General features: G+C 38.2%; 1 protein-coding gene and 1 pseudogene across 5 annotated transcripts; both read left to right on the forward strand.

Moving 5' to 3' along the window:
* Nucleotides 1-76,546: 76,546 nt before the first annotated feature.
* Arhgap12 (Rho GTPase activating protein 12) lies at nucleotides 76,547-194,984 on the forward strand. Of its 5 annotated transcripts, none has more exons than XM_027928659.2 (19): nucleotides 76,547-76,681; nucleotides 90,426-90,464; nucleotides 92,596-93,357; nucleotides 138,029-138,289; nucleotides 144,448-144,588; nucleotides 145,747-145,827; nucleotides 153,373-153,498; nucleotides 157,313-157,387; nucleotides 164,376-164,437; nucleotides 168,902-168,983; nucleotides 174,531-174,632; nucleotides 174,962-175,060; nucleotides 177,645-177,747; nucleotides 179,515-179,631; nucleotides 181,245-181,343; nucleotides 191,794-191,871; nucleotides 191,974-192,108; nucleotides 192,361-192,463; nucleotides 193,460-194,984. In XM_027928659.2, exons 3-19 carry the CDS (start codon nucleotides 92,680-92,682, stop codon nucleotides 193,632-193,634), a joined length of 2,517 nt encoding a protein of 838 aa, XP_027784460.2. In that variant the 5' UTR covers nucleotides 76,547-76,681; nucleotides 90,426-90,464; nucleotides 92,596-92,679; the 3' UTR covers nucleotides 193,635-194,984. The 5 variants fall into 5 exon arrangements, with proteins under 5 accessions (XP_027784460.2, XP_071456005.1, XP_071456006.1 ...); XM_071599903.1 differs by lacking the exon at nucleotides 76,547-76,681 and adding an exon at nucleotides 84,611-84,639; XM_071599904.1 differs by lacking the exon at nucleotides 157,313-157,387.
* A 19,166-nt stretch (nucleotides 194,985-214,150) lies between these two features.
* On the forward strand, nucleotides 214,151-214,767 carry LOC114087148 (ragulator complex protein LAMTOR1 pseudogene; annotated as a pseudogene).
* Nucleotides 214,768-288,358: the final 73,591 nt, after the last annotated feature.

The raw sequence follows: 288,358 nt of genomic DNA on the forward strand, positions 1-288,358 counted from the left end.
TCCTCATTCAGAAACATTTTTTTTTAAAATTTTCATACCGGATCATATTTTTATACCTGGAACCTTTTTATATCTCTTTCCTAGCCACAGACCTCTTTTTAAATTTACATTTTGAAACAACCCTTATGAAATTTTTGAATTTCATACTTTAATTACTTTAATAAGATTTTTATGGTGCTTCAATTGAAACCTAACTAAAACATTTTGTACTCTTTGTATACAAAACTACACCTGATAGAATCTTAACTCTTAGTAACCTTGTTTTTAGTGAAGACACAGAAACAAAGCAATCTCAAACTTTTTTCATTTACCAATTTAAGAAAACACATTTAATGTTTAAATATATTACCTTATGGAACTTAAGAAGTCAAGAGTGCTTGACTTTATATTTAGAAATTGATGTTTCAACATTTTAACTTTGTAAATTAATCAGATGTCTTCTTTAACAAACACATTTATGAGAATTAATCCTATTTATGTTAAATTTAATTCACTCATTCACCGAATGTGAATACCAAGATATCAGGCAAATGTAGTTAACAGTATTAACCATGTCTTCCCTGTTGAAGAAAAGTGCAATGTTTATTACATTTTAGACATTTTATAGAAACCAACACTTTATTGTTTGACCACATAGAGAAACTTGTGAGTTAGTAATTTTAAGGACATCATCTGTTTACTTAATTTAAATTGAACCTTTTTTTTAAGTCACAAGTAAAATGTATTTGAACCAATTTCTTATTTAAATTTTAGTTTATGAGCATTCATTTATTTATATGCCAATTTTGATAACATATACCTGATATATGCACACAAACATATATGTAGACTGTCAGGAGAGGTGACTGAACTCTGGTTCTTGAACTATCCTGCAACAGAGCCTATGCCTTTCCTGGGAACTTTCAGTGGGAAGGTTCTAAGTAAGATTGACCAGTTGCTATGGTGACTCCCTGTTCAAAAAGGAAGTTCTGTGCCAGCTACAGAGCTATCAGTTTTTGACCTTGAAGTTCAGACACCAGTTGCCTGGGGGTAGAAAATTATGGATGCAAGCTGATGATAATTGGGCTGCTCATAACTATGAACTTGATTTTGCTTGCTTTGAAGAAAATTTCTCACAATAACCCTTTTGATTTAAAACTTGTGTAATAATCATGCTGAGTTGGTTCTGGGTCACTATTTTTTTTTTTGGTGGTGGTGCTGGGGATGGAACTCAGGGCCTTATGCATGCGAGGCAAGCACTCTACCAACTAAGCTATATACCCATCCCTGGGTCACTATTTCTCTACCAGGGATTAGTGATCCACAGAGCCCCAGCTTTTACTCTATTTATGTGTCTGTTTGTCATTTCTTCATCCCCTCATCACCCTTCATCTGATTTCCTCAATTAACAACCATCCAGATCATGGCAGTAGACATAACAATACAATACACAGGTGTGCACACATACATAAAACACACAGGAAACAAAGATTTTGTAATGTTTTGAAAATGAAGCTCCACAGGTAGGAGGCAATGTTATAGATGTTTATTAAAGCCTCTATTAGATTTAACCTGTTAGAAATTAAATAGAGCCTATGAGATTTTTACATTATGTCTTAAATATAGGACAGGCCTGTGCAGTTGAAAATGACAGGTGTAAAATCCAACAGCCATAATGGATGCTGAAATAAAAGGTTTCAGATTGTCACTTGTCCTATGACTATCAGATTTATCCCCAATACCACCATGTTGATGTCCTTTTTAGGATTTAATAAAAGGTATTTTTCCAATATATTTGAGAGCTAACCCTGAAAATTGGTCTCTGAACAAAGAGTGTAAAATCTTTTATAGTTAGATAAAATAGAATTGATCAGAAAAATATATTAATTTAGGCACACAAGATCAAATGTAAATTCACCATGAAACCATGAGCTTAAAAATATAGATTAAAAAAAAAGAAGTTCTAGAAAAAAATTAAATGACTCTAATACTTTAGTAAAAGATCATACAGAAAACCTTTATCAGATTAGAGTTTACTTTTTGGCTCAGATTAGAGTGAAAAATGGGAGAGACCTGAAATCCTTAGGTAAAGATTCTCAGAGGAAAGAAGACTTGTATATATGATATCATTCCATTTTTCTCCCTGTGCTGTAGTGTTCGCGGAGGGGCGCGCGGGGGGGGGGGGGGACTAGTTAAGAAAGTCGGATGTGGATGTAAGAGCAAATAAGAGATCCAGACACAGTGACTTGAACTAAAAAGTGACACATCTTTTCCCCTTGGATCTCACTGGTTTTGAATAATTGTCTTTGCAATTTACATTTTAAATGTAAACCTAGGAGAGATAGAGATCTAGCAGGAGCTAAAAAGTAAGGAAAGATGCTGTTTTAAGCTTGAAAGGCAAAACTTAATGTATAGAGCATTTTAACTATTTTTTTCTTTTGCAAAATAAGTCTTTTAAGGTGCCGTGCTATAGTTTATGTTTTCTTTGGAGACCCTGTTGCAGCAATAACAACATTGCTGTCCCAGCTATTCGTGTTTTTAATTTTGTCCTGATCAGCCCCTTCCTCCAATTCCTGTTTAGTCTCAGGAGGCAAGGGTTCCAGTGGGGGAGGAAGAGGTGCTGTGAACAGAGGACTGTTTGTTAACTGTTTGCAACATTTAACAGTGTTTTTAAGACCAGAAATCATGTCAGAAGCCAATTGTTTCACACTTTCAGAATATGGGTCAAGACAATCTCTCACCAAAGACCATAAAGTAAAAGAAGCTATGGGTACCTTATCTGGGCCCTCAGATGCATACCTACCATGCAGCTGTTCACCAAGTTTCTCCCAAGTCCCTACATTAACCATTTCCTCCTCAGGAAACCAGGGGCAAGTTTCAGTAATAAATTCTAAAAACTGCAACACCTTTGCCTTCTTTACAAGGCTGACCCTTGATTTAAGCATAGTCTTATGCTTAGCAACATAGAGATCCCTTTCTTTGGGTCCTGTATGTCCTATATTTTACCCAGTTATACTGCACTCCTTATCTTTTTTGTCTGATGAATCCCCAGGAGCATCCCTAGCATTGAAGCTCCCCTGTGTCCAATCTCTGTTCCGGCCACTGCGACCTGTTCAGCTGTTAATTCAGAAACCAGTGAGGGGCAATGGGGAATTAGAAGAGACAAAAAGACACACATAGAAAGAAAAAGCTGTCCTCTGGTGGAGGATCAATGACTCAGAGCTAGCTCAGCACATTTATTATAAATAGGTTTTATCATCAAAAGTTTTCTGTGAGAAAGTTTCTATAAAGCAGGCAGGCTGAAGGATGAAGCCAATTATAATTATCTACTTGCACCCATACTTCTCTATCCCTGGCAACTGGTGTCTGAACTCAGGGGTCAAGACTGAAGTTCCTATGCCTTGTACAGAACCTCTTTCAGCAGGGCATCACTATAGCGACTAGGCAATCTTGACCTGCATCTTTGCACAGGAAGTTTCCAGTGTAGTTGCAGACTCCTGATGTGAGACAGTCAGAGATATTGAGCCAAGTCACAGCTCTCCACATCCCAGAAAAAAATCAAACTTTTGAATTTTCTTGTCAAATAGGAAAAGAATAACAGAGTGATTTTCTTTCAGTCATGTGTGATAGATTCTTTTTATTTACTTATTTATTTATTTTGGTACCAGGGATTGAACACAGAGACACTTAACCACTGAGGTCCTCAGACCTTTTTATTTTTTATTTTTAGACTGGGTCTGGCCATGTTACTTAGGTCTTTGCTAAGTTGCAGAGGCTGATTTCGAACTTGCCATCCTCCTGTATCAGCCTCCCAGGCCACTGGAATTACAGGTGTGCACTACCATGCCCAGCTTGTGATAAATTCTTATTTGTCCTTGCAAGACAAAATAACGTTTGGTGGCATGTGCTTATTCTGTGATCATTTACCTCTGAGTAAGCAGCCAGGAGGTAAAATTTGTCAGGGCAAAATACTCTCCAAAGAGAACCCATAATTCACTAATTTAGAAAAATATTTTACTAATGGAAATTTATTCTTGCCAGGTTAGATACTTTTTATTTGAAAAATCTGAAAGCATCATCATCTTGTCATAGCAAAGGAACATGGAAGTGGCCAGCAATGGCTGGAATTGCCATAGTGACAACCAAACCATATTAGACAATGCATGATTGGACCTTTTGCTCCCTGCTTTCTTGGCTCAAATGCCAGCTATGCCCTATGCAAAATGTGAGAACATACTGAGGGGCCCATCAATCATTTCCTTGAAAGATCCTTTGTCTCTTCTTCCCTTCACTAAGACCAGGGATCTGCTAAGGCAGACGTTCTGTGCTGCATCTTCGTAGACAGGTGTTATCTTGAGGATTTTGTCCATCAGCTGCCTGTTCCCCTTACTGTTTTCCAAGAATGGATGAAAATATGTCTGTTGTTGAAGACTTTCACTATATCTTGCATTCACTGGTCTACTCATTTTTGTAGAACTGTGCAATTATTGAAATATCATTTCAGGAAGCCAATCCCCCCAAACCAAAGGCCGAATATTCTCTCTGACATGTGGATGCTAACACACTGGTGAGGGGAGGAAAGAATACAAGTTCATTGCATTAGACAAAAGGGAATGAAGGGAAGAGAGAGAGGCTGGGAATAGGAAAGAGAGTAGAATGAATCAGACATAATTTTCCTATGTTCACATAAGAATACACGACCATTGTAACTCCACATCATGTACAATCACAAGAATGGAAACATTCCAAGTATGTATAATATGTCAAAATATATTCTACTGTCAAGTATAACTGTAAAGAATAAACAAAAAAATGATAAAAAGGAAAAAGAAATACGGTTTCTGGAAGAACATATAATCTGTGTCTATTATCTTGAAATCAAAAAGTTCCTATTGATTAAAAAATTGGGTGTTTTCATAGGAGAAAAACAACCTCAGCATTCACAGATGTCACCATTCAGTTTTTCTTGAGCAACCACTCAAGATTTAGGATGGGTAACATGCAATGAAAAAAAAAATCGTCTTTACCAGTGGAATGGATTTGAAGATGAAAGATCACACAACAGGCTTTTAAAGTATTAAACATTACCATAAATAAATAAATTAAAAATCTCTGCATTGTTTATTCATTTCTTGCCATGTCAGAGTTCACTGAGAGTTATTCTTGAGATAGTTTATAGGAGAAAGTGCCTTTTGGCGGATCATATGGAAAATGAGATTGTATTTTTTCAGTAGCTCAATGGAAAGAGCATTACTTGGGAAGGTCTGGATGAAGCCATTCATACACATTTCCTGACACCTGTCACTTCACCACATTCTCATCTGTCAAATTGACTCATGGATTCCTCCTTCCAGGGTCATTGAGGGCCTACTACCAACACCCTGATGTTTTACTCTAGGTACTAGGAAGACATTTGCAATGTTTCCAGTTCTTTAGTCTTCTCCCTTCTTTTGCCAATTTATGCTGTGTATCTGCAGGCAGCAGGTGTCACATATTTAGTTAAACCATGTCTTTGAACCAATTACTGGACTTCCCAATCATATTCTTGTCCTCCCACAGTCCCTCTTCAATACTGAGAGAAGCCTGTTGAACATGAGGTAGAGGACTATTTTTCAACTATCTCTTTTGTCAGAAAGTGTAGGGACTAGAACTGCTGTGAGTGGTTAGGGGTACCATCCCTTCAGCAGGCTGGAAGTGAGCCCATCGAAAAGGGACAACTCTACTAAGCATATGACACAATCTTTCTCTTCCTTTGTGTTCATTCAAGTCTTTCACAAAAACATTCACACCAGCTTTATCCTTAAGAACTAAAGACTTTAATACAGACGTCCACCAAGAGTTGGGTTAACAAACTCATCATGCTAGTCCCAAACCATGGAACCTTACTCAGCCAAAGAAGGGACCCGGATTGTGACACACACACACATTTGTGTCTTCCTCTCCAAATCATTTTGTTTGGTGAAAGGAGCCAAAGAGGCCACATTGACATACATTTCTAAAGAATAGGGACACACCTCTAGTTTTGGACAGCAGATGCGCCTGCCTGGGGAGGTGGAAAGGAAGCATGGAGAAAGGTAGAAGACAGGGCATGTGGTACCTTTTGCAAGTAAGAGAGGGTCCACCTTCTTAACTGGATGGAGGGTTTCATGGGAATCCACACATAAAACAACCTATAAAACTCTACTCTTGAAGTATATGAAGCTCATGGTTTGTCCCTTCTATTTTGAAACAACCATTTTTCAAAAGTCAGTCTCAGTAGTGTGTTCTGACAAACATCTAAAAAAGAGTCTGCTGTGAGATAGTTGACCTTCCATCTGGTGCAGCTACTTTACAGAGGGTCTGGCACCACAATTCACCTCTCATACATGCCTCTTCTTTCTCCATGTCTCGGCAAAGAGCAAGAAAAACAGATGAATCAGAAACAATAGAATTTTATGTTCATCATCAGAGAAAGAGGAAGGCCATTGAGGCAATTTTGATACAGGGGAAAAGGAACTGAGCCAGATCCAAGCCCAGGGGAAATGGCCCAGGTCTCAGTCAGCCAGGCTAACCATCAAGTCAGGTGTCTAGGTGAGTATCCATGAAGCTCTCTTCTATATTCCACTGTGGGGTGTCTCAGATCCAGTGTGGTCAAGACTGGGCTTGCACAGCATGCCAAATGGAATCCTGGGTGATGTAATACCCCTAAGTCTTGGCTGCTTTGTGCTGTCCAACTCAGCAGCTGAGCTGAGGCAGAATTTAAGCCTATAGCTAATCCTGCTAGGATTCCTGGACTGCCCAAAGAGGAAAAGTTGTGCTGTTGCTGCTCATGAGGAGTCCTAGCTGTGAAATGAAGGTTACATAAAGTACTGTTTGGATGGTGGAGAGCTGTGTTCAGTCCCAGCACCCACAGTGCATGCCAACTGGTGGAGAGGGGTGTCAAGCCAATGCTGGGTGGGGACTTCCCAGCACCAGGAAGTACTCAGAATATGGGCTGAAATGGTGTGGGAGTCAGGAGGAGACTGGAAGATGACAGCCATGGCAGGCTTAGAAGATAGTGGTGCAGAGACTCTGCCTGCTAGCAAGGAGGTCAGTGCATGATCAATGACGGGGAACAGGAGAAGGGGCAGTGTGTTACAGAGAGAGGTACTTCCATGTTGCCCATAAGGGCTGCAATAGGCAGGCTGAGGAGTGATGTCTGGAACAGAGGGATGTGAAAATTGAAATGTTTGGTACAGGAGATCCTAGGTGTAAGTGGGCTGGTGAGACTGGTCCCTTTGCTGGCTCTCAGTGCTTCCTAGGCCAGTGCACCTAGGGGAATGGGTAGCAGCTCCCTTTGGAGTTGAGGGCAGATCTGAAGATCACCACCTTTGAAGGCAGAATAGTGTCCATGTTAGTGACCTTGAGCTGAACAGCTGACTGCCAGATTTGAAGCCCAGATGCATTGGCTCTGGTGGTGGGAGAGACCCTTGTCAGAGTTAGAGGCTGGCAAATGCGAATGAAGTTGCTGGTGGAAGGAACTAAAGATGGGCTGTGGAAGGAGAGAGGAGGAGGAAGGAAGGAGGAGGAAGAAAATGTATGCACATGGGGGTTGGGTTTCCATTCTGCAGGGCACAGGCTTGAGGGAGAAGGGCTCTGGGATAGGAGATATGGGGAGGTGTGAAATGGGAGGTGCTGCAGCTCTTGCCAAGTGAGTAGGGTGTTGACTTTCACTGCCAGAATCCTCAGATTGGGACTGGACCTAATGTGAGAATGAGGGCCAGCAGAAAGAGGCAAAGAAAGACAAATACGGCTTCCCCCGTCATCACTAATGAGTTTGGGGTTAGGGAGAGAGACAGACAGGGTCAGGAGCCCAGCGGTAGTGGAATAGCTGCCACCAGGAATAGCTGGCATCTTGCAAGTGTCCATGGGTGGGGTCAGTGTGTCTGCAGTTCCTGCTGGAACCACAGGTGGTTAGAAAGAAGGGACAGGCTGAGTGGCAGTTCAGGCTGCCATGGCCTCAGCTGTATCCTCTGAGTCCTCTGTCATCCTCCAAGCTCTGGCTCTTCTTCAAATCCACAACCTTCTTCTGCAGGGTTCCAAAGTCTTCCTCCAGAGAAACCAGAGACATTTAGGAGGTGAGGGCAGCCAATTCCTCTGAATTGGCAGAAGCATGGTCATTGGCATGGGCCTCGCTCTCTTGTGGGACCTCCATCTAGTGACTATGAATGGAGGACAGATCCTGACCCTTGGGAACCTGGAGAGCTGGGCAGATGGTGTCCATTCAGCTTTTCCATGGTCCCCTTCTCTGGCAGCATGGCGCTGCCTGGAGCTGGCTTGCAGGCTGCCCCAGAGTCAGCACACCTACAGTGGGGCTGTTCCAGTTTGGGACCACAGGGTGGCCAGGGCACATGTTCCCAGGAGACCCCTGGGCCCTCTCATGGGAGATATTTCCTCCTGAGGCTCAGAACTTGGCTAAACCACAGTGAGGTCTCTCTAGATGTCCAGGGGCTTGGCTGGTGCTACTTCCCCATTGCTAGTGGTACCCTTTCCCCATCATCCTGCTGGATGTCTGTCTCTTCTTGGTTCTCCTCCTCCTTTTCCTACTAGTACTCCTGCTTTTTCTCTTCCTCTTCCTCCTTGGCCTTCTTGTTGATCATGCTTTCTTTGGGTTTCACTAGGGTTCTCACCTCTGTTTCCTTGGTACAGGAAAAGGGAGGTAAGCTGGTGTCATGGGCTTTGCCACTCACAGTGGCCAAAGCAGGAGAATAGCTTTGTTCAGGGAAGAAGGGATCCTAAAGTTCTGTGGGTAGGAATATGAGTGAGTTGCTAGTTCACAACATGGGCTTTGTCTGTTAGGCCTCTCAGGACACCTAGTGGGAGGATCCCCAGGGAGGCCTGCATGGCCTGCAGGAGAGGGGCTCTGTAGCAGCCAGTTGATCAAGGTACAAGAGGGTGGTGATTTTTATTGAAGAGCCTGCAGGCAGGGCGCCTGGTAGATCCTGGAGCACAGGAACCTCAGGCCAGTCCAAAGGGATGGTGACTGCAGGACAGGGGCAGGCCGCTGCCTGGGTGACTGTATGGACTCATCTGATTGCCCATTCAGATCATGTAGTGTGGGCTTGACCTGAGACCAGAAAAGAGACCAAGGGACTCTTGTTCAGCTAGACACAACATCTTCTGGAGGCCAAATGCATTCTGTTCAGCTCAGCCCTGGTGACATCTGGCTGGAATGTATGTTTGGGTTAGGACAGTCAGTGAGGTGGTGGTGAATCCCTGTTTTGCCAATTTGTCTAGTTCCTGGGACATCCAGCTGCTCCTTGCAGTTGTGTGGAACCCCTTGGGCCACTACTAGGGATTGTTGGAACTGTGGGCCAAAGGGACCTAGATTTTTTAAAATATATATATTTTTAGTTGTAGTTGGACACAATATCTTCATTTTATTTATTTATTTTTATGTGGGGCTGAGGATTGAACCCAGGGCCGCATATGTGCGAGGCGAGCGCTCTCCCACTGAGCCACAACCCCAGCCCAAAGGGACCTATAATTTTGAAAGAAATTGTCTAGAATTTGACTTTGCAGGCTCAGATGGACTTAGTCATCTAGTGGCTCATTTGAGTAGAGTGTTGAACGCCAATCCTAGCTTCTTGACCCAGCCTGGAATTCAGCTTGCTCCCTGTGGAAAGAACAGTGAATTGTCATTTGTAAAACTGAAGGTGACTCTTTGGTTTCTTCTCTTTAATCTGTGGTGTTAAGTAATGTTTTCTATAGCTATAAATATCAGATATGAAAGGTTGGGTTTGTTTTAATTAAGCCTCCTTTATCAATGATTTTATATGAAAACAAACCTACCAGGTCTTTCAAACAACCACTTTTTTTCTCCATCAAGTAAATATTTCCAAATTTTGAAATTTTGAAGAGAAATGGGTTATGAAAGTATGCTAAAATATACATAAAATAAAAGTTATTACTGGCCACTTTTAAATGTACAGGTTCAATAGTGTTGGGGGAGAGGCAATTTTTAAAGGAAAACATACACAGAATTTAGTTCAGCACTGGAAGGGGCTTAGGTATTTTGTCATGAGTGTATTTGATGATATACACCAAAAATATTTGTTTAATGTACTTCAATTCATATTAGCTTGCCAGAATAATATTAACATTATACTAGACTTTCAAATGTTTCCTTTGTAGCTAAAATTAGAATCTGTGGTAACTATTTAAAATATTTTAAAAATTAACTTATTTTTCTCCCACTTACTTAAGAGCCATTTGGAATTTAAAATAAAGTATTGTAATAACATCTAAGCAATCCCAACTAAATGCCCATTGTTTCTTGAGAGAGAGACAAGATTCCAACAGTATGAGCGACAGAAAACACCCACATTAACATCTCAGATATATTATTTGTTCTCTGAATAAAAACTTAGGCACGCAGCTTTTCTATACAATAACTGGAATTGTGTACAGACCCCCTCCACACTGCTCTGAAAATGAACTTTTGTTTTTCACAGATGTAGGCAAATTAGAATGAACAAAGGCCCACAGTTTAAGGCTAGAACAATTAACTCACAATAAGGGGTTTTTCTTCTCTTAGGAGACCAAATGTATATGTTTATAACCAACAGGTTAAGGCAGTCTTGGCATCTTTCAGTTGTGTCCCTTTTGACAGTGGCAAGTACTTTTTTTTTTTAGAGAGAGAGAGGGAATTTTTTAAATATTTAGTTTTTGGTGGACACAACATCTTTATTTTATTTTTATGTGGTGCTTAAGATCGAACCCAGCGCCCTGAGCATGCCAGGCAAGCGCGTTACCGCTTGAGCCACATCCCCAGCCCAAAAGTGGCAAGTACTTTTTGAATACTACTGTCAAGGGATCTGGAACAAATAGGAAGAAGTCCAAACCTCTTCCTGGTCTCCTGTGCCCCAGTATCATCTGTGAAGGGGACCAAGTTCTTCCCACACTCACTATTGTAGTAGCTAGTTCATTTCAAGGTCCATTTGCTAGAGGATTGGGCCCACCAAGACTTATTCCATAGAGCTGGGAAACTGCCCCAGATCCTTAAGCAGAATTCTTACACAGGAGGAGGCCCTTCTTAGGAAGGCTGATGAAAAGATGCAGGTTACTAAAGAATGTTGAGTGTCAGGTCGGTGACTTAGAACAAAGAAGCCCACAGGGGAAAGAAACCTCAATCAGGCACCCACAGAAACGCCTGTCAATCAGCGGGATCTCCTGCTAACACCTGTCAATCAGCAAGACCTCCTGACCAATCCTGGATCTCAGCCAGTTCCCCGACCAACTCCAGCTAGACAAGGGACTCTAAAAACACCTTTTCTTGTCCCAAGCCCGTCCCTTCCTGCCATGAGCTCCAGGTCAAGCTCCCACACGGTTTCTCCTCAGACTCTTCTCCTGTCCACTCTGTCTGATCAAGTTCCGCCTTGGAGTGATATCTCAAATAAAGCCCCATTAGGTGGCCTTTTTAAATCTGCCTCCTTTGGTCGCCGCCCGCCTTGCCTGATCTCACATTGAGGTCTAGATCCCTGAGCCTGGGCATGGAGGAAACATCAAAGACCCTTCCTCCCCACTCCCTGCACATATATGGCATGATATTAATTCTTTAATCCAATAATAGCTCCACTGAAATCTTCGCAGCAGCATAACTCTCCTGTATCTTCCATGGCTGTAGTGATTGGTCACAGCTCCAAATGACCACACTTCTGCTTGATTTGAGTTTTCTCCTCCATACTTACCTTAGCTCTCAATGTTCTTATCCACCCCTTAAATATTGATTTAATGAATTTTACAGTTTCCAACCAGATGTATGGTACCACATCTAGGTCATTTAGCGTTTCCTCCTAACCTCTTAGCCTCACTTGGATTTAGATTACTCCTGCAAAGAATGGCTCTTCAGCTGCTGCTATGTTAAGTGCAGCTTGCTTTATTCATTGCCCAGCCAATAAAAATAACCTATTAGTAAGGGTTTTTGGTTACGAACAACCAAAATAGATTCTGGCTAACTTAAGCATACAAGGAGTTATTGGAACTAAGGGGGGGCCCATGAACACAGTGGGATGAGAAAGACCCAGCTGGAACGGGCCAGGACCAAAGAATTCCAAAACAGCCCAGGAGCCATAAGAAGAGTCACATTGCTAGCCCACCCACAGTGCCACCATGACACTAAGATTGCCCCCTGAAAGCTCTCCACTGCCTTGGGAATCAAAGCTTCTTGGTTTCTGTGAGAGGTGGATGTGAGCTAAAAACTGTCCTGCCCACAGAGGGAGAAAGATTATTGCCATGAGAAAACCAAGGTTTTATAAGAATGTAGGATAATGCTGGACTCCCTAAACCCTATATATGTCTGATATAGATAAAATGTACACTGGGTATACTGGTGCAGGTGTGTAATCCCAGCTATTTATGAGTCATGAAGATCACAAATTCAAGAGCAGTCCGGGCAACTTAGCAGGACGCTATCTCAAAATAATAATAATAATAATAACAACAACAACAACAAAAGGCTGGTGATATAGTTCAGTGATAGAGTATCCCTAGGTTCAGTCCCTAGTAATGCAAAAAAATTATAATAATATGTTTGTGTATGTATATATACACACACACATATATATATATATAATAATTAGAGTTTATTTAAATCATAATACATGCTCATTGTGCAAAATATTTTAGCATAGTTTTTAAAATATTTTTTCTAAAATTGTGATTATATTGTATTGGTATTTTTATCATAGCCAACTTTTTTCATTTAATGTCTTGTGATCATTTTTGCATCATTAATTATTTGCACTGTGATTTTATCTCGTAATACTATGGTATATCTTCTCTGTATTTATTTTAAATCACTTAAAGAATTTCTATTTACTTTTAACCATTATAAATAATGCTGGGTTGAATGTATTCTTCTTTCTTTTCTTTTTTGTTCAAGTACAATGAAACCTTCCCATATTTGAAGCACTAAGCTAGAAGTGCTTTATGTGTACTTTTTCATTAATTCCCATGAGGTAACTACTATTATTATCTCCATTTTACAGATGAGGAACATTCTGTATGGTGGCTGTGAATAACTTGCCTAAGTTCACACAGCTGTTAACAGTCCCGTGTTAATCCAAGGTCACACAGCTAGCAGGTGGCAGAACTGGCTCTAGTGTAAACTCAGGCTTGCCTGACCCCACTGCTCAGGCTCCGAGCCTCTTATCCTCCTTCTCAAGCAGAAATCATTGGGTGATCCAAGAACATTTTCTTAGGGTAAGCCTGAAGAAGTGAAATTGAGGGAGTAAAGGCTTTTGATACACACTGTGGATCTGTCCTCTAGAAGGTCTGCACCAATTTACACCGACCCCCAGAGATCTATTCGAAATGCCTGTTTTCTATGCTCTTGGCCTACACCTTCAGAAACCCTTTGCTCAGTATCAAAAAAAAGGTGTGTATCTTGATTTAAAATTTTTTCATGTTTTATATTATAATACAATCTGCCTTCTATGATTGCTTACTGTGTATCAAGGAGAACATCAGCCCTGAAAGCGCAGATTATTATTTGTTTTGTTCACTGCTGATTCCCCAGCACCTATCCAGCAAATTGTGAGGCATACAGTAGTCATAAATAAAAATCTACTGAATAAATAGATGAATAAGTGAATGTGCTGAGCACTGAGGTCAGCACTTAACACAGATGATCTCATTTAGTCCTCACAACACCTGGATGCCTTAGCTAGTATGAATACAATGAATTCAGGCCTGTCTGACCATCAGGTTTGGATTCTCAAGTAGGACTGCCCATCTCTCTCTCTCAGTTTTCCCTAGAATCCCCCACCAAAACAAATTCTCTGTACAACAAATAGCCTGTATTTTCAATGTCAGATCACCCCAAATACATCTCCAAATTTGGTAAAAATATTTCCATTCATTTTCCCATAATATCATAACAGACAAGCTGTCTTAGTTCATATTATGCTGCTATAACAAAATACCACAGACTGGGTAATTTATAAACAGTTCACAGTTGGTTCACAGTTCTGGAGACTAAGAAGTTCAGATTGAGGGGCTGCATCTGGTGAGGGCCTTCTTGCTATATCATAACATGTTAGAAGTTATCTCATGGCCAGAGAGCAAATGAGAAAGAGCAAGTGGGCACCATACTCACTTTTACAAGAAACCCACTCATTCATAACAACATTAACTCATTTGTGAACACTTCATTAGGCCCCACCTCCCAACACTGAAACATTGTAAGTTAAGTTTCCAACACATGAACTTTGTGGGGTATATTCAAACCAGAGCACAAGCCCTTTGATATTGTGGTTTTTGTTGTTGGTGGTGGGTTTTTTGTTTGTTTTGCTTTGTTTTATAATAATTGGGAATAAAATCCAAGTGTGCTCTACCACTGAGCTACACCCCAGCCCCTTTAATTTTTTTATTTTGAGACAGGATTTTGCTAAGTTACTCAAGATGACCTCAAATTTGCAATTGATCCTCCTGACTCAGCCTCCCAAGTCACTGGAATTACATGTCCCATGGTGCTGGCAAGCCCTTTGAATTTTTAAAAATTATTCAAAATGAGCTTTATTTATAAATTTAGCTTTGTGACTGTGCTTGTGCCTTTGATACTTAAACAACAGTTTTTGCTCCTCTATGAGAAAAGCATGCTTGATCTTGTCACAGACACATTCAGGGCATTTAGGTACTGCTGGCCCTGCTGACATAGGGTTTTGTTTTAAACAACCCCACGAGAACTTCAAGGCTCATGACGTTGTTACCAAAAACTCAATCTTTGTCCCCAGTGCCAATCCAATAAAGAGAACATGGTTTTGAGAAAAAGGAAAAAGAAATTGTATTGCTTTGTGAAAAAAGGAGAAGCACAGGAGACTCCTGTCCCAGAGGCTGTGATTCGGCCCATCAAAGGGAATGGGGTGGGGGTGGGGATTTTAAAGAGATGGTTCAAAAGCTACATTCCATATGTTTTCTGTCAGAAGTTCATTCATTTGTTAATTTGGGAGATACTCATTTCTGAGATCTTCTGGTACTGTCCCCAAGTCTGAATGACTTCTTTCCTGTGGTGGGTAGGTGCTCAAGGACTGATAACTCTGCCTAGCATGAGGAATAAAGATAATCCTGTTTCTCCTGAGATTAGGGAGAGGGAGAGATTAGGGAGAGGGAGAGATTAGGGAGAGGGAGAGATTAAGGAGAGGGAGAGATTAGGGAGAGGGAGAGATCAGGGGGCAGAGGGGAAGAGGAAGAGAAACATGTCCTTTCAAAAATAAGTCACACTGGCAGAGCAGCAAGGGCTATATTAAAAGCATAAAATGGACCACTGTTTACAACACGAACCCCTCATGCTCAGCCCGGGTATGCACCACATCTGGATATTAGTGCTGCCCCACTCTCTTTGAATAAAGGTACAATTCTATTACCAGATATTCAGGCCGACCTAGTTTTGTTACAGCTGTATAGTAAGATAACCATGATGGTATGTCAATCACTGGACTATTGGGAATGCCTCCAGACATCATCTTCAGAAGAGGAAAAAGAAATAAAAATTTTACTTATAAAATTGGAAAGAACTCTATGTCTCAATGTTGGCTTTGACCTTTTGTTATATATTTTGCAGATATCTTCCATTATTTTCACTTTACTTGTTTATTCACGGCATTTTAAAATTTGCAGATGTTTTATCTATTTTGGTAGCACAATCAGTCTTACCCTGGATGGTTTCTTTCTTTGATATTTTCTTTCTTACTCTAAGTTGGCTAATAAGTATGTAACTGTGGTCTGTTTCAACTTTTGAATACATACCCTACTGCTCTCAGGCTTATTTTAAAAGGGAGATGTTTTTCTTATCCTCTTCTCCCCATTCCCTTCCCTACCCTGGGGGTGAGAAACAAGAAACCTTTTCCCATACTAGGCAAGTTATCTGTCCTTGAGCACACACTCACTATGGGAAGGAGATATCACTGGAAGATCTAGGAAGGGAGTATCTCCCAAATTAACAAGTAAATTTCTACACACCATCAGGGAATACCTGGGACCCTCTGTTGGGGCACCTGAAATATAGCCTTTGAAGAGCCTCTTTTAAAACCCTCTATTTTCCCTTATGGGGAGAACCATAGTCTCTGGAACTGGAGTCCCCTGTGCTTCTCCTTTGGTAGCAAAGTAATAAAATTTCCTTTTCCTTTTTCTCAAAACCATGTCCTTGTTACTAAGTTGGCATCAGGGACAGGGACTGAGTTTTGGTAACAAAATCTGGCGACCATGAAGGGAATTAATAGCAGCCCTTTCTCCAGCTTTATTGGGCATGCCTGGCACTCCAAGTAAACCCACTTCCATGCTGGAGATGTACGGACTTGTTGAGAGCTGACTGTTGGAGAGTTAGAAAAGGGTGAGTTTGCCTCGGGTTGTACCAGAACGACCATTCCTGTGAGTAAAGGGAGGGACTGAGGGACCATCCCAGTGGCTGCCAAAGCCCATTTTGTTTCAGGGAACTCTTGCCTTCCTTCCCTGAACTGTATGGATTGCTCCATCTTGGTCTACTTTGAGAAAAAGGAAATTGAATGCAATAATGTTAGGATACCTTGGCTATTTGGTAAGTTCCCCAGGTGTGTACACAGAAACCCTTGATTCTACTCCTCTAGTTTCCCTTTGTGGGGACATTTGTAGCACCACTGGTGTATAAGTCACAGTTAAGTGGGAGTTGGGAATTGAGGGAGATTTCCCTACTATCTGGTCTGTTTTAAAAGTTCCCATCTGTGGGCCATGGTTTGGGGGATCCTCTTTGTTTGTCTATCTCTATGTTTTTTGTTTGTATCTGTTTCTGGCCCTTTAAGACATGGGCAATACTTCATTGATCCTATAGGTAGTTTCCTGGGAAAGATCATGGCTGAATGGGATGGATATATATATATATATATATATATATACACACACATATACATATACATACACACCCCTGATTGAGAAAAGACTAATGCTTTACTGTAACAATCTGGCCTTTGAATGGTTTTCTGAATTTTTGAACAAAAGTAGTTGGAATTGATCTGTCAGAGATAAAATAAGTGAAAGAAATTCTGTATATACTGGCATTTATGCAATTACATAATAAGGAGTCTGAATAGCGAAAAACTAAGTTGAGGATGCAAAAAAAAAAAAAACACTGCCTCTAATGTGTGAGGATGGCACCAGAAGAAAGGGTTTAAAAAACTGTAGATCCTTTTAACCCAGTGCCGACAATCCCAGCATTGCTTCTCTGTTTGGCCTCAGGTGTTATGCTCGAATTCGAAACCCCCAAAAGACCACCAGAGACCAAGATTCATGTAAGCAGCAAAGAGGTGTTTATTGCGAGCTAGCTCCGTCCTCCGTGTGCACACAGCAACTGGTGACACTGAGAGGCCCTGAGCCCAGGGTTTGCAGCAGTTTTATACACTGTTTGGGGAAGGCAGGGACTTCACATACATCATAGCATCTCTTAGCAAATCATCACACACCACGGGAAAATCATAAAACAACTCTAAAACATGATTAGCACATTCACTGGAGGGAACAAGTTGGGTAAGGGTGATTGGCTAGTACAAGAGGGGGATTCATTTGAACTGACTGGTTTAAGCCACGAGGGGTGTATGTGCTGAACTACATGTTTCCCAACATGTTATCAACCACCATAAACTACTGGGAGGGTCATCTGGCATCCCAGGTATTTTCCCTGTCTCATGCTGATCGGTGGTTGCTAGGGGGTTGCTATGGGTCCTCACCTAGCCTGACTGAGCCAGGGACACCGGGTGCAGCAGATCTCTCTGGTTATTTGTAGATAAACAACTTATCAGGGTGGGAATGTGCTAGGAGTGCTCTGTGGGTCTTTCCAAGGACAAGGGTCATGCTCCCTTCCTTGGACAGGCTTTGCTCTGAGGTAGAGGCTGGTTCCTCACAGGCAATTGCAAATCATCCTGCTGTGGGTCAGAGATGCCATCCTGGACTAAAGGAAAAGAAGAAAATCCCAGGAAAGCTGCCTGATCTATAGAGAAATGGGCAAAGAGGACCTGGCCTCTACCCTGCCTTCCAGCCACTATTTGCCCAGGGGATTAAAATCAAAGTTTGAGAACAGGGCTCAGTTCACACTTTTGCAGACAAATCAAGTCTATGTGGGCTGTAGGCCTCACTAATTTTCTTTCTGGGTTCTTGTCTCATGGGTTCAAAGAATGAAAATCATAGATGGTGACAGAGGACAAAAATGAGAGAAAAAAATTTTGTTTTGAATGAGAGGAGAAAAGATGGAACTCCCTGTGATATAAGGGGGAAACTGGTGGAGAGCTTTTCCACTTGAGTGTACCAGTCTTGGGGCTTAAGATTCTGGATAAAGAATCTGGCATTGATAAGAGTCCATGCTGAACAGACATTAAAAAGCATTGTGGTTAATTGTTGGAATCTATGCTATTCAGATGTGTTGTTGGTCCTTAAGTCTAAATGCTTCTGTAACCTCCATTTAGGTCCACCCCTCATTTCATTTTCCTGAGCTCTGGGTAAAGGAGTGGACTAGAATGATTAACCTCCAAGGTTAATCCTTGATCTACTCCTCTGGTTTCCCTTTGTGGGGACATCTGTAGCACCACTGGTATATAAGTCACACTTAAGTGGGAGTTGGGGAATTGAGGGGGATTTCCCCACTATCTGGTCTGTTTTAATTGGGGCCCATTACCCTCCCTCATTGTTTGATGATTAATTAGTCTATCTTATGGGGATGGGTACATGAAAGCTGTCAGTCAGAAAGACAATGGTAATGGGTTCTAGGACTACAAAATGATAACCTGGGGACAAAATAATCTCCCATTTTTAAGATCTGAGAGGATGCCCCATTTGGCCAGAGGATACTTCTTGGTGTAGCCCTACCTGTTGCCTACAGAGCTAAAATACAAGGGTCTTCTGGAGTCCCCATGTATGCAGATACCAATGTCTTGCCCCTGCTGATTTCCACAGAGAGGTCCCTAATAGTTTCTGTATAGAAACCCTTTGATAGAGTGCCCTGGAGATTATATATATATATATATATATATATATATATATATATATATATATATATATATATATATATGAGAGAGACTCAGTCTCGGGGTACAATTGACAGTGGGGAATTCACTTAGATCTTAAATTTGATGGCACTGTGATTGTTAAACCCCAACACAAAGAAAAGACTACCAGCTCCAAGTTTAAATCAAATTAAAGCAATCTTATATTTGTGTACACAAAGAGAGCTGATCAGCAACTGTCTCCCCTAACACAGACTAGAGACCAGCCCCCCAGCTTTCCAAGAACAAGGTTTTATAGCACCAAAAGTTGCAAAAGGGGGGGGGGGTGTCTTGAGAACTTACAGATAATAGGATTTTGACAAGCATAATACAAAGGCAGATAGCAGGTTAATGAGCTACATGGCATGACATTTCAAGGTAGGGAGTAAATTCAGATCCCCAAATCAGAATTTATGAGGTGCCGCTGATGTTTCAGAGAGGGTTGTTATCTGGTCAGGGAAAGCCAGGTATGGGTGAGTTCAAGGCACCGGCAGGAATTCCAAACAAGTTTAGAAATCACAGTAATTTATAGTAAAACAGAAATTAACTTTTCATGACTTTGTGATGAGATGGCTCCCAATCTTGAGATGGAATTAGGCTGGGTTTATCAGTATTGATAAGGGAGATTGGTCAAACAATAATATCCTGTGCTCCAACCCCTTGAATGCAAATTGAGAAGAAAAAAGAAAGAAAGAAAGGAAGAAAGGAAGGAAGGAAGGAAAGAAAGAAAGAAAGAAAGAAAAGAAAAGAAAAGAAAGAAAGAGGAGAGAGACAGAGAAAGAGAGAAAGAAAGAAAGATTGATTCAGGCATAGGGTTTTGTTTTTGTTTGTTTATGACTTTTTGTTTGTTTTGATTTTTGTATATGTAAGTGTGATCCCTCTTCTGGGATAAAATTTGTTATGTAAATTAAATGTACTGATAACATTCTCATCCCAAAAGCAACAACTTCATTTGCAAGTGCCTCCTAGGAAAAGAAAACAGAGACTGCTCTGCCAGAGGTCCACTGAAAGTGAGTAAGGCCTTTTAGGCCAAAGGGACTCTGAGAAAGGTGATCAGTATTATCTTAACCAAAATTTTGTTTTAGGAGAAAATAATTTGCCCCAGGGGGAAAATAACTTCTTAAGTGAGAAGCATTAATGAGGATTCATTCTCTTTTGTACAAATTTTTAAAATGTGAATTGAGGCAGCTTTGCCAGACACCCTACAATATGCCTATTCTGCCTGCTAAATAACCTCACACTAATGAATACCAATTTGACTTGAGAGCTATAAAATATTTATTAAAATGTAATATCCATTGCTTTTAAAATTTTTCTTTATCAGTGAAAAAGATGACTTAAAATTTTGATCAGGCTTGATTTTCATGAAAAACCTAAACATATGTGACTAGAAATATATATAACTCTGAAACTAAAAATGTTTGAGCCTTATCTAGATGTTCTGTGAAAGTTTATAAAATGAAAGTTCATGTAGGTTTAACCAATAAGTGCTCTCTTTAATACATTGCATCTGTATTGCATAAAAGGGCGACACTGCCATTTGAAAACTGGCTTATATCTGTCTGCTTTGGCTAAATCTATTTCTGCTCATTAATACTGCTTCCTAAATGTATAAAAGATTGAAGGCTATCCTTAATTTTTGCTTGAACTGCTAAATTCTGCAAACCTGTACTTTTCTGTGGATTCTGAATTTTACTGTGAAAGTTAAACCTAGTTAATATAAGGACATCTGTGTTATATTAGTGGCTTCTTTGATTATTGAATGTATTCATGTTCTTCTAGTATACAAGTTTTAGAGTATACAGCTTAGAAGAGTACTTTACCAGGCTGGTGGTCTCCAAACTAAAGTTGTCTGTAATGGTAATCTCTTTTAGACTTATCTAGAAATAGCAATTTTAATTTTAATTGCAGATTTATTTATGCCATTTAATATTCTGAATTTGGATGGGGGTAACCTGTATATATATATTACACACACACACACATACACACACACAATTTTGTGTTACTTTTTATACTGGCGTGGACATTTAAATGTATTTTTGAAAGATAATGAGAGCCTGATCTGTTTCAAGGTTAACATTGTGAAACATGAAAACATTTTGACACTTTCCCACAAAAAGGGGTTAGGATCTCTCTTAGCTTGTTTGATTCATATTACAGACATAATGTTATATTGTGTTAACTAATATGCATATAGACTTAGGAAACAATAATGAGAACTTTATAAAATGATATTTAAGAAAGAAGCAAAAGATCAGTTTCAGAAATAAAACACTTTACCTAAGAATTGTCAAGAGCCCCACCTCATCTGAGGTAGGACTCTGCCTCTCACCTTACTCCATGTCAGGATGACTCCAAAGTAGGCTGGACCTAAGCTCATTCAAAGTTATATCTAAGGGCTGTGGTTGTGCCTCAGTGATAGAGCGCTTGCCCAGCCCACGTGAGGCACTGGGTTCGTTCTCCTGCACAGCATAAAAAACTAAATAAACAAAATAAAGGTATTGTGTCCATCTACAACTAAAATATATATATATAAAAAGTTATCCAGAGCATCAGAGTAGGTCTCCCAACTACTCGCCCACTAAGCACTATCAGGTACCCAAGTGGGACCATCAACACCCACGCACAACTTTTGGCCACCCACCAGAGCAGAAATCACCCACGCCGCTCCCATGCAGGGCACCAGGCAGCTTCCCACACACAGGAATTCCAGCTGCCACTCCTGTGTGGACCCCCATCTACCAATATGGGGACTCCCCTTGTCACCACCATCTTGGGACTCTGCAGCAGTGGACATAGTTGGCTACACACAGTAGCCTGCCTGCACCCAGGAACTTCACACAGGCTCTGAAGTCAGCCAGCACTGCGAACCACAGAGCTCATCTCTGAACTCATCGTCCAACACCATTGCTTGGCACCCACCACCCGACCCAACACCCCACCACAAAGCAGGAGCCTCCATCTTGGGTCACCTTCATCACCATCTTCCAGGTACCCAGTTTCTAACCCCACCTCTCCCCAGCAGCCACTAACCCGGCAGAGTGACACCTGGGTTACCTTCACCATCCTGAGGGCAGAGATACCAGCTAACAACAGACAACCTCACCTATTGGATGAGAAGGGAAGCAGGAAAGATACTGATCTCCAACCAAAACAATCCCTGTGTCTTCCTTCAAGATTTTTTTCCCCTCTCCCTCTCCTTTCTCCCACCCTCACATGCCCAACATATGTGAAACCAAGTACTTTTCATGAATTAGGATTTTGAAGACTGGGACATCTGAATAGTATATTATAGTTGTGTTGGATATTCTATTTATTCTTTTTTATTTTTTCCCACCAATTTCTGCTATTTTAACATTGTTTATTTTTCTTGATATATGTGTGTGTTTGTTTTATGTACTCTACTGTCTTCCCACTTACTTGTCTACCCAAAATTACTTCCTCTCCCTTCTTCTGTTACTAATCTTCCTCTTTAGATTTCTCTTTCACACTTCCTAAGATATAACAACTCTATATCCTCAACTCCTTTCTCCTTAGCATATCATCCTAATCCTCACCCCTGGTTCTTTGTTCATGATCAGAAATTGTAAACCCTTTTACAAACCTATTGAGCATATTGTAGATAATAATTAAATTCACAACTTCTGTATACTGTGACCAAACTATAAATGTCTTATTAGCAAACATTTGTTTTTAGGGTGTATATTGTTCATATTGGGATCTGATAACATTGCCTTTTCCCTCAAAGGAGAGGTATTGGATCACTACATGGGCCCTATAAGCCTATAGGGTAAAAACAGTAACACCTAGGATCCACAGTGTTAGAAGCAATGTGAAAAGACAAGGGAAGAAAGGCCCCAAACAAATCAAGACACAACATTATTACAATCCATGGCCAGCATAGCAGATGGAATCTCAGAGAAGGCGTTCAGGATGTACATCATTAAAATGTTCTGCAAATTAAAGGAAGCTATAAGAGAGCAAATACAGGCAGCAAAAGATCATTTTGACAAAGAGCTACATAAACAAATACAGGAAGCAAAAGATTATTTCAATAGGGAGACAGAGGTTTAAAAAACAAACAAACAGAAATCCTTGAAATGAAATAAACAATAAATCAAATTAAAAGTTCAATTGAAAGCATCACCAACTGATTAGACCACTTGCAAGACAGGACTTCAGACAATGAAGACAAAATATATAATCTTGAAAAGAATGTAGACCACACAGTAAAAATGATAAGAAACCATGAGCAGAACATCCAAGAAATATGGGATAGCATAAAAAGACCAAATTTAAGAGTTATTGGGAAATAGGAAGCATAGAGTTCCAAACCAAAGTAATTAACAATCTATTCAGTGAAATAATATCAGAAAAAGTTCCAAATATGAATTGGAAAACCAAATTTAAGAGGTTTACAGGATGCCAAGTGTACAAAATCACAACAGATCCACACCAAGGCACATTATAATAAAAATGCCTAACATGCAGAATAAGGAGAGAATATTAAAAGCCAAGAGAGAAAGTAATCAGATTACATTTAGGGGGAAACCAATTAGAATATGCGCAGATTTTTCTACCCAGACCCTGAAAGCTAGAAGATCCTAGAACAACATATATCAAGCTCTGAAAGAAAATGGATGCCAACCATGAATCTTATATCCATCAAAATTAAGCTTCAGATTTGATGATGAAATAAAAACCTTCCTTGATAAACAAAAGTTAAAAGATTTTACAACTCGAAAGCCTGCACTACAGAACATCCTCCACAAAATATTCCATGAAGAGGAATTGAAAAACAACAATGAAAATCAGCAAAGGGAGGTAATATACTAAAGGAAAAACTAATCAAAGGAGAAACCAAGTCAAGTTAAATACCAAAAATAAACAAAAGTGGTTGGGAATACAAATCATGTCTTATATAATATTCACCAACCAAAAGACATAGACTGGCAGATTGGATTTAAAAAAAAAAAAAAAAAAAGACCCAACAATATGCTGCCTCCAAGAGTCTCATCTCTTAGGAAAAGACATCCACAGACTGAAGGTGAAAGTTTTTGAAAAATCATGCCACACACATGGAAGCAAGCAAGGGTTTCCATCTTCATATCAAATAAAGTAGACTTCAAGTCAAATTTAATCAAAAGGGATAAAGAAGGATATTTCCTACTTCTTAAGGGAACAATTCATCAACAAGACATAACAAGAATAAATTTATATGCCCCAAACAATGGAGCACCTACGTTCATCAAAGAAACTCTTCTCAGATTCAAGAGTCAAATAGACCACAACACAATAATTCTTGGTGACTTTAACACACCTCTTTCACCTCTGGATAGATCTTCCAAACAAAAGTTGAACAAAAAAAAAACTATAGAACTCAATAACACAATCAATAACTTAGATTTAACTGACATATATAGAATATTTCATCCTTCAAAGAACAAATACAGTTTCTTCTCAGCAGCACATGGGTCCTTCTCTAAAATAGACCATATATTATGCCACAGAGCAATTCTTAGCAAATGTAAAAAAGTGGAGTTACTACCCTGCATTCTATCAGATCACAATGGAATAAAATTAGAAATAAATGATAAAATAAAAAAATAAAGCCTACTCCAACACATGGAGAATAATATGCTCCTGAACGAACAATGGGTTGCAAAAGATATCAAGAAGGAGATTAAAAGATTCTTAGAGGTGAATGAGAATACAGATACAACGTATTGAAATCTCTGGGGCACTATAAAGGCAGTACTAAGAGGAAAGTTCATTGCTTGGAGTTCATTCCTTAAAAGAAGAAAAAGTCAACAAATAAATGACTTAGTATTACATCTCAAAGCCCTAAAAAAAGAAGAACAAATCAACACCAAAAGCAGTAGAAGACAGAAAATAATTAAAATCAGAGCTGAAATCAATGAAATTGAAACAAAAGAAATGACTGAAAAAATTGAAAGAACAAAAAAGTTGTTTCTTTGAAAAAACAAATAAAATTGACAAATCTTTAGCCATGCCAATGAAGAGAAGGAGAAAAAAAACTCAGATTACTAACATACATGATGATAAAGGAAATATCACAACAGGCAGTACAGAAATACAGAAGATAATTAGAAATAATTTTGAAAACTTGTACTCCAATAAAACAGAAAATACCAAAGGCATTGGCAAGTTTCTAGAGACGTATGATTTGCCCAAATTGAATCAGGATGATATACACAATTTAAATAGATCAATTTCAAGTGATGAAATAGAAGATGCCATCAGAACCCTACTAACCAAGAAAAGCCCAGGACCAGATGGATACACAGCCAAGTTCTCCAAGACCTTTAAAGAAGAACTAATACCAATACTCTTCAATTTATTTCAGGAAATAGAAAAAGAGGGAGCACTTCCAAACTCATTCTAAGAGGCCAATGTTACCCTGATTCTAAAACCAGGAAAAGACACATCAAAGAATGGAAACTTCAGATCAATATCTCTAATGAACATAGATGCAAAAATTCTCAATAAAATTCTGGCAAATCAAATACAAAAAGATATCAGAACGACAGTGTGCTATGATCAGGTGGGGTTCATCCCAGGGATGCAAGGTTGGTTCAACATACAGAAATCAATAAATGTACTTCATCACAGCAATAGACTTAAAGGAAAGAATTACATGATCATCTTAATAGATGCACAAAAAGCATTTGACAAAATACAGTACCCCTTCATGTTCAAAACACTAGGAAAACCAGGGATAACAGGACCATATCTCCATGTGTACAGATTGTAGGATCACATTGGTTATACATCCATGCGTATACATATAGCAATCTGTACACATGGAAAAATGAGAATTCATACCCTATTTGAATCAAATGTATAATATGTCAAGATCATTGTATTGTCTTGAGCAACTAATAAAAAAATAATAACTAAAAAAAAATAAAAAATAAAAATACAGCAGTGACTCAAGAAAAAAAAAAATAGGAGCATATCTCAACATTGTAAAAGCTATCTATGCTAAGCCCCAGGCCAGCATCATTCTAAGTGGAGAAAAATTGAAAGTGTTCCCTCTAAAAACTGGAACAAAACAGAGACGCCGTCTTTCACCACTTCTGTTAACATAGTTAACAGAAACACTGGCCACAGCAATTAGACAGACAAAAGAAATTAAAGAGATACAGATAGAAAAGAAGAACTAAAATTAGCACTATTTGCCAACAATATAATTCTATACTTAGAAGACCCAAAAAATTCCACGAGAAAACTTCTAGAATTAGCCAATGAATTCAGCAAAGTAGCAGGATACAAAATCAATACCCATAAATCAAAGGCATTTGTGTACATCAGTAACAAATCCTTTGAAAGGGAAATGAGGAAAACTACCCCATTTACAATAGCCTCAAAAAATAAAATAAAATACTTGGGAATCAACCTAACAAAAGAGGTGAAAGACCTCTACAATGAAAACTACAGCATGCTAAAAAAAGAAACTAAAGAAAACCTTAGAAGATGGGAAGATCTACATTGTTCTTTTTAAATTTTTTTAGTTTTTGGTGGACACAACATCTTTGTTTTGTATGTGGTGCTGAGGATCGAACCCGGGCCGCACGCACGCCAGGCGAGCGCGCTACTGCTTGAGCCACATCCCCAGCCCTCTACGTTGTTCTTGGATAAGCAGAATTAATATTGTCAAAATGACCATACTACCAAAAGCATTATACAGATTTAATGCAATTCCAATCAAAATCCCAATGACATTCTTTATAGAAATACAAAAAGCAGTCATGGAATTCATCTAGAGAAATAAGAGACCCAGAGTAGCTAAAGCAATCCTTAGCAAGAAGAGTGAAGCAGGTGGCATTACTATTCCAGACCTTAAACTATACTACAGAGCAGTGGTAACAAAAACAGCATGGTATTGGCACCAAAACAGACCTGTAAACCAATGGTACAGAATAGAGGACACAGAGACTAACCCACATAATTACAGTTATTTTATATTAGACAAAGGCGCCAAAAACATACATTGGAGAAAAGATAGCCTCTTCAACAAATGGTGCTGGGAAAACTGGAAATCCACATATAACAAAATGAAATTAAACCCCTATCTCTCACCATGCACAAAACTCAACTCAAAGTGGATCAAGAACCTAGGGATTAAACCAGAGACCCTGCATCTCATAGAAGAAAAAGTAGGCCCAAACCTCCATCATATCGGATTAGGCCCCTACTTCCATAATAACACTCCTGTAGTGCAAGAATTAAAACCAAGAATCAATAAATGGGAAGGATTAAAACTAAAAAGCTTCTTTTCAGCAAAAGAAACAATCAGAGAGGTGAATAGAGAGCCTATAATTTGGGAGCAAATTTTTACCACTTGCACATCAGATAGAGCACTAATCTCTAGGATATATAAAGAACTCAAAAAGCTAAACACCAAAACAACAACAACAACATCAAATAACCCAATTAATAAATGGGCCAAGGACCTGAACAAACACTTCTCATAAGGTGATATACAATCAATCAACAAATATATGAAAAAATGTTCAACATCTCTAGCAATTAGAGAAATGCAAATCAAAACTACTCTAAGATTTCATCTCACTGCAGTCAGAATGGCAGCTATTGAGAATACAAATAACAATAAGTGTTGGCGAGGATGTGGGCAAAAAGGCACACTCATATTGCTGGTGGGACTGCAAATTGGTGCAGCCAATATGGAAAGAAGTATGGAGATTCCTTGGAAAACTTGAAATGGAACCACCATTTTCCCTAGCTATCTCAGTCCTTAGTCTATACCCAAAGGACTTAAAAACAGGATACTATAGGGATATAGCTACATCAATGTTTATAGCAGCACAATTCACAATAGCTAAACTGTGGAACCAACCTAGATGCCCTTCAACAGATGAATGGATAAAGAAAATAGGTTATATATACACAATAGAATATAACTCAGCAATATAAAAGAATAAAATCATGGCATTTGCAAGTAAATGGATGGAGATGGAGAATATAATGCTAAATGAAGTTAGCCAATCCCAAAAAATCAAATGCCCAATGTTCTCTGATATAAAGAGGCTGATTCATAGTGGGCTTGGTAGGGGGATTATGGGAAGATTAGACAAACTTTAGATAGGGTAAAGGGGAAGGAGAAAAATGGAGGGGGCAAGGGGTATAAAAAAAGATGAATGGAATAAGATGGACATCATTACCCTAAGTACATGCATGAAGGTACAAATGTTGTGAATATACTTTGTGTACAACCAGAGATATGAAAAATTGTGCTCTATATGTGTAATATGAATTGTAATGCATTCTGCCGTAACATATAACAAATTAGAATAAAAATTTTTTAAAAATAAAGTTATATCCAAAGGATACATTTTTGTTATAAAGATTACAGTGATCTTGGGGCTGGGGTTGTGGCTCAGTGGTAGAGTGCTCGCCTAGCACGTGCAAGCCTTGGGTTCAATCCTCAGCACCACATAAAAATCAATAAATAAATTAAATAAAGGTATTGTGTCCAACTACAACTAAAAAATTAATGTTAAAAAAATTTTTAAAAAGATTACAATGATCTCAAAATAAACAGGGGATATAACATATCTAAATAAGGTTTGGGATTATGAACATTATGTTTCTTGGCTCATAGCTATTATACAAACTGAAGGTATTTTGCTATTGTTAATTTCATTTTGTATATTCCTCGTAATCTTTATAATTGTTCCCCTTTATTGTTTTGCAATACTCCTTCTAATAAAACAACCTGAGTTAATTTGAATAATATGCCATCACCTGTAGAACAGACAGGATATAAGGCTGCCTTCCAGTACTAATACTGACCCCAATTAAATGGAAGAACCACAGCTTCTGGAACTGGAGTTGCCTGTGCTTCTCATTTGTTAGCAAAGCAATAAACCTTTCTCCTTTTTCTCAAAACCATGTCTTTATTATTAAGTTGGCATGAATTGGCATCAGGGACAAGGACTGAGCTGTCAGTAAAAAGTACACAAAAGTAAACATTTACTTGGGGAATTACTTGGATCTAGGATACAAACCTTTGTTTTGTGCATATATGAATATATAACAGCAAATTCCATCAATATGTACAACTATAATGCACCAATAAAAATAAAAAATATAAAAAAAAACAGAATACAAACCTTGACTTTCCCGTGTAAACTTGACGTGGTATATGGAAGCACTCCATTTCTAAACTTCACCAGATAAACTTTGAAAAGTTCCAGAGTGATCAAAACCACTCAGGCCTGGGGCATCAAACTGATTGGCTCCGGTAGGCTGCGCTGACGCTCTCTACAGAGCATCTTCTATCACAGATACTTCCTTAGTCGCTTGCAGCCAATAACTATGGGTTTTACCAAACGCTGTAGGTAATAAGGACATATTTGTGTGCATATTCATGCAGTTTTTCACTTATAGCTTCAAGGAACTGACAACAAAAACTAAATAGCTTCAAAACAGTCCTCCTGTTTAGCGTGGTGGTGAGCTTCTGTAATCCCAGCCATTCAGGAGTATCACAAGTTCCAGAGCAGCCTGGGAAACTGTGTGAGATTCTGTTCCAAAATAAAATCTGTAAAGGGGCTGTGGATATAGTTCAGTGATAGTGATGGCAGGCCCTGGGCTCAATTCCTGGCAAAAAGAAAAAAAAAGAAAGATTCCTCTACAGTAGTAGAAAACAAACAAAGAAGGAAAATTAAAGACTCAAACAAATGTGATATATGCGAAAGCCAGAATTTTCTATGTACAGGAGAGAGAATTGATTAAAATGAAGGAATCTTAACACACAAATGAATTAACTGGCAATGAGTGGTAATGCATTCTAAGTATTTACTGAATTCCAATAAATTTGGAGTAAAAAACGCTGCTTCCTGTCCCTTGCAAGAAAACCTGGCGCCTCCAAGAAGGAGGGAGGCATATTTAAAGGCCTATCTTGGGTTTTACAATGAGTTCACAAACTGTCTGCATACAGTTATATCCTAGAGAAATGGTAGCAAATATAATATTGCTTCTGTACTATGTAATTATCAAAAGCACCCTCAGGACTTGTTGAAGGCTGCCACTGTCATCTCAGAAGACGTAAAGTGACAGCAGCAGTGTAAGGGATGTATGACGATGAGGTGGGAGAGTAATTAGTTCCTAATTACACTTTTCTGAAATATGAGGGCAATTATCATAGAAAAATTCCACTCACATTACATGTAAGTTAAAAATGCTCCAGGGTATCTTTTAATTTCTGAAAATAGCAGCAAGGTGTGAGCACTTTGGTTGAGGTTAACCAGCATTTCTACCACCTACTCGGTTTTCAGAATTTACAACTTGAGTTTTTTATGAAGCTACATCATTCTGCTATTTATACTCAGATGATATGATTTATAAATATAAAAATACCTTATTTTATTGTGAGCTTCTGCCAAAAAAAAGAGATAGATTTTAAAGGAAATTGGTTTTAATACGTGTTTTTCTTACGTTGGATGCAGTCCGCTTTCTTTTTCACTCGCAGGTATTTTTAAACCTTTCATTAGGGAGCTGTAGTCATATAATCTACAACCATAGAGAAACAGTTTGCAAAGACAAAATCACATTTTCCTAAATGTACCTTTACTTCATGGTAATATGTTTCGGATTTTTAAACAATTAGTCAAAGCAAACTTGGTGACATGAGTCTTAATTTCAAATTACACTTGAAAATCTCATTTCACCAGTAAAAATTAGAGAAACAATTCTAAACACAGCCATCATGTAGTCTATATTTACCTTGCTACAAACTGCCATAATTTCTATATTTTTATTTAAAATTTATATTTAGTAAGATGCAAAGCAACTAGTTAGTAATGAGTTTACTCAGGGATTAAAATAACACCCAATAATTTCATCCAGGGAGGAAAACTGATATCACATTCAATAGAGAAAAAATTCAAATATATCACACAAGTAATTTCTGATATTTTAATAGATTTGTTTGTCTGGTCTTGTATGGATTTCTCTATTTTGGGTCATTTCTACATAAAAACATAAATATTTATCAAAAAGAAATCGGAAAAGTTTGAGAAAATTGGTTTGACCTGACTTAGACATTATACAGTGTATCTATGTATCAAATTATCACATCATACCTCATAAATACAATTTTACATATCAGTTAAAAATATATTTGATTTGAATATTTAAAACCATAAATATTGCCTTATTTATGTTTTCCAGAGCAAACATTCAATAGTGAACATTTGCTGAGAGTAGTGATGCATGCTTGGAATCCCAGCAACTCAGGAGGCCGAAGCAGGAAGATTGCAAGTTTGAAGCCAGCCTCAGCAATTTAGCAAGGCCCTAAGCAACTTAGTGACACCAGTTTCAAAATAAAAAATAAGAAGGTCTGGGGATATAGCTCAGTGGTAAAGCACCCTGGGTTCAGTCCCCAATACCCCACTCCCCAAAAGAATGAATTGTCCAAAATAAGCCAGAAAAGTTAAAAGCATCCAAGACACAACCCACAGTCTTCATGACCTAATATCAGAAGTGACCTATCATTGTTTTTGCCATATTCTTCTCTTTAGAAGTTAGTCCAGCGCTCATAATGAAAAGGAGGGGGTTATACAAAGGCATGAATACCAGGGGACAGTTACCATAAGGAGTCATCTTATAGACTGCCTACCACAACAGGAAGTCAGTCAGTCTGAGACAGTTTTACATAGAGGAAGAAGCTAGTCATTTCTTTTCTTTTCTTCCTTTTTTTTTTTTTTTTTTTTTGTCTGAGCACCATCTATTTGGGAAATGACTCTTTGATTCTTGGTTTATGTAGTTCTGGGAGGCTGACTTCCCCACAACATACCCAATTCTGGCTCCTGGAGTAAGCAACTGGGGTGTCCCTAGCCTGCCCATGAATAATACTTCAACTTTCTGACCAAAGTAAGTAAGGGATGAGCCATTCAGAGTATTTTTTTTCAGGAATTAATATGGGTGCTGAGGGGAAAAACAGATCTCCCAATATCACAGCTGCTATGGAACATAGAAAACTGGAATTTCTTCCATTTTTCATGCTTGTACATAGGCCATCTTTGTTCCATGTGGGAAAAAAAATGGTCTTAGACTGAAATCAACATGAAATAAAACAGCTGAAAGATGGAGATTTAGTGAGTTATACTAATTCCTTATAATATCTACTGCCTACCTGTGCCCAGTTGTACCTGAAGCTAATCTTGCCATTTTTATCTTTAAATTAGTTTTGATTTTTATCACTTATAACAAAAGTGGCCCTTTAATATATCCAGATGTTAGGAATATAATACTAATATATCCACATGTTAGGAATATATCCCCTTAATAAAACTATCAGAGCAAAGCCTTTTATAAAATCATCTAAATATGTTGAAGTATATTTACAGTTTTTCTGCCTTATTAGTTTAACACTTAGAAAACTAAATGGAATAGATTTCCTATTGTGTAAATAATTTCCTTAAATTTACTTTTCTCAAGATTCAGAAATTATTTTTTGTTCCAATTTATGTTACCCAAAAGCTGGGAGAAGTGCTGTCGTAATTATGTCCTCCCAAAATGAAACACAACATGGAATTACATGGTAGATCTATCAATAACTGTGTGATGAATGAATGAGTAAATGAATCTTCTAAATAATTTAGATTACTTTTCCCTAAGCTTATTTTGCTTATGTGAACACCACTTTAAATTTTTCTGTTCACATAGCTTCATACTCACTCTGGGTTATTCCCATATACTTGGGCTTTTTCATAATCAGAAGAACTTGGTGTCATTGTGCTTTCTCTCCTCCAAATAATTCATAAAAATCCTAAACAAGGATAGTCACAGGGGAATGTCAGAGTTTACACGCCTCCCTCCAAGAAGCCTTTTCATCCTAAACCATTGTTTCTTGTCTCTGAGCAACTTCCCCAGGCATGACACCAGTCCCCATCCTACCATGATGATTCAATTTTGAAAACAGCCTTTTGTGTGGAACTTTGTGAAAGGCTTTTTGAAACTCTAAATAGACACCATTCATAAGCCTTTGTCCATATGCCTATGTGCCTTCTAAAAGGGCTTTAGTAGATTGATGAGGCTCAATTTCCTCTTCTTAAGCCATACATTCTCTTCTAGTTCCTTCCTTGATTTATATGTAGTATTGGCACAAAATTTATCTTTTTCAGGAAAATGGCTCAGCCCTTCCCTGCTGATCTGCTTTGACGGGTCTTTAATTGGTAGAATAATGTAGTAGAATCAGTAGAATAGTGTAGGATTAAGATTACCAAAATCAATTCTTCAAAAGAATAATAACTATGGTTAAGTTAGCATTCTGAGGTTAGAAACAGAGAAATATGGACTCAGAAAAGGTCAATATGGAAAAAAAATGAAAGTAAGGTTAGAAGTATATGAAGTTGGTAGTTGCTAATCAAGGGTCAGGAATGTTTTAAGTTCTTTAGGAATTTGATACTGTTATTGATTTTCTTTTTCTTTAAACTCTCCCTTCTTTTGATTTCCTCATCATTATATTCTCTCATCCTGCTTTTGAAGACATTCCTTCTTGGATTGTGTCCCTAGATCCTCATCTCTTTGTCTCTCTAATGTGGCTCTTGTCCAGGCGCCAGCCTCGGCTTTGTTTTTGTCTACATTGTCATTTGCCCTCACCGTCCATTTCACATACTCCCTGGGTGGTACCTAGAGATGAAGAGAATACAAATGTACATTTGGGGTACATGTAGGTTCTCTGAACTTCAGATGCCTAGTGAACCTTTCTACATTGATAGGCCATAGACATCCCCAAGGTATAACAATGTTCAAAATTAAATGTTATCTCTATACAAACTAAGCCTTTTTATTTTATGTGAAACAACAACAACAACAACCTTATTTCATGGAATTTGAGGAACAGCTTAACAGCACTGGGCTCTAGAAAAGCTGGAACTAGGATCCAGAAAACTCAATGATTTATCTTTCCAGACTATATGTCTACTTTCCTCTGTATGTCTGATCTATTTCCCCTGTTACAAACTGACTTCTGCTTCTCGTCTATTTGGTGGGAAACCCAAAGATTTTTATGTTCCTATTTCAGTCTCCCAGAGCAAAGCTAGCTTGATTCCCTCTGGGTTCTAAATTCAAAATCCCAAGGAAGAAATTCACTGGCCCATCCATGATCAAGATATCTATCCATAGACCAATGTGCTATGGTTTTGATGAGTGTCTCCCAAAGGTCCGTATTTGTACAGGTTTGGCCTCCCAATCTTGGACTTGAACCTCCAAAATTGTGAACTAAGGAAATTTTTTTTCTTACAAGTACCCTGTCTTAGGTATTTCACTGTTATGACACAAAGCTGACAAACCCACAACGCGACTTGAAATTGTTCCCAATCTCACTGATGCTCTCTTCATTTTGTGTTTGACATTTTTTTTCCTCCATTCATTTTGGATTATTTTCATTGCCACATATTCAATTTTACTACTTGTTCCTTCTGGTATGTCTAATCTGTTGCTAATCCCATCTAGCATCTCTTTCACTATAGGAACTAAATTTTTTTAATTGAAATTGTTTTTTTTTAATATCATCAATTTCTCTATTTAACATTCTCAAACTTTCTTTTAGATTGTGAAACATTAGAAATACAGTTATAATTATAGTTATGGGGCTGGGGTTGTGGCCCAGTGGTAGTGTGCTTGTCTGGCGTGTGTGAGGCACTGGGTTTGATTCTCAGCACCACATAAAAATAAATGAATAAATAAAATAAAGGTTTATCGACAACTAAATACAAAAAAAACCCAAAAACTATAGTCATGTCTTTGTCTACTAATTTGATCTTTGTCTAATTTGTTTGTCATTTCTGGGTTGTTTCTATTGGTCTGTTTTTCCTAATTTTCATTGAATTTTTCTGCATGTGAGCATGCCCTGTATTTTTTTTTTTTTTTAATTGGATGCCAGCTGCTGTGAATTTCACCTTCTTAGGTGTTGGATATTTTTTTATTCCTACAGCAATTTTCTTGAGCTTTATTTTGGGAAGCAGTTATATTACTTGGAAATGATTTAATCTTTTCAAAGCTTTTACAAAGTTTCATTAAGCAGGATGAGTGCAGCCTTTATTCTAGAGCTAATTTTTCCACACTCTAGCAGCAATGTTCTTTCGATGCCCTGTGAGTGACATTGTTCTTTATTCAAGGATTATTCCCTTATTCCCTCCACTCTGAACATGTGATTATGCTTTCTCTTTCTCTAGGAAGTTCTCCTCTTCTCCTTACTCTGCCATGTGAACTTGAGGTGCCATGGCCTGCCCAGATACCCAAGCTCTACCTGAGTTCCCCTTTTCTAAATCACACCATGGAAGCTCTCTCCAGGCAGTGGGCTAAGAGAATCACACAGATGACCTCATTTGTTTTCCCTCTTTCAGGAATCACTGAACCCTGCTTCTGGTACAAAACCCATTGTTTTGTATATATTTGTCTTTCTCTTCATTTTTCATATTTTCATTGGTACATTATAAGTGCACATACTAGCAGGACTTGCTGTCACATATTCATATGTACTAATACATGCACAGGATATAGTAATATAATCTGATCCATATTGTACCCCAGTCTTTCTCTTTTCTGGCCCCTCTTTCCTTCCCTCACTCCCCTTTCCTGTCTTCTACTGATGGAGACCAGACTTTGATTTTCATAAGATCCTTTCCCCCAACCCTTTCTTTTCCTTTATCCCCTCCAGCTTCCACATATGAGAGAAAACATATGATCCTTGATTTTTCGAGTTTAGTTTATTTCACTTTAATGCTCTCAAATTCCACCCATTTTATTTGTCTCTTTTCATTTGTTTCTGATGGAAGAATAAATCCAATCCCTGTCACTCCATCTTGGCCAGAGTGAAGTTCAGGTCAGTCTTTCAGAACAATCTGCATTCTGTTGAGCTCTGTTGCATGTCTCGGTGCTTTTGTGTCAGCTTGAAATGCCTTCCCTCCCACTCGGTCTGACAAGACTTGAGTCTAGCACTATCTATTCCCAAACCTTCCCATCCCTATCCCCACTTCGCCATCCCTCCCATGGGTTACCTGGCTTCCCAATATGATGTAAAGCTCTGTTCCATTCATAAAAACCTAAGCCCTTGTATGCACAGATCACAGTGCATTCATCCTGGCATCTCCTGACCTAGCACAGCAGCTGAAACACGGGTTTTCTACATACGTTTGATGAAAATAAATCGCTTCTTAGATTTCAATGGACTCCTTAAATGTAAAATTGAGCTGGGCATGGTGGTGCGCAGCTACAGTCCCAGCTACTTGGAAGTCCAGGCAGGAGGATCAGTGAGGATTATTCAAGAACAGCCTGGGCAACATAGTGAGAATTCATCTTAAAAACAAATAAGCTGGGCGTGGTGGCACACATCTGTAATCCCAGAGGCTTGTGAGGCTTAGGCAGGAGGATTGAAAGTTCAAAGCCTGCCTCAGCAATTTAGACCTTTTCTCAAAAAATAAAAGGACGGAGAATGTGGCTCACTGGTAAGTACCCCTGGGTTCAATCCTCCAGTTTAAAAAATAAAAGAGAGAATGAAAAAGAAATTTGTAAGGTGAAATATTACATATAATAACACTAAAATGGAGGATAATCTTTACTGTTTCAGAATATTTCATAAATGGTTATCCACAGAAGTTACTTATCATTCTGCATTGCAACTACTGATATCACATTTCTTTGAATTGAGTATGTCATTAGCAAAATCATTAGGCATGAAAGAGTGATGATTCTGATCCAAGTGCTTATGTGTAGCTTTCCTTTTAGGAGGGTTCCAGATTGATTGGGCATATGTTTGTACAGTTTGCTTTGGTTACTTATGCTGAGGATGAAATCTTTTCAAATCTTTTCAGTGTGTCACAGATTTTGAAAAAGGACTTGTGTACTGACAGTCATGCTGAGCAGAATTCAACTCTAAACTGCCAAGCAAACATCCTCATCATTTGGTTTCCATGTAGTGAAACGTTTCCCTCACTCAAAACAAAGTCACAGCACAATGTCTAACAGTGCATTATATCATGTGTAAGATCAATAGCCTGCTCAGGGGAAATTAACGTCAAACTTTTACTTTCCATTTGTCAGGAGTTAGATATCTGCGACTCCATTATGCATCCTTTGGGGACTGCATATGTTCTTTTATGCGAAAATGTCTCCCCACACCCCATCTCTAGAACACTTTGTTTATGCAGCTTGTGCTCCAACCTACTTGAGAACTCAAGCTTAATTTTTTTGACTTATGTAAAAGTTGAAGCTGGGCCCAGGAGCAGTTGCCTGTATTCTCAGCTATTCAAGAGGTTGAGGCAGGAGGATCACTTGAGCCCAGGAATTTGAGTCCAGCTGGGACAACATATCAAAATATAATCTCAAAGTGGGAGGTGCTAAGTAGTAGAGTACATGCTTAGCATGCACAGAGCTCTGGGTTTAACCCCCAGTGTGTACATGTGCACATGCATACACACAAACACACACACTCATATAATAGGTATATAATAGCACTATATAATAACACAAAAAATAGGACACATTAGCAGTAGAAAACCCTTAAAACACATGAGTGCATGCATTGTGTCTCTGTATTTTCATGAACAAATGAATGTATTTATATCACCTATAATCATACCACTCAGAGCATTAGTAGAGTCTTTTGGTGTATGTCTTTTCAATATTGCACATCCTATTTTTTAAATTGAAATCTGCTCCACCCCATATGTTTCCAAGTCAACTAACAAACGTCTTTTCTAATTCCCCAAAGAAAGCTGTAAAATGTAAGATAGAATCTTTCACAAATGTTACTTTTTGTCATGTTCCCTCTCTCTCTGTTCTATCTACATTTTAATAAAGATTTTTTGAAGACATAATGCCTAACCCAAAGGAATTACTGTCAATTGCTACAATTTCAGGTATAATGGAGATAAATATTTTGAGTGTTTCTAAATTGCCACACGCTGCTTCACTCATGCATAAGGTTAGCCCTGTCATTTGATGAACAACATAGATAGTGTCACAAAATAGGAAGAGTAGGACTAGAAGAGATCATTTTTAAAAGTTCCAAATGTGATGTTTCAGTGGTGTTCTACCACTGAGCTATATCCCCAGCCTATTTTACTTTTATATTTTGACACAGGGTCTTGTTAAGTTGCCAAGGACAACCTCAAACTTGGGATTTTCCTGCCTCAGCCTCCTGTGTAGCTGGATTAGGCATGTGCCACCGTGCCTGCCTTCATTTAATTTCATTTTGTATTTGTATCTTGAGTTAAGTCAATTTCTTTCCCCATTTTTATTGAAAACAATCATACTCAGAAGTAGTCTAATTTAGGCTATGTGTTAGTCAGCTTTTCATTGCTGTGACAAAAATACCTGAGACAAGCCGCCAGGCATGTTGATATACACCTGTAATCCCAGTGATTTGGGAGGCTGAGGCAAGAGGATTACAAATTCATGGCTAGCCTCAGCAATTTAGTAACACTCTGTCTCAAAACAAAAAAACGCTGGGGCTGTAGCCCAGAAGTAGAACACTTGCCTAACATGCATTACACTCTCAGGTCAATTCCTAGTACTGAAAAAAATTAATATTCCTTGATAATGACATGCTTGCTTTCTTAACCATGAGGTATGCATGTTTAAGGAGTCACATCTGGATTATCCTGGATCTACCAATGACTAGTCATATGATCTTGTTTATACACTCAGGGCAAGTTCTTTCTTTTCTTTTTTGTCCTGGAGATAGAATGCAAAGATGCTTTACCACGGAGTCACATCCCCAGCTTAATTTATTCATTTATTTAGAGACAGGGTCTAAATTGCTGAGGCTATGCTCCAACTTGTGATTCTCCTGCCTTGGCCTTCTGGGTTGCTGGGGATTACCGGCATGCACCACAGTGTCTGGCTCTTGATTTCTTCATCTGCCAAATGAAGATGATACTAGAATTTGCTTCTAGATGTGTTCTTGACACCAAAGGATCCATACTTTATTTCATTTTTCACACATCATTTTTGGTGACTCCATTCCACCACATTATACTAAGCAAAGCAAGATAATTTCAGGATTAATTTACATAAAATATAATTGGGCATCCACAGCTGTCTCACTATTCTATTTTTAAATTCTTCTTGTTACTATAAGTGAAATTTGACCTGTATTGCTATTCATCTCTATTAATATTAAGTGAAAAATCAAGGATTCTTGAGAAGAGAACAAGAATGATTTTAATAAATTCTTAATTTATTCCCACATAAAAAAATCTATTTTTGATTCATGTTTCAGGTAATGATTTTTTTTCTATGTGAATCACATCAACAACAATAAAAAGTACTTACATAGTATTTATCTCTGCCAGGCACTATTTTAAGGAAATCACTTAATCCTCAAATTTATAAGGTAGATAATTTTATTATCTCTATATTTAAGGTCAGACTACATTTCGCTAATAAGCAGTAGAGGTTAGATAAGAGCAAGATAGTCTGGACCTAGGGTTGTCCTTAGAAGACTGTAGGAATGTAAAACTACAGCAGCAACAAAAATACATACATAGGACTAGGAGCTCTGTTCTCTTGGCTTTTCTTTCTTTCTTCCTTTTTTATGGGGTAGGTGGGGAGGGGAATTGAACTCAGAAGTACTTTACCTCTGAGCTACATCCCCAGTCCTTTCTATTTTTTATTTTGTATTGCTCTGTTGTGTAGGCTGGTTTCAAAGTTATAATTTACCTGCCTCAGGCTCCAAAGCAGCTGGGATTACGGGTATGCACTACTGCACCCAGTTTCCCTTGAATTTTCTTTATTTTTTGGTACCTGGGGTTTAACCCAGGTGCTTAACCACTGAGCCACATCTCGAGTCCTTTTTTTTTTTTTTTAACATTTTATTTAGAGACAGGGTCTCACTATGGTTGCTTAGGACCTGGCTACATTGCTGAGACTGGCTTTGAACTCTCAATCCTCCTTCCTCAGCCTCCCAAGCTACTAGGAATACAGGGGTATGCCACTGTACCTGGCTTGAATTTTCTTAATGTTTGTTTTGTATTAAAATCATGATTTCCCATTATCACTATGGAGTCGAATGATAATATACCAATTCAATTATTTTCTGGCATTTGAAATAGTTAAATAGGTTTTGAGATGCAGCAAAGTTAGCAAAATATACTCAACCTAGAAAAGTATGTTGCATTACATTTTAAAATAAAGGTTTGCTGGGTGTGGTGGTATATACCTTTAATCCCAGTATCTCAGGAAGCTGAGGCAGGAGGATCATGAGTTCAAAGCCAGCCTCAACAGTTTAGGGAGACCCCAAGCAACTTAGTGAGACCCCATCTCAAAAAAAATTTAAAAGTTCTGGGAGTGTTGCTCAATGGTTACTGCCCCTAGGTTCAATTTCCAGTACCAAAATAAATAAATAAATATTCAGAGGGTGGGATATTAGCAAGATGATAGAATAGGAGGCCCTAGCTCCTGGTTCTCTTACAGAGACACTGACTTCATATCAACAATACAGATCAAATTGCTTTTGTGGAAACTCCACAAATCAGTTAAGAGTTTGCAGCACAGAGGCAAGTGCCAATACAAAAAAGAGCTTCAGGAAAATTTGTTGCATTTTGGCTGCTCTAACTTCTTAATGCAATGCTATATAATTGGGAGAAAACTCACAACTCCTGACTATTTCATCAGAGGTAAATAAAAACTTCAAATATGCATCTAATATTATTGGGGCCTTCCCAAGGGAATGGTGTTCATCTTTCTTGGCTCAAAAAACTGAGATACAACAGAATAGTTGGGCTGAGGGTTTCTGAAAACAAAGGTGAGCTCAATAGCACTTTACAGCACCAGGGAGACCAAAAAAGTGCAGAAAGACACTCAAAGGATGAAGAGATTTTATGATCAAGAAAAGAAATGGGCAATCCTCTCTAACTGGGAAATTACAAGAGCAAATTCAGAAAACATGCATACCAAGAAAACATTTAAGAGGTCCTAGAATCTCTAGGGCTAATTAGTAAAGATCTATTTCTGAATGAAGCCAGTCTATAAAGACAAAGAGATAGCTATTTTGCAAAAGATCATAGGCATACAAAGAAATAGGAAAACATGGCTAAATTAACAAACAAAATAAATCTCCAGAAATTCGACCTAAGGAAATGGAGATCTATGAATTATCCAAATAAGAATTTGATATAACTATCTTAAAGGTACCCAATGACTGCCAGGCATGGTGGCATATGCCTTTAATATCAGCTATCTTAAGCTGAGGCAGAAGAATTGTATGTTGGAGGTAATTCTGGGCAACTTAGGCAGACCCTGACTCAAAATAAAAATTGCAAAAGGGCTGAGGATGAATGAACTAGTGGTAGAGTGCCCTTGGGTTCAATTCCCAGTACCATAAAAAAAGATAGCCAGTGAACTAAAGAAGAACATAAAAAATTAAATGAAGCCAGGAAAATAATTAAAATTATGATTACTAAAATCATTAGAAGATTGGGGCTGGAGTTGTGGCTCAGTGGTAGAGCACTTGCCTGGCATGTGTGAGGACCTGGGTTCAATCCTTAGTAACACATATAAACAAATAAAATAAAAAGGTCCATTGCCAACTAAAAAAAATTATTAGAAGATTACAATATCAACAGAGAGAAACTTAACAAAGAACCAAACAGAAATTCTGGAATTGAAGAATATAATAACTAAATTGAAAAATTTACAATAAGGACTCAAAATCAGACTGATCAAGCAGAAAAATCAGCAAATTTGAAGACAGTTCATTTGAAATTATTAAATTGGAAGAACAAAGAGAAAAAAAATTAATGAACAAAAGTGAAGGGACCCTAAGGGCTTTTCAGACATAATGAGGCAGAACAATATATGCATTATTGGTCACAAAAGGAGAAAGAAAAGATAAAGGGATAGAGAGCTTATATAAAGAAATAACCAACCCAACTATTCTGAAATTTAAGAGCAGAAATGAACATATAAATTCAATAAGCTCAATAAATTCCAAATAGGATGAACCCAAAAAGATTCACACTGAGACACATTATGGTCAAATTACAAAATGTTATAGATAAAGAGAATTTGGAAGCAGCACAAGAAAATAATTCATGCAAGGGAGTGTCTATCAGATTATCAGTAGAATTCTCTGAAGAAACCTCGTAAACTGGAAGGGAGTAAGATTATATATCCAAAGGGCTGAAAGGAAAAAAAAAAAAAAGAATACTCTATCTGGCAAAATTATCCTATGAAAATGAAGAAGAAATTGACTTACCAAGATAAGAATCTGAGGGAACTGATTATCATTAAACTTATCTTGTAATAAATTTTTAAATAAAGTCCTTCAAACTGAAATGAAGGACTTACAGCAACATGAAACCATAGAAAAACAAAAGTTTCCTGGTAATGTAGAATCCTATAGTATTACAATGTTGTACATAAATCGTATATAAATAATTTTTAATTCTCATTTAGAGTTTATAGGACAAAAGCACATAAAATAACTATAAAGCTGTTTATATATATATATATATATATATATATATATATATATATATATATATATATATATATATATAATCAAGACATGAACTTGTGACAACCTCTGAAAGTGAATGAGGTAGCGATGTAAAGGAGTCAAGTTTTTGTAAGTGATTGAAGTTGTTAACAGTTTTCTTATAGTGCATGGGGTTACAAAAATAAAATGATATTGGCTTTTGTGACATTAAAATGATTTATGTAATCTGTTTAGGTTTGGACATGAGTCCAAAGCAGATGAAATGATTAGATCATGAAAGCTGTGACCTAATCATTGAATCAATTCCATTTGATGGGTTAGTAATTTGAATGGATTACTGGGTGGTAACTGAGTGGGGTGTGGCTGGCAGAAGTGGGTCACAGGGATTATATATTTTGTTCCTATATCCTCTTGCTCTTTCTTTCTGCTTCCCATCTGCCATAAACTGAGAGCTCTCCTCTCCACATCCTTCCACCATGATGTTTTGCCTCATTTAAACCCATCTCTTAAACTATGAGCCAAAATAAACTTGTGGTTCTTTTTGGATGTTTTGGTCATAGTGATGAAAAGAAGACCAACACATAATCCCAATGATAACGACTAAAAATATCTATAGGAACAAAAGGAAATAAGGGTCTTTTGATTTCTAAAGAAGCATCTAAGGACATTAAAGATCATCACTCTAGCCTAAAAATGAATAAAAAGCTAAGACAACTTGTTTTTTTCCCCTCAAGTACTGGGGCTAAACCCAGGGGCACTCTACTACTGAGCTATATGGCCAGCCCTTTTAATTTCTATTTTGATACAGGGCTTCACTAAGTTGCCCTGGCTGCCCTCAACCTTTGCCCCTCCTGCCACAGCCTCATAAATAGCTGGTATTTTAGGTGTGTGTCACTGTGCTTAGCCTGAGCAAACTGAACCAACAATTCTTAGATCTGTCAGAAAAATGAGGAGGTAAGGCAAAATGGTGTGCATTTGACATGCACATAGAGAGACTGTTAATAGAGCAAAATCATACATATGCAAACGTTAGCAGAAACCAGTGCTGAGGTAAGAAACCAAAAGTATAATTATAATAGATCATTCGAGGTCAAGAGGTGCAATGTTGACAAGTCTGAGAGTTATAAACTCCAGAGGAAGCCAACCACAGGCGGGTCTCAGGCTTTTGTGAGTTCTATCTTCAGGAGCTCTACCAGGTTTTCACAGTGAATATAAGACCAAATAAGTAACAACAACAACAATAAAAATATAAACGTCATACTTCTTGCAAGGGGAAAGGGAAAGTAACCATTTAGAATACATCAGAGGATTCTGGTTCTTCACAAACCTGTCCTGGGCTTCTGGGGTCTTATCGATCCTAATTAACCAGGGAAAGGGAAATTCCAGTCAGCTCTAACCTTCCATGTGGTGTAAAATAAATATCCAACTTGAGCTACCTCTAATCATCCTGTCCCACCTTGGTGGACAGAGAACTCATAGAGGATAACAAACATGGGGAAGAAACATAGATGATCTTGTGTATGACAATGTTTTTTTAGATACAACACTAACGATATCATCTCTGAAATAAGAAATTAATAAACTGGATTTCATTAAAAAAAAAAAAAGTCTGCTCTGTAAAAGACAATGTCCAGAGAACGAGAGTTTTCAGTCACAGGTTGAAAGAAAATACTTGCAAAAACATACATTTGATAAAGGTCTACTATGGAAAATATACAAAAAATACTGAAAATGTAACAATAACAAAATGAAACCAGGTGGTGGCATGGGCCTGTAACCCCGTGGCTCAGGAGGCTGAGACAGGAAGACTGCAAGTTCAAAGCCAGCCTCAGCAACTTAGCAAGTCCCTAAGCAACTTAGCAAGACATTGCCTCAAAATAAGAATAAAACAGGGCTGGGGATGTGGCTCAGTGGTTAAGGGCCCCTGGGTTTAATCCTTGGTAGAGGAAGAGGGAAAGGGGAAAGTAAAGAAAGAAACAAGGAGGGAAGGAAGGAAGAAAATAAATGAACAACCTGGTTTTAAAAATGGGCTAAAAACACATATCTTACCAAAAGAGTTAGAAAGATAGCAAACAGCTTACGACAAGATGTTGAACATCATGTGTCTTTAGGGAATTATGTATAAACATCAATGAGTTCTCACAACATCCCTTTAATTTTGACAATATCCAAAACATTAACAACACCAAAAACTAGTGATTATGTAGAGGATCATGGACTTTTGAATTTTGCTGGTGGGTATGTAAGATGCTAAAACCACTTTGGAAGACAATTTGGTAGTTTCTTACAAGAATAAATATGGTCATTAAAATGTACCTAGCACAACAAAAGACCATATACCAGGCAGCATGTAAATAACAAAGATGCATTCCTCACGGTTCCAGAGGCTGTAGGTCCAAGATCAAGATGCTAGCAGACCCAGGGTCTGGTGAGGGCCTGTCTCAATGCAGCAATATTCAGAGGTCTGGCCTTTGGGAAGTGATCAAGTCTTGAGCACTCTGTTCTCATAGATAAGATTAGTAAGTACCCTTAGAAAAGGGTTTGAGGGCAAAGGAAGTGCTCTCTTATGCTTCTGCCACTTTGACCAGTGGGGACACAGTGTTCCTCCTTTCCTGAGGATGTAGCAACAGGCACAATCTTGGAAACAGGGAGCAGCCCTCACCAGATACTCATCCTGCCAGCACCTTGATTTTGGATTTCCCAAACCCCAGAACTGAATACACTTTTATTGTTTGTAAATTACCCAGTCTGTGGTATTTTGTTATAGCAGAACAAATGGACTAAGATAGGCACTCATCTGATCCATGACTGTTATGGATCGGATGTGAGATGTCTCCTAAAAGCTCACATGTGAGACAATGAAAGAAGATTCAGAGGAGAAATGATTGAGTTGTGAGAGTCTTAACCCAATAATCCCCTCACAGGGATTAACTGTTAATTGAAGTGGTATGGTATGGTTGAAAGAGGTAGGAATTAGGGGCGTGGCTTTGGGATATGTGTTTGTATCTGGCAAGCGGAGTCCTCTCTCTCTGCCTTCTAATCACCATGTGAGCTGCCTCCCTCTGCCACTCTTCCTCCATGATGTTCTGCCCCACCTACATCCTGAGGAATGGAACCAGCCTTCTATGGAATAAGACCTCTGAAACTGTGAGCCCTCAAATAAACCTTTCCTCCTCTACCATTGTTCTGGTTGGGTCCTTCAGTCACAGCAGTGAAAAAGTTGACTCAAACAATAATCAAATCACCTCCCAAGGCTCCATCTCCAAATACCCTCACAAAGGATTAGGGTTTCAACATATGAATTTGGGGGGACCTTAACATTAAGTCTGTAGCTCCCCATGATCCAGCAATTGTACTTCTTGGTATTCCGTCAAATGAACTGAAAAGTCTACACAAAACCTGCATGTGGATATTTATAACAACTTCATAAATGCCAAAGCTTGGAAGCAACCACTATGTCTGTTAGCAGGTAAACAGATGAATTAACTGTGACACATCCAGAAAACAGAATATTAGTATTAAAAAGAAATGACCCAGTAAGTCATGAAAAGACGTGGAGACAACTTGAATGAATATCACTAAGTGAGAGGCTACATGGGCTAAGTGAAAGGCTAATCATAAGACATTATGGAAAAGATAAAACCATGGAGACAGTAAGCAGGTTAGTGACAGCCAGGCACAGTGGCACATGCCTGAAATCCCGGCAGTTTAGGAGACTGAGGCAGAAGGATCACGAGTTCAAAGCCAGCCTCAGCAACTTAGTGAGGCCCTAAACAATTCAGTGAGACCCTGTCTCAAAATAAACTATAAAAAGGGCTAGGTATGGGGCTCAGTGGTTAACCACCCCTGGGTTCAATCCCTGGAACCCCCACTCCCCAAAAAGAAGGTTAGTGATTGCCAAGGGTTAGAGGAAGAGAGAGATGAATAGGTGAAACATAGAGGAATTTTAGGGCAGTGGAACTATTCTGTATAATACTATGATGATGGATATATGTCATTAATCTTTTGTCAAAACCAAAAGTTTGGGGTTTTGGACAATATCAATAGTGAATCCTAATGTAAATGATGTACTATGAGCGGTAGCTTTATAGATTTTAACAAACCTACCAGTCTAACTGAGGACTGCCAATGGTAGGGCAGGCTAGGCATCTGTGGGAACAAGGCATATATATGAATTCTCTGTTCTTTTCACTCAATTTTGCTATGAACCTATATATAATATTGTTTTAAAAATAATATTTACTAAAAACAAAAAAGTAAAACCTAAAACAAAGAAACAACCACCCCTAAACAAACAAATGAGATAGGAATCAATGACCAGATTATTATTTAAAACAAAAAACAAGAAAACCTGTATTATAATAATTTTGGTATACAGAACTTATGTAACAAAAAGTATTTTTAAAAGCATAAATATACATTAATGGGAATATAATATAGAAAGATGTAGTTGGTGGCGTTGATAACATGAGTGGAGAGTATAGGTATGAAGGAATAGAGGTTTTTTTGTTTCATTGATTTTTGGTACTAGGGATTGAACCCAAAGGTCTTTTACTGAGCTCTACCCTCAGCCCTTATTTTATTTTTATTTTTTATTTTGAGGCAGGGTATCTCTAAGTTGCTTAGCACCTCTCTAAGTTGCTCAGGACTTCACTAAATTCCTGAGGTTGACCTCGAATTTACAATCCTCCTGCCTCAGCTTCCCCAGTAGCTGAGAGTAGAGGCATATGTCTTAATACCTGGCAGCACAGAGGTTTTGTATGTGATTGAAAATGATTATCAATTTCAAACAGAATGCTATATAATTTAAGATATTTTATGTAATTTCATTGGTAACCACAAAGAAAAAATATGTAGAATATACACAAAATGAAGAGGAAAAAAAAAAAGAAATGAGAAAAGAAGCAGGGCATTGCACTGCAAAAAATAAAATCAATAAAACACAAAGGCAGGCAGAAAAGGAGTAAAGGAGGAACTAAGAAAGCTACAAAATATACAGAAAGCAATGAACAAAATGGCAATAGCAAATCTTTCCTTATGGGTAATTACTTAAATACAAATGAACTGAACTCCAAAATCAAAAGACATAGATTGGCTGAATAGATAGGAAAACAGGGTCCAAATACATGCTGTCCACAGTGGCTCCATTTAGATTCAAGGACACAGATAGAGGAAAAGAGCAAGAGTGGCTAATGTCAGACTTTAAACCCAACAGTGCTTCAAGAGAAAAGGCAGGACATTAGGTATGGATAAGAGTCGACTCAAAAAAAGATATCACAACCCATAGGTAAAAGAAGAAATCATAAAGGAAATCAGAAAATGTCTTGAGATAGATGAAAGTGAAAACACTGCATGCCCAAACTTATAGGACACAGTAAAGAAAGTTGAATAAAACACCGGGGGGGGGGGGGGGGGGGGAGGTTATAGTTAGTTACAAGTGTTTATGTTAATAAAGAAGAAAGAGCTCACATCACCACCTAACTTTACATCTAATGGAAATATAAAAATAAGAACTAAACCCCCTCCCCCCTCTCTCCTTCTCTCCCTCCTTCTTCTCCTCCTGGTTGCGTAGCTGAGCTGATCTTGCCAAGTTTTATGCCAAGATCATCCGCTCTGCACTCTCTCTGTCTCACCTGTGGCCTCAGTATGGGGGGGAAACTATATGATCATCTCAATCCATGCAGAAAACACATGTGACAAAATTCATCACCCCTTCTTCTTAAAAACTCTCAAAAAACTAGGAAGAAAAGGAAACGACCTCAACATAATATTAAAAGGCCTAGGTGAAAAGCCCACAGCTAACATCAAACACAATGGTGAAAGTCTGAAAGCTTTTCATCTTCCAGTAACAAGTGATTAGTGACAAGTGGGTATGTATATGGTCCCTAAAGGACCATGAATTAAGTACTTAGTCCTGGCCTGCGGTGCTATGGGGAGAAGGTGAAACCTTCAGGAGGTGAGGCCTAGTAGAAGGAAGTTTTCCTCCCAGCTGCCATGAGGGAATCAGTTTTCTCAGCCATGCCTTTCAACCCTGATGCACTACTGCCTTATCCCAGCCAGAAAACTGAGATAAAGAAGCAAAGGAGAAAATTGACCATGAACTGAAATCTAAGAAATCAAGAGCCAAAAGAAAACTTTCCTCCTCATAAGTTGTTTAGCTCAGATATTTTGTCACAGTGACAGAAAGCTGTCTATCCTTGTCACTTTTATTCAAGTCAGTAATAGAAGTCCTAGTCAGAGCAATAAGGCAAGAAAATGAAATAAAAGGCATTTCATTAGGTTTATAATTATAGGTTGGCTGTGTTTTACATTTCTTACTTTAAAGATATTGTTTTGCTCTTTTCTGGTTTGCACTATTTGTAATAAGAAATTGGTGGACTGAATGGGTCTTTTCCCTTGCTTGCTTTTAAGATCTTTCTCTTTATAACTAGTTTTAAGTAAGTTGATTAAAATGTCATGGTATGAATTCCACATAACTAGTTTTAAGTAAGCTGATTAAAATGTCATGGTATAAATTCCATTGTATTTCATATATGGGGAATTCATTGAACTATTTGGATCTTGTAAGCATATAATTTTCATCAAATATGGAAAAATGTTGGTTAATATTTCATTTGAAATAGTCTTTCTGTTTCTACCCTCTCACTTTCCCACACTCCTCTACTTTTGGATCTCTATTTATAGGTGCATTATGTTGTTCCATGTTGCCCCTCAGCTCATTCAGCTCTATTCATTTCTATCTCTATTCTTTCTTTACTTTGTGCCTTACTTTGGATAGTTTTTTATTGCTAATTCACTAATTACTTTTTCTCTGGTGTCCAGTCTGCTGTTAAACCCATCTAATGTATTTTTTTTGTATTTGAAAGATTTAGAAGTTCATTGTAGTTATACCTTCTATTTCTTTTCTTTTTTTGTCATGATTCTTTAACATGTGAAGTGGATTTATAACTACTTTAATATCTTTGTCTATCACCATATGTGCCATTTCTAGGACTATTTCTATTGATTAGACTTTTCTTCTCAGTATTGGCTGTGTTTTCCTTCTTTTTTGCATGCTATAATTTGGTTAGATTCCAAACATTGTAAATTTTATATTGTTTGGTTGGTAGTGAACATTTTTGTTTGTTTGGTATTCCTTAAAATATCTTTTGAACTTTCTCCTAGGATGCAAATAAGTAATTTCAAAATTTTTGTGTGTGGTACAGGAGATTGAACCCAGGGCCTTAAACATGCTAGGAAAAGTAAATGCTCTACCACTGAACTACATTCCCAGCCCTTTTCATTTTATTTTGAAATAAGTTTTCCTTTGTTGCCCAGACTGTCAGATCCTCCTGCTTCAGCTTCTGGATTGAGTAGCTGGGATTCTAGGCATGCACCATCACATCCAGCTTCATTTGATTTTTCAAGGTTTACTTTGAAACTTTGTTAGTTTGAACCCAAGTAGTCTTTGGTTAGCACTCATGTGGCCCCTCCAAATGACAATACCCTTCAATGTCTCATAGTTATGTTTTTTGATTCTCGTTGGTGAGCACACAAATTATTCCCAGCCTAGTGTGACCTCCAAGGATTATTCCACTTCCTTCCTTCTCATGGTATTTTCTCTAATTTCAGGTAGTTTCTTTTAAGTATGTGCTGATCAGTACTCAGATGAGGACCTAAGGAAAACCCTCTGCAGTTCTATAAAACGCTTTCTGTATAGTTATTTCCTCTCCTGTACTGCAAATTCTACTAGATCATTTTCAACTCCATTTTCTCAACTTGTAATCCACTGGGCTCTATTTGGGTTTTCCTCTCCATGAGCTGCATCCCATACACTCTCTAACTAGTAAACAGGGACAGAGGTAGGGCCCAACTCATTTGTTTTCCTGTTCCTAGGGAAAATTATCCTGAACTTCCTGTTGTCCAATGTGTGCAAACCAGTGCTTCATATATGCTAATCAGTTTCTTGGTTAAGGTGGGAGGGTAAATCCAGTTCCTGTTGTTCTACCATGTCTGGAAGCAGAAACCACTTAATGCCTTTTGATCCTACTCAATGACCTTACTCATGATCTGACATCTAGTAATAAGGCAAACAGGTCTATAATTAGAGTAATGCACTGAGTCAATTATCTATTTTATATCAGTGACATTTCTGATGTTGTTATTTTTGGTGCTGGGGATTGAAAACAGGACCTCATGTATACTAAGCACACTTTCTGAGTTACACTCCCAGTCCAGTAATATTTTATATTATGTTCAAAGAATTTCACCCCGCTTGAATATTTTTTAAAGACCATTAACTTTTTGTATTTTCCTCCCAACTTTTTTTTTTAAAGGAGGAAGCTTATGTAAAATTTGAAGAAACTGAACAATTGAATATGCGTAAGCACTTCACTTAGATTCACTCATTATTACTATTATGCCACATAGGGCTTATCTCTTTTTTTACATTTTCCCACCAATTAAAAGTTCAACACCTAAATATTCATCCTGCATCTTCCATGAAGATGAAATTCTCTTTTACAATAACAGAATAGCATTATTCTTCCCAAGATATTGATATCATAATATTAGCTAATATACCATTTATATGAAAATTTCTCCAATTATCTTTCATAGCTTTTCTTTTTCTAGATCACAGTCCTATCAAGAATCACTTACTTTATTTGGTAATTATGTCTCATTAATTTATTTTTATCTGGAACAATTCCTGTTATGGTCTAAATGTTTGTCAGTCCCCAAAATTCACATGTTGAAATCCTAAACCTGAAGGTAAGCTCTCATGAATCAAATTAGTGTCTTTATAAAATAAGCCCTAAAGAGCTTTTTAAAATAAGCCCTGAAGAGCTTTATAAAATAAGCCCTAAAGAACTTGAGTCCCTCCCATCATGTGTATATACAACATCATCTATGAATCAGAAAGAATCCTCATCAGATACTGAATCTACTAGTACCTTGACCTTGGACTTCTCAGATTCTAGAACTTTGAGAAATTAATTTCTGATTTTTCTCAGCTTTTGTTATTTTGTTGTCACAGTCTGAACAGGCTAAGAAGAACTTCCCCCCCACCCAAACACACACTTTTTTGTGATGTTGGCAATTTTCAGGAGCTTGGCCTGCTATCTTGTTTATTTATTTATTTATTTATTTATTTTTATTTTAAAGAATTATGATTCTGTTAGTAAATTTATGACAACTTTGGAAAGAGAAACTCATTATTTTGGATTTATACTCATCCTATCACTTTGAAGACTATTCTAAATTTTGAATATGAATAAAACTAATTTAAGATCTAATAAACACTAAAATTGCTCAATGACCCAAGTGTGCTATTATCAAGCTTAGAAGTAGGAGATAGCTAATACTGAATTCTTTTTTAAAAAATACATTTATTTTTTTGGTTGTAGTTGGACACAATACCTTTATTTTATTTATTTTTATGTGGTGCTGAGAATGGAACCCAGGGCCTTGTACCTGCTAGGCAAGCGCTCTACCGCTGAGCCACAACCCCAGCCCCTAATACTGAATTCTTTTTCCTAGCAAGATGAGAAGCAATTGAGACATTTTAGGTGACATTTTTGTTTTAGGATAACAGGGTTGCTTAAAAATGTGGCCCAACTTTTTCACAGGCGCTATTCTTGTGTGGTCTTTATGTAAAATCAATTCTGTCATCTATTCAGTAGCTGAACTTGCTATGTACTTCCCTAAGTGAAATGGAATGGAAGAATGCTTCTTGTTATAGAACCCTGGGATATGAAGGAGAGAAATAAATTATTTTATTTTTCATGGAGGAAAAAACTAACTTCATTTCCGGAAAATTTTCATAACTACCATCTGGTAGTCAACCCGGTTTTTCCACCAGATGGCAATAACCCATAAAGGGTGAGCAGGGTGAATGGAATGTGCACAAAAAGTGCAGGGCGTGAGCATTAAAAGGGCTATGAGCTCGCAATGTGGTAATGTGGGGGAAATGATGAGTCCCAGGAGAAGAGGATAAATAATGGATTGCTAAATCTGGCACACAAGGAACTAATAACCTCCATCATAAAGGAGTCATGTTGTTCATCTTTGATTTATTAATGTAAAAATTAAGAGCAAAAAGGATTGCACCATTTGTTACATTTCTTGGTTTTGTTTTTAGAATTACATATTACTGAACAGATGATTAGAATGGAAAAGTTTTTGATATTCAAGTAGAATTAATCAGATTCAGTACCAAAAAGACATTGCATGTTCCTAACAGAAGTAGCAAATTCAGAGAGAGTATTTTAAGAAAAAAGAGGGGGAAAGAAAGCTGAGGAATTGCTGATGAAACAGGCAGGTCATTTTTCTTCCCTCTACCATAACTTAATGAAGAATCCTACAAACACTTCACACTTCTCTCTCAAAATCAGAGTATACCCTCTTGGTTTTGCTTATAAAAATATAATACAAATCCAACCCAATGCTACACTACCTCATGCAAATAATTTAGTGTACTATAACTCAACATCATTGAATATTTTCTGTGATAAGGTTTTATGCACAAGGACTTTCTCCCATGAATTGTTTGCCATTTTCTCAGGCTCTGGGTTTTATTTCTATGAAGTACAAATCCCTCTGATAAAGGCCATCTGCATTTGAAGACCAAAAAAATTTTTTTTTTTTTACCATTTTCCTTTCTTTAATTTTGAAAAATAACAATATGTCACTCAATTAAAATTTTTAAAAATATTTATTTAGTTGTAGATGAACACACAGCATCCTTATTTATTTTTATGTGGTGCTGAGGATTGAACCCAGTGCCTCACACATGCAAGGCAAGCACTTTACCACTACAGCCTCAGCCCCATCAGTTGAATTGTTTGTTTGTTTGTTTGTTTTTTTTTTTTTAGAGAGAGAGAGAGAGAGAGAGAGAGAGAGAGAGAGAGAGAATTTTTTAATATTTTATTTTTAGTTTTTCGGTGGACTTATGTGGTACTGAGGATCGAACCCCGGTCCCACTGGTGCTAGGAGAGTGCTCTATCACTGAGCCACAATCCCAGCCCCCATCAATTGAATTTTTTTTTTTTTTTAGTCATTCATGACCATCAATTGAATTTTAAAAAGGAGTTCTAGCTTATCAGATAAAGATTAGAATTTTATTTTATTTTAGTTATTTAGGTACTGGGGATTGAACCAGGGGCATTTTACCACTGAGCCACATTCCCAGCCCTTTTTTAATTTTTTATGTTGAGACAGGGTCTCACTAAGTTGCTTGGGGTCTTGCCAAGATGCTGAGGCTATCCTTGAACTTGCCATTCTCCTGAGTCAGCCACTCAAGTCCCTGGGATTATAGGCTATTCATATGTTAGTGCAATTTTTTTCCCCATAGTATTATTTCTAAACATAAGTGGTTTTTATTTTCTTCACCTTATAGAAAAAAAAAACAACTTTATTTTCAAGGTTGTTTCGTAGTTTTTATTAGCTGATTTCTCCCATTGTATAATAACATGCATTTTCCTATGTGATTAGAAACACTTCATAAAATAATTTTAATTGCTTCACAATGTGTTAGGAGGAGGAACAATATTTTATTATCAGACATTAGTTTCTTCTCTTGCTATCACAAATAGCACTGTATGAACTCTTCAGTGTATACAAAATATTTTCCATATTTAGAGTTTCTTAGAATTAATTCCCAAATGTGAAAATACTACTTCAAAAAGCTTAAACATTTGTGCTTTAATTTTGCTTTATATCACTTTAAATTTTCTTTTAACAGAACTGACTCTATAGGGCTACTAGCAATGTATAAGAAAACAGCTTTCACACTGGAGCTATTACAGAACATTATCATAAAAACAAACCACCAAACACTTTGGGAACTGGTCTCTCATTAGTGTTTTAATTTGCACATCTTTGCTAGTGAGATGGAACCTTTTCCCACTATTTGTCAAACAACCGAATTTCCTCTTTTGTAAATTGTCCAGTATGTCCTTTGTCTGTTCATCTCTTGGGTTCTTTGTTATCCCTATTTACATAAAGAGCTAACAAGCACTGCCCAGAGAAAGGCATTCTGTATGCAACGCCATGGAATTCTTCCCCTTTTAAGTTATTCCAGACTCAGCATTCAAGCAGCAATGTGAAGGGGAAACCAGGAAGAGCAAGAAAAATAATTGACATATTTTTCTCAGCTGTACAAATGAAATAAAAGCTAATTTTACTGTGATAAAATAGCTGTTTCTTTCCTAACTCAAAACTCATTTTAGTACTGCACATTGTTAAGTTTGGACTAGTTTTCAAACCACTCATTGTATATCATGTAATAGCAGGAGTACATCTGAGCCTAAGTCAGCATGTGGAAGCCATGGTGATTCCATAGAATGTTGCCATTCGAGGCTCATCTTTTAAAATAATTAAGTTAAATGTGATTTCAATTTAATTAAGATGGAGCATCATCCTTTTTTCTGTAACCACTTCCTAAAAGGTTAGTACTTCCATATGTAATTTTTCTTCTGGATACAATTAGAGCAAGCACAAGAAGGGTGCATAAATACAGACTCCCTGGCTTTGAAGTAGAGATGGATGGGCTGATGTGCCCTCACTCTGCACTGGTGAGCATCTAGACCCAAGCTCAAATAACAAGCTCCACTGGCAGTGGCAGAGTATAAGACTAGTCAATGGGACTCATGTGCTGACCCTGATTCTGTGACACTTTTTGTTCCATTTCATCAATTAAGGAACTTTCCTAAGCTTCTCTGTTAAAAAAAAAAAACGGGGTAAGCTAGGAGCAGTGGGTTCACTCCTATACACCCAGCTACTGCGAGGCTGAGGCAGAAAGGTCACAAATTTGAATCTATCCAGGAAAACTTAGGGAAACCCTGTTTCAAAATTTAAAAAACTAGAATTGCTGGGGATATAGCTCAGTAGTAGAGTGCCCGTGAGTTCAATCCCTTTATCCCCCCACCCCCAACACAAGTAAATAAATAAGTAATAATGGTGCATGCACAGTGGTGCTTGCCTGTAATTTCAGTGATTCAGAAGGCTGAGGCAAGAGGATCACAAGTTCAAGGCCAGCCTCAGCAACTTAGCAAGGCCCAGAGCAACTTAGCAAGACCTTGTCTTAAAACAAAAAATAAAGTGGTTAAGTATAACTGGTTTCAATCCTTGGTACCAAACAAATAAATAAGTAAATGGAATAATAATAGTTCTTCCTATGCAAAGGATATTTTTAAGATTATGTTATAGTGCTGGGATGTAGCTCAGTGGTAAAGTGCATGCTTAGCATGCAAGAGGCCCTGGCTTCAATCCTCAGCACCTTAAAAAAAAAAAAAAAAAGGTATTTTAAGAGAAAAAATAGTTTGAGGATGAAGAGTATTATATTGTTATCAATGTTATTTTAAAATATAAGCCAAATACCAAAATGACTTCCTTTGTCGAACATCTTGACGTCATAAAGAGAATCAGGAAATACTAGGACTGAGCAGGATTTAGAATCATTCAAGTTGATCTTCTCATTTGACAAAGGAGTAAACTGAGGACATGAAAGGTAATATCCAAGATGATCCTTGTCCAAGATGGCACTGATGAGCAATGGCTGAGCTAGAATGTTCATCTGGGAGTCCTGAACCCTCCTCAGGAAAACTTTTTACTGCCTCCCTCCAAGACTACAGTGAATGGAAAGTTAGAAAGGACCATCAAGTAAAGAACTCCACCTTATTTTTTTATAATGTTTAATAAAAACTGCTTTGGGCAAACCCTTCCCCTTTAATCCATGTTTATAGTAAAATACCTTCTTTGTTTCTTTATTTTTGCAATACTGGAGATTTAACCCAGGGGCATTCTACCACTGACCTATATCCCCAACCCTTTTAATTTTTCCCGACAAGTTTTAATTTTTCAGACAGGGCTTTGCTAAGTTATTAAGGCTGGCTTTGAATTTGTGATCTGCCTGCCTCAGCCTCCCAAATAGCTGGGATTTCAGGTATGTGTCATCATACTCTGCTAACTTCTTCTTCAAATAGGCTAAAAATACATGTGTATGACAGCCAGGCCTTATGGCACATACCTGTAATCCCAGCGACCCAGGAGGCTGAAACAGGAGGATTGCAAGTTCAAGGCCAGCCTCAGCAGTTTAGTGTGTCTCTGAACAACTTAGTGAGATCCTATCTCAAAAAATAAAAAGGGCTGGGGATGTGGCATAGTGGTTAAGCACTTCTGGGTTCAATCTCTGGTTGCCCTCCCCACCAAAAAAAAAAAAAAAGCTTAAAAATACATTTACAGAAAGTTTTCTGACAAGAATGTGAATTTATGAAAATTTAAAACATTACATGCTTAAAAGCTTGGGAAGAATCAAGAGGAGATTTTAACCAAACTGAAGCCTCGTTTTAGAGTCATACTTGCAATGTAATATCACTCTATCAGCCAGTGTACTGCAAACACACAGAACGAAGGTCACTAAAATGAAGTGGAACCAGTTTGACAGAGAGTGTGCAATCTTATTTCAACAGATTGATTAATATGGGCAAAAATGAAATTCTTAGCCACTAAGGAGACAGGTCTGGAATCTTAGCAATTTAAGAGAAGTTCATCACAAACAAAAGTCTACCCTTCTTTCCAGCTAACCATTTAAGTGAAAGTGAATGGAACTCTCTATAGAAATAATATGGATTGCAATAAGGAAACTCATAATCAATACATTACAATATCTTATTCATAAGAGATTGGGAAAACAGGCAGCAAGTTGGTTTTCATAAAGCTATAGGAAACTGCATCAGTATTCCTCAAATTATTGTGTTCTTTTAATGGCTAAGAATTCAAAAGTGTAAAAGTTCACATGGAAAGGTGACATAATCATCATAATTAAGGATGAGGGCTTTACTCCTTCAGTGTCTTTCACTATTACCCAACTTTTGCTTTCGTTCATATATATTCCCACAACTTAAGTAGGATTTAATATGTATTTATATACACAAAGCCCTCTCTATTTCACTGTAAACATATGCACTGAAATAGTATTAAACAAGTTAAACAGAAACATGTTAAGAAAGTTCTACATGGCAAGAATTTTTCTAGTACTTTTTCAAAGTAGCCAGATTATTTGCTTATTTTTATTACTTTTGTTAAAATAAATCTTTAATTTAGCACACTGTGGATACTCAACAGATGCTTCAGAGTCAAGAAAAAACTCACTTGGATTGCACAGACCTTACAGAATAGGCACAGTATAGGAGTTTCACAACTTTAGATTTGAATTTGGTAGTCCTGACGATTCTCAATTCTGTGACATTACCCCAGAAAGTGAACACTAAATATATCTCATTTGAGCTGTTCATTTTGATTTCTTCTCTCACTAACCTTCAAACAAAACCAGTTAAGCAGTAAAAAGAACAAGTTTTACATTCTCATTGACCTTTTACCCCAAAGATGAAAGTGAAGATTATATTGTGATTTGTCTAAAAGACAAAAGAAGGAAGAGAAATAAAGATTCTATGTTAGACACACAGCAAAAATTTATCTCAAAATCAATGCAAATAGACAATACAGGAATATTTAATGAAGCCCACATTTTGCTGTGGTAGAAATTGTCACAGATCACTTAGTGGCTGTGTCTTACATCTCATATAATGGTGCCTCTAGCAACGCTGAGTGAGCGCATTGGTATTTTCCTGACTCACAGGGACAGGAGTGTGCCGCCTGCTGACTCACCCTCCTAGCTTCCTGGGGTGCCTGGGTGTTCCAAGACTCTAAGGGAGGATTAAATTAAGGTTGCCATGACAGCTACCTAAATGCTGTCATGATAACATCAACAGATGTAGTACAGAGTTCCCTGGAAGTTGAACATTTTCTTTTCCAAAACTTCAATAATTTTAATAATTAAATTTCCTCAATAACCAAGCACAGTTGATTTAAAGAATGGAAAAGTGCTTTTTTTCTTAAGTAGATAGGCTGCCACATTAAGATATGGCCTATGATTTATTTCTTTACATAAAGTGTATTCCTTTGAGTCAATGGAGATTGACACATGATGTTGCTTTGTTTTTAGAAATTAAAATGAATAATATCAAAGTTGAAATGGTCAGGCACTGTGGTGCATGCCTATAATCGCAGCGACTCAGCAGGCTGAGGCAGGAGGAAGACAAACTGGAGGCCAGCCTGGGCAATTTAGTGAGACACTCTCAAAACAAAACAAAACAAACCCGAAAGGAGTAGGGATATAACTTAGCAGTAAAGTTCCCCTGGGTTCAATCCCCAGTACCAAAAGAAAAAAAAAATGAACTGAAAAATAAAGAGTTAGCAATGGTTTTTGTTTTTTAGTTTTATTTATTTATTTATTTGGCACTGGAGATTGAACCCAGGGGTGCTTAACTACTGAGCTACATTCCAACCCTTTTTTACTTTTTACTTTGAGACAGGGTCTAAATTGCTTACCCCCTTGCTAAATTCCTGGGGCTGGCTTTGAACTTGTGATCCTCCTACCTAGGCCTCCTGAGTTGCTGGAATTACTGGCGTGTGCCACCACATCCGGTAAATGTTAACAGTTTTGTTTTTTTAATGTGAAAGTTTGGGGAAAAAAATCTGAACACCTTAAGCATTAGCCATTAGTCAGTATCTTGTGGTAAGAGGTCTGTTTTTGTTTTTTTTTTTTTGTTTGTTTGTTTGTTTTTTTCCTTCTTTTTCTTTTTTTTTTTTTTTTTAATTTTTTATTGTTGGCTGTTCAAAACATTACATAGTTCTTGATATATCATATTTCACACTTTGATAGAGGTCTGTTTTTGTATGTGCCAGTGTTTATGCCAAGTACTACCTGTGGGAATCTGCCTATGATAAGGTGTGCTGTCCCTGTCTTCCCTACATTCCAATGCCTACAGACATCAGTGAGAGCAGAGACAGGGCAGAAGAAGATGTTCCTAGAAAACCACTCTTTTTATTTTGAAAAATCCCACATTGGGAAGGTTTACAGTACTTTTTAGGCAGATTTGCTTTATACCTCAACTACTGAAGAGTAGGCTGAGTCATCAAAATGAACATCACAAAAAAATGTAATGACCTCAGGGATTATTAAAATGCCATTGCTTTAAACTGGGCAAGTCTTGACACTTTTTTGATGATTTTTAAATAGTGATTTTTCTCCTTTTGGTTTCATTTGGCCTCATGATGTTGGTATGAACTTTAAGAAAAGCTGAGTCTCCAAGAAGGTTCCCAAGTGGCTAACTGGGCTTTAATTCACAATGGAGCCTGGTAGCCATTTGCCTGTTGAGGAGTCCCTCATATACACTATGTTCCTGGAAGAACCACAAACTAAACTTTGTGGTCCTTGCCTGGGCATGTTCCTGTTTCAACTGCCAAGGTAAACAGCCCCTGGAAAGTCTCATTTTGCCACTGGGACCTGACCAGTGAGCTGTGATCTGTAATCAGTTAGGACTGAATGCTTCTCTTGCATTCTTCATTTATACAAGGGCCTAAGTGGGAACCTGGGTGGGGGTTTGCTCTATATAAGGCAGTTCTTTTGGAGAATACATTGGATTTGTAGGGAAGGCTGCTTCTCCCTGTTTTTGAACTGCTTTCTTATTTTGAAATAAAGCCTCCCCTTCCCTTTATCCCTTTTCCCTTGAATTATTTGCTGGTGAATTTTTGTGGACATTCTTTGGTGTTGGAGGTGGAATCTGAAGCTGGACATTCGCTGGTGTTAGAAGTGGAATCTAAAGAAACTTCTAGGTTCTTCCTGGTACTGTCCTATACCAAGGTTTCAAAACCTGCCAGAGCCCCTTGAGCTCCATTTCCTCCCCAGCAGTGCTGGGGCACATTGTAAGTCTTCTTGGCTCCAGACTTCCCTCCAGGTAGAGGTTTTAGAGACTTTATTTCAAGTTAGGAGCAGACTCACATATTCAAGGTATAAAGCTCAGTCCATAAAGATTGTGGTGGGGACTCTCAGGGTTGTCTTACATTGCACAGGAAGGGACTTCTCCATTAGATGAGTGCAAAATGGGTAACCCATGTTCTAAGACTTCTGTGGCTCAGTCACCTCCTGAGAGTCTAACTGACTTTATGAATAAAAATCACGGTAGGGAAAACTGTAATGGGTAAGTGCCTAGACCCAACTCAAGACGACCAACAAAGGGCTTTTTTTGAAACTCCAAAAACTGGTCTATTTTCAAAATTACAACAAAGAATAGAACTCTCAGAGGCAGTGAGAGGCATTTTTTAGTTGGTATTTTGAAATTTCCAAAGGAGCCCAAGGAAACCCTCCAGGAAGTGTTGTCTTTTTCAAAGAGAATAATTCCAAATTAAGAGTAACCCAATAAATTAAAAAAGAAACTTGTGCTAGTAATAACAAAACTAAAACCACAGGTGCACAGCCACTGCTTTCCCTGTTTGTCATCTGCCCCTTCCCTGCCACCTCTTTGCTACCCTCCACTTCGCTCTTCATCTCCTTCCACTTCCCCCAAGCTCCTGTTCTTTACCTTCCCCAACATCCTCATTCCTTACTTCAATCCCTCAGGTTCTTGTCTAATATATCTTTTAAGATCCCAAACTCCTTGCACTAAATCAGACATCTTAGCTATTTTCCAGGATTTCTTGAACCCCTAAACCAACTCCCTTGAGTTCAAATGACAATTCAGCCTCATCTTTAGCACCTACCAACCTGGTTTTTCAGATCTTTTCTAACTCATTTGTATGTTTGTAGGGAATGCACTGGTTTGGGTTGCTGTCACCAGGAAAGCCCCATTGAAGACTTTAAAGGAGCTGGGGCCTAGGATACACGATAAGGCACAAGGACTAGCAGTCAGTTTACCAAAGGCCTTTGATTTTTCCTCTCATAAGGCAACCTTGAAAGCTATATGAGCTGGAAAGCCATACAATGTTGCACCCAAATAAAGGATAAATTAGTGCCAGGTGCAGCAATGTACACCTATAATCCCAGCTACTGGGGGAAGGCAGGGGTCAAGGCAGGAAAACTGCAAGTTCAAGGCCAGCTTCAAAACTTAGCTAGACCATGTCTAAAAAATAAAAAAAAAAAATTAAAAAAAAAAGGCAGCTGTAGCTCAGTGGTAAAATGCTCATAGATTCAATCCCTAGTACCAAAAACCAAACCAAACCAAAGACGAGTCAATCCTTGATTACTTTGACAGATTTGAGTAACCCTTTCAGCAAAAAGACATTAAGGAATTGAATGATGAAACACTTAACTTACTTAACTCAATCTTTGTGGCTGGACTTTCTGAGGTTCTTGGCACATTGGTCAAATCTCTATTGGGCAGCAAAAGGTGCCAATGAAGTAGCCTTCCTAAGTAACTGTTAAAGATCCTAGAAAAAGTTGAAGAATCTAGAGTCACCTGAGTCTTTCTTAGATTGTCAGGAGAAAACAGTCAAACTAACGGTCCTACCCCAACTGATTCTTCATCTCAGAATCAAAAGACCTGTTTTTTTTTTTTTTCTTTTCTCTCTCTCTCTCTCTCTCTCTCTCTCTCTCTCTCTCTCTCTCTCTCTGTGTGTGTGTGTGTGTTAAGCATACAGGCAATTGCAAAAAGGACAGGTTGTTTTTTGACTTTGTACTGGGGATTAAACCCAGAGATGCTTAAACCTTGAGTCACATCCCCAGCCCATTTTATATTTTATTTTGAGACACAGTCTCATGAAGTTCCTTAGGGCCTCACTAAGTTGCTGAGACTGGCCTTCAACTTAAGTTGAAGACCCTATTGTCTCAGACTCCGAAGTTGCTGGGATTACAGGTGTGCACCACCACACCCAGCATCAAAAGGACTCTCTTGGGGCTGAGGTTGTAGCTCAGTGATAGCGTGTTCGCCTACCACAGCATGAGGCACTGGGTTCGAGCCTCAGCACCACATAAAAATAAAAATAAAGATATTGTGTCTACCTAAAACATAATTTTTTTTAAAAAAAAGGAATGTCTTTAAAAAAAGAAAAGAAAGAACTGTCTTAAATACAAATGCTGGCTACAACTAAACCTGATAGGGTTACTTTATCCTTCCCTTTCATACAAAATGAGGGGTGATCAAAGGATATTCAGAGGATATTTTCCCTACTTAAAACTAGCCAGCTAAGAGAATTAGATATTAGAATTGGGAATAAACTAGTCAGAGCTCTGGTTGACTCTGTCCTTAACTTTGACACACTTTCAACATCCCCTCCTCAGAGCTCTGAATTCATCCAGATGGTTTAGGCTTCTAACCAACTTATGACAGTTCCCAAATCTCTACCCACTTCTTTCCAATTAGGCCCTGTCTCAGGAAGTCACTGTCTTATTCATCTGGTTGGGTACCATACATCTTTTGGGTAGGGAATTTCTGGGAGCATATCAAACCTAAATCTTTTTCTCCCCAAAGGGGGAAATGACACTAGAATTAATCTCACTAGAAGGCTCTGGGCTTATAAAAGTACTCCCTCTCCAAGCACCCATCTATTTGTCAGCCTCATTAACCCTCCAGAAATTGCCCCAGAGCCTCTGTGGTATATTCCAACACTGACCTCACCCATATACATAACATCTTCAGTTAAAATCCTGTGGATCATAACAAGTCTCTCCCCCAAATCAAGCAATGAACCCCCAAGTCCCAAGGTGTTGGCTGGCATACAACCCATAGTGGAGGACTTTATACATAAGAAACTTGTTCCTTTGCCGGGCACGGTGGTGCATGCCTGTAATCCTAGCAGCTTGGGAGGCAGAGACAGGAGGATCTTGAGTTCAAAGCCAGCCTCAGCAACAGTGAGGTGCTAAGCAACTCAGTGAGACCCTGTCTCTAAATAAAATAAAAAATAGGGCTGGGGATGTGGCTCAGTATCTGAGGGCCCCGGAGTTCAATCCCTGGTACTCCTCCGCCCCCCCAAAAAAGAAACTTGCTCTTTGAACCAGCCCTTGCAATACTCTCATCCCACCTGTGTACAAACTTAATGAAAGATGATGGAGATTTGCACAGAATCTCAGAGCCATTAACATCATAGTAATTCCCTGACATCCAGTGTTCCTGACATCCTGATGTTCCCTGAGAGCCAATACTTTTCAGCTGTTGACTTCTGTAGCACTTTTTTCAGTATACCAGTTCACTCTGACCCTCAAAGCCTCTTCACTTTCACCTGGAGAGGTCAACAATATACTTGAACAGTCCTTCTCCAAGGGTATTCAAAAAGTCCCACCTATTTTTCTCAAATTCTCTGGACTAAATTAGCTGTTTTCTCCTTCAATATGATTCAACCTTCTTCAGTATGTGGATGATCTGTTTTATGTTCCCCATTCGAACAGTATCCTAACAGTCAACAAAATCCACTTTTTCCAAAGTCTGTCCTCCATTGGGCATTAGGTCTCAAAGGAAAATTTCAGTTCTGTCAGATTTATATCAAATTTTGGGGTCACCTGTTAACACTGGAGGATCTGGCTCTTGACCCTTCCTGACTTCAAGGAACTTGAGCTTTCCTTCTTCCTCACACTAAAAAGACAGGTTACTACTGAAACTATCTACCAAATTTTTCTTTGATGTTCTAGCACCTTTAAAACTTACAAAAAAAATTCCTTTCCTGCCCTATCCAATGGACCTCTGGTAATCCTTTGAGTATATAGAAAAAAAAACAATTGACCTTAGCCCCCACGTGGGACACTCCACGTGGGACACGCTCCCTCTCCATCTGTTAATTAATGGGAAGGAAATGCTCTAGATTCCTAATTCAACTAAACAGAAAACAGAACAGGCCAAAAGGGTACTAGAGTCAGCAACTAGACACCAAAGTCCAAGGATAAATTGCCTCCCTTAAGGGAGTTGTTACCCCTGTTATTTTCACTGAAGCCACAACAAAGATTGTCATGGGATCTTTCCTTACCATTTATGTTTCTCACTCTGTGGGAAAACACAGAGTGTTAAGGAGGAAAAAGTCCTCCTTAACACTCTCCTCCCAACACCTCCCTCTAGCTGCATGACTAATTATGAGATCCTCTTCCTCTCCTCACTTCAACTCACAATTACCATTGAAAGTTTCTTAACCAGGCTAACCTACTTCATATCTCAGATGATGATCTTCCTCATGAGTAGATTGCCTCTATCAATCAACTCATTGCTTCCTGAGTAGATCTACATGAAACCCTTTTGTCTAATACCAAATAAAACTGGTTTGCAGATTATATTAGTCGGATATCCATCACTGTGACAAAATACCTGAGAAAAATCAACTTCAAAGGAAGTTTTGGCTCATGATTTCAGAGGTATTAGTCCATGGTCAGCTAGCCCTATTATTTGGGGTATATGGCAGAATAATAGATCATGGCGGGGGTGAATGGCCTGTTGAGCTCACGGTGACCAGGAAACAGAGATAGCAAAGAGTCAGGGTCTCCTTCAAGGACACACTGCTAATGACCTAACTTCTTCCCAGGAGGCCCTAACTCCTAAAGTTCTGCCACCTCCCAACAGTGCTACAGACTGGTAACTAAACCTTTAACACATGAGCCTTTGGGAGACATTTAATATTCAAACCATAGTGATAAACAAGATAAAGTCAAGCAGAAAGCATTTATTGAGTCATATTTTAAAGATGATGAAAGACAGACTAGCTTATGAAATTTTCCTTATATCAAGGTGATTAAGAAAGAAGAAGAGAAAAGAAAATTGCCTGGGCACATATGTAAGAAATATGAAATTTATTATGCAGATATACTAGCAGGAGAAAAAGAAAAGGTAGCTTCCTTCTCAAGACAATGATTTCACTATATTTCACTTGCATCCAATACACCAGAGAATTTCTGGAAAATTGGTTTTCTTTTCACACAGACTTGTATGGAAAAAAGATTACATTAAGGAACATCTTGATCTTTGCCCTCCTCCAAAAAGATGGCAGCCTTACAATGTAATGTTCTCTCCAAAAGGCAAGGAACAGAAGACATGGATGTTGAAGCAAAAACAGAAGGATAGAGGACTTTTTTTCCCCCCTTTTAGTTATTTAAAGTTGGTATTAAACATAGATTTTTTTTGATCTTATGTAAATTTATGAATCAGTTTTCCATTAAACATTTTCTAAATGGCATTTACCTACCAAAAAACTAACAATCTAAAAAGTGGATATGTTTATATTTTCTTGCTTTTGTACCTTTAAAATAATAAGGTGCTTGCAAGGCACTGTGGCACACTCCTGTAATTCCAGCCGCCAGACATGGGAAGCTGAGGCAGAAGGATTGCAAGTTCAAAGCCAGCCTTAGCAACTCTGTGGTAAACAACTTCAGGATACCCTGTCATAAAAGAAAAATTAAAAGGGCTGGTGGTGTAGCTCACTGGTAAAGTGCCCCTGGTTTCAATCTTCAGTACCAAAAACAAAAACAAGAAGGTGTTTTCATTTTGCATTCTAACTTAAGAGTTGTTTATTTACTTTGTTTGGTAATTACAGTTTTGAACACACACACACACACACACACACACACACACACACACCATAGCATTGCTCAGCCCTGCTTCCTCTCCTGGAAAATGGCCTTCTTCATGACTGTACTTGATCTATAAGAATACCCTTGTCTAATAGAATATAATTGGTTTACAGATGGATCTTATCTCAGAGGACACAGTGGTCACTATCAAGTTAGATATACTATAGTCTCCTGTTACAAGGTTATAGAGCCTGGGCCCATTACTGAAGCCAGATATGCACTAGCAGCTGATCTCCATACCTTCACCAGAGCACACCTCCTAGCTGAGGACGAGGAGACAGACCATGAACCTTCATACAGACTATAGGTATGCCTTTGGGGCAGCACGTGAGTTTCAGCACATTCTGGAAGCAGAGAGCATTTTTCACTTCCTCAGGAAAACAAATATAAAATAAAACCATGTCCTTGTCCTCTTGGAAAAAAAACCAGGCTTCAAAGGCTATAACTGTCATTAAAGTCCAGGGTCACTTCTCTACAGATAGAAGAAAGCAAAGGAAGCAGAAGCGCCAAGGGCTCTGGTTACAATTAAAGTCCAGGGTCAATCCTCTGTGCAGACGGAAGAAAGTAAAGTTCTTGCCAAAGTGGCTGCCTTACAAGAGGCCCACGTGTCATGGTCTCTAAAATGTTTCCAATTTCTATCGCCTCCCTCCCGGGCTCCAGATTTATACCATAGTCTATAAAGGGCCCAAGCCACTTCTCTCATGGCCAAAAGGGGGAAATAGGAAAAACAGGGATATTCATTTGATAAAAGGTAATATCCTTGGGTGGGCCCAAATTGGTGTCCTGTCCTCTCAACCACACTATAAAAGGGAATTTTGTCCCCCCCCCACCCCCCCCCTTTTTTTTTTTGGTGGGGGGATGTTATCCTTTACTCCTGACTTGACTTAGTGGAATACTAGCAAGATGATCCAATGGGGAAAGCAATATTATTGGAGGCCCTCACACATTGTTGCTAAACAGACATATCAACTTTTAAAAAAATGTCTTAGTATAACCTCAGGAAGTGACTTCATGTTTCTATGGGTTATTCTCCCTTGCTAAATGTTTCTTTAAAACCTGGCAATTAGATTTTATTCAACTCCCTGCTTCACACACAAATTATGTTGGTCATTGTTTCCATGTTTTCCCATTGGGTTGAAGCTTTCCCTTGCTAGTAAGCTACTTTTGTTCCACCATGTGTTTCTGCCTTGATGTTCTGCCTTGTCCCAGACCCAAAAGCAATAGAAAAAAGTGACCATGGATTGAAACCTCTGAAATCAGGAGTCAAAATAAACCTTCCCTATTTTTAAGTTTATTTTTCATCTGATTTATTTGTTACAGTGACTGAAAGCTGACTAACACAGAAACCTTCCTTCATTATCGCAAGGGTTTCATTAACATTCTACAACATAATGGTAACTCTGTTAAACATCCCTCAACGTTGAGCTCCTGAGAGGTGAAAATAACTTTTACAATTTAAGGGCCTGAGATTACATTTATTGGAAAAGACACTAGCTTAAAGATTCCCTTCATTTCCACTGTAAGGGACCTTAGTAGGAACTCTTAACTATCCTATATATAGCTTAATTAAAGGGTACAGACTTGGGGATTAACACTTCTCATTTTAAAAAGCTCTTGATTTCCCTGCCAAGTCAACTCCTCACCCCATCACTGATACAAAAACTCAAGTTGAACAGAACCAGATGCTGAGGATAAGAAGTAGGTGATAGTTGAGGTGGACAGTGAGCCTAAGGGCCCCCAAATGATTCTGCTTATCCTGATCCTTTTTATTAGTATTCTTTATATATATATATATATATATATATTTAGTTGTAGAAGAACAAAATGCCCTTATTTTACTTTACTTTATTTAGTTTTATGTGGTGCTGAGGATTGAACCCAGTGCAAGTGCTCTACCACTGAGCCACAACCCCAGCTCCTATTAGGATTTTTTGGTTCTTTCCTCACCAGTCTGTACTCATAGAAGGACAACATCATTATTCAAATATCTCAACACTGGCTTCCATAGCAATCTTACCAATTGCTGGATTTGTCATGTGTTGCCTTTTGATTCTTTCCCAAGGGATAATGACCCAAATGTTACACCTATAACTAATTTTCCTCAGTTTTCCCGTTTTATGTATCTCAAGAGGTCACCTAATCAATTCATCTGTATCCCCTCATATCCCTTCTGTTTTTTTCCTTACCCTTCCTGAATGCTTTATATGTAGCAATCCCATGGCCTACAATCAAAAAATTGAAAGACTGAGTGACAGTCAGAGCACTGACATCTGCCTGCTCAACATTTTTCTACCCGTCAGCACCCATTTCCACTAAATTCTTACCAGAGACTTGTTTTAATAGGAGAGACCCATTACACCAAATCCCCTTGTGTACAACTCATTCAGGTTCTGGTCTCTCGAATACCTTCACATTCTTTCCAAATTTTTTCTGTCTAATTTTGCCTCACCTCTGGGATATCTCTAATACTGATCATTGGTTTTACAATCTCACCAAACTTTTATCCAAAAATGAGCCTCTTAACTTCTGGAAAATGTCTAGACAAAGATACAATCCTCTGGTTACATCTTTGTATATGGCTACGATAAATACCCTTGGGCATGTGACTGCTTAAACTCCTGGAAGATTAGAAGGATAACATTTATTGGGGTGCTTGACCTCCCCCTTTTTCATTCTTCCATTAATGACTCAGTGCCACCCTATAAGAATCCCCATTCTTGTCAAAGGAGGGACCATTCTATTATAAATTGTTATCCAGACAACTTCTCAGATTATGAGAATGACAGCTGTTGGCATTCCCAAGGATGAGATTTACCAGGAGAGGTCAGTTCTAGGGCTGGCTTAGATTTAGAAGAATGTTGGGATCCTGGCTAGGAATCGGCACAGCCTGGGATGAATAATGATCAGAAACTTTTCCTATGCTGTGAACAGAATCATCCATTATACCACAGAGGCCATGAGAGCCCAGCAAAGGTTTTTAGATTTCTTTTTTTGTTGTTTTGTTTTCTTTCTTTCTTTTTTTTGCACCAGGGGATTAAACCCAGGGGCACCTAACCATTCCAGGCCCTTTTTATTTATTTTTTTTTTGAGGCAGGGTCTTGCCAAGTTGCTTAGGGCCTAAGTTGTCAAGGCTGGCTTTGAACTTGTGATCCTTCTGGCTCAGCTTCTCAAGTCTTTGGGATTATAGGCATGTGCCACCCGACCCAGCAAAGATCTTTAGACTCTTTTGCTCACACAGTCCTGGATAACTGTGTTGCATTAGGCTACCTCTTTCTTGTGCAGCATGGAGTCTGTGCTGTCCCAAATACCTCATGTTGAACTTAGATAAATACTGCTAGTCAGGTTGAATTGGAAACTTCCAAAATCTTAAAATTGGTTAACTCCTTGAAAAGAATACCATCAAAAGATATTTTTAGCTGAATACACTCCCATTTCTCAGATATTTTCAGCTGGCTACCCCGGCATTGGTTCTCTCCTGCAATCTGCCTGGCAGTTTCTCCCTGCCTCAACTAGGACTAAGCATTTGCCTCCTTTTAAATACCATTCTAGCTGGGTGCAGTGGTGCATGTCTGTAATCCCAGCAATTTGGGAGCCTGAGGCAGGAGAATCACAGGTTTAAAGCCAGCCTCAGCAACTTAGCAAGACAATGTCTCAAAATAAAACATAAAAAGAGCTGGGATGTGGCTTAGTGGTTAAGCACCCCTGGGTTCAATACCCAGTACAGAAAGAAATAGCAGAATCTCCAAGAAGGAACCTACATGGCTTCCTGAGCCTGAATTCGTAATGGACTCTGGTAGCCATTTGCTGATTGTGAAGTCACACAAGTACTCTGTTCCAGAAAGAACCACAAAGTAAACTTTTCAGCACTTGCTTAGACATATTCTTGTTTCAATTGGCAAGATAAACAGTCTTCCGAGTCCCATTTTGTCAACTGGACACCTAACCAGTGAGCTGTGATTTGTATTTAACCAATCAGGACTGAGCACTTCTCAAATATTTGCATCCACATTGATGTAAGTGGACCACAATGAGAACCTAGGTGGGAGCTTTATATAAGCCCTCTCTCTCTGTTTGAGTACCCTTTTCTTTTGTACCAAAGGCAACATCTCCCTGGTTTGCAAATTGGTTTCCTTTTTTGAAATAGAGTCTCCCCCTACACTTTTTATTTCTTGAATTATTTCCTAGTGAATTTTTGTGGACATTGGCTACTACTTTTTGGCTAAGGTGTTCCTTAGAATCCCACTCAAATTTCAGTTGTGTAAACATTTATGTTTCTGAACTGCTCCTTGTTTGAAAAACACTTAACTAAATGCATCCATTGGGATCTTGTCAGGAAAAAGCCCACTCAAATGAATTTAATGGAAGAGAACTTAAGAATGGGACTAAGAGATATGGGCATGGTTACAGGAATCAGTAACGGGATGGTGAAGCACACAGAGACTATGGTAGTCAGGAGCCATTTCCACTCCTGGGCCTCTAGTTTTAGGAGGAAGAACCAATGTTACAGAGTCAGGAGGAGCAGACATCATAAAAGAAGGGCTGCCCAGTGGGAATAGCATCTATGAAGGTTAAATAGCCACTTTCAGAGGCTTGGCAAGGCAGGGCGTGGCGAGGGATAAATTCCCTAAGCTTTCTGTCCTCCTACCTCTATCTCCCCTCAGGCCTCCCAATCAAGTCACAGCTAAAATGGCCTGGTTGATACAATTCCTAGGAATTAGCCTCCAGGGCACAGAGCAGCACAGAGAAGTGTGGAGAATAGATCTGGGAATGACTGAAGCCTGTGGAACTCATCAGAATTTTGAAGTAAGTAAAAGTTTTATACATGAACTCTGTTCTCTCTGAGCACCAATGCTTTGTTTCTCTCTCTCTCTCTCTCTCTCTCACACACACACACACACACACACACAAACACATATATATTTATATTTTTCTTAGCTATTTGGATAGTCTATTGCCATATATCTGACTTACAGCTTTGTAGTCATCATGTTTGGATTGATACTGGGAAATGACAAGGTTATGCTTTATATAGCCATAAAGATGACAGCATACATTTTAATATTCTAATATTGTTAACATCAATCTGACAGCACAAAATCAAACGTTTTTTCCTAAGTATGGAATAGAGAAAATTCTCCAAGGTTGCTTACTCAATCCAATTTTGTACACCATTATAAAGGAGAATTGGTAGTACATATATTGTGTGCAGTATAAATCTCCGATGCTCAACTAAAAGTGGCATAGGCCTCTGCTATTGTGGAGTTGAAGGAATCTTTCAGCATTTCCAGGAAAATAAAATTAGGATACCTGACTCCATCCTGCACAAAAACCCCACAAAATCAAGTTTGTGTTTCAAAACAGAAGAAAGGTTATTTTCCCTCTGCTGTCAGAATTTTTGTAGTGGCTTAAGCTCAGTTGGCTTGAGTGACTTGATTCTGCTCCCTTTATTGACTGCCTACTTCCCTATTTCAGTTCCTCACTTCCATTACTGGTGCTTTCTTCTCCTCCCAAATAAATTTCTTGCATTCTAATTCTTGTCTCAAGGTTGGCTTGTGGAGGAACCTAAATTAAGAAAGGTGATTTCAATTACTACTTGCACAGATCTATAAAAGTCTATCTTCCACTACTTTCTAACAAATTATTTTTATTAAGAATTGAAAATCTCCATAGAATTTCAACTTGATCACTTACTGACTACCTACCATTTTCCCGGTTTTACTTCTGACACTATTTTAGCTGTGTGTTTCTGAAGCTCTTTCCTGTATATTTCTTTGTTTTCTCTTTCTAAAACTAAACCAAGGACAGACTGCAAAAAGGAAACTGTACCCTGATAAGAATGTGCTGAGATATGTTATTTAATTTAATCCTCCACCCATCCTGATAGACAAATCATATGGATTTTAGTAATGAGATTTGTTTGGATGTTTATCTACTATAACAAATTACATACATTTATAGAAATTTATAGATGTTTCTAGAACCTCCAGTACTATTTCCTTGCCTTGTTTCATTATTAAAAAATAAATATGATTTCTTATCTTAGCTATTATTTCCCTAGAAACATTGTACTACTAATTATGACAAGTAGTAAATAGTTTTTATGAAAGATAAATAGTCTTAAGCAATGAATTATCAATTACTGCTTAGGGCCTGTAACTAAGCTCTATGCCAAACCATATCAGTGCATTTTAAATTTAAAGGATAATAGTAGAGACAATTAACAATTAAAATATATCAAAATTATTGACTGGTAATAACTTATTTAAAGGTCAATTACTAATTTTCTTTTCTTGGGCAAACCAGGTTGGGTGGCAATTTATAAAACTGATCATGTGAATTAATATAGTAAAAACAGTGAAATTTCATAATAAAATATTAATAATCCTTAAAGAAATGGTGTTTTTAAAATTTGATTAGTATTATAGTCAAAATTCTTTCTGAGGTTTCTGAAAACTAAGCACACAAATAAATATAACCAAATACTGAAATATTATCAGTCAAAATAATTCACAGGGCATCTGTGTAATCTGTGGAAACAGGAGGCAGTTGACATTACAAAGTAGGCAAGTGGACAAATACACATAGAAACACATGCCTTTAGTGTTTTTTCCAAAATGTATTTTTTCTTTTTTTTTTTGATACTGGGAATTGAACTCAGTGGCACTCAATCATTGAGTCACAGCCCCAGCCCTATTTTGTATTTTATTTAGAGACAGGGTCTCATTTAGTTGCTCAGCACCTTGTTTTTGCTGAGGCTGGCTTTGAATTCACAATCCTCCTGCCTCAGCCTCCTGAGGTGCTGGGATTATAGGCATGTGCCACAGCACCTGGCCAAAATGTATTTTTTCTTGACCTTAATTAGCAGGCAATAAATGGTCCATAAAATTCTAATTTGTTTAAAACAGAGGATATAACTCATTAAAACCTTTTCAGGCAAAGTTCTACTTCAAGAAAAATAAAGCACCTTTGAATATTCACATACATTTGGAAAATGTATGGTAAATCCCTAACTGCAGCCCTTGGAGCTTAAATTATTACTGTCAGGAACAGATTGTGTTAATCTGAACAAAAGGTAAAGAACTCTAAATTTTAAAAAGTTTGCTTGATATGTGTAATAGTTTGCCTGATATGTGTATGCTATAGGTAAACTTAATAAAATAGTGGAAACTTATAGTTTTAGTAACAAAATAAAGGTACCAGAAAATTTTTATTTTGTTTTATTATTAATAATTGTGGTAATGGGGATTGTACTCAAGTACATCACAGAGCTGGGCTAGAAAAATTTTAAATTAAACATTTTATTTTAATTTAACTTTTAAATAGATTATTCTCATGGTTCAAACCTCAAAACATTTAAATATAAATGGAGTGAAAAGTCTACCTCCTATGCCTCCTATTCATTGAGTATGCATATTTAGTAGTAAGTTTGTCCTAGTTTTACATACATATAAGCTAATAAATAATTCTATATCATTTTATGCTGTTTTTCACTTAAGAATATCTTGGAAATCTTAATATCAAAACATAAAGAGCAGGGTATAGTGGTGTACAATGTAATCCCAGCAACTTGGGAGGCTGAAACAGGGAGATCTCAAATTTAAGGCCAGCCTCAGCAAATTTCCAAGTCCCTCAGCAACTTAGTGATACCCTGTCTCAAGATAAAAAACAGAAAGAAATGGGATGTACCTCAGTGCTGATGGGTTCAACCCCCAATACTAAGTGGGGGGTGGAAAGAGAGAGAGAGAGAAAAAAAGTTTATTCTTGTCTCACAGTTTTGGAGATCCTAGTTCCTGATTGGTAGGTCCTGTTGACTTGGGCCTTTGGTGAGGCTGCAGCACATAATGGTAGGAACACATGGCAAAGCAAAACTGCTTATCTTATGGCCAGAAAGCAAAAAAGAGAAAGATAATCAGGGTTTCACAATCTCCTTCAGTGATCCCTCCTCCCCCTGATGACTTACAGTCCTCACACTAGCCCTAAATTCTCAAAGATTCTACCATTTCCATATGGAGCTGTCCTGGGAACCAAGCTTGGATCTTTGGGGTTACTTATCCAAACTGTAGCACTATAGGAATACCTTATCATTTCTTACATATGGAAATGTCTCTTTAGGACAAATCCCTAGAAGTGAAATCGGAGATTCTGAGTATATATGCATTTTTAATTTTGATAGATACTGCCAAATTCCCTTTTCCCTAAAGCCTAGCCAAAGTAGTTATGCCAGAATAAACTAATGCTTTTCCATTTAGAAATACACAATAAAAAGTAGGTTACCTATTAAAGAATTAGAAAGAAAGTGGGACAAATTTATCCAGCAACTTGCAGAGCTCATTTTCACTCAAAAATACATTCGAACAGAATTTCTTGAGGATCTATCCTGTGCCAAGAGCTTTTAGGCACTTGGGATACATTCACAAACAAATCAGACTCACATTCCTGCCTGGGTGTGGAACTTACATTTGAGTTCTACATTTTGGAACTCTCTGCTTCTTCCTGAGAAGCCAGTTAAATGTCAAAATCCTGAAAATGATCTATTGAGATCCTGAGCACCGGTTCCAGACATATGCTACAAGTGTTATTTAAAAACTAGAGGCACTGTTGCATATGATTTCGTAACTCTCCATCAGGTCCTTTTAAACAACACATTGGTGAGAGAACTCTTTTTATCTGACTCCATCTGCTGTTGGTAGTGATCAGCATACTGTGGGCATTGTGGTATCGTCTGAGATTAGGTTGTGAAATAGGAAATGGAGTTACAAGCAGAATTGCAAGTGTATGTAAACTGTTCGTTTCTATCTCTTGCTGAAACTAAGGGTGCCCAATTCAGGTTTGGGGAGTAGGCAAGACAAGGTTATCAGCACATTCCTATTAGGGCACAGTTTCCTTTTTGCAGTCCGTCCTTGTTTAGGTTATAGAAAGAGATCACAAGAAGATTCCATGGAAAATAGTTTTAGAAGCAGACAGCAGCGATAATCTATTGTGCTGAACAAGGGCATGGAAAAGGGAACATGTTAGAAACTAAGAAAAGATGATAAATGTAAAGGGAATAGCAAGTGCAAAGATACAGTATAGTCTCAGGGTTATTTTTAAAAATTCTTAATTTAAGCAACTTTCTAAGAGGAGAATATCTTGAAAAGTTAGCACCCATTAGATTTAATTGACTGTTGGCTACAGCTGTCAAAGTGTTGTCAACATCCCAGTTGATTTTTCGCCCCCTGGGGAATACAAGGAATTGAACCCAGGGTCTGGCATGAGCTAGGCAAACACTACCACTGAATTACATCTCCAGTCTCATCTTGGTGGATTTTTTGCATCATTTAAAGGACAGTGGGGCCCGGTGCAGTGGCATATGCCTAACATCCCAGCTACTCCAGAGGCTGAAAGAGGAGAAACAAAAAGTTTGAAGCCAACCTGGGCAAGTTAGCAAAACAAGAGGACTGATGATGTAGATCTGTGGTAGGGTGCCCCTGGCTTTAATCCCCAGTTCTGGGGTGGGGGTGGGTTGGGGTATATATATAAATCGATATATTATAAAATGAAGTACAGCAAAAAGGCAACTCCAGAGAATGGCTCTTGAACCATATCCTGGTTTTTATTTTTTTCTTTCTGTATTATTAAAATTTCATTCTGGTGTCACAATAAACAAGTGGATAAAGAATGAGTGATTTCTGAAGCCCCAATAATTCTCAGTTTCTCTTCCCAGTTATTAAACTCTACAGCTAGACAAAAGAGACTTTTGTCAACATTCTCATTTAGTCAACATTCTCATTTTATAGTTGAAGTCCACACTGTGAAGCAGCAATTAATGGAAGCCAGGTCTCTCTTCTGATTCCCATCCCAGCAGAGCTCTTTTATCATTCCAACAGGATCACCATCAAAAACCTTCAATGCCTATGATTTCCGGGCTCTATGTTACCATGCAAATGTTGCAAACTGGAATGAGTTTGGACAACGATACTGGACCTTAAAGGGATTGCACATGGCTGGGGCCATGGACCCCTTAACGAGCAGTCATACTGCACTGGTGCTGAGCTTGGAGCCTCAGTCCATGGGTCCCAGGGGTCTCCTCAGCCCTGAGCGAACACAGCTGGTCCAGCACTCTGCTCTGGTCGTCTAGGCCAAGGATAGCTGAGCACAGACCTGGTAATGGACTCAAAGTCCCCAGAGTTCCACTTGGTTCCCCTCAGGCAGCGTGTAGCAATTTTTGAATCTACCAGTGGGATTTCCTGGCCTTTGAACAACTGACCTAAGCCTGGCAGTAGATGCCAGGCCGCCAAGGGAGCGGACAGGGTCCAGGCTCCACTCTTCCCCTGGGCTCCATTCTTGCCACCCTACTACTTCATCTACTTCCCAGGAGCCCTTTCCATTCTTGTCCCCGCGAGCGTTTTCTCAACACTTCCCACTTCATGTTTACAAAGTGCTTACGCCCACTTGGCCGCCAGCTTTCTCGCCTGCTCCAGTCCCTCGCCCCTCCCGCAGCCTTCCCGCCCGCCTCCCGCGACTCTGCCCCTCCTCTCCCGGATCCCGAGGCGCCGCCACCCCGCGCCCACCCCAGCCGTCTCAGGAGTCTCGCGCCCGACCGCGCGGCCCATCACGTGAGCCCGCCCCGCCCCGCCCCCGCCATCACGTGAGCGCGCCCGCCCCGCCCCCGCGCCGGCGCGCTTCGACGTGCCCTGGAACTTACCCTCCCTGAGAGACCAGGCTGCAGGGACGCGCCGGCCGCCTCGGCCGAGTGAACCCTCTCCAGGCTCGCCTAGGTGTTCCGCGCCCACCGTGCTGGCTAAGGAGGGGGTCTCCCGCCGCAAGGCCACCGGGCCCTCGGTAAGGAAGCCGGGTGCGGGTGCCCCATACGGAGGGCAGGTCGGTGAGGCGCTGCACAAAGGCGCTCCTGGGCTCGGGCAGTGCCCGCGGCGGGCGGCGGGACTGGGGGAGGCGTGTGCAGGAGGCGCGGCGGCGCCGAAGGCGGGAGGTGAGGCCGAGCGCGGCTAGAGGAGTCGGGGCTTGGGAAGGGCGTCCCGGGAGGGGAGGCGGTTGCCAGCCGATTGGCCGAGAGGGTCGGGAGGGTTTAAATGGCCCTAAGTTACGGCTCTTTTGCTCCCTAGGTTTTCTGACTTCCTGTGTGCGGGCAGCCCCCGCCGCCCCGCCCCCGGGAGGGAGGGTGTCTCCGTTTGCGTGTGCGTGTATGTGTGTGTGTGTAAGTGTAAATGGCCAGCCTGGAGCTGCCCTCCCTGGAGGGCCTCCCACCGCTCTGTTTGCTGGCTTCCTAACTGCTGTAGGGTAGGTGATTCTCTGCCCACCTGGGGCGCTCACCTGGGTCCTCCCCTGGGAGCGTTGACCTTAACACGGGGCGCGCACTTGTCCGCAGTCTTAAGAGGTGCCCCACCCCTAATCGATAGGCTTTTGCTACCCTCCCGCTCTGCTTGGAGGAATCTCCTCAAAGTCCTTGAATTTAAACAACAACAGCAAAACCCTCTTTACAAGGCTGCTGCCCTCTTGCCACCCCGGGGTAGTTGCTGGTCTTCCTAGAATGGGTGTCTTTACGTGTTGTGTCTTAACTTACTGCAGACCCTCTGACAAGAAATGGCCACACGTTCGTCGTTAGAAAAAAAGGCACGGCCTTGGGTTTTAGAAGCGTGTGATGTTTTCCTTTTGCTTGCAGCAGCAGTTTAAAATGCGTTTGCAAAGGCGAAAGCGGGGTATTTAAAGTATACCGTCATTGAAAGTTCTAATGTCATTTCAAGTGAGGTTTATTATGGGTAAAAAAGCTTTCAACACGGATACACGATTGGTTTTGTCTTACTTTATGGTTAATGATGACATGCGGAAGTAGCTTTTATTGACTAGGCACACATTCCTAAAAGGCAGGTCATGTGGAGGAAAGGAATATTGAACTAAGAGTTACTCAGGTTCTTATTTAGATCTGCTACCCAAGTTGTTAAGGTGAGACCTTAGAAGACTCAGAATGTTGCAATAAAAATATTGTTAAAAAGTATTTAGTCCCTGGTACTGCCTCTTTCCTACTTAAAAAGTGGAGAAATGGTGACCTAGAGATGTATTTATTTGTCCATATTCAGTTTTTTAACCTGCTCCCTAAAAGGGTGTATTACAGAAACGGACATCCCTGCTCCTCCTCTCGTCGTCTGAGCACCCAGTCTGGCTGCTGGTGCAATATTTGTCTCTTTGTTTTTAAAATTCCCTTGGAAACTTTTTGGAGCAAGGATCTGAAAGCCCAAAGCAGTACCTAAGAGTAGTCAGAGAAGGCATAACCCTGATCTGTGCCACCTGAAGAGCAAGCCAAGCTAGCTCTATGTTCCGCTGCTCTAGAGGTGTTTCTTTGTTGGGGGGAAATAAGGAAATAAAGCGTTAATATGACAGATTATATGTGTATGTTTATGTATAAGCCCCAGTATCTATTGATAGACTTTTGTTCTATCAATAGAAGCTGAAGATTGCTCATTGATTCTTAATGTTATGCCACCTGTGTAGATTAGTTGTGTTTATATAATCAATACTATATGTATTTTTAGGTTTTAAAATTTACTGTACCACTTGTGATGCAAAGATGAATGTATGTAAGTGCTGTAGAAAAACAGTATTTTATTTGTAGTTAATCATTTGGCTTCTGTTTCATTAATTTGAAAATATTTGCTCAGTGCTTTTTAAAAGTAGGCTGAAGCTTTATAGATTTAAGTACTTTAAGTTATGCAAGTGACATTGCTGAGCATAATAAGGGTCATGATTTCAAAGTGACTAAAAGTGAATAGTGGTAATCTGTCGTCGGTTAAACAGTAGCACTTATGTGAGAAAATGAACATTTTGTGATAAATAGTTGGAGACAAAATTAAGATTTTTATCATACTCTATTTAACAATTTTAGTTATAATTGTGAATATTCACTGTTTTTAAAAGGTATCATGATACCTTTTCATGATATCACATAGCATCATTATACTTCGAATAATTCTTACTTGAGGACTCATTGGGCCACCATCTGTGTCTCTTCTTTTTCTGGGACAAGGTATTGAACCCAGGGGAGCTTAACCACTGAGCCACATCCCCAGCCATTTTTATTTTTGAGATGGGGTCTTGCTAAGTTTTTGAAGGTGGCTTTGAACTTGTGATCCTCCTGTCTCAGCATTCTGAACTGCTGGGATTACAGGTGCACCAGCCATTATTCTGTGCCCTTTTTTGAATTAACTGGTGTAATTGTGCCAGATCCTCATTTAGGGATGGCTTTACCATGATTCAGTCATTTTCATATGGCTTTGATTGACTTAATATCCTGAAGTTTCATTTTGTAGTTGACTTATGTTTGAACAGAACTGCCAAATGCTTGAAGCCTTTATCCCCTGTTGATAATGGGTTTTATTAAGCTTTAATTTATATGGGAATCTCCTTAACTTCTAATATCTTGAAATCATATGGATGCTATTCTTCTGCCCTGACCACATATACAGTGTATCTCATAGAAACATAATGCCAGCCACGATGTAATTTTAAAGTTTCTAGTACTCATATTCTAAAAAGTAAACAAGTAAAAAAAAAAAAAAAAAAAACAAGTAAAATCAATTAATAATTTAATTTAACTTAAATAGTATATCTGAAATAGTTTAACATGTAATCAGTATGGAAATTACATGGTTTTTGGATGAAGTATTTGAGATCTCATGTATTTTACACTTATAGTACAACTCAGTTTGCACTATTCAGATTTCAAGTTTTCAATAGCCACTTTGGCTAGTAGCAGTAGTATCAGTTTTGGAGTCTAAAATCTAGACCAATGTAATTCTAGTTGTATTTTCAGATTGGCCCCATTAGCAACCCTTGGGAACTTATTGAATATGTAAATTTCAGGGCTTTGCCTCATACCTGCTGTCTTTAGAATATCTAAGGTTGGGACCCAGTACTCCTAAGTTGAATCAAATCTCTTCAGGAAATTACTATAGAATGTGTCCTGGATGGGATCTTGGAAAAGAAAAAGGACAGAAGGGGAAAACTAAGGAAGTCTAAATAACTATATGGACATCATTAAGTGTTTGTTTCAATTCATTAAATGTGACCAATTTACCACACTAATACTGAAAACTTATAAAATACTATAGTAAGAGTTTTACACATATTTACTATTTTAATTCTCCCTATATATGGCATGTGCTACTAATAAGCTCCATTTTTGCAGATGGAAAAACTGAGATTCAAAGAGATTAAATGACTTGTGTTAGGTCACACAGCTAATAAGAGATAGGGGATGTTCACAGTTTCTTAAGTGATCAGCATTATTTGTGAATATTTTTCTACTCTCACAACTTTTGCTTCCTTGAGTATGCAATTAATATGAATATACTGTGTCATGCTTTATAATTTACATAGTTCTTTTGTCTTTCCATTCTCAGAAGGATCTTGTGAGGTTTATATTATTTCTATCATTTTACCAATAAATAAAGTGTCCAGGGTCTGAGAACTGTTAAATGGCAAAGGGTAGATTTAAATTTCAAGACTCTGATTTTGAGTTCTGTGTTCTTTTTTCTCATACCACAACAATTTAGGATATGAGATTATATTGGTGCCTATGAAAGTTGGCTGAAAATTATCCGTATTTTGCTATATATTATTGAATTTAAGAATTCTAGTTTTATTGAGGTATAATTTTCATACCTTAAAATATACTAACACCAAACAAAAAGAGGCAATGAACAGATACATATGACAAAGGTAGATAAATCTCTAAAGCATTATTCAGAGTGAAACAGTCCTGACAGAGAAGGCTACATATTGTATAATTTGTATTTTCTACTAGTGCAACTTTTGCTTCCTTGAGTAAGCAGTGATTAAAGTGATACTCTTTATCATGTTTTATAATTTACTTTGTACTTTTTTAACATTTCCCTGTGTCCTCACAAGAATCCTTTGAAATTTGTATTGCTATTTTACAGAGGGATGTATCAGTTTGTTCATTCACTGGTTGGTAGGCCTTTGAGTTGTTTTCAGTTTGTGACTACTATGAATATTCATGTAAGGTCTTTGTGTGGACTTAAATTTCCATCTCTTGGGTAAATACCCTGAAGAAGGATTGCTGGGTCATATAGTAAGTGTGTTTAACTTTATTAGAAACTGCCAAATTGTTTTGCAGAATGAAAGTACCATTTTGCATTTCTAACAGCGATGAATGTGAATTCCATTTACTGGTATTCTTACAATTTTTTTTCTATCTAGTATATTTTAAAGCCATTTTGGTAATTGAGTACTGATATTTATTTGGTTGTTTAAATCTGCATTATTTGCCCCTGCTCTCGCCCCCATTAGGGATTGAACCCAGGGGCTACCCTTAAGACAGGATCTCTTTAAGTTGCTTAAACTTGCCATCCTCTTGTCACAGCCTCCTGAGTCACTGGGATTATAGGCATGTGCCTCCGTTATTAGAGTTTTGTTGAGATTTAATTGCTGCATAATAAACTGAACATAGTTAAGTGTACAGTTTGATGAATTTGGTCATTTATGTACTTGTGAAACTGCTGTGATTTAGATATGGTTTGAGTGTGGCCTTCAAGAGTTAATGTGTTGGGAGCTTGATCCTCAGTGTGGCGGTGTTGGAAGGTGATGTGGAACATTTAAGAGTAGGTCCTACAGGGAAATAATTGATATTGAGGGTGATGCCTTCAGAAGAAATTGATGTAATTCTTGTGGAACCTGATTCTTGAGAGAGGTTTGTTATAAAAGAGAAAGTCTGGCCCTTTCTGGGTCCTGCTTTGGCTTCCTGTATTGTGTGAGATCTTTCCTTCTCACATGTGCTTGTGTAGTTGTGCTGCCATCTGCTCTGAGATCCTCACCAAAGCCTAGCCAATGACCATGACCTTGAACCTTCAAACTATGAGCTAAATGAGTGACTTCATAAGAAAGTTATTTTGTTATGGCCTCAGTTATTTTGTTATAGTAATGGAAAACTGGCTAGTACAAAAATTATCACCATCACCATTATCGACATAATTAATCTATTATCCAACCCTCTCATTTCCTTGACCACCTTTTTTTTTTTTTTTTTTTTGGTGGTGGTGGTACTAAGGATCGAAGTACTAGGTCCTTCCACATGCTAAGCAAGTGCCCAGCCTCTGAATCACATCTTCAGTCCTTTTAACTTTAAGGCAGCATTACCCAGTTGTGGTCCTCCTTGCCCCAGCTTCCCTAGGTGCTGGGATTATAGATGTGTGTCACAATCCCTGGCTTAGTGGTAGCTTTTTTTTTTTTTTTTTTTTTTAATATATTTTTTAGTTGTAGATGGACACAATATCTCTATTTATTTTTATGTGGTGTTGAGGATCGAACCTGGGGCCTCACATATGCTTTTTCCCTTTGTTGAAGATTAATTGAACAAGTGCACCAGCCTATTTCTGGATTTTCTATTTTGTTTTGTTTTACTTATGTGTATGTTTTTATGCCAATTTCATATTATCTTGATTACTGTAGCCTTATAATAATTCTTGGTATTAGGTAGCTTTCTAACTTTGTTACTGTTTTTAAAAGTTGTTTTGGTTATCCTAGACTATTTGCTTTTCTCTGTAAATTTTTGGATCACTTTGTCAATTAAAAAAAATTTGATGTTGAATTGAATTGCAATGAATTTATAAGTGGATTGTGGGAGAATTGAAAGCAACATTGGGGCTTTTGATCCATGATCACAATAAATCTTTTTATTTATAGATCTTTTAAAATTTCAGTGTTTTACAGTTTTTACTATATAGTTTTTGAGCATCTTTTATCTTTTTATTCCATGCTGTTGTTGTTTGATATTTTAAAATTTCAATTTCTGATTTTTGTGTCAAGTCTGAATTATCATATGGATTTTTCTAGCCTCCTTCCCTTATTTATTTTTTTTTAGAGAAAAAGAGAAATTTTTTAATATTTATTTTTAGTTTTCGGCGGACACAACATCTTTGTTTGTATGTAGTGCTGAGGATCAAACCTGGGCCTAACGCATGCCAGGCTAGCGCACTACCTCTTGAGCCACATCCCCAGCCCCGCCTCCTTCCCTCATTGATTTGTTAAACTTCCATTCATTGAGAAACCTGGTTCTTGCCCTGGTCCATTGGATTGTTTAATTCATGTATGACAGTATAGTACTGTACATGTACAACAGCTGTACCACTGAGTTATGTCCCCAGTCCTTTTTTAAAGTTTTTTTTTAATTGGTTTTTTTTTTTTTTTTTTAAAGACAGGCTCTCCCTAACTTCCTGAGTCTGGCCTCAAATTTGTGATTCTTCTGCTTCAGCCTCTTGAGTCACTTATAGGCGTGTACCACCATGCCCAGGTTCAGCTTTTTTTTTTTTTTTTTTTGAGGGGGTGGTGCTGGAGAGTGAACCCAGGTCCTCATGCTTTCTAGGCAAGCATTCTACCACTGAGCCAGCCACATTACCAGTCCACAGGTTCAGCATTTTTTGACTTGTATGCTCAGGAGAACAAGCATAACTTTTATATAGTTCCTTTTGTTCTTTTCTTACAGACTACTTATTTGCAAGGAAAACTTTGGTCACTATTTTACGCCACTCCTTTGAGGTTATTTCTTGTGTTAGTAACACAGTTAAACTCTTGTAACATCTGTCTGCCATCCAGGACTCCTCCCTTCCACAATGATTTAATATTTGGATATGATAAAGTTCATATTTGTGTTGTAAAGAGCAATGGATTTGATAAGGACATAATGTTATAAATCTGCCATTACAGCATATGCAAAACAGGTTTATTGATCTGAAATATTTTCACCTATGGAATCCATTCTTTCTTCCCACCCTTTGCAATCACTGTCTCTGGAATGCCATAAATTGAAATCACTTTGGCATTTTCAGACTGGCTTGCTTTTACTAGTGCTCTTGCATGCTCACATGCTCTTTTGTGTGTGTATGTGTGTGTGTGTGTTTGTGTGTATTTGCATACATATGTAGAGAAAGTGGGAGAAGTGATCCATTGTGTAGCTTTTGGTGGGGGGCTGTACTAGGGATAGAACCCAGGGGCACTTAACCACTCTGCCACATCCCCAGCCCTTTTTAAATTTTATTTTGAGTCAGGATTTCATTAAGTTGCTTAGGTCTTCACTAAATTGCTGAGGCTGGCTTTGAACTCGCTTTTTGCCTCAACATCCCAAGCCATTGTGATTCTCCTGTATCCTACCTAGCATCTGCAAGTGTGTGCCACCACACCTGGCTCTATGTGTGTTTTTTGGTGGTTGTTTAGCTCATTGCCTTTTATAACTGAATGATATTCCATTGTATGGATCTCTCACAGTTTATTTGTGATCCTGTTGAAGGATATCTTGGTTGCTTTCCATCTTTGGTAATTATGAATTAAGCTGTATAAATATTGGCATGCAGGGTTTTTTTGTGGACATAAATTTTTAACTTGTTTGAGTAATTCTGCATTCCTTCTATAAGTGAATGAGAGTTCTTGGTTTTCTCCATTCTTGCCAGTGTTTGATATTGTCAGTTTGTTGAGTTTTAGCCATTCTAACAGGTGTGAGGTGATACCTCATTGCTTTAGTTTGCAGTTTCATAATGATATTGAATATGTTTCATGTGCTTAGTTGCTGTCTGCATATTTTATTTGGTGACATTTTCTTTTAGATCTTTAAAGCCTGCCACCCACCCACCCCCAACTGGGAATTGAACCCATGGCCACTCTCCTATTTAGCTATATCCCCAGCTCTTTTTGAGATCAGGGTCTTGCTGAGTTGCTGAGAAGGCTTCAAACTGGAGATCCTACTACCCCAGCTTCCCAAGTTGCTGGGATTACAGGTGTGTGCGACTGTGCCTGGCTTAAAACACTATTTTCTTATAACTCCCATTACAATTTATTTATCTAATTATTTAAATATTATTTTTTATTTGGCATAAATTAAATATATTTATGGGGTACCACTTGGTTTTGATATACTTTGCAAAATGTTCAAATCAGTGTAAGCATAGTTACCTACTCAAATGTTTATCATTCTTTGTGGTGACAACATTTGAAATCCTTTCTCATGATTTTTTTTTAAATTATACATATTACTATTATCTGTAGTCACCCTGTTGTGCAATAGCAAACCAGAACTCACTTCTCCCATTTAACTGTAATTGACTATCCATTGACCATGTATCCCTAGCTCTTCCTCTGCTGTGTCCTACCCAGCATCTGGTAACCACTCTTCTACTCTCAACTTCTACAAGATCAGTGTTTTTAGATTCCACATAATTGAGATTATGGCATATTTGTTTTTCTGTGCTTGACTTATTTCACTTAAAATAATGTCCTCCATGTTGTCACCAATAACAGGATTGTATTCTTGTTTATGGTTGAATAGTCTTCCAGTGGGCATATAACCACATTTCCTTTTATTCACTCATCAGTTGATGGACTTTTTGGTTGATTGTATTTCTTGGCTATATTGTAAATAGTCCTGCAAGAAAGATGGGATTGCAGCTGTTTCTTTGACATAGGGATTCAGAGAAACTTTCAATTTTAATAAATTTCAACTTAATTTTTCTTTTTATGGATTGTGAATTTGGTATTCGAAAAAATTCCCTGTGAAACCCCAGGCCATATTTTTTTTTTTCCATTTTGAGTTGGAATATTGTCTGTGTTCTTAAAAGAATGCAAGAAAAAGTCATTGAGACCACCTTGTTCATAATGTTTAATGACACAAGTTTTTTTTTAAAATACTATATGCAAATTTCATTTTTGTTAAACCTGCTCACTTCTCTAAATGTTGCCTTTACTGTTTTGTCATTTTTGCTTTAGACTTAAATCTTGCCTTAAGTTTCCTTTACCCGTTTCCATTTGATTGTATCTTTACTACCTTCTAGCTGTCCAATTTTTTCTATATTCTTATTTTGCTGTTTCATTATGTTCAGACTGGATTATAATATTTTCATTTTCCTTTCTATGTTTTCCTTCCCTTCTTTAGATAGCTTATTTAAATTTAGATGAGAATTTTTAAAATTTGTGTATCTTTATTTTTAGCAGATATTAACAAAAATATGTATTAACAAAAAACTTTTTAAATACTTAATAGTGGCCTATGACTTCCTTTTTTTTTCTTGTTAAAATTTGTTCTAATTAGTTATACCTGACAGTAGAATGCATTTTGACACATCATATGTAAATGGAGTATAATTTTTCATTCTTCTGGTTGTACATGATGTAGAATCCACTGGTCCTGTAGTCCTATATGTGCGTACAGTAATAATGTCAGATTTATTCTATCCTTTGTACCCTTGTACCCCTCCCTTCTCTCTCCCTTAATCCGAAGTAATTCTGTTCTCTACTAGCCTCCCCTGCTGTTGTTAATTAACATCCGCATATCCCAGAAAACATTTAGCATTTGGTTTTTGAGGATTGGTATATTTCACTTAGCATGATATTCTCCAGCTCCATCCTTTTTCCTTCAAATGCTATAATTTCATTCTTCTTTAAGGCTGAGTAGTATTCCATTGTGAATATAAACCACATTTTCTTTATCCATTCATCTATTGAAGGACACCTAGATTGGTTCCATAGTTTAGTTGTTGTGAATTGAGATGCTATAAACATTGATGTGGCTGTATCACTATAATGTGCTGATTTTAAGTCCTTTGGGTATAAACCGAGGAGTAGGATAACTGGGTCAAATGGTGGTTCCATTCCAAGTTTTATGACTTCCTTTTTTAAGAAATTGGTATATTATAATTACACAACAGTGGGATTTATTGTAACATACAGGCACAAATGTAATTTGGTGTTTCATTATCCAGTACCTTGCTTTCTTTTTTCTTTTCTTTTTTTTTTTTTTTTTTTGTTGTTACTAGGGATTGAACCCAGGGGTGCTTTACCACTGAGCCACATCCCCAGCTCTTTTTAAAAATATTTTATTTGGAGACAATGTCTCGCTAAATTTAAGGCCTTGCTAAGTTGCTAAGGCTGATTTAGAACTTGGAATCCTCCTGCCTCAGCCTCTGCAGCTGCTGGGATTACAGGTGTGTGCCACCATGCCTGGTTCTTTTATTTTGCATTTTGATAAGGATATTATTAAGTTGCTTAGGGCCTCACTAAGTTGCTGAGGCTTGTTTAGAACTCATGATTCTGCCTCAGCCTCATGAGTTGCTGGCATTACAGGTATGTGCGTCTTTGCTCAGCTTTAGTACTTGATTTCTTGTTAAGTAACAATTAAAAAAATTGTTTGGTGTGCAACCACTGTTGGGGTCCCCTCTTGCCCTTGTAGAGTTCTGTTCCTATTCTTCACACTTGAATAAATCCTACTCCTTTCACTCTTATAAGAGGAGAAAATTATTTCGTGAAGTAATTTCTTCTTCTGGAATTTATATAAAATTGTTACTTACTTTTTTTTTATACTGATTAAATTTGAGTTTTTTCTATTCTCTTTATTTTTTTCTGTACTGGGAATTGAACCCTAGGCCTCTCACATGCTAGTGAAGTGTTCTACTACTTTGAGGTACACTCTTATCCTTTTTAAATTTTATTTTGAGATAGGTTCTGACTAAATTGTTCAGGCTGGCCTGGAATTTGCAATCCTCCTGCCTTCCCTTTCTAAATTGCTGGGATTATAGGCATTTGCCATCTTGCCTGGTTAATTGATTCTTTAGAAGGTACCTGTTCTGGGATTATTATTTTACTTATTTTTGTTTGTTCTTGGAGTGCTGAAGATTGAACCCAGGACCCTGGGTATGCTAAGCAAGTACTCTACTATACATCCCCAATCCTGGATTACTAATTTTGAATAAGAACTTTAATTTTGGAGGACTTAATAATCAGTGATTAAGATTTTTTTGTACTGTGGATTGAAACCAGGGGTGCTTAACCACTGATACACATCCCCATCCATTTTTATTTTGAGATAGGGTCTCACTAAGTTTCTTTGGGCTTTGCTGTGTTGCTCAGGCTGCCTTTGAACCAGTGATTGTTTTGTCTCAGCCTCCCAAGCCACCACCTCACCCGACTAAGCTCTGGTATTTTTAAGTTTAATATCTATATATTTGAGGTATACTGATATTTTATTGTTCATGGTATTAAAATTGCTGAGTAGGTTGTAGATATCTGGATTGGTCTTAAATTGTAAACTTGTTAATTTTGGATACTTATCGGTATCTTAAGATTTTGTTTACTTGTTTGCTTTTTTATTGGAAATACCTAGAGTAGTTGGCTAGAACGGATGCCCTTGGGGAGGAAGATAGCTTTTTCTGAGCTGTATAATTTATGGCAGCCTCCTTTTAGTTTACATGGGAAAGATGATTTTTTAAATGAGCAAATGGAAATAAAAGGCTATTAGTTTGTGAAATAGTATGACATAAAGTTCTGGTTCTGACTTGGGGGCCAAAGTAAGAGATGGAAGCAGGTATGTGTCTCTTTCTGTTCTTGTTGAAACATGGGGATGAAGTGATTGGAGTAAGGGTAGAAGAAGACTTTAAAGAATCATGGAAAACACGTGTGGATATTTTTGAAATTGCTAAGCAAAGTAGGTGGGTGTACTGGGCAATAGATATGCAAAAACTGTGTATATTGGTGATTGCCTACTCAGTTGAAAGCTTGTGGGATGAATATGGATGGAGGAGTATAATGATATAATTATAGCATAGATTTCAATTAGAGGAGTGTCCTGATCAGAGAGCCTTATAGTTGAATAAGCCAGATCCTACCAAAATACTTGAGAGAATAAGATACTAGAATAAACAATATTCAACCTCATTTAGAGAGGAGAATTCACATGTTCCAGAAATAGAGAAAGAAGCAATCAACCCAATATTAAAATTATAAGTCTTGTTTTAATAGAGCTTATTTTCAAAAATAAAAATAGAATATTCACACATTTGCAGATAGTTTTCACTTAGATCTAATTTTTAAAGCTATTCCATAATTTTAATTTTCTTTTAATCCATAATTTATAATAAACCTTTTCATTTTATTCAACTTATTCTAGATGTAAGATTGTAATACCTAATTCCTGCTATGTGGCTTTCTAGATATTTATAAATTCTTTTTTTTTTTTTCCCCACCTCTCAGCACTTGGGATTGAACCTGGAGCCTCATGCCTGCTAGGCAGCTACTCTGCCTCTGAGCTATATCCCTAGGCCTAGACACTAATAATTTTAGTGGTTTCTCTTAGGGTTTTTCGCCTTCATTCTTCACTCCTCATCCCGGCTTTATCTTATAACCTGTATAGCTCTTGTTTTTCTGCTCATTGTGTCCAGTCTGGCCCATTTGATCTGCCTTGGTATTTAACTACCTTTCTATACAGATATTTTTTATTATTGTTGTTGTTTGGAGTACTGGGGATTGAACCAGGGGCACTTAACCTCTGAGCCACATACCCAGGCCCATTTTATTTTGAGACATGGTCTCACCAAATTGCTTAGGGCCTCACTAAGTTGCTGAGGCTGGCTTTGAACTTGTGATCCTTCTGCCTCCAAATCCCAAGCTTGTGGGATTACAGGCGTGGGCTACCATGGCGCTGGCTATAGATGTCTTTTAACATCTACAGATGTCTCCTTTGCCCTCCATTTCTCTTTGCTTTAACTAAAAGTGTGGATTGAATATCCCATGTTGAACATAGTGGAACTTCCTTATTGTTCTCTCTAACTCCTCTTTCATACTTATCTTTGTAGGCATTATGAAAGAGATAAAGCCTGACAGTGAATGAGCTTAAATTATCCTGGTGGGCTGGGGAAGTGGCACACACCTGAAATCCCAGGGATTTAATGGGATCATCATTGTGTATATTGGTCTTTTTTTGACTGAAATGTCATTATGCAGTGCATAGCTATAGTTCAGTGTACAGTTTCAAAAAGTTGTAACGAAAAATTTATGTCTCATTTTCTGGATTTATTTTCTAAAATTTGCTCAGGTGAAAATGCTTTTGTCAAGAATACAACATAGGTAACATTGTGTATGTTTTATCCTCTCATATTAGGAAGAATATATCATTAGATTGTCCCACTATTGGTATTGCTAAGTTTGATCATTTGGTTAAGTTCAGAACTCTTTATTGTAAAAGTCAGTTTCCATATTTTATAACTTGGAAGAAATGCGGGGGGGGGGGGGTATTAGGATTCCCAATAATTTTATTGAGAATTTAATTGGCATTCTAAGTATTGAACCCAGGATCTGGTGCACTCAAGGCAAGTGCTCTAGCACTGAGCCACACCCCCAGCCCTTCCAATAGCTTTTAACATAAATTTTTATTCTATTTGCCCACTCAGTACCATAAACTTTAAAATCTGTTCTGTCCTCTTAACAATTTACCAGAGCTGTTTCTTATATAATTAGAAGTTTAAAAGATTTTTCTCATCTGCCGGAATGAAACTAAGGGACGGAAATGAAGTTGTAACAATGGAAATAAAGCAGGAGAGGCCAGTGGTATAGCAGACCTCAATGGCTCTTAGTGATTATATTTGCATGATTGGAAGGTGTGCTAAACACAATCACGAAATATAAAATTGTCCTTTGTTCCTCATAGCCATTATAAATAAGCTATTTTAAAACTTTGAGCTAATGCTTTGCCTTCTTTAAGGAATCTTGGTTAGAGTTAATATACTTTTTTATTTTGTAGGTTTAAATGTAATGGTGGATATTTATATCTCCTTTTAAGGTAAGTTTCTTATTTTATTTTTTTTGAAACTACAGTATTGTTTTATATTTGGTACTCTAGTAGCTTGTCTAGAATTTTACTTGCTGAAATTCTATTTGCAATTATTTACCACCTGAGCTCAGGTGGTAAATAATTACTAATAGAATTCAGTAATTATTAAATTCAAATAATTAGAGAAGAATGTTATCCTCAGGATAATAGTCTTTTCTGTACATATAGTGTATAATATACCTAATACTTGAATGCTGAGAAAAATTGGTAGGTTCCTGGAATCTGGGGTTTATACATTTTTGGAACTCTGTTTGCTTTAACATTGACATACTTGAGCTTTGGGTTGTGTGTGTTAGTTCCTTAGGGCTGTTGTAATAAAAATAGAGGTTGAATATCCCTTATTTGAAATGCTTGCAATCAAAAATGTTTCAGATTTTGGATTTTTTTTAAAAAATTGGAATATTTGCATTTACATAGTATCTTGGAGATGGGACTCAAGTCTAAATGTGAAAATCATTTACGTTTCAGGTATAGACTGACAGTAATTTCATATGATATTTTTAATATAGCTGCAGGTTGACTGTGACCTACCAAATGAGGGCAGGTGTGGATATTTTTTATATTTTTCCTTTTTTTTTTTTTTTTTTTTATCAGGGATTGAACTCAGGGGCACTCAACCACTGAGGTGACATCCCCAGCCCTATTTTGTATTTTATTTGAAAACAGAGTCTCACTGTGTTGCTTAGCACCTTGCCATTGCTGAGGCTGGCTTTGAACTTGAGAGCCTCCTGTCTCAGCCTCCCAATATTTTTCCATTTTTGTCTTCATGTTGGTACTCAGAAAGTTTCAGATTTGGGAGCATTTGGAATTTTTGGATTTGGTATGCTCCATCTGTACTACACACAGGATCACTTAACACAGCAGAAATTTATTCTCTTGAAGATCTGGGGTTAGAATTTATTCTCTTGAAGATCTGGTCCTGGGGTTAGAATTGTAATGTATCTTTTTGGAGTACACAGTTCATCTCATAACAGTTGGGAGTTGACATACTCAGGTTGTAGCAATATTGAGATGCTGTGCTAATTTTGAATCTTGAGCCCTATGGTTCTAGAGGTACCAAAATATTTTGGAATTGGAATGGAAATAAAAGTGAATGCTAGATTTCTCAAGACAATTTAGGGCTATTTCATTTCTTCTTTCTTTTTTTGTGGCACTGGGAATTAAACCCAGGGTTACATGCATGCTAGGAAGCACTCTACCACTAAGTTACACCACAGCCCTTTATTCTATTTTGATATAGGATCTCACCAAGACCAGGGTGGCCTCAGATTTTTCCTCCTCCTGCTTCAGCTGCTCAAGAGCTGGGCCATTTCTAACAGATTTTGAATTAGAGGAGCAAGTATATTTTTTAACCTTTATAAATAAAAAGATTGGTTATCTGTTAACATTTGTGAGATTTGGTCTAAAAAGGATTGTGGCCCTGCTGAGTAGTGGTAAGAGGGAAACCAAGTAAATGGGTAGTTTCTTTTGGTTATCTGTTGTGTAAATTTTGCCTAGTAATAGCAATTTTTTTTAAAAATTTTATATTAGGAACATACACTTTTTAGTTGTGTAACTTAAAACTTTTTAAAGCTTGCTAATAATGTTTTAAATCTTTCTGAAACTTAAGAAGTAAGATATTAAAGTGGGGTCATTGAAGTCCACTTACAAAAACTATCTTAGGTGTTGCATATAGTGAACCTAGCTCAGTATCTGGCCATTGGCAGGTGCCCGAGACATAGTAGTTATTATTATTAGTGAGCCTTTCTAGGAAAGTGAAAGGTTTGAAGTAGCCACGCAAATTAGGAAAGTACTTTCCAACTCTTACTTTTGATAGTGTTGTGTTGGACTGATTAGTATGTTCCCTGTTCCAGTCATTAGTTTTAGTTTGGGTCATGAATTACTGAAAAACTTAGATTATAATTAAAATGAAAGTATTTTTAAAATTGTAGGATAATACATATTATGTATTGTTTCTTTTCTGGGGTTTGAGATTGGAAGGTAATGTTCTTTCAATTGGCCTGTATTATGTGATATTTGTGAACAGATAGCAAATCCAGATTACATTAAATTTTTTCTTTGTTCTCTTCTTCCATTTAAGTAACATACTATATTAATGCAGCAAGTCCTAAAGCCATGATGTGGCATGCCATCCTTTTTGAGAGGTGAATAATATTGAATAAAAATGGCTGACAGAAGTGGGAAGATGGTTCCAGGACAAGTGTATATTGAAGTGGAATATGATTATGAATATGAAGCCAAGGACAGAAAGATTGTGATAAAACAAGGGGAGCGGTACATCTTGGTGAAAAAGACCAATGATGACTGGTGGCAAGTTAAACCAGATGAGAATTCCAAAGCCTTTTATGTGCCAGCCCAATATGTTAAGGAGGTCACCCGCAAAGCTCTAATGCCTCCTATTAAGCAGGCAGTTGGACTGCCAAATAATTCTATGAAAATGATGCAGAGTCTACATCTTCAGAGATCGACAGAAAATGTGAACAAATTGCCTGAGCTTTCAAGTTTTGGGAAGCCATCGTCGTCTGTTCAAGGAACAGGTCTTATTCGTGATGCCAATCAGAATTTTGGACCCAATTATAATCCAGGTCCAACTGTCAATCTAAGCCTGGACCTGACCCATAATAATGGAAAGTTTAACAGTGACTCACATTCTCCTAAAGTTTGTAGCCAGAACAGGACGCGCTTATTTGGTCACTTTCCTGGTCCAGAGTTCTTGGACATTGAGAAAACTAGCTTCTCCCAGGAACAGTCTTGTGATTCAGCAGGAGAAGGCTCGGAAAGAATCCATCAAGATTCTGAATCTGGAGATGAGCTTAGCAGCAGCTCCACTGAACAAATAAGGGTAAGATTTAGAATAGAATGGTGAAACACATGTCCCACTTTAATTAAAAATTAATTTTGTGGGTTTTTTAAATTTAAAGTCTTTGTATAAGCTTTAGGACTTTTTTGTTTTGCTTTATATTTTCAGAATATGTGGATTCTGTCTTGATATAAAGAGTTAGAAAATATTTCTGTCACCTTATGGTTTTCATAATTCTTTGCCTTTCAGGACTAGAACTACTTTAAATTTGGGAAAGTTATTTTTTTCTCTTTATTGCCTAAGGCAGAAGGGATTTACTTATTTTAGGCAGTGATGATATTTCTTTTTACCTTTTTCTTGTATCTGGAGATCAAACCCAGGACTTCACACATTCTGTGAAAGTGCTCTGCCACTGAGCTACATTCTGGCTTTTTGTTTTTCTATTTTGAGAAAAGGTCTTATTCAGTTACGCAGACTGGCCTTGAACTTGTGATCCTCCTGCCTTAGCTTCCACATAGCTGGGCTTTCAGGTGTGTGCCACCACACCTTGCTTGATGTTTCTTTTAATAGAAAAAGTTTTACTGTTTTCTTTCTCTGCTCATTTTGACTTGTTTCTAATAAATCTCAGACAATAATAGATACATGAGAAGATGTCACTGGAGTATTAACCACTAACTATTGCTCATTGAAACTTGTTTACTAACCTTAAATACCAAAAAATGTAGAGTGAAGGAACCTTTACTTCCACTCATATACTTTTGTGACTTAAGTATCTAAATATCTACTCTTGACTGCATGGAACTTAAGCCGACAAAAAATTTTATGTGTTGATTTCAGGGTTGATTTTTTCCCCCCTTACCTAATTTTGTTTTGCCACCAGGTGTATGCCAGTTTATTTCTCATGTGAAGTAAAGCCATTTTAAAAGCATATCAATGTGACTGGCCATGTGGCTTAGTGGCAGAATGCTTGCTCAGCATGTACAAAGCCCTGGGAGCAGTGGCACACACCTGTAATTCCCAGCTGCTTGGGAGTTTGAAGCAAGAAGATCACAGGTTGGAGGCCAGTTTAAGCAACTTAGCAAGGCCTTATCTCAAAATTTAAAAAAATAAAAAGGTCTGGGATGTTCTTCAGTGGTAAAGTTACCTCTGGGTTCAGTCTGCAACACTACCTCCCTGCCCCCCAAATATGGGTGAAATTAAAACTTGGGTGCATTTAGGAAAGTCTAATTTTAAGTAAATTTAAAAATTATTAAGTTTGGGGATGAAGCTCAGTTGTAGGGTATTCATCAAGCTAAGTCAGTGTATGATTAGAAGGTTGCTTAGTTGTGGTCTCATTGTCATGGTAGTACATTCATTTTGTAGGTTGTAACTTTTCTTGTAATATTTTTGAATGAAATAGGAAAAGAGAACGTTCTCTAGAAAAACTTCAGGTGTTTGAGATCAGTTTATCATTGTGGGTCTCAGTAGACTTTCTTTCAATCTTCATGTGACACTCTGACATAGAATATATAGAGTTTCATGACGTTTTTCTATGCTAGCTCCTTATCAAGCTAGTGGGCTTTGGGAGATGCATGTTTTCTTTTCCAACCAGCTATCAGCATATTTCACCCATTGTATTTACGTGCATGAGCAATCCTGTGTTCTCTTCATTGTGGTCATCTTAAGTTCACTGCACTGGAGGTTCATGGTCCCAACTTCTACTTAGCCGCAGTACTGTTTGGAAGTGTACTACCAAATTTCTCTGACAACTTTCTTCCTAACTCTGAGACAGCTGGTTTAAACCTTTTCCATTTTCTTAATTTCATTGATTCATTTGCTTTTTCCTGTGCTCTTACTGATAACTTTGCCTTCTACTTCACAGCAAAAAATAAAAGCCTTGGTATCAGAACTCCTTCAACTTTGGTGAGCACATTTTGCATAGTAGTTAATAGTTTTGGCCTTAAATTTGAATCTGGTTCCATATCACTTGCCAGCCATGTGATAATCAGGAAAAATTACTATTATTTTTCTTTGTGGTGGTAGGTGTGAAATTCAGGGTCTCCCATATGTGAGGAAAAGTTACTTAACCTCCATGTGGCAATTAACTTCATCTTAAAATGGGGATCACAGAGTTGTTGAGTACATAGTAAATACATTAGGTATCTGTTGATGCTTAATAAATTTTATTATCTCTCGATTTCTGTGGATCAGTAAATCGGCAACGTAGCTGGGTGGATGCGAAGGCTTGGGGTCTCTCCTGGAGTTGCTCTAGTATTATACAGGCCTGACAGGGCTTGGGGAGCTGCTTCTGAAGATGATTCAATCCAGTGGTTCTAGTTATGCCTCTTTATAGCTGCTTGAGTGTTGTGACTGACTTTACCCAGAGGAAACAATCAAGGAGAAGCTGTGCTTTTCTTATGTCTTCATCTTACAAATCTTGCTGTCATATCCTATTGATTATGTAGTTTAGCCTCCTTCTCTGTTGGGGGAGACTCACAGAAATATGAATAACAGGATTCAGTGATCATTGGAGGTCACTTTAAGAATTGTCTATCACAGTAAGTATCCGATAAAATATAGCTGCTATTTTGAGTATAGCTGTCTCTCTCCTTCCTTCCTTCCTTCCTTCCTTCCTTCCTTCCTCCCTCCCTCCCTCCCTCTCTCCCTCCCTTCCTTCCTTCCTTCCTTCCTTCCTCTCCCCCCTTGTCCTTCCCTCCCTCCCCTCCCTCCCCTCCCTCCCTTCCTTATCTTTTTGGTACCAGGGATTGAACTCAGGGTCACATAACCACCAAGCTCCATCCCCAAGCCTTTTTATTTTTATTTTTAAAAAGGGTCTTGCTAAGTTACTTAGGGCCTCACTAAGTTTCTGAGGTTGGCTTTGAACTCCTCCTGCCTCAGCCTCCAGAGTCACTGAGATTATAGGCTTGTACCCCTCTGCCTGGCATGTTGTCATTATTTTTATGATTTTCACCTTCGTATCTCTAAGTACACCTGTATCAGCAATCATCTTTCACCCTATCAAAAGGACAATATCTGAATATTTTCTCTATGCACTTTTCATAGTATTATACCCATACAGCTCTAGACTCAGTTTGTGAAGCCTTTTCTGTTAGTATTTAAATTTAAAAAAAAAAATTTTTTTTTTTTTGGTTGTAGTTGGACAATACCTTTATTTATTTATTTATTTATTTATTTATTTATTTATTTATATATGGTGCTGAGGATTGAAACCAGCGCCTCCCACGTGCTAGGCAAGGCTCTACCACTGAGCCACAACCCCAGTCCTCAGTATTTAAATTTGCTTTCATATTTCCCATCTTAGTAAAAAGCCCTTCTTCAGCTCTACCTTCTGCTGAGCATCATTGTATTACCTTTTTCCTTTTTTTGGAAATAGTTATGTATTTGCTTCTCTTCATGTCCATATTTCCCACTTATTCCATACTGTTTGTAGTGTGGCTTCTGGCTCCACCATGCCACAGAAACTGCTTTTGCTACCCGTGGTCATGATTTCACTATTGATAATTGTACAGATAGTGTAAACAAGTTATGTATAATACCATTATCACAGTTAACAAGATTAATAGTCAAGTGGCAATTTTAAAAGTTTTAAAAGTTTTGAGGTATTGCATATACTCAAGTGTGTAAATTGAACTAATCTTAAATGTATGACTTGATGAATTTTTTACTTATGTAAATACACTGTGTAATCAACCTCAATACCTTTTCCAGTCAATCAATATTCAAACCCTAACCACTGTGTTCCTGCTAGGAGATTTTCATTTTTTGAATTTCTGTCAATCACTAATGATTAATCTTCCTAAATTAAGCTACTCATTTTGAGATAATTGCAGATTCATAAGCAGTTGTAAGAAATAATACTGAGATCCCATATACCCTATATTCAGTTACCTCTAGTAGTAACACTTGGAAACTGTACTGAAGTATCACAATGGGAATAATAACATTGGTTTAGTTAATATGTTGAATTTTTAATATCCACAAGTATTTCTTATATTACTCTTTTACAACCACACCCATCTTACCCCCAACTCATGTTTTCTTTCTTCTTCTTCTTCTTTTTTTTTTTTTTTGTGTGTGTGTGTGTGTGGTACCAGGGATTGATCCCAGGGCACTTAACCACTAAGTCACATCCCCAGACCTTTTTATTTACTTTTTTTAAATTTTGAGACAAGATCTCACTGAGTTCCTGAGGCTGGCTTTGAACTTGTGATCCTCCTACCATAGCCTCCCCAGCCCAACTCATCTTTTCTTACCCTGGCTACTACTAATTTATTCACCATTTCTATACTTCCGTCATTTCAAAAAATGGAATCATACATTATTTAGCCTTTGGAACTTGGCTTTGTTATTCATTGTAATTCTCTAGAGATTGATTCAGGTTTGTGTGTCTATCAATATTCATTCTTTTTATTGCTGAGTAGTCTTCTGAGATATGGATATACTATTGTTTGTTTAACCATTTACCCATTTAAGAACATTTAGGTTTTTTTTTTTTTCTTCTAGTTTTTAGCTTCATTAAAAAAACTGTTCTAAACATTTTTGTATAGGTTGGTGTGTGAAGATAACTATTTCTCTGGGATAAATGCTGGTGATTATAGTTGTATAGTTGTTTCATGTTTAATAATTTTTATTTTTATGTATTTTTTAATTTTTTGGTACTGGGGGTTGAACCCAGGGTACTCAACCATAGAACTACATTCCCAGCCCCTTTTATTTTTTATTTTGAGGCAGGGTCTTGCTAAGTTGCTGAGGCTAGCCTCAAACTTGTGAGCCTCCCAGGTTGCTAAAGGTGTGCACTTCTATGTCCAGTTTATATGTTTAGTTTTTTAGGAACCAGCCAAACTGTTTTTCAGAGTGGCTGTACCATGTTATATCTCAGCAGCAGTGATCTAGTTTGTCTCTGTGCTCACCAGTATTTGACAATGTCACTTTTTCTTTTCTTTTCCTTTTTTTCTGGTAACCCATTCTTATGGGCATGTAATAATATCTCATTGTTATTTTAATTTACATTTCCTTAATGGCTATTGATATGGGACTTTGTGTTTTTTTAAATTGGTGCTGGACATTGAGTTCAAAGTTTTATGCCTGCCAAGCATGTGCTCTACTATTGAGCCCCTTAGCCTCAGAAATCTTTTTATGTGTGTGTATTTTCCATAAATAATGTATCCTCTTTATTGAAAGGATTTACATGACTTTTGTCAATTTTCTAATTGGATTGTTTGCTTTTTTGCTGTGGAGTTTTTAGCTCTTTATGTGGCCTGTATACGAGTCATTTATCAGATAAATTATTTGCAGATATTTTCTCCCAGTGTATAGTTCGTCTTTTCATCCTTTTAGTGGGGTCTTTTGCAGAGCAGAAGTTTTTTATTTTGATGAATTCCAATTTATTAATTTTTCCTTTTATGAATTATGCTTTCAGTTCAAGTCTAAGAACTCCTTGCATAGCTGGTTCAGGCTTCTCTAGAGAAGCAGAACCAATGGGATGTCTTGTATACATATTCATATATGTATTTACATATGGTGGGAGAGAGTGATGAATTGAAGCATTTGTTTCATGTAAGTATGTTGGCTTACAAGTTCAGAATCTGTGAAGTGGATCGGCAGTCTGGGACCCAGGGAAGAACTGATATTGCACTTAAATTCCAAAGGCCATCTATTGGCATTGCTTCCCTTTGCATTGAGGAGGTGTTTTGTTCTATTTGTTCCTTTATCATTGGATGAGGTCTGCCCACATTATGGGGGTCAACTTGCTTTACTAAAAAACCCCTTTGAAAATGTTAATCTTTTCTAAAATACCGACAGAGAAACATCCAGAATAACATTTAACCAAATATATGGTCCCTGTGGCCCCTCCAAATTGACACAAAATCAACTATCACAGAAGCCCTGAATTCTGAATCTTGTTTCCTTCTATGTTTTGTTCCCTTAAAAGTTTATAGTTCAATAAACTCTATTCAGATTTTATTTTTTGCATAAGATTTGAGACTCAGATCCTAGTCCTTTTATTTTGACTTATGGATATCTAGTTATTACAGTAGCAGTTGTTGAAAAAAGTCTTTCCTTCAACAAGTTGTTTTTATGTTTTTGTCAAAAATCAAGTGGGCTGTCAGGCCTGGTGGTGCATGCTTGTAAGTGACTCAGGAAACTGAGGCAGTAGGATTTCAGGTCCCATGGCCAGCCTGGGCAATTTAGTGAGATGCTGTAGCAAAAATCCTGAGAACTGGGGGGTGTAGCTTGGTGGTAAAGCACCTGTGGGTTCAATAAAGTGCCCCATAAACACCCCCTACTTCCCCCCTGAAAAAAAAATCAAGTGGGCATATTTGTGTGAATCTGTTTTTTGGTTCATATGGTTCGGCTTCATTCTTCCCTGTTCTTTATAATGATAATAATTATTGAAAAAAGGACTAAGACAAATAGGCTGATCTAAAGATAAAAACACTGATGAAGGAGGTTATGAAGTGAGATAATATTGTATAGCCTTAATTACTATAGTTATGTAATAAGTCTTGAAATTGGGAATGCTGATTTCTACTACTATTCCTTTTCATAATTGTTTTAGCAATTGTAGTAGGCTGAATTATATCACCCCAAATATCAGATCCTATTCCTTGGAACCCATCAATGTTACCTCATATGAAAAGAGGTCTTTGCAGATGTCTTTAAGTGAAGGATCTTAAGATGAAGAGATTATTCTGGGTACTTGGATGTAGTCACTAATGTCTTTATAAGAGGTAGAGGCATCGCACACACAGAAAAAGTGATATGAAGATGCAGCAGAGAGATATTTGAAGATATTCACTGTGAAGATAAGAGTAATGTGGCCATAAGCTAAGGAATGCTAGCAGCCAGCAGAAGCTAGAAGAGGCAAAAAAGGAATACTCTCTGAGAGCACTCTCCCACTATACATATCAGAACTGTTAATTGTACTCCAATGAGATACAACTTTATTCAGTTGAACATAATGCTTATGTGTAGTTCTTTTTGTTTTTAATTTTCAGGATCACCCTTCTTTTGTCATTTATGAATAGGAGTGACATAAAAATTGATTTGTGTTTTTTTCTGTGTGTGTGTGTGTGTGTGTGCGTGCTCTCGCAGAAATACTGAGGATTGAACCCATAGGTACTTTACCACTGAGCTGCATCCTTACTCCTTTTATTTTTTATTTTGAGATAGGCTCTCACTTAGGCTTCAAACTTGCAATTCTGCTGCCTTAGCCTCCCGAGTAACTGGGATTACAGGTGTATGTCATTGCACCCTGTATATGTAGGCTTTTGCATGGATGTAAATTTTTAAACTATAAGCGTGATAGATCACCTATAAGCATGATTCCTAGACATTATGGGACAACTATATTTAACTTTCTAAGAAACTGCAAACCTGTCTTGCAAAGTGACTTTATTATTTTGTATTTCCATTAGCAGTGATGGAGAATATTTATTACTCCATATCTTTACCAGCTTTTAATATTGGCAGTTTTTTTGATAGATGTGTAGTGTCTTTATGTTTTAATTCAAATTCCCTAATGAGAAATGATTTTAAAGCATCTTTTTATATGCTATTTTGCTATCGATTTTCTTGGTGAAGTGTTTCTTCATTTTTGCCCAGGTTTTTTTGGTACCAGGAGTTGAACTCAGGGGCACTCAACCACTGAGCCACATCCCCAGCCCTATTTTGTATTGTATTTAGAGACACACCCTCATTGAGTTGTTTAACCCCTTGCTTTGCTGAGGCTGGCTTTGAACTTGCAATCCTCCTGCCTGGCTTGCTCAGTTTTTAATGGACTGGTTTTTATTTATTTTTTTTAATACTGTCGATTTGTGTGTGTGTGTGTGTGTGTGAGACACACACACACACACACACACACACACACACACACACTCTCACGAGTCATGTTCAATACCCAGGGGTGCTTTACCACTGAGGCATATGCCCAGCCCTTTTTTTGTATTTTATTTAGAAACAGGGTCTCACCGAGTTGCTTAGTGCCTTGCTAAGTTGCTGAGACTGGCTTGGAACTCGCAATTCTCCCGACTCAGCCTCCTGAACCTCTGGGATTACTAGCATGTGCCACTGTGCCTGGCTCAGTTTTATTTTTTTTCAAGAGTATTTTTATTTATTCTAGGTCTTTTGAATTCTATATAAATTTTAGAATTAGCTTGTCAATTTCTACAAAGAAACCAGCTGGAATTGTGTTAGGTATTATTTTAAGTATGTAGATCAATTTGGGGAGTAATGCCACCGTAGCAGTTTTTAAATTTTTACTTTTGCAGTGACTGAACCCAGGGTTTTTTGCGTGTTAGGCAAGCATTCTACCCATAAGCTGTAACCTCAGTCTCAACAATATTAACATTTCTTGCAGAGAAGGTCTGATCTGGTAGCACTGAATTCTCTCAGTTTTGTTTGTCCCAAGAAAATATTTCTACTTCATTGGATGCATCATTTTTAAAATATAAAATTCTAGTTGGCAATTTTTTTCTTTCAACACTTTACATTACTTCACTCCATTTTTTTGCATGGTTTCTGATGAGAAGTTCGTTGAAATTCTCATCCTCATTCCTTCTTTAAGAATTTTCTTTGATCTTTGATTTTGCTTTAGTAGTTCAAGTATTATATGCTGATGTGTATGTATAGTTTTAGGGGACATTTATCCTGCTTTCAGTTTGGAACATTTGTATCGGCATATAATCATTTCACTGATTCTTTCTCCGCCCATGTCCAGTCTACTGCTTATATCATCAAATAAATTTTCTGTTTTTGTTATAGTGTTTTAATTCCTGGCATGTCGTTTTGATTCATGAAACTTTAAAAAAATTTTCTCTGCTTAAATTCCTCGTTTATTTTGTATATTGTCCCCTTTTCCCTTTATACCTTAACCTGTTAATAATAGTTATTTGAAATTCTCTATCTGATAATTCCAGTATCTATTCTGTATCCAGTTTGATTCTGATGCTTGCTTTGTTTCTTTGAGTATTTTCCTACATTTTGGCATGCCTAATAATTGTGGTGGAAAGCCAGATGTGCTGTATCAAGTAAATAGGAATTGAATTAAATATACCTCTCATGTAGACATCAGGTTAATCTGGCTAAAGATTGGATTATGTTTAGTTTGCTGTAGTTGCAGATACCAGAGGCTTTAAATTCCTAAAGTAACTGTGTTTGTCTTGGGGGCTTCTCAAAGAGCTCCTTCCTTCTTATATATCTGTTTCTTAGAGATCTTTCCCCTGTTATTGAGTATTGTTACCCTAAAGCCCTGTTGGTGTGATGGTAAGAAAGTGTTGGGGAGGGGATAGTGTTCTGTATCTGTGATTATATTTCAGGTCTTTTAGTGTGTCTTTGGACTATGAACTTCACAAGTGCTTCTTCCCTCCTCCTTTCCACCTTGTGAGAAGGGAAGGCTAGAGAGGACTGCAGTCTGGGAAATGCCCTTTCTCCAGGCTGCATAAGGCTTTTGGTAAGATCTTATAGTGTGGAAAGTAGGTCTTTGTTGTGAGACCTACTTGAAGTTTTCTCACTTGGTTACTTTTTCTCTTTCTCATCAGAGCTATGGGAGTAGCTTTCTTGGCTCTTTAAATCAGGTGTATTTTAGAAATAAAACCCAGAAAATGTAGGGTCCCTCTCAAGATGGTTCCCATAAGTTAGTTATTCTTACCCTAGTCTCTATTCAGCCTCCAGAATTCATCAAAATTACTATTTAAGTGTTCCTTCTAGTTAGCTCCAGTAGTTTCTGCTTTAGTTAGGTAAATCTCCTCAGAGACTGAATTTGCCCCATTTTCAATATTTGTGGTAATGGTTTGCCATGAGACCTTGGTTGTCTAATGGGTCTACGGAAATCATTTGTTTAGCCTTTGTCTTCATGTTAGAATGTCAGTTGATGATTTCCAAGTTTTCTGCATGTCAGAACTAAAATTGGAAGTTCTGCAGTTGGTTCTTATTTTGTATCCTCTTACCTTGCCTAACTCAGCTTATTGATTTCAGGAGAGTTGTTTTTTGTTTTAATTTTAATTCTTGATTATTTTCCATGTAGACCATAATGTTGTCTGCAAATAGGGATAGCATTGTTTCTTTCTTTTTAGTATGTATGCCTTTGTATTTCTTTTTTTCTTTATTGCATTTGCTAGAACAGTCAACATCATGTCACAATAATGACCTAATTTGGTCATTTTTTAAAATGTATTAATGAATTCCATTTTCTTTTTCTTTTTTTTTTTTTTTTTTTTTTGCATTTGTATTTAGAAGAGATGTTGGTTTGCTTTGTTTTTTTGTACTTCATTTGTTGTTGATCAGTGAGAATATCAACAGGATACTAGCTTCACAAAATGAATGGGGAAACCAGGCATGATGGTACACAATGATGATCACAAGTTCCAAGCTAACCTCAGCAAATTAAGACCCTAAACAACTTAGCAAGATTCTGTCTCAAAATAAAAAGAGTTGGGGATGTGACTAAGTGGTTAAGCACCCTGGGTTCAATCCCTGATGGGGGGGGGGGGGGTCTTTATCTTCTGTTTTGTATGAGAAAATGTGTAGAATTGGTGATAATTATTCTTTAAACTTTTGATAGTATTTTTCCATGAAACCTTCTGGGCATGGGGATTTCTATTTGAAAGTTTCATTTATTTTTTTCTGTATTGGGGATTTAACCCAGGTACTCATGCTGTAAGCACTCTTCACTGGGCTATACTTCAACCCTTTCCCTTTTTTTGGAACTGGGGATTGAAACCAGAGACACTTTACCACTCAGCTACCTCTCTAGCTAGCCCTTTTTACTTTTATTTTGAGATGGGGTCTTGCTAGGTTGCTTAGGGCCTCACTAAAGCTCTTGAGTCTGACCTGGAACTTGGAATCCTCCTGCCTCAGCCTCCTAAGTTGCTGGGTTTACAGGTATGCCAGCCCTCAGCTCCTTTCGAGAAGTTTTTATATCACCAGTTTGCTTTCTTTGATAGTTATTGGACTGTTCAAACAATTTAGTTCATATTATGGGAATTATGACATTTTGGTTTTAAGGTATTGGTATATGTCATTGAAGTCATCAAATTTATGTAGGTAGAATTACTGGTAGTATTCTTTTTCTTTCCGTGGGTACAGTGTTTATGTTGATATTCTCTATTTCCTTCCCCATATTAGTAATTTATATTTTTTCTCTCACTTTTCTTTGTCAGTGTTGCTAGAAGTTTGTCAGTTTTATGAATATTTTCAAATAGCCAAGTGTGTTTTCATTGATTTTCTTAAATTTTCTGTGTTGGTTTCATTGATTTCTATTCATTGTTATGTTTCCTTCTCTTTAGTTGTAGTATTGGTTTTTTTACCCCACTTGGTTCTTGTGGTAGCTTAGATGATTGGAAACCCCACCCCACTTTTTTTTTGAAACTCTACATTTTCTAAAGTGAGCACTTAAGTGCTATAAATTTCACTCTTGGCAAAAGTCCAATATGCTTTAACTTTGTTTTTATTGAATTTGGGGTGTATGTTTGTTTATATAGTTTGTGGTACTGGGGATTGAACCCAGGGGCATCCTGCCATCTGAGCTACATACCCAGCCCTTAATTTTTTATTAAGACAGGGTCCTGATAAGTTGCCCAGTCTGGCCTCAAATGAGCAATCCTCCTTCCTTAGCCTCCCAAGCACCTGGGATTACAGGCATGTGCTACTGTGCCCAACTCAAATTCAGTGTATTTTTAAAATTATTATTTAAATTTAAATTATTTAAATTATTATTTAAATTCAGTGTATTTTAAAAATTATTTATTTATTCTAATTTGTTATACATGACAGCAGAATGCATTTCAATTCATAGTTCACGTATAGAGCACAATTTTTCATGTCTCTGATTGTACACAAAGTAGAGTCACACCATTTCTGTCTTCATACATGTACTTAGGGTAATGATGTCCATCTCATTCCACCATCTTTCCTACCCCCATTCCCCCTCCCTTCCCCTTCCTTCCCTTAAATTCAGTGTATTTTTAAATTCCACTCAGGACTTCCTTTTTTTACTCATGGAATTTTCTGAAATGTCTTTTTTAGTTTATAGATATTCCTACCTTTTTTTTGAATAATGTTTTCATGATATCTTTCTCTGCATTTTTACTTTATCCTACTTACATTATCATTTGAAATGAATTTAGAAATTTTATCTCTGTGTTATTGGTTTATAGTTTGATTCCATGGTTGGAGAACAATTATGATTTTAAAATTTTAAATTTTTGAGAATTGTTTAGGACATACTTTATCTTAGTATATGTTCTATAGACACTTAAAAATAATATATATGCTGAGTGCAAAGGTGCTCATCTGTAATCCCAGAGACTCTGGAGGCTCAGGCAGGAAGATTGCAAATTCAAGGCCAGTCTGGGCAACTTAGTGAGACTCTCACCAATTTAGTGAGACCTTGTCTCAAAATAAAAAAAGGTTAAAAGGACTGGGGAAGTAGCTTAGTGGTAAAATGCCTCTGGATTCAATTCCCAGTACTATTAAACAACAAAAAAATTCATTATATTTGTGGAAGGGGTCATTTACCAGGGATTGAACTCAGAGACACTCAACCATTGAGCCACATCCCCAGCCCTATTTTGTATTTTTTAATTTAGAGACAGGGTCTCACTGAGTTGCTTCGTGCCTCACTGTTGCTGAGGCTTTGAACTCCCGATCCCCCTGTCTCATCCTCCCAAGCTTCTAGGATTACAGGTGAGCACCACCGCAGCACCCATCTTTATTATATTTTTGTTGGGTACAGTGAACTATATTGGATGAGACCCTTTTGGTTGATGATATTGTTGTGGTGTTTTATACCCTTACCAATTTTTTACATCTGCTTTTTCTATCACTTTGTTGAAAGAGTCGTGTTGAAGTATAATTGTCTCCACATATAATTGTTGTTGAGTGTATTTCTGTCATCAGTTCTATCCACTGTTGCTTTACATATTTTCAGCTGTCATTTTGATACACAAACATTTAAGATTATATTTTCTTGGAGGATTGACCTCTGAATAAAATGGCTACCTTTTTATTTCAGTAATGTTTTTATGATATATTTTTCAATATTTTTACTTGTATCCTACCTATATTATCATATTTCAAACAAATGTTTTGTAGAATACTGTTGGCTTTTTTCTTTTTAATCTATTCTGTAATCTTTGTTTTTAAGTAGCATTTTCAGACTGTTGAACTTTTAACAACCGATATGTCTACTGTTTTACTTCTTGTTTGTTTTTTCTGTTTTCTTTTGGGACATTTTTCAGAATTTCTATTTGGAATCATTGATCTTGTTCTGAATGTTTGTGTAAGCTTTATAGTGTGGAGTAGAGTGATATATGCATAACCTAGTCTGCTGCTATCATTTTGCCAGTTGGAGTGAACTATAGAATGATGTTACCTCCCTCTACTTCCTTTCACTCTTCAGCATTTATAATTGTCTTAACCCTTCATACATTAGAGAACTCATCATAAAGTGGCCTGAGTTTTGCCTTTCCACTATCAAACATGATTTAGAAAGCTCAAGAGGAGATGGAAAGTCTATTGTAAACACATATTTTTGTTTTCTGTGTTCTTTCCTCCTCCTTGATATTCCAGGTTTCCTCCTTCTGTTTCTTCTATTTAAAAAAACTAGGATCCTTTGACCATTTTTTTTTTTTTAGTGTATACACTGTGTCTTTGTTATCTTTCATGTGAGAGTATTTCAATTTCTCCTTTATTCATGAAGAATATTTTCTGCTGAACATAGAATTCTGAGTGGCTGTGTCCCCCCCCCCCCCCCCCGCCCCCACCACCACCATCAGCATATTAAAGTACTATTCTAGTTCCTTTTGGCTTCTGAGGAGAAATCAGCTGTTGTTTGAACTGTTATTCCCTTACAAGTAAGTCTTACTTCTCTTTTAACTGCTTTCAAGATACTTGACTTTGGGTTTCAGAAGGTTGATTATGTGTTTTAGCGTGGATTTCACTGGATTTATCCTGTTTAGGGTTGGCTCAGTCTTTCGAATCTGTAAGCTAGCTGTTTTATTTATTTATTTATTTGTTTGTTTGTTTAACCAAATTTGGTAGGTTTCCAACATTTCTTCAAAAATTGCTCAGCCTTTTTCCTCTTTGTTTCTTCTGGGACAATGATGGTATGAATGTTAGATCATTGATTATAGTCCCAAAGGTACCTGGAACTCGTTTTTCTTTTCAGTCTGTTTTCTCTCCATTGATGAGACTGGATGTTTTGTATTAATAATTCATCTGTCTCTTCACTCTGTTCTGATGTCCAGCCTATCTATTGAGGTGTTTTTGTTTGGGATGGAGGAGGGTCGAGGTACTGGGGAATGAATCCACAGGCTCTTTACTACTGAGCTACATCTCCAGTCCCCTCTCCCTTAATTTAAGACAGGGTCTCACTAAGTTGTGAGGCTGGCCTCAAACTTGCAATCCTCCTGCCTCAGCCTCCTGAGTTGCTGGGATTACAGGCATGTGCCATTGCTCCTGAACCCACCCATTGAATTTTTGTTTTTAAATTTTTTTTTTTTTTTTGGTGGTGCTGGGGTTTGAACCCAGGGCCTTACACATGCTAAGGTAATTGCTCTACCACTGAGTCACATCCCCAGCCCTTTTGAATTTTTAAATATATCTTTTTCAGTTCTATAGTTTTCATTTGTTTCTTCTTTTTATATTATTTTTCTTTGACTTCTTATTTTCTATTCATTTGTTTCAAAACCATAAGTGTTAATTTTAGCATCTCTATCATCTTGAAGTTGGCATGTATTGATTATTTTTTCATTCAAGGTTTTCGGTTGATAATAAAATTGTTTCAATTGAAACATATGCATTTTTATGATGTTATAAAACTCTAGATCCTATTTAAACCTTATAGTTTAGCAGCTGTTCTAGCTGGAACCTGGAGAGGGGGCAGGGAGACACAACTTGGTTGCTGCTAGGTTGGTTGACACCAGAGAGGCAAGTTTTCTCTTTACTGTTGGATGAGGGAGGTGGTCTTAACTTCTACTAAGTCTCCTTCAACCCTTCCTGGCTGGTAGGAGCTGAGTGCCTCATTAAACGATGATGTGGCTTTCATTGACATGGGCGTGTTGGTGACAAAAGTTATGACTCATCATTAGTGCTTCTTTAACACTATCCCAGTGAGACAAGGGGCTGTGCTTTGCTGCCAAATTGGGGAAGTCTAGGCTCCCTCTGTGCGTTAGGATTGGGTTAGGGTTTGGGGAGATATTCTGTAACTCACTGACAATGACTCTCCTGGTTCCTTCTGACACCATACTGGTAGGGGTATGGGGGTATCTTGTTATAGGATGATGAGTGTAAAAATATAGATGCCCACTCAGCCGTTGTTGGTGAGGTGTGACTGAGGCCTTTGTTTTTTCTATTGCATTTGCCTGAAATGGAGTGGTTATAGGTAAAAGCTTTCTTTCTGTTTAGGCTGCCCTCTTCTGATTCTTTTGCTAGGTAGAACAGTGATTTTAGGAGGTTTTTTGTGTCTATTTCTATTGGTGTTTTTGGTTGCTGACGTCTTCTCCAAATCTGAGAGATATGAAGTCAAAAAGTAAACTTGGGCTGGGGTTGTGGCTCAGTAGTAGAGCGCTTGCCTAGCATGTGTGAGGCCCTGGGTTCAATTCTTGGCATGACATATAAATAAATAAAAAGATAAAGGTCTATTGACAACTAAAAAAATATTTTTTAAAAAGTAAACTCACAGAACTCAGGTTCATGTTATCCATTGAGTCCTGAGATCACTAGTCCATCTGCCTTCTCTCTACCTTTCAGAGAATTCTTGTGTTTGTTTCATATATTAAGTCCAGTGTTTTTATTTGAACTTGGTGGGAGAAATAGATAAAAGTAAACTTACTCCTCCTTTCTGGAATTGGAAGTGTTTAGTAAGTATTTAATAGCAGTTGTTTTTCTTATTATTATTTATTTATTAATAGGCTCATTGGCTCTTGGATTTTATGAGGTACCTCCTATCATAAACTTCCATTGTGCTCTGTAGTTTTCCTTTATTATCGCAGCAACTTGGGAGGCTGAGGCAGGAGACTTGCAAGTTCAAAGCCAGCCCAAGAAACTTAGCAAGCTCCTAAACAATTTAGCAAGATCCTGTCTTAAAATGTAAAAGGGCTAGAGATGTGGTTCAGTGGCTAAGCACCCCGGGTTCAATCCCTGGTACCACCCCCCCCCCACCCCCCGCCAAAAAAAAAAGAAGGAGGAGGAGGAGAAGGAGCAGTCAAACACTATAAAGTTTAGAATCATATTATTTTTAAAGTGTAATGAGTGCTTATGATAATGACCATAAATCAAGAAATGTTTAGTCAAAGTATTTTGGAAGGGGGATATTGATAATTGAATCCAGAAGTGCTTTACACACTGAGCCACATCACCAGCTCTTTTTATTTTTTATTTTGAGATAAGGTCTCACTAAGTTGCCTAGGGCCTCACTAAGTTGCTGAGGCTGCTCTTACAGTCCTCCTGCCTGAGCCTCCAAAGTTACTGGAATTACAGGCATGCGCCAATGTGTTTGGCTGGAAAATTTTATTTATGGAACAGCTCACCACCTAACATTTTAAAGTGTCATTGTCGTAGTATAATGGGTTCACAAAACCAATTCTCTAATTTGTTACAGATTTATGCTTTGATTTACGCTTTGATTCTTTTTTTTTTTTATTGGTTGGTCAAAACATTACAAAGCTCATGACATCATCTTTCATACATTTGATTCAAGTGAGTTATGAACTCCCATTATGCTTTGATTCTAATCTAAGTCATTTAAATATTTCCTTTAATCTTTCAAATTGTATGTATTGTTAATATAGATGCTTATTGTATTTACACATACAAGTGTTAGGTACAAATATAAACATTCATATATATACAAAGTAGAATCATCCTGTGTGTGCAGTTTCTTTATAAGAAATGCTGAAAAAAATCTATTGTACAAATCAAATTTCAGCCCAAAGAATGCTTGAGGGATGTGATTTTTTTCAGATTAGCCGGCTTTTCTGGTTAATTCAGGATAAAGTATAAAGTCCCTTTTGTTTTAGAGTTTGTTTGAGCTTTTCCCACATCTCTTTTCTCCTAGATTGTGCTGAATCTAGAACCAAGTATAAATGGGCTTTGTGTATCTAAAGCTTAGTAATGTCCTCTCTATCCAAATCCTCACTCATTGCCATAAATCTTTACGAGGTTCCCTCCTTTCTTGCTCTTGGAACCAGTGGAGTCATTACTTAGATTTTGTAAAACTTTTTGAAGTGCTGTGTTGCCACCTGCCCAGCCTCATGATAAACATCCTTCTTTATTCCTCCTTTATTACTTAGCACAGTTCCAAAGTTAGGAATCTAGATCTGGGCTCCAAATCTTTTAGTACTGCTCTATAGCATTTCTGTAGTATTTCTGCTATATAATGGTTTGAATAAATTTTAGTGAATTTGTCTGAAAACTTAACATAATTTTATTAGAATATGATTAAAGTTTAGTTGTCTTATCTAGAATTCTAACACAGTGTCTTCATAGGTTGGAATTGTCTCTTGAGCCCTTGTAGTCCTGTTGTTTATTTTCCATTTATATATGTGTGTATTTTTATTTCAGACAATGTGGTATTGAACTTAAGAGAGATGTGACTTTTTAGATTTGGATTTAATGTTGTTTTGCTATATGACCTTGAGCAAGACACTCTCTGACCCTGTTTTCTTACTTTTAGAAAATGAACTCCATATTGTTGCTAGGTTTAGATGAAATCCTGTGCGAAGCTACCTGTGAATCTGGTATAAAAGGTGACCTTGACATGATGTTAGTACTGTTTGCTGCTTAGTGATAATAGACACTGGTAGTCTTAGAGTGACCAAGCACAACTGTCTGAAGATCTCACTGCTCTTTAGGTCCCACAGCTTGTTTTTTTTAATTCACTGTTTTATTTTACATATATTTTTAAAATACTAAACTGCTTTTTTGACCCATTAATCCAAGAAGATAAAATTAAGTAGATTTGTAAACACTTTCAAAGTTATTAATCATTTTTTTTTTTTTTTTTTTACAAAAAGAAAGCAACACCTTTACTTGCACTTAAAGTGCAAAGGTGAGCTTTCTAACAATTTTTAGTAGAAGTTGTAGTGTATGAATAAATGCTTCATAACACAGAAACTAGTAAAATCACTCAGAAAGCTGAATCTCGTGGCTGGCAGAATATTAGTTAAGGCAACGATAGAGGTAATGTTCACTGGCTTTGTTTAAGAAAGCTGTGTAGCTAAATTACTGCCAGATGCTGAGTTTTTAAATCCCTATGCCCAGAGTGTATTACCTAGTATTATCTAGTACTTGGTTCTGTAAAAAAAACAAAATTATTTGCTGGGCATGGTGGCTCTAGCCTGTAATCCCAGCCATTCAGGAGGTTGAGGCAGAGGTCAGTCTCAGCAACTCAGCAAAACCCTGTCTCAAAATAAAATAAAATAAAATAAGAGGGGAATGTATCTCATTGATAAAGTACCCTGGGTTCAATCCCAGTAACTAACAAAAAACAATTGACTATTTTATGACAACCACTGTGTGTGTATCTGTGGACTTAATTTTTAGAATACAAATGAAAAGCTGATAATCATTTACTTTAAATAACTAAAGAGGAGGGGGAAAAATGTAAAAAAAGATATGTATGGAATTCTAGTGAATACTTAATGTATACCTGCCTATGTACAGGTAATGTTTTAATGTGAAACCTGAAGATAGAATAATAAAATAGCTGTTAGTTCTTGACACTTTCATCATCAGTCTTTTTATTATTCTTTGATGTTACTTTAGTATGAATATGGATAGAATGGCATTTTAGTTCCATTCCATTCTTTTTATTGTCCTTTGATTTGAGCATAGGAAGTACCGAAGGGAAGTAAGAAGGAAAGAACAATGGTTCTAATGATCCACAAAATTGATCATCATCTCTGCATGGTAAAGAGTTGGTCATATTAAAATTTAATCTTATTTCAATAATATTTTAATGAGTAAAATCTCCGGGAGTAAAAAAACTAACACTTTTTTTTGTTATTTTTAATTTGACTGTTTTGGGTTTTTAAGTCAGCCTAACATATATAGGCATAATCTAAGCATATGCCTAAAGTAACTAGCAAGACAAGCCACATTTAGGCAAAATTGTGAAGTTTTTAAACTTACTTGTTATTGTATTTTCCTTCTCTGAATAATGTGGGAGATTTCATTTTCTGTTGTTGCTTCCTAAGGTCGTCATCTTGTCAAAATTTTCTACTTAACTAAAACAAAAAAGAAAAATGATTCTTGGATTTTATTTGATTGTGTATTCAGAAGGTCACATGACTCTTAGAATTTGATAAAAAAAATTTTTTGACAAAATGCACATTTACACCATATTTTATTATAATTTCAAGAAATTTAGAAACTCAGATTGTCTTAAAGAGAGTGTTCTAGGCAAAGTAATTATGGGTTAAAAATTATAAAACTTTAAGAAAATTTAGGCATAAATGATCAGGTAAAAGAAAATTTGGGAGAGGAGCTGGATCAGTTTGAAATTATGTTTGCATCAATCTAAAAGGCGAAATTGAAACACTTTGGATTGAGTGGTCTTATTTCCTTTAGCATATTTCTTGCTATCCAAAGAAAGAACCTAGGGTTAAAATGGCTAGGGGTCTTTTCTCAGAAACTGCTGATATTAGTAAGAAAGTACTTTATTTTAAATAGCTTCTGGAACAAGAGGAGACGTCTTTATTTTAGCATAGATTGGACTGTCAGGTTCCTAACCTTCACATTATTCAGTTGTGACCTTTATGAGCATCTAGTGGAAGCCATAGATTATTGTCCATGAGAATGCCTCTGTGTATACTCATGCGTACAGTTTCACTACATAGAAGTCCTTTTATGGTCCCCCTCTCTTTCACCACTTTTTCAAAATCCTTGCTTTGACTCTCACCTTCTTTTCTAAGAGAAGTTGGTTCCTTCTTTACCTTTCTCTTAAACTCTGCCCTCTTACCTCATGTTTCCTAAATGCGTTTGGCTTTATTTTATCTTATATTTTTTTCTTTTTTTTTTTTAAAGAGAGAGAGAATTTTTTAATATTTATTTTTAGTTTTCGGTGGATATAACATCTTTATTTTACTTTTATGTGGTGCTGAGGATTGAACCCAGCGCACTGCGCATGCCAGGCGAGCGCATTACCGTTTGAGCCACATCCCCAGCCCATATTTTTACTTTTTTGCTGCTCTAATCCCTGTTTGTTAGTTAGTTCTAGAAACACAATCATGATTGGCTTAGACAATAGGGAATTTATTGGCTTCTGAAACCAAACTAAAGGACAGGTTTATTCATCTGGGCATATGGAGTAATTAGAAATAGGTCCTATCCATGATTCTTTTCAGTCTCTCATTTCATCTCTCCATGGTTTTGTCATTCTTCCAAATATATGTCTTCCACGTATATGTAGACAAGTTGCTGACATCTGCTAGGATCATACACTTAGCTTTTCTATTAGAGAATCTTTTTTTTTTTCTTTTCTTAGCTCTAATTGAGGAAATCTTGAAGGAGCAATCTGGCTTGGTTTGCATTTGGATATGCCTGCACTTATGACCAGGGGCATGATTGAATCTCATCCAAACTTCATAGTTGGAACTTGAAGAGAAACAGTTTTTTAAAAGGTGGTATTCCCCAAATAAGAGAGAAGTGCCCAGCAAAATAGTGGGTTTTTTGCCACATACTCTGATTTTTCGAGTCTCTACATCTTCTTACATTATACCAATTCTGTAGCAGTCCAGGCATTGACACCGACTGCTATGAAGGCCAGGGAGGGAGCTGGCAAAGAATAGATTTCCCAAGGCTATTCAGGAGTCCTATGTGCTCAATAAAATAGGAAAACCAAAATAATATTCTCTTTGAATGAGTTTGTGTGTGTTTTTCTTTAGATTACAAAGTCCTTAATGCCAAGGATTCTATCCTACCTATTGTCAGCAATCTTTTGACAACAGATAATGTAGATCATCGACTATATAGTGAAAGCAATATGCATTTAAAAAAAAAAAACAGTCTTAGTGTGATATCTACAGTTGACAAGTGGTGAGCTTGGTGATGGTTAATTTTATGTCAATTTGGCTGAGCCAAACAAGTTGGTGCAGCATTATTTTGGATGTTTTTGGGATGACATTTAACATGTAAATCAATGGGTTTTGAGTAAAACACAATAACCTCCCTAATGTGGGTGGATCTCATCCATTTAGTTGAAAGCTTTGATAGAACAAAAACTGACCTCCTCTGAGTATGGAGGATTTCTGCTGGCTGACCACCTTTGGATTCAAATGGCACATTGTCCCTTAATCTCATCCTCCAGACTACTCTGCAGATTTTGGATTTGCCAAGCTTTCACAATCACATGAGCCAATTCCTTAAAATAAATGTAAATTAAGTCAATTTACCTTACTTCCCCTCCCTTTCTCTTTCCCATCCCTTCTCTATCCCTTGCTTTTTCCATTCCTCCCTTCTTCCCTTCCTTTCTCCTTTTGTTGGATCTGTCTTAAGAACTCTAATAGATAGCCACTGAATTCTCTAGGTTTTTATAATCACAGTAAAATACCTCCAGAAAGCCCTGAAATTTATATGTAAAATCCTTTGCAGAGACTTCTTGGTTTAAAGGTTGTGTTCATCATCTTTGGTTCATTTACTCTGGTAGATAGATTGATTAGATTTGTCAGAATGGTATTTTGTGACAGTCTTCTTAACAAAGAAGGTATGACATGTGCAGAGTAATGTGACTAGGAATCATATCAGTTGGGGGGGATAGCAGGAAGACGTGTTGGTGGTGCTGAAAATGGGGAATATTAGGCAGGCAAAAACAGTACCTGTTTGCACGTGCCTATAATCTCAGCACCTTGGGAAGTTGAAGCAGGAGGGTATTGCAAGTTCAAAGCCAGCCTCAGCAATTTAGTGAAGCCCTAAGCAACTTAGTAAGACCTGACGCAAAATAAAAAATGAAAAGGGCTGGGGATGTGGCTCAATAGTTAAGCAAACTTGGGTTCAATCCCTGGTATCCACCACCCCACCAAAAAAAGAAAAGAAAAAACAATACGTGTTCATATAGCACAGTTATTTGCTATACATTGGGATATAGTTATCTTTTGGAGTATGAATTGAATTATACTCTTTATATCTCAGAATTCTTGTTACTATATAAAGCCAGTTGCATGTAAATTTCCTTTGCATTTTGATAGACTGGAATATTCATGCATAAAACCTGTGATTTAAAAAATACCTAAGGTAATATTTAAGGACTAAAGTCACAGTGTCAGTTGACTCAGAGTATCAGCAATTTCTCACTATATATATATGGATATATGTATGTGTATGTATACTCATACACAAACACATGTATATATAAGTGTAGACTAGCAATAGAAAATATGGTTGAAAAGATGGTGTAATCTTCAAAAGAGTCATTTAAAAATGTGTACATTCTATGTTTTCATCTTATGGAAGAATTTGCTAATCTAGGTGTCATATCAACAAAAACAACAGATGTGGAAACATTTTTGCATTTTTGTTGAGAAAAATCTCATCTGTATGCATAAAATATCTTTAGCAGTTGCTTCAGTAAATGCCAAACAGATGGTTTAAACCCTACACAAATTATTTTATCACAATTATTTTGAAGCCTTAGTATATATGACATATAAATTCGAAGTTTTGGAAAAAATGTAACTGATATACATTAAAGAAGTTTAAAAATAGGCTTATAAATCAGAGAAATTTATGTTACGGAACCTTTCTACAAAAGGGCTGGGGACATAGTGCAGTGGTAACGTGCCCCTGTGTTAAACCCCCAGTTGCCCCCACCCCTGCAAGGAAAAGAGCCAGAATGGGTATTTATACATGTGATTCCTTCACAGCTGCTTTGTAAGTTAGGGAGGGATACTACTTCTTCTTCTTTTTTTTTTTTTTTTTTAATAATTGAAAAAAAAACCTCTTTTATGTTCCTAGTTTAACAAGGGAAGTAGTTACACCTTTTAAAATGTCTTTAAAAAATTATAATTTTGACATTTTTCTTTGAGCTGGACTAGTCAGTTTTTACATAGAACACCAATTTTACTTGAAAGCAGAACAAACTGGTTAATCATACTAGAACATAAACATTTTTTCAAAAAAAGAACAAAATAAATACAGCACTTTAAAGAAAACAACCAGGTTTTGTTACAAGTAGTAAAATTTAAACTTTTGAGTGAAAGATACAATTTTGAAAACTTCTGATGAGAGCAGTGGTGATATTAAGGGTTCTTTTGTTTCAGTTTTGTTTTTGATACTTTATATTGTATAATGAAATGTTTCAACATTTGGAAGATAAGCATAATTCAGTGAATGAATATTTCTGAAATGACCAGAGCATGGATTTTAATGTGCCAAAGTAATTATGATTTTAGATTCCACATTGCAACTAATCTTGAAGAAACTACCAATTTTGGAAGAATTTGGTAGTTTCTACCAATTTTGGTAGTTTCTGTCAAGTATGGTGGCAAGTCAGAGAAGATGAACATAATTATATGAAAAGGCAATTAAAATACCTTTTTTGTCTATCTACATATCATTATAAGGCTATTGTTTCTTAATGTACTTCAACTCAAACCACCTATTGCAACAGACTGAATGTAGAAGCAGAGAACCCAGGCAATAAAGAGATCTGTAAAAATACAAATAATGCCATTTATGTCAGTAATATTTAAAGGGGGGATGATGTAATGGGTTTATAAATTTTATGATTTCTAACTTTCTAATCTAAAATTGTGGTAACAAGAGCTGTTGTTCTTGTTATTGCAGTGTTGGGGACCAACCCCACGGACATTTTAGCAATGAGCTAACCATCTCCCTTTTATCCACTGCTCCCCAACCATTTTTATTTTGAGACAGGGGCTTTCTAAGTTGCTGAGGCTGGGCTTCGATTTGGGATCTTCCTGCCTCAGCTTCCTGAGTTGTTGGGATTATTGTGTGTGCCACCACACCCAGGTCTAAAGCAGTTTTTAAACAGCCTTAAGAAATGATTACTGATACTTACGATATTTATGGAACAATATGGGTAATGAGTAATAGACTGGACTTTGGAATCAAATAGATCTGGCTTTAATCTTGGTTTAGCAATTTCCTCATGTGAAGAGGCATGATTAAATTCTAGAGTTTTGAAATATTTAATAAGATTAATACATCAAATGCTTCAGCAAATGTTTAATAATATTGTTATTTGTAATTTTTGTTGTTGCTAAAAGAATTACATTGAAAGAAATACTTTGGATTTCTATTTGAGTTATTTCAGAAGAGCCTATAAATTCTAAGGAAGTAAGCAAAAAGTCTTAAAATAAGCCTGGTGTGGCACACTCCTGTAATTCTAGCTGCTCAGGAGGCTGAGGCAGGAAGATCACAGTTTTGAGATCAGCCTTGGCAATTTGGTGAGTTCCTGTCTCAAAACAAAAGGGATAAGGATGTGCCTCGGTGGTAGAAAGCCCTTGGGTTCAATCCCAGTATTGTCAAAAAAAAAAAAAAAAGGAAAAAAAAAAAGTCTTAAATGTATGGTTTCCATGTAGAAATGATTAGTTTGATTTTTGTTTTTGTTTGGTGGTTTGTATGCTGTTTTGGGCTTCTAATGTACCCATGGGCCCAGGACAATTATTCTTGTTTTTCAGTTAAAGTATATTACGCTTTATTACTATTTTACATAAGTTTTTATTTTTTAAACATGATTTTGTGTGTCACATTTATATTATATTTTATGATTAGTCCTTTGTCAGTTTTAATATTCTTATGGAAATTGATATGATGCACTGTTTTTTAGGGAGGTACCAAGGATTGAACTCAGGGGCACTCCACCACTGACTTGGTCACATCCTTAGCCCTATTTCGTATTCTATTTAGAGACACACCCTCGCTGAGTTGCTTTGTGCCTCACTTTTGCTGAGGCTGGCTTTGAACTCAAGGTCCTCCTGCCTCAGTCTCCTGAGCCACTGGATTGCAACTATGCATCACTGCGCCCAGCTTGATACTCATTTTTGTGTCTTGCTTCCATATTTGAGTTGTAAAGCTTCTCAAGGAAAGGGATTACATCTGTTACTTTTTTTTTTTCCTTTCGTAGTAAGGATGAGCCCATTGGTGCTTTATGCCCTCACCCCTTTTTATTTTTTATTTTGAAACAGGTTGTTTACTATTTTTGCTTTTGTGACTAAAAGGCCTGACAAGAACAATTGAAGAGGATGAAAAGTTTATTTGGGGATTCAGTTTCAGAGGTCCTTAGAGAGCGGGCTCCATTCCTTGGGGTTGGAGGTAAGGCAGAGCATCATGGCAGAAAAGTTTGATGGGGGAAGTAGCTCACATGATAATCAGAAATTAGAGAGACTCCACTCTCCAGATACAAAATATATATCCGAAAGTTATATCCCTAGTGACCCACCTCATTTGGCCACACCCTACCAGCCTTCAGCCATCACTCAGTTAATCCAATCATGGATTAATTAACTGATTGGTTAAGGCTCTCACACCCAATTATTCCACCTCTGAATGTTCTTACATTATCTCATACATGAGCTTTTGAGGAATACCTCACATCCAAACCATAGCACAGGTTCTCACTAGGTTGCTAAGGCTGGCCTCAAACTTGTGATCTTCCTGCTTCAGTCTCCCAGGTAGCTGGGACTATGGCCATTCACGACCATTCCTTCCGTTACTTTTTTCTATCTGGGCATTAGAGAGTATGACTTCTTAGTACTCCATTCTGATTATTATAAACATGCTCAAATGGGAATAATATTTTATTTACTAACTTAAGTTCTTTTCTTGTTTTTCTAATCTAATCTTTAAAAAACTTCCAAAGGTTTGAGTTTTGGTATGGTTTACTTTTTATTACTTACAACTGCTAACCATTTCTAAACATTAAATATTTAACTTTATAGTATATTTAGAGTTTCAATAAATTTTTCAATGTTTTAGTAGCATATAGAGATGGAGTAGTACAAGAGAGGCAGAAAGCACACATTCTGGAGCCAGGTTGCCTGGGTTCAAAGTCCAGATTGATAACTTTATAGTATCTGATCTAGGACAAATAACTGGACTTTTCTGAAATTATTTTCCCATCTGTAAAATGGGAAAAATAGTAGTACGTATTTCATGCAGTTTTAATGAAGATTAAATGAATTAACCTAACTTCTTAAAACAGTGCCTGGTTCATAAAATGTACTATATAAATGCTTTCTATTATATATAGATGTACTTTTGTTGCTTTGTTCTCAACATATAGAGAGAGCTGTTTATTTTTTGACATTTTCATTAAAAATAGGAGAAATTGGTTAAAACCTGTTTTAATATTTATTTAGGAAATATAATTTACTTAGCAATTCAGTATAGAAATGTAAAAGTTATAGAAATAGAATTATGTGTCTGAAATAGTAAATGTGAAATTTAATTACATGAAATGATGTGAAACTATGTTGTCTACCTATATAAGCATTTTTTTCTGAGGCCAAAACAAGGTAGGGTGTTTGCAAATAGAAGCTGCAGTATCTTCCCTGTATTTTAGAAAAGTTAACACCCATCAAATGAAAGAAAAGTTTTGAATACCCAATGTGAACAGTCCTTTTCTTTAAATACATATTGACTAAATATTTTAATCATTTTTTATTTGGAACGGAAGAGGAAACACTAAAGAAAAAGAAGAAAATAAAGTAAAAACCATAATTTCAGGTTTATTTGAATAATTCAATCATATACTCATTAAATAAATACTTATTGGGCATTAGCTATGTACCCTGTATTGTGCAAGGTTCTAAGTATATTGAGCAAGAAGCATATCTTTTGACAGAAGCATAATTAAGGCTCAATATTAGATATTTAAAAGAAAATAATGTATTATTTCTATTGCTTTCCCTTACCTGCCATAAGATAGTTTTTACTGAAGTTGACATTCTTGACTTCTGGGTTAATAAGATACCAGCAGAGAATGGCCTACCTTAAAGAAGCATTTATGTGGCATCATGGAACTATATAGTATATTCCAGTAGGATTTAGGTAAAGTAGGCATTGACAATTTTACTGGGGACTTACTTGATTTAAAAACTAGCTACTTAAAGGAAATAATTGGGAATGTGAAAAGACAACCCACAAAAATGAGAGAAAATTTTGGTTAGCTTTTCTGATCAAGTGTAAATATCTAGAATATATAAAAAACTTAAACTTTACATCAAAAAATTAAATAACTTCATTGATAAATGGGCAAATGAATTAAACAAACACTTCTCAAAAGAGGAAATACAAACGCTAACAAGTATATGAAAAACAAAATTCACCATCATTAGCAATTAGGGAAACACAAATCAAAACTACATTCTCACACAAGTCAGATTGGCAGTCAACAAGAATAACAAGAATAAAACACTTTTACAGTGTTGATAGGACTTTAAATTAGTATAACCACTATGCAAATCAGTGTGGAGGTTTCTCAAAAGACCCAGCTATACCACTTCTTGGTATTTCTCCTAAAGAATTCAAGTCATCCTACAACAGTGATACCTCATACCCTTGCCTATAGGAGCACAATTCACAACAGCCAAACTGTGGAACCAGCCTAGGTGTTCATCAACAAATAAATGGATAAAGAAAATGTGATATACACAATGGAGTTTTACTCAGCCATAAACAAAAATTAGCAGTCTTTTAAGGAACCTCCATCCTGAGTTCCAAAGTGGTTATTAATTTACAATCCCACCAGGAGCGTAAAAGTGTTTGCTTTTCTCCATATCCTCTCCAGCATTTATTATTATGTCATTTTCAGGAAAATGAATGCAATTAGAGACCACTATATTAAGTGAAATAAGTCAAATTCAGCAGGTCAAGGCACATATGTTTTCTCTCCTGTGCAGAAGCTAGAGAGGAAAAGGGCAAAGACAGTTGGGGTGGACCTCATTCAAATAAAAGGGCGCTCAACAGAGGAAAGAGACCAAAGGTTGGGAGGAAGGAAGGAAGGGAGGGAGAAGTGCTGGAGAGCGATATTAGTCGAATTATATTGTTATATTGTGCACATGTGCAGATATGTAACAAATCCTATCATATGTACAACTATAATGCATGGGGGGGGATGGTTGGGTAATGCCTAGATTGGCCTTTTTAAAAAAATACTATAATTCAAGCGTAAGTGTGAGTATGTTAGGTAATTTGTTGAGATGTAGATAATTAGGAGGAAACAATGAATAGAATAGTACGGGATTTGAAGTGAAAGGAAGATTATGTAGGAAAGAATATATTGAGTAAAATAATTATCAAAGTTATTTATATATGAGGAACAAACAAATAAAGTTATGTTTCTAAAGTGAAATTTTTCATTTTTAAAGAAAATCACCCAGATTTTTTGTGATAATTTTTTCCATAGTTAAACAAGAGAAATAGTTTTGCCCTTCACATAGATGTTAAAACTTACAGGTAAATTTTTAAAAATCATTTGAAACACTGAGAATATAAAAATGACATTTTGACCAATGTTCTGTTTCTGTATAATTAAAAAATGTTTTTTGTTCATCTTTTCTGAGGTTAGAGATTATAAAAAGAGAATGTTAGCCAAGTGTGGTGGTGTAAACCTGTAGTCCCAGTGACTTGGGAAGCTGAAGGAGGAGGATCACAAGTTCAGGGCCAGCAACTTAGGCCCTAAGTAGACCTTAGCAAGACCTTGTCTCAAAATAAAAAAGAGCTTGAGCTGTAGCTCAGTAGTAAAGCACCTCTGGATTTAATCCCCAGAACCAAAAAATAAAAGTAAAAGAATATTAATGTTGATGTATGCTATGCTATTATTAATATTAATGTATGTTAAAGTATTCAGCTCTGCCATAGTAACATAACAGTTACATCAATGTATGAACATATATATGGCTGCATTTCAATAAAACTTTACCGAGACCAACAGCAGGTTATTCTTGTAATGTAAGGGAATAATATAGAGGGAAATAACTGTTCTATCCCTCTCCCCAGTTTTCAAACTTTGCCTTATTTTAATAGGCAAATATATTTTATACTATATTTTAATATAGTATATTTAATGTATTTAAATGCTACATTTTAAATAGAGTAAAATAATTTAAATGCAAAATTGCAGAAGTACTGTTTGATAGTCCCCAAAGCTTCTAAAATAGAAATGCTGCCGTTGTGTTATTAAGAAGTAGATCAGTGGTAGGACAGTTCAAAGTTTATCTATTACAGGAGTTTTAGTAAGAAATTGTGAAAATGCGAAATGTTTGAAAGCTGAAAATTCTTTGTAAATGATCACAACATATACCTGCTATGATTATCACTTCATTTAAAACAACATTATGAGTTATACTTGAGTGGAAAATTTCTGAATTTTTTTTCTTCATTTTGATTCTTTTTTCTCTTTTCCATCTCTTTTTTTTTTTTAAGAAAAAGATTACTTTTGTTTTTTGTGTCTACATTTCATAGTTTAAAAAAGAGCATATTACATAGCTTTTACATAGCTTGATGTTTTTTCTAGGTAGGAAATGTGTCATTTTAAAATTTTATTTATTATCTGATAATATCTTCCTTAAGTATCAAAGTTTCCTTCATTTATTTTTGAATGCTGCTGTTGAAAAGCACTGTCAGGCTCCCATGTCATGTGGATGGTACTGCTAAACACTCAAGTAATGTAACATATACATAACAGTTAAAACTTGTTTTTGTAGAAAAACCGCTGTTTCATTTTACAGTTAATTTTTCTTCATTGACAGTTTTGTTGATGTTGTTTAAATGAGAAAGTAATTTGTCAGTTATAACTTGTTAGCCAAGTGGAAAGAAGTATGATTTTTTTTTTCAACTTTTAGTTCTAGATTTAAAGTTTTAAAATGGAAATTGATAAATGTCGGTCATTGTTCCTCTAGTAATGATATATAATTAGATTAGTTATTTGCTCTGCTTTATTATTATGCTATATGTCTAGTTTTTATATTAGTGTATTCATTAAAATAGAATATGTTGACCAGAAACTGTGATTGCCAGACTTGTTCCTTCCTCTGGGCAGCACTTTTCTTCTACTAAAAGGAACCATGTGTCTTTATGCCACTTTCAGTATGTTTTATTCTAAAGAGCAACAGTATCCCATAAGGAAATGCTGGGCAAGAAGTGCCACTGAATTTAGATCTTTGTTAACAGATGTTTTCATTTGTCTATCTGATTTTTCTTCAGAGTGTTCCGATACCTGATGCAAAGGAACAAGCGAATAAATAACTGATTTAGAACCAAAAAGAGGGTTGACACATATTTTAAGTGGGCCTGTTAAGAGGATAGTGAGTTTTTAGATGAAGAATAGGAGTTAGTTTTATTAATGGAGAACATCCTTTAGGTATTTTAGAACCATTCTTAAAATTCTGAACTCAGAACTAGTTTGAGGAAGAGAGGTTAGAATAGCCCTAAAAAAGAGATTAAAGATCCTTCAGAAACAAATTACAGATTTCTTTTTTTTTGTTTGCTTGTTTCTTTTTTAAAATAGTACTGGGGACCGAACCTACGGTGCTCTACAACTGAGTTACACCTCCAGTGCTTTTTAAAATTTAAAAAAATTTTTTAAACCAGGGTCTTGCTAATTCTTTCAGGATGGCCTCAAACTTTTGCTCCTCATGCCTCGGCCTCCTTCGTTGCTGAGATTACAGGCAAGTGCCACAGTGCCTGGCTTAAACTGCAGTATTGACCAGTGCTAATTCTTTGCAGGGCTGGAGTACCTTTATTAAATATCATTATTTCCTCACTTTAAAATAAGTAGAATGATTTATATTTCACTCACTGGGAATGGAGATATGAAAAGAGGTAGAGATTAATTAAATTAAATTGCTTTTAAATTTAGTTGCTGACCCATCTTTGGTTTAAGGGTCTTTGGTGCATGTTGGGAAATGAAAAATATGTGAAATATTAGTGTAATTTTAAAATGATGACCTTTAGAGTTAAAGATAAGCTTGCTTGCTTGGTTTATTTATTTATTTATTTATTTATTTATTTATTTATTTTTAATATGCGGGGGCAGGAATTGAATCCAGGAGTGTTTAACTACTGAGCTACACCACCTTTTTATTTTTTCTTTTGAGGTAGGGTCTTGCTAAGTTGCTTAGAGCCTTTTAAGTTGTTGAGGCTGGCTTTGGACTTGAGATCCTCTCTCTCAGCCTCTGGAATTGCTGGGATTGCACTGCCTTGCCTGGAAAGATAGGATTTGAGGAGTTTCTTCTTAAGAGGAGTACTCTATGTATGTTCCCAAAAGAATTGAAAGTGGAGGCTTCAATAGATATTTGTACATCACTGTTTATGGTGACATCATTCACAATAGCCAAAAGGTAGAAGCGAACCAAGTATCCGTAGATAGATGAATAGATAAACAACAACAAAAAATAGAATATACATATAATGAAATATTGTCCTACATGCTACAACATGGATGAGTCTTGAGGATGTTAAGTGAAATAAGCCAGTTGCAGAAGGACAAATACTATGATTCCTTTTAAATAAGGCACCCAAAATAGTCAAATTTATAGAGACAGAAAGTAGAATGGTGGTTGCCAGAGCCTGGAGAAGAGAGCAGGGGCTATTGCTGTTTAGTGGGTATGTGGTTTCAGTTTCACAAGATGAAAAAGTTCTAGGTATAGAAGGTAGTAATGGTGGTGCAACTGTGAATGTACTTAATGTCACTTCATTGATCTGTACACTTAAAAGTGGTTAAAATGGTAAATTGTATGTTATGTGTGTGTGTATATGTATGTATGTGTGTGTGTGTGTATATATATGTATATACACACACACACACACACATACATACATATACACACAAAGCTAAAAAACAAAACAAAACAAATCCCAAGGGAGGGAATGATTAGCGTCTAAACAGGCCTCATTTTAATGAACTTCAGGATGAACTGCTAGACTTTTGACTACTGTCATTATGGAACAGTTTTTCTGTCTCACCCCTCCTACTCTTTCCTACTCAGTCTTACCCATTGGCAATTCGGAGAATTTAATAATTGGAACTGTATTTTCAGTGTGGCTTGTTATAAAGATTATAAATCTTAACTCTGGATATATTCCTGAGCTAAAATGAAGCCAGAAAAATCCATGACCTGCAACAACCCCTTGCTCCTGTCTACTACGTGTAATCTGGATAAGCTTCTAAGTTTTGAATATTGACCTCTCTGGGTTCCGTCTGAAGTACTCTGTGCCTTTATAACATAGCCATAGAACTTCCTAAACATCACTCCAGATTGTTATATGGATTTAAAAGTAGTGGCCTTTGCGCTTCCATAATGATTTCCTTTTTCTTTGAAATCTCATTTTACAATAAATATGTTCCTTGAGAATGAATTTTCAATAGTACCTATAAATAAAAACGCTGGCAATAATTCTCAGAAATAAGCTAAAGGGTCTTCTGTTCTTTTATATATGCATGTGTGAATATGTATATGAACATATAATTTATTAATTTACACATTCATACTATATTATCTAATACCTATTTTGAATATCTTTTAAGTAATTCAGGGCTGAAGTATGTCTTGCTTTGGTGTAAAAATGACATTAAATGTTGATAAATCATATATTTTCAAGACAGCTAAGAAAATACTTTAAAACTTGGTAATTCCAAACTTAGTTTAGACTTAATATAGTGATATGTGTTGTAATGTTCTCATGCAAACTTTTTAGCAAATTGGTACATGTGATACATTAGAAACCATTTATTTTAGTTGGGTTTATTTAAAGTGACCATGGGGTATAGTCTTAGTATTTATGAAAACTTTTTGTTTCAAAATCTTCTGAAAAAAAAAAAAACAAAACAGTATAATCATCAGAAAATGAGAGAGGGAGGGAGGGAAGGAAGATGGCATGTCAGCCATTTAAATGTGTACCATGAAACTGTGGATTAATTTTGGACGTTTTAGGAATTAATTTTTTGGCGGGGAGACGGGATTGAACTCAGTGTTCTACCCTGAGCTACATCTCCCAGCTCTTCTTGTTTATTTTGAAACAGGTTCTTGCTGAGTTGCTGAGGCTGGCCTAAAAATTGTGATCCTCCTGCCTTATCTTCATATCACTGGGATTACAAGCATCTACTCCTGTGCCTGGCCAGTTTTTTTTTTTTAATGTTGCCAGAAATCTCAATTTCTAAACTTAGACTTCTCTGTGTACTCCATGCTTTCAGCAAGTAATCACAGATGCATTTTTTCATTTGTAATTCTACTGTTAACTTTTTAATCTCTGTTTTAGCAGTAGAGTATTCTTTAGTCATTCTCTGAATGCTGATGATAGAGTTACCATTCAAGTCCCTAGGAAGGGAGATTTGTAATAATGAATGGCAGTGCACTAAGTCATTGCATGTTGCTTCTTCAGCATAAACTAGTAACAGTCTTACTGTTTCAGCATAATGTCCTATTGAAGAATTTTATTTGCTTTACTGATCAAAGACAAACATATCTAGACGAATACTTTTAACACGGTAATAAAAAGGTTTCATCAGTAAACATTAATTTTTAGCAGCTATGTCTGTTGCCTTTCCATTTCTTAAACTATTCTGTGTATTAGGAAAGCAGTTAACTGAAAAAATAAAATTTATTAGAAATTGAATCAGGGCTTTGGAAGAGGGTCTTCAGTTTATTCTTTGTTTCTTGACTTTGAGAATACATAGTGATTAAGACATAGTCTTCTTGACTCTTGAGGGGTTTTCAGTTTGGTGTGAGAGAAGAAAATAATTATAATGTTACAGGGACATTTGTATATGTGCATACAAAATGCTTTAGACTGATACTGTTCAGTATAGTAGCTGCTAGCCATGTATGGTTATTAAGCATCTGAATGTGTTTAGTGAGACTAAAGAACTGAAGTTTAAATTTTATTTCATATAAGTTGAAAATTTAAAACTAATACGTGGTTCATTTCTTGGTAGACTTTGAAGAATGTTGAATAGTTTGGGTATGTGAATCTATATTTTTATTTATTTATGTATTTAGGTGCTAGGAATTAAACCCAGGGGCACTCAGTCTATCACTGAGCCTCTTTGTACCCAGCCCTTTTTATTTTTTATTTTGAGACAGGGTCTTGCTAAATGGCCTCTAATTTTTGATCCTCCTGCCTCAGCCTCCCCTATTACAGGCATGTGCCAACTCACCCAACTAAGCTATAAATTTTATGAAATCTAACTAAATTGTTTGTGATGAAAATTTAGTATTTGAATTGAGATGTGTTACAAAGTACATACTGGATTTCGAAAATTTGGTTTTTAAAAATTAACTTTCATGTTGATTATGTGGTGATATGATATTTTAGATATATTTTGTTAAATAAATTTATTAGTAGAATTCATTTAACCTCATTTTACCTCTTTAATGTAACTATTAGAAAAATTTATATTATTTGGTTCATTTGTATTTCTGTTAACACTGTTCTAGGCGCACAAGAAATCTGTAAATTCTGCCTTTGGAGATGGGGAGCATCTCAAAGAATTGGAGACAGCTCCTTTTGTTTTTTGTTTTGTTTCTGGTTCTTGGGGGGTTGTTTTGTTTTATTCCTGTTCATGGTATTTTGTTTGTTTTGTGGTGCGGGGATGGAACCTATAGCCTCTAGTATGTTAAGCACTTGCTCTACCCACTGAGACACAAGCCTAGCCATCTTGTTGATTTCAAAATGTGTGTGGTTTGCTGGTTTGTGGCTAGGGATGGGATATCTCAGATAGAGGTAAAAATTTCAAGGTATGGAAGAAAAATAGTATGAATGAATAAAAGAATTGTGAACAGCCTAGGGCTTGGGAGTGAAGACTGTTAAGAGAATGGCCATAAGTGAGGTAGAAAAAAATTGTTTTAGGACTGGAGTGTTTAAAAATATTCTCGGATTCTCTGTGATATTTGTACTGATTCTGTAGTTCGTGAAATATTCATTGGTGTTTTTTAAGCAGGTGAGTAATAAGGTCAGGCTTGTGTTTTTAGAAAATAGCATACCAAGAAGATCGATTCGACAGAGTAATGGGGGCTCTAGACCTCAATAGATGATTGGAGTCACTTAGCAAAAGAAAAGTAGTTATCTTGGGATAGAAGAAGAAGGAACTCAAGATACATTATAGTGGAGAATTAGCACAACTTTATTGGATAAAGTAAAGAGACCCAAAATGACTTTCAGATTTTGATTAGGTAGTTTACAACACTAGTAATTTTGATCAGGTAGTTTATATTACTAACATTTAATATTATGGGGTGGTATGTTAAGGAAAAAGGTTGAGGCAGAGGATGTAACGAGTTGAGTTCTATGTGGAATAGCAGTGTTGGTAGGTTTTTCAGAATACCTGACTGTGGATTAAGGAGAGATGTTTAGGGAGATCTAGGCCTTATTAAACAATGGAATCAAGTAAGATTTACCAAGGAGACTGTAAAAACCAGAGGAGAGAATTAATTTTAGTGTGTGGATTCACCATAGCTTTTTTAGTAATAATAGAGTAGTTTCATCCAGGAACATATTGGAGGGCTTATTTGTGCAGGTGTGAAACCAGGCTCTGAAGATTAAGGGATAAATAAGACAAACATTTTTGCTTTAAAGATGATCAAATTCTAGAAGGAAAGGTAGAAAAAATAAACCTGGGTTTTGCTTGTATAGTGCTATAAGTATTCTGATAATAAGTGGCAGAGCAGTAAGGGTAGAAGGAAGGAAGCACGTGAGAGCATAATGGAAAATGTGATTGCCAAGGTGTGGCCTGGATCTTGAAGGGAAAATTCTTTATTTGTTCTTTTTTGGCAAAACTTTTACCTATGATGAAATTCCTAACTGTGCACTTGCATGACTGTTGTGTGTTTTGGTCCGTGTTACCCAGGACTTTTCACAGTGGTGTTAGTCAACTCTTATACCCCTGTAGATACTGAAAGTCTGTAACTACAGCGGTGGTTATGTTTGTAGCAGGGTATGATTGCACTGTTGTCAGTTTGCAGCTGTTATTGAGGGTTGATAGCAGAGAAATGACTTCAGGAGTGTGTTTGTATATGGCTTTCACTTGTCAGGCCATACAGCTTTTCTACTTGGGACCTGCTTTATCATCTGTCAGGGGAAGAGGGTGAAATGGTGCAGAGGGATTGTTCATGTTGTTGGTTAAGGTGATACAAGGAGAGGGAGAGGACAGCAAGTTGAAAGATAAAGGCTAACAAAGGTTCAGCGTGTGAATATATGTATTTAAGGTATCAAGTCCTGTAGTATATTGGGCAGCCTTGAGTATTCTGGAGTAACTAGAAAACACCTGAAAGTAAGGAAAATCATGTGTTTATCATGAAAACCATCATTAAGGATATTACAGTGGGGAATTTATTTGCAGTTATGGTTCCTGATTGAAAGACTGTTAGGGGTGTGTGTGTGTGTGTGTGTGTGTGAGAGAGAGAGAGAGAGAGAGAGAGAGAGAGAGAGAGAGAGAGAGAGAGAGAGAGAGAAAGAGAGAGAGAGACACGTCAGGTAAGTGTAGTCAGGTAAGCATGTACTTGGAATGCTCTTTATCACTTCCCTTGGCATACTTCTCTTTTCCTTTACGGATTCATTGAAGCCTCTGGAACTCTGAACCTTTTCCTGAATGCCCTGCTCACTTCAGTGCTGCTTTTGGTTGTGCTTTTAGAGCATTGTATACACAGTTTTCTCTGTAGCCCTTAGCCACACTACTCTGCAGTAGGGTTCTTTTGCGGGTGGGAGGGGGGCTGATTTTTAAATTTGTCTCTGTCCTCTTTACTAGGGTATTGGCTCCTTAAAGAAAGGGACTGTCCTATTTTCAATGTTAGTTAAACCAAAGAAAATAGTACTGTTCAAACCTCAGCAGGGTAAGTGCTTTAAGATATGAACATAATAAGAATTTGTGAATTTTTATAAATATTTCAAAATTATTAAACAGGAAGGATAATGTCCCCCCACCAAAAAAAAAAAAAAAAAAAAACATAAACTTGGTTTAAGTGAAAACTGTCCTTTGGAAAGTTAAGTGTCCAGTTGAAGTTGGTATGCAATTTGTATCTTTGAAGGTAAAAACAATTTTAGTCCTTTGTTAATGTTGGCTTGTTGATGCTTTTTTCATTTTTCCCTTTATTATTGCTATTAACTGGCCCAGTTATAATAATAAAAAACAATGATTGTGAAGTAGACCTTGTATAAGCAGTTAAATTACAAGAACACAAATTAAAATAGAATCAAATTTTGGGACTAAGTCATAGCTCAGTGGCAGAGCACTTGCCTAGCATGCACAAGGTTGTGGTTCAATCCTTAGCACACCACCACCCTCTCCCCCCACACACAAAAGAAACTTTGAAGCCTAACACTTTAGGAATTTTTTTCCTCATCAATCTAAATTAAAAGTCTGATTATCGGCTGTAGAGATTTATACTATTGCATAATATAAAAATAAACAAATTCATCTATAATAAGGTGACTATCTGAAGGATTAATATTGAGTAGCATGTTATTTAATTAACATCAGGTGTAGCTCTTTAATGTGAATTTTGCCATTCTCTAAAGTTTATTACAGAAACAATTCTTGAACCAGTGCCAAAGCTTTTACCTCTCTTAATATTTACGAATCTCCATATTTTGGGTATTATTAAAAGAAGGGATCCAGGTGCAATCTGAGTTTACAGTTACCTTCTTATGTATATAGTTTCCCCAGTTTTTCCTTTTGCAAATAGTGGAAGGATTGTTGGATCTATCTATATATAGATAAAGTGGAACAGGCCAAGTCTTTTTTTAAATATAAATTGGGACATGTGCAGAGGTGTTAGTCCCAATTTAATTGTTAGTTAATGACAGATATAGTTCAAGAAAGTATTAACCATTCTTCTGTTGTTGGATGTTCAGTTGGATACTAAAAAATAATACTGAAATAAAATTAACTTTTTTTTTTTTTGTTTTGTTCTCCTCTTAAAGGTTCTTTTTTTTTTTTTTTTTCTTTCCTGGTGTGAAAAATTTATTTATTTTTGCTGGTGACAATTCATGAACAGAGTTGTTTTCATAAATGTTAGAAAACAAAAATTTTTTTCATATATTGGAAGTACTTCTTGTTGCTTATTCTTTTGTTTTAACTCCTTCCCTTGATTCATTTGCAAAGTAAGGAGCAGCTTGTGGTCAGAACTTAATACTTAATGTTGTCTTTTATATTTCTCATAATATAAATTTATTGGTCCCAAGGACCGGTTTGCCTTCAGTCCACTAGAAACTTTACATTTTTACCAGTGTCTTTTTAATAATAGTGTACATAAAAATCACATAGGATACTCAGAAATATAGATTAACACCTCGTGCTACTACTTTCTAACCCCAAGTAACTCTAGGATATGGCTCAAGAATTTTAATATGAACCCCATGTGACTCTAAGAGATAATGCAACGACCATCTTTTAAAAATACTAGTTGGTGTTAATATTATTGTCACTTTTATGAGTCCAGTGGGCTAGGCATGTACCTTTTTTGCCTCAGATTCTGATCCCTACCCAAACTCTAAACATATTAATTCTTATTATAATAAAATTGGAAAGAGAAGAAAAATGTAGGGAAAAAAATCACACCTAATCCTAATATTAGACAAAGCTGATAATGTTTTAGTTTTTCTTCATTTACTTTAAAATTTTAATTGGACTTGTACTGTATATTTTATTATTTCTTAACACCATAAAAGTTTTTATCTAACATGTTACTAAGAAATCATTCATACCTTTTTTTGATTCTTACATAGAAGAAAGTATTAACCATTCTTCTGTTGTTCGATGTTCAGTTGGATTCTGAAAAATAACACTGGAATAAACATCTTTGTTAGGAAAACATTTTTTGCAACTATAACTTTTTTCCTTTTTCTCAGTGTTCTAAAAATATTTTTAGGAGTTCTTGAAATACACTGCCAACTTTTTCAAAAAGAGTGTGCTAATTAAAGTTACCAGCAGTAAAACTAGTTGTTATATCCAGCATTGAGTATCTTCATTAAATAAGTTGTGTTTTGGTTCTCTAGAGAAAATGTTGCTTTATTTTGTAACCATTCCTATTGTAATTTACATTAATTTTGTGTACATTTAAAAAGGAGTGTACACTGTTTTTTTTAATATCAAGAATTTATATTTTCAAGTGTTCTTAAGGAAAATTGTTGAGTGATCAATGCCAGTTGCCTTGAATCTTCCCAGTGATTTGGGCAGTTGATAATAAGCATATATAGTTTCTTTTTGTTAGAGGTTATAGTATAGCATTGTACAGATATTGAATAATCTTCTATTGTTTCTGTACCCATTTAAAATTAGATGTAAACTGATTATAAGTGTAGAGTTATTTAATTAATAAAGTAAACAGGGTCTTCTACTAGAAACTGTTTCTAATAGCAAATGAACAAATAGTATTTAAAAAACTATTAGCAATAATAAAAATTTTTATTAAAAATTATTAACAGAGACAGAAATGCAAAAGCTAACTTTTTATTTTTTCATTGTCAGTAAACCTCTTCTGTATGTATTCTGTCAGACTTGTAGATGAATGTGTAGAGTTCAGACAGATATCACCTCTCTGGATCAGTTTTAAAGAATTACTCTCCAATTTTGAGGAGTCACTGGTTACATAATTATTTTCATATGTTATATTATTCCCAGTATACCTTTTAAAATAATAAAGTACTCTATCCCGTGCTTTGGCGAAGATTGCTAGGCTCTGAATTTTCTCTCCCTGATCTGATTTCTGGAAACTGCCTGAAGGTGCAAAGCCTGGGAGAGGTAGGATTCACCTATTTCCCTTCTGAGGCACCACAGCCCTGTGCTGCCTATTATACAGTGCCTCAGAATACTTGTTTCCCACTCTTCATTTACTTTTTAGTTTTTTATTATAGGAAGGCATTTTTCAGTCCTCATGGCTGATTGCTGAATTCTTTAATGACTTTTTTAGTTGCTAAATCAAATGATTGTTTTGAAGTCTTTTAGTTTAATATTGTCCAGTTCTCCCTTTTTTGGAAATTTTTCTTCTCCCTGACTTTCAAATATTGCTTTTCCCTGGTAGACCTTCTACTTCTGACTCTCTTGTCTCCTTCACTGGATCCTTTTTCTTTTTCTGGACCCTCAATTATATTGGTTGCATTAATAATTATAATAGCAATATAAATCATCATGCTAGAACATGTGCTACCTTTAGACTTTCTTATTTTAATTCATAAAACAATTGCTTAGTATTTTCCAGGTTCTCTTACCTTCCTTTTATTCTGTATGCTCTCTTTCTTTAAGTTATTGACCTTCATCTATAAGCCCATGACTTTTACATTCATGTTTTTCAGCCTGCATGTAATTTAACTTTTTTTTTTTTTTTTTTCTGTACTGAGTTCTAAATCTATATGTCTAACAATCTGTGAGCATTTCTGCTTGGATTTTGAAAAGGTTTATCAACCTAATAGAATCTAAATAAAACTCTCTTCACTCCTCTCTTTATAAACTCCATATGTATATGTGGCGAAGAGACTGAGAGAATATTTACTTATCTATCTTTATTTATTTATTTTGGTATTGGGGTTTGAACTTTGAACCCAGGGACACTTTGTCACTGAGCTACATCTCTAGTCCTTTTTATTTTTTTATTTGAAGACAAGAGTCTCACTAAATTGCAGAGGCTGACCTCTAGCTTGTGATCCTCCTGCCTCAGCCTCCCAAGTATGTGCTACCACATTAAATTTATTCTTTTTAGTTATACATGACAGTAGAATGTATTTTGACACATTATACATACATGGCCAGTTTATTCTTTATCTTTTTTTTTTTTTTTTTTGAGAGAGAGAGGGAGAGAGAGAGAGAGAGAGATTTAATATTTATTTTTTAATTTTCAGTGGACACAACATCTTTGTTTGTATGTGGTGCTGAGGATCGAATCCGGGCCGCACGCATGCCAGGCGAGCGCACTACCGCTTGAGCCACATCCCCAGCCCTATTCTTTATCTTGACATTAATCTGTTGTTAAAAGTACCACCATAACAAACTTACTTAAGTAAACATCCAGCCTGCATGTTAATTTAACTTCTGATTTTTTTTTGAGTCTTGCCTGCTTCTTAATTCCTACTATCTTGTCCTATTGCAGCTGTCTTCCATTTTCTGTGTGTACTATTTATTGTACCAACCCTCAACTAATCTCTACTTCTAGTTGGGTCTCCCTCTAAAACCTAGAGAATTTCTGAAATTCCAATCATAATGTACTTTCTGGCTTAAAGTCTTAATAGTTCCCTAAATGCTGCAGAATAACATCTATGCTTTTTAATATGGCATATACACTCTTTTTCTTGTCACTTAGAACCATCTCTTGCTGCTCCTTTCACATACATTACTCCCTGACTGTACCATGCCGTTTTCTTAATTTTTATGCTGCCTCCTATCTCCCCAGCTTTGCTATTACTCATTTCAAATGCTTAGTTATTTGTTTTCAGGTCTCTTCCATTTTTCTCCTATTTATTATTTAAGCTCTAGCATTGTGTTTATTATGCATTCAAATGATGTTTGTTTCACTTTCCTTTACTCGTTTTCCCAAACTAGAAATGTGGATATTTTCTTAGTTTCTTTTCTTTTTATCACAGCTAACCACTTCCAATTGCTTTTATTGAAGCATTTGTGTTTGTATACTTTTGGTCACATTTGTTTCTTTTTTCATTAACAAATTTTATAAACTGCTACTGTTGTGTTAATGCATACAAACACTACCAAAAGCTGAATTTTGCATTGAATTTATAGAATCTGTAGTTTAAATTGCGGAGAATTAGCATGTTTATAAAATTAAGCTCTGTTTCTAAATGAGAAAAACTTATCTCTTGAAATCTAATTTTCAGTTTCCAGAGGAAAGTTTTGGTGGCACTGGTGATTGAACTCAACCTTGTGTATGCTAAGCACTCACAGTACCTCTGAGCTACAACCCCCGCCCTCAAATGAAAGTTTTATAAGTATTCTTGTTCCATTTTATACATTTCTTTTAAAGCATGTTTGTTTGTTTGTTTTTCCTATTGCAAATGAGTTTTTTTCCACCAGTTAAATTTTCTTATTTTTCATTATGTACAAAAAGCTGATTGGATTGTATCCATCAGGCCAATTTATTAAACTTTTCTAGTAGTTTTCATGGACTTGGTATTTTAGATATTGATTATGATGATGATCATTTTTTTGGTACTGGAGATTGAACCCATGGGGCTACACTGCCAGCCTGTTTTGTTTTGTTTTATTTTATTTTGAGACAGTGTCCCACAAATTTTTGAGACTGGCTTAGAACTTGGAAGCCTCCTGACTCAGTCTCCTGAATTGCTGGGACTCCATGGTGTACTCCACGGTACTTAAAAGTGCTTCCTCTCTCTTTTAACTATGATGCTTATTTTAAATACTAATAATTTTTAATGGCAAATTAAAGAAGCATCACTAATTTAAACTTGCTAAGAATTTTATCCTAAATCTCTGTTAAATTTTATCACATGCTTTCTTGGCATCTGTGGAGATGATCATGTTAATCTGTGATTCTAAAGAATTACTGTATGAGATTCCTTTCCTAAAAATAATTTTCTTAACATCTCCGTTTTTTTCCCGATTTATTTAATATAATGTTGGGTTTATTACTAGTATTTTATTTAGGATATTTCCATCTTTATTTGCAAGGGAGATACATTTATAGGGTTCTTAAATTATTCTGCTCTTTTGTTTCAAAATTGTGCTGGTCTTATAGACTGTGCTGAAATATTTTAGTTGGAAAAACAGTTTGAGCTAGTTAAAACACAGGAATTAGAGAGGAAAAAACACACAGGAATTAGTTTTTCCTAAAGATGTAATAGAATTTGTCCATAAACATAATTTTTAAAATGCCTGTTGTTCCTCCAAGTTTTAATTAAGAATCAGGAGCAAAGTAAGAACTCCTTTAACACTTACTGAATTAAAATCTCTAAAAAAAAGTTCTGAGATGTGATTTACTATATAGGGTTGTTTATTATTTTAGCAGAATATATTTTTGTCAGAAAGCATTGTTAGGACTGCTTCACCAGAATATGAAATTAATCTGTAAGAGAAATAAATGGATATGTGTCCTCATGAATAGATTTTCTTTGTAGAAAGATACTGGTTGGTGGTAAATTCAAAGCTACCATTTTTAGGAAAATAATCTAATTTGCATCATCAAATGTAGTACTTGCATAACTATCATGTGCAAAAAAACCAAAAGTATCCGTTTTACATGTGTTTATATTTTGAGTTATTTTTGTTTTCTAAAGTTTGTTCTATGACTTAGACTCATTAAAACTATTTTATACACAAATACTATTTTAGAAGTTGAAAGTATTTACTTTAAAGTTCAGTGAAATTTAAATTTCACATTTCCATTTTAAATTTCAGGGGTTTTTTGGGGGGCGGGGGGTGGAGGCTGGGGACACTACTGGGGATTGACCCAATACCTTGTGCCTGGTGGGCAAGCACTCTACCACAAAACTATCCCAGCCCTAAATTCAGCATTTTTACGCATTCAAAAACTGTAGATACATGACCAAGGTAATGGAACATCTGAATATAATTTTAGGATTTATATGGTAAAGCAGTAGTTCTCACCAAGCCCCAGTTTTGTCCTTAGAGAACATCTGGCCATGTGTAAAGACTTTGGTTTTCACATGGAGGCTGGTGTATATGTGCCACTCGCATCTAGTGGGCAGATGCCAGGTGTGCTGGTGAACATATCACAGTGTACAGCACAGTCCTCAAGCATAGAATGATCTGTCTCAAGATGTACATGGTGCTGAGGTTGTAAATGGGAGATACATATGTAAATACCAGTGCGTAATATAAATGGTTTTCAGATCTGAGCTTTTTTTCCTTTCAGCAATTGGATATTTGTGTACAGTGTCTTTAAGCAAAGTGTATGGAGAAGTGTTTTGCTCTTTACTGACATCTAGTGAAATATTTAAAAACAAAAATTAAAACCCGTTAAGAGTAAATGTCTTAATCAGTGTTCCAGCTAATTCTTCTACAGTTATAAAACTCACAAACAAGGAAACTAAGTAGAGATTCAATGATTTGTTTATGGCCACTGAGAAATTATAATTGAGAAGGTATAGAATCTAGTAAATTCTTAGGTTTTATTCTTTTATGTTTTGCTTTTATTACTAATTTAACATTAGAACTTAGAATATACAATCTTTCTTTTAGGAGTTTTCTGAATAAAAGCTGAGCTACCCATGTGTAAGACATTTTATTTTGTTTGTTTTTAGATTTTTTTATGTTTTAAAAATTTGCCAAAAATGTTTGTTTGGCTCTAAAATTATTTTAGAGCCAAAGAAGACCTTTGCTGTTTTAGTTCAATTCTTTCACATATGGAGATTTAAAAAATCACTATCAGAGAAGCAAAGTGATCTTACCCAACATCATACAATTTTTTAGTGACAGATACTGAACTAGAATCCAAAGCTCTTACTCAAGTGTTCTTTCAGGCTGAAGGAAAATATTAAATACACTTTGGATTCTGCTTATAGTTTTTATTTATTCATTTTCAGTCAATCTATAATTGTTAAAACTGAAGTCATTATTTCTTAGGAGAATTTTTAATTTATGTGTTTATACACACAGATCTATACACGTATACATACCCACATACCTGTTTTTTCTTTGTCTTTGTTTCTTTTTCCTTTTTAATTTACCACTTTTATCCTTTTCTGTGTTTTAAAATGAATTAATATATATGTTTATAAATCTTGTAAATGTTATACCATTTTAAACATGAGATTTAAAATTTTTATTTTACAGGCAACTACACCTCCAAATCCCGGAAGGCCAGACTCTCCTGTGTATGCTAACCTACAAGAATTGAAAATATCCCAGTCAGCTGTCCCCCCACTTCCTGGGAGCCCAGCAATTCAGATTAATGGAGACTGGGAAACTCATAAAGATAGTTCAGGGCGTTGTTACTACTATAACCGAGGAACACAGGAAAGAACTTGGAAGCCACCCCGCTGGACTCGGGATGCAAACATAAGCAAAGATTTCCAAAGTCCAGGAGATCAAGAGGTATGAGTAATTAAGGAGTCAACCAGTGAGTCACCACATTTTCTCTTTTCATTATTCAGAAACCAAATAATTAAATAGTTTAGTTTCTTGGTATCAGTAGGGTAGAAAACTTAAATCTCTAACAATGCTAAAAATTCTTTCCAAACTTCATTGTGTTAATGCCAGTAATGTTCTAATCACTAAGTAGTAAATAACCCTATAGTGTACTTTCTGATTCTAGAACTGAATCAAAGTTGTCTGCTGCCAGTACTTTCCTTTACATTAGAAGATACGAACTTACTGCATAAACCAGTCACATTTTTCAGGAAAAGAAGAGAAGAAAATAAATGATGTACCTAGCCAGATAAATAGAAACAAATTATTCAAACAGATACTTTCCTCTATTGGTTCAGTATGGTATCAAGCTCACTCTTTTGTCACACATAAATCTTTTATTTCTATGTAGGGAAGTAATGATAATTCCTTTGCTACAATTAGATCATTCTGTAAATCTGACAATTTACTTTAAAACCTTTATTTTCTCTAATAAATAGTGTTTTCACCCTCTGGTTTCTCCTTCCCCCACACATCTTGTAGGGTGGTGTAGAGAATGGCTAGTTATATATTTTGAGGAACCCTCATTTTAGTGGTCTGATAAGGTGCCTTGGGACTGTTTAGATGTGCAGGAGAAAGGTAGGTAGGATTGATAGATGGAGTGAAATCTTGTTCTTTCATGGATTAGAGCCCTGCCCTTGCAAGGGACACCTGTAGTTCCAGGAAACAGTGAAAAAAACACGTAGCTCCAGGAAGGCAGGGCTGTAGCAGTGAGGTAACACGTCCTGTATTTAGCAGAATCTAAAGTTCTTTGTAGTTATTAACTCCCTTCTTGTCCTATTTTTTTAGTTGGTTATTTATAGCCTTGATTTGCTGCAAACTTTCAGTGTTCAAGAATGAAAGCAAAAGTCATGAGAGAAATTGTTCATGCTTAGTGTAATAAGAAAATTAGGAAAAATTTTATTCAAATTGTAGACTAAAAACAGTTGAAACTCTTCACCATTATAAAGCATTTTAAACTTCACTTGATTGGTACTCTGAGTAAGTTGATTACCTGGAAGTTTCCTCCCTGGTTAAAATCTTTGGGTCTTTCCATTTGGACTAATCAATCTCCATAGAAGTCTTTAGCTCTTCTGCCTAGAAGATAAGCACTGCCAACCAAGGTCTTGGTGTCTGCATTCAGTTTTCAGGTGGTCCCTTGGTCTTATCTCTCTGTGGCACACATGTCCCACTTGTGTCTGCTGTCTCTCAACTGAGAATGTTGCCTGCTCCCCTCCTTTATAGATGGGATAAACTTCCATACCCTCTGCTGGGGTAGGGAAGGGTACACACCTAGTTGCTGGGCATGATGAAGGGGATTCTGGCAATTTGAGCCTACTTTTTGTAGTGCCACTGCCTCAGTCCATCTGTTCCCTAGGTGCCTGATACTGTCAGTTCCTAAGCTGTTTGCAGATTCTGCTCTGTAAACTCTGAGTTGCCTTTGCTCCCATTTCCTCTGCCTGCCAGTTTAGATTTTGCTTGCTACTGCATGAAGAGTTAAGCTTTTGCTCATTTGCTGACTCTTGGCTCTTTTTGTGTCCTACCTGTCCATGTGGGTTTGTGTTTTAGGGATGTTTGGGAGAGAGCAAGTGTTCACTTTTATCTTAACTCAGAAGCTTTTTATTGTAGTGGTTACCCTAAAACAATGGTTCTTACCTGCGGTGATTTTTACCTGCCAGGGGCATTTGGCAATGGTCGGGGACTGTTTGATTTTCATGGTGAGGGGATTTTGTGTAGTGTGTAGAGAGAGGCCAGAGATTCAACTAAATATCCAACAGTAAATAACAGCTTTCCATAACACAGGGTTATGTGGTCCTGAGTGTCAGCAATGTACAGAGAAACTCTGCCCTAGATATTTTAATAAGTGTCTGTATCAAAGCCTAACATTTTTCAATTTCCTCTTGACTCCTTAAAGCCATGCAAAAACTATATTGCTGTTGTTACATATTTTGTTTCTATTCTTAGCCCTCTTATTGTCATACATGATGATTCTTGATGCTAATCCTCAATTTTATTACTTTATTTTCTTTTCTTACTTTTTCCTGTTTGTTGTACATGCTCATAAAATCTCCCAAGAGCATCTATTAATGCTAGAATCTTTGTTTTTGTTTTTTCTGGAAATTTGTTTTGCTTTTATTTTTGAAGACTATTTTCTATGGATATATAATTCCACATTGAATTCTTGTTTTCCCTAGTTCATTGAAGATTTTATTCTCATGTTTCCTGGCTTCCATTATTGAGCTGAAAATGGAACTGTCATTTTATTCTTTCAGAGTAGTTAATCTCTTCTTACTGGTAGCTTCTAAGATCTTGTTTCTGGGGGCTGGGGCTGGGGCTCAGCAGTAGCACACTTGCCTGGCATGTGTGAGGGTTAGAGTTTGATTCTCAGCACTGCATATAAATAAACAAACAAAAAAAAAGGTCTATTAACAACTAAACAATATATATATATATATAAAAAGATCTTGTTTCTGCAGTTTCACTATGATGTGAGTTAGGTGAAGGTATCTTTTTTATTTCATGACAGGACTTTGTTTGGAACTCTTGAATTGAATGAGTCCCATATTTCACCAGTTCTTTTTTTCCTTCTTCTTCTTCTAGAACTTTTGTTAGATGAATGTTTAATTGTGCTTGTTCTCTTTGCCTGAGCTTCATTCTCAGTGTTCCCAGATCTCACTCCTGTTCACTTATTTTCTTTTTATCTGTTCCTTTATTTGATGTTAAACTTTAATACTTACAAATTTTAAAACTATTGTCTTATTTCTTTGGAAGAGTTTCCCCATCTTTTTTCATTGAAAAGCTTAAACCTACAAAAAAAAGTTGCAAGAAAAATACAGTGAGCATCAATATACCATATGTTCATCTAGATTTACCAGTTGTTAACATTTTGTCACATTTGCTTTCTCTCTCCTTTCCTCCATTTCCCCAACATGCACACAAACATGTGCATAATTTTCTTCTGAACCATTTGAAGCTGACAATGTTTTTTTATTCCCTGAGGGCAAGGGTATTGTCCAGCAAAAACTACATTTATCAAACCTCAGAATTTAATATTGACATACTGTAATGCAAAGATTATAGTCAAGTGTTTTTCACTTGTCAAGTATTAGCCTATAAAGTTGATTCCTTGCAGTGATGGATCATATATTGCATTTATTTGTCATCTCTCTCTTTAGTCTTATATATATTTTTGTTAATCCTAGTACATAAAATTTTTGAAAGCCTAATTATTACATGTTTTTTTTTTTTTTTTTTTTGCCTACTCTTTCATTGTGAGAGTTTTTTAATATGTGTGTGTTTTTTAGTGTGAGATTATAGTTCTTGGAAATTCATAAGTAGGAAATCTTTAATGAATTGAAAGTTAGTTTCTTCAGAGAGGATTTGCTTTTGCTTCTGCCAGATACCCAGAGAATCTAGTGTCCCATGAATATTTAAAAGTAAATCTTGAGCTATAGTTTTTACACCATCTGGGTGGTAGTAATTTTGGATTGTAATAAGACTGCCTTGTGTTTCAGCACTCTGCCTTCTCTCCCAGTTATTGGGGAAGATTCTGTGATTTCTCTAGTGTAGAATAAAGGGACAGGATTTGTTTCCAACTCACTCATAAACTGTGGGTAGAAATCTTTGCAGAGGAAGTGGTCCCAGCTCTGAATTATGAGGTATCCTTTTAGTTTCCCAACTTTGGTAGTCCTGAGTCTGGTTCCCCAACACTTCTTCATTGCCTTAAAAACCAATAACTAACGTTCTAACTTGGGGCCTAGAAAATACTTTCAAGGAGACAGCCAGGCTTTTTATTCTACTTAACACTCTGGATTCTTGCTTTTTTGACCTCTGAGTCTGTCATTTTTCCTCCCTCCCTCCCAGGGATTGAACCTGGGGAATGTTTAACCACTGAACCACATCCCAAACTCTTTTTATTTTTTGAGAGAGGGTCTCATTAAGTTGCTAAGGCTGGTCTTGAACTTGAGATCCTTCTGCCTCAGCATTCCAAATCGCTGGTGTGTGCCACCATGCCTAACTCTTTCTTAACCTCGTGCTCATTGATAATTGGATTGAATTGATTGATTGATAGATACTGGGGATTGCTCAGTATCTATCAATGCTTTATCACTGAACTATATCCCCAGCCCTCTTTATTTTTGGAGACAGGGTCTTTCTAGGTTGCTTAGGGCCTCAGTAAGTTGCTGGGGCTGACCTCAAGCTTGTAATCCTCCAGCCTCAGCCTTCCTAATTTTGGGGATCATAGACATGCATCACCATGCCTATCCAGCTCATTGATAATTTTTAAAAAATTTTAAGAAAATCAGCTGTTTTCATCCAGATTACCAGATGGGATACATCCCTGCCATTTTTCTATATGAAATGCATATGATAGCCCCCTCATCTTTCTTAAGGGCACTTTTGCTGCAGAATATACCCCAAAGTTATTGTGCCAGTCACCCACCTAAATGAAAACTGTCATCAAGCAGCTGTTTTCTAGCTGTAGATTTCAAGATCTTGAAGCTTCTCCTGATTCTACAGTGTAATAAAACATACCAAAAAGGTTACTTTTTATGGCGGAAGATAATATTTTACTTTACAAAAGTTGGAAAATTATGATGTGCATTTTGTCAACTAGAAAGTTATGTTCATTAAAAAAACTGGTTTGTGATTTTAATTATCTCTTAATTTTACTAATTAAATGACACTTTTCTTTTTTTCAGTTTTTATAACTTTTTTTTTTGTGTGTGTGTGTGTGTGTTTCTGGGATTTGAACCCAGGGCCTCCTGCATGCCAGGCAAGCACTTTATCACTGAGCTATATCCTCAGCCCCATCTAAAAGTACCCCCCCCCCACCCCCAAAAAAAATGACTGAAAGGGGTAGGGAATGAAGAATCTTTTTTTTAATACATTTTTTCGTTGTCAATGGACCTTTATTTTACTTAGTTCTATGTTGTGCTAAGAATCAAACCCAGTGCCTCACACATGCTTGGCAAGTGCCCTAGCACTGAGCTACAACCCCAGCCCTGTTTTCCATTTTTTAAAAGTGTTACCATTGCAAAACACAGCTTACTTTATGTAATACTTGTGCACAATTCTCCATGTCAGTTTTTGTGAACATACTGACATAAGGGCTGTGTATATCTTTACAACATCGAGAATCTGTCCAGCATGGTTTTTTAGGCCACGTTATGGTGGTAGAAGTATAGTCTGAGTAAGGTTTAATTGTAGAAAATATTTTAGCTAGGGTTAATAGGAAGAGTCATCACACTAATAAATAATTGTTGAACGAATTAAGTTTAATAAAGTGGTACCTCTTGTTTGTTAAGAAACATCAAAAATTGTTGTTTTCTCAGTCTTCTAACTTCTCTGCCATGTCCAGAGCTTATCATGCATGCTTATATTACTTCCATATCGAATTTCTGATCTTTCTGCGTTGTATCTGAATTTTCTGAATATTATTACTTCTTATTTTGAAGTTTAGTTTTCAGTAGTCTTTTATAAGCATTTGGTTGAGTGAATTAGGATAACTTGCCATTAAATGAGAACATAAAATACAGTGCACAAGGCTAATGCCTTTTTCCACCTCCCTCTCCCATATACTTTCAAAAAAAAATAGTTAAAGGTTTTTTATTTGCCAGGCATTTGTTTCAGTACTCATGATATAGAGATGAGAGAGGATTTTTAAGAAACATAATCTAATGAAGTCCCCTCATCTCTACCTTCATTTTCATGTAGACGTGTATACCCATTCACACCCCTGTCAGTTTTTAATATGAGATTTCAGTTTGAAAACAACATTAAATAGAAGGTAGCACATTATCACTCCTTAGTCTGAAAACATTGTTTTCAGTTTTATTAATGGTAAATTCTGCGAGGGTTGCGTTAATGTGATAAAATAACTAACCTTTTTCAATTTTACCTCACCATTTACAATGTATTATTTAAAGACTTGATTAATTTGTTTTGAGAATTAAATATTCAAATACATTTAAGATATTTGCCAAGTATTACTTATAGCCAAGTAAATTCAATCTCCTCAGTTTTCAGTTGCTGAATATTTATATTCAAAAAAGAAAAATCCTTATTTTTCTGACTATTTATAGCTTCTTTCATCAGAAGAAAACTACCACAGCATTTGTTACAGCCAGTCAGATAGTCAGTGTGGTTCTCCTCCAAGGGGTTGGTCAGAAGAGTTGGATGAACGTGGGCATACCTTATATACCAGTGACTATACTAATGAAAAGGTACTTTCTTTTTTTCTCATCTGGTATTTCGTGGCAGAAGTATCTCATAAAGTGTTGTATACTGAAATTTTAATAGTTTTAGAAAATTCATGAAAATGTTCGCCATTGTAATTCTATAATCATGCAATTGACAACATGAAAACAGTATACTGATTCATGGTTTTAAACTTCTATGATGATAGGATTTTTGTGGTGTTGATAACTCAATACAGACCAACTTTTAAAGAACAGACCAGTTGTTATTTGTTTAGATTTTCTCAATAAGCATATTTCTTTAGGAGTAATTTTTTGGAAATTGCTTTCTCAACCTACTATTTTTATACAGTGTCACTGCTTATATTTTTTTTCTCATTACAGCCAGATTTGTATAAAACCCATGAATCTAATATTTTATGATTAATTGATTTGGCAGTGAATATTGGAGCTTTATGTGTATATTACATCTGGTATCATTTAAGAAAGTAACTGGTTGGTGGTGCTAGTTTATAGAGAGAGTAGACTCTTGGGAATAAACAGAGTAGGGCTTTATCTTTCTTTCTCACCTCAATTATTTGACACCAGAACAGTTGGAAGTGGCAGTTTTCATTTATATCACAATCTATATCATATGATTGTATTTGATTGTATTAAACCATTAGTGTCTTTCCTCCCTCATATTCCCTGTATTACACTGCATGAAGTTCTCCTGTTCCTGATATTTAAATTGTATTGAGTAAAATGCATTGGCTAAGGGAAGCAGTGCTTAAGAGTTTGTGTGAAATGAGGTTTATATTGTTAGCTTTCATACTTAAACATTGAAAAACAATTTATTTTGTTAATGTCTCAAACCTGTTTTTAGGATGGGAGTATATATGTGTTCCTGTATATGTGTACATCTATATGTTTTTATGTCATATGTTTCTTCTTATGTTGTTAAGTAGTGCTTGAATCACTAGCCTAAAGTTTGAGGAAAGAGAAAATTCGCATTAATATTGAGTATTATATTTATTCTTACCAAACTTAAAATGCAAGTCTATTGGTATAACTTTGTTAATTTTTTTGCAGTTTTCTTGAGTAAGTAAAATAAAATTCATTTAAAAATAATGTCTAGTATCTTTAGTAGTAGCAGCTTAAGCTCACTTTTATGTAAATATTTAAAAACCTATTATGTTTTTATAGTGGCTCAAGCATGTTGACGATCAAGGTAGACAGTATTACTACAGTGCGGATGGATCTCGGTCGGAATGGGAATTACCAAAGGTAATAACTTCAACAGTGAACTTCTGTTTCAAGTAGTAGATGAAATGATATCTAAGACAGTTTCAGCAGACTTGTTTTTAAATTATTATTTAACTTTCTAAAAAGTAGGAAGACTAAGTTTTTGAAATTTCATTGAGAATCTTGTATCTCACTAAATTTTTCAAAGATGTTCAGTCATCTTCAAAATACTATTACTGCAATATTATTACTAATACTGCAATACTGACTGTTCCTATTCAGAAATTCTTTTTGTTTAGCTTGAAATGGTCTTTCATTATTTCTGAAGAATTCTCTTCAGTACTAGTAGTGCCATCTTGTGTCTAGTTGGCCTGAGTTTTCTACAAGAAAGTAGTCTTGGGCTGGGATTGTGGCTCAGCAGTAGAGTGCTCGCTGCATGTGTAAGGCCCTGGGTTCGATCCTCAGCACCACATAAAAAAAATAAAATAAAGGTACTATGTCCAACTACAACAAAAAAATAAATATTAAAAAAGAAAGTCTTATTAATTTTTAAGAGAAACCAAAGTGACTAAATATTTAAGATTATCCTCTTAATGTAAATGCGTGATATAATTGAGTCAGTGTTATAATTGAGAGAGGCAGCATGTGGTAGTAAGATCTTCTAGGGCTTTGAGTAGTTTCTCAGTTTTTAAGAGAGGAAGGAGCTGAGTTACATCAGAATCTCAAAGGATGGTTCTGTAGCAAAAAGTGCTTGGTGTCTTGTGATCAATGTGTAGTCCTCAGTTTTATGATATTATTTCATCTTCTGCTATCGTTTGCACTTAGGATAGAATATTAGAATGTTTTGGCAATATCATGAACTCATAATTAAATCAGTTACAGACAGGAGGTATGAGGAAATAGGAAAAATATTATAGAAACTCTACTTAGTACAGTTTGGGCTGTATAATAAAGTCAGTTGCAGATTAAATTCTGTACCTTAAGAAATTTATACTTAATAAAGCCTGAGGTAATTTTTGTCAGCAATTCTTATTCAATAAATATCTGAAAAGTTGTTCAAATTTACAAGTAATGAGAAAAATGTTAATTACTATGAGACAGTATTTCACCCTTCGGATAAATTTTAAAGAATATATGTGTATACATGGGGCTGGGGTTGTAGCTCAGTGGTAGAGCGCTTGCTTAGCAAGTGTGAGGTACTGGGTTCTATTCTCAGCACCACATATAAATAAATAAAATAAATGTCCATCAACAGCTTATAAAAATATTTTTAAGAAAAGAATATTTGTGTCTGTATTTGTGTGTGAACACTAAATTTATAGCTGGGGAGGCAGGGGGAAAAATGGAACATGGATGTTATGGACAGAGGGCCTTTAATGTGTCTGTAATATTTTATTTCTTTTATTTTTATTTTTTGCTACTGGTAGTAAAATTGAACTCAGGGGCACCTAACCACTGAGCAACATCCCCAGACCATTTTCTTTTCAGTTGTTGATAAACCTTTATTTTATTTATTTTTACATGGTGCTAAGGATCAAACCTAATGCCTCACAAATGCTAGACAAGCGCTCTACCACTGAGCCACACCCCAGGCCTCCCCAGACCATTTTAATATTTTATTTGCAGTCAGGGTCTTTCTGTGTTGCTGAGTCTGGCTTTGACCTCAAAATTCTCTTGCCTCAGCCTCCTGAGCCTCTGGGATTACAGAAGTGCACCACCATGCCTGGCAACATTTTATTTCTTCTTCTTTTTTTTTTTAAATTTTTTACTTGTAGTTGGACACAATACCTTTATTTCACTTATTTATTTTTACGTGGTGCTGAGGATTGAACCCAGGGTCTCCCACGTGCGAGGCGAGCGCTCTACCACTGAGCCACAACCCCAGCCCCAACATTTTATTTCTTTAGGGAAAAAATACCTGAAGCATTTCTTAATATGACAAAAGTCAATGCTGGGTTCTTGTTGTACTCTCTATTTTTGCATATATGTTTAAAATAATTTAGAACAAAATCTCAGTTAAAATTCTTTAAGACAAAAAATAGAAGTTCCTAAGGGAAACAATTTTTTAAAAGTAGGTGTGTCTTGGGGCTGGGATTGTGGCTCAGGGGTAGAGTGCTTGCCTACCACGTCCAAGGCCCTGGGTTCGATCCTCAACACCACATAAAAATAAATAAAGCTATTATGTCCATCTACAACCAAAAAATAAATATGTTAAAAAAAAAAAAAAGTAGGTGTGTCTTTGTGTCTGTTTTAACTATGGGGATTTTCTTGTTTTTCTTCTCAAATTATGTGCCCCTTACTATTAGCTTCTGTTATTTTACATCTAACATTTACTTCCTTTATGCCTTGTTTGCTTTTAAAAATATGTTGTTGCTTGTAAATCTATGAGCACATTTAAAATTGTGATAATTACCCAGTTTAATTTTACATTATTTTTGTTGTCATATAGAAAGGATTTCTAAATTGTAGTAATTACAGGCTTAAAAGCTAGGTTAGCTTCCTGTAAGGTTTATACACAGGCTTACATACAACTACACATTTTAATTATCATTAGTGATGATTTTGCTGTAGGGAAGATATAGCACTCTATAGTAATTGTGTCTTTTTATACCTAGAGACATCTGACACAGAATTTTGTGGGGGAGAGGGGGTGCTTTAAAGATCATCATTGTTTAGTCTAGAATTATCCTTTGTGAACTTGATAGTCTTAAGACTGTTGATTGTCAGTTAATTAAAACTGTATGTGGTTGACTGGCTATGGCAAATTTTAATGTGGAGAAGGAAGTAAGAGCTTTGGGAGACATTTGGGAAGGCCTGGGTGGACTCAGTTTGGAGTGTTAATAAGTGACATATTGTGGAGAGGAGGATCTTGGGAGATTTTTTAGTGGTAAAACATCCCTAACATATAATTTTAAAATTATAATGAGGGTCATTACAAGTTAAGATTTGCTGGACGGTTTTAGGGGTGAGAGGAGTGGATATCAGGTATCCTTTGGTTTGAGGAAAAGAATTTATCTGTTAAAAGTAGATTATTTTGTCTTTTGTGGGGACGGATGGGGGGTACCAGGGATTGAACTCAGGGGCACTCGACCACTAAGCCATATCCCCAGCCCTAGTGTATTTTATTTAGAGACAGAGTCTCACTGAGATGCTTAGGCCCTCGCTCTTGCTAAGGCTGGCTTTGAACTTGTGGTCCTCTTGCCTTGGCCTCCCAGCTTCTGGGATTACAGGCATCCTCCACCATATTTTATCATTTTTATTATAATTTATTGAAATTGCCTACATAAGACAGCATGACTTTTAAGGCCTTATGTCTCTGAGATGTTTTTTTCTTGGTGATCTACATGTAATATCAATTCTTACATGATTCAATATCTTACTGGTCATGTGTTTTTAATTTTATGTGTAGCAATGTTTTTAGTTTTATATGTGGCAATGATTACCTATCTTTGTAGGCAAGTAGTATGTTCAGAATTGACTTTTAGAATTAGTATCATCACTTTAGAAAAACAAATGTATTCTGACCTTAATGAAAACAAAAACAAAACCTAAAACCCCAATTCCCCCTTTTTTGTCATTTTTTTCAAAGTACAGTCTAAGCGCTTTATTGCATGTGTCATTTTTTATTAGCAGGCATTAATTCTACAAATTAATGAAATTTGGCATGCATGTGTTGATGATGTCACTCCTGCTCTTCTCCACTCTGTTGTCCCTCCAGTTCTAAAGTCCCTAATTGTTCCTTTTCCACCTTCAGGTTATTTTGTTTGTTTCCACATACGATAGAAAATATGTGGTACTTGTCTTTCTGTGCCTGATTTAGTTTGCTTAGCATGGTGACCTCTAGTGCCATCCATTGTCCTGCAAATGACAGAATTTCATTTTTCTTTTTGGTTGAACATTCCATTCCATATTGTGTATATATGCCATATTTCTTATATACATTCATTTGTTGATGGACACCTAGGCTGATTACATATATTGGCTTGTAGTAAAGAATGCTATACAAACATGGGTATGCAGGTGTCACTTGTATGCTGACATTATTTCCTTTGGATAAATGCCCAGGAGGAGAATAACTGGATCTTAGGGTAGTTCTCTTTTTAGTTATCTGAGGAAACTCTCACCAATATTGTATAAGATTTGCTTTTCCTCCACATTCTTGCCAGCATTATTTTTGTTTTTTAAATAATAGCCATTCTAATGGGTGAGATGGAATTTCAGTATGGGTTTGATTTGTATCTCTGTCATGACTAAAGATGTTGAGCATTTTCCATGTTTTTATTGGCCATTTGTACTTCTCTTGAGAAGTGTCTGTTCATATTATTTGCCCACTTTTTGGTTGGATTACTTGGCCTTCTTTGTTGTTGTTATTGTTGTTGTTGTTGTTTGAGTTCTTTATATATTCTAGTTATTAAACCTCTGTCAGATGAACACTGACAAAGGTTTCCTCCAGTTCTGTACATTGTCTTTTTACTCTATTGTTTCCTTAGCTATACAGAAGCTTTTTAATTTGATATAATCCTATTCGTTAACCCTTTGCTTTTGTTCCCTGAGCTATTAGAGTCCTGTTCAAGAAATGATTGTCTGTGCCAATATCTTGAAGTGTTTTCATAGTAGTTTCAAGGTTTTAGGTCTTACATTAAGATCTTTGATCCATTTTGATTGTCTCTCTTATATATATATATGCTTGTCTTCTGCAACGTATGTTGAAAAGGCTGTCCTTTCTCCATTGAATGTTTTTGGCATTTTTGTCAAGGATCCGTTGGCTAAAGATGCAATGCATAGATTTGTTTCTGGGTCATCTATCCTATTGCTTTGGTCTGTATATGTTTTTTTTTTTTCCCACCAGAGCCATGCTGTTTTTGTTACTGTTGTTCTGTAGTATGTTTTGAAATCAGGTAGTGTGGTGCCTCCTGTATTACTCTTTCTGTTCAGGATTGCCTTGGCTATTTGGGATCTTTTATGTTTCCATATGGATTTTAGGTTTGTTTTCCCTAATTCTCTGGTTTTATCTTGTTCATTGGTATTTTGATGGGGATTGCATTGAATATGTAGAACACTTTGAGTAGTATGGCCATATTCAATAATATCAGTTCTCTGAATTCATAAACATGGGAGGTCTTTCCACCTTCTGGTGTCTTCTTTAATTTCTTCTTTGGGTGTTTTGTAGTTTTCATTGTAGATGTTTTTTCACCTCCTTAGTGAGGTTTATTCCTTGGTATTTAATTAATTAACTAATTGATTTTGTGGCTATTTTGAATGGAATGGATAGTTTCCTGATTTTATTTTCAGCAATTTATGTGGAAAAGCTACTAATTTTTTTGTGTTGATTTTGTATCCTGCTACTTTATTCAATTTGTTTATCAATTCTAAATATCTTTTGGTGAAGTCTTTTTAGAAATTTCCATATATAGAATCATATGATCAGCATAAAGGATGAATTGACTTCCTCTTTCCCTATTTTATTTCTTTTTGTGTGCAATTGCTCTGCTTAAAATGTCTAGTACATTATTAAGTAAGAGTAGCAAGACTTCCCCTTGTAGTATGATATTGGCTATTGGTTTGTTGTATATAACCTTTATTATGTTGAGGAATGATCCTTCTATGCCTAATTTATTCAGGATGTTTATCATGAAGGGATGTTGAGTTTTTTTCAGAGGCTTTTTATGCACCTAGTGAGGTGATCGTAAGATTTTTATTTATGTGCTATGTTATGCTTGTTTATTTGTATATACTGAACCATCCTTGCATCCCTGGAATGAAACCAACTTGATCAAGGTGTCTGATTTTTTTTTAATTTGTTGAGTTTGGTTTATAAGTGTTTTATTGAGAATTTTTATATCTGGGTTCAGAAATGGTTCCCTCTTTCTGTGTGTGTGTGTGTGTGTTTACCAGGTTTTGAAAAAAGGTTAATAATGGCTTTGGAGGATGAGTTTGGAATGATTTTATCCTTTCCATTTTATAGAATAGTTTAAAGATCAGTGGTGTTAGTCTGGTAAAATTCAGTAGTGAGTTCATTTGGTCCTGGTCTCTTCTTCGTTGAGCAGCTTTATTACTTCTTTAATCACATTACTTGCTATTGATCTATTAGGTGTTTTTTATCCTCTTGATTCAATTTTGGTAGGTCATATGTGTCTAGAAATTTGTCCATTTCTTCTAGGTTTTCCAATTTGTCATATAGTTTTTCAGTAGATTCCCAAATGAACCTTTGAATTTTAGTGCTATCTGTTGTAGTATTTTCTTTTCAGATTTAATTTTATTTATGTCTTCTCTCTCTTTTTGGTTAATTTAGCTAAAGGTTTGTCAATTTTGTTTATCTCTTCAAAGAACCAGCTCTGTTTCATTGATGCTTTAAATTTTATCTCTATTTCATTGATTTCTGCTTTGATCTTTATTATTTCTTTACTAATTTGTGATTGGTTTGTTCTTGTTTTCCTAAGACTGTGAGATATATTATTACATTATATATTTGAGATCTCTATTTTTTTTTTTATGTAGGCACTCATTGCTATAAAACTCTCTTTTTAGTACTGCTTTCACTGTATCCATCAGGTTCTGTTATGTTATGTTTCCATTTTCATTTGATTCAAGGAATTTTTAAATTTCCTGATTTCTTTAATAACCTGTAGTGACCTGCTTTTTTAAAAAATATTATGTTGTTCAGTTTCCAGTTTCCATGTGTTTGTATAATTTTTGCAGTTTCTTTTGCTATTGTTCATCTGTTGTGATCAAATAAGTAAATAGCAAGAAATTATTTCAGTTTAAAAAAAAAAATTAAAGACTTTGCTTTGTGACCTAATATGTGGTCTCTTTTGGAAACAGTTCCATGTGCTAATGAAAAGAATGTGTATTTTGCAGCTGTTGGATGAAATATTGTGTAGATGTCTAATAAGCCCATTTTTACAGTACAAATTAGCTGTTATGTTTCTCTGTTGACCTTTTTTTTTTTTGTTGATCTATTTGTTGGTTAAAGTGGGGTTTTGAAGTTATTCATTATTTCTGTCTTGGGGCCTGTCTTTTTCTTCATATCTATATTTTATAAAATTGTGTGTTTGTCTTATAAAATTATGTGCTTTAATGCAAAACTCTTAAATATATGAATACTATTGTGTATATTGAAGCGTGATTTTAAAAACTTAAACCAAAAGTTAAATTCAAGTAAAAAGTAACCTTAAAAATAAGTTTGTCCAGTGACATTCTTTTATAAATTATGACAAATAATATTTATTGAGACTATACTGCCAGGGAAATATTTATACATTTTTATACTTTGTTTACTCTTTAGAGCAACTCTATGAATGAGATGATGTTTCTGTTGAATCTGTTTTTTGCAATTGAGAAAAATTTAGATTAGATATTTTATGAAAGATCTTTTATAACAGTAAACTGAGTCTCTTCACTACCCAAATCTATAATCTTCTCAGTTGTATTATAGTGCTAGTCAAAGATAAGAAAACTGAACCTGAAAAATTTATTTATGGTGGTATCATATGTTGAAGTCCGCCTAGTAGTCATGTGTTATTTGGAACCAGCATATTTAGATTCTGCTTTTGTTTCTATTTATGAAGTAAATTTTGTTTTCTTTAGTACAATCCTTCAGCCCAGCAGCAAAGAGAAATAATTAAAAGTAGGAGCTTGGACAGGCGGCTGCAAGAACCAATAGTATTAACAAAGTGGAGACATAGCACCATTGTATTGGACACCAATGACAAGGTAGGATTTTTAGGGGGAGATCTGATTGAGAATTTTGGCAAGATCTTTGTGCATTATATTGTGCAGTGAGTTTGACCATTTTTAGTAATATTTCATTTTATGTAATATTTCTGTTGCTAAATATGATTTTTGCTAAAATGTTTGATTTCTATTGAACTAACTTAAGCTTTTGATCTGCACATGCGATAAAATGTAACTGTATTATCTTCTTCTTAATTAAATTGTCTGCCTTAGTGACTATTTTCATATATTTAGTATCAGTTTGTCATGGAATAGGTTTTGGACTTGAGTTTTTACATTTTTGTGCAATGGATTGACTTCTCTGTGGATTAATAGTTGTGTATATGTATATACACACACGCTTTACACATTTGAACCCAGTAGGTGACAAATTTTTTTGCTCCTCTCATTTTCAGGTCAAACTTCTGTTACCCTTGTATGTCTTTAGTCTCTAGGTGATTTCATATTAATTTTCGACTGGAATCCTACTCCGTTTTGTTTCCCTAAATGCTGTGTGTACAAAGTACTTCTTTTATCAGTCTGAGAAATGATGTCCTCTGTTGCTGAGAAGTGGTGTTTTCTGTTTCACATAGGGGATGAATTTTGGTGCAAACAGCACAAAGGACTTAAATCTTTATAATATGGTTTCGGCACTTAGTACGCCCAGATACACCAGTGGAAAATGCAAAGGCAGTGGTAACATCCCCAAATTAAATATATTATTTTTATTTTTATTTTTATTTTTTTTTAAAGAGAGAGAGAGAAAATTTCAATATTTATTTTTCAGTTTTCGGCAGACACAACATCTTTGTTTGTATGTGGTGCTGAGGATTGAACCCGGGCCGCACTCATGTCAGGCGAGCGTGCTACCGGAGCCACATCCCCAGCCCCAAATATATTATTTTTAAAAGATACTTGTCATTGAAGACTTTTTTTTTTTCCTTAAAGCTGTCAGGCTTCTCTTGTAGTATTAACAGGTTTTCTGTATTTTTCCCTGCATTTTTAAGGTGAAAAAAAAAAGAAAGAAAGAAATTGTAAGGCGTATTTCTTTGTATTTGGATACTTCTAGTTTTAAATCCTGTATAAAAAATTGATTTCAATTGCTCAGTCAAAACAAGTGTAGTATTTTGGTATTACAAGTGACTATATAAAATTAGTCTTTGCGTGTTACAAAGTAGACTTGTGGAGCTACAGAAATAATCTACTCACATTCTGTGTTTATAAGATGGAATTAAAGAACAACAATGAAGTAGGGATGTTATGCAATTGAATGTAGAGCATTTTAAAGAATGTCCTTCTTGAGTCTGTATTATTGAACACAGGCTTAAAAATACTTTTAGGATTGAGATTAGCCTAGGCAGGTAAAATTTCTGGAGACTTGTAATAGATAAATTCAATCAACTAATCAGATTACTATTCAGAGTATATAGAAATTCTTAAACATCACATATAATACTGAGGGCAAAAGCCATGGTTAAACTACCTCCACTGCCTCTTCAGACTAGAAGAAATAAGATAGATGGTTATTTGGTGATATGTACTTAAAGTTTCTTTATTTAAATCTCCCTTGGGATTTATTTTCCATCTATTTCTTAAAACAACTTGTATGAAATTCTATTTCCTTTTTCAAGAATATGATTGTCTTGAGACCAGAGATTACTTATTTTTAATAGAAATGTCTTTGCCCCTCATCTTACTCTTTGTAAACGAATTCGTAGCTAATTGCTTCAATAAGTAAATTCTTCTATTTAAAAATAGGGCAGAGTTTGAAGTTATGAAAAAAGGGACTAAACTAGAGCAAACTAGCTAATATGTAATAAGGGACGAGAGTATATGTTATTTGAAATATAATCAAATAAACTTAATATTGTATAGCAAGTGTTACAAAAACAAAGGTCTTAATTAATCTGGGAGATAACCTTGGAGGAGGAGGTAGGTGTGTGTATGACTGTGTATATGTGTGAGTGTATCTTTTTTGTTTATGCTTATGTATGGTTATTACTAAAACTGTTATTTGTAAATAACTAAGACATTTATACACACATATAAATGTATAAGTGTAGAATTGTTTTATGTTTATAATTGTTATAATTGTTATGCATACATCACTACTTCATTTGTGGGTTTTATTTCTATAGGACTGACAATGCTTTAAAAAAACAAATCGGAAATACCTTTCATTTTATTCAGTTACTTATTTTCTAGTTAGTGAATCTTTCCTTTTTCTCAGACTTCTTTAATAATAAATACTCTTGTAGAAGGCAAGAAATTGATCTGAGAATGTCAGAAAAAAATGAGTCTAAATGAGATTTGGACAATAAGTTTAATTCCTTCTTGTAAAGACATTTTTGTAGATCTTAATATTTTCTCCATTGATAGTGTGGGCCTTGGGCTTGATTTGTAAATTATCCCTTCAAAGGTTTCCCTGTGAACTTTCATTGTTGTGTGGAATTAATGGTTTTTGCATTGTTAATTAAAGCAAATTCTGATATATTGTCAATGCCTTTTCTAGTTTCATAAGCACAGAAAACTGGAATGATAGAAATTTGGAGATGAATATTTGAAGGAGTTGTTTGGCTTGACATAAAAATTGATAACAAATTAGTAAATGGTTTTTCTGATTCTCTTTTTTTCCTAAAATTATTCAAAGCATCTAGATGAGAATGGAGAAAATTTAAATGCTGCCAAAAAAGTTTTCAGTTTTATCTTCCATGAATCATCCTGTAAACATCTGTAGGAGAAATGCATACTATTTTTAATTTTGACCAAGTCTTCTTATTAAACATATCCTATTGGTTTGTTTGTTTGTACTGGGAATTGAACTCAAGGGAGCTTTACCACTGAGCTACTTCCCTAGTCTTTTTAGTTTTTACTTTATGACGGAGTCTCACTAAGTTGCTAAGGCTAGACTGACACCTGTAATCTTCCTGCCTCATCCCTTCTAAATCACTGGGATTACCGTTATGTGCCACCATGCCCAGCTCCTGGTTTGCTCTTGAGATATTGTAGGCTTGGACATTAAAATATTTTTCCTTTTGAGTTATTAATCTTTCAGTCTTAGATTTTGTCTTTACCTATTTTTAATCTTGCTCATTTCTAATCATTGGGAAACTAGCTATAAATTACTTTACTAATAGGAATTTAATTTAATTTCTCATATAGCTATTAGTGACTAAAGTAAAATTTCATTTTGGCAGTTACCAAGTATTCCTATGGATATTTACACCTACCATATCAACATCAAGTTGGTTTGGTGACCAATATATATTTATCCACAGGAGTTTAGATTTTAGTTATTTTAAATATAGTTAATTCAGTTGGGTATGGTAGTGCATACTTATGACTCCAGTTACTTGGAAGGCGAAAGCAGGAGGATCAAAAGTTTGAGGATAGCCTGGGCAACCTAGCAAGACCCTGTCTCACAATAAACTTTAAAAAGCCTGGAAATGTAGCTCCGTGTTAGAACACTTGCCTAGCATGTGTGGGTCCCTGGGTTCAACCTCAGTACTGGGGGAAAAAAAATTCAAACTGGTATGTAAAATCATAATTTTAAGCCAATATGCATCATTTGTTTTGAGTAATTCCTTGACCATTATTTTAATTAATTAAACTAATTGCTGTAAATTTTCTGTGTTTCATAGATACCTGTAGTTTTCAAATCAGTATCCTATGAGTTTTAAAGCTGAATTTAGGAAGGTAAAATAACAAGGAAAAATTTTTTCTCAACTGCTTTATTAAGCTCTCCCATTATGAGTACAGGGAAAAATAGATTTATATAAGTAGAGTAACTTTTTTCATTACTTATTTCTTGTAGGAATCTCCAAGTGCCTCAAAACCCTGCTTTCCTGAAAATGAATCTTCTCCCTCTTCACCAAAGCACCAAGATCCAGTTAGTATGATAGAAACTTACAGTATAATATAGTTCAGTTATTTCAATTAGTTTCAGTAAATCAGTTTTCTCTAAATATAATGTTTAAATGTATCTTGGCATTTTATCGGTAGGAAAGCCCCCTTTTGTACAAAATAAACCATGATTAATTTATATACCATATTTTTAAGTGACAAATTTATATTTGGTTTTTAAAAATAAATATAAAAATTCTCAGAGGATACTATTGAATTATACTTTTCTTCTGGATACAGTGGCACATGCCTGTAATTCCAGGCTGAGGCAGGAAGATCGAGTTAGAGGCCAATCTTGGCAACATAGCAAAACCCATCTTAAAATAAAAAGGAGTTGTGGCTCAGTGGTAAAACACTCCTGTGTTCAACCCCAGTACTGGGGATGAGGAGGAAAGACAGACAGACAGACACACACACACACACACCCTCCCTTTTTACCTCAGACCAGAAGTCTAAGGTAAGATGCATATTCCCCCACTTCTAATGAGCATAGACACCCTTCTTTTTCTGTGCTGTAAAGTTCATTTTCAGTCTGTGCCGGATGAATATTGTTGATATGTGTCTCTATTGTAAATTTTCCTTCAAATTCTCTTCTGACACCCATCTAACTTGAACAGAGTTTTACTGAATCTCTCATTTCATTCACTCACAGTCTGCCTTGTCGTGCTGATCTCGCTATTGCCCTTTGTTGGCTTCCCTGTTCTTTTAGAATTAAGTGTAAATTTCTTTTTCTATTTTTTTTTTTTTTTTGGAGAGAGAGAAAGAGAAATTTTTTTTATATATTTATTTTTTAGTTTTTGGCAGACATAACATCTTTGTTTGTATGTGGTGTTGAGGATCGAACCCGGGCCGCACACATGCTAGGCGAGTGCGCTACCGCTTGAGCCACATCCCCAGCCCAAGTGTAAATTTCTTAACTTAGGTCAAGAAGACTGTGCGAGCTCTGGCTTTTGACTGCTTCTCCAGCCTCATCTCGTACCCTCATCTTCTTGCTTATTTTCCTCTTGCTTCACTATCTTTTTTCGGTCCCTCCAGGGAGCCTGCTTTTCATCTCCAGGCTGTTAAACTTGCTGTTTCCTCTGCCCACCGACTATTTCTTTCTCACATCTTTGTCTGGTCAGTTTATTAGGGTTCAGTTCAAACTTTGCTTCTTCAGAGAATTTTATTCTAATCCTCTAGATTAGATGAGGTTTTCCTATGATTCTCTTTTAGAATTAAATTATACTTTAGTTGATTTCATTAAAAAGGAGTAACTCTTTTCACTACTTCTATCCTATAGGAACTCTGACTCTCTGTTAGTGTCATCTTTTGGAACAGAGTGTCTGCAGTTACCTACTACAGGGTCATATAATAACTTCTCAGTAAATATTCATTGAATGAATAGATGAAACTAAAGCTTTTTAAAAGACATTTTTATTTTTACTTTCCCATTTTATGAAATTATGATAGACTTATTATTTTTTAATCAGACTTTAGATTTCTTAGAGGTAAAGGTTTCCCAGATAACCTTTCACATTCTTTTTTAATTCATCAGAGTCTTTGTGGTCCCTATTCACATTGTACACATTTTCTTATTTTTAATTAGTACTTACTAGTTAGATATTTATTGGATACAGTGTGATGTTCAAAGTATACTTTGAGTAATGATCAAATCAGGTTAATTAGTATATCTAAAGCTTAAAAAAAAAAAAAAAAACACATTTCTAAGATTGGCTCAAGCAATCTCCCTGTGTGGGATGGACATTGGCTTTTCTGTACATGGAGCCAAATCCTGTACCTCTTCAAAAACTCACTCTTTTAGGAGGCCATGCCAGACTAGTCTCATGGAATAAAAATGGTCTCCTCTTTATTTCTGAACTTCTAAGTCATGTATTGCATTGAATAAGTACAAGTTATTTCATGTACCCCAAGTCTCTCTACTAGATAGATAGGAGGTACATGTTTTTTTTACTCTTTATTTTTTGTGTTATCTAACACAATGTTAGGTACATAAACATGATTTTAGTTTTGCCAAAGGATTACTGTTATGAATCTAAGGCATATTGTTACTATAATACTTTTAATCGGTCAGTTCATATGGGAAAAAAAATTTAAAAATCCTTTATAATTTATTTTAAATAAAGGTAATATACAATTTCTCTTTCATAGATACATCTTGATAAAAAGGAATTTCTAGGCAGTTATAAATCTTCTACGTGACGTTTCATAGGACTGTTTACAAATTATTTCCTCACCTTTTTATCCATTTTCTGAAGACCTTCCTGGACTCATGGTACCCTCTGATGGCCATCACAGGGAACTACCTCACCAGTGCTTCTTATATGGCCAAAGGCCATTCTTTTTCACATAAACAAATGGCATTGTTTCCTTCCTGGATGCTTCTCTTCCCCCATTTTGTCTTAGCCTCCCTCATCTAGTCTTTTGCCCGTTAGATTTGTCTTTCCTCCCTGTATCCTCAGGTTCCCTCCTCTCTGCTTGCTTTGTGACCTAGTCTTGCCCCTCCTACTCTTATCCAATTAGTACAGAAGACATTTTCCTCCTCTTTCTTTGTAAATTAAAATATGGGTTTGGATAAAGGCTTAATGATAAGAAAAAGGAAATTACAAATTTAGAAGTGAAAAGTGTACCATATCCAGTTATCCAGTTAAGTACCTGATGTCACCTTAAAAATCTGAGCAAATTGTCCATGTACCTCTTCAATCTCCTGTAATTAAACAAAATTTATATTTTTGGTTTTTACATAAGCATTATTATTTTCATAGTCTCTTAAAATCTTTTTTAAATAGGCAGTGTATAAGCTTCTTAAAATATTAATAATTTATTTTTCTACAGTATGGATTAAATAGGCTTCTGTGGGTTGACCTAAGAAGCTGTTCTTTATTTGTCCCAGTGTGCCTGTGAGAGTGTGCACTTAAAAAGGTCCCGATTACTGAATGCTGAATAAAGTTGTATAATTTGTTCTACTGAATAATTTGGAAACTTGAGCTTTTGATTTTGCCTTCCAATTATAGTATTAAAATGTATTAACCATTTTGGAGAAAAGCACATTTCAACACTTTTAAATTAAAAGACTATTAACAGACAAATTTGCCGTTTCTTTCATTGAATATTACTTATTCTAATGACTTTTTAAAATGTGATTTGAATATTTAACTTTTTTATAAATATATTTTTTTTTTATAAAATGGACCTTAGATTTTTTTTATTGTTTTGAAAATAACATAAAATTAACCATCAACCATTTTAAAGTGCACAGTCCCATGGGATCCAGTATATTCACAGTGGATGTAACTGTAGCAACTATTACCTCTATCTGGTTACAGGACATTTTCATCACCCCAAAAGGAAACCCATACGCCTTATAATCATCCCTTCTCCTATTCCCCTGCCCTTCATAACCACTAGCCTGCATTCTGTCCCTGTGGATTTACCTGTACTGCAAGGCTCATCACACTGATTTTCTTTCAGCACTATATCCTTGTGCAAGTTTGGTTATCATGTATAAAAAGAATCTTATTACATGACTGACCAAAGGTAAGGATTTTGATGACCTGTATGGATTTTGGTACTAGTAGTTTTCAGCCTACTTTAGGAAATGTTTATTTCACTAAATGAATGTAGTGTTGATTCGAAATTTTGGAGCCTGCAAAGTGGTCATGAACCTTTGAATTCAAATTTTTCTCAAATTAATTAAGATTAATTTATTTTCTGCCTTTTTAGGACAGGATAATTATATTACAAACTTGTTTGTTAAAATTTAACTGTAGTTGGCTAGTCCTTATTAAAATATTTTTGCTTATTTTCAATATGAAGTTCACTTTGTAGTATCAAACAGCTACCATATTAAAGTATAAATTTGGGCATATTTTACAAGCTCTAAGATGTTTTTATGGTGTTATTTCAGTAAGAAACAAATACATTGGTTGATTTTGAATTATATTTTACAGTAAAAGTATACTAGGTAGTATGAAATTTTAAAAAAAAATTGATGTAATTTGGGGAAATATTTTCCCTAAATCTCTCACCGTATATACAACACATATTATCCATATATGCCAAATTTAAGCGTTTTTGTTAAATTTAAAAACTTCGGTGTTTAAAAGTTAAGGCTTTGTTTACTATGTCACTGACCTTCTCTTATGTTTGTTTCGTGTTACAGCACTATTAACTTGTTGGAAAATTACTTCAAGGAATATATACTGAATACAAACTACATGCTAGATGCAGTCCCAAGCACTGGTCATACATTGATGAACATAACAGATGTGATCCCAACTTATGACCTAATAGAATAGACAGTGGACAAAAATATGTACACAATAGTACACAATACTAAACTTTACATTAAGCATGTCATAGTCCATTTGGGCTGCTGTAATAAAAGCAGTTATAAACAAGATAGCTTGTTAAAATTTGAAGTTTTATTTTCACAGTTCTGAAAACTGAGAATTCCAAATCACTGGTAGATTTGGTATCTGCCAAGACCCCACTCCTTGGTTGTTAGATTAGTACCTTCTTGGTCTGTCTTCATGGCAAAAAGGACAGGGGTTACTTTTACAAGGGAACTGATTCCTATCATGTGACTCCACCCTCATGAGCCAGTGAGACCCCCCCAACCCCCCACCCCTTGCCCAAAGGCCCCATCTCCAAGTAGCATCACACTGGAACTTGGGTTTCAGCATATGGAATTTGGATAAAGCTTGGATAAATATACAGTCTATGGTAAAGTGCAATGAGGGAATCAAACTGGGGCAGTAGTAAATAATGTCAGATTACTTACTAGTTAAGAGAAAGGAAAGAACTTCTGCTTTAGAAGGGTCAAGTTTCTCGGAAAAGTGACATTGCAACCAAGGTCCCTTCATCTACCTAGTTGCTCAAGCTTGGTGTTTTCCCAAGTTCCTCCCTTTTCCCCAGAATCCTCCCTTTTCAAAACACTCACATCCAGTTCCTATCATCTTTGCTTTCTGAATTTCTCATAAATTTGGCCCCATTTTTCTCACTGTCATCGCACCAGTTCAGATCTTTGTCATTTCTTATAGTAATTATTAGATATCATTCTAGTTGGTTCCCAATCTTGCCACTCTTTTCTTAGTCTGTTGTTTCAAAACTGTCTCATTTCTTGCCACTTCTCCATCTTACCCCATGTTTTGAGGGAAATTAAAGGCCCTCAAATATGCTAGGCTATCTAGCATACCTTTTGTTATTTTCCTCTCCTGTCATTTCCATCTTGCTAACTCCTACTCCTTAGCTCCAGGGTCTGCTTTTCTAGGAAACTGTGTCTGATTGCCTTCTCTTTCTGTGTAATTCTCATAGCACTTAATACATTGTGCATTCTTTTTTGTGTTTTTTAAATACATTCAGATATGGCAAATTTTATTTTTAATTGATGTTTAAGTTAGAGTGTTTAATTGAGAGCATTAGTACTTGGGTCTTGATCTTTGTTGAGAATTGGTGAAAGTTCTTTACCCTTTTGAACAGTTCATATACATGAACAATTTTGCACTGCTTTCCATTCATCTGTTGACCCAGGTGAGAGCTCCTGAAGTAGATAATCTCTCTTGTCCTTACATTGTCATCTATTTTTCTTCTTGTTTTGACACCTGTATATCCTTCTTGCCTTTGTTTATTTTACACAATCCCAGCAGTGACACTTTTTTTATGCCCATAATTCCTGCCTCTTTCCAGTTCCAGTTTACAGAACCAGTGCCTAGCCACTCATGTTAATGTTGTTATTTACTTCCCATATTATTGAAGATTTCCCCCTGCTTCTAAGGGAGTAGGAACAGTAAATTGAGAATGCTTTTATTTAATATCTTTTACATACTTAATTTGTATAACTGAAGTTTTTGTTGATAGACAAGAGTTCTTATGAAAAGTATCTAGAGAGAGCATATAGCTATGCTTTAATGGAAAAAAATAGTGCAAACTACCTATAGGTTATTTATGAGTTCTAGTATACAAAAAAAAATTAGCCATTTTTCAGCTTTATATAAAAGTGAATTTTTATAAGACTGAAAACTTTCAACATTATCTTTAGATATATTGAGAAAATACTCAATATTACATTTGTCTCCTGTATTAACAAAATATTTATATTTTCTTATTAAGATACATTGAAAAAAATATAGCTGAAGAATCAATTTCTGAATTGAGAATGTTTTTTCTATGTGAATGTGTGTGTTTCAGTTTAAAATTGTCGCATGTGCACATAAGTATTTACTAATGATAATTACTATAGGCACCAACTCATTTAGATTAAATTCATTTGAATATAAAATGCTAAGGCAGTGAGAAGGTGCTTTTTTATTTTAATCTGGAAGAATTTTAAGGTAACATTTAATTGGTATAATGGCTTTTGCCTTTATAGAATCTGATGATAAAGCTTGTGTCACCATTTTTGGCATCAGTTAGCTAATCTAGTTTTTTCAAAGCTCAGTTTACCATGTGGTGTATTTAATGAAACACTGAGATTTTTATGCCACATTAAAGCCAATTCTATACAGAGTACCACTTACTTTTGGGTAATTTATTTAATAGTAGCTGCATTTTGTTCTACTTAGTTATTTTTACCATCTGACAATGTGTTAGCATAACTGAACATTTTTCAGATTTTCTGTTGTTGTGTGTGGTATTTAGCATCATTGCATCGTTTCACTTTCTTTGAATAAGAAAATGTAAATTGTTTTCCGAGTGTTGACTTATTCATGTGAAAATCCAACTTGATAGCAAAGCACCTACTGGCTTCTATGACTTAAAAAAGAGGAAATGTCTAATTATAAGATTACTGAAAATAACTTTACGTATTAGGATAACCATATTATTAATGTATTCTAGAACGAAGCGTCTTAACTAACTAACCTTTTTTTTCAAGCTAATTTTTAGACTACCAGACCATTTTGGTTCAGTCACATATTAGAACTTGGACATCACTGTCTGTGTGAATGGTATATAAACAATACTACTCTGTTCCATAGGGTCAAGAGAAATATGGATTATTAAATGTAACAAAAATTACTGAACATGGGAAAAAGGTTCGGTAAGTACACAAATCTTTAATGTTCTTACATGATTCATCTGATTGAAATAAATGAAAAATTATAATTCTGTTATAGTAGAAATAATTAAAAGGTTCAGAAGAATTTCTAAGTATGTATTTTCTAGGGTAATTAAGATTGCTGTGAAATGTATGAAACATTTCCTTTGTCATGACATATTTCTTAAGTAATTAAATTCAGAGATAATAGGGAGAGGATTATGAGGAAATATCACTTTCTTTGAATATTGTCTTCCCCCCAGTAAGCAATAAATGCACATGGTGAAAAACAAAGGTCCTTTATCCTGTGAAAAGTCAGTCATCCAGCCACCAGTTCCTCTCTCCAAAGGCAACCAGTTCTGAGTCCCATGAGTTTTAGTGCTTTTCTCTAGAAATAGGATATGTATGTAGATGTTTATATGTATATAGATTAAGTCTTAAACATAGTCTTTTTACAATTTATCTTGAAGACAATTTCATTGCATTTACAGCTGCCACATTATTTTTAACTACAATATAGTTATGTTATCTGACTGTGTCATAGTTAATTTAACCTTTATTTGCAAGAACGTAATAACTGTGTATTGGTTGACATTTAGGATACTTACAATTTTTGCTATTATAAACAAGACTACACATAGCATTTTGCATAATTCCTTTTACAAATAGCACATGCAAGGTCATTATCTTTGATAGAGTGTATATAAAATTGTGCTCTGAGATATTGAATCATTTCCTGCCCCCCGTAGCAGTGTATTTTTTCCACACAATTTGCCAGTACCATATAGGGTTGGTTGGTTTGTTTGGTATTAGGGTTTGAAACCAGGGGTCCTTAACCATTGAGCCACATTCCTAGTTATTTTTTATATGTTATTTAGAAACAGGGTCTTGCTGAGTTGCATAGGACTTCCCTAAGTTGCTGAGTCTGGCTTTGAACTCAAGATCCTCCTACTTCAGCCTCCTGAGATACTGGGCTTATAGGCATGTGCCACCACACTCATGCCCCTACCCCACTTTGAAATCATCTAAAATGATGTGATTTTATAGTCAAAATGAAATCAGTCTGTTAAAGAATTTTAAATTTCCAAGCAGTTGAATTTTGGCGGTTTTAATTGAACTGTTTTTGCCAGATTGCTGTTGGAAGTTGTAAATGCTCTGAAATAGCTTTATAAGCAGTATGTGTTCCTCAGACTGTTCCTTGGTAGAATTCATTTATGAAACGGATCTTTCCTTTTTCTCTATTTTGACTATATGAAGTATACGTAACTCTTTGGCCGCTTTCTCTGCTTTTTATTTTATCCTCCTCCCCTTATGATAATTAGTCTTTTAGATGTCCCACTTTTTTTGAAATACTGTTTTGTAAAATCAGCATCCATTTCATCATCTTCAAATGTATTTACATGGAGTTGAGTAAAACAATTATTTTAATCTTCCATATACTAGTGGTTTTCAAACTTTTTGTCAGAAGATCCCTTTAAATTCTTTTGAGTATTTCTACGAACCTTTGTATAGGTTATGTTTATAGATACTTATGTGAGAGATTAAAATGAGAAATCTTGAATAATAATTCTTTTTATAATAACCTATTACAAATTAATACAAATAACTTTTTATGAAGGAAAAAAATCTTGCATTTTCTAAGAAAAACATCTCCATGAGAAGAGAGGCATTGTTTTTTATTTTTGCAAATCTTTAGTATTTGACATAATGGAAGATGGTAGAATTCTCTGCTGTTCTTCTCTGCTTGAAGTCTTTTGTGACGTACTATTTTGGTTAAAGTGTAAGAAAATAATCCTCCCTTACACAGTATAATTATGCCTGTTTTCCTGTTACACCAAAACTCTACAAATGTTAATTTCCTAAAGGTTGTTTTCAGTGAAGACTGAAAAACTTATTAAACTTTTGTATTCAGTTACATTAAAAACCATTAGTCTTTATTGCATTTGAGTGGATTTTTAACCTGTGCATAATTTTATAGTATTTTGTTGGGCATTTGGAAATACTGGTTCATTGAGTTGCTCATTTTCCAATGTATACACATTTTATCTTATACAAAGAATCACAAAAGCCATTACATTTTGGGAAATTATCAAACTCATAATTGCAGATATGCCGTGTTCTCCAAAATCCTATTTAAAGTTTAATTGGTGTGTGTACACACACACACCAAGTAAAAAAAAAAAAAAAAAAACCCACATAATGTTATGTTTGCCACCTTAACCATTTAAGTGTATAGTAGTGCATGCGGTTATGTAATGGATCTCTAGGACTTTTTCATCTTATAGCATTGATTCTCTTCCCACTAAATTCTAACCCTTTTACCCTCTTCTTCATTCCTTGGTGAGCACTTTTCTATATTTTAGATACTTCATATGAGTAGATACATGCCGTATTTGTATGTTTTGGAACTTGTTTATTTCACTTAGCCTCATGGTTTTGGGATTTATCCATGTTGTTGAAAGTTTTAAGTTTTTATTATCAACAAATACTAGGATTTGTTCTCTTTGAGGTTACAGGCTCACTTCATGAAGTGGAAATACAGTAATTGAAGCATTTTTCATAGTAGCATGCCAGTAGATGATATCCTAAGACTGTAAAATAAATTTACAAATAAAAATAAGTCATTTTAAAATCTCAAGATTTCCACATATTATAAAATAAGAATGTAACAAAATTGTGCCTTAGTAAGCACCAAATAGATCTATTATGTCAATATCATTAAGTGCAAATGAATAATACTAATCTGTTGAAATGAAAAAATACCCAGATTGAAACATAAAGAAAACCCCAATTAAATAGTATATATAAAAGAAACACCTAAAACTATTCAGAAAAGTTAAAACAACAAAAAACAATAAGGACATGTCAAGATATAGAAAGTAAAGGAGGAATAGGAATCTTAATTGCAGACAAAGTTCTAAAGTCTAGAAAGAAAAGCATAAAACATCACAGAGGTGAGCACTTTAAAATGAAAGAGCATTATACTAAATTGACAATCGAGATCTAATCATAAGGAATAATCATTTACCAACTAAAGTAGCATCAACAATCATAAGCACAATCTATGGAAAAATAGAGTAGTAATTAATTTTTATTTCACTCCTCTTAACCCATGATGTTCAAATAGATACAAAAAGTAGTAAAATAATGAAGTAGGTCTAATTGACAGTATTAAATTCTACATTCTGAAAATGGAAAATAAACCCTTTTGAGTGCATATGAAGTTTTTACAAAACTGACCATGTTTCTCTATAAGGAAGCCCTAATAAATTCTTAATGTTGATGAATTTAAACATTTATTTTACCCTTCCAGCAACTGAATTTCCTTATAAGCTAATTTTAAATTATTTTTCTATTTATAAACATACATGCTGTTTTAAAAGTAGTTTGCTAGGTTTGCAATAGATAAAATAAGTGAAACACTGTTTACAACTCCAGTGGGTGAGACATTTAAGTAAAAGTCTCTAATACAGAATTAAAGATGTTGAAGGCGGAAGTTGAGTGGTAAAATAACATTGATCAGCTTTAAAGTTCAAGATAAGAACAATGGTAATAGCCTATTCAGTATAAGTCTTACTTGAGTACTAGATATGGGTCTATTTCTAGAAAAGCTTCAGATATACCAAACTCTTAATGTTGGTTACCTTTGAAATGTGTATTGAAGAAACAGAGGTCTTTTCCTTTATACATGTCTATATTCAGAGTTTTTGCATAGCTGTGTTATCTTTGTAGTTTAGGATATTTTAAAAATCTCAAAAAGAATTGAACAACAGCAGATGAGGTAGAGAGGGAAGATGGGAGGGGAGGGGAGGGGGGATAGTAGGGGATAGGAAAGGTAGCAGAATACAATAGTCACTAATATGCCATTTTGTAAAAATGTGAATGTGTAACCGATGTGATTCTGCAATTTGTATTTGGGCTAAAAATGGGAGTTCATAACCCACTTGAGTCAAATGTATGAAAGATGATATGTCATGAGCTTTGTAATGTTTTGAACAACCAATAAAAAAAAATCTCAAAAATAAAATTTCAGTGATTAATCAAGGGATAATTTATTGTGTTTATAATGAACTAGTATCTACTGCCCCTTTAGGAAAAGAGAGATAACCAAGAAATATAAAAATAGTCTGTATCTGTAAAGAATTAAGTGAATGAGATACTAAATATGTCTGATTTTTAATTATATTAAAAAAGTTCTTATCAGGTATGATGTTCTAAGTTTGTGACTTAAAAAAAAGTAATGTCCTTGAACACAGTGTGCTGTTAATTAGATATTTTGGTCATAGTTGTTTTGATGATTTAAATTTCTGATCAAATTCATTTGTTTAGAGGCCTTTGTGATCAGGTTGAGACCATAAATGCTGTAAATTCTGTTAGCATTATATCCTCACTATTAGAATGTCAATAATGAATTTGTTTAGAAGAACCAGACATTGGTGCTTTAATTGGTCATTTTTGTAATTGCAGAAAGAACTGGTTGTCTTCTTGGGCAGTATTGCAGGGTTCATCTTTACTTTTTACCAAAACTCAAGGAAGTAGCACAAGTTGGGTAAGTTTTTCTCTCTAAATTTGTGTGAATAGTGTTACGCCTGAATTTCAGTAAGTTACTTCCAAAGTTCTTCTAGTTACAGTAGATGCATATAAAACTAAATGAAGTTTTCTAGAAGTTGCATTTTGACTTGTAAGAGAAAGAAGAGGACTAATTAGAAAAGTCTAATTAGTTGTATTATTTAAATCAATGGATTCAGTTTTATCCATTATCTTTATCCATTTATCCAGCAGAAAGATGGTCTTGATAGAACAAAGATGTTTTTTGATTCCTTTGTAAGATTGTTAAACTTTTCTGTGTTTATGTCTCTACTTCAGATGTTTAGTCAGAAAATAAGCAGTAGTGTGGCAAGTCCCACCTTCTGTTGTCACCTGACCCTTGTACATCAGTCATTGACTTGGGTGTTAGTGTCTGTATAAAGTCAGCTAGCTTTTAGAAGAAAAAGAAATGTCACCTTTACTTTTGGGATTTGACTTTTTTTGTATATTTGAGTGTTTACTATTGTTATTACTCAGCTCATTGTTAATACAAATACTAAAAATAATAATTTGTGACATATAATTGCAAAAATTTTTTGAATGCTCAATGTGTATCAGCTGTTGTCCTGAAAAGATTTTGTGTATTTTATCCTCTTAACTCTGGGACAGCTCTGTTTTTGTTTTTGTTTTGTTTTGTTTTTCTCACGTCCCTCCATAGAAGAGAAAATGAGGTATCAAAAGATAAGTAACTTGCTTAAGGTTTTAAACTACTGTGGGCAGATTTGGGTTTAGAACTTTACTATTTTGTCTCCAGAGTCCATGCTCTGGATATTTCTAAAAATTTTCAGTAATTGAGTTTCAAGTGTTAAAATAAAATTTAAAATGAAAGTATTCTAAATATATTTGGTCTGCTGCATATCCTACCTTACCAACTTTTCATATAATTACTGAGTCTCTTTAAAATTGACACATGACCAATGGATCAGAAGGTGATAAAAGAGAAATCCATTTGTAAAATTCACTTGCATTTTTAATGCAACCATGTAGCATTGTTCTGAATCATGAATGCCATAGAGCATGCTAGTTCTCAGCTACTCTGACATGGCAACCTAAAAATACACATTGATCATGAGTGTGAATATTCTAGAATATTTCTTCTGTTTTGCTTTACTAACTCTCTATTTGGCCAGTACAGTAGAAATGAACTATATTAATGCTTCCATATTAAAAGATTGAAATTTTGGTTTGATTTATCTTAAAGTAGATGAATAATTATATCTTTTTCCCGTTTTCTTCTGAGGTAAAGCATATGGTGCTTTTTTGTTTTTTAGTGCACTTCTAGAGGAATGTGTAATTATTTCTTCTTACCTGTGACTCAAATTTTTATTTGAAATTGAGTGGAGAAAATGGATGAAAGAAAAAGAATGAAGAGTTAGAGATTAATAAGTAAAAACAAAATACCTAAAACTGTGTAATTGTCACTTATTTGATAATTACTAATATTTAAAGATTGAAAGTTATGGTGTGTAAGATAAAGCAAGTTATGGTGTGTAGATAGAGCAGTGTGGTAAATGAGGCCTACCATTTTAGATAGGCAGGTTTGTTGTGATTTAAAGAATGAAAACTTCTTTTTAAATATAAAAATGCAGAGTTAATATCTAGCACATAATTATTTATTCAGAACACTTGCATAAATAAAATACTTAAAGTTTTCATTCTAGAACTCCTTACAGAATTCAGAACTCCTAAACAGCATTAATGCTGATTAAGTTGCAAAATCTATCTTCTAAAGTTGTGTTACTGTGTTACCATATGGCAATAGTGAAACAAAGTTTAAAATTCACTAAGGTACACAATTTTGAAATTGTAGAATACTTTGTGAAATTTTATTAATATTGTTATATTATTTAAAATATAATTTCAGGTAGACATAATTAAATAAAGCACAGCTACACTATTTTTTATAATCTCAATAAAGACAAAAAAGACTTAGGATATGGTAAAACACTTGGTTCTATAGTCAATTCTTAATTTTATTTTTATGGCTCATTTTTAAAACTCAGACTGCCTTGCTTTACCCATTCTCACATATCAAGGGAATGATAACTAAATGTTCTATAAAAGCCAAGTAATATTATTTGAATAAAAACTATATGAGTGTAGTCAGGCATTGGTGGCACACTCCTGTAATCCTGGCAATTCAGGAGGCTGAGGCAGTAGGATCACAAGTTCAAAGCCAGCCTCAGCAACTTAGCAAAGCCATAAGCAATTTAGTGAGACCCTGTCTCTAAATAAAATATAAAAAGGGCTGGGGATGTGGCTTAGTGGTTAAGTGCCCCTGGGTTCAATCCCTCGTAACACCCCCCCCCCCAAAAAAAAAAAAGCAAGCCTAGGAGATCCACTTCAAGAAATAGCAGGTTCATATCTTCTGCTCACTCTGGGACACATGTTCAATGATGAAATGCTGAGTAAAATCAGCCACATTGTTCAAAATTCTATGTTTTAACACTTAATGCTTTTTTTCAGAGAATGGATAGTTAGATTTGAGTAAATGAAACACACATCTCTTCCCTCCAGTTCTATTTCATAAGATAAATTTTATTCAGATGCTATATTACCCAAGAACTTTTCCTTCTCCTTTGGAATAGTTTTCTGAAAAATATGAAGTTACACCCCTGGTCATTTTATCAGTAAATAAGTTTATAGGTGTGTTTTTTCTCATGTCATTTCACTTCAGAAATGTAGGTGTGTGGTTTTTTTTTTTTTTTTTTTTTTTTTTCAGACAGCAAGCGTAAAAGTCTTCAGTGCTGTATTAAACTTGGGGGTTTATAAGTAAATAACATGTTTTCTGTCTTCAGTGCTTATATTGCAGTGGGGAAAATTGGCAAGTAAATAGTTATAACACAGAATATATTCTCCCTTTCAGTTATGGCTCATTATGTCTCTTAAGAATTAAAAATCATCCCACAAATATCAGTAGTCACTCAAACATTCATTTATACAAGCTTTCAAATTTCTAAAAATAGTTCCCTTTTTGGGCCAGGTAATTCTTTGTTATTGAGGGGCAGTCCTTTGTATTATAGGATATTTAATAGATGCCTAGCAGCCTCACCTTTACTTGTGAGAACTGAAATTATCTCCTGACATTGCCACATGTCACCCAAAGGACAAAATCACCTCTGACCTAGAGGAAGGATTAGGCAGGCTAGATAGTAAGACTACTTACTCACTCCCAAGAGATGATTTGGAAGGGGACCAAGGGAAATTGCTCATCCTGTCACCAGGAGGAAGCTCAGGGGTTTCTGAGCAGGCTGCTGAGCAAGATGGTAGGTGGACCAGATGTGAGTTCTTTCTATTACCCCTCAAGTATTCTGTTGTGAAGATAGGCTAACACATGCCTGTTGAAGATAAATCCTATAAAGCATGAATTTGTGCAATAACAAAGTCAGAAAATACTTTGAGATAAATTCTAGTGCTTCTGCAAAAATATTTGTAAGTTTTAGCTTGGCTCGTGCTGTGTCTGCTTATAGAATTGTGTTCTTGTCCCCTCTGATTCCATTATGCTTTTTTCTCTTGTGTGCCATTTGCCATTGTGCACTGTTATGACATCATTTTCTTCCCTTTCCCCATCAAGTCATCCTGCCAACAGGGCTCAGTCTCTGAGTTCTTGTTTTCGCTGCTTTCTTCTTGGAAAAACTCTGTCAAGCGTCGGCCTGCTGTTGCATATGTAAAGTCAGATCCTGTTTCAGCTGTCACTGTATGTGTTCTTGTTGCATACCCCTTGCCACAATAATTCTCTCCCCCCTTCTTTCTTTTTTGTTTTTGTTTTTTGGCCATGAGTACATAGGTGGGGAGGGGCTTATAGTAAAATGGGACTAAATTCTGGAAAAGAATAATAAACAAAACATGTTGCCAACCATATCAGTCACATTTTTCTGGCATTCCATGTCCTGTCATTGTGTTTATGTTTAGTGGGTTGCTTATTTGTACTGTAGGTTATAGCTGAACATCTGCAAAGCATATGATGACAATAAATAATTGATTTTGCCATTTTTAAGTGTATTTTCAAAATTTTCATAACTTTTGAGATGTGTCATTTCTATTCAGGAAGTTCTCTGTGATCATTACATGACTTCATGGTTAAATTCTTTTTGTTATTTCGCAAAACTGAGGATTAAACATAGGCCTCTCACATGCAAGGCAGGCACTCTGCCCACTGAGTTATATACTCAGCCCCTAAATGTTTTTCAAATGATTTTGAAAGCAATGTCTTTGTAGAAAACAGTTAAAATTTTGATTTTTATCATGGTTCCACTAATAATTTCACTTAAATTCTGAATTTTGTTATGTTTTATTAGAACAAATACATTATTTAAGTCCATACTGCTAGCTGAAAAGAAGTAAAAGGGAACAGTTGAAGCCTTACCTCTTCTTAAATGTGGAGCCACTAAATAGTTATTGGTATTTCAAATAGTGAATTAAGTTATCACAAGGTTGGTGGGTCAAATCTAATTCCAATGACAATTATGATTTGACTTGGAAACATTTTAGCAAATGAAATTTCTTATATCAAATATAGGAAATATTTGCAGTAACTCTTCATGACCTTTAAATTATCATTAAATAGCCATTAGAATAAAACATCCAACCTTTCAGTATTACAGGAATGCTATTTTCTATTTTTAATTAGCAGACTAAACAAAATTGTAAGTTAACAATGGCAACATACAGAATAAGTATAAAACACATTTTCTATTTGCTAATCTTTTCCTTATCTAGTTAGCAAAATATAATAAATAGCTAAGCTCTTTTTCTTTTCAGACACATGTTAGCTATCTTCCCATTCTTTTCACAGTTTTCATTAAATTGCTTCTGGCTTTAGTTTATAATTTCTGACAAAAAAACTGAATAAAAGAAAGTGGAGCTTAGGATTTTCTGTTTTCATAAAATATTGTTAGTTTTTGACAGCATAAATAGTCAATAAGGAAATAACTCTTGAAAGCAAAAAATTAGAATTAAAATTTTTATTAGGTGGAAAATGCACTTGATAACTGCCTGGTATTATTTGTACATGTATAAGAATATTTCTTTGCCTTTTTCAACATGTTATTTTACATAACCATATATAGTCTAGGATAAATTCTGAACTGCTGAGCCAGTAAATAGTTATTTGTCATTTTACAAATAATAGTATTATCTATTATTCTTCTTTAGAAGCTGTTACAATTGATATCACACTAGCATATAAGTGTATATTAGTTTATAGCCTCACCAACATAATATTTTACCACTATAATGAATTAGTGAATTAAGAAAAGATTTCAGTGTGGCTTTATTTTATTTATCTATTTATTTATTTATTTTATACCTTTTTATTATGGAAATTGAGCCAGTTCATACTTCTAGACATTTTTCAAAGCAGGAATTGTTATTTTATAATACAGAAAGAGAAGAATTCATGATAATCTTCTATTTGATTTATTAATAATGAAGTTGCTCTTAATTCTTTTTGAATACACACATATGCATAAGTATCACATAAAGGTTTTTCCTTTTTTCTAAAATGAAGTTTGGGAGTAATCAGTCCAAACCAGAGTTCACAGTGGATCTCAGAGGGGCAACCATTGAGATGGCATCAAAGGATAAATCCAGCAAAAAGAATGTATTTGAGGTAATATTTTTCTTAGTATAAATCATATTTCACCCATAATAATTGGACATTCTGCTTTTGACTTATTTGAGGAAATAATCATTCATTATGCTAGTTAAAGCACATAGTTCAGTCAATTTGTACCATAATCTAAGGGGGGGAAAGTGGTGCAAAACTCAGCTTCACTTAAACAACTTACTGGGACTTGGACTATATATTACAAGTCTTTTCCAGTACTTTTATCTTTCATCACTGATATACTGGTGGTTTTGTGAACTTTGAATTAAATGAATTTATTTAATTTGTTGAAAGCACTGACCATAATTTTCTCCCCCCACTTTTCTCTAAAGCTGAAAACTCGTCAAGGAACAGAATTGCTAATTCAGTCTGATAATGATGCTGTTATTAATGATTGGTTTAAAGTTCTTAGTAATACTATCAGTAATCAGGTATGTGATTGATTTATATAAAATTTTTATTGCAGAAGTGTTTTTCTTTTGGTTTTACAATTGCTTATTGCATATCCAGATTCTAGTTTATATATGAAAAAACACTTTGTTTATTTTGACAGAGGTGGGAAAGACAATGGTCACTTTAGCAATCTCAGGTACTGGTGATGTCAATGATTTAAAATTGTCATTTATATAATGTTTGCTGCCAGTGTATTTGAAATAATGTTTATGTTAGGCATTGGTCCAGAAAGAAATGGTTTAAGAAGGGACAAATAGTGCCTAGTACTAGTATTTATTCAATGACTGCACAAATTGGAAATTTTGATGGAAAGAGATCCAAGACAAAATTGTGAAATGAATACGACTGTTGTTTCTTTATTAGCTCTTTTTTTCTAGTAACACCTCTTTCATTTTTCAGCTCTTTCCCTTCTGAAGATGTTCAGTACTCTCAGGTTTTCTTATTTTTATAATAACCAAAAAAAATCTCAAATTTGTACTCTTGAAGCTATATGCTAGGTAAGAAAAAAAAAGGAGCTGTACATCTTCAAATTATTCTTACCTTGCACCAAATGGAGACATAGTTCCTCATGAAGGATCATTTTTAGTGACAGAAATGAAAAGTTATATTTATGGAAAGTAGAAGAGAACTTTTACCTCTTCTAGCACTTTAGTCATGAAGCTAGATATAAATACTTCCTTTGCAATTTGTAATATTATATGATATTTCTGAATCCTGTCCCTTCCTTTCCATTTATTCCTGAAACCATGGACAAACAGGTCTTAATATCTTTATACCACAAAAAGAATAGCCTTCTAAATAATTTTTACATTTAATCTCATCTTTTATTCTTAGTGCCATATAACAAATGAAACTGTCTGGTGTCATTTTTATAATCCTCTACTGGTCAGAAACCTGTGAGTCCCGTTAAAATTCACCAGTATAAGCTCAGTCTTGTCTGTTCAGTTGTGCCTTCTACACGACACAATGTGAATTTTCAGCTGTAATCATAGTAATCTGTTCACTGTTCCTTGAAAGCATGTGCATGCATTCATTTAACAAATACATTAGTGCCTTGTGTACTGGGAATATACCAGCATACAGGCAGATACCATACCTTTCTCTGTGGGGGTTACTGTCAAAGACAAGAATACTAAAGACAGGTAACTGAAGTTAATATAATAAAATGTGATAAATATTGTGTTAGTAAGGGTATACAAGATATTTAAAAAATGTAATTAGGGGCCAACCTAGTGTAGTAGGCAAGGCCTTGCAGGCCTTGCAGCCCTTGGTGTTTTGTTTATTTCTTCATTGAGGCCTGCAGGATCAGGAAATGCACCAAGTAAAGAGAAAGGAATATTTTTTACTGTAATATTTAAAAATACATACTGTTCCCACAAAGTGTCAAAAGATATTGATAACTACATGTAGCAAGAGATGTAGAAGAACTCTGCAGGAAGAATTATCACTGAGAGACATTGATGAAAACCCTAATTAAATGAAAAATATATCAAGTTCATAAACTAAAAGATTCAGTCACATCAACATATAACTTTTTTTTCAAATGATTTATTTATTCATAGATTTTTAGATGTTTGAATCTTATTCAAAATCCCAATTGTTTCTCTGGTAGGTCTTGAAAAAATTGTTCTCAAATTTACATAAAGATGCAAAGGGCTAAGAAACATCCAAGACACTCTTGAAAAAAAGTAAAAGGACTCACTGTGTCATATATCAAGATTTTATTGAGTTAGATTAACTAACAGAGCATCATATTCAGGCAGGGATAGACAAACAGACCTATGAAAAAGAATAAAGAGCTTAGACACAGACCCACATACCTATGGACACTTCCTGCCAGATCCAGCACTGAAGAACAGTGAGAAAGAATAAGCTCTTCAATAAATGTGCTGATACAAATGGATATCTAAGAAGAAGCAGGAACCCTTTCTTACACTGTGCACAAAAGTAAACATCAATGGAGTAAAAACCTCAATATGGGAGGCAAAAGCAAGTTTTTAGCTTTGATAATTTAGTCTGGTTTTTTAACCTGTAAAAGTTACCTTGGTTAGGCTGTAGATGAGTTCTAGATTTTCTTTCATTTCCTAACATCTATGTGTTTGTTAGTATAAGTCTTACATTGCTGTAATACTATGGCCTCATACTGTTTTAGATAAGGTTGTCATATCCGTGAATGTAAGTCTTACCTGTTGTCAAGAGAATATAGCTGCATTATATTTTATCACCATAGATTGTAGCCTGTCCTCCTCCTAACTGCTGTTGGTGCCATTGATATGCAAATAGCCTCATCTTTAGTATATACCTATTTATCCTGTGAGTTATCAGCAATATTTTCTTGGTGTCACCCCGCCCTTTCTTTTGGAAATCAAAATTAATGCCACGGCGGGGATGGGGGAGATACTTTTAAGGATTTATCAAATACCTATCTTAAGTTATTCATACTGTACTAATTGTTTTCCTGAAATCACTAGTAAAGTCAATTACTTGTCATTCTGAGAATTTTGTTATTACACTAAAGTCATATCAGAGGTAATAAGTGTTTGGAAAACATCTAACCAATAGGCGATAGAAACTGATGAAGGAATTGAAGAGGAGGTACCAGATTCACCAGGAATAGAAAAGCAGGATAAAGAAAAAGACCAGAAGGATCTTAAAAAACTTCGTTGTAAGTTTTTTTTTTTTCTTATTAATGGTTTGAGTGAACTTGTTCTATTTAAATAAATGTCTATATAATGCTGAGTGCAACCTCTAATATTGGAAAACATTTCAAGATCAAGTAGTGGCAGCTCCGATGTTGTGTGCTTTTTCTTCTTGTTAATTCATTCATTGCCATTGTATGTCTCTCAATGGTATCATATTAATTTAAGATATTGTTATACTTTATTATAGTACACTTCTGTTGAATCTTCTAGGAAACTGAACTTTACTGACTTAAAAATATATAGTTACTTGGTGGCTAGGGTGTGGCTCAGCAGTAAAGCGCTTGCCTCCCATGTGTGAGGCACTGGGTTCGATCCTTAGTACCACATAAAAGTAAATAAACAAAATAAAGATACTGCATTCATGCTTAAAATACATATATATTCTTTAAGATTCCATATAGAATCTTCTACTTTAGGAAATTCAAAGTCATGGGATATGTGCCATAATTCCATTCCCACTAGACACAGGAAGCCATCTCTGGATTAGGTTATGTCTGTGCTTGTGCACAGGTGCACACACTCGTTTCTCCATATCATACAGAAAGAACAAAACTTGAGCCAGAATTTTAAGAAAAGCACTTTCTAATGCTGACCCTTGTATGTTATTAAATAGGTCATTAAAAATCAAAACTACATGGAGATTTCATCTCAACACAGGTCAGAATGACAGTCATCAAAAACATAAACAATAATAAATGCTGGAGAGGATGTGGAGAAAAGAGAACACTGTTATTCTATTTGTGGGATTGTAAATTGGCATGACCACTATGGAAATCAGTATGGAGATTCTTCAAAAGACTAGGAATGGAGTAACCATATAACCCCCACCTGTACCTCTCCTCAGCATTTATCCTAAAGAATTAAGATCATCATACTACAGTGCATACCCATGCTTATAGCAGCACAGTTCACAATAGCCAAACTATGGAACCAGCATAGGTGTCCATCAGCAGATGAAGGGGTAAAGAAAATGTGACATATATATGCATATGCACAATGGTGTTTTGTGTAAAGAAGAATGAAATCATGTCATTTGCAGGAAAATGGATGGAACTTGAGAATATTATGTTAAGTGAGTGAAATAAACCAAACCCAAAAGGTCAAGGATAGTATATATAGAAGCTAGAGAAGAAAAGGGGAAAGGAAGGTGGGGATGGGGGCAGGGAGGAGGTGTCTCATGAAAATCAAAGGGAGCTTTCTCCAAATGTTCCTATTTTCAAATTTTTGTTGTCCTAACTGATACATTAGCACCAAGGTAATGGAGAACATTTTCTGGGTACTCTTGTTCTTTGAGTACAAATAATCATGATGAGAGTTAGCTTAAAGTATGAATATCTATATTATCCAGATTCCTAATTTTTGTTTGTCTTATATTTTATGGATTTGTGTGTGTAGATATTTCATCTTCCAAACCTATTAGTGAGTCAAAAAAGATCAGTAGAGTCATTTATGAATTAACAAGTATAAATTAGAATAACAGAGATGTTATAGCATCTATACATATCAGGCCCTTTTCATTGAGATCAATTTTTAGTGATAAAAAGGAGAAGTTTTTCTTAAAATTGCGTCTGTGTTAATTTGATTTTTCACATTACTTAAACTATGTAAAAGATAGAATAATTGAATTTGTATTGTGTTTTTGACATGTCAAGTTATGTTTTGAATGCTCTGTGGAAAGATTTTCGGAAGTTTGTTATCTTATGAAATGTTTAATATCTGTTTGTCTTAAGCCTTGAAAGTATCTAGCATAGATTCTTCAGAACAGAAAAAAACCAAGAAGAACTTAAAGAAGTTTCTTACACGACGCCCCACTTTGCAAGCTGTTCGTGAAAAAGGTTATATTAAAGGTAGGTATGGGAAGTATTTATAATAATGAATGTTGGTCAAAATCAGAAGTGAGCCATGCATGGTGTCACCGCCTGTAATCCCAGCACCTCTGGAGACTGAGGCAGGAGGGTCACAAGTTCAAAGCTGTCTCATCAACTCATTGGGATCCTGTCTCTATATAAAATATAAAAAAGGAGCTGGGAGTGTGACTCAGTAGTTAAGCACCCCTGGGTTCAATCCCCAGTAGCAAAATGAAAAAAAAAAAAATTTTTTTGGAAATGAGACATTTCAAATTAAAAACTAAAATTTCCAAGCAGGAAAAATGTTTTCATTCTTTTAATTTGTAGTTTTCAAGTGCAACGATTAAAAAATATTTGAGTAATTAAAGTTGATTTTCTTTTAAAGAGAGAATGAATCTTTTTTTCTTTTTTGTAGATGGACACAACACAATGCCTTTATTTTTATGTGGTGCTGAGAATCTAACCCCGGTCCCACCCATCCTAGGCGAGCGCTCTACCGCTAAGCCACAATTCCAGCCCCATAAAGTTGATTTTTCAAACATACTTGTAAAGTTTACCTTAAAACATTGAACAGACACAAATGAGAAACTAAATTTTTAGAAACCCTGTATCAGGAGCAATGCAGTTGCAATGCGTGGCCCCTACTTAGAAGTTATAACATTGAAGAGCTTTGGTTTTGAAACGTGAAGACCAGAAATTAGAAATTTTGAGTAAATAGTCACTAACAAAGTAGGAAGAAAACAAACAAGTTTTTTTGTTTGTCTTCCATTCTCATAACAATTCTCATAACACCTTTAAAAAACAAAGCCTGACAAGTAAGTTAACAGAAAGAGCTGTTAATTTGTTTATCAGGCCCTTTTCATTAGGAAATATGAACCATTGTCACTTTATGGTTGTTATTCATCCCTTCAAATATTTTGTTTGTTTTCCCGAATGTTCAGCACTAATGTGGAATTTCTAAGCTTTTAGGGTAAAAGATAAACAGCTTTTGAAATGTATTTTTTGGAATCACATGTTGGATATGCATATGCATGTTTTGATAGTTAACAAATATTTGAATATTTTAAAAAGAGGCATGAGCCTGGGTGCTTTGATACCTATGGGTGTTTAAGAACTACAAGTTCTTCCCCTCAGAGAACTTACACTCAAATGTGAGGTGGACAGGATTATTTGAAATGGTGATGAATACTGTGAAATTAACATAATAATAAAAGAAAGTGAGTGAAATTGGTTTATCTTAGATAAAAGGGTGATATTTTAGCTTGAGATCAGGAGTAAAGAGAAGGAGCCAAATAAATAGGGAAGCAGCAGTAGGAGGAGGTGGCGGGGGTGGGGTGGGTGGATAGGGGTACTGGTTATCTGCAAAAGGAATAGAAAATATAAAGACTTTCAGGCAAGAATGGGTTGTGGTGTTAATGGAATTTAGTGAAGAAGCATTATTTGAAGTGAAATTAAGGAAGTAGGCAGGGTACCTGTCTATATCAAATAAGGCCCAGGTCTTGGTAAGTGATGTTTGGGGTACACTGGGTATGTTCCATTGCACTCTGAATAGTTTAGCGATCTTCTGGACTAAATTTTATCAAGAGTTCATCTTAAAAATAAGTCTCTTTCAGATCAGGTGTTTGGATCCAATCTTGCTAATCTGTGTCAGAGAGAGAATGGAACAGTGCCAAAGTTTGTGAAGTTATGTATTGAACATGTTGAAGAACACGGTAAGAGAATGATTTTCTTTCTTTTTTTTTTTTCACATGAAGCACATGAACTCATTGTTTCATCATCAAAATCCCTAGGATGTTTATGATTTTGTGTCAGGTAACCAAAAGCTCCTTATGGTCCTAAGATGTTAAGAAATGCATTTTGTTTAAAAAGCACTTACATACTGGCACCTATTTCAGATTTGGACCTCTGCAGGCATCTATTGAATGCTTAATATGTTGAGATTAATTAAGTATATGGCATTCTTTGAAGCCTCTTTGGAGTTGCCATTTGCTAAAAACGAAGAAGATTGTGATTGTGAAACTAAGTAATGATGTGGCAGTGTTAAAGATCTGAGGAGATTATATTTACTGTTTCTTCTGTTTTATAATAATGAGATGACATTTAAAAACTGTTAAATCAACTATGAAGTAATTAAATGACATTGTGTCATTTCCTGAAAATAAGACAAACTGATTTAACATTTATAGTATTTATGCTGGTTTTATATGAGTTCGAAGTATATTGATAGTATAATCACATTAACTTTATCTGTATATGATCAGAAACATTTTGTACAGTTAAAACACTTGTGTAATTTGATTTGTAGCTTTTGCTGGTTGTCTTTTTTTTTTTTTTTTAATTTTTTATTGTGGGTTGTTCAAAACATTACAAATTTCTTGACATATCATATTCCACACTTTGATTCAAGTGGGTTATGAACTCCCACCTTCACCCCATACCCAGATTGCAGAATCACATCAGTTACACATCCATTGATTTACAAATTGCCCTACTAGTATCTGTTGTGCTCCGCTGCCTTTCCCGTCCTCCACCCTCCCCCCTCCCCACCTCTCCCCTCCCCTCCCCTCCTCTCTCTCTACCTCCTCCACTGTATAACCCTGAGGGTCTCCTTCCATTACCATGCAATTTCCCTTCTCTCTCCCTTTCCCTCCCACCTCTCATCCCTGTTAAATGTTAATCTTCTTCTCCTGCTCTTCGTCCCTACTCTGTTCTTAGTTACTCTCCTTATATCAAAGAAGACATTTGGCATTTATTTTTTAGGAATTGGCTAGCTTCACTTAGCATAATCTGCTCTAATGCCATCCATTTCCCTGTAAATTCTATGATTTTGTCATTTTTTAATGCAGAGTAATACTCCATTGTGTATAAATGCCACATTTTTTTTTATCCATTCGTCTATTGAAGGGCATCTAGGTTGGTTCCACAGTCTTGCTATTGTGAACTGTGCTGCTATGAACATCGATGTAGCAGTGTCCCTGTAGCATGCCCTTTTTAGGTCTTTAGGGAATAGACCAAGAAGGGGAATAGCTGGGTCAAATGGTGGCTCCATTCCCAACTTTCCAAGAAATCTCCATACTGCTTTCCAAATTGGCTGCACCGATCTGCAGTCCCACCAGCAATGTACAAGTGTACCCTTTTCCCCACATCCTCGCCAGCACTTGTTGTTGTTTGACTTCTTAATGGCTGCCAATCTTACTGGAGTGAGATGGTATCTTAGGGTAGTTTTGATTTGCATTTCTCTGACACCTAGAGATGTTGAACATTTTTTCATGTACTTGTTGATTGACTGTATGTCCTCCTCTGAGAAGTGTCTGTTCAGGTCCTTGGCCCATTTGTTGATTGGGTTGTTTGTTCTCTTATTGTCTAATTTTTGGAGTTCTTTGTATACTCTGGATATTAGGGCTCTATCTGAAGTGTGAGGAGTAAAGATTTGTTCCCAGGGTGTAGGCTCCCTATTTACCTCTCTTATTGTTTCTTTTGCTGAGAAAAAACTTTTTAGTTTGATTAAGTCCCATTTGTTGATTCTAGTTATTAACTTTTGTGCTATGGGTGTCCTATTGAGGAATTTGGAGCCCGACCCCACCGACTGTAGATCGTAGCCAACTTTTTCTTCTATCAGACGGCGCGTCTCTGATTTGATATCAAGCTCCTTGATCCATTTTGAATTCACTTTTGTGCATGGCGAGAGAAAGGGATTCAGTTTCATTTTGTTGCATATGGATTTCCAGTTTTCCCAGCACCATTTGTTGAAGATGCTATCCTTCCTCCATTGCATGTTTTTAGCCCCTTTATCAAATATAAGAAAGTTGTAGTTTTGTGGATTGGTTTCTGTGTCCTCTATTCTGTACCATTGGTCCACCCGTCTGTTTTGGTACCAGTACCATGCTGTTTTTGTTACTATTGCTCTGTAGTATAGTTTGAAGTCTGGTATCGCTATACCGCCTGATTCACACTTCCTGCTTAGCATTGTTTTTGCTATTCTGGGTCTTTTATTTTTCCATATGAATTTCATGATTGCTTTCTCTATTTCTACAAGAAATGCCGTTGGGATTTTGATTGGCATTGCATTAAACCTATAGAGAACTTTTGGTAATATCGCCATTTTGATGATGTTAGTTCTGCCTATCCATGAACAGGGTATATTTTTCCATCTTCTAAGATCTTCTTCTATTTCTCTCTTTAGGGTTCTGTAGTTTTCATTGTATAAGTCTTTCACCTCTTTTGTTAGGTTGATTCCCAAGTATTTTATTTTTTTTGAAGATATTTTGAATGGAGTGGTTGTCCTCATTTCCATTTCAGAGGATTTGTCACTGATATACAGGAATGCCTTTGATTTATGCGTGTTGATTTTATATCCTGCCACTTTGCTGAATTCATTTATTAGCTCTAATAGTTTCTTTGTAGAGCCTTTTGGGTCTGCTAGGTATAGAATCATATCATCTGCAAATAGTGATAATTTAAGTTCTTCTTTTCCTATTTTTATGCCTTTAATTTCTTTCGTCTGTCTAATTGCTCTGGCCAATGTTTCGAGAACTATGTTGAACAGAAGTGGAGAGAGAGGGCATCCCTGTCTTGTTCCAGATTTTAGAGGGAATGCCTTCAGTTTCTCTCCATTCAGAATGATGCTAGCCTGAGGCTTAGCATAGATTGCTTTTACAATATTGAGGTATGTTCCTGTTATCCCTAGTTTTTCTAGAGCTTTGAACATAAAGGGATGCTGTACTTTGTCGAATGCTTTTTCCGCATCTATCGAGATGATCATATGGTTCTTATTTTTAAGTCTATTGATGTGGTGAATAACATTTATTGATTTCCGTATATTGAACCAGCCTTGCATCCCAGGGATGAATCCTACTTGATCATGGTGTACAATTTTTTTGATATGTTTTTGTATCCGATTCGCCAGAATTTTATTGAGGATTTTTGCATCTAGGTTCATTAGAGATATTGGTCTGTAGTTTTCTTTCTTTGAAGTGTATTTGTCTGGTTTAGGTATCAGGGTGATGTTGGCCTCATAGAATGAATTTGGAAGTTCTCCCTCCTTTTCTATTTCCTGAAGTAGCTTGAAAAGTATTGGTATTAGTTCTTCTTTAAAGGTTTTGTAAAATTCTGCTGTATACCCATCTGGACCTGGGCTTTTCTTAGTTGGTAGTCTTTTTATGGTTTCTTCTATTTCCTCAATTGATATTGGTCTGTTTAGGTTTTCTATATCCTCCTGACTCAATCTGGGCAGATCATATGACTTAAGAAATTTATCTATGCCTTCACTATCTTCTAATTTGTTGGAGTATAAGGATTCAAAATAGTTTTTGATTATCTTCTGTATTTCTGAAGTGTCTGTTGTGATATTGCCTTTTTCATCCCATATGCTAGTAATTTGAGTTCTCTCTCTTCTTCTCTTCACTAGCATGGCTAAGGGTCTGTCGATTTTGTTTATTTTTTCAAAGAACCAACTTTTAGTTTTGTCAATTTTTTCAATTGTTTCTTTTGTTTCAGTTTCATTAATTTCAGCTCTGATTTTAATTATTTCTTGCCTTCTACTTCTTTTGCTGTTGTTTTGCTCTTCTTTTTCAAGGATTTTGAGATGAAGTATGAGATCATTTATTTGTTGGTTTTTTCTTTTTTTAAGGAATGAACTCCAAGCAATGAATTTTCCTCTTAGAACTGCTTTCAATGTGTCCCATAGATTCCGATATGTTGTGTCTGTGTTTTCATTAATCTCTAAGAATTTTTTAATTTCCTCCTTGATGTCTTCTATAACCCATTGATCATTCAGTAACCTATTGTTCATTCTCCAAGTGATGTATGCTTTTTCCTTCCTTCTTTTATCGTTGATTTTCAGTTTCATTCCATTATGATCAGATAAGATGCATGGTATTATCTCTACTCCTTTATATTGTCTAAGAGTTGCCCTGTGACATAATATATGATCTATTTTTGAGAAGGATCCATGTGCTGCTGAGAAAAAAGTGTAACTGCTTGATGTTGGGTGGTATACTCTATATATGTCAATTAGGTCTAGGTTATTAATAGTGTTATTGAGTTCTATAGTTTCCTTATTCAACTTTTGTTTGGAAGATCTGTCCAGTGGCGAGAGAGGTGTGTTGAAGTCTCCCATGATTATGGTATGGTGGTCTATTAGACTCTTGAACTTTAGAAGAGTTTGTTTGACGAACATAGCTGCACCATTGTTTGGGGCATATATATTTATTATTGTTATGTCTTGTTGTTGTATGGTTCCCTTAAGCAGTATGTAGTGTCCCTCTTTATCTCTTTTGATTAACTTTGGCTTGAAATCTATTTTATTTGATATGAGTATGGACACTCCTGCTTGTTTCCGAAGTCCATATGAGTGATATGATTTTTCCCAACCTTTCACCTTCAGCCTATGTATGTCTTTTCCTATCAAATGCGTCTCCTGTAGGCAGCATATTGTTGGGTCTTGTTTTGTGATCCATTCTACTAGCCTGTGTCTCTTAATTGGTGAGTTTAAGCCATTGACATTTAGGGTTATTATTGAGATATGTGTTGTTCTTCCAGCCATATTTGTTTATTTCTGTTACTAAACATGGTTTGTTTTCCTCTTTGATTATTCCCCCCCCCCTTTATTGTCCTACCTCCCACTGTTGGTTTTCATTGTTATTTTCCATTTCCTCTTCCTGTAATGCTTTGGCGAGGATGTTTTGAAGAGATGGTTTTCTAGCTGCGAATTCTTTAAACTTTTGTTTATCGTGGAAGGTTTTAATTTCATCTTCCATCCTGAAGCTTAATTTCGCTGGATACACAATTCTTGGTTGGAACCCATTTTCTTTCAGTGTTTGAAATATGTTATTCCAGGATCTTCTAGCTTTCAGAGTCTGTGTTGAGAGATCAGCTGTTATCCTGATTGGCTTACCCCTAAATGTAATCTGCTTCCTTTCTCTTGTAGCTTTTAAAATTCTCTCCTTATTCTGTATGTTGGGCATCTTCATTATAATGTGTCTAGGTGTGGATCTCTTATGATTTTGCACATTCGGCGTCCTGTAGGCTTCTAGGATTTGGGATTCTGTCTCATTCTTCAAGTCTGGGAAGTTTTCTTGTATTATTTCATTGAATAGACTTCTCATTCCTTTGGTTTGGAGCTCTGTACCTTCCTGTATCCCAATGACTCTTAAGTTTGGTCTCTTAATGTTATCCCATATTTCTTGGATGTTCTGCTCATGGTTCCTTAACAGTCTTGCTGAGCTGTCTATGTTCTTTTCCAGTTGAAATACTTTGTCTTCATTGTCTGATGTTCTATCTTCTAAGTGTTCTACTCTGCTGGTAGTATTCTCCATTGAGTTTTTAAGTTGGTTTATTGCTTCCTGCATTTCTAGGATTTCTGTTTGTTTGTTTTTTATAACCTCTATCTCCCTGTATAGTTGCTCCTTTGCTTCCTGGATTTGTTTGCGTAATTCGTTGTCGAAGTGGTCTTTCATTGTCTGATTTTGCTGTTTAATGTCTTCCTTGATACTCCAGATCATTTGAAGCATGTATATCCTGAATTCTTTATCTGACATTCCATCTGCTGCAGCTGTTACCTCTTCTAAAGTTGCGTTGACCTGCATTGCTTGTGGTCCTTTCTTTCCTTGTCTTTTCATACTGCTTGCGTATCTTTCCTGCAGGTGCGGGCGGCGGCTCTGCTCTCTCCTTATTCCAATTGGGGTTTCGTGGCTACCACGCCGGCAGGTCACTGGGCCTGTTCTGGGAGCTGGCGGCGGCTCTGTTCTGCCCCTACTCCGATTGGGGTGACGAGTGTACCACGCCGGCAGGCCACCGGGCCTGATCCGCCGGTCGGTTGCAGGTTTGCCTACCCTGCAGGTGAGGGAGGCGGCTCTACTCTGCCCCTACTCCAAATGGGGTGACGTGTCTGTCGTACCGGCAGGCCACTGGGCCTGTCCCGCTGGTCGGTCGCAGATCTGCCCACCTTTCGGGCACGGGTGGAGGCTCTGCTCTGCCCCTACTCCAATTGGGGTGTCGTGACTACCCCGCCTGCAGGACGCTGGGCCTGTTCCTGGCACGGGCGGCGACTCTGCTCTGCCACTACTCCAATTAGGGTGGTGTTTGTACCACGCCGGCAGGCTCCTGGGCCTGATCCGCCGGTCTGTTGTAGGTCTGCCTACCTTGGAGGCGCGGGCGGCGGATCTGCCCTGCCCCTCCTACCACGCCTGCGGACCCCTGGGCCTGATCTGCAGGTTGATCACTGGTCTGCTCGCCCTGCGGACATGGTTGGCGGTTCCGCTCCGCCCCCACTCCAATTGGGGTCACGTGACCACCACACCGGCAGGGCCTGATCCGGGCGTGGCAGAAGGATCTGCTCTGCCCCTACTCCAGTTGGGGTGATGTGTGTACCACACTGGCAAGCCACTGGGCCTGACCCGCCAGGCTGTCACAGGTCTGTTTACCTTGCCCGCGCGAACGGCGGCTCTGCCCTGCCCCACCTACCACGCCCATGTACCACTGGGTCGCGGGTCTGCCCACCTTGCGGGTGCGGGTGGCGGCTCCGCTCCGCCCCCTCTCCAATTGGGGTCACGCGGTCACCACGCTGGCGAGTCGCTGGGCCTGCTCTGGGCGCTGGCGGCGGCCTGGCTCCTCCCCTCTGGCTCGAGGACAAATTGAGGAGAGTCGGGTGACTGTGCCTCACCCCCCCTACCAGGAGACCAACTGCTTATGTCACCGCTGGTATTGATGAAGTTCTCTCCTCCGCCGCTTTCTGCTGACATCAGATCTCTGCCATGTTGGTATCCTATGCGAATGGCAGCATTTCGTTCCCCTTGCCAGGCAACCAAAGCAACGGGTGAGTCCTGACCGGCCCTCAGCAGGACCCGGACCGAGAAGCAATTTCCGCGGGCTCCTAGCCCCGGGCCAGGGAAGTTCCAGGAGCCGGAACTCGGCCGCTCCGTGCTCTGTGTAAGCTCCTATAAGTGTAAGCTCCAAGAAGCAGTCCGGCGGGCTCAGTTCCGGGAGCCGGAATTCGGCTGCTTAGTGCTTGGTGTATGCTCTGATAGGCACAGGGTCCAAGAAGCAGCCTCCGTAGGCTCCGCAGCCCTGGGCCAGGGTGGTTCCGGGTCGGTTCGGGAGCCGGAACTCGGCCGCTCCGTGCTCTGTGTAAGCTCCTATAAGTGTAAGCTCCAAGAAGCAGTCCCGCGGGCTCAGTTCCGGGAGCCGGAATTCGGCTGCTTAGTGCTTGGTGTATGCTCTGATAGGCACAGGGTCCAAGAAGCAGCCTCCGTAGGCTCTGCAGCCCTGGGCCAGGGCGGTTCCGGGTCGGTTCGGGAGCCGGAACTCGGCCGCTCCGTGCTCTGTGTAAGCTCCTATAAGTGTAAGCTCCAAGAAGCAGTCCTGCGGGCTCAGTTCCGGGAGCCGGAATTCGGCTGCTTAGTGCTTGGTGTATGCTCTGATAGGCGCAGGGTCCAAGAAGCAGCCTCCGCAGGCTCCGCAGCCCTGGGCCAGGGCGGTTCTGGGATGGTTCCGGGAGCCGGAACTCGGCCGCCCCGCGCTCGGTGTTCGCTCCGATAGGATCAGGTTCTAAGAAGCACCCAGGTGCTGTACCCTAGCAATCTGTCTGCAAGCCGCAGGCGAATTGCAGCCTGAAATTACCTGATCTATGGCTGAATGAGCTGCGGTCAGTCGAAAACAGGGGTGGTGACGTCAGTTTAGCAACATGGTGGCTGCTGGCCTCCTCTGTGGTCTGACCGGTGTGGAGAACCGAGATGGACGGCTTCCTTCCCCCGTCTCGAACCCAGAATTCAGCCCTGAGTACGGTGCTTGCGCGGCTGGCAGAAACTGCAGCGCTGTAACCCTGCGTCTCTATCCCAGTGCGCTCTGCAGACTTTAGCCGCGGGGCGATTTGCTGAATAAGCAGTGTTACCCACTGTGCAACAAACCTCTCGCGTTTGAGTCCCCGTAGCCGATCCTCGTGCGATGGAAATCCTTCCTCCAGGTTCCGGAGCACCCCACTATTGCTGGAAATTCCTAACAAAATATCCTTTAGCCGTCCTGACTTGTCATACTCCCACACAGTGAAGCAGCACACGGGGACAATGCACTCCCCTCGCCGCCATCTTCCTTCTCCTTGCTGGTTGTCTTGTCCTTGTCTCATTGACTGTTCTTGTCAACATGACGAGAGAGACCCCACAGTACTTGCCTTTATTTTAAACTAAGTGAATATAGCACATTGGCTAATATGCTTTGTTAAACATGTTATATAGCATTATCATTTAATGAATACCTGAAAGTTAATTTTGTGAATTTTAAATGATTCTGTTCATATATAAAAGAAAATGATTCAACAACTATATATAATCTGAACTCAATCTTGGACATTTCTTCTGTGTTATCAGTGGCTTCTGTTGTTGAAGCATCTTGGTTTGTTTGGGACACTTTATTCTCTTGTTTTTTCATGTTAGTGTGTTTTCCCATCTAAAAGTATGAATCTAAGGCAGAATAAACCTGAAGGTTTCCAGCGCTTCACCTTTACTGGTGAGACCAATATCAACAGCACCCAGTGTACACAACATACAGCCTTAAACCTAATAGCTCCCACTAGAGTGTCTACTGCTTTCTCGCCTTAAACCAAAATGATAAGTTCAGTAATTATCTATAGTACAAACAGAATATTTGTTAAACGATTTACAATTTCAAATGGTGGATGAGAGGACAGAGGGAGTGTAGTATGCAATATGCACAAGGGAGGAAGAAAGAAGCTAGAAGTAAAAATTCTCAGGAAGAATAGAAGAGGAACCGACAGATTGGCTGTTGGTTGGAGCTACATCAATGTTTATAACAGCTCAATTCTCAATAGCTAGACTATGGAACCAACCTAGGTATCCCTCAATAAATGAATGGATAAAGAAAATGTGGTATATATACTCAATGGAATATTACTCAGCTTTAAAGAAGAGTAAAATTAGGGCATTTGCCAGTAAATGGTTGGAGTTGGAGAATACCAATGTAAGCGAAATAAGCCAATCCCACAAAATCAAAGGCCGGATGTTTTCTCTAATGTGTGGATCCTAATTCACACTAAGGCAGGGGGCACTAGGGAAGAATAGTGTTACCTTAGATTAGGTAGCAGAAAGTGACGGGAGGGGAGGAGAGGGGTGTGGGGATAGGAAAGATAGTAGAATGAAACAAACATTATTACTGTATGTATGTATATCTGTGACTACATGACCAATATGGTTCTGCAACATGTACACTCAAAAATGAGAAATTGTATTCCATCTATGTATATCAAAGTGCATAAATGCATTCTACTGTCATGTATAACTAATTAAAACAAAAAAATTTTAAAAAGAAAATAATAAACTATACAAAATGACCTATTGTTTCTGTAGAATATTGGTTTCATTATTAGCTTGTATTAACTTTATTATAAGCATTAAATATGACATACACTTTGAAGAGTGGTCTTTAGTATGTGCGTTTACATTATAATCATGTGCAAAAAAGTGAATGAGTTAATTTTAAATTATTTGGCTTCCTTTACTTTTTGAACTATCCCCAGGTGTTTGCAAAATTTTATCTTAAATTGTTAGTATTTGAAGCTTAGAGAGATGCTTCCTTTGAGCTAAGCCACATTCTACATGATAAACAAAGTAGAATTATTGCTGCTTATTAAACAGAATTCAGAATGAATCACCATCTTTCTCCCCTGCCCGAGTCTATAAAAAGTCATTTAGAGGAAGAGAGTATTTGTCCATTTGATTTTAAGCTGATGCTAATGAATAAGAATTTTAAAGCCAACTATGGTGGTATTCTGTAGTCCCACCTACTCCTGAAGCAGAAACAGGAGGATCACTTGAGTTCACAGGTTCGAGAGCAGCCTGTGCAACATTGTGAGACCCCATCTGAGGGGAAAGGGAAAAAAAAAAGACACGCAAGCATCTTTAGAATAGGCAAATTCTTTATTTATTTGAGGATTGAACCCAGAGGTGCTTTACCATTGAGCTACATCCCCAGCCCTTTTTATTTTTTGAGACAGGGTCTTGCCTAGTTGCTTCTGGCCTAAGTTGCTGAGGCTGTCCTCAAACTGTGATCCTCTTGCCTTAGCCTCCTGAATTGTTAGAATTACAGGCATGTGACTTTATGCCTGGCAGCAAGTAAGTACTTTAAACATAAGTAATTAGTATTATTCCGTAGGTTTGGATGTTGACGGAATCTACAGAGTGAGTGGCAACCTTGCAGTAGTCCAGAAGCTGAGATTTGCAGTCAATCATGGTAAAAGATTTTATTCCATATTATATTCCAAAGCATCACTCATAATGTTTAGAATTGGTTTAAAGTAATTTTTTAAAATGTCTTCTTCCTACTATTTTTTAGATGAGAAATTGGACTTGAATGATAGTAAATGGGAAGACATTCATGTCATCACTGGAGCACTCAAAATGTTTTTTCGAGAATTACCAGAACCTCTTTTTACATTTAATCATTTTAATGATTTTGTTAATGCAATTAGTAAGTATATAATTTCAACTGAGTTTCTTTCTAGATTGTGAAAATCCTTTGCACAGATTAAGCTACCCCATTCTGTTTGTACAGTATTTTAAACGAGTTTTTTTTTTAATGGATTATTGTTTTGCTCAAAAAATTTTAAATGTGACCACCAGGTGTCACTGTGTATTACCAAATCTGAGCTTCCAAAATAGGTCTTGCTTTCAGTTTCATAAGAATTTGCTGCAAAATATCTAGATGTTATCTCTTTTTCAGAACAAGAACCAAGACAGCGTGTTGCTGCTGTTAAGGACCTGATCAGACAGTTGCCAAAGCCAAATCAAGATACAATGCAGATTCTTTTTAGACACCTCAAAAGGTAAGAGAACTGCACAGTTAGAAGATATGGTATAGCCACACACAGGGTCAGACCCAGAATTGGATTACACCTATGCCATAGCTTTCTTAGTAACTTGGAAAAAAGATAATTCTTTTAGTGTAGTTCCTCATAGGTAAAATGATTTGGTGTGAAGACTATATTAAAGTAGATACTTCATTTAAAGCATTTATATAATGCTTTGTGCATGGTAGGTATTTTAAAGTTGATAAATATGAAGGTGAGATTGATTATTAAGTGAGGTATATTATTATTACCCTAAAAGAAAACCATCATGGCTCAGGCTTACTACATAGTCCTTTAATAACTAATTTTGTTCATCTTATAAAAAGAACATTAGAATACTAAAATTATCTCAGATTTTTTTTTAAATAACATAAAACTGAGTTTTAATCTCTGTGCCCTCATGAAAGTTTTTTCCCATCAACCTAGGAGATAAATTATTGCCTGAATTATAACATATTTACATCTGTGTCCTATTTCAAAATTAAAGCTCCAGGCACAGTGACACACACCTGCAATCCAGCAACTCGAGAGGCTGAGGCAGGAAAATTGCAAGTTTGAGGAAAGCTTCAGCAATTTAGTGAGGCACTAACCAACTTAGTGAGACTCTGTTTCAAAATTTTTAAAAAAAAAATTTAGAAAGGGCTGGGATAATGGGATAATGGTTCACTGGGTTAAAGCACCCCTGGGTTAAATCTCCACTACCCAAAAAGCAAACAAAAAAGAAAAATTAAAATATTGCACTTGAACAAACACTTGAAGTTTGTTACAGTATGTATAATAATCCATTTCAGCTGTGTTATCCAAAAGCAAGCTTCATGTGACATTCACACTGAATTCTACTTGGTGAAATAGTTTGTGTGTCAACCTAGGAAATTGAGCATTATTTCTCTTTTTTAAATGTAGAGTGTTAGGTTTGTAATACAATTTGAAATTTTCCCCTCATATTTTAACAACTTTTCTTTTCCCCCTTAGAGTTATAGAAAATGGAGAAAAAAACCGGATGACCTATCAAAGTATAGCAATTGTTTTTGGTCCCACTCTGTTAAAGCCAGAGAAAGAGACTGGTAATATAGCAGTTCATACTGTGTACCAAAATCAGATTGTAGAATTAATTCTTCTAGAATTAAATTCCATCTTTGGACGTTGATTCTGTGGAAGACAACCTGTGGAATAGAAGCTGGATTCCATCAAATTTCACATCTTTATATACAATGTATTTTATTTTTGGACCAAGCAGTGACTCTTTGATTTTGCACTTTTTTGAGGGATCAGAAGGGAAGTGGTAGAGCGAAGATGCCTGTTAGACCCTCAAGTTTGCTGCTTTGTTGCAAGGTGATATAACTGTGTGTAATTTTTGATTCATTTTATCTTGATTGTTTGCATTTAATATTCTGAATTTTAGTAAAAATGAAAACGTAGAATAACCAGTCAAATACACTGGATAATTTGGTAAGAAAAACTACATTTTTTTTCCCCTCAAACTGGATAATGTAGAATTTCTTCTCATGACCTTAAGTTCTTGACTTGGTAGAATAATACTTACTAGGGAGTTATTTTAAAGACACTCTTGGGCATTTAAAACAAAATGAAGTATATCCATTTTGAAACCTGTGTATTTCTTTTTCAGGGTTTCTGCATGCAGTGGCAGTCTAAATATTAAAATTAATTATAACCCAGATATAGTCCCTCCATGAAGGCTTGCTGTCTTTTCCTGTGTTGCACAGCATCCTTACTGGATATCTTAGTTACTTGTTTGGCAGCACACTAATATTGCTTAAAACACTGTGATATACTGGAGTTTCATTTAGCATAAATCAGTTCAGGGTATTTTGGACTGCCTCACCATACTGAATTGTAGCTAACAATCCTAATTATATCTAGTGCCATATTGAATTCTTGGTATGACCCTGTGGAACATTATTTGATGTAAATATAGGCTAAAGATTTAATGTCTTAGCTTATGTATATAATTGTGTTGTATAGTCTCAGAATACATGCTAACCCTACATTTGTAATCATGATATAGGTAATCTTTTCTGTGAATATTAGGTTTCCTCCAGAAGTAGACCATTATTTGGGAACGATAACTGTGTGCACTTTTAGATCTTAATAACATTTACATGCAGATCACTGTAATGCGAATGGTACTGGAAAAATACTGAAAAGACTTGCTAAATGGTAAATGCACTACAAGAGGATCCTTTTAGGTTATTTAATATGTACAGACTACATTAGAAAAATTTATTACAGAATTCTAACTCTCCAGTTTGAATAGTGGAAACTCATGTGTAAATTAGATGAATCTTGGTTGGAAAATAACATTGCTAAATTTGAGAATTTCTTTTTACATTACTAATGTAAGTGATTTGTATAATAAAACAGGGTTTGGAAGGTTTTGTTACAGGGAGCATGGTCTGTTGAAAATTTTTTTAAATGTATTTTTCTAGATTAACTGCTGTATATGAAATGTCTAATAAAGAAAACTATAAGAGGTTTAGAGATTTTTCCATTGGAAATGTGCATTTCGGTTCTTAATTTTTTGTTTTTTTTTCTTTTGCTGACATACTCCTATACCTCATTTTTAAACAAATCAACTGAATCCAATATTTCCTGTGGCAAATATATTTTTTCTCATTTCATATCTTTCTATTCCTTACCATACCAGCACGTCCCCTTTCCCAACATATGCTTTTTATTATTCGTCATCATTATTTGAAAGTGGATCATTTGTGACCAAGATTCTTTTTCCTAGGATTGCATTTACAATTTACAGATTGCCTTCCTTGGGAACAAAAAAAAAATTTTTTGTGTGATCTGTCTAAAAATCTCTCCCAAGTCATGTGATAAAAATATTGTATTTGTTTTTGTGATCTTGTTAAATGGATAACAAGGCAGATCGTTTGGGGTGGGAAGAAAAAAATCCCAAGTCAGAATGTTTATATTTGCTTACAGATGTTGTTAACAACACAGTGTGCTTTAGGACTGGTTTATATCTTGTTTGTATATTGAGAAAACAATTAGATGCAAATCTGTGATATTCTTTCTTTTTAGTGGTCATGAACATATCAAAGGTTAAAATGTCCTGTTTCTTGTTTCAGAGTATGTATGTGTATGTGAAGTCTTAAATGTTTTAATAGTCTACAGCTAATCATTTTATTGTGATATGTACAATGAGATCGGTGTCTTGTGTTTTCATCCTTTGTGAATTAAAAATTCTCAGTTGTTTTTGTAATAACAAATCTAGTAATATTTTGTCTTGACAGCTTGATTTTTTTTAGTAGAAAATATATTAAAAGCTAAAAATAAAATTACCAGTGGGATTTCATTTACTAATAGGACTTCCTTCAGAATGTTATAAAAATAGTAGTTGGAAATAAAAAGCATATTGAAATGCACTTTTATATTTCCAGTTAAGAAAAAAATAGTTATTTAAATTTTATAGCAATAGAATTTTACTTTTTATTCTGGAGAATATAAATTAATTATGCAATGTATCTGAAAAACAGTGTTATGTTTTAGATAGAGGCAGGTCTATAAACAATCTGTTCCTTTATGAAAAAGACAGGTGGAATAATTCAGCCAAACTTCAGGGTTAAAGGAATATGGGCTATATGTGTGTTTAAAGCATTTACACCCACACCCACATTTACATATGTATGTAATGTGTGTATATTTATACCATTGCTTACATACAAGTGACAGCTCAGCAACAACAGTAATGACAGATGCCTGAAGACCTTTGTACTATATTAGTTTGAGCCCACTCTTCTTTGCAAGCCCATAATATTGGATATTAAGATAGTAGTAAGAAGGAAAAGCTATCCTATAACTGTACCAAGAAATTTTTCCCAATTTATGGGAGAGGCTTCTAATTAAATATGTAAACAGATCATTTCTTATGATACCACCATTACTTCAAACATCAAAGGCTTTCTTGTTTTTTGGTGGTGATACTGGGGATTGAACCCAGCAGCTCTTTACCACTGAGCTACATCTCCAGCCCTTCATATTTTTTTAGTTTTGAGACAGGATCTCACTAAGTTGCTGAGGGCCTCACTAAATCCTTAGGCTTTTTAAAAGAATACACAGAATTGTCTATAACATGTCATTTTGGTAATGAAAATAGTCAAATGGGCATCATGCCCTCAACGATTTAATAAGTCTAATGTTACAATCTATATAGAGAATTGAAAATGGTTACAAAGTCAGATTTTTGTGGAGTTCATCTTTGTTTCTGAACTTAAGCTCTCAGCTCTGATAGTCTTCATTTATAGAACATATTTCTCTAGTGTCTGACTAGAGAAGGCGTTCAATGGGGACTTCAGCCTAGCCCTTACAGTGTTGGAGGTGGGGCGTAGTTCTTTTGTTTTAAAAACAGTGTTCTAGTAAACTGGTATAGTCCTCTTAAATGCAACTTGAGTTTGAGATCAAAGAAAAAAAAACAAGCAAACAAGGATGCAAAACAAAACCAACAGCTTCACAACAATGGTGCATTTGAATCTGTTGGAGATTGCAAGCTATAAACTCAGTCCGAGCAGAGTCAAACTTAATATTCCAAAGAAAGGGGAAAGCACAGAATGCTTAATGAGACATTCTGCAACTGCTAAGACAAGGGAGTTCTTCTGAAGAATCTCAATTAGTCTTCTCAACTGAAGTTTTGTGGACCAGTGGTGGCTGTTAGTATATTCAGCTGGGAGCTTTTACAAATTAGCCTTATGTGAATATGGCACTTAAATGAACCCTTTCATTTCCTTCATTGCTTCCCTTCTCACACAGGGGATGTGGGGTGGGGGTGGGGAGATGCTGCAGAGAGGAAAGAAAAAAGCCACTTTCAAAGTACTCTCAAAAAGAGGGCACTTGTAGAATAAGGTAACTGTTTAACAAACCACTACAATACGTATTTAGGAAAGTCTGGTTTCTCCCTTCTCTCTTCCCTTACTTCCTCTCTCAGTGTTTTCAGAAAAGTAGTCTTTGGTAAAGATGTTTAATTATTGATGCTGGTAGCCAGATCTTTCAGGTAGTTCTGAAAGTTGTGGCTCATAACAGGCAAGTAGCATTAAAACTTGTAATATTGTCATGAACTTTATAATGTTGGTGAAACCCATAGAAACATCAGAATGACAAGCAATGTTGTAGAGGCTGTTATCAACGATGTCTTTGCAGAGGTGGAAATCAGAGTCACTGGAGATCAAAGTCATGGTTCTGTGATCAGAATTCTGCACAGCATTTAAGGCATCCTTTTCCTCCTGAGAGTTTAGACAGAAAAAAAAAAAAAATGGAATCTTGGATGCTCAAGTAAAACTCACCTGATTGATAAAGCAAGAAAAGACCAGTAAGACCCCTCATATTCAATTTTTTGTACATGAAATAACTGAGCTCTAGATTGATTGCAAATGTCTAAAGTCATTTGCTTAGTCATTGATGCAAGCCTGAGACTAAAAGGAGCTAATATTTTGATTAGTTATGTTACTTTTAGAGTTTGTGATCAATTTAAGTACAATAGTATTCCATTATTCACAGGGAACACTTCCCAAAACCCCTGGTAGTGCTTAAAATCACTGTTTAAGTTGTCAGCTCTTATATACTCGTAGTACTGAACCATGTATATAGTGAGCCCACCTTATACATGGATTCTGCATTCATGGATTCAACCAACTATGGATCAAAAATAAGTTTTAAAAAAAGATTCTGTCTGTACTAAACAGGTACAGACTTTGTCATTCCATAAACAACCTAGCATAACAACTATCTGTGTATATGAGTTTATAAATGCTCTAGAGATTGTTCTAACCATGCAAGGATGTGCATAGGTTATATGCAAATGTTGTGCTATTTTATATAAGGGACTTGAGCATTTGAAGAAGTTGTATCTGCTGGTGATAGAGATGCTAGAACCAATTCCCCGTAAATACTGAGGGATACCTGAGCATTGTCACATAGTGCCAGTGTTACTCTACCCTTCCCTGTCTTATGTCCTGGTGCCTCCCTCTGAGTCATGATGCTTGCACTTTGGAGCCATTATGGACGGAGTAAATAAGGGTTACTTGAACACAAGCACTGTGATACACAACAGTCAGTCCGACAACCCAGGCAGATGCTAAGGGATCACTGGGCAGGTAGTGTGTGGGTGTGCTAGACAAAGGGACCGTTCATGTCTGGAGTGGTGTGAAGTACAGTGGTGCAAGACTTCATTGTGCTGCTCAGAACAGGAAATTTAAAACTTATGAATTGTTTATTTATAGAAATTTCCATTTAAAATTTTTGTACCAAGGCCACATTTGACCATGAGTCACTGAAACTATGGAAAGAGAACTGCTGATAAGGGTGAATTACTGTAAAGCATGTCTGACACATTCAGTAACATCATTTGAAGAAGAAATAAGTACCATTTTTTTCCTTTTCTGGTCATCTGTTTTCTTTTTTTCCACATTTTTAGTCGATTTATTATAGTTTTACATAATGTTGGGATTTGTTGTTTGGTATCTACACAATATAATTATATCATTTGGCCAATATCACTCCCCAGCACTTTGCTCCTCCCCATTTCCCACCCCTTGGTCCCTTTCCTCTACTAATCTTCCTTTGATTTCCATGAGATCCACCCTACCTTTCTTTTCCTTTTTTTCTCTCTAGCTTCCTCATGTGAGAGAAAACATACAATCCAGGACCTTATGAGTTTGACTTATTTCATTTAACATGATGGTCTCCAGTTCTGTCCATTTTCCTGCAAAGATTGTAATTCCATTTTTCTTCATGGCTGAATTAAAATCCATTGTGTATATATACATATATACACCACATTTTCTTTATCCACTCATTCATTGACGAACACCTAGGCTGGTTCCATATTTGGCTGCTGTGAACTGGGCTTCTATAAACTTAGGTATGCATGTATCATTGTAGTATAATAATTTTAATTATTTAGGATAAATACTGAGGAGTGGTATAGCTGGGTCGTATGGTGATTCCATGCCTAGGAACCTCCATACCGATTTCCATACTGGTTAAACTAATTTACAGTCCCGCCAACAGTGTAAAAGTGTTCCTTTTTCTCCACATCCTCTCCAGCATTTATTATTGTTTGTATTCTTGATGACCGACATTCTGACTGTGAAACGAAATCTCAAATGTTGTTTCGATTTGCGTTGCCCTAATTGCTAATGATGTTGAACATTTTTCATACATTTGTCAACCATTTTGTGTTTCTTCTTTGAGAAGTATCTGTTTAATTCATTTGTCCATTTATTAATTGGGTTATTTGATTTGGGGGTTAAGAATTTTGCTTTCTTTCTATGTCTAAATATTAATTCTTTGTCAGAAGAGTAGCTAGCAAAGATTTTCTCCCATTCTGTAGGTTCTCTCGTCATATTCCTAAGTGTTTCCTTTGCTGTGCAGAAGCTTTTTAATTTGATGGCACCCCATTTATTAACTCTTGGCGTGAATTCCTGAGCTTTACGGGTCCTACTGAGAAAGTTGTTGCCTGTGCCTATAGGCTGGAGTATTGACCCTATGTTTTCTTGTAGGAGTTGTGTAGTTTCTGGTGTAATCCCTAGGTCTTTGATCCGTTTTGAGTTGACTTTGGTGCAGAGTGAGAGATAAGGGTCTGGTTTCAATCTTCTCCATGTGGATAACTAGTTTTCCTAGTGCTGTTTGTTTAAAAAGACTGTCTTTTTCCAATGTATGTTTTGGGCACCTTTATCAAGAATCAGATGACTGTATCTGTGTGGGTTTGCCTCTGTGTCTTCTGTTCTGGACCATTGGTCTGTGTGTCTGTTTTTATGCCAGTACCATGCAGTTTTTGTTGCTATAACTCTTTAGTATAATTTGAAGTGAGGTTTTGTGATGCCTCCTCAATTGCTTTTTTGGCGTATAATTGCTTTGGCTATTCTGGGTCTTTTATTCTTCCAAGTGAATTTTAAGACTTTTTTTTTCTAGTTCAGTGAAGATCATCATTGGTACTTTGATGGGGATTATGCATTGAATTTGTATGTTGCTTTGGTAATACTGGTCGTCATCTTTTTAAGCTAAGCTTGTTTTTGCATGACATATTGAAACTTCTGTTCTTGTATATATTATGTACATCTATTATGAATATAGAGGTAGCAGGGGGTACATAGTGATTTCTGCTGATATCCCTCATCCTAGTTGTGTACAAAGTAAACCAGCATCCCTCATCCTCCCCTGGCAAATAATCAGACCTTAGTGGTTCTGTCTAATGACATTGCTGGACAGGCCACAGTGTACACCAGTCTTTGTTTAATGTGGACGTCTGCTTTCACCTGTGTTCTATACAGTTCTGTCTAAATGCCGTAGCTACATGTGGCTATTTGATTTTTGTATGTGTATAGTAAAATACGCATGACAATATACCATCTTAATTTTAAGTATACAATATTAAATACACACATAATGTGTGCAACCATCACCACCAACCATTTCCATTACTCTTTTCATCTGTAAAACAAATTTTGTGCTCATTGAACAATATGTCCCCAGTCCCGCTGAGCCCCTGGCAACTACAATTCCTTCTGTTGCTCCGATTTTGATTAGTTCTTATAAGTAGAATCATATTTGTCTTTTGTGACAGGTTTATTTCATTTAGCGTATGTCCTCAAGATTCCTCCATGTTGTAGCCTATTGCATAACTTCATCCTTGTTAAGGCTTTTTAGCCCCATTGCATGTATATACCACATTTTCCAATCCATTTATCCATCAGGGGACATGAATTGCCTTCACGTTTTGCCATTGCGGATGATGCTGTCATGAACAAATATGGAAAAACATTTTTTCAAGACCCATTGGATTTGGTGGTATTTTTTTTGGATATGATACCAGAGGCAAAGCAACAAAATAAAAAATTGACCAGTTGGATTTCATGATAGATTTTAAAATTTTGTGCATCAAAGTACATCAACACAGTAAAAAGGCAACTCACAGAATGGAAGGAAATATTTGCAAATTATATATCTGATAAGGGATTGATATGCAGAATGCATAGAGGAGAACTAAAACAAAACCTGATTCGAAAATAAGCAAAGGACTTGAGTGGACATTTCTCCAAAGAAGAAGCCAGTAAGCACATGAAAAGATTCTCAACATCAGTAAGTATTAGAGAAGTACATATCAAAACCATAAGATACCACTTCATACCCTTTAGGATGACTAGAGTTTTGAAAAGCAAAATAATAAATGTTGGTAAGGATGGTAGAAAAATTGAAAAGAATCTTCGTACAATTTACATTGCCTTGCTGGTCAGAATGTAAAATAGTACAGCCACTGTTTAAAACAGTAAAATTACTATATGATGAGAGTTTCACTCAAAAGGATTTGAGTTTAATCAAAATAAGACCTAAAAATGCAATTACTTAGTCACAGTAACCACACTTCAAATGCTCAATAGTGACATGGAGCTAATGGCTACCATTTTGGACAGTGCAAATATGGAATAGTTCCATCCTCAGAAAATTCTGCTGGGCTATGCTATGCCAGAATATTGCTTATAAGAAATAAGCAATGGCAAAATGTGAGTTTGCAGAATTCTTTGAAAAATACAAGACCTGGAACATGTTTCATAATTCATAATTGTCTTAAGTGCATAATACTAGAAGCACTCAAAGCTATGGAGAGAAATACATTTTTACTATAGTTCTGCCAAATGGGTATTTGTCACTATATACCCATATATTGGGGTTGAAAGGGTGGCAAATGTGATTTAATTTCCAATTACAGCGCCATTAAAGTCCTTGTGAATGAGAAGTTGTGCTCCATTTGTGTACAATATGTCAATGCATTCTACTGTAAAATTAATTTTAAAAAAAAGGACTTGCAATTTGGTGAAAACCATTCTGAAATTGCCTTTGACAAAGCCTCAGTTGAGAAGTTTACAAATGCTATAGCGGGAGATAACTAACATTTCAGAATTTTGTGTCACAGTAGTCTTACACTTAAATTTTAGAAATCACCACTTTGATAGAAAAAAAAATTTCAAAAATCTTGGACATAGAGTCCTTAAACAGAAATGATTCTAACAGGAGCTTTCCTTTGGGCTTCAAGCTACCATTGCTTTGTATTTACTTCTGACTTGGAACAATGCCCTATATGAAGTAGTAAAGATTTCAGAAAACCTAAATAACAAAAGTCCTCTTTAATTATGAGTTGACATCTAGCCATGAATGAAGGGGAAATTGTTGTAGATTCAAAACAAGTCAGTAGGTCTACACATGATTCACCAGCTGCCTGCTAAACTCTGGAATATGACTTGGTACATGGAGCCCTTGGAGCAGGTGGTAATTAGCATTTTTATTCTTTTTTTTTTTTTTTCCAAAATAGTATTTGATGTATTTTCAGACTTCCAGGCCAAATTCTTTCAGAGCTGGTAGTCATATGCATATTTGACATATATAGTGCTGTAGTTGAAGAAGCTGTTACTGATGTATTTTCAATCCTGCTATAAAGGTTTTCTATTAATAAACATCTTAAATTTTCTATGTAGAGTGTATAATAGTGTGTCAGTTACCATCACTAACCCAACACATTGACAAAAAGCTTCAGTTCAGACTTCAGTAAATCATAGGGAGAAAAAGCTTTGTCCTCGAAGTAAAATTGACTCACCAAACTATCCCATCTTTTCATTAAGTGCATTGAAACATGAAATGGTTTTCTCTGTGTCGGGTCTTCTTTCTTCCCTTTCCCTTCCCCCTCTGCCCCATCTCAGCAGTTACTATTTGCCTTTGACAGTCATTTGAGTGGCTTCTCAACAGAAGCTGTAGTGACTTACTGAGGCCCTTGTATTCAAAGTGTCCAGTTTTCTTGGAGAGGGTGGACTCTAGGGAAACTGACCTTCCTGTGATGGAGAAGGAAACTACATCTTTCTTTCACACTGGAGAATCCTAATGTCCTTGAATTATGGAAAGTTGTGACTATGAGGTTCCCTGAATTCAGCCCTTATACAAAGGAACCTGATCTGATGTAACATTTCTGATGCCTGTATACATCCCACGAACACCCTCTAGTCACCCAAACTGATTGCCTGAGCATTGCCAGCAACAATGACTGGATGTCCTTATCCATCATATTACTCCTGTCAATGCCTGTCTCACATTCAGTTGGTATCCAGGTCCCCAAACCAGCATTATACAATATGAAATTGCTGTTTTAAATAATGGGTAGTTCCTGAAACATTTTCCACAGAAAGAGAGGGAAAATATAAACCTCTTCCACAGGAAGAGAGTTTGATATAAACAATCTACTAGAAAATAGCTTCCATTTTTTTGTTGTTGTTGAACAAGGGAATTTGTTTTAGGTGTTTCTGAGTCAAGGATTGTGTTCATCTCTGCGGATACAATAGTGAGCAAAATGTAATCTCTGCTCTCACATTTATAGTCTTAAGATTGGTAATGTGATGACTGTCAATTCTGATGTATGAACTCAAAATTATTCATCTCACCAGTTCTTTAGTATTTCTTACAAGTCAGACACTAGAGTTGTGTTGGGCAGCATATATTGAGAATGATGTAATTCTCGCGTACTGCTATGCTAAGGCAAGTTTGTCAAATGGATACCAGAAATACTGAAGACTTTAATGAAACATAGTTTCAGTAGATGAGTCCTGGTTTTAAATAGGCAGGTGTATCAACTTTGCATGAAGCAGTCAAATGTGAAGTAGTGTGTTCTGAAGTGCAGAAAAAAAAGCATGAATTTAACAGCAATAGTGGCCTTACAAGTAATCCACATTATACTTCTCCCTGTATTGAAACTAAATATGTGACAAGGATTCTGGGGAGACGGTGATGACAGCATAATTTTTCATTTCCCATATTGATACAACATAATGACATTGGCAACAAAACAAGGTGATCACAAACCCTCAAAATACAAGCAGATGGGAGCAAAACACTGACAGCTCCTATATTTCTCTGAGAGAAAAGAAGGAAGCAATAGGTTAACATAAGATGGGCCTGAGAACAGGAGAACCACAATCAGCTCAGCCCCTAAAATTATCAAATCCAACTTGCCAAAACTCCCTTCCAAAACAAATCTGAACAATGAGTGAAAAGTTGCTAAAGTGGAATAAAAATTGAACAGGATAGAGGCAATAGACCAAAGAGGTCTAGGTCAAAATGGGGAAGGAACACAAGAGTCAAACTCTGGGAAGCCAGCTGCCTCAGTTTTTAACACCATGCACAAACAACACAAAAATGAACTCTGTAGTTAACAAATTTTCCGAATTCTGCCTCATTCCAAAAACTTCAGTAAATGTAATTTTGCATAAAAATGAGTGAAATAATAGTACTAAGGTCAACTCTCATGTAAAGTACATTTAAGAAAAGAAACTAGAATTACATCCCAATGGAAACACACACCCACAAAACTGCAATTTATTATTTCAAAATGAGCTGAAAGTCTTTAAGAAATTCAAGACATGCAAGAACAACATAAATCAAAATTAGATGAGCCGGGTGCAGTGGTGCACTCATGTAATCCCAGTGTTTTGGGAGGCAGGGACAGGAGGATCATGAGTTCAAAACCAGCCTCAGCAAAAAGGCGCTAAACAACTCAGTGAGACCCTGTCTAAAATACAAAATAGGGCTGGGGATATGGCTCAGTGGTGGAGTGCCCCTGAGTTCAATCCTGGCACCCCCCCACCCCCCAAAAAAGTAAATTAGATGACAACTCAGGAAAAGGACAAAAATATTACAGAATTGTGGAATAGAAGAAGCATAAGAACAGATAAACATAGTAATGATTTAAAGGAAATAGAAGGTGCAAAAGGGAACATTTTAAAAATCAAAAATGAAAGATTCACTGATTTAAGGGTTGATACAATGAATGAGGACCTATGCTTTTGGAGATGCGGCAGATTTCAAATGAGGGCCAGGAAATGTACAAGATGATCCTGGAAGATAGTGTCATAGCAAAGAAGCTATCAAATATTACTAGGATTTTGTCAAAATGATTCTAGATCCAGCATGATTAATGACATTGAAGAAAGGCAAAGAAAAACTAGGATTGCACAAAGTCAAAACAAGCAAAAGAAATATTAAAATTTTTATTTCAAGAACCCTCCTCAAATTAAAAAAGAAATTGTATATTTAGAGGGCACACCAAGAAACTAACAGAGCTAAAACAGACAATACCAAGACACATTTTAGTTAAAATTACTGCTGATAAAGAAACAGCAGCATATCTTTTGATCATCTATTTGAAAAAAGGGTACTACTATATGTAGTAGTAATCTACTATATGTAGATTATCATCAGAATTTTCAACAGTAAATCTTTATACCAGGTGAAAATGGAGCATGAGTTCAAAACCAGCCTCAGCAAAAAGGCGCTAAACAACTCAGTGAGACCCTGTCTAAAATACAAAATAGGGCTGGGGATGTGGCTCAGTGGTGGAGTGCTTAAATATATTTAAGTTCTCAAGAAAAGAAAGTCGGCCCAATATTTTCTATTCAAAAAACTGAATTTAAAATATAAAAGCACAATGCATTATCAACATTTTTTTAAAAAAAATACTCTTCCAATGAGCCCTTTTTCAAGAATCCATTACAGAACTAGAACCAAATGTCTGAAGAGACATCAACATAAGAACCGATAGTTGATGTATTGATCAGCTTTACATTTTTATAATGAAATACCTGAGGCACTTCACTTGTAAAGATTTATTTTGGCTCACGGTTGTGAATGTTTTAAACCCAAGATTGTGCAGCACAATTCTTTGGACCTCTGGTGAGGGCAGTACAGCATGGCCGGAGCACATGGCAGAGCAAAACACTGCTTAAGCCAGGAAGCAGAGAGACTAGAACCCTACAGTCCCCCTTAAGGTTTAGCCCCATGAATTTTTAATTGATACATATTAATTATACAATTTTGTGTTTCATTGTGGTCTGTCATACATACTTAAAACATAGTTGACCAATTCATTCCTACTACTTCCCCTTCCCCTCATTCACTTCCTCCACTAATAGTCTCCCCTTTACATGCATGACATCCCCCCACCTCCTTTTCCCTTTTCTGTGGCTTCCACATATAAAAGGAAACATGAGATACCTGTCTTTCTGAGTTTTGCTTATTTTTCTTAATAAGAGGTTTTCCAGTTCCATCCATTTTCCTGGAAATCACATATTTTTTGTTTCTCTTTATGGCTAAATAAAAATCCATTGTGTATATATGCCACATTTTTTTTTATCCATTCATCTGTTGAGGGACACCTAGAATGGTTCCATAACTTGGCTATTGTGAATTGTGCTGCCATGAACCTACGTATGTGTGCATCATAAGGGATGCTAACTTTAATTTTTTTTAATCCATGAAATTTTTTTTCTGATATAAGGATTCAACCCAGGGGTGTTTTCCAGGCCTTTTTTCCTTTTTATTTTGAGGCACGGTCTTGCTTATTTGCAGAGGCTGCCTTTGAACTTGCGATCCTCCTGCCTCAGCTTCTTGGATCACCAGCTAAAACCTTGAATTTATAATGGTATTTAAAGCCAGAATTGGTCACCCTAGGATAATGAGCAGGAACCAATTCCTATCTTCTTGAAAACTGATAAGGGAAAGAATCAAGTATTTATTCTGCCTTTCTGTGTGCACTTGCCCACAGAGAAAGCAAACGGCAGATGAGGGACAGTACCTTACTACAAAAGCCTCCAACTATAATTGAAAAGGAAATGATGTAACATTTCCCATTTTATATTTCCCATTGAATTAATAAAATCATCAATCATAACTAGCATCATACAAATAGAAATAACTAGACATTTTATGCTTTCTGGTGGAGGAAAACAAGACATCTTCATCTTGTCACAGACAGTGGACATTGAATTTGGATCAGGCTCTGGATCTAGCTTCCAGGAAATACAGAAGACAGAGAACTACATCATGAATGCAAAATCCAGAAAATCCAGATTGTGACTTAAGTCTAAGGGTTTGTCTTCTTCAATAGATGACATTGTAACATAAAGAAAGGGTGGATCCTATAAATGTGTACATCGTTTTGTTTTCAGTTGAGACCTGGGTATCATTTAAAAACAAAGGCAAAAATCAAAACTTAGTTCTTTTGTTATTTTGTTATTTTATTATTATCTGTTCTCTTGAGGTTATATTGTACCTGTGTGGTAGAAATACTACACATTGGTGTACATTACACATCTTTCCCCCAGTCTACATTCATGGACATCATGGCAGTATTTAGACAAAATCAGAATTGGTTTATTATTTTGTTGATTTTCCTAGACTTAGATGGTAGAAAAATTATTAATGAGGAATAAAATTTTAAAATGTGTCTGTAGGTATTCCATTGCAACACAAAAAGTTAAGGAATCATTCTCCCAGTATTTAAAAAATATTTTCTTATTCAGCAAAGAAATCAAATAGATCATTGACAAATAAGTGATGCTCTGACATATGTGTTGATTGTTTTATTTTGTCTCACTTGTTAATGGAAATGGAAATGTCAACCAACATTCATGCCAGATTACAATAATTAATCAACTGCAATCATTGGGTGGCTGCAGATACAAGAATCAGGAAAAAGCAGTAAAATGTTTCTTTGAGAATAAATTGCTTCTGCGGAATTTGTCATAAAGATTGCTATATATTTTTATTATCTATATTAGTAAAATTCATTATAAGCTTGTGTATGTGCAATTTCTGCCAGTTATTAAACATTTACTGGCACATTTCTGGAAACATCATAAGTGTATAATAACTGTTAGTTGTTTTTGTTAATCTGGCAATAACAGAATGAGGGGTTCCTGGGAGAGGATGATGCTCAGAAAGACCAAAAAGAATGTTTGGCAGGAAACATAATTGATCAAGATGACTTAACTTTTAAGGTGATGCTTAAGTTTCACATGACAAGAAAGTCCATATATAACTGCTGAATTAAAAGTTGGAAAAAAGTTACAGGCAGAAATTTCATGGTGGTGTCAATGCACAGAAAGAATGTTTACAATAAAGGATGTGGGGATCAATATATTGCCTTCAGGTATCTATAAATGCGACTATTTAAAAAATAGAATGAACGGCATATTCATTAATGAAATATCCTGTAGTCATTGCAGAGGTTTACAAAAAGAATTCACAGGACTGGGAGTATAGCTCCATGGCAGAGTACTTACCTCGCATGTGTGAGGCCCTGGGTTTAATTACCAGCACTGGGGGAACAAAAATAATTTACAGAATTAAAGGCCTTTAACCTTCCTGACTAAAAGCAAGTGCCTGGAATAAAGACCTACCTTTCTGATGCTTTTAGAAGGGGGACAGTTTTGTGGGCAATTTTAATAAACAAGGAAGAGCTAGTATTGATCTGGATACTTGGGGCACAGGGGTACCTTTGTCCTAAAGTTTAAAATAACAAAGAAATGGAATACAGTACCAGGTTAACCAACCATGCATGGAGTCTGGTTTCCGTCAAATCAGAGATAAATGTCTGATGGCTTAAGAATTTAAAAATGAATATTCTCATGAATTCTTGAGAAAGTATATAAAAAGTGAGATTTCAAGTATGCAATTAATGAAAGGCAAAGTGGGAATAGTCAGAAACTGAAGAAAGTGGTATCCTTGCATAGGAAAGCCTCTGATGAACACAGACTCCAAAGGACAACTACCATATGGGGAATATATAGTCAAAACGATCATAAAGAGTACAAGTTTATAAAACTATTAGGAACATTGAAGTCCTTCACCAGCTTTAAGAAATGCTAGTCAACAAAAAGTGCCTTTAAACTATATTCATATCAAGAAGTACAAGAAAGCCTTATATCTCCAGCAAGCAGGATCAAACAGGCAGGATAAAATAATGTGGAGATGGGATTCTAGAAACCCCCCCACCAAAAAAAAGTAAGCCATGGAAGGAAAGGAAAAGTTTAAAATGAATTTATGTCGATGACCAACTACATTTCAGTATGCTTCTTCTTCTTGAAGAACTTTCAGATAAACTCCCAGAACCTATGTCAACATTATAATAAAGTTGGAAAATTTTATTGATATAGTTTTATATCTCAGCTGTCATATTTTGGGATAGTATAAAAGAATAATATCCAGAGTTCTCTAAAAAGACCATGAAAATACTTAATTTTCCCACATGTACTGCAGCCAGAGCAATAGAGTGAATATAGATGGGAGAGTGAAATAGGTATGAGACCCCTGCTGTCTTCTATAAAGCCAGATATTAAGGAAATTGGCAAAAGAGTAAAGTTGATTATGTGAATCATCAAAATGATCAAAAAATGGTACAAATTTATAAAATTTGTTCCATATTTTTATTGGTTCATTATAGTTATATGTAATGGTGGGATTTGTTGTATTCATACATGAGCACAATATAACAATACGATTTGACCAATATCATTGCCCCTTTTCCTCCACTCCTCCTTTGATTTTCAAGAGATCCCTGCCATCTTTCCTTCCTCTCTCTAGCTTGTATATATAAGAGAAAACATAAAGCCCTTGACCTTCTGAGTTTGGTCGATTTTGATAACATAATGCTCCCAAGCTATAATTTCATTTTTCTTAGGAATGAATAAAAAACTACAGTATATATATACAGCACATTTTCTATATTCATTTATTCATTGACAGGTACCTAGGTTGGTTCCATAGTTTAGCTACGGTGAATTGGGCTGCTATAAACTTGGGTATGCATGTATCACTGTAGTATAATAATTTTAATTCTTTAGGATAAATACCAAGGAGTGGCATACCTGGGTCATATGGCGATTCCATGTGTAGTCTTTTGAGGAACCTGCATACCGATTATGCTAACTTACAGCCCCACCAACAGTGTAAAAGTGTCCCTTTCTCTCCACATCCTCTCCAGTATTTATGATTGTTTTGTTCTTGATGACTGACATTCTGACCGATGTGAAACAAAATCTCAGTGTAGTTTTGATTTGCATTGCCCTAATTACTAATGATGTTGAACATTTTTTTATACATTTGTCAGCCATTTGTATTTCCTCTTTTGAGAAGTGTCTGTTTAATTCCTTTGCCCATTTATTATTTGGGTTTTTTGATTTGGGGGGTTGAGATTTTTGCTTTCTTTATATATTCTAGATATTAATTCTCTGTCAGAAGAGTAGCTAGCAAAGATTTTCTCTCATTCTGTAGGTTCTCCCTTCACATTCCTAAGTGTTTCCTTTGCTGTGCAGAAGCTTTTTAATTTGAAGCCACCCACTTATTAATTCGTGGCATTATTTCCTAAGCTTCATAACAAATTTGATGTTTTGGATGTCAGATAAGATGTCCTACTGAGAAAGTTGTTGCCTCTGCCTATAGGCTGGAATGTTGACCCTATGTTTTCTTGTAGGAGTTGTGTAGTTTCTGGTGTAATCCCTAGGTCTTTGATCCATTTTGAGTTGACTTTGGTGCAGAGTGAGAGATAAGGGTCTGGTTTCAATCTTCTCCATGTGGATAACTAGTTTTCCTAGTGCTGTTTGTTTAAAAAGACTGTCTTTTTCCAATGTATGTTTTGGGCACCTTTATCAAGGATCAGATGACTGTATCTGTGAGGGTTTGCCTCTGTGTCTTCTGTTCTGGACCATTGGTCTGTGTGTCTGTTTTTATGCCAGTGCCATGCAGTTTTTGTTACTATAACTAAATTTAACTAGTATAATTTGAAGTGAGGTATTCTGATGCCTCCAGCATTGCTTTTTTTTTTCCTTTGGCTTAAAATCACTTTGGTTATTCTGGGTCTTTTATTCTTCCCAATGAATTTTACACACATTTATATGTAAATACAGACAGAGAGACACTCCTCAACTTAATATTGTAGATACGAAAATGTTGGTTGTAAGTTGAGTCAAAAATACATGTAATTTGGGGCTGGGGATGTGGCTCAAGCGGTAGCGCGTTCGCCTGGCATGCGTGCGGCCCGGGGTTCGATCCTCAGCACCACATACAAACAAAGATGTTGTGACCGCCGAAAACTAAAGAATAAATATTTAAAAATTCTCTCTCTCAAAAAAAAAATACACGTAATAACCTAGCCTTCTAAACATTACAGCCTAGCCTACCTTAAATGTGCTCATTTATGTTAGCTTAAACTTGAGCAAAATCACCTAACACACAAAGTGTATTTGATAGTAAAGCATTGAATATCTCATGTAATTGATTGAAGACTACACTGAAAGTAAAACACGGAAAGGCTGTTTAGGTACACTTTTGCACAACTGCAAAGTAGAATAATGGTTGAGTCATAACATTGTAAGTTGGGGAACATTAGTAAATACACAAGTATATTTTTCAGGATTCGGAAGGTTTAGTTTTGCCTAAATTGTTTCCCTGACAGTATATGAGATACAAATTAATTGTAGGTTATTGCTATTGACAGTAGTATGGGGGAAAAGACAAATTCATTAAGTTCTTTTGTTTTTTTGTAGACTGTATCCCTCACAACAGCTTTTATGAGTAGTAATACTCATATTCTCATTATTATTATATCATCCTTTATTCTTCTTTGTAGTAGAATGAGCAAGGGCTAAAGTTATGAAGCTTTTCAAGCTTAATAATCTAATCCTCTCACCATGCACAAAACTTAACTCAAAATGGATCAAGGACCTAGGAATAAAACCAGAGACCCTGCATCTAATAGAAGAAAAAGTAGGCCCTAATCTCCATCATGTGGGATTAGGCCCCAACTTCCTTAACAAGACTCTTATAGCACAAGAATTAAAATCAAGAATCAATAAATGGGATGGGCTCAAACTAAAAAGTCTTTTCTCAGCAAAAGAAACAATCTGTGAGGTGAATAGAGAGCCTACATCTTGGGAGCAAATCTTTACCCCTCACACATCAGATAGAGCATTAATCTCTAGGGTATGTAAAGAACTCAAAAAGCTAAAGACCAAACAAACAAATAACCCAATCAACATATGGGCCAAGGACCTGAACAGAGACTTCTCAGAAGAAGATATACAATCAATCAACAAATACATGAAAAAATGGTCATCATCACTAGAAACTAGAGAAATGCAAATCAAAACTACTCTTAAGATTTCATCTCACTCCAGTCAGAATGGCAGCGATTATGAAGACAAACAACAATAAGTGTTGGGAAAGATGGGGGGGCGGGGGGAATGTGCAACCATACACTGCTGGTGGGACTGCAAATTGGTACAACCAATATGGAAAGCAGTATGGAGATTTCTTGGAAAATTGGGAATGGAACCACCATTTGACCCAGCTATTCCTCTCCTATACTCTATACTCAAAGGACTTAAACACAGCACACTACAGGGACACAGCCACATCAATGTTTACAACAGCACAATTTACAATAGCTAAACTGTGGAACCAACTTAGATGCCCTTCAATAGATGAATGGATAAAAAATGTGGCATATATACACAATGGAATATTATTCAGCAATAAAAGAATAAAATCATGGCATTTGCAAGTAAATGGATGGAGTTAGAGAAGATAATGCTAAGTGAAATTAGCCAATCCCAAAAAAACAAATACCGAATGTTTTCTCTGGTATAAGGAGGCTGATTCATAGTGGGGTAGGGAGGGGGAGCATGGGAGGAATAGACGAACTCTAGGTCGGGCAGAGGGGTGGGAAGGGAAGGGAGGGGGCATGGGGCTAGAAATGTTGGTGGAATGTGATGGGCATTATTATCCAGAGTACATGTATGAAGACACGAATTGGTGTGAACATACTTTGTATACAACCAGAGATATGAAAATTGTGCTCTGTATGTGTAATAAGAATTGACTGTGCTATCATATATAAATAAAATGCATTCCACTGTCATATATAAATAAAAAGATTTTTAAAAAACCTCTAATACCCATCTATGTTAGTTTTAGTGTTAATGTTACTCTAATAAATACCTGACATAATTGACTTTTTTTTTTTTAAAAAAAAAAAAAAGGTTATTTTGGCCCACAAGTTTGTACATATTAGTCCATGATCAATTAGCCCTGTTTCTTTGGGGTCTATGGCAAAAGAGAACATGATGGCAGGGAGTGCGTGGTGGCATAAAACTTAGCACCTTGTGGTAGCCAGGAGGTAAACGAGTGGAAGAATGAACCAGGGTCCCCAGATTCTCTTTAATGGCACGCCCCTGTACTAGTTAGCTTTTCCAGGCTGTGCCAAGATATCCAACAAGAACAACTAGAGGCAGCAAGGTTTATTTGTGGCTCACAGGTTCGGAGGTGTATTCACTGCTGGAATTCACTGCTCTGGGCCCACGTTGCAGCAGCAGCATGGCGGATGGGAATGGCAGGGGATTCCTGCTCACCTCATGGAGACCATGAAGCAGGAGGGTATATGGGGGCCACAGGGAAGATGAACCCTTCCAGGCCATGCCCCACCCATCTAGTTACCTCCCAGTTAGTTCATTCAAACTAGGAGGGACTGATTAGGTTACAGCTCTCACAATTCAATTATTTTGCCTCTGAATACTCCTGCATTCACCCAGGAGTTTTGGGGAAATGCATTGCATATCCAAATGCCAAGATATCTAAGACTCCCCCTAGGCCCCACATCTTAGGGTTTTCTGACACCTTTTAATCAGGTCATCCTAGGGATTAATCCTTTAATACCTGAGCCTGTAAGATATACTTTTCCAAACCACCATGGCAACACCTTTCCCTTTTAGCATTAGTGGTGATTTTTAAAAATATATATAGTGACCGGAAGGGCTCTTGACCGACGCCGTCCCTCCTCCGCGCGGCCTAAGCGCCCGGCGCGACCCCGGCCATGGGGTGCTGCTACAGCAGCGAAAAGGAGGATTCGGACCAGGACCGAGAGGAGCGGAAGCTGCTATTGGACCCTAGTAGCCCCCCAACCAAAGCCCTCAATGGAGCTGAGCCCAACTACCACAGCCTGCCTTCTGCTCGCACAGATGAGCAGGCCCTGCTCTCTTCCATCCTCGCAAAAACAGCTAGCAACATCATCGATGTGTCTGCTGCAGACTCCCAGGGCATGGAGCAGCATGACTACATGGACCGGGCAAGGCAGTACAGCACACGCTTGGCTGTGCTGAGCAGCAGCCTGACCCATTGGAAGAAGCTGCCACCGCTGCCATCTCTTACCAGCCAGCCCCACCAAGTGCTGGCCAGCGAGCCTATCCCCTTCTCTGACTTGCAGCAGGTCTCCAGGATAGCTGCTTATGCCTACAGTGCACTTTCTCAGATCCGTGTGGACGCAAAAGAGGAGCTGATTGTACAGTTTGGGATCCCATGAAGAGAGGGGTCTTTGGACAGCTCTTCTCCTCTCTTCACCTGTCTCCATCCCACCTCCCACGGCCCCCAGCCTCACTTTGGCTTATACAGTACCCCCTAACTTGCTACTAATCACTGAGAAGAACGTGGAGGAGGAGAAGAGCGAGGCTAGAAGCCTGAGCAAATGAGGATGGAGCAAGGGAGGATAGAACCATTCAGGACTGGCCTTCAAAGCCCTGGCTGGGGTGGACGCCAAGAGGACAGGGACTGGAAGGTCTTCACAGTCATTGGAAGGTGGAGATACCACTGTGGGAGTGAACACCAAGGGACCTAGGGGGAGGTCCTTCCCACCCTTTCTCTTGGCCTCAGATTCACTCCTGTCCCCCTTTCTCTGACTTGGTGCTCCCATGCACCTCACTAGGGTTTGTGCCCAGGATCTGGATGAGCTTGAATTTGAATGAATTGACTGTATTTCCAGCAAAAAAATATATGTATTAATTTTTTTTGTAGTTGTACACAATAACTTTTATTTATTTTTATGTGGTGCTGAGGATTGAACCCAGGGCCTTGCACATGCAAAGTGAGTGCTCTACCACTGAGCCATAACCCCAGCCCCTGATTTTTTTTTTTTTTTTTTTTTTTTTTTTTTGGTACTGGGAATTGAATCCAGGGGCACTTAACCACTGAGCCACAATTGGGCCTTTTTAGTTTTTTAGTTTGAGATATGGTCTCACTAAATTGCTTAGGGCCTCTCTAAGTTTCTGAGGCTGGCCTTGAACTTGTGATCCTCCTACCTGAGCCTCCTGAGTTGCTGGATTACAGGCATGCACTACCACACCCGGCGGCTAGTATTATTGGTGGTGTTTCAAGTATCATCTTTTCACTTCTAAGAAAACACCATCTTAAAACTGAAGATGACTTGGTTGGTAGCTGGTTAAAAGGATTTGACGGTAAAATCAGGAACATTTAAGTCACATTTGAAGCGTAAGAAATCTAAAATCTTTTCAGAGTAAGTACTTCCTTACTCTTTTATTGGGAGGAAAAGTTTCCCCATATGGAAAAAAAAAATCTATCTGAGGCTTATCGCTAACAACTTGGCTGGGTTCAAAAACTCAATTGCTGAAAAGTCTGGCAGGCAGCAGGATCTATTAAAATTTCTTTCAGTCATCTTTGGGTGCATTTATACCTGGGTTTGGGACATCAGAGTACGTGTGACGTTTCTTAACACATTCCATATTGACATTAGATTTTCAACAACTTTGGATTTTGGGTTGGGATAACACAGAACTGTCAACTTAGTTTAAAATGACTACAATTTGCACAACATTTGAAAGGAAGGAGGGAAACATCTTTCATTGAGTGAATATCAAGGTTGTTTGCATAGAGAACACCGTGTTTCCCTTCATTTCTCCTAAATGTGTTGGTAAATCTGCATGATTTTCTAATACCACACTCATCATCAATAAAAGGCACATGGTCTCCTTCAAATTGCTGGGGCTGTTTGAAACATTTTGGGGGGATAGGTGGGGGTGCTATGGATGGAACCCAGAGCTACACCTGGAGCTCCCTGTTTGAAACTTTAATAGTATTTTTTTATTAGCTGAACTGCTTAAAGTTTTTCTCTTAAAGAATGGAAATGTTGTATTGAGAATAATTATGCTTCCAGGTAACGAAAAATAAACATTAAACACTGATACCATCATCTCCTTGACTTGTCTAATTTTCCCGATTCATAATGCACTGTGGCTAGACTGATGAAATTCAAGCTGTAATGGTAAATTACCTGTCAGATTGATTTGTCTGCTCTGTTCATTATCTTTGGCGCAAATACAGAGATGGTTGTGTGCCTGTTTTAATTTCTCAGAGCTTACAACAGTAGCTGGAAATGCCTCTTTGCAGAAGGAAACTTAGTATGTATATATTCAAAATAAAAGTTACCCATGCACAACCTGGACAGATGTTCAAAAAAAAAAATAATCATCAAGCTCTTTCACTTTGATGTTTTCTTATTGAAAATTAATGATTAATCTTAGGGTACAAGAAAGCAATAGTGAAAACCCTTCTAATTGTCACTGTTTTCTTTATTATTCAAAGGATTTCTAAAGACACACCTGCATATATCACTAGGCTAGGCACCAAACACAAGAAGCTTCTTCTGTTCCTTGGGTAACTGAAATTGAAAACCATTTTTTTTTTTCACAAATACATGAAGGTCTTCCAAAAGACAAAATAGAAACCATAAATCAACTCCATAATACCTGAAGTATAATTCTATTAAAAAATCAAGGTCATAGTTCTTTTGGGTGTGGAGGCAATGGGAAAAAAAATTTAAAACTGGGTTTTGTCCTAAGGTTGCATGTTAGCTTTCTGTTATTATAACAAAAAACTCAAGATCATCAACTTATAAATAGGGAAGTTTTATTTTGACTCACAATTTGGGGGATTTCAGTCCGTGGTTGAATGGACTCATTGCTTTGGGGCCTGTGAGGAGACAGTACATCATGGTAGGAAGCCTATGGTAGAGCAAGCCATTCACCTTATGGCTGCAGGCAAAGAGAAAGAGGAGGTGAGGTCCCACAATTTCATTCCAGGGCTTATGGCTGATGACCTAACTTCCTCCCACTAGGCTCCACTTCTTAAAGTTTTCGCCACCTTCCAACAGCAGCACCTTGGAAACCAAGCCTTTAACACACTGGACTTTGGGGACATTTTGGATCCAAACAATAACAAGTTGAAAGAAAATTTGTAAACCTTTTGCTAATTGAAAAAGAACTTTCTTTAGTAATAGCCTCTCCTTGCATGATCTTTACACACTCAAGAACTGCTCCTCTGTGCCCTTGAGTGGAAGGCAAGAATGAAGCCAACATGAACTGAAGCAGATCATGGGCAAGATGGGCCAAGAGGTGCTGTCACCAAAGTCACAGGAGAATTTGTGAGATGGCAGGGGTTAGGATGTGCTGTGGTTTGGATATCATTTAATTGTTTAATTTGGATGACTCCGCAAAAAAGTTCATTAAATTAAAGGCTTGATGTGCAGAGTGTCACTATCGGGAAGCAATAAGACCTTTGAGAGGTGGGGCCTTGTGGGAGGTCCTTAGGTCATTGGGGTGTGTCCTTGAAAGGGATTGTGGGATCTCAGTCTCTCTCTGGTCTGGCTGGAGATGTGACCTCTCAAACACTTGCTTCTGCCATAATGTGCCACCATCTGCCCTCACCAGAACCCAAACACATGGGACCAATGTATCTTGGACTAAAAACTTCCCAAACTTTGAGTTAAATAAATATTTTCTCTTTATAAAGTTATGATGTCAGGTATTTTGTCATACTAACACAAACTGACTAACACAGGATGCTTTGCAGAACTGGCTTTCTCTGCCAAATCCAGTTCTTGCCAAACTGTCTTTGTTTTATGGAAAGCATACACTGAGGGACTCTGAATTTGTTCTAGTAAGTTTGGGAAGGACATAGATAGCAGAGAAACTTTGATGTTCCCCACTTGACTCCTTGCCAACAAGATGATCATCTCCAGGGTGGATATGGCTGCTTCAAAGAAGTTCTGGGTGAAATGGAATCCTAGGGGCATGCAGACTCAGAGAGTTCAGAGTGTCTGGGCTCTGGGATGGGAGAGATCTGTGCAGCTCCCAGATTTCTTAACTAGAGTTGAAGCAAATGTCTTGATCTTTCAGAACTTTGGTTTCTTTATATGTAGCATACAGAAGAAAAAAAAACTTTACAGTTTTTAAAATAAGAATTAAATGAGAAAATGTAAGCAAAGCACTTTGCTTAGTGCCTGGTTTACAATAAGTACCCAATAAAACTTAGTCATGTAGAAAAGTTTATATTGCTCTAGCTACAATCCTATAATAAAATTCCTTACATTTTTCATAGCTTGGGTTTCATTTGATCCTTATAAGAATCCTGGGAAGCAGTTGGGGGAGGTCGTATCATTTTATTACACAAAGGAGTAACTGTTATAGTTTAGAAATGAGGGGTCCCCCAGCAGCTCATGTGTGAGATGATGCAGGAATTTTCAGAGGTGAAACGATTAGATTTCAGAGGTGTAACCTAGCCAGTGGACTCATCCACTAATATGGGTTAACTGGGTGTTAACTATAGGCAGGGTACGGCAAGAGGAAGGTAGGTCACTGGATGGTGTTTGTCTTCTGTCTTTGGTGAGAGGATCTCTCTCCCTGCTTCCTAGTTGCCATGTCCTGAGCTGCTCTCCGTCACCACAGTGTTCTCCATTACCTTGGGCCCAGAACAATGGAGCGGCCCCAAATAAACTCTTTCCCCTCTATATTGTTCTTGTCAGGTATTTTGGTCACAGTGACAAGAAGCTGACTAAAACAGTAAGTTTTCGAAAGCTCAAGTGCCGGGCGAAGTGCACTTGATAAGTGCCAAAGTTGGTATACCCTGTCTTCCAGGCCCCTGCGGCACATCCATTGACACACAATTTTGAGTGCTTCCAATGTGTTAGACACTGGAATTTATGGTGAGTATTACTATATAATATTTCCATCTATTAGAGGGTCTGTAGTCTAGAGAACAGAGATAATAATCAAATAATTCCGCTTTTTATGTATAATTCAAAACTGATTCAATCACTCTGAAAGCAAGGAACATAGTTGTCTAAAAATTTATTTACAAAGGGACATGGTTAAGACTTGGGGTCAGAGCAAAGCTTCTCCTGAGAAGGGTGCCCCTGGAACTGAGATCAAGAGGGAGGGAAGGAGGATGAGTGGCTGGTCTCAAAGAGAATGCATAGCCCCACGAGAGAGGCCCAGGGGCAGGAGACAAGGCTGTTTCCAGGAAATGCACAGAAACCCAAAAGGTTGGAGGTCACAGAGGAGGCAAAGTGGTGAATTTGGGGGGGGGGGGGGTGATGGCAGAGGTGGTACGGATGGTAGTGGCAGTAGCTAGTTTTCATTGGCCCTGTGCTTGCCAAGTGGGCTGAGCCAGCCTAGGGCCACCTTACAAGATTCTTGGCTTGAGTTTCACTGTGAATCTAGGTTGCAAATCCATTATGGGGCACATGGCCAAGCACATGTTGTTCCCTTCCGGTTACCCCTTCCTTGCAAGTTACCAAGACAATCTGTGTGACCTCTGGATGTGTGTCCACGTGGGGAGAATGGCTTTAATTATGACTCATCCAAACGCTGACAGTGTGGTCCTAATCTGTGGAGGGTCTCTTGTGAGGTTCCCTAATCTGGGCTGGTCTCCACATATTGGTCTCTGTTTTCTTGTCCAAAAGTCTATTAAACCTAAATTCCAGTTTTCCCTCTTAGCAACAGCTCTTAGGGTAAAAGCAGCTCTGGTGTTTGGATGTTCTGTTCTGTTTCTGGGTTCCCTCCCACTTCTGCTTAGACTCTGACCTGATAGTTACTCTCTGGTCAACTTGTCATGTAGGACCTTGTTTCTAGTCTATCCAGGTTTATCTCTTTTTAGACACAGCTTGGTCTGAAAACCTGGCATGCAACTGCAGGAATTAAAATTTCACCTTTCTGCTTCTCTCTCGGCCTATGAATTCTTATTAACCTGGGAGTGAGGAAATGGGCACAACTGATACTTTTTTCCTCCCAAGAAATTAAATACATAAAGATTCCTTTTAGTGTGATAAAATATATAGAACACAAATATTACCACATCGACTTTTTAAAATTTTTTTGGCAGTACCGAGGATTTAATCCGGGGGTGCTCTACCATTGAGCCACCCACCCCCCAGCCCTTTTTATTTTTTATTTTGAGGTAGGGTTCTACTAACTTGCCCAGTCTGGACTCTCAATTCTCAATTCTCCTGCCTTAGCCTTCTGAGTAGCTGGGATCACAGGTGTGTGCCACTGCCCCCTGGCTCTTTCAACGTTTTTAAGTGTTACAATTCAGCAGCAGTAAGTGCATTCACCATCACCACTGTCCACTCTGTACCCATTCAACACTAACTCCCCACTCTCCTCTCTACCAGCCCTTAGTCACCTACTTTCTGTCTAACTACTCTCCATCTCAATGAATTTGATTACTCTAGTTACCTCTTTAAGTAGAATCTGACAGTGTTTTTTCTTTTGTATCTGACTTACTTTTTCACCTAGCATTAATGTTTCCAAGGTTCATCATGATGTAGCAAATTTCAAAGCTTCATTCCATTTTATGGCTAAATAATATCTCATTCTATGCAGATACCATGTTTTGTTTATTCATTTCTGTCAATAGACATTCAGACTGTTTCTGACTTTTGGCTACTGTGAATAATGCTATTAATAGCTTTGGTGTACAACTACATTTGAGTCCCTGACATTGATTGTGTGTGTGTGTGAATGTGTATACCAAGTATTAGAATTGCCAGGTCATATGGTCATCTGTGATTAATCTTTTGAGGAAAAAAATTATATATATATATATATATATATATATATATTTTTTTTTTTTTTTTTTTTTTTTTTTTGAAGTCACTTTTTTTTTTTTGGACATATACTTTATGTTTCAGGTCCATCATGAGTCCTTGCTATAGTTTAGATCATACGTGTCCCCCAAAGTCCATAAGTTAAAATTTTGGCTTCTACCATGGAACTACTAGAATCCTCCTGGCCACATTCTTCCCCCCCCCCCCCCCCCCCCCCCGCACCTCCTCTCTTACTCCCTGACCATGAGATGAGTGATTTATTCCACCACATTCTCCTTCATGATTTTCTGCCTTGACACAGGCCCAAAGTAATAGGGCCATCTGATCAAGGACCAAAACCTCTAAAAGTGAGACACAGCAATTCTCTTTTCTTTAAAAGTTTATTATCTCAGGTATTCATTATAGTAGCTCACACCTGATCCTCTCTGAGACAGTGTCCCTCTGTGAGCTCCTGGAACACGTGGGTGGGCCCCGTGACCACATGGGCAATGCTTCTGTGCACCTCCCAGGGGATCCGCCAGCACATGGTGTGTGTAGGCCTAGAATGGAGTGCTCTTTAAACATCTGCTGCATGTGTTCCCTTTGATGGCTGTTTTATACTCTTCCTTGTGCGGGTTGTGGCCATGAAACACAGCTCCTGAGAACCCTTTCCTCCTTCCATGAGACCCGGGATGAACACAGTGTGGTCTGCAAGCTCTGAGCTCAGCTGAGCTTTGACTATGGTCTTGTAGAGGCTGAGCATCTGCCCTGGTATCTGAGGATGAGGGTGAAGGAGGGAACAAGGTGCCCCAGACTGCTGTGAGGCTCTCATTGCTGATCGGTGCTGCCGACTCAGGATGCTGGACTCTGAGCTGGGTGTTTCTCCTACCCGCCTGTGAATGTCGTAGGCCTTGTGTCGTCCCTCCAGAGGCGAGCTCTGGAAACAATTGCACAATATTTTTCTTTATTCCCCTTAATTTTTTTCTCCTTCATTAAAAAATGTGGTTTGAAAAATACATAATAAAAAATGACCATTTTGGCCATTTTTAAATGCCCAGTTCAGTGACATTAGTACTTTCTCACAGATGTCAGGCATTGCCATGAGTTTCCAAAAGATCTTTATTTATGGTCAAAACAGATTTTGCCTTTCCAAACACCAAAAGGATTTTTACCTTAAGGAAGCAGAGAGCTCTCAGTGTATGGGATTTTCATGAATTTGCACAGCATTGCAAGTATTGCAAACAAGACAAGGTGGACACTGGGCTACTGAGAGGCAGCGCTGCTTCACAGGCTCAAGCCCTTCTCCCTGGTCACCTCTTTATCTCCTTCCTGGGCCTTCACTCCCCTCAGTTTGTTTCCACAGCACTGGGAGTCAGTGCCACGGGATGCCTGCAGGAAGGGAGCTGCTCTGTGAATAATAGTGATTAATTCCTGCTTTTGTCTGCAGTAGGTGATGGGGGCGGGGGGTGGGGACACCGAAGCAAAATGAGAGAGTTGAAGCTGAAGGCTTTATTTTATTTTATTTTTTTCACCAAACATGATTGTTTTAAGCTGGGAACCTGTTAGGTTTTATTTTAGTATCATCGTTTTTAGAGAGCAAGTCACATTTCAGAAACTTTGCAGCCACAAAACAGAGATGTCACCTGTTCACTTGCAGCACTCGTGACCAGCATTAGGCTGGTCACTAAGAGACCATGAACCTTCATCATGAACCTTAGGCAAATGACTTTTCTGAAACTCAGCCTTCCCATCTGCAGCCTGAGGGAGGGGCCTCGATGTCTGTTGAACTCTCTCCCTGCTCCAAAGTGGCGGAACCACTGTCCTTCCATCTGCCAGCCAGGCAGGAAACTCACAGAGACGTCCTGGGGGTCTAGAGAGGAGACTGGGGGAATCCCTGTGGGTCCTGACCCAAGCCTGAGACATGGAGCCTTGCCAACAATGTTTTCTTGCAGGATAGCTACAGACCCCTTTCTTCCTTCTTTCCCCTCTCTTTACTCAGCCATAGGCATGTTTGGATCCCCAGGCTTGCAGGAGCCTTCTCAAAGATGTGAGCCTGTTGTTGATTTACAGGGGCATGCCTCCTCTGTGTGCGTCTGGCTGCATAACTTAACGGGATCTGTCACCTTCAATAGGCCGCCGCACAGCTGCGTGCAGGAGCAGCTGCCTTCTCTGCCTTTGTTTGGTCTCAGCTCTCATCTATCCCGGCAGCAGCGTGGGGCCCTGTCCCCTCCCAGCACCTTGATTAGTGCTGACTGTCCCCTGCCCACCAAGTGCTTTGGGTGGCCCATGAATATACAGTGTCTTACACACAGTTTATGATAGTAATGGTGAGCAAAGGCCATTCATAAACAGTGAGTCGTGGGTGGCAGCATTAGCTCTTAAAAATCATAATCAACTCTCCAGGTGGCCTCTTAAATTTGCGTGGGGCTTTCCTGCTCATCCATAAAATAAGCTACTTTAGCCAGAGGCCCCAGAGCTGGCAAGAGTACAGAGCACATGTTTGGCCTTTGGGGCCTCAAACTAGAGCACAATCCCCATCTCGGGCTGATGAGAATCTATTTCCCAACACACACATGCATGTGCACAAATATACAATATGCACTCACACTCACATGTGCACACTCATGCACAGCTCCATCTTCACATGCTCAAACATGCCCATGTGCATCAGAAGCGCATGGCCACAGGGTGACCAGTAACTTATAGCAGCAGGGGGGAGGTGAGCAGAGCCCCCTGGAGCACCTGCCTGCTGTGCTCTGGGGGCTGAGGAAGCTGGTGCACTGGCTGCAACAGTTTATTGTATACTTAGGGGCTCAGGAATGTTTCTGCCCAGGCCCTGACTCCCTATTTCCCTGCCTCATAGTTCCCCCTTTATTTTCAAAGCTCAGTGCCATCTACCCTGTCCTTTACCACATCTTGAAGAAGTCCTGAATCATTTGTTCAGACCTGGGTTGTGTTGGGACATTCCACATGTAGGCAGGCAGGTACTCCAGGGGGCTCTGCTCACCTGCCCCCTGCTGCTAGAAGTTACTGGTCACCATGGGCTGCCTAGTGCCAACAGACTTGTCTGACACTTTCCCCTGTGGATGATAGAGTGGACCCTGGAACAAGAGTTCATAACTAGCCCTAAAATTACCTGCTAAGTGGGCAAACTTTCAGCAGTGCTCCCCAGGAAGGAACACGGGATTTGCTCCCAGACACAGCTGGGTTCAATAGGTTCCAACTTTTCCACTTCCTGGGCGTGAGACCTCAGACAAATAATTGTTAAACCTCTCTGAACCTCATCTATAAAATGAAGATAAAAGAACTGACCCCAGAGGAGCTATCAATGATAGGATTATGAGAGAGTGTGAAGTGCCTATTGTCTTACCTGAGGCTCAATACATGCAACTAATATAAAAAATAATAAGATCTTATTATCTATTTGGTTCAAGGTTTTGATCTAGGAAGGGGAGACAGACTCAGAGAAACCAGGGCTGGTCGTAGCAACAGTGCCAGCAAAGCCTTTCCTTTTAGTCATATGTCTAATGGGAAGGGAAGCCCAGGGCAGGGAGCCTGCTGGACAATCCAGGGCTTCCAGTTTGTCCCCTCCTTTTATAGGCTTTCCTGAACTCCTTGGCACTGACATGGCTCAGTCTGGGAAACTGAGCCTCACTATGATGACTGCCGGAGAAGGGGATGTGGAATGCTGACTGGCCATCACCACAGATGACGATGGTCCTGGTCTCCTCAGGGATCTGCCCTGGGCTCCTATCAGTCCTTATAAGAACTGACCAAAGAGAGAGAGGCCATGTGTACTGGATAACATTGGCAAGAGGCCAGAGAAATCCCCACTTCAAAGAAGGGAAGGTGTAGAGATGAAGGCCACGGGGACCTGAGGGCTGAGCAGCATCAGAGACCCCATGCAGCCTGGACCCACAGCCTCGGGCCAATGGATGAGTGTTTCCAGATGCTAGATCCTTTCGTGTATGTTCAGCACATGAAGAGCTACATTCTCCTGACTTGAGAACGCCACCCACAGCCTCTGACACGTGAGGAGACAGGACTGACATGGTCCCTTGGAGGGACATATATAATAACAGAGGTGGCTGCGTAAGACCAGACTAAGAGAAAGGCTGCCCCAGGACTGGACTCAGCTGGAAGCTTCAAGTTTACTTTCTGACATGTGCTTTCTGTCCCAGCCCCTACCTCGCTGGCTCCTGACACCCACCCAGTTTTCACATGGCCCATGGCTCACCTAGGCTGTGTGTAGGCTGAGTCCTGATATGAGGCCGCTCCCTCACCCATCCTTGAGTCGGATAAGTTCATTTCTGCAGATGTGGTAATGCAGAGGGCTCACGTCATCTTTCTCTCTTTTCTAGGATGGTGTATTTGTTGGTCAGCTTTCTGTTTCTGTGACAAAATCAATTTATGAGGAGGAAAAGTTTATTTTGGCTTATGGTTTCAGTCTGTGGCTGCTTGACCCCCTCATTTGGATCTGTAGTGGACAAGTAAGAACATCATGACAGAAAGCCTGATGAAGGAAACTGGTCACTTCACAGTGGCCAGGAAGTAAAATAGAGAGAAGGGGCCGGGATGCCAATATCTCCTTTAGGATCTGCTCAACTAGCCCTTCTTCTAAAGGTTCCACACCTCCCAGTAATGCCACAGGCTGGCAACCCAGACTTAACGCAAGGGCCATTGGCAGAGATTATCTAATCAAATAATGACAGTGTGTGTACCCCACGCCCACTTAACCCAAAAGGATGTGCCATGGTTTGAGCATGTCCCAAGAGGTCCAAGGTCACTGAGAGGGGTACCACCTTTGGAAGGGATTACTACCAGTATTGCAGAGACCTCATTAGCTATTGTAAGAATGATTTCTTTGAAAAGCACAACCTGACCCCTGAGCTCCTTTGACTTCTTTTTTCACCACATGGTCTCTTCTGCACGCTTTCCCATCAATGTGATTCCATCATCATGAAGCCCTCACCAGAAGCCGAACCCATGAGGATGCCCGATTTTAGAGTGTGAGCCTCCAGAATTGTGTGCAAAATAAACTTGTTTTACTTTCAAAGTAACTAGCCTCAAGAATTTTGTTATATAAACAGAAAATGGACCAAACAGTGTGCTAGATTAGCACAGGTGATGATATACATGGAGTATTGTTAGATAAACATTTTTATTTGCTTCCTGCCATTTATATGAATAAATGATACCTATGTGTATATCTCTTTTAGATAGAATTTCCTAGTTTTGAAATTAAATTTTCCCATTTGGTATATTGTAAATATTTTCCCATGTCCTTATACATAATCTTCTATAAAACATTTTTTTTTTGGGGTGCTGGGATTGTGGCTCAGCGGTGGAGCACTCACCTAGCCTGGGCAGGGCCCGGGTTTGATCCTCAGCACCACATAAAAATAAAGGTATTGTGTTGTGTTCATCTACATCTAAAAAATGAATATTAAAAAAAACATTTTTTAAAAAATTCTGGGATTGAATTTAGGACCTTGCTCATGCTAAGCATATGCACTACCACTGAGCTATACCCCCAACCTCATAATATAATTTCTAATGACTACAAAGTATTCCCTTGTTGTCCTTAAAGTGAGGGACATGCAAGATGATACAAAGGGTAAGGAAAGAAAACATTATAATTTCCTTTCTTATTTATTTTTATCCAAAAATAAGAAATAAATTAAGCTTGATTAATATTCTAATACCTGAGTCCACCCTGGGGTTACAACCACTCTTCAGGTACCTGAATGAGTTAGGCAGCTTTTCATCACTGTGACCAAGATGCCCGACAAAAACAATGTGGAGGATGAAAAGTCTATTTTGAGCTCACAGTTTCAGAGGTCTCAGTCCATAGACTCCATTGCTCTAAGCCTGAGTGAGACAGAACATTATGAGAGAAGAGCGTGGTGAAAGAAAGCTGTTCATCTCATGGCAAATGGAAAGGAGAGACAGAGCTAGACAGTGGCGGGTGGGGGGGTTGGGGAGGGGAAAGGCGAAGGAACAGATAGAATCCCTAAGGCCATGCCCTAGTGACCTACTTCCTTCAGTCATTCCCCACCTCCCTTCAATTACCATCCAGTAATCCATTAGGCTCTGGGTGGATTAATCCAGCAAGTGGATTAATTTTGCCACATAGTTGGATGAAATTACAGGTTTCCAACATGATTCATTTGTGGCATTTGCTAAACTGCTAAATCTATTTGCTGGATGAATCCACTGATGAGGTCAAAGCCAACATTGCCTAAAACCTGAATGCTGAATCTTATTTATTATATTAGGAACCATGCTTCTAACACATGAATTTGGGGGAGACAATAAAGATCCAAATCATAACACTGTGGTACCTGTGGGGTCCTGGATAGGGGAGGCAGAGCACTCCATAGGAACACCTGCGTGATTTTGTTTGCTTTTAGCAAATTTCAATTTACTGTAGTTTCTTAGTGTCTGGCTAAAGGAACTTTCAGAATATTTTTATTTTATTTTATGGCACTATGGATTGAACCCAGTGGTACATAACCATGAGACATATTTCCCAGCCCTTTTATTTTTATTTTGATACAAGATCTCACTAAGTTGCATAGGGCTTCATTAAATTGCTGCTGGCTTTGAACTTGCAACCCTCCATTGTCAACCTCCCTAACTGCTGGAATTATAATCATGCACCACTACAGCCAGCCAGAATATATTCTTTTAACTAACAATCCTCACAAAATGGACAGGTGGCTTGAAAATTTTCCTGGAAAGAAAATGCAGAGCATGAGATGAGAACATGATAGCAGAGTGGATTCTTCTTCAACTTCCAGTGAGCTCATTATAATTCTGTAAAAACAACAATATAATCAGACCTGAAAAGAAATTAGCCAAAAATATATTAAAGTCTTGGGAAGATTATGTGAATCAAATATATAGAACCACTTCATTCATTATGGTCTTTCCCTAAGTGTATGTTGTACCGTGAGATCTAAGAGAATGAGAATGTCCCCTCAGGCAAGACATTAAAAAACAAAATATGGAGAATATACAGAAAAAATTTCAACATTTTCCCACCAATCTTTAAAGTGATGCAATATTGTAGCACTTAAACATTTTTACAAAAACAATAAAAATAAATGTTTAGAAGCCACATTCTGTAATAAAACTGGGCAAAATAACCCGTGGAAAAACATGGGGATGTACTTAAATGTACTTTTTGTCATAAAATACTACTCATATGCATAGAAAGCAGTTGCTGAATATTTGAAGAAACAAATACCAGACTACATAATGCAATAGGGGAGTTTTGCCACATAGTTGGATGACAGTACAGGTTTCCAACATGATTCGGTTGTAGCATTTGCTAAATTCTGTTTTTAAAATGAAACCCAGGGGGCCGGGGTTGTGGCTCAGTGGTAGAGCGCTTGCCTAGCATGCATGAGGCACTGGGTTCGATCCCCAGCACCAAATAAAAATAAATAAAATAAAGGTATTGTGTCCATCTACAACTAAAAAATAATTTTAAAAAATGAAACCCATGAAGTATGTTTTTGTAAGCCATTATGGGAAGGACAAATGAAGGACATATGTTCTCAACAATGAACAACATCTTCAATAAGGGTAAGTTTGTCAGCTTTCCATCACTACAGCAAAATACCTTAGATGATTAATGTATAAAGAGAGGAGTTTATTCTGGCTCATTGTTTTGGAGGTTCCACTCTATGATCAGCTGGCATGGTGAGGTAGCAGCACATGCTCATGTTGGAACAAAATTGCTTACCTCATGGCCAGGAAGCAATAGAAAGTAAGGAGGAGAAAGGGGTTCCAAGTCCCCTTCAAGGGTGTACCCCCAATGACCCAAATGCTCCCTACTATGCTCCATCTCTTAAAGGCTGCAATACCTTCCAATAGAGTAGCACCACCCTGGGGACCACACCTTTAACGCATCAGCCCTTGGGGGATACTTTAGGATCCAAACTAAAGCAAAAAGTTTAAAAATAACAAAGGTATAAGTTCAACCTGAGCCCTGGCTTTGACAACACTAAGATTCTTGAACATTATCACAAAGCTGGCACCAAGGACAATAGCACCATCACCAGACCCAGATTACTATGGACCCAGATTACTATGGTTCAAATTCCAACGCTATTTCTTGCTAAGTACAAGATCTTGGACAAGTCACCTAATGTGTTAATACATTTTTTTATTACTATGAGGAAATACCAGAGGACGGCAACTTTATAAAGTTAAGAGTTTCATTTTGGTTCACAGTTCTGGAGGTATGAGGTTGAAAAATCTTATCTTGTGATGGCCTTCTTAGTGGCAGTTTCCTGAGATGGTGCAGGGCATCACATGGCAACAGATAGGGAGTTCACATTTTTCTCATATTGTAATTTAGAGACAGGATTTTAATGAGTTGCTTAGTGCCTGGCTAAGTTGTTGAGGCTGGCTTTAAACTCGGATCCTCCTGCCTCAACCTCCCAAACTGCTGGGATTACAGGTGTGTGCCACATGCCTGGCTCTCTCTTCTTATAAAGCTACCAGATTCATGGGGGTTCCATTCTAACGACTTTATCTATTTTCCCAAAGACTCCACCTCTAAACATCATACTTGGATTAAAGTTTTCACCCTCTTAGCACCTCACAGTGCAGATTAAATTTCAACACATGAAGCCTCGGAAGACACTCAAACTGTATGCAAACCATGGCACCTAACCCTTGGCCTTAGTTTCCTTGACTATGAAATGGGGATAATAGTTGTATTCCATAATTGTATCTGATTATATCTAATGAGGGATAGTTGCAAAAGTAAGTGAATTAATATATGTGAAGTGCTTAAACCCTGGCTAGCACATAGTAAGTGCTCAATAAATACGGGCTAGTAATTTGCACTGCGATAGAAATTAATTTACAGGCAAAGTACTATAGAAAAGAGTTGGAAGCTGGAAGATCCAAATTCTGCAGTAAATATCAGTGATATGGTTCAGTTTGTAAAATATTGCTTTTTAATATACAATGGAACTTTTATAATATCTTTTGAGGATGTAGAGCATGAGCAAAAAAATCTTTCATCTATACAAAGCTTGGATGTGTATATTGTACCAAATTTTGCAAAATAAATACAAAGATGAGTTAGGAATTTTTACAACTTTCCATATTATGTTACTTAACTTTCAAAATATTAAAAAAAATACTTTGGAATCTATCCATTCAAGTCATATAATATTTAACAATCAATAGTAAAATAATGCCTTTTGAAAGAGATAGTGAGAGTTATTTTGATTTCCAATGTCATGTTTTATTGATAGAAAAAGGGCAATGTTTCATAAAGCCTGTCAAGATGTGGTAAGGATCTTGTGTGTAAATCCATTACCACAACCCAGCTTATTTCCTAGGGATAGATTCTTGGGAGTGGGAATGTCTAATCAGATCATGCTTGTTTAAGAGAATATTTATTCTTATTTATTTACATATGTTACAGTTTTCCTACAGAGAGATTGTAATATTTGACTTGTCTGGCAGCAGCCATGAGAGTGTTTTCCTCCAGTTTGGGGTTTGTTAGTTGGTCTGTCTGGGAGCAGTAATGGGACCCAGGAGCCCTGGGGAAGGTTCTTTTGGGCGGAGGCCTACATGTCCACAGAGGATGGCCTGTGCACGAACCCAGGAGCAGCCTATGCTTCTGCTCCTTCCTTTCTGTGAGGATAAGTTCCCCGGGGACTCGGGCACATGGCCCTCTGGTTGCTGGGCAGCAGTCAGGTGCAGGATGGTGTGGGAAGGTGGTCATCCCGCTCAGAGGCGGGGATGGAACTCAGTGAGAGACTTCTGATTCTGGAAACTTGTCTGTGGGATGATGATTGTTTACATCCTGCAGTGTCTGCGGATCAAAAGCAAGGAGAAAGAAGCCTCCTCCTCTCAGGCCATGTGGAAAACATTTGTCTCCATTGGAGACCTTGCAGAACAAAACAACCCCTTGAAGACTGCTTTCAGGCCCTGTGTCAAGGTCTGTTATTGGCTCTTTCCGCCTTTGCTAAGAGAGCAGAGTGGGACTTCCACTAGACTCAGAAAAGCCAGGTTTCCCGAGCAATGGGGATTCGCAGCAACATGATAGCATCTTGTTCTTCTTGCTCTCCCTGAACAGGGATAGTACTTTCTATTGGGTCACATTCTCTGTCTGGAGGCCCATCAAAGCCCTGCTAAGTGAATGATTGACCTGACACAGGAATTCAGATGGGGATCTCCTGGTTGAAGGTGATAACCTCAGAGGTGCATTTGCACTTGGCCCTGGATTCCTTTCTGAAGGTGTTAGCTACGAGGCAGTTTCCTTCAGGGGCAATCACCTATGCGCGTATAGTGTGGGTGGGGAGAAGCTGCTGTCCTGTTAAATTACTGTTAATACTCCTTCAAAGTTTTTGTTTGTTTGTTTGTTTCAGATAAAGCCCTCCAAAGAAACTTACAAGGAACCAGTCAAAATCACTGAGTCACTATGACTCATTTATTTTAGGTGGCCTCGAAAAAAAAAAATTTTATTCATTAACTTCTCTGCCCAGGAGGTGTTCCCATCCACCTTAAAAAAAAAATCATTACAATGATCTTGACATATCATACATTTGATTCAAATGGGGTACGTAATCTTAATCTTATTTTTCCACGTGTACAGATTGCAGGATCACATTGGTTATACAGCCACGTTTATACATGGGGCCATACTAGTGTCTATTGTATTGTGCTGCCCTTCCTATCCCCCGCTGTCCTCCCCTCCCCTCTTTCTACCCAATCTACTGTGACACTTTTCTCTTTTTTCTTCCCCATCTGTTTTGAGCAACTAATAAAAAAATTTAAAATAAATAAATAAATAAATAATCATATATCAAATGAAAAACTGAAACAATATACAATAAAATATCTGAATGTCATAAAAAAAAATCAATGTATGATCTCCAACTGACAACGGAGCATGCTCAGGAATGTGCCTGCCACTACGGGTGATGACCAGCCTTTCCTATATGAAATGGGCATGTATTTCCCCAATGAAAGCCCCTTGCTTTCTTTGTTCAGGGACACACTACTTTGAGAATTATCTGGTGTGCTTTTCACCTGCTGTAAAATAACACTTTCCTCACTCTTTTAACTACAGCTTTGACTCACTGAGAAGTTAACCCATTGCCCATTGTGTTTGGTTACAAAGAAGCATGTTGGGATTGGGGTTCAATAACTTGGTCTGATGGGCCTTTGGCACTGTCCCCACCGTGCTGGCACCCAACAGCCCTACTTTTGTGCAAGGTGAGGCCTTGAGGATCAGAGTAACATGGTGTCCTGCTTCCACTTTTGTCTCTGGCCCCACTGGGTTCTATCTAGGTTATGTCCATCTAGCCAACCAACCAGTCCTTGTATTTTCATATGTTCATTCATTCATTCAATAAACATGAAAATGGTTTGTTACAGATAGCTGGCTGGCTGCAGCTCGGAGAGTTTTGAGATGGCTCTGATCTACTGCTCATAGGATCCTACGGTAGGCAGGACGTTGGTTCACCACTTTGGTGAAACTCAATTTTACCCATTCACTCAGAGGTTCTGGGGGGACTGATTCATTCTAATAGGGTAATAAAAGGCTCATTTATAAACCTGAAGACCCCAAATCAATTATATCTCAAGCTAGCCTAGGGGAGATAACCAGTACCATTGTCCCCTCCTGGAGCAAATTAATATCTAGAAGGGGAATAGCTTCTCAAGACAACTGGATGGATTTCTCTTCCTCATGCCTTGAAGATTTCTCTTTAGATAATACTGAGGTCCGTTAGTCACCCGGAAGCCAGAATGGTGTTTATAAACGTCAGTCAGGTCATGCCGCTCCCCTGCTTAAAACATTTTTAGTCAAACTGCAAATAAAATTCCAGCTTCTTGTATCTGATGACAAGGCTGGCTGAGATCTGGCTCTGCTCTCTCTCCAACTTCACATTCTCTCACCCCTAACACTTCTGTGCCCTAGCATCTTTCTTGCTGTCCCTTTATTTGATGGCTTTGAACTATCCTAATGCTGCCTGTAATTCTCACTACAGACTGGAACCAGAAGGCTCCATGGAGCATGACCATCATCTTTCTTGTCTTGTACACTATCGCATCCCCAGTGCCAGGACAGGGTGGGAGCTCAAAGTACTGGTTAAATGGAGCCAGAACTGATTAATGTTGGAGTGTACTCTGTTGGACTTCCTTATGTAGGATAGAAAAAAGTGCATTAAAGTCATTTTAGTTCTTCTGGTTTTTTTTTTTTCCCCCTCAGGACTGACATAATGACTGAATACTCTCAGGGGAACAGAGAGAATAACCGGTATCCCTTAGGGAATGGGAATAAGTTTGTTCTGTTGACAGCAGGACTCATAGAACACTGCATGGAACCCATTGTGTCTCCATTGCAGGGGGGCCTGCCCGGCAAAACCACATTTATATTCTTTAAAAATTTAGCAGTTCTGAGCTGTGGACCACACCTGTAACTCCAGCAGTTAAGGAGGCCGAAGCAGGAGGATTGCAAGTTCAAAGCCAATCTCAGCAACTTAGCGAAGCCTTATGCAATTGAGCAAGACCCTGTCTCAAAAATAAAAAATAAAAAGGGCTGGGGATGTGGCTCACTGGTTAAGCATCCCTGGGTTCAATCCCTGGTACCAAAATAATAATAATAAATAAAATAAAATAAGTTCAGTTCTGGGATACCCAAGAAATATGAAATCGCCTCAGAAAAATGGGAGGGATCCCTAGGGGATGTTAATCCCCAGAACTGTCAGTGACAATGGTGAAATGAAGGCTTTAAATGACTTTTTAGGCCCTTGATCATATGTGGGTACAGAAAAATAACCTAGGAAAAAAAGAAAAGAAAAAGAGAAAGAACCTAAGAAGACTCAATGAGCACAGGTAAGAGAGACTCTGAGAGGGTTGGGAGGCACCTGAGATCCCTAGTAGTTTTGTTGGTAGGGATTCTGAGTTGCCAAAGCTTGAGCATTAACACTGATGAAAACAGTGTGTTTGAACACACTGAGTAGTGAGTGTGTGGGAACTTTTCAGTTAGGCTTGTCCTGGGTGTCCTTAAATACAGGTGCTCTGCCTGACCAATTTTATTGTCAGCTCTCTGAGGACAACTATTTTTTTGCAAACTTGATGAATGCCTACATCAATTAAGGAGATTATAGGAGTTCAATAAATGCTTAATGCTAGGGTACAGGATACTGTCCAAGTAGCAGGTATAGAGAAGGAGAAGGATTTGGTAAAATGAGGAAATGTATGGTCTGGTTGCTAAATGTCTTTACAGATACCAAGCCCAACAGGTTCTGTGTTGTGGGGTTTGGGTAAATTGGGAAGTAAGAAAAGCTGGTTACCAGTCATGACATGCTAACTTAATGCTTCATCATTCTTGTCCTTAAGGTTTTAAAAGTTTGTGAAATCAGCCGTGGCCTTTAGAGTCAAAGACTGCAGGCTGCAGAACCATGGGACTTCAGAGCTTCAGGCTGTGGCCAATTTGAAGGCAACTTTCTTCAAGGAATCCACCTTTGCTAGAATCAGAAAATTCAGCTTGGTCCTTGTCTCTGAGGTTGTGAGGGCTGGCTTTGCACATTAGTGATTATTATTGGACATTGTGAGAGGAGGAAGAAGAGGGAGGAGAGACACAGAAAACTGAAGTCCCCTAGGAAAGCAAGTAGCCAAAGCTACTTGGTATAGTAGAAAGGGAATTGATTTCTATGCAGGCTCTTGACAGCTGGGCAGCCTTGTGCAAGTTCCCTTGAGTCTCTGGGTCTGGCTGCTCATCTGTAAAACCAAGGGGTCGGACTGGATTATTTATGGCTCCTTCCGGCCTGACATCTGACAGTTCTATCAATCTTCATCCCAGAGCTGTCCCACATCTCTTTGCGTTAGATGGGAAATTCATCTCCCTTGCAGATTAAACACCTATTGATTTTCCCCCTCCGGTAAAGGGGAATGAGACAGCTATTTCTTTCTCTGCAGAGTTAAAGAAAAAAGCAAAGTCAAATCAGCCTCCTATTCGTTGTTTCAGGACTCAGTCCTGAATGCTAAAACAGTGTTAGCTTCCAGACTCTGCAGCTCCTAAAAAAAATAGTCGGAAGGGTCTGGACAGACTATCCAGCCCTTCTTAGTTGAGGAACACCCAGATGGGATGTGACACAGAATCTAGATAGCCAGGATAGGCATATTCTGATGGCTCCTTGCCATAGGAACCTGCCAGGGTTGGTTATTAGGGCCGCTCGGGCTCGGTAGTGCTCCCTTAAGTATACACGATTAGGTAATGCTGTGAGCGTTTGGCTTCTCTGATTGGAGTTTACGTTAACCTCAATTAAGCCATCAGCCAGGTTTCTCCAGCAAAGCACGGCTTCTGCCTGGGGGTGTCTCTTTACCCTTTGTAAGGAGACGCGACCGATGATTGGCTGCTTTGTGGGAGGGCCGGGGGCCAACGGCCAATGGGGAACGCGGGGAGGCGGGGACACAGCGAGGCGAGGCTACGGGCCGGAGGGGCGGGGCGCAGTGGTTACCGTGGTTACAGGCGCGGTCCGCCGTGACCGCTTGCTAGGCCCCGCCTCCAGATGCCCAGCGGCGCCTCGGAGGCTGACTGCCACCTCGGCCGCACCCCGAGGCTTCGCTGTGATTGGTCACTTTACAGCGCTCTCGGACCCGTGCTTCCTCCCTAACGCCTTAGTATTTCGTGCGAGGTTTCCCGGCCGCGGCTGCCAGCAGACTGTGATGAATATCGCCCGAAACGAAGCCGCATTCCCGGTCACACGACCGAGTCCTTGGAGGGAAGAGCCCTGCCTGGAACTGACTCAGTGTGCTCGGGCCGTTGGTCAGCGGAGCAGGAACGCCTTTGCCTCGGTGAAGACCCGGCGTCGCCCTCCTGGACAGCCACGGCTACTTAGGCCACCTGCCCCATAAATCTGTCCATACGTGCACGCAGCCTGCGAGGCAGCGGCCGGGCTTCCGCCCCCCACCTCTAGCCCTGTCCCCACCCGGGGTTCTCGAACTCCGCTCTCCCCCAGAATCCCACCGCCCTCACCTGTCCTGCCCGAGAACACAGGGGACACCACCAAGCAGGCAGGTCAGCTGTCATTATCCCACTCTAGCCCCGCCCACCCTCACCTGACCCCACCCCACCCTCAGCCGGCTCTCTCCGGCCTGCACACTCCATCCATCCGGGATTAGGATCCAGCGAATTGAGAGGACTTAAACCAAGCCTGGAGCGTCCTCCCTTCCCCCTGCCCAGCGCCCGCCCGGTACTGCGCGGGTTTGTTTGATTACCCGCCTTTCCATTTCTTCTATATTTATGACCCTCCTGACCCCCGGGGGAGAGGGCAGCACAGCTAGCCAATCAGGATGCAGTCATCTCTAAAGGTCATGGTAATACACATCTCCCAAGATCATTCACAGACTTCACAATCCTGCTGTCCTCTTTTCCTCACAAAACCTGGCAGCCAGCACTTGGTGATTCCTCCCCTCACCCTCCATCTTCTGGCAACCCGCAGAATAAAGTTAATCCTTCTGTTAGTTAACCTTTTTATTATAGTGTAGAGGTTAGAGTCTTCTTTTTAAATGGATAAAATTCTTCTCACCTAGGACCTCTCCAGTGTTAACAGAGAGCACTGACATGGGATACACCGGTCTGGTTTGCATTCTAGGTTTGTTTTCCCTCATAATTTTATTTATTTTTCTTTTAAGTTTTATTTATTTATTTATTTTAGGTGGGAATTGAACCCAGGGTGCCTAACCACTGAGCTACACCCTCAGTCCCTGTTTTATTTTTGTTTTGAGACAGAAACTCCTTAGGTTGCTGAGGCTGGTCTGGAACTTGCCAGCCTCTTGCTTCAGCCTCCTGTTCACTGGGATTACAGGTGTACCACCATCCCTGGCTTTCTCATAATTTTAAATAATTACATTTTTTCCCCTTTAGCTGTCATCACGCAGACCCATGAACTGCACCAAATAGAAAATGGACCCATTTGAAATACATCAATTTTGCAATCTTAAATTTCATGGAAAGATGAAGGGGCAGGAATGCACCCCTGAGGAGTGTCTTTCAGATAAGTTTTGTGAGCCTTGTAGTAAAATGAATCTCCTCCCTTTCTCACCCTTGAAAAAAAAATGTTCTTTCCCCCCTACTTCTGTGCTTTAAAACCTAAAATGGTTTCTGGTTTCACCTTGAAGTACTGAAAACAATCTGAGACATGGAACATGACTCTAATGAAACCAATCTGCCTGTCAGATGTGCTGTGTGTTTCCACCTCTATGCTTAGTCCTGCTCCACATACCCTCTATCACTCAAAACTCATCTGCACCCTGCCAATTCCCCAGTCTCCATTCCCATATGGTTGGTACAGTCCTACTGCTTTTGCATGGGTGAGGACAATAAAAGGCCTTTCAAACTGGAGGATTAAGTCAGTTCTAGGTGGGGAGGTCTCTAGTTTCCACAGGTCTTCCTACCAATCAAACCCAGCCTGATTGTGGACCCATGTGGTCCTTGGTTTGTGGAACAGCCTGGAAAGTCTGAGGAAAAGGAATTCATTTGTAATCAGTGTATTAGTCAGCTTTCCATTACTTTGACAGAATACCTGAGAAAAGTCAACTTAAAAAGGAAATGTTTATTTTGACTCATGGTTTCAGAGACTTCAGTCCATGGTTGGTTTGTTCCACCACTTTGTAGGGAGCACATGGAGGAGCAAAGCTTCTTATCTCATGGCAGCCAGAAAGCAAAACGAAAAGATAGAGGCTGGGGTCCCTATACTATCTCCTTTAAGGGCATGATTCCCAAAGACCTAACTTCCTCCCCACCACCTAAAGGTTTCACCCCTGCCCCCAATAGCATTATCAGCTGGAGATGCACCTTTGGCACATGCACCTTTGGGGGACACTTAAGATCAAACCATAACAGTCAACAAACAGGAAGGTAAAGTAGGGAAGTTGAGAGGTGCTAGTTCAGATTGGTGTCCACAGTCGCTGAGGCCTGTTTGGGATTTGTCCCAAGCCCCATAATAATCCTACACAAGATTTCAAAATAATTTGGAGAGCAGTGTTTTTCCCTGTCAACTTAGAACTGGCCATGTCTGGCCAAGAAAAAGGAGGAGCAAGAAGTAGGCCAGAAACGACACTCTTCAGCCAACTCGGCAAATAAGGCTGAGTCTGAAACTGAAGCCGACCTGAAATCGCAATTAGCGTGGACATGAAGATCTCTTTAGAAAAGAAAATGTCCCCAGAGCTTGTTCTCTATTGTCTGTTTTATCCCCTAGCACCCACCCAGACAGCCCTGAGACAGCTCCTTGGCTCATAGACCTGTGAGTACTCAGCCAAGACAAGGGGGAGCATCATCCATCTTCACCTGCTTTTGGAAAGTGCCTGCTGCCTGCGGTGCAGGGAAGCCCAGTCTTCAGAGGCTGGAGACCTGCAGCCTCTCAGCATGGGGTGGGGGGATTTACACACACTCTGAGTTTATTGAAGACCCTCAAAGGCAAATCCTTCAGCCAAATCATGGGAAGTAACAGAAGAGTGTTCCTGAGCATTGGCTGCCCGCCTTTTCTGTGACAGAGCATTAACTACCAGAAAAGTAGGTGCTCTCTGCAAAGACTGGGAACCTTAATTGAAAATCAAAGGATACAAACTCATTTACCTTTTTTGGTCATCCAGGGGATAGGGTGTCTTTTCTTTCTCATCCTGGTTTTGTTTACACAGTAGGAGTGGGAAGTCTTGAGAGTCTACATGATACTCATTTTAATGATGCTGCGTCATTTGAGCATTTACTGGGAGGCAGATGTGGGAGAGGTGCTTTGTATATGTAGTTTAATTTTATTCCACAACTGCTCCATGCAGTGAGTACTATTAAGTGTCACACTGGTTCATGAAGAGGAATTGGAGGCCCAGAGAAGTTAAGTGACTTATCCAAATCCACATAGCTCACAAAAGGTAAGGGGGACTCAAACCTGATGATTTTGACCCTGCAACCCACACTCAGGGAGGAAAACAGGAAGACACCCCAACGCCCCCGCCCCCTCCCCCACCCCGGCTGTCTTGCCAAAGGGCAGAGTTGGGAAAGTCTAAAGGCTGAGAACCATAAGGCCTAGGACAAAATAATGCAGACAACAGCCTAGTGGAATAGAATCTGCGAGAGCTAGGGCCACTGGCCAGGGACCAGGCTCCAGCACTGTCTCCCCACAAGAGAGGCCTCACATTTTCCCACTGCCCTGGATGCTGTGTCTAGTGTCTGGTGTCCATTCCTCCCTCGGCAGCCAGATCTTGGCCGCCTCTGTCTTCCTGCCCAAAGACCCAGGAAGACCACAAAGCAAGCTCGTTACTAGGTCAGTGCACATGGGGGTAGAGTCTGGGTCACATCAGCTCTGGGTCCCGTGGTGGTCAACACTTAGTGTGAGGTTGCTGACCAGTGTGTGCTGGGTCTTTTTTAAGCATAGCCCACATCAAGGTCTCCAGGATGCAGCTGTGGTGGGGAGCAGGTCCACAGCAGGACCAAAGTGTTTGCGGGGGAAGGAATGACCAAGGTGTGCTTCACACATCTGGTACCAGGCATCATCCTTATAACCCCCAAAAGAAAATATGACCACTTTTCTCATTTTGCATTTAAAAAGGGCATCAGAGGCAGAAAATAACTTGCCCAGGGTTATCCTGCTGGTAAATATCAGAGATGGATTTGACTCCCTGTGACAAAACAGGGAAGCTTTGGAAACTGGGAAGGAGCCAGAAAAGTTCTGGAAGGTGAGGATCTGTCAGGAGGGTGGGAATGTGGGGCAGGGGGCTGGGGTGTGTCTGTGAATGAATGTGAAGGGTATGGGGTGGGAAGGAAATGAAACAAACAAGTTCTACCAGCTAGTCAACAGCTGATGTTGACACTACCCTCAAAAGTTATTTTCAACCACTCCTTATCACCTCCATTGTGGGGGTTGGACACCCCAAACTCTCCAGAATTACCACAGCCTCCTGCCTTGTCTCCAGACCTCTGCCCTTGCCCTCCTTCAGTCTGTGCTTGACACAGCAGCTAGAATTATTCTCCAAAAAGTCAGATCTCGGCATTCCTCTGCCAAATGGTCCAGGAGTTCTTCTGCATGAATTTTCTCCCACCCCTGCCCCCACACCTGCCTGACTTCATCTCATATTACAGTCTTCATCCTTTGTTCTGCTCGCACCACAGGGTCTTTGCACTTGCCATTCTCTTTGTCTAGAAGGTTACCCTTTCCCCCAACAGCCACATGGCTGATCTCTCACTCTCTCATGTTCTTACTCAAAAGTAACTGCAGGGAGACTTTCTTTCCCTAACCTCCTTATATGAAATAGTCACCACCCCTGACAATTCAAATGCCCCATTTTCTGTTTTTGTTTTCTTCCTGGTGCTATCACTAACTTATTTTACACTTGGTTACTTATTTACTTTTTTTTTTTTTTAATTTTTGGTACCAGGGATTGAACCCAGGGCGCTTAACCACTGAGCCCCAGCCCCAGCCCCAGCCCCAGCCTGTTTTATTTTTTGAGACAGGGCCTCACTAAATTGCTGAGACTGGCTTTAAATTTGCGATCCTCCTGCCTCAGCTTCCTGAACCCTGGGATCACAGGGATGTGTCTCTGCGCCCAGCTTCAATTGGCTTCCTTGATTTAATGTTGTATTCCCAGTGCCTAGCATACTTTATGAACGTAATGGACAGGTGATGAAGGAAGGAAGGAAGGAAGCCCCACAATTTACCTGGAGTGGTGGGAAGGAGCCGGAATCTCTGGCAGAACAGGAAGTGGTGAGAGTAAGAAGGTTGTTGAAGGAGAGGTTGAGGACACAACTTTGGGAGGTAAAGACAAAGATCTACTGCTCCTCCATTACCTATTTGGGACCCCCATAGGAGCTCTCCTGTTGGTCTAGGAACAAAATAGGACATGCTGGAGACCTCAGCATGTGAAACGGACTTCCCACTGTCACTGCTGGGATGAATGGCCTTGTCTCAAGTAACAAGAGGCCCAGGGAGAGCAAAGGTGTCAGGACAGGAGCTGTCTTCTCCTTGGCCAGGGCCACCCCAGTTCCTGACACTCCAGCTGATTTCATCTGAGACCTGCCAGGAGAGATGGAAGGGCCGTTGGGAAAGCCAGACTGTCTCTTACTGGCCCCGCCCAGAGTCCATGAAGCCAGAAGGCCATGAAGTGGGCCAGGAAGACTCCTGACCAGGCTGAGCTGTGGCTGCATAGACAATGTGATAAATTCTTGGAGTGTCAGCCCAGCGGAGAGTCCCCAAGTCTCCTCTAGCTCCTCCCAGCTGTACAGGCATCTCATTATGGGCTGTGTGGGACTTGAAGCTAGACAGACCTGGGACGGTTGCAAACTCCGCCTTTCTTGTGTGAATGACTTCAGGGAAGGTCTGTCTAGTGCAGCAGGGAGATGGGAAGATTAAATGAGACACTGCATCTGAAGTGCTTGTCATGCAGGCTCTCAGTAGCCCTTACTGTCTTCTTGTCTTTGCTGTAGAGGTCATGTTCAGAAACAGAAATGATGTTTAATAAAGCGCTTGGGAAAGCGAGAAGGAAACAAGAAGTGGAGAGATACAGGCCTGGCCCTAGCTCCTGCCAGTTATGTGGGTAACCTGGTCTGGGCCAGTTTTTCCCACCCCTCACCACTGGAGTCTCCTTACAGGTAAGTGGAGGGGCTTGAACTCGATCACCTCTAACAGACACTTTCAGCTCCAATGTCTTGTGATTTGTGACTTTGAGCAGAGATGGTTCTTCACTGGGCTCCATTAAATACAGCGACTCTGAGACAAGGGTCCATGAGACATCATGAAAGGGGTTTCAGAGGTTTTCTCCATACACTTGGTGGGTGTATGTGTGCCAGCCAGTAGTGCCCTCTGAGAGCTCTGCTAACATCTGACTATCATTGTCGCCCACATGTAAGACCAATGAAATGCAGGGACATCCTCACCCCATGGCAAGTGGGTCAGCGATTCCTGAGCCTGGCCATGCTCAAGTCCTTAGGTGCTAAGAGCACAGGTTCTCAGACCTGCCTCTTGATGGAGAATTCCTAGGATGAGCTCATGAATCAGTATTTTTATCAGTCAGCCTGGGTGATATCGACAGCTACATAAGGACAAACGTTTGGGACCCACTGGAGCAGCCCACCTGGGTCCTGAACGTCTTAGGAGGACACCTGAGATGTTCACCAGACATGCTCTGCCTTGTCTGGTGAAAGCACAGCAGTCAGGCTTCCAGAAGCTGGTTCTCAGGTGCTTTCCTCGAGTTGGCTATAGGAGCAGTGACTTGGACACCTGAAAGACGAAGAGGGGTGTGTTTCTTTGGCTCAGGCTGCTGGGCTGCCATAACACAGGACCAGAGACTGGGTGGTTTAAACCACAGACATTCATTTCCTCACAGTTCTGGAGGCTGGAAGTCCAAGGCCAAGCAGTGGGCAGGGTTAGTTTCCTGAGGTCTCTCTCCTGGGTTTGTGGTTGTCCATCTTGTCCTGGTGTCTTCACATGGTAGTCTCTCTGATGTGCCTGTGTCCTCATCTCCACACACCAGCCATACTGACCTCATTTTAACTTAATCACCTCTTTAAAGGCCCGATCTCTAAATTTAGTCACATTCTGAGGTACTGGGAATGAGCACTTTGACATATGAATTTGGAGGAGGGGAATGACAAAATTCAGCACACAGGGGCAATATGGAGAAGACGAAGGGACACTGAGACTGAAGGGAGCAGGGGCAGTGTCATCCCTGCTTCCTCTATCTCCAGTCTTTCCCTGTGTTCCAGCCTCTGAGGGCTCATGGCCACCGTGCTCAGAAGGGAGACTCACTCCATTTCCCAAAGCCCTTTCTTGGTTCTTGTCCCGTTTATTCTTCACAACTATCCCATGAGGCAGGGCAGGGCAGGGCAGGGATTTATTGTTATCTTGCAGGAAAACAGAAGTTCAGGGGGTTAGGCTGCATACCTGAGGACACTGTGATCAGCACCTGGGTTTCCTGGCATCCAGATAGTGTCCTTTCCGTGGCCATACTGGACACCTGCTGTGCATACTGTGTTCTTTCCCTCGGCTTCCAGGGACTGAGGGCAATGCCCGAGGAGGTCTAAGAGGTCCAAGGAAGAGCTGGCAATGGGGGTGATGCAAAAGAGAGATTTCATTGCTTTTATATTTTCATTTTTTCTTTGGTCATCTCTTCCATTCTACTCTGTAATGAATCTCCTGGGGGAACAAAGCCTTTTCAGTGTATTTAGCCAGCAGGACAGTGCTTTTCTTAGACATGGGTTTCTCTGCTTATCAGGGATAATGTCTTCTCAGTGACTGGCCCAGGAGGTCACTCTTAGTGCTATCTACCACTGCCCCCTCAAGATAATGGCTTTTATATCCTGAGCACAATCAGCAGCATACCTAGAGAAAGGAACATCCCAGGTTGCCAGGGAGCCTTGGGCAATATAAATATTTGGACCCCTTTGCATTATAAGCTATTCTCTGGTGAGACCAAGGCCAGGACTGCTTGTTTGTTTTATTTTAAATCCTTCTGCTGATCAGAGTGTAAAGAGCTTCTTTCCTACTTCTAACCAATCGTATAAGTGGCTTTGGGTCCTTAAAGTGGATGTCACTCTAAAACCAATTCCCCCAGCTCACAGGAATCGAAACTTCTAGTGTCCAGGAAAACTGACAAAGTGGAGGGGCGGCTTCTTTAGGAGCCGCCAGGGAGGCTCCAGACGACAAGCCCTAGTCCCCTGGCTCATCTGTCCCTTCCTTTCCCGAGGCGGGCATTTGGCCTACAATGGTTCAGCCCTTCAGTCCTCCTGGCATCTGACAGGGTCACACTAGGCCAGAAGAGCAAGGAGGTGTCCTACCCCCACATGGGCAGGGCCGAGCGGCTGCCTGTGGTGGGGGGCAGCATGTCAGGGAAGGTCCTGTGGGCCCTGAGTGGGGTTCTCTGGAGGAGGCCAGGCAGTCTCAGGAGCAGCAGCGTGGGCTGGGCAGGCCGCCAGCAGACAGCTTTGTTTTCTGTGGCAGTTTGCTTGTGATACTTCTCTTTCCTGAGACGCCAGCTGACGAGGGGGAGGGGAGAAGAAACAGGCATTGAAAAGGACAGGCTGTGGCTACCTCCTAGAGTAGGAGCTGGTGCTTGGCAGAGCTGCCTGGTAGGGGCTGTCTTGCCACCCCCGCCTCGGCCCCTGTATCCGCCCTTCAGATCTCGTGGCCAGGGAAGCAGATGTCTTGCTGGAGACTCCCCATCAAGAGCCCCCTCTCTCTGAGCTGGCTTCCCCTTCTCCCTGAGGCCCAGCAGGGCCAGCTGAGAGATGGCCTGCCAGCTGTTAGTCTCCCTCGGGTGCTGGCCCTGGCCCGGCTTTGTGTGTGTCAGGCGCCAGGTGCCAGGTAGGGGGTGCTGGCCTTGCAGCTTGTGGTGAGGGGTTGATATGCAGGACATGGGGGGACAGGGTGCTGGTAATAAGAGGATGCTCAAGGGCCAGCAGCTTTTTAGGAGGAAGGGCCGTTACCACTTCTGGGTTTGGGTCTGGAGGGTTCTGGAAGGTCTCCCAAGAGCAACAGTTACAAAATACCAGCTGAGCGAGGAGATAAAAGTCTTGGACCAAACTTATCATTCCACATAATCCATAATTCATTTTCACTTGGAAGAAAAAAAAAGGCTTCCATCTGACGTCTTTTTTTCCAGGCCTCAGAGACTTTCCCAGGGCAATGAGACATGGGGAGAGGGTCATGTTAGTGCCAGGAGGCATTTCCCCGTCTGTTCTGGCAAAACCTGCTCTTGAGTGAAAACTGACTTCGTCCGGGAGCCCCAGGAGAGGCGATTGGCTCCACTAAGCAAGTGGCCAGGACTTCCCCAGGCTTCCGGCCTCAGCTGGAGCTGCCCACCGCCCGCTGACCTGCCTCAGAAATCATTCAGACACCTTCACCATTGCAGGGAGAGCAGCTGCTGGCTGTGAGGTCACCATGGTGACTGGTGACAGTCTGTACTCCCTGCCTACATCCTCAGGCCTGGCAAGCCCCCTGGGAGCAGAGGGGCTACAGGTCAGAGCCTGCCCACCGGCTGCCTCAGGGCACCCTTTGAGCATCAGATCGCCCCCTGGCAGCACCAGTTTGATAACAGGGCTCGAAGCAGAGGCAAATGGGCAGAAAAGTGCCCCTGGAGGAGACCAATAAGGCATTACAAATGTAAGCTATTGTTGTTATAAATAAAATAAAATAAAATCCATGACTTAAGAGATAATAAAAATTGTGAGGTTAGAAAGAACCTAACCTAGTCAAAATATCCCAGTTCTCCTCCTGAGTGTCCCCCAGGTGCTGTGATTCACTCATTTATCCAGTCTTTTCTGAAATTTGGGTGTGTCAGGTGCCAGGTGCCAGGTAGGGGGTGCTGGTCTGGTGTTTTACTGAAATTTCTTGTAAGATCATTTACTTCTATTTTGAGTGAGCTGAAAAATTGAGTGATAAACTTCTTTCTCAGAAATCTTCAGCTATTTTAAGGTCAATCAAGCCTTCTTTTCATGAAGCTAAGCAACTCAACTTATTTTAGCAAGTGCTTTTTAATGACCAAACATCTTTTTTTTTTCTTTTAGAATGACATTGACATATCTGCTCAATAAATTAGCATCAGCTGGCTTATTTAGGTCTTTATAAGTCTATTTGCAAATAAAAGTGAAGGGGAAAAAAGCAAAGATTTAGAGGGAAAGTTAAAGGAGTCATTTTACCACTTATCAAGATAAGAGGACCAACACCCATTATTTCTTCCCAAATGTGTAACTTTTAACATTTTTTGAGGGCCTTTTTCCCATCTCTTTAATCATCTCTATTGCTCTTCTCTGAATTCTTACTAATTTTCAGTGTCCTTCATAAAGGGCATTAATCAAAAAGATTTTTCTATTCTAATCAGAACTTGAGTTGCTATATTATATCACTCAAGAATTACTCTCCAATCTCCATGAGTCACTTAAGTGTCCTTTGCTACAGCCCAGTTATCAGGCTACTTCTCTTTCTTTGCTCTGAATAACACTAATTTTTTTTATTTCATATTCAACTCATGGCCATTGGCAGCCTCTGATTTTTGTGTTTGTTTTCTATATCTGTGACTAGCTACAAAGTCTCTGGGCTAGTATGAGCTCTCTTGCCATTTTATTTAAAACTTTCTCATTGGAGTATAACAAACATATATAACAATGTACATATCATAAATATACAACAATAAATTTCACAATCAGAAAATGCCAGTATATGGGGCTGGGGATGTGGCTCAAGTGGTAGCGCTTGCCTGGCATGTGTGCGGCCCGGGTTCGATCCTCAGCACCACATACAAAGATGTTGTGTCCGCCGAAAACTAAAAAAAAATAAATATTAAAAATTCTCTCTCTCCGTCTCTCTCTTTAAAAAAAAAAAAAAAAGAAAAAGAAAATGCCAGTATAAGCAACATTCAGATTAAGCAGCATTACATTATCAACAATCCAGAAACCCCTCTTATGTTCCTTTGCCATCCCCCACCCCCACCTCAGGTTAGCCACTCTCCTGAGAGCTAATACCACATATTAATTTCACCTGTTTTTATTCTTTGTAAAATTGCAGTCACATGGTATTCATTACTTTTGTGTCTGATTCGTTTATGTTGCTATTTACTTCCACTTTTCTTTATTAAACTTCCCCTCTTTATTAGCAGGCCTGGAAACTGGAGAATCCTGGTATTTTAGCCAAAGTCTTGGCTGTTTTGACTTTGGCTATGTAATCTAGTCCCTGAGACATGCATGATCCCAGAGTTTGACTTTTACTTCAACCATTTACTGGATATTTTATTCCTTTTACCCCTCAAAATCAACCATTTCCCTTAATTCATGCTCTTATATCAGTGTAGTCTCTAAAGATATAAATTGTGTGTGAACGTGTTTTATTGCTTTGGCACTTTGGGAAATTATTTTTGCTCTTATGATTATTGAGAGTTGTGGCTATGTTAGGGAAATCTTCAATGAAGGTGTTCAGTTCAGTGTTTAATCCTTAGTTGTGGTTTGTGCTATTAGACTGTAGGAGTGGCAGATATCAGAAGCAGAGAAATGAAATATGCTGGTGCCTCAGAGGGGTGACCTTTTCCATACATGGCACCATAGAAAATGATCCTATTAGTAACATGACAAACTGGGGTAAATAGAGACACTTTTGTAGCAGGAGATGAAACCTTGTAAGACAATGTTTTACAATCATTCAAATACTTATATTTATGTAGCAATGTATAGATAGATATTATATAGGAAATGTATAATATATGTACATTTAAATATATTTAGCAAATATGTTTATTATACATTTGTATTTAAGGAATCCAATATCTTTTTCTTTCCTCTGTGCAATACAATGGTGATTATTGTGTATGTGACGATATGAATAGAATTTGAAATTCAAACTACTTTATTTCACCTCAATTATTTTGGAAAGAGAGTTTCTAACTTTCAGGATAAACCTGCATTGTTAGAGCAGTGCTTCATTAACTATCTTGGACACCACTAAAGGGAACATCAACCCAAACTGCAACAGGAACAGTCAGTATATTTGAAAACAAACAGAGCTGTGCCCACTGAAAATGCCCATCCACCCCCATGGCCTTCACTGGGCTCTGGGCCATGCTCCTTGGGCACATGGAACACAAAGTCCTCCAGCAGCCTGGGGGCTCCTTGCCTGTGATAGCAGCTGCAGACTTTGTGGCTGGCTGCTGAGATCCATGGCCAAGTGGTAGGGTCAGAACAACAGGTGTGGGATGCTCTCATTGTACATAAGGCCTACAGGACCACAGGGCATGCCATTAGACCCCACTGCTCCTGGCTGTCCTCCAGTGGGCCTTAGGTGAGGCTGCTCCAGCTGCTCCAGGCCATTCTCAGCTGCCCCAGAGGACAAGGGAATCATCTCCCATACATGCCTGGAACTATTTGTAGCTCTCCAGTTTGCTCACTGTTTGGAACATTCCTCTTAAATGTTTTAGTGTCTGGGACCAAATACACTAGACCCCTCCAGCAAGTAAGCTAGTGTTTGAGCCAGTTTACTTGGAGACCCTTGTTCAACAACTTCCTGCGCATCTATTCAGAAGGCTGGTGAAAAGGTGTCTGAATAAGTGTGGGGCTGAAGATCTTTACACAGGATACAGGTAGGTGAATCATAGACTCACTATGAATCAGGCCCACTAGAACAGGTGGGGACTGGCATCAATCTAAGAAAAAACATTCATTCTAAACTTAGCATGACTAAACCTGGCTACAGCAGAGAAGCTTGTAATAGGCGATTCAAATGGAGTAACAGAGAAGAGTTTTTAAAAGGCACTATTTATAAGAGAAATCAACAATAGTTTGAGAAGCACTTGGGAATAGGGAAACCTTTACCACCCACAGCCCTGAAGAGAAGAAGCAGGAGGAAGGAGTGGGTCCCAGAAACCAAGGAATAAAGCATTGTGCAGTGGAAGCTGTACCCTTAGGTATAGGAATGTTGCCACAGACCTGTGCCCTGGTGGGAAGGAGCTGGTGGAAAAAATGACCTCATTGTCCTTCTGCCTCCTATCTCCTGCCAGTGCTTCTTACTGGCCATTCCCAGTGGGTGCGAAAGACAAAGGACCCCCTTGGCTTAGTCTTTAGAGGCCAGTCTCCCAGAAACACAGCACAGAGTGGAGAAAAGATACCTTCTAGCAGTTTTTGTCTTCCACCCCACCCACCTTGTCCAGATGAAGAATTTGTGTCCCCAACACAGACATGCAAAGTCCCCATCATCTGTTACTGAATGATGACAGGTACTTCAACCTGAAACCTAATATATTAGACACAATGCTCTTCATACAAGGCTTTGGGATAATGGCAAGGAAAGAGAAAATAATTAACATGCAAGCTGCTACAATCCCCACTTCTTACCCTGGCTTATCATGCCCCAGCCAATAACCAGAGCTTTCCTTCTTTTACCACTCATTATATATTCCCTTGGTCTTTGCTAACACCTAAACTGATCATGGTCCTTTTCACTCATTCCTTCATAATCAGCATCCCAGCTGGTTCTGTCTTTGGGGGGTTACCTTGATTTTTCACTAGTAAACTCGTAAGAGAACACTAAGTGGTGTGTGGATTTCTGGATTTTGTACATGGTCCTCTCTGCCCTCATTATGTAGCAGTAACTCAATTCCTCCTTGCTAATCAGATCAAACACCTTTTCTGCCTGTTGGATCACTAGAATGAGAGGCCTGGGACAATTAGAAGGCAACCCTAGCTTTTACTTTAACAGAACCTTGGCCATATTTCCTTGTTCTTCCCTTGTGCACCAAGACCTCCAAACTCACTGAGCCAAGTAGGGATCAGAAGCATAAATCCCTCAAGAAGATTTAACAGGGATCAGAAGATTTAACACGGATATCCTCCATTCCCAGACTTGGGTATTCTCATTATGATGAGACAACACTACATACAGCTATTGGTTTAAGGTATGTGCCATGTTCTGTGGGACAACATCTAGCTTTGCAGAATGTTGACCTCCAGCAGGCACCAAAACAGTCTCAACAGACCATACCGCTGTGGAATCGGACCATCTGCTTCTGGATGGCAAGGCATGCAGAAAGTCTACACAAATTTAATTTTATTAGAATCAACCTTCTGCTACACTTTCTTTAAAATGCATTTCTTAGTCTCAGGCAACATGATCTACACTGATAGACAAGACATTCAATAAGGAATGGTGGCTCTGGCAGAGTGCTATGAGCAGGGATAGCAAAAACATGTAGCATATATATCTACTCATATTATAAGGACAAATCATGTCCCACAATAATGAAAGACGTTCAGTGTTATCAACCTGCCACCAGGTGGCTGGCTATTTAGCTCAGGGAAGAATATTACACTGGGAGCTCAACACTGACCTCTGCTGTTGGCTGTGTGTTGTTGAGACTATAATAGTCCATCCCAGAGGGGAGGGTGGGGCAAACTGTATGCCCTCTAGTAGGCATTCATGTAGTTTGTAGAGATCTTCATGATCTGTGCCTGTTCCATGAAGTCTATGTCCTCCTTGCCACTAATTTTCACGTCTTGATGGTGTTGAGCTCTTGACCAATTGGCCATTTCATGAGTCTCTGTGTTTGAACTAACGTAAATCTGTCCTCCAGACTATTTCTCTTTCCATTTGCAGGAATGGTGTGCTTCCCAAGATGCTGCCTGCTAGAAGAATACCCATCACCACTCTCTTTCAGAGTCACCTCTGAATACAGATGGAATGACACTGGCCATCTGTCTACTTCTGATTGATGCTTGTATATTCTTAAACCAGGCCTGTATCTTTCTTTCTTCCTTCCTTCCTTCCTTCCTTCCTTCCTTCCTTCCTTCCTTCCTTCCTTTCTTTCTTTCTTCTCCCTCTCTCTCTTTCTTTCATTAATTAGATAGAGGATTCTCCATGAAGCCAGACGTGTATTTTGTGAGCTAGGTAGTGGAGCAATAGGATCAGGTTCCCAGAGTCTGAGCTGTCTACTTGTGTTTTCTACTTGTGTTTCCTCTAGAAACAGAACCAACAGGATATGCATGTATAGAGGTACATTTTAAGGAATTGGCTCAGATGATTGTGGAGGCTTGGTGGGTCCAAAAACGGATGGGATATCAGAAAAGAGTTGCAGTTTGAATCCAAAGGCAGTCTGCTGGTGAATTTCCTATTGTTTAGCGGAAGGTTAGTCCTTTGTTCTCTTCAGGCTCACAATTGATTGTTCAAGGCCCACCTGCATTATAGAGGGCAATTTCCTTTACTCAACTCTACCAATTTAAATGTAATTCTCATCTAAAAACACCCTCACAGAAGCAACTAGAATAATATTTGAACAACTACTAGGTACTATGGCCCAGTCGAGTTGACAACATAGTTATGTAGATTGCTTATGCCTAATTTTGTAAATGAGGTAATGTTCAGTTCATGGTGGGTGGTTCTGCTCACATAGTCACTTTGTATTACACCACAAGGGATCAGTGTCTGCCAGAGCCTAGTAATAAGCAAAGAGGTGCATTTCAAGTAGAGAGTAGTTGTCAGCAAAAAAGGCCTTACTTGAATACTTGGGGATCTTCGTGTAATTTTATTAGAGTTCTCTACAGCAGAGAGGTTATAGATAGTATTCCCTATACTCTACATATAAATATCTTCTCTATCACTGTTTAAATCAGCTATTTCACCACTGTGACTAAAATATCTGACCAGAAGAAATTTAGGGAGGAAAAGTTTATTTGGGGGCTCACAGTTTCAGAGGTCTTAGTCCATAGAAGGCTGGCTCCATTCCTCAGGGCTTGAGGTGAGGCTGAATATCATGGCAGAAGAGTGTGGCACAGGGAAGCAGCTCTATGATGATCAGAAAGCAAAGAGAGAAAGACTCCACTCCCCAGATACAAAATGTATACCCATAGCCACATCCTCCATGAACCACTTCCTCCAGCCATAGCCCAGCTGCCTCCAGGCACCACCCAGTTAACCCCATCAGAGAGTAATTCACTGATTGGGTTGAGGCTATACCCAATCATTTCTCCTCCAAACCTTCTTGAAGTATCTCACACGTGAGCTTTTGGGGGACACCTCACATTCAAACCAGAACAACCATTGTGTCTTCTTATTCATAGACCCCAAGAAGCAAAGCAGCTTGTACTACATCCAGAGAATTCCTTGATCTGGTGCATCTCAAAACTGGCAGCATAAATAGGTCAGAGTAGCATATCCAAGTGCCATTTGTTGTCTTTAAAATCCACAGGTCCGCAAAACCTTGTGTCTCTGTTGTCGTAGTATGAAGTGCAAGATATAGCAGTTCATCACTTATTCCTGACATCTTTTGACCCCATTGTTTCTAGAAACTTCACAATATGGAAGAATCCTAAACTTTCATGAGATATATCTGCCATCCTCTGAAAGGCATGTGTCTTACTAAGGTGTGTAAAATATTTGCTACTTCCTGATCACCAGTTCCAGTTAGCATATCACCAGTGAAATACAGTGATATTCTCTAAGATATTGTGATGATTGAGTCCTTATGGACTATATTATGACACAGAACACGATAGTTGCTGTAGCTCTGATGGAAAGCCTCAGGTGAATGTGTACTGTTGTTCCTACCATTTGAATGCAACTGGCTTTAATACTAAGAATTGAAAAAAGCATTTTCTAGAATGAGACCTGCATACCAGGTGCCAGGGAATTTTTCATTTGCTCTAGTAAAGATACCTATCTGGACCTGTGGTTGCACGGACATCATCATGTAATAGAATTTTCTATAATCTGTAGTCATTTTCTATAATCCATCTGGCTTCTGCACCAACCAAACACATGAGTTAAATATTAATGTGGCAAGGCACAGTGGCTCATGCAGGTGAACCGAGTGACTCAGGAGGCTGAGACAGGAGGATCATAAGTTCCATGTCAGCCTTAGCAACTTGGTGAGACCCTGTCTCAAAATAAGAAATAAACAATGGCTGGGCATGTAGCTCAATGGTAGAGCAACCCTGTATTAGATCCCTAGTATAAAAAAAAAAGTTAATGTGGTAGGAATCACCATTCCTGCATCTTTTACGTATCTGATGGCTGCGCTGATCTGTCATTTCCCTGTGGTTGTGGTGGTTCTTCTGCGTCACAATCTTGGCACTGGGAGAAGGGTAATTCTACTTGGAAGTGGGCAGCTTCCACTTGGCTCTTCCTATCATTCCATGTGAGGTTCTGCTAGTTGGTAACATCTATTATTTATATACATTCTGGGACTGGGGAAGTAACTACAGAATAGAGCCTCAGTTCTATTGGACCCATTCTAGAAAAGATTTGGACCACTATTTCATTCATCACCTGATCAAAATGAGCTCCATCAGACTGTGGACTACAGTGGCAATTTGAGTCCTCTGTGGCCAGCATGAGTTCAGAAATCATGACTCACATTGCGTCCAAAGACTTGGATATTTCCCATCCTCATTCTGCTAAATGACCTGAGGCCACCCTGGAGAAGGATTAGTGGGAGATTCACAGTATATATATATATATATATATATATATATGTTGCAGGAGGCTTGCTCAAAGATACTGTGTCCCCCTCCTTCCTTGTCCCTCCAAGTAAGGGATTTGGGACATTTGGGTTTTGGTCTCTGAACACTAAGATCTGATTCTCTGTAGTGATTTTGCCTAACAGACCCAGAATTTTTCTGCTGACATACTTCAGGAAGCACCTTAACCGATTTGCACATCCATTGCAGTCTTAGGGACCTCCTTATTAGTTAACGAGTGCCACAGATCCCTAGAGCCACAGATCCTACACCCATCCTGCAGCTTGTTAGGGTAATTGTGCCCACTGTGCCTTTGAGACACCTGACCTCTACCACTCTCAGATCCCATTTTTGCCATTAAAACCAGGGAGCCCAACCCCACAGCAGCCTCTCCCTCTGCCATTTCCTGCTTATAGAAAACAGCCAAAAAGATTTTCCAGGATGCCTGTGAACATTTCACTAATGAAATTCTTATGGCCTTTGAAGGGAGTATCTTCTGGTCCTCTTGGGGAGTGTGGTTAAGGTGGGGCTAAGCATATTTTACAGAATAGATCCCTTCCCACATTCCTGATTTCCCAAGCCTTAGAGTTCCCTTTCCTCCAGAATATTAGAAAAGTCCTTGTGAACTCCCACCGCCATTGAGTCCAGCTTCTGTTGGCCAACTGTGTGTATACCACTCCCAGGCTCGCAAGCTAGCACATTAAATCCTGACTCTTAACTGAGCACACCTGTATCGTAAATTTTCCCTGATCAAGTTTTATATTTTATCTATCCCTATCCAGTGCTCTTAGAATTTCCTCCCTCCTCTGCAGACTCCGGTGGTTTTCTTGCCAGTCTTTTGAAGTATAGATTCTTTTCTCCTGCACCAAGATTTGTCCTTTTCTACCCAGTCTGTATGGGAGTATGACTCTCATTATGGACCTGGAGACAATGAGGGATTTGGAAGTAGGTCCTGAATTGACGTGGCAGCCACATCTATGTCTGCTAACATGTCCCAACTTATGAGTCAGAGCCTTGCCTTTTGCAACTAGTGGAAAGCACAAAAAATCTGGTGATGTTGAAAATCTAATGGGGCTCTGCATATCTGTCAACTTTTAAAACAGTTCCTGGCCTTGACCTTAGTCATATATGTCCTACAGGAGATAAGGAACTCCCCAAAAGCTACCACGGAGGAGTTCTGGCTCTCTATCCATGTTCCGAGTCTAGAACTCCATCAGACTTGTGGACTACAGTGGCAATTTGATCTTCTGTGGCTAGCATGAGTTCAGAAATCATATGGTCAATTTCTCTCTTCTCTGTACAAATTCTTTAGGGCTGTCACAGAAGCCATTCCACACCACAGACTTGTAGTCACCATGGCCAGCATAACCAGTCCACTTAATCTTTTAAAACCCTGCTTTTCATCTGTATCTTTCTAATGCCACTACTAGTGATAATCTGAATAATTATGATGCCACTGTATTTAATAAATCCCATGAATTCTAGGTCCCTCTGGCATGGGGATTACCATGGTACATCTCAAATAGGTGAGCAATCTGATCCTAGAATATCATTTCAGGGTTGTTTTCCTCTGGGGCCATTCCCAGTGCCAATTACTTTATTTGTCAGGGTCCCAAAGGGAAAGGGATGGTACAATTAAGGAGGGTAATTGAAAAGGGTTGAGCAAAGAGATATTTACAAAGTTGTGAGCAGGCCTAAGGGAAATCAGGAGGGCATAGCCTGGAACCCTTGGGCCAGAAATCAGTAGGCATACTACAGTTCTTTTGGAGTGGAAAGATACTGTGTACATTTGAGTGGTTACCAGAGATTTGCAGAAATGGGTGAATAGGTATCCCCAGGCTCACTCTTTTTCTACCCTTCAGTTCCCTGTCAGTGCTTCCCATTCGTTGAGCCTAACCAGAAGCAGCAGGACAAGGAAACTCTTGATACAAAAGTCTGCAGGTCATTGTCCTTGTGTCATCCAGAGAATGGAGAGCAGAGCTCAAAGGACAGATGAAGACTCTTCTTCAACTTTTCCCAGATACCAACGTGACTAGTGTCAGAGGAAGAGGATGAGGAGGAAGCAGCCTTTCCTTTCCACAAGGGACAGAAGTCCTGCTCATAAACAGGTACTGCAGTGGTTCTGGCCAAGGTCTCAAGGGCTGGTAAAGATGAAAAAAAATATCCTAACCATTAAAGGTCCTACCTGTAGCCTAAAGGCTTTTTGGAAAGCTGGAGTTGTCTGCTCTTTTTCAGGTTCTCTGAAAGCTGCTACTGAAGCAGTGGCACTAATCTCCCTGATAAATAATGCACTCATCTTAATTGACTGTTACGGTGCACTGTAGTGTGTGTAAAGGAATTTTTGTTTGTTTGTTTTTTGATACAGGGGATTGAAGCCAGGGGTGCTCAACCACTGAACCACATCCGCAGCCCTTTTTATATTTTTTTTAGAGACAGGGTCTCGCTGGATGGCTTGGGGCCTTACTAAGCTGCTGAAGCTGCCTTTGAACCTGCAATCCTCCTGCCTCAGGCTCCCTTCTCCACAGGTGAGAGCCACCACACCCAGCTGGGCAAAGGAATTCTCATGAGGAAGTGCGTTCATTGGTTTTCCAGCAAGGGAACAAAATACCTAAGATGAAAAACTTAAAGGAGAAAAGACTGATCTTGACCCATGGTTTCAGAGGTCTTTTTGGCCCTGTTGCTCTTGTCCCTGGGACGAGGCAGTGCACCATGCTGGGAGTACATCATGGAGGAAACCTTTACCTCATGGTGGCTGAGAAGCAAAGAGAACAAGGGGAAGGAGCTTAGTTCCCAAATCCCCCTCAAGGGCATAATCCCCATGACCCCAATTCCTCCTACTAGATCCCAACTCCTACAGGTTCCACCACCACCTCAGAGCACCACGGGCTGGCAACCAAGCCTTTAGCACATGGACCTTTGGGAATATTTAAGATCCAAACCACAACAGAAAGAGAATCCTAGAAGTTGAGAACCACTGGGAGAAGGTCAAGAGACGTCAAAGGAAGTGGTTCCCACAGGAATAAATTCATTTTGAGCCACCATCTTGGACCTTCTACTAGAATTTGTAGGGAAGTCCAATACTGAAAGTAGCTTTTGAGAACAGAGACATGAGGTATCCCAACCACTGATGACCTGTGTGCAGAAGTCCACCAGAAGATAGAGGACAGAACGGCCAAATGCTACCACCCTTCCCTTCTTTGTTTTCTCCATGCTTCCAAAATTAAAACCCAAGCATTTTGAACTTGGGAATGCACTATTATCTGAAGAGTAAAAGGAGAGGCTAAAATGAGGACTTTCCAAACCACAAAACTGTCTTCTCCATGAATGGGATGTGGATTATGTACCAGAACATAATATGACTCTTGACCTTTCTGGGAAAGGTCTCGGAATCAAGGTCTGTAAAAATGTAAATAATGTAGCTCTTTGTCATCCTGCAAGGGGAAAGTACTTAAGAAATCAGATATAATATAGATAAGTATTTATTATCCTGCTCCAAATAGGTGTGTGAAAATAAATCCATATCCTGTACTTTGGTACCATATGCTAGGGAGTCTGATTTTTAGAGCTAGACATGAGGAATGAGCAGCATCACACCATGATGAGAGCAAAGAGGAAACTTCCCATATATATCATGTGAAAAGGTGTCCCGAGTTCTCTCAGAGCCCCCTTGCTACCTGTGGTGCTTCTGGAAAAATGTTTGGTGACAATTATCTTGAAGTCTGTTTTTGTTTTGAGTTTTTGACGTTTTTTCTTTCTTGAACCCATCAGCAATTTCTTTAAGCCCTGGAAAGCTCGGCAAGGCAAGTCTAAAGACACCCTTGGTAAATGTAGTTCTGCCAGCACCCAGAGAGTGTGTTAGGACATGGTTCCCTGGGAGGAAAGAGCCAACCAAGGAATGGGTGGGAAGAAATGGAGGTTCCATTGCCTCTGCCAAGAACTGAGCAGAGGGACGTATAGAGGAAGGGAGGGGTGGGAAGGAACAGAAGGGGTGAGAGACTCAAGACTGGGGAGGTGGGTGGGAGCAACCAGGTTAAGGTTTGGGACTTTATCATGACAGCATTGGGGAGTGGGATAAAGCATCTTAAAAAGTACGTGTATGGCAATGCAGGGAAAGACATGATCAGATTTGATAAAAAAAAAATTTGCAGTTTGGAAAGGCCACTCTGATTTGCAGTGGGAGAACTGGATGGAGGTATCAGGATAGAGGTGGGAAGACCAACTGGAAAGCCAATGTATGGATCCAGGCTTGAGCATGGTCCATGACTAGGTCTAAACTAGGGCAGAGACATTGGGAGTACAGAAAATGGGATAGAATCAAGGGTAATTCAGGAGTAAACTGAGCAGCATTTAAAGATACTGGATGTGGTAGGGTGGGACAAAGAGCAAGGGAAGAATGGTTCTGAAGCTTGTGACTTCAGCATAGGGTGGATGATGCCATTCCCTGAAACAGAGACACCTGTGGAAGAACTGGTTTGAGGATGCAATTTAGGCAGAACCTGTTGAATTTTTGGTGTCTATAGGATTCAAATAAAGACGACAACTGAGCTAGTGGATATCATGTCTGAAGCTCCAGAGAGAGATGTAAATTGGAGATGGAGATGGAGAGTCTTCAGCATACGGATGGTGTCTAACACCTGAGAGTACCTAATCTACTAAGAATAGATTGAAGCCCACCAACACCCAATACACACTCTCTCTGTCCCAATCACCTGCTCCCTACTGTAACTGGTCATTGCCCAACACACCATACAATGTCCCTGTTGTCCATCTCCAATTTACACCTCTCTCTTGAACTTCAGACATGCTATTCACTAGCTCAGTTGTCATCTTCGTTTGAATCCTATGGACATCTTGGCTCCTAGTGTTCCTTCTCCTTAGAATACAATTCCCTCTTTTCTCTGCCTGTCAAACCCTAATTATGAAGACTCAACTCCATCATTATCTCCTTGAAAGTACCCTCTTGGAGTCTCTCCACTCTTTGTCTGAGCTGCACAGTACAGAGCACCCACTCGCCCTTTATTAGATTAGGATATGCCTGCCTTCTTCCCCTACCAGACTGGGTGCTCTGGGGGAGCAACATGGGACCATTCCTGCTGTACCCCAGTGCCTTTTTCTGGGCTACTCACACTGTCACACAAGCTGTTCCCTCTGCCTGGAGAATTGTCTCTTCCCTCCCCACTGTCCCCACTTCTCTTGACGTCATCTGTTGAAGGAATGCTCAGGTGAATGGACAAATGGAGTCCGGAACAGATAGGCAGGGACCGGATTGCCACATGAAGCAATCTGTGGTTGACCTCTTGACCATGAAGAGCCAGAAGGTTCTAGAGCACCAGGGTGATACATAAGATGACTGTGGCAGCTGTGAGGCTGCAGAAGCCATCTTTCTTATCCTTGCTGCTTAACTACCAGGTACTTATGTGGTGAGTCTGAGTGAATTTCAGCTTATGAGTCTGGGGACCAGCTCACCCCTACTGTGTACTGATCTTGCAGATTTCTGGGATGTCATGGTGACAGGTGACTTGGCCTTGGGGTGCCTGCCATCCTCACCACTAACAATGAGAGGGGCTTTCTCCTGGAACAATGAAGTATCATCAGCTCTTGTCTCCAGGGGAAAACCAGCCCCTCACATATTTAATAGAATCTCTAGCTGAGAATCACAAATATGGTAAATTATTTACTCAACTAAAGGTCAAGAGTGAAACATTTCAATTCCATTTGCCAATAAACCATTGTGTGACCTTGGGCAATTTGCTCAACTTCCCTGAGCCTCTATGGTGTCATATGTGAGGTGGTGACATTATCTAAAAGCCACCTTCCCTCTCTCCCTGGTTAGTTTTAATTCCACTTTGTATGTTTCTTAAATGCCCTCTAAAATGCTTTGCAAGTATAAAGTGTTATGCTAAGCAGTGAGAAAGAACAGCTATGGCTCATTATACCCATTAGCAAGCTTGGCATGGACAGCATTGGGCTTGATGCTCACAAAAAGCTCTGAGATACAAATGATCATCCTTCCTTTACAGATGAGGGCACACACCTGTCTGTGGTGATTGTATTAGTTTCCTGTTGCTGTTGTAACAAATTACCACAAATGTAGTAGCTTTAGATTTATTTTCTTACAGTTCTGGAGGTTAGAAGTCCTAAAATCAAGATGTTAACAGGGGCTGTGTTTATTCTAGAGTCTTTGAGGAGAATCTGTTTCCTGGGACATCCATAGATAGGGCCCCTTCCTTCATCTTCAAAGCCAGCTTCTCCCTCTCTTTCTGTCGCCACGGCTTTTTCTGACTCTCACCCTCCTGCTTCCCTTTTAGATGTACGTTTGTGAGGACTTTGTGGCCACCCAAAAATCCAGAATAGTCTCCCTAGCTCAAGACCCTAAATTTTATCATGCTTGCAAAGTCTTTTGCCATGTAAGGAAACGGGTTTGAGGATTTACAGGTTTGAGGATCAGGATGTGAATGTTTAGGGGTGGGGGTTGCCATTATTCTACCTCCCACGGTTGTGAAAACTAGTGAGTACCCATCTGACTCGGAAGCAACCTCCTTCCTAATCTCATATTGCTCCCTCAGAAACTTGACCCAGTGAAATACCCAACACCCTTCAGGTCTCTTCTGTATAGTTATATTCTTCTACACTGCCTAATTTATCAAGAGAATTTCATCCAGGTTGTGGAGCAAATGTTGGGAGAGACACTTGTACTATTATTATTATTATTATTATTATTATTATTATTTATTATTATTAACTGGGGATTGAACCCAGGAGGGCTTTACCATTGAACTACATCCTCAGCCCTATTTTATTTTTTTTTTTAATTTTGAGACAGTATCTCCCTAAGTTGCTTAGGGCCTCACTAAGTTGCTGAGCCTGGCCTCAAACTTGTAATCCTCCTGCCTTAGTTTCCCAAATTGCTGGGATTATAGGCATATACCCTGGTGACACTGGTCTTAATTTAACACAGAGAAAACAACAGGACTGGCAAGCACTTTACCCTGAGTGGTGTGGCACCGCTCTTGGAGACCATGTTTGAAAAGGACACAGGAATGTCACGGCTGTACATCCTCGTTTCCTTCTGGACATCACATTGGGTCACTGAAGAGAGAATGTGGTAAATAACCAAAGGCCCAAGGAATACTGGTCAGGACAGTCCCTGCAGGCGACCACAGACACACAGTGGAGACTTTGGGTCAAAGCATGACTTTGGGTCAGAGACATGAGGTCTCTGTAGAGTCCTATTGTGTAGAGCCTGCACCATCTTCAAGGCTGGAACATAAAAAAAGCTTTCCACTGCCCCCCGTGTCACCCCAAGGCACACGCTGCTTTTATTTACCTGACTAAAGAAGCAATATTTACTCATTTTAGGTAACTGAAAATATAGATGGGCATAAGAAACAAAATTGTGATAGGTAGATTTTGACAATGACATGTTTTGCTCTATTGTTTCTTTTATACATTTTTTTCATGATTTAGATCACAGTGTATGTGTAATTTTATATCTTTTTTTCTCATCATTACTCAACTCTTGGTAACAGTGCCACACCACTCAGGGTAAAGTGCTTGCCAGTCTTGTTGCTTTCTCTGTATTAAATTAAGACCAGTCTCATCATTACTCAACTCTTTGGTAAGCATCATTTTTAATGGCTGTGTAATGATCCATTGTAAGAACGAGCCACCATTTACTTAATCAATACATTCTTTTGGAGACAATTAGGTTAGATATTTTCCTTTTCTTTATTTTTACTATTGTGTATATTGCTTCAATTAATTTCTTGGTGCATAAATTTTGGTACACTGGTGTTGCATCTTATGCTGAAGTTAGGCTTTAAAGTCAAAATGTAAAGCAAAAATTGAGTGTAATTAAAATTAATTTTGAAAACTCTCTCTTAAATCAGTCCCTTAAATCAACCTTCATCCATTAAGGTCACTGGAAATCCAAATTCTAAGAAGTAAGTACTTGTATTTCTCTTTGCATTTCAGCTGTGACTTCCCTCCCTGGGGTAGTGGAGAAGAGGAAGTTGGATAGGAAAGGTTGATGAAGTAAATAAATAGTCTTTTCTTTGTTCTCTCCTTCCTTGTTTTCCTCTCTCTGCTTCTTCCTTGGATAAAGTTAAGTATACATGCTAGTCCATATTTGGTTATTTCCCTCCATGGATGCTCTGCAGGATAATTCCTGAGACAGAATCAGCCACGGACCTCAGCAGTGCATCTCCTGGCACCTCTTTAGTGCTCTTGACCTGCCTCTTTTTCCATCCACCACTGGGATCAGCCATGTGCAGGTGCAACTGATAGAGTCTCTCCTTGGCCTCTTGGTTCCCTTTGGTCCCTGGATTCTGCCCTTGGGCTTTTGTGCAAGCCTGGAATGAGCCAGCCACAGGAAACTGCTCCCTGTTGGGCAGCCTGGGAACGTGGATCTATGAATGCCTGCAAGGCTACTCTGATCTGCAGGCCATGGGAGCCGATGGAGGAATGCTTCCCCTTCCTGCTCTGGGTGGGAACTTCTGAGAAACATTTCAAGAGCATGCTAAGCTCCAATTTCAGGGTGCCCTTCAACTCAATGACACAGGATGCTTGGCTTTCTCAGGCATCAGTTGGGCATCAATCTTGGGCTGCAACTATCAGGGACATATATCAGGCTTTCTGAATGACTCCACCAAAGCTCCTCCCACTAGACCCAAAGGAAAGGGCAGGGACGCTCCTTGCCACGATCTGTTATAGTAGTTGTGATGTCCGTGTTTCTACACAAAGCTTCTAAAATCCTCTGGTCTTCCTAGCAATCCTGCCAAGTAGGCATTATTATCTCCAACTTAAAGATGAAGAAAAGGTTTTGGGAGATTAAGTAACTTGCTCCTGGCTCCGTAAAGAAAGAGCTAGAGCCACAGTTGGAGGCCATGTCTGCCCTGCTATAAGTGTGCTTTCCTTTCTGTATCACACTGCCCCCTCACCCCAGGCTGTCCCTGAAAGGGGATTGGGCGGAGGGCCATTTCCCCACTCCATCTCTGATGAAAGTTGAAATTTATTTATTTATGTAACCATTTGTTCCATGTTTGTTTTCCCTGCCAGGAATTATGAGCTTAAACCCTGGGACTCTCTGGATTCCCCAGTCTGCTCCAGAGCCTGGAGCATAGTGGGGCTGTGAGTGTTTGTTGCATGTCTGACGGGTTCTTGGAATGGAGAGGAGCAAGGAAATGACGATGTCCAGTGTTAAGGAATTGGGGGAAAGGAGAGAAATGAAAGACAGCATTATTGTGGGAGAAGACCTGGGGTTGTGACAGCAGGGAGAGGTACATTTCATTGGCCTGGAGTATGGGTAAGTCAATTCAAGTCCTGAGGGGAAAAGTCTGGGAAGAAAGGTTGGGATCAGAGGGGGAGAGATGTTCATGCCAAAATCCAGCTTTTCCAGGAATCAGAGCATGGAAGGGGCTGTCCCCAGGGTAGGAGACTGAACTGTTAAGATGCTTCTCTAGGATTCTTCAGGAATTAAGATGTGAATCCTACAGTGGTATCAACAAAGAACAACCCGGGATTTGTAAAGGCTGTTATCTCGTGGAGATCCATGAATGGGATTTTCACTAAAAATTTTATTTTTAGACAAAAAAAACCTTTCAGGGCTAACACCAAAATTCTTCTTAGGGAATTTTTTTCCTTGGGAAAATATCTTGAATAAGCTCTTTGGGATACAAAATGAGACTATGAAAGGCATGGTTTTGGCGGGGCACCAAGCAATAAAAGGAGCCCTTTAAACTTCGCTGCATGAGAAAATGAGAAGAAATTTTTTATCTCAGCTTGAGAAAAACAGAGGCAAGAGGACCGTGAGATGGTGGACAAGAGGCGGTGTGTTGTCAGACATTCGCTACAGAAACCAAATCTGTTCACTCTCCACTTGAAAAAGACCCAAATGAATGGAGGACAAGTTGTCAAGCTAGGAAAAAAGATTCATTCGGCAAGGTCAAAAAAGATGGTGGACTAGTGTCCCCAAAGCCCATCTCAACACAGGTTTTCATCTTTAGGAGGAAATGATTGATGAAATTGGGTAACTGGTCATCTGTTGATTTGCATCAGTCTTGAAGTGGGTTAGGGAAGGCAAGGTTAGGGAAGTTTGGAGTAAATCAACCTGTGCTGCTTGTTTAAATGATTGACACGGGCTGTGTGCTCAGAGAGGCACAGGGATTTCTATCAAGGATAACCATAAGTGCAGCTACACTTATCATTACAAGAAACAGGATCTCGCTCTCAAAGTGGGTGAACCCAGAGGAAGTTAAATTGTCTCAACTGTAGTTGAGAAAGCCCGAAGTTAGTGGTTCCAGAATTGTGGGGACCCAGGCTCTCTCCACGTCTCTGCTGGCCTCAGCTCATGAATTGGGTCCTCTTGTAGGCCTGAAGATTTTCCCATGGTCTCCTTTTATTTTTACCAAGAAGGAAACTATTTTCTAGAAGTTTCTAGGACACTTGTCTTTCGATCCCTGGCTAGATCTAATCTCTCTGATTTTATGTGCCGAGATCTTCTCTTGCCCTTGGCCAAGGGCAATGTGATTGTCATAGTCATTTAGGCCCCTCATGGCTCATCTTCTGGTATCTGAGGGAGGACTCCTCTTTGGAGGGCAAAGACCCCATGCTTGGATGAAGATGAGGTTTTCCAAATGAGGGACAAATGGGAGATGGCTGTGGACTAGGCAACTTATGGTATCTGAGTGACGAGCAAGCGAGGAGGAGCCCCTAGTAGGGGCATAGCCAAAATGACCTTTGAAGAAAAGTCTAAGAACTTATTATAATATCTGTGGTACACAAATGGCCTCTATTCTCATCCTTGAACACTTTGCAGAGCACCAACACTGTGTGTGTGTTGCACTGTGGTGGGCTCACTCCTTTAACACCTGGCAGCTATTTTGATTTTAGAACCCCTGCTGTGATAGGGCGAGCATTTATTATATCATCCTGCGCATGTGCAAATCAAGGACAGGGTGACTTTCATATCTGGGTCAGCATAGGATGAATCCAAGATACCAGGAGCAGAGGCACAGATGACAATGAAAACTTCAGTTTCCAAAGGAATATGTAAAACCTATCAGAATGCTTTGGACATCCATGGGGCATGGAAAAGAAGTTGGAGCCAACTTTATCTAAATTTTAAGTGGTCAGAATATTTAGTGGGCATGGAGATTATACCTACATTATACTGCTCATTTATGGAGTAGGAAATGCAGGACGGGGAGATTCTCAGAGGAGACTCAGGAGAGTATATTGTTAGACTGGCCCAGTTCCTCCTCATCCTCTTTCATCTGCCCTGAATTCCTTTGGCTCCTCCTCTTGGAGTCCAGCAGGGATTGTAGGAATTCTGTGTTGCAGCCCCTCAGGGTCCTTCCAAGCCAGCCAGCTACACCTGGGGAGAAGGGGTGCAGACTTATTCACTTTTTCCAGTTCTGGAAAGAACAGTGGGCAGTTCTACCTCAAAGAACCATCTGAGTGAGAGTGCAGAGGCTAGGACTTTGTTGAGAGCCACAGTTTAGTCGGAATGACGCCTGGCATTTTGCTAGAGGGAATGGTTGAAAGGTGACCCTGCTCCAGGAATAGGGCAGCTCTGGGATTAGGGCGTATCCTGCTGCCTCAGGCGCCCAATACTTTGGAGTTCCCGTGGAGTTTTCGCGGGGTTCTGGGAGAATTGGTGCACGGAGCCCGGTGGAGGGAGTGTGTTCCCGGGAAGTGTAGAGTGCCCGTGAGAGTTCAGGAATAAAGAGTTGCTGTTTGAACCTACAAGGCTTTGTGGCGGCTTGGTTATTTTGTGCCCAGCCAGACTGCAGCATTTGGTGGCCCATACGGGGAACGCCTGAAGCTTGGAGGTAAGCAAAATTGCTCGCCCCTGAGTCAGAGCGAGAGAATGGGTGACCATTTCAAAAAACAATGTGTTCTTGTTTTGATTTATTTTGTTTTTATTTCAAGTTGCCTGTCCCTAGAACTTACTCAGGCAAACTGGGGAAAATGGTTGACTCAAGGTTTGAAGTTGTTCGCCCCTGAGGAAGAGAAATTGTTAGAGGAAGGAGGCACCCCAGTAAGACCAAGAACAGTTAGGGCATATGTTGATACAATACAAAAATGTAGCCCATGGCTTTTTAAAGAGGAATTGTTGAATATATCACAATGGGACCATCATGGTATCCTGTAAAAAGATTTTTCTTCAACAAGAAAGAGATGGGTAGTTCTGTTTACTACACTTGTCTAAGATCTTGGTTTTTACAGACATCTAATTAATTTACAAAGCTAAAGTGTTGAAACATCAACCACTAAATATAAAATCAAGTACTCTTTACTTATTAAGTTCCATAAGGTAATATATTTAAACATTATGTGTGTTTTCATAAATTGGTAAATGGAAAAAATAGTTCAATATTGCTTTGTGCCTGTGTCATTGCTGAAACAAGGTTACTAAGAGTTAAGATTCTATCAGGTGTAATTTATATACAAAGAGTATAAGAAGTTTCAGTTGGGTTTCAATTATAGTATCATAGTACCATAAAAAACATGAAAGTATTTCATCTTATTAAAGTGGAGTAATTTGTCTAAATTCAGAAATTTTATAAGGGTTGTTTCAGAATGTGAATTTATAAAAAGGGTTAACGGCTAGAAAAGAGATATAAAAAGATTCAAGATGTGGAAATATATTTTAATATGGAAGGTTAAAGGAAAAAGAAATGTTTCTAGATGAGATATTCTTTGTGTGGTAAAGTTAAAAGTTGTAAAATGTCTAAGTAAGTTGAAAAAGGCTTTAAAAGGTTAAATTAAAGGTAGTTAAGATGCCTTCATGGCGGAGGAAAGATTGCATCATTCGAAGCCTAGTTAATCTTAAAAACATTACTTAAAAAAACCCATGAAAATGGGAAGATAATAGGATAAAAGATATTTGGATAAAGACGATTAAAAATTTGAAGTGGAAAACTTTAAAGACAGAAGTACAGAAAGGTAAAAAAAAATAGCGAAGATGTAGGAAGATAGAAAAGATGTAGGAAGATAAGGATTTTAAACCCACAAAAGAGGAAGCAAAAAACAAAAAACAAACAAAAAAAAAAAACTAGGAGGAAAAAAGCAACTAAGGATAAATGTACAAACCTTAGAAGAAAACTAGAAGATAGAAACAAGATAAAAAATGGTTAAAAATGTCAAATAAAAAAAATGTCAAATAAAGGTAATTCAGATAAAAAATACAAAAAGCTAAGACAACTATTAGATACAGACATTCAAGATAGAAAAAGGTAAAAGCAAAAAGTTTAAAGTCAAATATTGGATAAAATAAAAAAACAAGGAGATTATTAGTAATTTTTTTCAAAAAGCCTATCAACTTTAATTTCTGGTGGTGCAGAAATTAGAAGTCTCAGATGAGGGTGTTAAAATTTATAGACAAGAGCCAATTTAGAAAACGTTAAACTAGAAGGAAATTGGTTTAAAACCACATCAAAAAATTAAAAGGACTAAAGTAATTCTAAAAACGAAGGCAAAATGCTTTTGGAAGACTTAAATTTAAAAGGATCTTTAAATTTCCAAAGGATACATATAGGATATTTTGGAACATCATCCCTGAAGAAAAATCAATTAATGTTTTACTTAACAGGAATCCCATACAGTCCACAGGGACAAAACATAGTTGAAAGAGCTCATCAAACTATTAAAATGTACTTATTAAAGCAAAAAGAGGGAATTGGAAAGGGGTAAATATCCCCCAAAGATAAACTTAAAATAACCCTTTTTACTCTAAACTTCTAAAATTTGGATTCATCAGGGCTTAGTGCTGCAGGAAGGCATATGTGTCCAAAAAATGTACATAAGCCCAAGGTACTTTGGAAGGATATTTTAACAGGACAATGGAAAGGTCCTGACCCAGTGATTGTCTGAAGTTGGGGGTCTGTTTATGCATTTCCAAAGGGAGAACAGCAGCCGATTTGGATTCCAGAGAGATTAACTAAAGCGATTTCTACAGACAAAAAAGAAGATGATTTGGCTCAAATCCATAACAGCTGTTATTCAGAACTCCAGTTTGGCTATTCTTACATCTGCGACAGTGATTCTCCCACACCTGGAAGCTAATGAATAATGAACACCATTAAGGCCTATTTCAAATGTAAGAAACCTTGGGGCTTACTTGTGGGAATACCCTCAGATTCATATGCAAGTTACAGGAAGAAGGATGGAATATCATAAGAAGAGTCAAACCCAGGTGGTAGGCAGGATGCTTTTTTTCAATATCTATTTTATTATTGTCTTTTCCCACATCATGAAGTTTTATTTTATTTTTTGAGCTCATACAGACCTAGGTTAATGTTTTTCTGATCAGTTCTATTTTTTGACTGTGGAGTTTTTAAACATTGCAATGGAGATTTCACCTGTGAAAAACTACAAGGCCTTTACTATTATGTTATGTGTTGTATGTATTGTGTTATGTGTGCACACTTCTGTTTTGTGTTGTATGTCTGTATGTGCATATGTCCATATATCATATATGAGGAGCGCTCATGAAAAAATGGATCCAAATATTTTTTTATTCATGTGATTTAAATGGTTTAATTTAAATTGGGTAAACAGCTGTTGAGGTTTGTTTTAATATGTGAACAAAAAAGGAGGTTAACAGATCTGTTTGTTTACTTTTACCTTTCCTTTTCATTATATTTAATAATTCTGTTCAGGATAATGTAAATTGTTTAGAAAATTGCTTTCTTTTTATGCCTGCTGGAATGTTACATAATTTTTCTTAGCCATCATTGCCAGAATTCCTATCTTCATCCCAGTGCCAGTGAAGACAAAGATAAAACCAAACTACAGCTTCTGCGATAGCTATCACAACAAACTGTATAAACGGATGCATCAATGAATAATAACTCAGCAAGTGATGCTCAATCAAGGAGTCGATTTACTTTGGGAGGAAATGGACATATTAATAGATTCCTCTGCTTTGAACTGTTTGCAGAACTTGCCTGGACTATGTATCACTTGCATGCATTGTGAACTATCTGTTAGTGCAGCGAATTGTGGTAGTGCTGGGGTATCTTTGCTGATGGTGTCATTGGTGGTACAATTATTCCAAAAAGAGCCATCATTTGGCTTGGTGCCATGGCATTTTGCATCCTCCTCCTTTCTGCTTGTGATGGTCTAAAATTTGGGGGCCAACAGAGGTGAGGCAAAGAACCTCACCCCCCCCCCCACTGGCACCAAGGCCAAATTTGGGGGCCAACAGAGGTGAGGCAAAGAACCTCACCCCCCCACTGGTGCAAAGGCCTATCCACAAGTATGGTTGTATACTGGACCTGTAGTCTGTGACGGGTAAGATCCAATTACAATGGTACCAACCTAAGACAGGAGGCTGACGCCTTGAGGTCAGCTCATCCGATGATGGGTAAGGACCATATGTAGTATTGGACAACGTAAGACAGGCATGGTCCCTAAGCCACATGCTTGTTGTTTAATTAAACAGAAAGGGGGAGATGCTGAGAGCCACAGTTTAGTCGAATGACTAAACTGCTAGAGGGAATGGTTGAAAGGTGACCCTGCTCCGGGAATAGGGCGGCTCCAGGGATTAGGGCAGATCCTGCTGGGAATAGGGTGGCTCCGGGATTAGGGCGGATCCTGCTGCCTCGGGCGCCCGCTACTTTGGAGTTCCTGTTGAGTTTCCCCGGGGTTCGGGGAGAATTGGTGCGCGGAGCCAGGTGGAGGGAGTGTGTTCCCTGGAAGTATGTGTAGAGTGCTGGTGAGTTTGGGAATAAAGAGCTGCTGTTTGAACCTACAAGGCTTTGTGGCGGCTTGGTTATTTTGTGCCCAGCCAGACTGCGGCAGGATTTAGGGATCAAGATTGGGCTGATGTGCTCCTAAGGGTGTCAGACAGGGGTATCCAAGCCGGAATATTTCCCCTGAATAGATAAAGGATTTTTAAAAGGAATTTTAGAACACATCTGGCCTATATTGACAATTCCCATATGGGCTCCTGAGGTTTAATTGTATTTGATTCTCTTGCAATGTAGAGTCAGAGAAGTTATTTGCTAGCAATTGTCAGATGCTTTGAATAAGACCTATAAAGAGTTGTTAAGCTAATCTAGGATAAAGATTAATTCTACCTGGCTTAATACTATCATTTCTCTGGTGTCTTTCAGCATAGTTGAAAGTGGGTAGGTGCTTTAGCTAATGCAAAGCAAAAGGACATCAAGCAGAACATAACCAAATCATGTTGCTACCTTGGAGATGTTAGTGTCTCATCCCAGTTTCTGCTGGGAGGAATCTCAGTAAAGAGGAACCCCATACCTCTGGGCTACTGAGCTTTCCCAGAGGGCAGGGGCAGAACCTCCCCCGGAGGATGCCTGCACTGAGAATACAACTTCCAACATCTTCTCCTCCTTGGTGACTTTGGATTCACTCAGTCTTTGAGGGAACTGTGCTTATCCCATGTTTATCCAGCTCCCTGAAGTCCTTAAATTTTCTTGCTCCACTGTGTTGGGCGCCAGTGTACATCCTGTTCTAATGTGGTGGCTCAGCATTCGTGACTGTATTCCAGCCAGAAGGAAGGAGAAAAGGGGAAGAAAGACCTTACCTTTTCCTTTCATGGCTTCTGGAAATGGCCTACTCCGTTTCTGCTAATATCCAGTTGGGCAAAACCTAGTCACAAGTCTTCATCCCTCTGTGAGGGAGTCATTTTGCCAAAAGGATCAAAGAGAGGTACCTGAGAGTAAAAAGAATAGCAAAGGGCAGTCGAGTTGGGAGTAGAAGAACTGAATGACTGGGCCTGAGAGACAAGGCAGCAGGAGGTCTGGGCTTAACACCAAGCTGTGCCTACCCCATGGAGACCTGGCCCTGAGTCTCAGGGAGTACTAGGAAAGAAGGGGAGGGGTGAAAAGGAAGGTGGGCAACACCTCTTCCTGCAGATTTCCTATTACAACTTTCGAGACAATGGCACACAATAAGGTTGAGCATATAAATACTGTTTTGTTCGGGTAAAATTTCATCCTAAATGATAATGCTTGCTGGTGAGCTGACCACACCCTGTGTACTCACACGCAAATGCAGAACTGGAAGAGAATTGTGTCCAGGACATTGAGAGTCTCTCTCCTGCCTTTCTCTCCCACATTCTGTCCTCACTCAGCTTGAGTCTATCTATCACGATGTGAGCGTGGTTTTGCACAGAGGATCGCATTCATGAAAGCTTCATATTGGCTTTTTGACACGATCTCCGAGGCATGCTCTGTATATAGTAGTACTTATTTGTATTTTTTTTGTAAAGGTTTAAAGTGTTTATTTGTAAAATGTCATCTTTGAAAATTTGTTTAGGCATTCCTTATTTATTTGTTTTTTTAAAAATGACAATAGCTCGAAATGGAAGTAGCTTACATCTGCCTGTGTCCATATTGTTGGTTTTACCTATTTCCTCTCTTTCCACCAAGCACAGGAAATGACATGGTTCATCTAGCTCTCCCCAAGAGCCTAGCACAATGGATTGATACTCTGCTCCTTCTTCCTTTCTCCTAGTTTCCATTTTCATTAAATTTTGGTGCCAGGGTTCTAAGATACATAAAACAAATGAACTTTCTCTCCTTTTTTTTTCCCCCTGAAGAAGTGTATGTGACGTAGGTCAACATAGTTCATCCCACTTAGACAATTTACCGAAATCCACCAGCCAGTCCATCCGAGTGCTGAGGCTGTTTTGAAGGTGGCTCCCGCTTGCTCTTTTCCAACTTCCCAGACAGATCTTGCTGCATCGATTCTGGTTGTTGACAAGAGAATGCACTTTTTGATGGGGAATTCCAAATTTATTACCATAAAATTGTATATAGTTTAATCCTCTTTTTCTCTTTACCTCTGGTGTTCATCACCTCCTCATTTCTGATATACTTTTTGTGTTAAATTTGGTTTCCTTTATTTTATTTGACAAATGTTTATTAATTTTGTTTCTTATCATAGAAAATGGTTTTTAATTAGTTTATTCATTTTTTTCACAAGTTTACTTTTTTCTGCTCCCTTTTTAGTTTATGTTCTCTTTTTTCTCCCTCTCGTTCCACTGCACCCTCTATCTTTCTCCAGTATTGTGTGTTGAACCTAGGAGTGTTCTACCTCCGAGTTACATCCCCAGCCCTTTTTATTTTTTTGAGACAGGTTCTTGCAATGTTGCCTAGGACCACACTAATTCTGCCTCAGCCTCCTGAGTAGCTGGAATTACAGGCATGAGCCACCGTGCCTAGCTTTCTTTTTAAATAATAAAAATTGTGGAGGCTATCGTGTTTTTTTTTTTTTTTCAAATTTAACTTTCTTACGGTTTCAATAGTGACTTCATTTGGGCTTTTTGTTCAAAATGCCCTGCATTTATATTTTTAACTTTCTTCTTGAATCATTGCTGCTAGAAGAGTATTTTTTAATATCCAAAGGATTAGGATTTGAAAAATCATTGCTTTTGTCTGAGGTACTGACTTCTAATTTTTATCATATTAATATCTGAGAACATGGAGTGAAACATTACTGATCAAAACTTTAGTAGGAAATTTGTTAACTAGTTCTTGATCAATTTTTATTATTTCTGTCCTTTAATATTTATGGAAACTTCATTTCACTGCCTAGCATATGGTATATCTTGGTGGATGCTTCATGCACACTTAAATTCCTAGGCTGGCCTCAAACTTGCAATCCTCCTGCCTCAGCCTCCTGAGTAGCTGGAATTAGTAGTGGGCATGTGCCACCGTAAGTTAAGGTTGTATTAAAATATGTCAAGTGGGTAAAGTTTGTCAATTATGATATTCAAACCTTCTGTCTCTTTTCTGGTGTTTTTTTTCCTGTCAGTTATTGAAAGAAGTGTGTTAAAAGAATCATTCTTTATACTTGCAGATTTGTCTAATTCTCTCTTTAGTTCTTTTAATTTTTTAAATGTATTTCAAAGACCTATTTTAAATTCCATAGCCATATCCTTTTGATGAATGAATACTTTCACATCATGAAACGATCCAATTTATCTCTAGGAATACTTTTTGTCTTCAAGATTACTTGGTTTGATATGGACATAGAAATATCAACTTTCTCACATTTTTTACCCTTTTACTTTCAACCTGCACTTAACAAGTGTGAATTTCTTCTTGCATTTTTATCCAATCTGTCAAACTCTGAAACTCATTTGTAATGTTTAGCTTATTTACAGTCAATGTAACTATCACATAGTATGACTGGGTATGTCTTCCAGTTGAAACGGTCATTATTTATCTCATTTGTTCTCTCCTTTGTTTCTTCTCCCCTGTCTATTCCTTTTGGGGGCAGGGTAGAAAGGGTGAACTGTGTATTTGATTTGATTTCTCAACTGACCTTGGCTATACTTTGGGTTATTTCTTTTACAGTTGCTCATGGTCTACTTTATAAGAATATGAGACAACTTTACAATTGTGTAAGTGCTGGGAGCCATTAGCCAAGTAGGTATGACAATTTCCTTGCCAGCGTACCCCATGTTGCTGACATGTTGCAGCGACATTGAATGTAGGTGACCTTGCTCAAGGACCAAGGCAGATTAGGGTGTTCCCGGTTTAAGATAGTCGTGTTTAGGGCGTTCCCAGTTTAGGTTCCAGGTTTAAGGTTTAAGATTATTCCTGCTGGGAATAGGGCGTATCCTGCTGCCTGAGTTCCCCTTGAGTTCTCACGGGATTCAGACAGTATATTTTGGGAGACAGAAGCCCAGTGGAGGTGGATTTGGGCAGAGAACGTGGATTTGGGCAGAGAACGTGGATTTCCCCAGAACGTGATTGTAGACGGCTGGTGTGAGTTCGGGAATAAAGAGTTGCTGTTTGAATCTACAAGCTGTGTGGTGGCTCGTGATTTTGTGCCCAGCCAGACTGCGGCATTTGTGCCCAGCCAGACTGTGGCATGTAAGCAGTTCATTCACTCCCTCCTTCTTGTTGTCTCATGCTATAAAACCCACAATATATGTGGGGTTTTTTTTTGTTTTTGGTGGTTGTCTAAATAACAATGTTTAAAAAAATATTTTTAAAATATTACCTTAAACGGTCAACAATTTTTCAAAAATTTACATGTGGAAGTATATAAACATTTCTACCAAAATAAGGTCTTTCGTATTAACCCTTATATTTATCTTTCTGTTGCCCTTCATTCCTTCCTGCTGCCCGAAGAGTCTATATATTTTACCTGGTGTTTTATTTCCCTTCAGAAAGACATAACACAGTCTGAAAATCTTGTTTTTAGAACCTCATAATTCAAGTATGCTAGAGATAAATTAAGTTTTATGTGTCTGAAGCATCTTGACGTTGACTTCAGTTTTAAAGCTACTCTGGGTTGGAGATGCAGTATCAGGTTAACAACTGTTTTGTCGCTGGTTGGTTTTCGGTGGTGCTAAGGATGGAGCCCAGGGCCTTGTGCATGGTAGGCAAAGGAAGCAGACAAAAGGCTCTGCTGCCAAGTCCCATCCATAACCCAACATGTATTTGCTTCTTTCAGAACTTTAGCAAAGATAGCATTCCATTGTCTTTTGCCTCTGTTGGGTCTCCGCTGTGCAATATGTACTTTTTCTCTGGTTGCACTTAAGACTTGCTCTTTATATTTGATCTTCCTTCATTTGCCATAATGGGCTGAGGGTGTGGTTTTCTTTTAATTCATCTTACTTGGGATTTTCTGAGTTTCCTAGGTTGATTTAGAAGGTTATTAGTGATGATCTCTTCAGAACTTTTCTTTCCACTTCTTTCTATCCTCTTCTGGGACTTCCATTACACACACATTAAACTATTGATACTGTCACAAATCTCAAATTCTTTGCTCTGTGGCTTTGACTGGTTTTGTCTCTTTGTTTTGGTTTGAACATTTTCTATTAACCTGTTTGTAAGTTTGCTATTCTTCCCTTTGCTGAATCCAGCCTGCCATTCAGTCCATCAGTGGAATCCCTTGTTTCTAATATTGCATTTTAAAAATTTCTGGCATGTGTTTGATTTGCTTCTATGTCTCTAGAAATTTCTTGTCTCTTCATGTATGTTTTCCTTCTAGACTTTTTAACATTTTTATCATTATTTAAAATACTTGCCTAATAATTCCAAAATCTGGATCAGACATGATCTGTCTGGTTCTATTGACTATTTCTACCCTTGATCCCACATTTTCATGGTTCCTCAGGTACCTTTATTAATTAATCTTACTTGGGATTTTCTGAGTTTCCTATGTTGATTTAGAAGGTTATTAGTGATCATCTCTTCAGATGATTGATTCCAGCCATTTTGTATAATTATAATATAATTATTATTTGAAAAAAAATAATAATTACCTTCAGGAAGGAGTTAAAAATTTTATGGATGGGTCTTGATTTTATTGCAGGTTTATTTTGATTTTATTGATTTAGAAAATATTTTGAGAGAACAATCAGGACTTTGCCTTCTCTGGACCTTGGAAGTCTGAGTATTGATATGATTCTGGAGAATTCTTTCTTCTTTACAGCTGAGCTGCTAGATTTCTGGACTGTAAGGAGATCTCTCTCTCTCTCTCTCTCTCTCCTTTACAGCCTATCAGCATTTTGAGTTGAGAGGAGTTTTTTGTTTGTTTGTTTTGGCTTTCTGTGTTGCCCAGGCTTTTTTTTTTTTTTTTTTTAACTAGGAAAATCTCTATCTGCCAGAAATTTCTGGAGTAGTTTCTTTGAGCTGTCCTTCCTGCCTTCATCTCTTCTTAGCTGAAAGTCAAGAGTGCCTCGTGTTGATTTTCTCTGCTTTCCTACTCTGCTTCATAGGCTGACCACCCTTAACCTGCTGGACCCACACACCTCAGGCAGCATCTCTCCCTGGCTCCTGCCTAGCCTTCCCAGCCTTGCGCACACTGCTTCTGAGAACCCACGAAGTCTGGGAAGGCAGTGGTGGACAGGGACGGACGGCCTGACTCTGTGCCTGGGACTGCTTGGAATTCTCATTTTTCATGCCAGTCCATGCTTAATTGTTAAAAGATTTTCAGAAGTTCAGCTAGTTTGTCCATATGCTCAACTATGGAAGAGGGTGTGGTTTTCTTTTAATTAATCTTACTTGGGATTTTCTGAGTGTCCTAGGTTGATTTAGAAGGTTATTAGTCATTATCTCTTCAAAACTTCCTGACCTTAGGTGTCTTATCTCCTACCAACAGCTGACCACTTTTGAGAGTGGAATTCATTTAGGTTACTTGGCATTCTCAGTTCTCTCAAGGTTTCAGAAAAACTATGAATTTCATATTAGCTTAACCAGGTTGTTTTGGTTGTTTTGATGAGAGTAAGGACTTCTTGTAAACTTTTTACATCCTAATCAGAAGCAAAAGGCAAAACAATTTAATTTATTATCCTTGCGGTTGTTAATAGTATTAGTAGTGGTGGTATCATTCAAATCTTCTGTCCTTTAATTTGCTTTATCTGTTTCTGGTACATGATAGATCCCAAAAATGTCCCTTGGCAGTTTGTTTTTGTCAATGTTTTATGTATTTCTAGTTTGTTGTTCTTTTTTTTGTTTTGCTTTTACTTGATGTAATTTGCTAGTGTATGTGAAAATAAACATTTCAGTTTATTTTTCTAAGAAGGCAATGGATTGGATAAATAAATCTAAAAATTGCTTTTCAGTATCCTCCTAAATAAACAAACAAATAAAAACCCATAAAAATTAATAATTCTCTGTCAGTTTATTTTTTGCATTTGACAATATAAAAGGATCATCATTTTTACTTAATGATCTGTTTTGTACTTTTATTGTATTAATATTGCTAATTCTCTTTGCTCCTGTTTCTTATTTTTTATTACTACACCTTTGAATCATTTTGTTTCAGATATAACTCTTATAGGCAGAAAATTAGTAGATGTTCTTTCTCAGTTCAGCCTGAGGCTTTGGAAAAATTTGAGTCATTTATATTTATTATCATAATTTAAAGCTTAGTATGGCTTTTTATTTATATATTTATCAGATAGTTACTGGGTATCTTTCTGGAAGCAAAAGTCTGAACGAAGAAAAAGTTTTTGCCTTTAGGTAGGTCATGGTATAGTAAAAAGTGACTCCACTAACAATAACTCTACTCAGGGAAGATGAAAGAGTAAAAATAAGAGAATTCATTTTGGAGAACCACCTCCAAAGAAAAAATGGATTTTAAGTTCTAATCTACTATTCAACCAAATTTGTATAAAAATAAACAAATAAATAAATGCTTGTTCCTTATTTGTTCGTTTGGGTTTTCTTAGAAATGTTTTAAATTTTTTTTTTTTAGTTGTAAGTGGACACAATATCTTTTTACATACTTATTTTTATGTGGTGCTGAGGCTCAAACCCAGCTCCTCACACATGTGAGCTACAGCACCAGCCCTCCTTATTTGTTTCAATGGTTGCACAGAGGATGTTTGTCTCTTTCAAGTGATATGTTGTGATCAATGTGATATATAAAGAAGTTTCTTAAATCCTCTCCAGTGTACCATGTTTCTGAAAGAATAATTTTATCTTTCTACCCACTTCAGATCATTTCAGTATAATTTCAATATAATTTTTGCTTAGAGTTGGAGGATAAGGTGTGTTATAGAATATTATTTTGATAATTTCTACCCTAGAAGGAGATAATCTTTCTTTTTAATGGATCAAAACATTTCTAATTTTTAATTGAATAAGAAATTTCCATTAAAGAATGTTTTTCTTAAAAATGTTAAGAACTTTTTATCCTTTAGGTTCTGAGGGGGAAAAAATTAAAACAGATTACTTCAGATTATTTTGCTTCTGGAAAGAGAGGCAATTATGTTTCTTTGCAGAACTGTCAGCTGGCTGGGTTAAATGAGTAGGGCCTCGAGGAGACAGTTTCCCATCCTGCCTGCTTGCTCAGGGTAGGGGAAGCATCTGGTGAAGTGGATCTGTCACTGACTCTAAGAAGGGTTGAAGGAGGATGTTTCCTGCCTGCACCTTTTAACAGGAAGCCAGGGCAAGTCAGAGGCCCTGTCCTCTGATGGGCTCAGGGGCTGGTGGGAGGAGAGTGGGCCTGCAACTCCAGCCCCAGGACTCAGGCCTCTACTGTTCTTCACAGCTGGAGAAGTCAGCAGAACTCAGCTTCTTTGCTGAGAACACCTAGCATTTCAACAAGAAAAGGAATCTGGATTTCCCCAAGTCGGTAGCAGAGCCAGCTTCTTTTTTTTTCATCTTTTTTGAGTTCAGAAGGCTCTAGCCTCTTATTTTTATTTATTTATTTTTTTATTGGTTGTTAAAAACATTACAAAGCTCTTGACATATCATGTTTCATACATTAGATTCAAGTGGGTTATGAACTCCCATTTTTACCCCAAATACAGATTGCAGAATCACATCGGTTACACATCCACATTTTTACATAATGCCCTATTAGTAACTGTTGTATTCTGCTACCTTTCCTATCCTCAACTATCCCCCCTCCCCTCCCCTCCCATCTTCTCCCTCTACCCCATCTACTGTAATTCATTTCTCTCCTTGTTTATTTTCCCATTCCCCTCACAACCTCTTAAATGTAAGTTTGTATAACAATGAGGGTCTCCCTCCATTTCCATGCAATTTCCCTTTTCTCTCCCTTTCCCTCCCACCTCGTGTCTCTGTTTAATGTTAATCTTTTCTTCCTGCTCTTTCTCCCTGCTCTGTTCTTAGTTGCTTTCATTATATCAAAGAAGACATTTGGTATTTGTTTTTTAGGGATTGCAGAGCCAGCTTCTTCTAGGATGAGTTGATCCCCTCTCTCCCCACTCATTCCCACTCCAATGGCCTTTAGACAGTTACGGTTGCTGATAGCCACCTTTCTTACCCTTCTCAAACCCCTCTACCCTGTCTGACCTAAGGCCACTGAATGTTGTGTTATAAATAAACCAAACAAGTGCCCAACATGGGCCTGTACCAATTTAGAGCTCACAGTTCACAGAATGATCATGTGTCTTTTTGCCTGGAATGGTCAGCAACTACACTGGTTAATCTGTCATAGTTGATAATACCACTCTCCTTTTCACTCTTAGCAGTGTCCAGATTCAGATAATAATTATATGTTTACTCTATTTTTCCATCAGGGACAAGATCCATTCTTTGGCTTATACTGACACCTGTAGATATCATAATGGTCTTGAGGAGAAGAAAAGGTGAAAGGCCCCTTTTCATCCACAATCTCCAGTATCGTCCATTCAGAAATCCAGGGAAAGGCAACCTTCCACCTGAAGATGCTACACACTGCTGCCATGAATGTCTGAGGTCATACTAGTTAGTACTTGGAGTCATGGGAATGCTCCAGAGAAGATGTTCTGATCACGCTACTTGGTGACGGGAGTTACCCTCAGTGCTAGGTCAAACTAGGATCCCAAATGGCTCATGAGCTATGGAAGACACCCTTGGGATGAGGGGTTCCATACACAGGGCCCTCACTTGGATCTCAGCAGTTGCTGAAACAGGGAAGCGACAGCCTGGTGAAGACAGCACAGGGTCTGAGCCTGCGGGTGGCCACAGCAACAGAGGTTTGGAAGGAGACGTGGGTGGGACAGTGCCAAGGCCCCTAGTCTCATCTGTTGGGAATTAGGTAGCCCTGGATCTGCTTGGACAAAGGAGACCCGGGACATTGGGGGCATGGAGAGCTGTATGAGGGCTTAATCCTCTCGTCTCCCTGGGTTTCTATCACCTGGGTTCCAATCTGACCATCAGACCAACACAAAGCACTTTAAAAAAATTAAATTCAGAGGTCAGCACAGCCTTGGCAGGACTAATTTGTTTGCTTGGCTGTCAAAATGATGGATCTGAGACAGATTAACCCTTGGGCTCCTGGCCTAAAGCCCTGGGGAGGGGGCTGCCTTTCCCCTGCATGCAGTTGCCTTTGTGTCGGGGCCTCTGTCCCAGCAGATGCCACCCCTGGGCCAATTGTTCTAGACCTCAGAAAAGTGAAAACAGGCCATTGCCAAGATAAGCAAGGCTTGAAACTATGTTTGCTCTGCTGGAGTAAATCAGGGTAGGAAGGGAAACACAGGATGTTGTCTGACTTCCAGGTATTCTTGTGAGTTTTTACTGGAGCTTTTTATTTTTGTCTTTTTTTTTTTTTCCCCCAAGACAGCAGTGTGGTAAAACCTCTGTTAGGATAAAGTCGCAGGTTTCACCAATTCCCTTTGAAAGGGCCTGAACTGGATTCTTCCAGACTCTCTGTGAGAAAATCCTGGCCATGCCCCTTGACCTGCATCTTGGGAATGTGGGGGTGAGGGGGCTGCCTTCTGGCTGTCACTCGCTGAATGAACAGACCATAATGGGTCAATTCTCTGCTGTCTGCTATTTAAAACAACGGGTTCCTTCCTGTTTCCTATGCACTGACTGAGGCTTCTTCTGTGTTAGAGAGAGAGAGAGGGGGAAAAAAAAAGAGAGAGAGAGACTCAGGAATAAAGTGCCTCCTCTGAGACTGAATGAGCTACACATCTCAGCCCGCGGTGGCACAAAAGCGCCTGTTTTATCTGTACAGATGGCTCTCATTTGGTGTTGGTGGCCTGACTCTGTGAGGTAATTTCCCCAATACTTAGCTCTTTAAACTGGAGGAGGAGGGAAAGAAAAAACAAAAAACAACAACAACAACAAAAAAAAACCTTTTAAGCCAGTTAGAATCCTCTAAGAAACAGAATTGCTCCTGGGGTTATTTGTTGAATTTCTGCAGAAGTCCCTGAACCGCAGATATTCTTTCCAGGAGGGGAGGAGGGAGAATGTGAAACCCCCTGGCCAGCAATATTCTGGCCATCCTATGTTCTGATTTTTTGTCCTTCACTCCAGGGATGCCCAGTTACCTGCTTGAAATGAGCTACCCCGCCCCTCCATGACCTGGTCCCCAGGAAAAGCAGGTTGGGGAGGGACAAGAGTGGCCTCAGAGGGTGGGACAGGATTGATCTGAGACTCCCCTGTAACTTTGGCTCTTTGTCCATTTCTCACACCAAATGGGACGGATGTTAGCAGGGGAACCAGGTTTCCTTGGTTACATAACAGTTAAGTTATGAATTTCAGTAGCAACCATAGGCGACAAGCAACTCCTGCTTTCCTGGGGACACCACTCTGATGGGGCCTGATGGACATACAGATGGTCACCTCTCACTGTGCACAGCGTGGTGGCTCTGGGTGCTGGGACTTCCTGGGGGACACATGCCAGTCTCAACTGCGCTCAGTATATTGCTGGGACATCACTCCTTCACCCATTCACCAAACACCCTGGATTCTGATTGGGGCACAAGATGCAGATTTGTGATACGTGGCTCTCACCTGCAGGAGCTGTCGTGTTAAGAGGTAGGAATGTAAGTGAGATACATCCAGGCACTTGCTTTGCCGGGGCAGCAGGTTTCAAGGCCTATTGAGCCAGGTCTTGAAGAAAAAGGACAGGACTGCTAGTCTGAAAAGGAGAAAAAGATTCTCAGTGGAGAGGAAAACAGGAGGAAAAGCACAGAAATATGTACATGGTATGATCAAGAAGTGGTCTGTGTCCAGTGTGGCATCCTAAGTGCAAGCACTAGCACTTGGTAGATTGCATGCGTGTCTGAATAAATAAGTGTCTGTGTGTACATATGTGCATATGCGTGTGGGGTGGTGTGTATATAGCAAGTGGAGGCTTTAAAGGTTGGGCTGGAACCAGACTGAGAAAACCTATTTGGCAAGGGAAGGAGGAAAACAAGTTTTTTGTTGTTGTTGTTGTTGTTTTTTGGGGGTGGGGGGGTACCAGGGATTGAACTCAGGGGCACTCGACCAGTGAGCCACATCCCCAGTCTTATTTTGTATTTTATTTAGAGACAGGGTCTCATTGAGCTGCTTGGCCCTTCACTTTTGCTGAGGCTGGCTTGGAACTCCCTATCGTCCTGCCTCAGCCTCCCAAGCTGCTGGATTATAGCAGTGCACCACTGTGCCTGGCTGGAAAACGAGTTTTTAAAGTCTCAAGATACATGAGTTGGTTGGTTAGAATGGAATAATCAGACATGCATTTTCAGGAACTCATTTTGAATATCGACAGGGGAAGTACTGGAGGAAGACAGAGGCAGCTGGGGTCCTAGGGCAAAGTGAGGGTGATGAGATGGAGAGGCAGTGGGAGGCTGGCAGTGATTGAGCAGCTAGGGTTTGCTGGCAATGGGGGAGGGGAGCAGCTCCTGGCTGCGCACTCACCACGGTGCTGAACATGGGAGCCACCATCTGGGGAGAGAAGATGGGTTCAAGGTTCTGAATTTGAGACTCCTGTAGAACAGCAGGACCAAGCTCACCCTGCACGACTGTCAGGCATTTTAGAATCATGGAACAGGCAAGTAGGACCCTTGAGACAGAGATGTTCCAGCAGAAAAGAAAGAAAGGCCAGAAGGAAGCAGAGTTGGAGGAGATGGATGCCCTAGGACGCAGCTGGAGACAGGCAGCCATTAGGAATTAAGAACAAAGCCAGCCTAGGAAGGAGAAGGCACAGTGCACCATCGAGGGAGGACGGGCCTCACAACTATGCCTCACATCCCTTCTGTCTCTTTTTTTGGGCTGCGAGAGATGACTGTGGTTTGGGTGGGAACTGGTGGAGGGGGTGACAGAGGCTTGGGGACCAGATTGGGCTAAGGGTAACGTGCATTTTCCTGACATCCTCACAGCCATCTTCACGTTGAGCTCCAAAGGTCAGGGCTGGCGTCAGCTCCTTATTTCAGGAGGGACCCCTTGCATGCCCCTGGGAGTTGCCCTGCTCACCAGTGACTGCCATTCCAGAGCAGCTCTGTGGAGATGGCTGCTGAGAGTACCTGGGCAAGGTATGAGACACGGTGACCCTTCCCTCTTCAGGGAAGGGCAGGAGCATTTTCTTGGCATCATTTACAGGAGAATTTGGGTGCTTCCCCCATGACCCTGTCAAAGCACAAGGCTTTTCTCTCCTCAGAAGATGCGGACTTTAAGTCAGGAAAATCATCGTCCAAATGTGCCCTCGATCACTTAGTGGACAAAGGATCCTGGGTAAAAATATCTTCTCTGGTTTTCTCAGTGTTGCTGTGAGAACTCAATGAGCTCACATCTATGGGACTGCACCAGTACTGCCCTTGTGCATGTGACCCTGTGAGGGCAGGAGTTATCCTCCATGTATTTCTGTCCTATGACCAGTGTTCACAACAGAGGAAATGCATCCCACAGGAAATACTTCAAAAACCACCTAATGGCCGGGATTGTGGCTCAGTGGTAGAGCTCTCGCCTAAGCGCATATGAGGTGCTGGGTTTGATCCTCAGAACCACATAAAAATGGGTAAATAAAATAAAGCTATCGTATCCAACAACAACTAAAAAAAAAAAGTTTGTATGTTTGTTTAAAAAAAAAAAAACCTGATGGATGGATGAACAAATTTAGGCTCCTGGCATCTTCTAGACACTCAATAAAAATGGAATAAACATGAATTGCTTTTCTTCCTCATTTTCTCTTGTCCCCATTTCCTCCCCTTGCTTTATAACTTTCTGTCTTCTTGGTCTCATTTTTTCTGCCTTCCTCCTTACTGTCCCCCATTTTATCCCCCCCACTCCTCCACCACGGCCTTGTTTTTACTTCCTTCCTTCCTCTCCAGCCTCTGCTGTGTTGTGTTCCCATCAAATTCTATTTGAAACCCGCGAATGTGGCCTTACATGCAAATAGGATCTTTGTTAATTCAGTCAAGTTCAGATGAGGTTATATTGGATTTGGGGAGACCCCAAATCCAATATGACCCAAGTCCCTATAAAAAGAGGGACATTTGGACCCAGGATGCATGGAGAGACATGATGGCAGAAGCAGGAATGGTGGCTGTGCCCCTTAAAGACAAGGATCACCAAGGATGGTGACACCCACTAGCATCCAGGAGGGCATCATGGGATGGATTCTCCCAAAAGTCTCCAGAAAAGAATCAACCCTGCTGCATCTTGAGTCAGACTTGGGGTCTCCAGAAGCGTGAGACCATTTCTACTGTTGGAAGCCATCCAGTTTGTGGAGACACTGCCTCTTCCATTTTCCGGAGTGTTGGTCTTAGAGCCTCCTGCTCCTGCCTGGATCCTTCAGTTTCTCCTGGGAAGGACCCATAAAGCTATCTCTGGGGGTTGCCAAGGAGGCCTGCAGTTCTGTTTTATTTTCACATGGCACCTTGCACAATCAAGCAGCACAGAAAAGTGCACAAAGTCACAGAAGATGTCTAGGTGGGGAAAACATGTGGAGCCTCACTTGAGGAAAGGAAGGAAACATGACTGGCTGGAAACCGGGGATTGTCAAGTATGCTCTCAAATGCACTGTTAAAGCATGCCACAGGTTAACCACTGGGAACAGATGAAAAATGGGCTGGGGGGTGCGTGCTGGCAGCTCAGCTTCTGGAGCACATACATCTCCAGGTGCCAGAGCAGCTGTCCCACATGCAGGGATTTTCTGCTGATTTTAGAGGCCATAAAGCTCACAAGCAGCAGTTACCCCTGATACACCATATGTCACTCAGCAGTAGCATGGAGTGGCTGGCACCAGAGTGAAGAGACTCTGTTAGTGAGGTCTCAGAGAAGCTGCACCAACTCATAAAGAGGAGGAGAGGACACTGCCCAGGTCCACTGGTGTGAGCCAGCATGCATCAGCTTCCATCCAAGGATCTTTCAGACTTCCTTAGCCTGGGGGACTGTGGTAGCCCAAGGTCATGGACAACGATTAGGTGGGCTCCATCAGCTTCCATACATTCTCCTTGGAGCACTGCATGCAGTGTTGTCCCAGCTCAAAGAAAGGGAGGAAGACTGTATTTTGGGTGAAACAGAATGTCTCATTGGGATACTGGAGCCAAGAGTTGGGATTGGGAAAAGCATCCTTTTATTTTTTTTCTGGTTTCTCTGAAAGACTGTGGGCCTTTTTAGGAAAGCAGAATCTGGAAGAAAACTGTAGAGATGAGAACCAGGGCAGAGGGGCTGGCCCAGTGAGCAGCCTATATGGAGTCTCTACTCCTACCCCCTCAAACAGGTAGACGGCCGTATCTGGATGAGGCAGGACCAGGATCTTAGTCTGTCTTGTGCTATTATCACAGAAAAACAGAGTCTGAATAACTTATAAAGAAGATAAATTCATTTCTCACAGTTCTAGAGGCTGGAAAGTCTAACATTAAGTTGCCAGCGTCTGGTGAGGGCCTTCTTGTTGCATGACCCCATGAAGGAAGATGAGTGACAGAGAGAGGGAGGGGGAGGGAGGGAGGGAGAGGGAGAGATCTGTCTGACCCTTTTATAACACACATACACTCCTGTAGTAATGGCGTTCAGGAATTCATTCATAAGGGCAGAACCCTCTTGGCCTAACTGCCTCTCATTAGGCCCCACCTCCTAACACTGTTACATTGAGGATTCAGTTTCATGCACATGCTTTCTACACAAATACATTCAAACTGTAACAACCATCAATTCTAACAGAAGAGCATCCTGAGAGCCTGAGGCAGAGAGGCCTGGGGCTGAAAGCCAGGATGAAGGGCTGCACCAGGTGTGAGGGGCAGAGAGAGGGAAGGGGAGGGTTTGGAGAAACTGGGCTTGAAGGGTTAGGTCTGTTCCACTGGAGGAATTGTGGGGCTGCCAAGAATGAGGTCAGCCATGGGCCAGTGGCAAGTCGGTCAGGAAAGTCTAAGGTATGGGTAACTGTACTCAGGGGTGTGGACTTAGGGAGAAGAGAACCAGCACAGGGAGGTGGGTGTGGATGGGAGATAGGGAAATCTCTCTTACAGTGTCAGGAGATTCCAACTGAATTTACCAGTGAGACTCAGAAAAATGGTCATAACCATAGAGCAGTAGCTGCAACAAGCTTCCTTTATTGTTAGGGAGAAAAAGCTTCTAGCTTGGTTTGGGGTATTAATAAAGGTGGAATTAGAGTTAGCTTAGAAGATTGACAAAAGTGACAAGCTGGCCACGTGATTAGGCAACGTGCCTAGCCATTCCTTTAGCCTCGTACCCTGAAGAAACCTAGGAAAATAGCCTTGTGTCTAAATTGCTAATTGAGCATGTATTACATAAATAATTTCCTGAAGAATGGAGAAGGCTCTGCCACAGGTCCAAAGCCCTCCATCCTCAGAGAGGCTAGGAAGTTTTCTGCTTTGGGTGCTGGGTCCTGTAAGAAGCCAGTAGAAGGGAGTCCTGCTGGGGTGGATGGAAACAGAATGTCCCAGATGAGAGAGTTTCAGCTTAGGAAGCCCACACCATCTGCATTAAAAATTTGCAGGAGCAAAAGAGAAGCCATGTTTCAGGGTTTTTAAACTTGTTTTGTGTAAGCTATGGACCACTTGGTCAGTTTGGTGAAGTCTGCACATTATTGTAAAAACATGTTTTTAAATGGAAAAAATAAATTAGATGAAAATGTATACTGAAGATATGTACCTCTTTATTAATCCATTATTAAACTAGAAGCCACCCTGGAAGGTTTAACAGCCCCATTTCTGAAGTAGTGTTAAGTATAAATGACACCTGGATACAGATGCAACAGGTCTAAGTGGGTGTGAAAGTATCTATGATTTCTATTAATGATAGGTACTACAATACCTATCTTCAATAGAAATGATGTGATTGTTGACTACATTTATTATTAAAGAAGAAGTGTAGAGAAAACAAAGATGAAAAGATTTTTCCCATCTAAGTTCACATATTTTCACATTTTATCCAAGAGATTTTTGGGGATACTAGACCTAAGTTAATTTTATGAAGCAATGGATATTTGGGGGTTTATGTATTCAAACAGCACAGTCTCCTAATTATCCTAACACATTTGTTGATCTGATTTAGTCTGGAAGAGGGAACCTTGCCTATATGAGGAACCTGACCTTCGTTTAATCCTATCTTGGTAAGCTGAGTAGTGCCTACCCCCTACCCCCAACCAAAGTCCTCATCCCCAGAATTGTGAATAGGCTACCTTACATGGCCAACTTGAAGATGTAATTAAAATAAAGGTTTTGAGATGGGGGTTTATTCTGAATTACCTGGGTGGGCCCAAAGTTGCCACAAAAGTCCTTATGAAAGGGATATAGGCAGATTAAAGACCCAGTAGTAAGTGTGATGATGGAAGGAGTCACGTGATTAAGGCGGGTGTCCATGAGCCAAGAAGTTCAGGGGACTCCTAAAAATTGAAAAAGGCAAGACATGGCTTTCCCCTAGAAGCTTCCAGAAGGATCACAGTCGTGTTGGCATATTGCTGGTAGACTTCCCTTCTCTTGAGCTGTAAGTTATTAAATTTGTGTTATTCTGAGCCACTAAGTTGGTGTTAGTTTGTTATAGCAACAATAGGAAGCTTAATACACTTATGTAAGATACACAGTTCCACTTTGAGACATCTCACATTGAGTGGTACTGACACGCAGTGAAGGGCAGAGCACTCACACACTCCATGATTTTTTACACATTATACACAGACCAAGATATGGAACATTCCAGCACCCAGGAGCCTTCCTGGTCAGTACCCTAAGGATGCCATCTCTCCACCACCCCCCACCCCCGCCTCTCCCTGCCCACCACCCCCTCCCCCAATAAATTACTTTGTGTTTTTCCTGCTTTTAAACGTCATACACGTGGAATCATACACGAAGTATTCAATTGTGTCTGGCTTCTTTCACTGTCATGTGTGTGATTTGTCTATGTTGCTGCTTGACATTATTCTACAGTGAATTTAGTCCTATTTTAGCTTGATAGAAAGCTCTTAAAGCCATCCCCGCCCCACCCCACCCCCCAAAAATAAAGAGAAGAAATGAATACACCATCTTATATTTTCCCCAATTGCATGGCTTCCTTTCAATGGCTCGAAGTGCTCCAAAATTCTTCCTCATTCCTCCACCAGGAGGGCAGGACCTTGTTCAGTAACCTGGGGGAAAGTTATTTAGGCTTGAATTTCTTTGTCTCAAGAAATCCCAGTGCTCCTGGACCCCGCGCCTGATGAAGTGCTAGATAGAGCCCTGAGTCTGTGCATCTGTGCTGGCTTTCTTGAGGAGGGCAATCCCCTGGCATCAGAACCTGAGGTTTTCTTGGCAGAGATTCTCTTCTGAATCAACCAGTGCAGGACTCAGTTTTCATCTTTGCCTCTCAGAACTGAGCACCTCTACTTCCCACTTAGGGGCACCTCAACTCTTTTCTCTTCCCCTCAAAACAAAGCCACCATGTCTCTTTGGAAGTAGAAAAATTGCCATCCACTTCAATATCTGGCCCCACTATAGAGAGCCCCCTATCCCTGCTTAAGGTGACTGTCTCCTGGTCTTTTCTTTTCCTTAGTTTTTTTTTTTTTTTTTTTTTTTTGAGGTACTGGGGATTGAACCCAGGAACATTCTACCATTGAGCCACACTCCTACACTTTTTATGTATTTATTTATTTTTTTGTTTTGCTAAATTGCTGTGGCTGGCCTGGAACTTGAGACCCTCCTGCCTCAGCCTCCTGAGTTGCTGAGATTACAAGCATGTACCCAGTGAGTCTTTGTCTTATATAACTTTCTATAGATGGTGGATACTTGCTCTTCCTCTTAGCTTTTTAACTTGTTTCTCTATATCCACATAGTGATCGATCAAGCAATTCACTTGAAATTCCATCTCTCCCATTTGTTTCTTCTTTTCCACCTGGATCCTTGGCACACATACAGACTTCTGTCACTCAAACGCTCCCGTCTCCTCACTTCCACAGCCTCCCCTTAATGATGCTTTCTTTTCTTTTCTTTTAAAGATCCTGCCTTGGCAGGGGGTGTAGCTCAGTGGCAGCACAAGCAAGGCCCTGTGTTCCAAACCTAGCACTGAAAAAAAAAAAGATACAGTCTTAGCTGACTTTGATCTACTCAAAACTTTATCCTCAGTTCCAGATTAAAATTATTTCTTCATAGTCTATAAAATTCAATTGTTTCAAAGAAAGTATCGATAAGAAAATTTAATACAGTCACACACATCAAGTAGCACAGGACTTGGGGGCACAAATTGGGCTGACCTGGTTTTTTGAAACGAGTAGCTTTTAGCCGGTGCACTGTGCTGGGTGCAGTGATCCATCCTTGTAATCCCAGCTACTTAAAGGAAAGCAGGAGTGCGTGGGCCCCTGGGTTCCATCCCCAGTGCTGAAAGAAAGAAAGAAAAAAAAACTTTTGTGAGGACACCAGATCTTTTCAAGATTCACCTAGACAATCTGACTGAAAGATAAGATTTTCACTATACTTGGCCCAATACAACGATGTTCTCATGGAGAAGAAATCCTTGCGGGCCCTTCCTGCCTCCCAGAGCCTCAAGATGCTGTTGGACCTCTGTGCTCTCTGCGACCATTTCTTCAGCTTTGGCTGGAGGACTCCCCATCCTTGCCAGGGCTATGGGAACCCTGAAGTCATGGCTTTCTGTTGCTCAGATAGGGGAGACAGAGCGTGTGGCTTCCATAGGCCAGTTGGGATAGATATCACTATGTCACCAGCTACAGGAAAAGTAGGAAGATGGTTCCAGGAGCCACAGGCCTGAGCTGA

This window comes from Marmota flaviventris, chromosome 12 (genome assembly GCF_047511675.1).
Source record: "Marmota flaviventris isolate mMarFla1 chromosome 12, mMarFla1.hap1, whole genome shotgun sequence".
NCBI classification, from domain to species: Eukaryota; Metazoa; Chordata; class Mammalia; order Rodentia; family Sciuridae; genus Marmota; species Marmota flaviventris.

What these genes read in the sequence shown, in the direction of transcription:
- Arhgap12 (XM_027928659.2), top strand. Translation starts at nt 92,680, where the DNA reads ATGGCTGACAGAAGTGGGAAGATGGTTCCAGGACAAGTGTATATTGAA. An exon ending in GCTCCACTGAACAAATAAGG is followed by an intron (nt 93,358 to 138,028) that starts GTAAGATTTAGA and finishes TTTATTTTACAG; the next exon opens with GCAACTACACCTCCAAATCC. An exon ending in AAAGTCCAGGAGATCAAGAG is followed by an intron (nt 138,290 to 144,447) that starts GTATGAGTAATT and finishes GACTATTTATAG; the next exon opens with CTTCTTTCATCAGAAGAAAA.